We start from the raw sequence: 260,526 nt of genomic DNA, 5'->3' as shown, positions 1-260,526 counted from the left end.
TGTCTCCTTAAATCCCAAGAAACTCTTCTTGGCAGTTCAGTGATGATGCTGCTGAGGGATACTTTACAATAATCTTTGCCATGCCTTTCAGAGACAGGCAGAGCATCCAAGAGCACTCTCTGCTTCCCCCACAACATGATGAGGAAGGAGCAGATATAAATCCCTGGGGCTCTTCCAGCTTCACTTCTGATGCCCATTCTGTGGATAAATGTGTGCTTCAGTGATAAAAGCATTAAGACAAAACAGTAAGAGCTTTCCACAAAACCTGGAAGCCCTGCTGATGATTGAAGAGAGTCTAGCAGGTCAATAAAGTTACTGACAAATGGGTTTCCAATATTTAGTTTTCTTCTCTTATTTTTTAAACCTATTCCTCCCCTGTCCCAGAATTACTGGACTTTGTGGAAGCCTGAAGATCCTGATATCACTAGCAAGAGCACAGGTATTTACTGGAAAGGTAAAAATTATGAGAAGGCTTAACCTACATATATAATCTCTCTATATATATATATTTATAAATATTTAAAGCCCATTCTGAACAGTTGGATCATTTCTTGGGTTCAGCATTCAAGCTGGTATAAGCCTGCAGGAGTTCCTGAAGTGTGCATGATCACACAGCAGCCCTGCTGCCTTAACCTTGGAGAGCCACGCAGAGACACAGGCTAGGAACACAAAGGGGTGAGCTGCTAGGCCTTAGAGGAAAGCAGATTTGCTTGCAAATTTGCTCTGAGCTGTGCTTCAAATCAATGCCTGGAAAAGAGATAAACAGATACCTGGCAGTAAAAGACCTACCAACCTCAAATACTCACTACTGAGGAAGAAATGTAATTTTTTTTAATTGACCATGTGACCAGCTCTTGAGCAGAGTTATGAAATATTATACTGTTGTTTAAGAAGTCCCTGATTCTCCAGAAACACAGGAGAGCAGCTCTAGCCAATAGCTTCATGTACACACAGTACATCCAGATTCAGCACTCGTTAAATAAGAGACCAAATCAACAGGGAAATATTTGGAAGCATCTGAGTGGTTATAACAGAGCAGGAGGAGAGAAAACAAGATCACTAATGAGAACTGTGTGTCCCTTTAGTACCAAGCATAATAGGGTTGTTTGCCTCCCAAGGCAGCAATTTTTTAAGTCGTACCCTCCACAGAGCAGCTGAAATTCTGTGTCAGTGCTCTCCCTCCCACACCAAGGTTTGATGAGCTCTCTGCTCAGATGGGATGCTGACACCGTGCTGTGTCTGTGTGCACCTGCACAGGATACCAGGAGTGCGGGGAGGGAGGGCTGAGCCCTCCTGCTGGGGAGAAACCCTTCCAGTGCAGGAGGGAGATGAAGAACATCTGCCTCCTGGGGAAGGAAGGAAGGAGCTGTGGTGGGACCAGCTCTGCACAGCAGTGCTTGGCAGAGGGAGCACACAGGGAGCCTAAACCCCCTGTGGAAGAGAGCTCAGCCCAGCTGAGTCACAGGGAAGGTGCCTTTCCTCATCCAGAGCTGACTTGAAAAAACCCAGTTCTTCCCCCCCACTCTAGGTTAAAAGCAATGAGTCAATCACACAGTTTTGCACAAGGGCTCCTGCACACACCCAGCACTTCTGGAGGATGTGGTCCCTGTGCTGGCAGCAGGGGACAGCAGGGAACACCAGTGTAGGGTGTGTGCTGCAGTCTGGAAGATGACAAAGCCCAACAGGCTGAGCCACAAGGGCTCGTCTCTAGGTTCAGTTTAACAGTGGTTTTTGCTTTAAGGTTACTGAGCTTGCCATGGCTTTGAGCTCAAAGATGAGCAGCTCAGCTGAGACAGCTGCTCCAGGTTGAGCAAGAGCCTTTTGGACAGTTCCATCCTCTGCTAACCAGCCCTGAGCTGCCAGTGATGTCCCCACAGCTGGTGGCTGTGCAGCACTTCCCTGTGGAGAGAAATTATCCCCACCTCTGTTGGAACCCAGGACATTCCTCTGACTGCTCTGGAGGACTCAAGACCCTGGCAGGGGGGCTCAGAGACCTTGGCACGGAGTCAAAGACACCTGTGCCTTGGATTTTAACCCATGGAAACAATTACCAACTTTGTGTGAGCAGTTACAAGCCACAAGGGTTTGAATAGAATGACAGTGAATTTATCACAGGGTGAACTTGTAGAATTTTGGGGTTTTTAGAATGGGGGTTCAGGAGGCAAGATGGAGGAATCTGGGTTTGTACTTCTTTCTCCTTCTTTTCTTGTCCTCCATCTTCTGCTGCGATGGTGGCACTTTTGGATTGGTTTAGGGTAGAGAGAAACTGTCTAACATAGGTGATAGGTATTGGAAAATTATTGTTAGTAAAGTACACAAAGTTTTTAGTATAAAAAGATAACAGCCCTGAGGGCAGTCAATGTGCCTTGAACCAACCTGCAGGTCTGAAAAAGCATGTATTAGATAAGAGAAAATAAACAACCTTGAAAACCAGAGCTGAGGAATCCTGACTTCTTCTTCAAGCACGGGGCTGGGAAAAAAAGATTTTTTAATACCTTGGGAGCCATTTCAGCAACAACAAACACAGCACACCTCCTGTTGCTCACCACTTTGGGGGGCCCATTTTTATCTCAGAGATGAGATGTGGAGCAGCAGCATGGGTGCCAGAGGGAAGAGGAGGGAAGCACAGGCTGCCTGCTGCCCAGCTGGCTGCTGCACGAGGCTGCGAGCAGCGCCGGCAGCACGGCCCTCCTGAACAGATTGCTCTGGAAATCCTGAGCAACTGCAGTCACCAGCTTGCTGCCAAAACTCGTGTCAGCCAGAAACTCAGGGCTACTTCAGCCTTTTCATCATCCTCCCTCCTACACAGCATTGGATATGGAGAACATTTGGATGCTTAATAGGCAGGAGGAGGCGCATTAGTAGGACAGGGCTGTTTGCTGGGGTTTAGAAGCAGCAGTGAGCTGACAGCATCTCGTCCTAAACCACAGCTCTGTTTAAGTAAAGTATGTGTATAAGAGATTCAGCACAAACCATGGAAGATAAAAAAGCAATGCCTTATTTCAAGGATGGTAAGTGCGGCGGTGTTTGAGGGTCCCCAGGACGAGGGAAGAGATGAGAATCTTGACTCCATGTTTCAGAAGGCTGATTATTATATTCATATTATATTCTATTATATTCTATTGTATCATATCCTATCCATATTCTATCCATATTATATTATATCCATATTATAATATCATATTATATCATATCATATCATATTATATTGCTATACTAAAACTACACTAAAGAAAGAGAAAGGAGACATCAGAAGGCTAGCAAAGAATGAATAATAAAATCTCATGACAGACTCAGAGAGTCCAACACAGCTGGCTGTGATTGGCCATTAGTTAAAAACAATTCACATGCTCGGTAAACAATTCTCCAAATCTCATTCCAAAGTAGCAAAACATGGAGAAGCTGAAGCTTCCCAGCTTCTCAGGAGGAAAGATCCTGGCAAAGGGATTTTTCATAAAATATCACAGAGAGCAGATTAAGCAACATGCCCAAGCACACAGGAAATCTGCACACCACTGGTAACAGATCCCTGCTCCTCTGCTTCCCACAATAGGAAGACAATCATACAAAGGTCAGATAAAAGAACCAACTACCTGTATACAGAAACGTTGAGTCAATATCTCACTCAAAGAACCCTCAGGGCTTTGAATCTTTTTTATGCAGGCCTGTGTGAGAGCTGTGTGCACTTTGGGAAAGATTTACACTACAGAAAGCTGAGCAGCTCCCTGCATGCATTGAGTGAATGGCCAGAGAACCTTGACTGCCTTCAGCCAGTTGTGCCAGATCCAAGGGGATGGGCAGCCAGCTCCCAGCTCATCTGTGGGGATCACCTGGCTACCACACAAATGATGACTTGTTTTGGTGGTTGGTTTCAGCTTAGGAGAACATCCTCCCTTAGTCAGCATCTGAACTAACATTTGTCAGGTCACTGTGGGACTGAGGAAGATGCCACAAGGGAGAAAGGCAACGGCAGCACAAAGCAGGGGAGTTCAAGTGTTCATCTGATCTGAGAGTGGATCCACAGCATGCTCTTTTCTTTAATGTATACTTTAATTTCCTGCTCCTAACTGCACCATATTTTATTCAGCATGCAGGGGAAAAAAAGATGAAATTTATTCCTATCAGCAGCAGTCTTCCATTTTCTGCTGGCAGCAATAGGAAAAAATATAGGATGGGCAGAAACACAAGCACTCTGTCCAGGATTAGGTTTTTCCTCTTAAGAAATGACAAGGGACAATCACACCTATTCATTAACATGTATGTGTGCACATGCAGGGAAGGAAGAGGGATAAAATTCTGGAACACAAAGATTTTGCATCAGCAGTTTCTCAGCGCAACTACTTCGAGCCAAAGGGAAACATTTCTCTAGAATGACTAATTAATTTATTTAACATGTGAAAAAAGATACTTGGAGCTATGTCTAGAACATTTCTGAAATCTCTCAAATCCCATCAGATTACACAAGATGAAGTAGTGGATTTTTACATTTGCCAATGAAACCAAAAAGCCAAATTCCCCTTGACCTGAGCAGGCTCAGAAGAAAAGAAACTTTTGGGGAAGAAGAGAGAGCTGGTGCAGGGAAGCAGAATGCCAATGCTGGGTTCACATGGAATATTTCAAACAGGTTTTTCCCCCCCAGTTCTCTGTATGAGAGCCCTCCAGTTTAAGAACAGGGGCCTCTTCTTTTTGTAAGATGCCATCACTTTTGTGCAATCAGCGCTTATTCACTAGCAAACGCTACTCTTTCTCTGGCAAAATTTATCCTGCAGACTTTTGAATATGGTGCTAATTATAGCTAGATACATAAATGCGCAAGTTCAGTTCAGAGCATTTTCCCAAACTCTCCTGCCCATCAAAGTAGGTTGGAATTTCCACAGGCAGCTGCTTTTTACTGAGATAAGTATCTGTCCAAAGTTTATACTCCATTTGAGAGTCAGAAGTGTAAAACACAAATCTGATGCTTCTGAAACTCCCATTCTAATTTCAATTAAGCTTTGTTTTGGGGAAAGTTATGAGGAAAAGGACGAAGTGGAGACTTGCTGCAGGAAATCGCCCGGATTTCCTTTTCCTTCATATTAAGTTGCCTTAAAAAGCCTACCAGACAAAATCCCAATGCACTTGGGATATTCTGTACACAGGCACTATATTCAGGACACATCCCGGACAAAGACAACTCATCTTTCTTCAGCATTCCCATCCAGCCCAGGAAAACCCTCACCCTGGAACAGACCCCTGGTTTCTCTGGGCTGGCACCATCCCCACCCCATCTGACAGTGCTGTCCAGTGTAAATGCTCCATCTGCTGTGCTGCAAACCAAAGGTCCTACAGAACCATCCTAGGAACCAAGAGAGAGGACCCAGCCATCTCTTTTGGCCTTGCACTGCTGCAGGTAAGAAGAGAACTGTTGGAACCCTGTTTGCCCAGAAAAGCCCTCCTGCAGGAACTGGGAATGGAGCTTCTGGTGCCACTCAGCAGCAGCCTGAAGTGTTGGATTGGGCCATGACATGGAGCATTACAATCAAGGACAAATCCTCAGTTTTCCTCTTCACTTCCAACCATCAATAAAAGAGAACCACTACAAAGGTATCACTAGACCATTTTACCACCAGATATGAAAAACTCACCTATTTATCAATATTTCCTAACAAAAGCTTTGTCTCCAACTCAACAAAAACACCCACAATCAAGAATTTTACACTGCATGGATGACTTACTCATTGCAACACCAACTCAAAAAAAATACAACAGACTCAAGACAGCATCATCACTTAAGTTCAAAATACTAGACTAAAAATTTCAACATCAAAAATACAAGAAATCTCACCCTAGCAATATTTCTATCACTATATTATACTATAAATATGTTGAAATTAATTATCTAAAATGACCCCTCATAAGTCTTACTACAATATATCCTTCATAATTCTATTTCTTTAAAATATTTAATCTTATTTACAAAACCATCTTTTAAAACTTATTTTTAATTTTATTTCTGTCTAAATAATATTTCTAAATCAACACTTCTTATCTCAAAATTTACACACAAATACCTACTATATAAACTTTCTATTAAACTCTAAAAATTCTCTACAAATTAATTTCCCACATGCAACAAAGAGATTGATTTAAAGGCTTGGTTATTTTTGAATGAGGACTGAATACAGGCTGAAGCAAAGTATGATTGAAGTGTGCTCTTTAGTGCTACACATAATTTATTATGCCACCATAAGATTGTGATATTGAGCAGAACTCACATTTCAGCTTGACAATGCCTCAGTCAGAATTACTTTGCCTTTTATTTACTCAGCTGTTCTTACCCTCTTGCCTTGTGATTTTGGGGAGATGAGTCAGTTCTTCAGCAGCGCTACAAGAATTTTATAAAAACAATGCAAGTCTTAGCTTACCTTGACAAAGAGTGCTGTGAAAAGGAGTTCCAAGCAAGTGGCAATGGGAGGTGTTTCACTGGGATCACAGATGGGCTTTGGGATGAGCAAGTCCCCTCCAGCCCCTTTCCCTGTGTGACCCACAGACATTCACATGCAGGCATTTTCAAGAACACTCACCTCTAATATTTCTTCCCCTGACAGGTGTCCTGCTCTCGCACAGAAACAAAGCCAGCACAAACAAAGGATCCTGGCAGTGATCCCTGCAGGGTAGCTGAAGCTGTGATTTATCTCACAGACTTCATTCTCAAGCACGGGTGCTCGTGTCTGCTGCCACTGCCCAGCTCAGCTCCCATCTGGCTGGGAAATAAATTGGAGGTTACGTCTGGGCAGAAGAAGAAAATACTTCTGAGAGAAATGTAATTTCAGCAGCACCAAGGGAAATGCTGAAGTCAGATCTCAGCATGAATAAGTGGGGATGCACCCCAGTGCTCTTCACCTGTCTCATCTGTGGCCAGGGCAGACAGGAACAAGCTGCCTTTTAAGTGCAGCCTGAATGGATATTTGTAAAGGAAGAGGGGAAAACAACCCCACAGATCATGACCTGCCTCCAAAGAGGTCATGAAAAGAAATTTTAAAAAGGTGCAAGGACTTGGAAAAACAAATTCCCCACCTCTCCAGTCAGTTGAGAAGACTACTGAGACAGATTACAGGGACCACCTGAGACTAAAGGGAAGGCTTCACTGTGCAAACACAGGCCACTAAGGTTTTGCAGAAGCCTAGTATGAGCTGCTTGAGCTTCTTTCTCACGTGTATTTCTTCTTCTTCCCCATTAGGAAGAAAGAGTCAGCAAGGTTTTTATAGACAGATACATTGCTGGGCACTAAGGGAGTAAGATGTTGAGGGTACACAGTCATCTCTGTTAGATTTTAAGACTTTTTACTGCCACTAGTAAGGACCAGGTATAAAACATCCTTCCTTATACTGCAAGTTAGCTGAATGAAACCAGAGTTACTGGATTTCAGTCCTCATTCTTCAGCCTGTGCTACTTATCAGTCATTTTGCCTTGCTGTCAACACTTTTATCTGTACATATAGATCTGGTTTGAGAAATATTACAGGGTCAAATACACCAAAGTCAGCACTTTTGATGGTATTGCTTGGGTTTTTACCTGTTCTATTGACTCTTTTAGAGCTTCCCAATGCTCTCCTGCTGTCACAGTCCAGTGCAAGGGTTTATTGGACCTGTATGATAAAATCAAACATACTGATATGATGATATTGATGTTGGATTAAATCAAACATGTTGGAGTTACTTACAGCCAGCCATAGAGCTTTCTAACTCAGCAGTCACACATCCCTTCTGGCTCTTCTCTAATTAGTCACTTGTTCCCAGGGCTGCTGAGCAGGAGCTTCTCGTGGTGACAAACTGTGTTCCACCAGCTCTGATAGCAGAGAGTCCAATTAACTTCAGTGGATCTCCTACAAGGAAAACCAAACTCTTCCCATCTCAAAAATCAATGTTCATGGAGAAAGGGCAGATGAAAGGTTTTGCAGAGGACAAAAAGGTGTGAATATAATTTATAGCCTGGAGGAGCAGGGAGGGCACAGCATGGGGAGAGGAGCAGAGGGGGCCTGGGAACATGCTGATCACAGCCACAGCCACACACAGTGGGCAGGCTGGTGACAGCCTTGTCACACTGGCAATCCCCAAGCAGCTTCAGGGCAGCAGTGAGGACGGCAGGACAGCCTCCTCAGTCCCACTAAGATGCCTGAACAGTCACTAGGGAGTAACTGGGGAAAAATCATGGGTGTCTGCACAGGAGACAGGAATCTCTCCATACCTTGACAGGCAAATCTCTTGTTTTCCCAGATAACCTCATACCATGGATGCAGCAAGGCCAAAGATGTAGGAGAGAGAAAATTTGTCTGCTCCGTCTGGAAGTACTGGGGGTAGGAAAAAAATCAGTGAATGAAAATTTGAATGCTAAGGAGTAGCTCCTTCAGGGAGTAGTGAGGCTCAGGTGCTGAAAGAGGATCTCTGCCACACTCCACCCTGTGTCCCTGCTCCAAGTAGGAATCACAGGTAACAGATTGGAGATGATGTACCACAAGTATGGATATGAGTGATGGAGTGTCACAGACATCTTTTATGAAAAATCCTTTCCCTAGGATTTTTCCTCCTGAGAAGTTGAGAGGCCTCAAGAACAAAATGTAAACATTGATTATCTGCTGCTGTGGAATGCAACAGGTGCATCTGTGATTGGTCTCATGTGGTTGTTTCTAATTAATGGCCAATCACAGTCAGCTGGCTTGGACTCTGAGAGTCGCAGGCTTTTGTTATCATTCCTTCCTTTTCCTTGCTAGCTTTCTGATGAAATCCTTTCTTCTATTCTTTTATTATAGTTTTAATATAATAAAAATCATAAAATAATAAATCAGCCTTCTGAAACATGGAGTCAGATTCTTGCCTCTTCCCTCGTTCCTGGGAGCCCTGCAAACCACCCAATGGAGCACCTATGAATCATTTTTCATCCACACAAGTGCACAAGAGGGGACTTGAGGTCAGAAAACAAATGCCTCAATGCATAATCCTCTTATAAACTAGAGGAAAGAGCCTCAGACTGAATCAGCTGAGTCAAATTTAATTCTTCTTTCAGGAGACATCCTGAAGATTCAATATTGGTGCATTTAATCCTGAACCTTCTCTTCCTCCCTCCTCTGTAAGAGGAAAGAAATAAGAGTTAGCTCTGACTTGGGTCTATAGCTGTGGCTTGTCCCCTCAAATAAAGTCCCCACTCTGGAAGGCAAAAGTCTCAAGCATCAACCATCTCAAAAGAAAATCATCTCAAGCAGCAGCTGGCACACACTCATAAAAGTAGGAAGCAACAACAGCAAAATGGTCCCCAGGATCCAGGCTCTCCTCTGTCGTGAGGTTTTCAAAGGACATCTCAGACTGACAGAATTAGCAAGACGACTTCTTTCAGGTAGCAGATGTTAGGCATCTCATTTCTCAGTGAAAATAAGAAGAAAAGCACTTGATTCACCTCCCTTATTCAGCAAAGGGAGCTCTGCTACAAGTAACTATTCTGTTTTAAAGTTACCTTGACATAATGCAGCAAGATTAGCCAGAAAAATAAGTTCAGGTATTGAAGGATAGCTGCAGATGACGTGGAAATCCTCAGACACAGCAAGCATCTCTCTACTAACAAATGAACAAAAGTGAGCCAGGCTCTAAACTCTCTGAAGCTGTTCTCCCCTTCACTTTGAAAATGTTACCAGCATGTATTCCCTGAATTCAGCACTGCTTTGGGAGCCGAGAATCCACAGATTACCTGCAGGAATGAACAAGAAACTGTATTTTTAAGATGAGAAATGCCATCCTGTAAGCACCTGTGGCTTTAGCTAATTTAGGTTTCTAAAAAATCCCAAACCATAAAGACTTGGCAACTTTCTGATTAGAAAGCATGAGCAGCCAGGATAGCCAGAATCTACCATAGTTATGCCACATGTACATAAAATCGATCCTAATTTTTTTACAGAGGAATTACAAGCAGTACTCAACACACAGTGTGAATGCCCCTCATTACACAAAGCAGAATTCCAACCCAACAAATCACACTTGAGAACTGAATTTGCCACCATCACAAGCCAAGTCTCTCTAGAACAGACTGTGTGTCCAGGTTAAGGACCCAGAGAACAGCTGCCAGACTTTTCTCCCTACTGAGAGCATTCAGCTTGCATAACATCTGAAAATCCTGTAGCTGCAGCTGGATAGGAAGATTTATTCCAGAGGAGGTTTCACGTAGGAATCTGAATTTGTGATGGCAAAACTGTGCTGGAAAGCATCAAGTGAAATGCTCCAAGATGCTGAAAGTTCTCCCATGGAAGATTCCAGATCCAAAATTGTCAAGCTTGTTCCCCCCCACTTAAACAGTCCTTTCCAATGGAAACCAGATTTCTTTGTGGAACTGCAGTGCTAATACTCATGCAGCACTTGGTAAACACATGCAGCTAAATTACCACCACAAAACAGATTCTCATGGACCAAATGAAAAATAGAAAAAGGGGGAAAATAGAACCCTTTGCCAAAGACCACTTGTCAATGGCAAACCCAAGACAATTCAAGCCTTTTACCCATCTTATCTGGTAAAAAGGAAAGAACACCAGGGTCTGATTACTCTACTTTCTAGTTAACACACAGGTCTGTAAAGAGACAACCAGTATTCAAGCCAAATATCCTCACTTCTGAGCACAAGATTGCTTTTGACCTCAAGAATAAATACCAAGATCTGTAAAAGTGAGTGTGGTGCCTGGAATCTGTTTTTTTTTAAAAAAAGACAGGCTATTGCAATGTGCTTTCTTTTCATCCAAGTAGGAAGAACATCTGGAAATACAGAAATTAAAAAAAAAAAGGAAAGTGAAGAACATTTCTTTCACTGAAGATTTTCATACCGATAGAACTGAAGCAGATTTAAAGAGAGAAATTAAAAAATATTTCCTTCTGAAAGCGGGGGCAAAAGATGCCTCAGATCAGCAATTTTTTCATTAACGAATCTTCAACAGAATTACTTCAATTTACTCAGAATCCATTTCAGTGGGATTAAACACCCACCACCAGCCATCTTTGGACATTTGTCTTTTCCAGCGGCACTTAGAGCAAGGTTCTCAGGCAGTCTCCTGGGAGAGAGCAGAGCCCAAAGCCAGGTGCAGCATCCCACACCTGTGCCCTGCAGCACAGCCTGAGCCACGGCCCCACAGCCAGCCCTGCACTGGCAGCAGGCTCTGCATGGGACAGCGAGACCTTGGATCGGGATGGGGGATCTCTGTCACTGTCACATTTTCTGAAAAATCCCTTCACCAGGATTTCTTCTCCTGGGGTGCTGAGAAGCCTCTGAGAAGAATGAAAACAATAATTATCTGATTGCTTCTCCCTGTTTTGCTGATTTGGAATGCGGTCTGGAGATTGTTCACCAACTGGTCATTGTTTGATTGGTTTCATGGCAATTGTTTTCACTTAATGACCAATCCCAGCCAGCTGTGTCGAGGCTCTGGACAGTCATGGGTTTTTCATTCTGATTCTTGTTAAGCCTTCTGCCTGTATCCTTTTTCTATTCTTTAGTATAGTAAAATAAAATAAAATATAATAAAATGAAATATGATATAATAAGAATAAAATAAAAATATATAAAAATATATAAAATAAAAACATTTTAAAATAAAATTAATAAAATTAAAATAAAATATTTAAAAAATAAAATTAAAAAATTAAAAATTAAAACATAAAAGTAAAATAAAATAATAAAATTTAAAATTTAAAATTTAAGGATAAATAATAAATTTTAAAAATAAAAAATAAAAATAAAATAAAATAATTTTTAAAAATTTAAAATATTAAATAAGAATGAAATTTAAAAATTCAAAAATAAAATATAACAAAAAAGAAAATTAAAAACTACAAATAAAGAAAAAATCAAATTAAAAAATATAAGAAAAATTGAGAATAAAGAAAATAAAAAATTAAAAAATTAAAAAATATAATAAAAATAATAATAAAATAAATAAAAATTAAAAATAAAACAAAATAAAAAATTTAAAATAAAATATTTTTTAAAAATTTAAAAATTAAAATAAATGAAATGCATTTTAAAAATTAACATAACATAATATAAATGCCTTCTAAGAACACAGAGTCAGATTTTCAATTTTTCCTTCATCCTGGGAACCCCACCAAATACCACAAGACCTCCTGTGCCCATGGCACACCTGGCCATCACGACAGGCAAGACAAAAGGACAAAGCCTCAAGGCTGCTGCAGAAATCCTTCCAGGGGTACCAAGTACCATGGTACCACACAGCATATTTGGGTGATAAAACACGCCTGTTCCCACAGGATTTCCAATTAAAGTCTGAAACAATTAATGCTCACACAGCTGGTTTGCTTCTTCCTCACAATAAATAGTAACTGCATCACAAATGCAGCCCAGGCTAAATTCCACAGCAAAGTCTTCCAGCTGCAGCTGCAAAGTGGACAAGAAGGAGGGGATTCTCAATACTGAAACACTTAAACTTCTTAAACATGGGCTGGGGGAAAGCTAGATTTTGGAAGAATTTTGCAAGACTTCCCTTGGTGAGTGTGTCACAGTTTTCAGGGAAACAGTCTGGTGGCAATCTTGGTCTGATTGCTCCTTCCTCTGCAGGGCTGCACACAGGTTCTGCAGGGGATGATGCTGGCCTGAGCTTTGTCCTAAGGCATTTTAGCTGTCATCTTCACTGCAGCACTCAATGCCTTGTCCTTCTGAAAGGTCAGTGCCCCCTATGGAATGCCCTTCCAAGAGCTTTTCCTCCAAGCATGGGAAGTGTGTGATTTTCCATTCATTGATTTGGGTTTTAATCCCAGCTGCAGGTTCTCACAGCAAGAGAGCAGCATCAAAGCAAAGCAAAGGTCTCCATATCCTCAGGCATCCCTGGGTTTAACACAGTGTCCTGGTTTAACCAAAGCAGGCAATGAAGCAGCACACAGCCACCTCTCCCCAGAGGAGAGAGGGAATTGGGGAAAAATAAAGGAAAAATTGGTGGGTCTGGGATAAGAAGAGTTGAAATAAAAAATTATAATAATAATTGTAATTGGAGACAGCAAAAAGAGAGAGATAGGCATAAACCCCAAGACAGAAAAGTGATACACAAGGCAATTGCTCAGCACCACTGACCAGTGCTCAGTCCATCCCTTGTGGAAACCCAGGGCACAGGGAATATTTCTCTGTCTGCTCTGGGGTGCCCTGACCCCCAGGGCAGCACTGACCTTGACCCTCATTCATGGAGAAAGTTTCCTACACTTCAAGATAGACTGGAATCCACAAAAGAGTGAAATAGATTATGGAGAGTAGTGTAGGTGTATCACTTGGGGAGAAATTCAGGTTTGGGGATTTTTAGTACCTTGTGGATGGAAGCAAGATGGAGGGCACAGGGTGTTGTCCTGATCTTCTTCTTCATGATTCTTCTTCCTTCTCCTTCATGGGTTTGGGTGGCATTTTGTAATTGGGCAGAAAAGTCCACATTGCAGCTCTTTGGGATCACTTATTGCGTTAAAAGGGAAAATAATCCAGGTGTAAGTTCTTAATTGTATAGTTTTGTCTTGAAAGACCTTGTAACAAGAGATTGTTGGCCATTTTGTGCCTTCTAATGAAAAGCTGCCCAACTCACAGTAGTCAGACTGTTTTACTGATAAGAAATAATCAACACCTGAGTCCAAACATGAACTACCATCTCAAGTGCCTTCAATCCAGACCCAGAGAAACCAACAACTAAAACCATCACAATCTCTCAGCAGTGATCAGCAGCTCCCAGCCAGCTCCCCCTGGTTTATATACTGGGCTCAACATTCCATGGTATGGAATATCCCCTTGGCCAGTTCAGGTCAGCTGTCCTGGCCCCGCTCCCTCCCAGCTCCTGGTGCCTCTCCTCACTGGGAGAGCCCTGAAAAGTCCTTGACTCAGGGTAAGCACTACTTAGCAACAACTAAAGCATCATTGTGTTATCAGTGCTGTTCTCATCCTAAATCCAAAATACAGCACTGTATTAGGAAGCAAATTACCTCTAGATGAGACCAAGACACACTGGGTTTTTTTCTCCCAGCGGGGCAGGAAACAGGGCTCACCCTGAACTTGGTGGGTTCTTGCTGTCCACAGGCTGTATTGCTTGATGCAGCAGGCAGTAAGAATGAAGAGATGCTGCTCCTGGGAGTGGGGAATGGTGTCAGAGAGCCCATGCACAGAGAGAAGCAGGCACTTTGGTGTGACCGTGTTCACAGGGGTCTTAGGATGAGGGAAGATTCCATGTTTCAGAAGGCTTGATTTATTATTTTACGATATATATTATATTAAAAGTATACTAAAAGAATAGGAGAAAGGATTTCATCAGAAGGCTAGCTAAGAATAGAAAAAGAAAGAATGATAACAAAGGCTTGTGGCTTGAATAGAGAGTCTGACCCAGCTGACTGTGATTGGCCATTAATTAGAAACAACCACATGAGACCAATCACAGATCCACCTGTTGCATTCCACAGCAGCAGATAACTGTTTACATTTTGTTCCTGAAGCCTCTCAGATTCTCAGGAGGAAAAATCCTAAGGAAAGGATTTTTCATAAAAGATGTCTGTAACACTTTGGTATGGAATAAGCAGCAGTTTGTGGGAGGGTTGACACTGCTGTGAGAAAAAGGCTGATTCTATTGTTCTATTGCAACATGCTCTCTACCTTCCCTTTATCCTCAGACCTGTGCTTCCAGGAAAAGCTGTCCTGAGATGAGCCTGGTGCCTACAGGTTTCAAGCACTCACATCAGTCCCAGCCCCCCATACAGGAGTTCGAAGGTGATGTCTAATTGACAAAATGTGCCCTGCAAAGAATCAGTGACCTGGAAACTTGACAATTTACAGTCTTGTGCATCACAGATGCTTCTGGCAGGATTTTATTGAATTGCTCCCCTGAACAGCTCTCAGCACAGAGGTTTAAGTGCAGCTTCTCCTTTTATTACCTTTACGACATACTCTGCTGGACCTTCAATGAGCCAGTGGCACTTCATGTCCCTGGGATCCAAGCCAGGCTAATTAGCAGTATCAATCTTCCCCTCTTCCACTAACACTGTGACACTGCCACAGCCTGAGCCTGAAACCCCAAACAGCAGTATAACACACTCAGAAGACAATATAACACACGGTACTCATAATAAACACAATTCAACAACTTGATTTTTGAGGGAGCCAGGCACACTAGGGAGGGTTGTTATTTTAAGGCAGTCAGGAAGGAGAGGAAAAGTTTCTATAGCATCAACAGGGCGACTTGCTTCAGAGTCATTATGATGGCCATGAAGGTGAGATACAGCCACAGCCAGCATTGCTTCCATCAGAAACAAATGTGGTCTGGTCCAACCCTGCTGGCAGAGGGGCTGGGAAGAGATCCCTGCAAGATTTACCCAAGGGGACAAGGAATTAGTTTATGGGTGGGCTAAACATGCATTTATCCAGACAGATCTCCCAGGGGTTCACCAGGCTAGATCCCACAGGGAAGGTCATGTCTCAGATCAAGAGGAGAGGCTATTTGACTTTCACTACCTGTAAAATATTTAGAGGGGGCACAGCAACCAGGGAGGGATAAAGGTTATGTGGGGTATTGCAGTACAGGCACAACTGGCCAAAGCACAGGCTAAAATACTGCAGCTATTTCAAACAGAAAGGGCTTAACACACAGCTGAGAGACACCTCAGAGGAGAATATGCAATTTCCTTCCCAAAGACCTACTTAAAAATCCCAAAACTTTCAGGATTTGTCCCACCAGCTGTCCCACAACGGGCTCATATTCATTCAGATCCTTAGATTTGACATGGCTACTCCAGGTTCATTTTTAATGAAGCACCACTTGTATGCCAGCCTTCCCTCCCTCTTCCATGGGCACTTGGTGTTTGCAGATCCTGATAGCTCTGCTTTATAAAGGATAACACCCACTGCATAGCCACATGGCCTCTGCTCCTTGCAGTCACTGCTCCCAATTAAAGGCACTTTCCTGGCTGCAGATAATGCCCCTTTGAAAGCACAACCATTAAGGATCCCTAGGAAAGCTGCAATAGGTTGGGTATTAGTTAATACCAACACCTCAGCTTTGATGGCTATGACAGAAATAACACCATCTCTTTAATAACTTGTAATTATCTGCACAGAAAAATACAAGTGGCCAGTGGGGAGTCACTAAACCTGTGCCCAGCTATAAAAGGCTCTGCCAATAAGCCACGAGAGCCACAGCTCTTAATGTCATGCCCCTCTTCCCTTTCATGTATTTGATGAGGAGATAACCCCTGATCAGCCCTGCACACTGCTTCAGGAGCACAACAGCAGTTCAGATTTCCAGCTGGCAAGCTTTCAAAGCAGACTTTTAAGAGAGCAGGGCTGATATGCAGCACTCAAGGGGCACCTCACCAAACTGGAAGGGCTGCATTCAGCCAGAAAAAGGGCAGCTTGAGGCACCTCCTGCTTTTTCTTCAGGGGATGCAAGGGTCAGACTTGCTATTATAGCATGGTTTCTGAAGGGGGGCTTATATGTTTAAACCTTTGGGTTTGCCATCCCTGATGAAAATGTAGTAAACCTTCCTGCTGATTCAGAGTCTGAAAATTGAACAGAGCTGCTGTGGGTGGAGAGGAGGGAGGCAGCATTAGCAGGGCCATTTGGGTTGCTGTAGTCCTAAATGGTGGATAAAACCTCCCAGTACTCATCACCGCCCTGTACTGGGCAAGGAAGTCACAAATACAGACTTCTTCCCATCCTCCTGACAGCATTGCCCATGCCAGGTTCCCTTGCCCATAGCCTGCAGCCCTACCATGAAGGTCCTCCCTGGTTTCTGCACCTGCAGAGCTGGAGGTGCTGCTGTTAGAAATTCCCAGGGCAGGTCTGGGGAAGAGCCAGCATCAGTGTCCCGCTCACATCTACATTCCCACCTGTATCTGGCTGCTCCTGCCTTCATTATCCTGAAGCTCCTTGTAAAGCCCTTGCTCAGCAAAGTGCTGACAGCACTCTCAGTGCTGTTGCTCCCCTCTCTCCCTAGGAGAGGAGGAGGTTTGCAGGACAAACCTGCTGCCCAGAGGAGCCAGGGCAGGAGAGCTGTCACTTGGCACACCACACACAGCATGGAGCCCAGCACCAGGGCAGGCCCCTGCCACTCGGATCTGGCAGGCAATGAGGGGCAGCTCCATCTCCTGCAGGACAGGAGCAGTGCCCCCACCCTGAGAGGATGGCTCTGCAAGTGACAGGCTCCAACATGCACACGAGAATATTCACAGCAGCAAAGCCCAAGCGTCCCTGGTGCCCTCCAAGGTCCCCAGCTGCAGCAAAATGCTGATCTGCACATCCCTGCAGGGGCTGCTCCTCTGACAGGCAGAGGAGACCTGAGGAGCCAAGGGGTGCTTGAATACTGCATTTGGTGGGAGGCACCTTCTCTTGCATTTCTATTTGTGAAAGTCTCCTTTCCTGTCATGTCGGGAGTTTAGTTCAAGCATGGCTTAAAGAAAAAGGCCATGAAGCCATGCAATTGAGAGAAAAGTAAAAGGTAGTTGCAAAGCAGTTCCAAAAGCAGTTCCCAGCCTGATTTCTATAAACAATTAGACTCTCTCAGGCATCACTTTATAAACAATAAGGTTCTCAGGCAGTCTTCCCATAACAAGCAAAACACCCTCTCTGGGAAAAGATGGCACCCTGGGAACAGATGTGGAAGTTTTGGGAACCTTTCATATCACAGTGGGAACACTGGTTCTGTTTTGTGTAAACAATTATCAGTATTGTAAAACAAAAGGAGTGGTTAGAGTTTTCTCTGTTAGCCTATCGTAAACCTGGATTTTGGAATATGCATGAAGTAAATTAACACTGTTATTTAAAGTGACTGATCGATCAATAAATTGGAGTTCGATGCATTAAAGGATGGTTGTCTCCCCCTCACTTCAACACTGTCACCATCGTATTTTCTGAAAAATCCTCTTTGCCCAGGATTCTTCTCCTGGGAAGCTGAGAAGCCTCAGAGAAAAAGGACAACAATATGATCTCATTTGCTTCTCCTGCGTTTTGCTGCTTTGGAATGTGGTTTGGAGATTGTTTATCCGACAGGTGGTTGTTTGATTGGTTTCATGCGAATTGGTTTTACTTAATGACCAATCACAGTCCAGCAGTCTCAGACTCTCTGGTCAGTCACAAGATTTTATTATCATTCTTTCCTCTCTTTCCTTGCTAGCCTTCTGATGAAATAATTTCTTCTATTCTTTTAGTATAGTTTTAACATATATATATCATAAAATAATAAATCAGCCTTCTGAAACATGGAGTCAACATTCTCATCTCTTCCCTCGTTCTGGGACCCCTGTGAACACCACCACAATGTTGAATATATATATATGTCAAATTGAGAACATATACATGCCAAATTGACAGGCAGAGATTAGGAAAATTGAATGTTAATGTAAGCAGAAGGATACTTGGGAAGAGGACAAAAGAGGTGGAAGAGCCTAGCAGACACAAGAAAACTGGACTGCCTCTCTCACTCTCCTTGGAATGACTCAGTGCCTGTGAGAAACTCTTTCTATGTTTCTCCCCAAAGACCAGCACTGATCAGATCAAAGGACTTGTGTAGGTCATGCAAAACTCAAGATTCAGCTCGGCTCAATCCAGAGTCATATTGGTTTGCTTTTCCTTGATACTGAGAGAAAAATGGATCACAGTTCCCCCTGGAAGCTTTGATGGGGCACTGGCAGTGCCCAGCCTCCAGGGCAGCAAAGCAGGGATCCCTGTAGTTTTCACAGAATCTGCCCAGCCTAGAGACACAACCACAGAGCACAGCACACAGACAGCCTTCCTCATTGCCCACCAGGATGTCTGAGCCCTGAAGTGAACATTTCTCTGGTCCTACAGCCCCTGCTCCTGCCCCTATGGCCAAGCTGTAAGGCTATTGCCACCTCAGCCAGTGCTTTGGGACATGACAGGGACAGGCTGTCAGACTGTGTCGGCTGATCTGCCATCTGATGGCCACAGGCACTCACAGCCAGTTGGCTTCAGCCCTTCCTGTCTCTAGGAGACACAGGGAATGCCCCTGAAAAGATAAGGAAGTTAGAGACTCATACCACATCCTTAACTCTATGTACTGGATTGCTGAGCAAATTGTATTCTCTTTGCCATCTGTATGGCAGCTGTCTTCTGTTAAGTGGGCAGTTTTCCTTATCTCTTCCAAAACCACTCCTCCCTCTGGAAGACACCTGCTGATAACAGCCTATTGAATGTCACTGCATGGCTGATAAGAGCTACAGCATCCCATTGGGAGATGCTCTGCCCAGGGGGAGGAGCCAAGCATTCCTAACTGGATATAATCTGGAGATTCTGAAACACCAGCACGGCTTCTCCACTGGATTTCCCAGAGGAACAGCTGCCTCTTCTTCCACTGGATCTTCAGAGGAAGAATACACCCTTTTACAGATCCCCCCTGCTCTAACAGAACCACACCTGACACTCCAGGAGGACTGCAGCCACAATTCCAATTGGACTGCTACCAACACCCTGACCCACAAGGTGTCAGGTTGCATTCTGATTCTGTCAGTGCTGTTTTGGTTTACTGCATTGTTTATTTTATCCTTTTATTTTCTTCCCTAGTAAAGAACTGTTATTCCTGTTTCCATATTTTTGCCTGAGAGACCCCCTTAATTTCAGATTTATAACAATTCGAAGGGAGGGGGTTTATATTTTTCCATTTCAGGGGAGGCTCCTGCCTTCCTTAGCAGACACCTGTCTTTCCAAACCAAGACACACTAACACCCTGAAGCTGCCTCCATAGCCTCTGCCTTTGCCTGCAGAATACTGGAAGCAGGAGTTAATTCAGTTTTTCCTTGGTGGGCAACACCCTTGTAGCCCATGGCTAGCTAATAACCCAGGGCTGTGGCCACGGGAAACCTATGGCTTTCCAGCAGCTACCTGAGAAGGAAACAGCACCTTCATAAGAGGGGAGCACAAGGACACACAGCACAAAGCAACACAGGCAGAGCCAGAGCACAGATCCCGAGGGATAAACTACTGGGACAATTAATCAAAGCCTAGGACAAGAATTAAACCAACTGTGCTACTTCAATAAGAATTAAAGGCATGACTGAGGGGACACTGAGTCTGCAACCCTGCAGTGTGGTCCTGCCCTGGGATCTGGGGCTGGCTTTCAGTAACAAAAATAAAATGAAATAAAATAAAATGAAATAAAATAAAATGAAATAAAATAAAATGAAATAAAAATTTTAAAAAATAAAAAATAAAATAAATAAAATTTAACAAAAATAAAATAAAAAAATATTAAAAAGAAAAAATTTAAAAATAAAAACATTTTTAAAAGTAAAAAATAAAATAAATACAATTTAAAAATAAAATAAAATAAAATAATAAAATAAAATAAAATTTTAAAACATTTAAAATAAAATAAATAAAATAAAATAATAAAAAACTTTAAAAACTGAAAATAAGACAAATTTTAAAATCAAAAATTAATAAATTCAATTAAGAAATAAAAAATAAAATAAAAATTTCAAAATGAAACATTAAATTAAAAATGAAATTTAAACATTTTAAAAAATTAAAGTTAAAAATAAATATAATAAAAATAATTAAGAAATAACATAACATAACATAAAATAGCCTTCTAAGAATAGCCTTCTGGGGCTGGCTTTCAGCTAGGCTAGTTTCACATCAGCAGCAATGCAGAGGATTCCCTGACCTCCAGCTGCAAAATCTGGGAGTTCTCTCAAATGGATAAATGCATTTCTTGTTTCACCTGCTATCCATCAAGCCACTGTTTATACCTGGGAAGCTCAGAGCTGCCAGGAGAGGTGCCAGCAGATTGCATTGCTGCCAGCTCAGTAACAATGCTTCACCTTGGTGCTCACAGAGCCTCCATGCCATTTTTGACCTTGAAACATCAAGCTCAGCTTTGGTTACCTGCAGTCTGGGATCCTAAAAGACACGTGAGAAGCCTTAAAAGCAATGGGAACTGATTGCCAAGTCTTTCTGGCCCCATAAAGCCTCCTAATTTTGTTATTGGTGCATTTAAGGAGATAAGCAGAGCCCTACATCCAAGAGCTTTATGGTGGTTTTAGACAGCTACACGTAGCTTAAATTAACACTAGACAAGAGTGTGGCCATTACAGTTTTTCTGCATATTTTATAAGCAATATAATGTCACAGTTAAACTCAGTGCAATCAGCTCCAGCAGGGCTTCCATTCAGCATTTCTTTTAGCAGTTTAGTAGACACACCCACTGTGAGGGCAGTTACCCAATGATCAGATGAACAGTGGGTCCCATCTTTAGCAAAGGCATTTACCCTCCTCTAGGGATGCAGAGTTTTAGCGCAGGGTGGGACAAAAAAAGTCCAGTAGTTGAATTACTGAATTACCACCAGGCTATTTCACCCATGCATCCTCTGGAGATGGCAAGTCCAGGCAGCCTGGCAGGCACTCACTTTCCTGTGGCTGCCTGCCCCTGAAGTGTGGCTTCGAGCGTTTTGAATCAAGGCATCAAGGGTTCAGCATGAGCCTTTGCTTCAATGCCTTCAAGTAAATTAAGATTTATCTTTTTCCCACTCAGGGAAAACCTTACTTTCATTTTCTAATCACTTCCAGCCATAAGTAACAGACCCAGTAATGGCACAGCTCAGCCTTAATCCCAGGGGGCTGTTTACTGGGAATGGAAAGCTCCCATGCTTCCCAGCAAAGTCTGACACCAGGACTGCCTGGCAATGCAAATGCTGCAGGAATGGGAGCACAGCAAGAGCACTGACAGCAGAACAGTGGAGAGAAAAAGCACTGGCCAGATTTGCATGGAATACAGAAACAAGGAGGTGTGACCGTGTTCATAGGGGTCCGAGGAAGAGAGAAGAGATGAGGATCTGACTCCAGGTCTCAGAAGGCTTGATTTATTATTTTATGATATATATTATATTAAAACTAAACTAAAAGAATAGAAGAAAGGATTTCATCAGAAGGCTAGCTAAGAATAGAAAAAGAAGGAATGGATAAGAGCTTGTGTCTCAAACCAAGAGTCCAAGCCAACTCACTGTGATTGGCCATTAATTAGAAACAACCACATGAGCCAATCACAGATGCACCTGCTGCATTCCACAGCAGCAGATAACCATTGCTTACATTTTGTTTCTGAGGCTTCTCAGCTTCTCAGGAGAAAAAATCCTAAGGAAAGGATTTTTCAGAAAATATCATGGCGACAAGGAGGTGCCTCATTATGAAGGTTAATCTTGTACATTGAAATTGTTATACCACAGCTACTTTCTCATTATTTAACATTAGTCTTCAAAAAGGAAGCTCAAGTTGAGCAAGAAACAGATGTGAAGATGACCGGTCTGCAATTACAATATAATGGGTTATAAAAGGGCTGGCAAAGAGGCCCCTTATATCACTGTCCCTGCCCATTAGGAAGTCTTTAGCAAGGCTTGTGAAGCTGGTCTTGCATTTAAAGTACAGAATCCAATGTGACTCCTAAGAGTGATAGGGTAGTTGCAGCACTGGGTCTCCTCCTGCCTCAGAAATGCTTTTCTGCATGCCTGCTCAGTGAGCAGGGTCCTTGAGAGACAAACCCATTTATAATGAGTGGCTAAGACACTCAGAAGAACCACAGTCACATGGAGATTTCCACACCCTGGAGCAGACTTGGAAAGCTGTGCCAAAAAGGACTTTCCTCTCCTGAGTGACTAGCATTCAGTGACTCAAGGATGAACAAGAGATGGAGTCTGCCTCTGCTCCCCTTTCCCAGAGAGGAGGACAGCACACAGCAGCACAGGGCTGCCCTCCAGGCTCCAAAACCAAATCTGAGCTGCAGAGCATCCACTGAGCTCTCCTGGTCAGTGGGACAAACTCCACACATGCACACAACTCTTCAGGCTACATAGAAGACATCAAAAAAAGAATGTTTCTCAGTAAGACGAGACCCTAAATGCATTACCTCAGGCTCTTCTGGCAGGTAGGCAATTAATGGGAGAAATCCCAGGTGGTACAGCTTTCCTGACTCCATGCCCTGGGGTGAACTGAGGATGCCTGTATCCCCAGCAGGTTGTAATGACATCACCAGACTGCTCCAAATTTGCCCAGACCAAGACAAATACACTTTTTGGTGCTCAACATGTGGCCCAAGAAAGTGGTAAAAACACCCTATTATAAATGCCCCAAAACCCCACACATTTTAAACATAAACTTCTTCCAAAATAAGTATTTCAAAAGCACAAATAAACATTTTAAATAACAACTCAAACCAAAAAACATTAAACAATTAAATACCCTACCTAAACTATCAAAAACTCCATCTACGATTAAACTCCTAACAATTAAAAAAGAACAAATACCAATTACCACCTTAACAATACACCACCAACAGTACAACTCAAATACCATAACTGTATCTACAACACCATCTAAAATAAACTTTAATTAACAACACAAAAAATTATTCCTAACTCAATATGCCCGTAACACCATACTCCTCATCCACAAAATAACCCATAAACTAAGAAAGAAAAAAAGTCAACAAAACCCACTCACCCTTCAACAACCCCATTTAACCTATACACAAATCTAAAATAAAATAAAAATTAACCATAAACTATCATACCTTAAATAAAACAACTCCACCATTGTATACTGCTATACCAAACACATTAAAACTCCAACACAAACTAAAGTCCAAAACAACACAATACCCCACTATTGACATTGCCAATACATTTTTCTCCATTCCTTTAACAACAAAATACACACCTCAATTCACCCTCACATTAAAAAGTGTGCATTACACCTAAAACAAACCACCCCAAAAATAAAAACACAGTCCTACCATCTACTATCAACTAATTCAAACTGTGCTAAAAAATAAAGCCAAAACATCTACAATACATCAATAACATCATTACATGAAAAACACAACAAAAGTGTTTAAAGAAATGACCCAAATTCTCCTAAAAGCCAATTTCACCATCAAAAAACCAAATTAATCAACTCAAAAAAACCCAATTCTTAAAAATAAAACAAACAGCATCCAATTCCTACCAATATCATCAACAAAATCACAATATATTCAACAACCAAGAAAAAATGCACAAACTTTCCTAAACACCCTAAACTCCTAAAAAATACACATTCCTAAAAACAACCACATTATAAACCCTCTCTACCTAATCAACCACAAAAGAGCCACTTTCCAATAAAACCCTAAACAACAACAAACCTGCACCCAAATCAAACAAAAAATCCTTCCTACAACAGCCCTGAATGCAATGAAACCCAAACCAAATAGAAAAAACTCACTCTACAACCAAAAACCATCATGTAGCCTAAAATCTTTAACAAAAAACACTGAAAAACTCAAAATCGACCGCTACAATTTTAAAATCAAAATTAAAAAATATCTAAAATCAACTACTCTCCAATTAAAAAAATAGCAACCTATAAATAATCCAAACCACTTTAAAAATAATCAGCACTAAAACACAACACCTTCTGACAGCCCAACTGGCAGTCGTAAAGGAAATATTCAAAACCAAAATTCCCTCTGCTCACCACACCACTAATAGCACATAAAACAAATCAATCACCCTCAGCACACCACACACCCATGTTAAAAACTAAATCACCCAAAAAATTTAATAATAATTACAAATTAGCCTAAAACAAAAAACTTTAATCTCATCAACAAAAAAAACAAATAACACATACTAAAAAAACCTCCACCATACAACCAACAAAAAAACCAAATTACACTCTTTTTACTAATAGCTCTGGTCACATTATGAAAATAAAATATTAAAAAAAAAACATATACAACCCAACACAACAAGTTACAAAAACCACTAAAAGAAAAAATAAATCAAGTCAACTCACTAAACTAAAAACCATTCAACTAACCCTAAACATTACTTTAAAAAAGCCAAAACTCTAACTCTACACTAATTCATAGATAATAACTAATACTCGATTTAAAAAAAGCTAATTAACCACACAAAAAAACAATTTAAACTAGTAAAAAGTAAGAAAATATTACTACTAAAACAAAAAAACTACCTATAAAAATCCACCATAAAAATACCCTTGGCCCCAAAAATACAACCTATAAAAAACACCAAAAAACCAAATCAAAATACAAAAATAACTGTCAAAAATAAACTTAAATAAAAACACCAGAAATTATTCCTAACTCAACAAACTCATAGTACCTCAAATGATCAAAATAAAAATGCTCCTTATAAGCAAGCACAAAACCAAAAAATCTAACTCTAAACCATATTTCTCAAATTATCCTTAACTATAAAACATATACTGCCATCAAACAAACCAAGCAATTCAAACCCCTAGATTATAATAACCAATAACCTAAATAGAAATGCAAAAAAGCTGAGCTAATTAATTCCATTGCACTTTTCCAAACACACCAAAACAATCATTCCATGCTCGCAATTATAAAAACCTCCACAAAATAACTCAAAACCTCCCCTGGACCTCACACTACACCCCATAACACCATCCTGAACTTTCAAAAACAAATCCTTTAAAAGCATAATGCCCCTAAAAAATTAAAGCAAACAATGAAACTCATTTCAAAAACAACCTCATTGACACCTAAACTAGAAACTATTACATGAAGCGTGTCATATCCCCTACCATACACCAACTACAAACAAAATAAAAATACAATTAATTAAAAACCACTTTTAAAACATTCAATAAAATGTCTTTCAGAAATTAAAAAAAGCCACCTACTTAATTAATGCCCAAAGTTCCACCAACCAAACAAACCCTATCCAACCTAAACCCCTATATACAATAAACAAAAACTAAATCCCAATAATACATATCAAAAATGTATTTAAAAAATCAATTTAAATCAGTTCTACCTTAAACACAGACAAACCCATTCATAAAGTTATCCTTACTCAAAAACCAAGTTACACATAGTAAATAATACAAAAAGATAAAACAACACAATATATACCTCAAAAATATAATTATTAAGTAAAAACCATATATAAACATCACTATTTACTAAATATTACTACCATTATCTATATATAACTATATAATATATATTATATAATATATATGTGTATATAATGTATGTGCTTACAAAGTTCAAATATCTATTAGTTTTAGTAGGAAATTAACAATATAGAGGTAAAAAGTAGAACGTTGCACAAATGAGACTTTCTGAGTTTGTCATCTCTTTTAGAGCAGCAAGAAGTTTTATTGTTTAATATTGTTCTTTTCTTTTCGTGCTAGTGAATGCTTTGCCTTTAAATAAACAGATTTTTCCACTTTTCCCCAAGGAAATATCTTCCCCAAGCAATTGAGAGAGAGGCCCCTTGACTCTGCTTTCTAGAGGAACCCTTCAGAAGCTTTCTCCCAAATTTGCCTCAACCAAGATACTCCAGCTTGAGCTGCAGGCTGAGTGCTGGAATTGCTGAAGGCAATTCCATGGAGATCAACAAAAACAGAGAGAAATTGCAGCTCTGTAGAAGAAGTTGATGTGTGCAAAGCTGAGCTCTCCCGTCAGGTACTTTCATCATGTGTGTGTGCACAGCCAGAAAAAAACCCAAATTTAGAGTTCATCCAGTAGCCTAATTTTTCTTAATGAATTTCACCTGGGACTAACAAAATTAAGAAGTGAAGCAGGTTGTAATGACATCACCAGACCTCTCTAAGTTTATTTTTAAAAGCTTCCATGCCTGAAGTACTTAACCTATGCCATTGAAGTCACCATCTGAGATGTCCCTGAAGGGAGCTGGCCCAGCCCTCAGGCTCAGCTTTGCTCTGGCCCACACCCCAAGGAGACACAGCTTCCTTCCATCTTTGCTCTGGCCCACACCCCAAGGAGACACAGCTTCCTTCCTTCCATCTTTGCTCTGGACCACAGAGGAGACACAGCTTCCTTCCTTCCATCTTTGCTCTGGCCCACACCCCAAGGAGGTTCCTTCCATCCCTTTTGGCACCAGCAGTGCCTCAGCAATGTGGGCAGGGAGCATGGGGACAGTTTGACTTAGGGACAGCTGGCTCTGATTAAGGCTTTGATGCTTCACTGAATGTGCAGCTGGAGAGAAATCTGTGACAATCCCACCTATGTTTTCTAGGGAAAATGCCTCCAGTCCTCCCTAGCAGGGAGTGACACACAGAGTGACAGTGACAGGCTGGCAGACCCGTGCTGGATGGGGGAGCAAGGGGTGCTGCTCCTCTGGGCCAGCCCAGAACACAGCCATCACCACCAGGATCACACAGCAGAAGTGATCTCCAGCACCTGGGACACAAGGAAAAGAAGAATTGCAATTTCCCCTGCCAGCTGGAGGTCTGCTTCTCCAGGCTGGGGGACAGGGCTTGTGTCAGGCCTCTGGCTCCCCCCCTGCTGAGGACAGCAGCTCTTCCTTCACTCCTTTCAGCTGGCCTGTGTCTACACTCTCTAAAAATCACTCTTGAATCCCTCCTGTGTGATGCCTAGAGGAGGGGTCCCCTGCCTCTCCCAAGCCAAGGGATAAGATGGCTTGTCCCAGCCACACAAACATAGGCAATGCAATGCTCATTGTGGAAACCCAGGGCACTGGGAATATTTCTCTGTCTGCTCTGGGGTGCCCTGACCCCCAGGGCAGCACTGACTTTGACCCTCATTCATGGACAAAGTTTCCTACACTTCAAGATAGACTGGAATCCACAGAAGTGTGAAATAGCTTATAGAGAGTAGTGTAGGTGTATCACTTGGGGAGAAATTTAGGTTTTGGGATTTGGAGTATGTTGTGGATAGAAGCAAGATGGAGGGCACAGGGTGTCATCCTGGGTTTCTCCTTCATGCTTCTTCTTCCTCCTTCTTCTTCATGGGTTTGGGTGGCATTTTGTAATTGGGCAGAAAAGTCTGCATTGCAGCTCTGTGGGATCAGTTATTGGGTTAAAAGGGAAAATAATCCAGCTGACAGTTCTTGATTGGATAGTTTAGTCTTGAAAGACCTTGTAACAAGAGATTGTTGGCCATTTTGTGCCTTCTAATGAAAAGCTCACAGTAGTGAGACTGTTTTACTGATAAGAAATAATCAACACCTGAGTCCAAACATGAATTACTGTCTCAAGTGCCTTCAATCCAGACCCAGAGAAACCAACAACTGGTACCCCCACACGTCATGGTTTAGGAGGTACTCACACTCTGTTTGTTTGGGTGAGAGCCTGGAATAATTCACTAGAGTCACCACAAGACTGAGACTGGATCCAAAGCGATACCACTCCCTAACTTTGGAGCTGATGCCCTCTGTGTAGGCTTGGAGGTGATGCTGTATGATGAAGGTTGGCAAAAAGCACCCCAGTTTCTCACACCACTTATGAGAGCACTAGAGCACCAAGGAGCCCACAACTCCCTCTGCTACCCAGACCACCAAACACTCTTTGAGCTCAGCAGTGACCAGCAGGACTCATACCACAAGGTTCTGGGGATCCCTGCACAACTCCTGCAGCATTCCAGGCTGTAGAGGGGCTCAGCTGCTTGCTGCCCTGTTCAGACCAACCTCTCTCTCTGTCCTCAAAGCACCTGACCACTGCAAAGCCCAGGCACAATTTTCTAAGCCACTGACCTGGACCAAACTCTCCCTAGTGCTTGGTGCTGACTGGCTTTTAAAACGAGAGACTGTGGTGATTATTGCTAGAGCAGCAAGTCCACTAGTGAAGCAGAAAATAAACAAACTTTATCAAGATGGTCAGTGGTGGAGAAAACACCATTCCCTTAGGTGGTGAGAGAAATAACATCAGCAGCAGGAGCAGCACCATACAGAAGCAGGGTGAGAGGAACTGCAGTTAGCTGGTTAGCCCATCTCTTACCTCAGCAGGACATCTGTTTTTAGCACTGGCTTCATTACCAGGAGCAAGTTACCCTGAACATCATCATTCTCCTGCCTGGCTTGAACCACTTCACAACTTATCTAGTGCCTATTTCCCTCTCCCACCTAAAAGACATGAATTTTCACATGGGTGTAGAACAGACCAGACAGGGAGTTATGAGTACATTAGCCACTGCAGGGGGATGTGCATGAAGGGTTTGACCTGGTGCCCCAGGGAGAGCAGTTCCCAAGCTCAGCAGGACCAAACTATTTGTCTTTCTTTCAGGGTAGGCTGCACAGGGAATGGGTCACACTCACCTCAGCAGCCAAGGAGGGCTGTGGTAAGTAGCACCTACACAGAGAGGGTACAAGAGGCTCCCAGTCCCCACACAGCTACCGCAAAGGCAGCCTAAAAACCCCTCACCAGGGCAAATACACCAACCTGTGACACTGACTGGCTACTTTCACCTTTTTGGTACCTCAAAAGAGCAGATAACACCAATGGTCACCACCATAAACCCCACACTGGGGCTCACCTCCCCGCAGCCCACAGACAGGACTCACCACATAGAAGAAGAAGGTGGCACACAAGCAGAGGAGTCCTGCTCCCACCACAGCTCAGGAAAAGTGACCAGTGCTGGAGCTCCACCTCTCACAGGAGGAACCACTCAGCTGATGAGCCCTTTTAATGGCTGTGCTGTCAATCAGTGTTAGCAGCTGAGGCTGCAGGGCTGCAGCACACCTGGGTTTGGAGGCTCTCTCACCATGTCTCACCTGTTTGGAGTTTGCTGCCTGTTTCCATGGGCAGCAGCAGGATCTCATGTCCCCCCCCCCCATCACTGTCATCACTCCCCTTCATGCTACAGGGCATTTTGGACACACCAGGATGGCAGGAAACACCATGGCATGTGTTCAGGGCTATTGATTCTCTTTCAGCTCCATTTTCAATAGAAGTGTTTATCACCATTACTATCCCAAGTGAACTCAAACCCTGGAAGCACGCAGGAGCATCTAGGAATGTGTGCCAGGAAGAAGGGATTTACAACAAAATTAGTTTCTTTTTAATCTCAGTTTTTTTTCTCTTTGCACTCTGTGGATTTGTTTGACACATTCCTGACAGAGGCATAAAGTCTGACATGAAGAGTTTATGTCACTATAACATGTTCAATCATCAAGGCTGTGTGAGCACCAGCCCACGTCTTTTCTCATGCTCAGGCTCCACAAAATGCCTGCTCCAATGTTTTTATATGCCCAGACTCAAACACATATGCTGCACAGTTGCTCCTACATGACCAATAACCTGGAATTCAGAGCATGTAAAATAAAATATAAGTCAAGTGGAGTAAGAAACTTCGGCCCTTCCACCTCCAGAACAATGTGTTCATGGCTGGTCCTAAAGAAAAAGAACAAAACCAGGCACAGCACCTGCTTTTCTTACTTTTTATATAAAATAGACATTTACATACATTTTCTTCTGCAAAGACTTGGAGCATAACTCCTTGATGTGAAATCTAGCCATAAATCCCACCGTGAAAAAAGCAAAGACTTTGCAAATTCCTGCATCACTGACATACATCCAGCTGCTGCTAAGAGTGAATTTATTTTTAAAATATTTCCAATCCACGGGCTGTTTTCTTGTGGTTTTGTTTTTGTTTGGTTGGTTTTCTTCTTTCTTAAAAAGATATGCACAGCTAATTTAAAAAATTAGATACAGAAATAAGAACCATATGAACAACAGGCAATGCAAACAACTTCTGCATGAGAGGAACACGCAGTGTGACATCCACTTCAGGCAGAGATTTCTACAGTAATACAGTTGTGTTACAGCTGTAACTTTTACAGAGGATACCACTGGGGGTATTTTCCAGAAGAAAAAATTCTCAGCAAGTCAGTACAAACATGGCAATGAACTTTTGCAAAAGTTATCAAGGTTACCTGAAGCAACTTTGCCACATTAAAACACCAGTGAATGCCAAGCGCTGTTTTTTTTCTTTTTCTTTTTTTTTTTTTCTCTTTTGCTGCTGGGTTTAAATGTACATGAAAGCAAAATGGTGCATTTTGAAATTGCTGCAAGAGACTGAAGGTTGGGGGAAAAGCCCTCTAAGGGCTAATTTTTTGAAAGATTGTGCATAATTGCATATATGAAAGATAGAAATTGAGCACTTGGTCAACTTAATCACATAAAGATTGAAGAGACTTAAGCATACACCAGCTGTTTCAATGAGCTGGAGGACAAGTGGGGCAGAAGACCATATAATAATATTCTAAATTGCTTAATTAATAAATTAGACTGACCATTATCTTCTTTCACCAATATTGTACACCATATCTGATTTCTGTGGAGAGTTACAGAAATAGTTTTTAGATAATTTTAGGGGCATCCAGCCTCGCCTGCAAGTTAGCCTCTCTATTTTGAATTTTTTCGACTTATACATCTTTCTACTCCCATGCATGCATGCCCAGCCCCTTGTCCTCCTCTGGAATGAAGGCCATTTGCACTGCTGCATTCACTTACTGTTTGGCCAAAACAAATTGCCTGCACATTTGTAGGAAAATCTAGTCCAAGAAGTCCATGAGAGAAAGAAAATACCCCCCAATGCATTATTTATCCTGGGGGACAGAAAAGGGATGGAAGCAGAGAACACTGGAATTTAAATAAGCAATAAAATAAAATCCATCAGCTGCAAATATTATCCATGGGGAAAGGAAAAAGCAACACAATTATTATGTTTCTCATTTAGGATTAAAATGTACAGTGAGTACATCAAAGTCCTGTTTAACCAGCTTTCCATTAATTCTCTGCTTTAAAATTAGTGAGCACTGAGGTTTATCCAATGCAACTTGCAGAGAGCATGAACTCTCCCCCACCAGGCAGATCTGCAGCCATTTGTTAATCTGCAATCTCTGCAAACCATGCTGAGCACTGGAACTGGTAGAAAACAATGTATTTATAACTCCTTGTTTTAGAAGCTGTGTGATGCTGGAGGAAGAGAACATTTCCTATGATTAATTAGGATAATATAAAGTTATCACAAGGTAAGTTGCTTGATTTACCTTGCACAATAGCATTCCATGTTGGTGTAGGTAACCATCTCATATCATACTCTGTTCTTCTCTGCCTGCAGTAAACCTTTGACATGATTGCCCTGAAGAAACACAGGGCATCAGCATGGGTGCCAACAGGACAGGGAGTCAGCTCAGAGCTTCACAGGGGTTTAACTGCTTTGGCAGCCCATGCTCTGAGCCATTCTCCCAGTCTGCTGCCAGTTTGCAGCCTGTCATCCTGCATAGATGGGGTATAAAGTGCTGGTCCAGGAACGTGGGGTTCATTATCGAGCTCTCCTCTCTGCAGAACTACAAACCCAGCTCCAAGGTGTGGAGGGCCAGCCTTTGGGCACGGAAATGCAAACTGCTGCAACTGGCATTAAAATCCCTGGCTATGTTCATTATCAGCCTGGTTCAGGCAAGTGGATATGCCTTGCCTTCCAACAAACCACCTCCCTTACTGGGGCATCTTTCTCCATTTTCTGCAAGTAAGACAGTGTTGCACAAATGGTAATCAATCCTTCTCCAGGATCTGGGAGGGGGGCATCCAAAGCTGCATTACGCTTCTATACATACACAAGTTTTAGGAGGTCAGGATGGCTTTGATCAGGTTTTAGGACAAGCAGGAGACAGTAATTTCTACCAGGTCTCTCAGGAAAGACAAACTAAGATTTATGCTGAAGTTAAAAACATAAAATTAAGTCTTCCCCCTCACAAAGCATTGCTATAAAAAATACAACTTCTGCATTTGAAAAAATATGTTTCATTGGCCACTATTTAAAGCCACAAACTATATAGTATTTATTTAATCTATCTTTTGAGGCAAAGTTTATAGCTGATACACATTTTTAAAGGAGGCACATCTCCCCCCATGCTACCCACTGACCTTCAGCTGGCTGCTGGAGCACTCTGCAGGTGCTTCCTCCCTGGGGGCTTTGCATGGTACCCCTGTCAGGGCAGCACCAAACACTGTTCTGCCAGCCCCAAATTCACTGCAGCACAGCCAGCCTGGGCACACAGGCCTTTGGGGAGCTGTCCCAAAGACAGGCTCACCTTGGGGACAGGCACAGAGATTTCTGGTCCAGCTACCTCTGAATATCCCAGCAAAGAACCATCTACGACCTTGCAATGCCTGTTGGGGAGCTGACTGCTGTCAGAGGCCATCTAAGCTTTGGTGTCCCCATCCCATGGCACTGTGCTGGCATGATGCCACCTCCTCCAGGCCATCCTGGCAGCCCAGGGGTGTGCAGATCTACTGTGTGCAAGGCAGCCAGCAGAGCACTTGCCCTGGGGACCTGCAGTGAGTTCATGTGAGTTCAGCCAGTCCACAGCCACAACAGCTGTGTGAAAAAACAAGGGAGGGGTGCTGAGCCAGCCCCAGGAGCTCAAACCTGTCCCTGGCCCCATGAAGTAAAGTAGGCTGCTTGGGCTGGGAGCAGAAAACTCAACAGTGAAGCAATTTGCTTGTTCTGATCTCAGTGCTCCCCTGGAAGCTGGTTTGGAGAGAGAGAACCCAAACACTCGTGGTGCCACCTCTTCTCCCCAGCAGTTTTTCACTTCTGCCCAGCTGTGGCTGGCTGCTCTCCTTGGCCAGTGAGGCCCATCCAGCCTCGTCTCAGTGGATGCACAGCCATGGCTCTGGCAGGTCCATAAACCCAGACACAGACAACTGTATCTGGGAGCTCCAAACACAGTTGGAGTCACATCAATAATTCATCAGTAACCTGACCATCACCTGTGCAGCAAGACACTGTTATCACCAGGCTTGTCAAAGGAAGCCAGCACAACCTCCAGCACATGGCTGAGCCATCCCACTGAGGGAACTTGGAGAGTGCTGAAGTGCCATGGCCAGCTAAATCTGGGCACCACAGCAGTGCCAGGCTTTTCCTGACAGATGGTTTTTTGGGCATTGTACACCTACCTGAACTGTACTAACAATGCCAGACCCCGGGCTGCTGGCCACAGTCAAGCTCAAACAAAACAACTTTTCCAGCAGTTTAGTGCTGCAAGAGGAACAAACTGGTGACCAACGCTGGTGTCCAAACCCAAAGGCAGGAAGCAGATCCCACTAATGCTCCCTGAGAACTGGTGCAAACCCCAGTGGAAGCAGCAGAAGTGCTGCTTATTGCAGGGCCAGTGTGGTCCAAAGTGCTCTGCAGCCACTTAGAATCATGAGAGGAATTATTCCAGCACGCCTCCTTGGTACTCCCTTTTTCTAACTTCAGACAATATGAGTCACAATGCCCAACCATGTGGCCAGCTGTGAGGGATATTGCCCAATTTGTATAAAACAGAGAAAATATATTAATTATTTGATTATTATAAGTTAAATAAATAAAGCTCAAAAATAAAAGCCTCAGTTCTGAAGAGAATCTGTTTTCCCACATCAGTATTTAAAAATATAGATTTACGACTGATCAGCTATAGGTCATTTTCTGTATCTCTTAGGGGAGTGGTGAGAACACTTTGGCCAAGTATTTTGTCAGTGTTATCACCATGATAAATGGGCTTTGTCCCTGCACACCCATAAAAGAGCCTCCTTCGTACCTTTCCAGGCTAGGAAATGTTCCCTAATCTCCCTGTGGCTTTACTTTACCTCCTATATTGATTAGATAGATTGTTTGTTTTCCATACTGGGGACTGAGTAGGAGGACAAGTAATCCTAGAGCTTCCCATTGCCTTTGGACACTTCAGTTTTTTCAGAGTAATAATTATTTGGCCTGGAGGGAGAGGGCAAAGGGTAAAGCCATATGATATTTGACAAAAGTGACATCATGAACCTGAATTACCACAAAATTATTGTCTAATGAATAAAACATTCAGGCTAGGTTTTCCCTCAAAGGATCATCTGTCCTACTTGTAGAATCATCCTTCCAGGGTGATATTTAAATAGTTTCCTCTTTCTTTTGAATAATTTTCAAGTCCCATTTGGAGCTGTAAAAGCGACCACCATTTCATCAGCATTAACCCCTTGGAACCTTTTTTATGTGACCATTATGACCATCCTTCCTGTCTGCAGCACTTGCAATGAAGCCCATCATTGGTGCTCTACATGGATGAGGTGAGCCTGTGTGTGGAGAACAGGAGGTGCTCTTTCACCCCTGCTGCAATGGATGAGTGCTTTGTCTCCATGGTTTCCCTGGTGACAACCAAGATACTGAAGGTGCATGTCCCACCCACTCTCCTGGTGTCACTAGAACAGCCTAGATATGAATCTTGATTAAAGGAAGGTTTTCATTCATGCTCCAGCACATCCCACAGGACCCAAGGATCCCATGATCCCACAGGATCCTGTAACTTTGATTGAACCTATGCATGCATTCAAAGTTTGCCTTCCCTAATTCTGAGTCCTATCAAAGCTCTTTCAGCATCACTTTGAGCAACAGGCTTCCACCACACTCTTCTCCAAGGGGCACGAGTGTCCTCCTGCTGGTGACTGATTGCTATGTTTGGTCTTTCTCCTGGACTTCTTGAAACCGTTTCTCCAAGCGATCCAGCTTGGCCAGATTCTCCTTCAGCAGCTTGCTGTTTGGAACCAGCTGCAAGGCTTTCTCGTAGTAGTCACGGGCAGTGATGTAGCTCCCCTGCAAAGAAAATGGGTGCTAGGTCTCATTCACATTCCACACAGAAAGTTTGTTCCCAGGGTGAAGTGAAAAACGAGACACAGGGGAAACAGAGTTTAAAAAACCTGACATTGCTGGGTTACAAAAATATTTCTTTATGAAACAGATCACCAAGTGCTGTTGACCTAAATTTGATGAAACTCACGCAGCAAGAAATAGATTTACATTTTTTTTGTTGTGTTGCACCAGAAGAGTTAATTTTACTCAGCAACAGGATAGCTTAAGGACATCACACAATGTCACTCCTTAAGACCCAAATCATAATGATATGCTAAAGTATTCAAAAGAATAAGCAACCACAGGGTAGGCTGCCTGTTTCCATAATTTCATGCCAGTATTCTGCATTAGACATCTTTATTAAATTAATTAGGTAGAGAAGAACCTTAAAAGTCAACTCACGGTGACATTTTTCTAAGGTAGGTCAACAACTGAAGCAGGAAAGCTTTTAAGAGGAGCAGGTTGTTCCTTGCAGCCTGCACTCTAAAAATATGAGATCTGCTTTACCAAGCCACCTGGCTGGGAACTCCAGCTGGGGTGAAGAGACTTCCTTCCTTTTTGGATAAAATATGTCAAAGGACTTGCTGTTCACAAACATGCAACTCTTATCAGTCTGAAAACAGTTTAGCTTTTTGTCCTGTGTAGTAGTGTCTGCACCTGGCAGCTTAAGGAAAACCAAAACTGTCATACCTTGATGTGCTCAATGCCTCCCATATTCATCCAGGCCTGTGCCTGGTCTGGGTTGAGCTCCACAGCCCGTTTGTAGCTCTGCAGAAACAGGAAACATTTCTAGGTTAGGAGTCTGACTCTTCAAACCAAACCAACGCTGGAGGGGAAAGAGAAACGCAGTTTCCTCTCCTGAAGCCATTCAGAATGGAATTCAAATTCCCCTCATATACAACGCACAGAGTGAATTTCAGTTTCTTTGCAGAAGAGGCACAGAATGTGCTGCTCCATGGCTCAGCTCATCTCACAGGTTTTCCCTGCCAATGTGTGCTTTTCCTGCACTCTGAGAGGAGCCACACCTGCCACCCTGCCCCCTGCACCACTGGGGTCTCCTGCACATCAAGGTGATTTCCTTAGGCAGTGCCAAGCACAAGCCCTCCCAACTACAAGCCATGTGATTGCTCTTTATCTGCAAGGCTTTAATTTGGAGCTGGCAGCAGACTCTGGGACAGCCACTTGTATGGAGGTTTCACAAGGACCTGAGGGCAGGGCTTTCCTTCCCCACTGACACTGAGAGTGGGAGAAGAAGCCATTAGGACATTCCGGAGTCTGTCAAGCAGCACTGTTTTTACATTGTCACAACAGGAAAGGATTTTCAAATCAGGATTAAACATCTTTAGGGATATTGAGAATATTCAGAACAGTCCAATTAATATTTTCTGAATCAGAGAATAATGGAATGGTTTGGGTTGGGAGGGACTTTTAAGATTATCTACTTCCAGCTCCCCTCCTACAGGCAGTAAGTGACACCTTCCACTAGACCAGGTTGCTTCTGCACTATTATTAATGCTAACATAATTTCTGAGCTATCAAGCATCCTTCTTCACAGGATAAGCCAACCTCTCAGTTATTGGCTTCTGAGGTGAGATATAACAACATGGTGAGCTCTCACAGGTCCCCAAGCTTCCAGCCGAGCCATCTGGAGCTGGTCACTGACAGCAAGAGGGGCTGGGGCTGGATGGAGCTAAGGTGAATCCCACCACAACTGTGTACTTAACCTCTCAGAGCAGGGAGCAGTATTTCCTTTGAGGAATGAGGAAAAAAGTTGCAATTAAGTCTGGTAAAGTTAGCTGCCTCACAGCTTTCTCTGTACCAGTGATAGACTCTGAGCTCCTAAGGCCAACAGCAGCCAGGGTGTTGCACCAGGGAGTTTCACACACAAGGAGCAAACTCTGTCTTTTAGCCTATAAAACCACCAATAGGTCTTAGAGCAGTCGTACCTCAAAAGCCTTGTCAAGGAGATTCTGTTCTCTTAGCTGGTTTCCTTTAGTGAAAAAGAGCTCTGATATGACTTTTGGATCCTTTGGTTTTAGCTGAAGCGCTTTTTCTATAGCTTCAAGTGCCTGTGAAAAAGCAAGAGGACATTGTGTGCCTTCCATTCAGTGCCTTCCCACTTCTCATTCTTTCCTCATCACTATGGACTACCAGCATTAGAATCATCTTTCTCCATCCCTTGTTAACCCCACATCATTAACACACAGGGAAACAAGATTTTTAAATGCCTGTGTGGGAACCCAGGGCATCCCTCTGGCTGCCCTGGATGGCTTGAGCCCCTGGCTGGAGGCTCAGAGGCCTTGGCACAGAGCCAAAGACACCTGTGGCTTTGATTTTAACCCATGGAGAAAATTACCAACTTTATGTAAAGATCTACAAGCCACGAGAGTTTAAGCAGAATGATAGTTAATTTTTGACAAGGCAGGAAAGTAGAATTTTGGGGGTTTAGAATGGGGGTTCTGAAGCTAAGATGGAGGGATTTGGGCATGCCTTGTCCCTCCTCTTCTTCTTCTTCTTAGCCTCCATCTTCTGTGTGATGGTGGCACTTTTGAATTGGTTTAGAGTAGGAACAGACTGTCTAACATAGGTGATAGGTATTGGAAAATTATTGTAAATAAAGTACACATAGTTTTTAGTATAAAAAACTAACACAGCCTCAGGGGTGTGCAGTGTGCCACGGACCAACCTGCTAGACAGACCTCAGCGTGTCAGAAAAAGAATGTATAGATAACAGAAGATAAACAACCTTGAAAAGCACAGCTGAGGAACCCTGACTCCTTCTTCAATTGTGGGGCTGGGAAAAAGGGACTTTCCAACATCTTGGGGTCATCTCGACCACAGAGACTCTGAGACAGCCTGGGGCTGATGGGCACTGGGGCTGACAGCAGCAGGAGGTATAACTGATAAGAAAACCACACTGCTTAGCTTCAGTCTTAGTACATAGATGAACTGAGGGTTTTAGTGAAGAAATAATATATTGAATGTGCGCTGAGGCACGTGACTTGCCCCCAGAGAGACAGAGTGTAAAACTCAACCTGAGCTCTGTGTGTGATCCCTTGGGACAAGGCTATCCCACGGCACGGTACCTTGGCATAGAGCTCCTGCTTGCTGTAGATGGCTGACAGGAGGCGGTAGCACTCCAGGCACTCCGCATCCTCGTTAAGGATGTGGTTCGTCATCTTCTCCGCTTCCTTTGTCCGCCCCATCATGGCCAGAACCTGAGCCTGTATAACAGAGCCACAGTGTTACACTTGACCAGCTGTCCCAGGGTGATGTTATGATGCTTGTATCCCTGATGCTGTTCATTTAGGGGATTCCTGGGGCCCCCCTAAGCTGTATGTTCACTGGTAACAGCAAGCAGCCAAGGAGACTCCACATAGCTTCTGAGGGTGCTCATTAGGTGAGGGTTTATTGGAGGTCCCACCTCCAGGAGCAGCATGGTTTCTGAGGGAGAAGGGGGAAAGGGACAGGAAGGGAGAGCCTAGGGAGAAAGGACCAAGAGAGCAAAGGGCTAAGAGAGATTCTCATCTCCCTCGCACAGCTTGACAGGCAGATTCAAAGTGGGCATGGAACAAGCCTTGGGCCAATGGGATTACAGATCCATGATCCAGGAGAGGATCACAGGCCTGGAATAAACCCTACATTATGGAGGGGTGAGACAGAGCATACCATTTAACTAAAATGTAACACCACATATCCCCAGTCAGGTGTTCTGTTTTTGCTGGATATTATATTCTGTGCCTGAGAGCAAAGGTGGGGAGAAGCAGCGGAGTTTTGTTATCAGGGACTGGACTCACTCCTCCACAGTCTTCTGGATCACTGTTGCTGTCTGGGCATGGACAGGGCAGAACACCGTGCTCCTTTTGTTTTTTAGTTAGTTAGTTAGTCTAGCTAGCTGAGGCAGTCCAAGCTTTCCCTGGACTGCCTTTTCTTTCCCTTTTCTTGGAATCATTTGAACCTGCTCCAGACCGGGACCTGAGGAAACAGCACAAGCTCACACTTTGCAGCCTGCCGGGACCTGCTCTGCAGCCTTTCCCAGTGCCAGAGGGACTGACAACAGAGTGATCACACACAGGAGAGACTTTCTGAATTTGTCATCTCTTCAGAGCAGCAAATTAGTTTTGTTGTGGGGTATTGCTCATTTTTTGTGCTAGGGAGTGCTTTGCCTGTTAAATAAACAGGTTCTTTCCACTTCTCTACAAAGAAATTTTTCCCGAACCAGGTGCGGGGAGGGGACGCGTGGGTTTGCATTCTGGAGGGGCCCCTTTTGGAGGTTTTCTCCCAGATTTTCCCTAAGCCAGGACACCAGCTGAGCCCTCTGCCCCGGGCTGAGTGGGTGCTGCTGCCCTGGCTCCCGCTCACCAGCGCCAGCCGGGTGTCCTTGCTGGAAGGCTGCAGCGCCGCCGCCTCCCGGTACACCTGCAGCGCCTCCTCGTAGCGCCCCGTGTTGTAATACAGAGCCCCCAGCGGGGACAGGATCTCCGCCTTCCTGGACACCTTCAGCGCCCTGGGGGTGGGAGAAAGGCAAGCTTCAGTGTGGGAGGAGCAAAGGGGAAGAGCGAGGTGGGCTTGTGGGGGATGGAGAACCAAAGCTCTGCTCCATCCCAGCCTGGGAAGGACAAATCCCCTGGGGAGGGATGAATGTGCTCACAACAGTAATCCCACCGTCCAGCTGAGAAGGAGAAAGAGAAGGAGGAGGAGGAGGAGAAGGAGCCACCTTCAAAGTGCCCTCAATGAGCCTGCAGCAGGGGGGGGGATGGTTGACAGATGAAACCTGGGCAAGGTGAGCACAAATCTATATAATACTCCCACCCAACCCATCCTGCTGCATTCCAGGAGTCAGAGCCTGACTGCTGGAACACTGCTGGGAAGGGCCAGAGTTCCTAATGGTGCCAAGGGTTTGGTGCTGAGCTGCACAGCACTTCTGGCTGCTCCTGGTGCAGCAACCACAGACCACCTTTGAGCAGGCTGGGAGTTGTGGTAATACAGCCTGCTCCTACCACCGAGAAACCTCCAACATTGTCATCAGAGCATCCCCCCAGGCAAAAGCAGCAGTGTCCATCCTGGGGGCTTGGGAATAGTTCAGGGAAATCAACACTGCCTGAGGCCATGCTGCCTTTCCAAGCACTCCCCAAAACCAGCCACATCTATTTCAAACAGATGGAGAATGAAGGGAGGAAATCCCATGCATGCACTGATAGATCTGTATAATAGAAACCCTTTAGCAGAGACAAGCCATACAGGGGCAGGAGGAACCCCTCTGTGTCCCAGCCCAAATCCTCACCTCTTGTACCACACTTCAGCCTCTTTATTCTGCCCCAGGGAGCGGTGAAGCCTGCCCAGGTTCACCATGGCCACGTGGTGAGCAGGGCTCAGGAGGATGGCCTGCCTGTAGTGGGACATGGCTCTCTCAGGAGACCCTGGAGAGGAAAACAGCCATTAAACCAGAAAAAAAACCCTGTGCAGCAGAAAAAGCCCGTCTCAAACTCAGCACATGGTAACACTCAGGCTTTCTTTCTTCTATTGCTCTATGCATGAGTCCTGGGGTAACTTTATGATGCTTGCACTATCCCCATTTGTCTGTTTAGCCCAGAAATAAGTTTTGCATCTTTAAGACCATGCGAGAGTGAAGGGGGAGAAAGAAGAAGGGCAGAGTTTGTTATCAGGAACTGCACTTGCTCACCTACATCCCTCTCACAAACTGGTGCCTGCAGACAGCAGGACAGAGCTCTCCTTTGCTTTTTAGTTAGTTTTTAGCTAGCTGAGGCAGAGAAGTTCCCTGGACTGTGGTTTTTCTTTTCCTTGGGCCTGTTTAACCCTGCTCTGGACAGAACACCCAGCAGAGCACGGGCAGCTCCAGCTGTGGCCACCAGGCCAGGCCTGGGCTGTGGCATTTCCAGTACTGGAGGGACTGAGCGAGCTGAGCTACAGCCCAACAAGGGACTTGTTGAGTTTGTCATCTCTTTTGGACTGGCAAGAGGTCTTATTGTTTAATATTATTCATTTTTTGTGCTGGGGAATGCTTTGCCTGCTAAATAAACGATTTTTTTCACTTTTCTCCAAGGAAATCTTTTCCCAAACCAGTTAGGGGAGGGGCCACTTAAATCTGCTTTCTAGAGGAACCCCTTTGGAGGTTTTCTCCAAAATTTGCCCTAAACCAAGACAGCAAGGAAACATTTTGAGAAAGAAATCCTGCCTCAGCATTTTGAATCTAAGCATAAGAGAAACTGCTATCCAAACTAAGATTTAGTCCCTAATATTCAGAGACAATCCTGAGAAAAAGATTTTCTAGGGGGTGGGTTTTTTGCAAGTTAAGGAACCAGTCACAACAAGATGACTCCTGACTGAAAGCACCCTCTTGATCATGCAGCACTGGGGACACAACCCCTGTGCTAAGGACAGAGCCCACCTCAGGGAAGGGGCTGGGGCACATGTGCCATCTCCTGGTGGAGCATCCTTTTCACCCTGGCCCACTGGAGAAATGGGCAATGAAGAATGAAGAACAAGCCCCCAGTATTCCCCAAACATCACCAGAATTGCAAATACTTTCAGCTCTCTCCAAACAGAGATTTTCCCTCCACCTCTGCTGTGCTGCTGCTCTGAGCTCCAGCTCAGTCTCCGTGTATTGCTCAACAGGACAGGGAGTAGCTGCCAGGGACCAGCTAATTCCCACTCTGGGCAATAAATCCCAGAGCAGAGGTGTCCAGGTGGTTGTTTTGGAGCACCATCTCTGTGCTGCACAGGAGCCATTGGGTGGCACTGCTTCACTGTGTGAAAATGTGCAAGGTCCTGCAGCCCATGACATCACCAACACCACAACAAAACACAAGCAAAAAGAGAGGTGCAAGATCACTACCCCAATGCATAAAGTTCCACTTTTAATAATGTCTTTTTATTTAGCTAAATAATGGTAGAAGTATAAAGTTCCAGCATTACAGAAATGCAAATATTGCATTTTTAATCCCAGGGTGATTTAATTGGCTTGCAAACTCCAGACCAGATAACCTCCTGATGAAAACCAATACTAAAAGAGCTTTGTCCACACCGAAGCTTTTCAGTGTTAGCATTTTTTTTAACTGATTCACTTCACAATGTATTTAATTCCATTTCAAGCTGGAAAACAGATCTCAAAAACAGCCAGTGCATGTTGGGGCACTGAACATGCTGCTGTGGGAATTTTTTTTCGTATCTTCACAGATGTAGTTTGGTTTTTTTGAGACCATTTATGCAACTTAAAATATACACTGGCACATCTCAGCATGTCCTTTACAGGAGTGAGGAGGAACATCTGTGCAGAGGTTCAGAAGTGTTGAAGACTCACCCAAGGCTGAGGACATGTTGTTGAAGATACCACTTTTTCAAAACATCCAGCAGCAGCCTCAATCTTTCCCCACCACTGAGCAGGCAGATGTTTTTGAAAATTATACCTACAAAACATCCTGGGAAGCAGCTGGGCACGCACTGCAGCCCCTCAGCCAGGCAGCTCAGCACACTGGGGTAACGTGCATCATTAAGGGAGACACACTCAGTGTCTGTGAGCACTGCAGAGCTGTCTGGAGCTGTGGCTCCCCAGAGCTGGCAGTGGCTGCACAGAACCCTGTGAGTTAATTGCTGTGGTGCTCCCCAGCATCTCCCTGTGCCGCCGGTGCGGAGCGCAGCCACTGACAGGCTCAGCAGCAGCCACTGCCTTCACGCCTTGCCATGCCTCTAGCAGGGTTATTGACACATCAGCCCCCAAGGAGCAGGAGTCAGTGGGATTTTTTCCAGTTGTTTGTCTGTAGGGAAGCGTAGGAGGAAACCAGGAAATGATAGTTTTGACTTTGGCAGAGTACGAAAGTGTAAAAAAACAGAAAGTGCTCTGCACTGCATTTGAACCACAAATTTTGGCAGGAATAGGAGTTTATCTGGGTTGGCAAGCAAAGATGAGTACAACATGAGAGGGAAATTACTCAGGAATTTTTATTATTTGCAAGCTTGAATTTTGCCAGGGCCCAAATTCAGAACCAGAACTTCTCTTGCTAATGCTATGATGCCTCTTTTGATTATGAATATTGATTTTGGTTCTGTAATTGTTTCACTGGTACTACAGAGGGGTGATGGCCAAGTGTCAGCTCAAAGGGAGAACAGCCAGTTGCAGACTGACAGACACCATCTCCCTTTTTCCCAAGCACCACTGGAACTGGGCACGTGTGATGGGGAAAGAACCACACACTTCAAGCCTACACTGTTTCACCACTGAGTCTTGGCTCTGTTCTGGAGGGACCACAGTGAGACAACAGTCCTTTTCCACCAGTCATTTGTCAAATTAGCTTTGCTTATAAAGCTGTCAATAAAAGGTGGCAATTAAAGTGACATCTCTGTTGCTGGTATGTGAATGCCAGAAAGTGCCAAGTAAGCTGGATGGGAACCAGAAGCCCAGGAAAAAAGGATGCCATTACAGAGCTCCTCAAAAATCAATTCACCCCACAGTGTATAAGGTTTTGTTTTCACAGATTACTGTGGTTTGAAAGTCATGTTGCTTTCTATAGTGGTGGCACTCAAGCCTTACAGTCAAAGAGCTGCTTTGTCACCAAGTAGGGCTGCACATGCTCCAGAGACCATAATGATCCATTTGTGTGCCTGTGATTTGATTTGCTGTGGCCATGCCTTGCTGGAAAAAAGGCAGTACTGTCAGGATGCTGCCCAGCTCACACTGAAGAGGCCAACTGCCTGTGTGAAGATGGTGACAAACACTGAGGGGAGCAGGGGGGCTGAATGAATGCTCCTGCTGCACAGTGCCTGCACTGATGGTGAATTCCAGTGTGCTGTGCTCTCTCAGCAGCACAGGGATATTTATTTCCAAGCTACCACGGAGGCACATCTATTGCCTTGGAAGCTTTTGACACCCTTTTAGATGTGTACTGCTGAATAAAATAAACCAAAGCTAAGCAGACAGAAAGGGAAAAATCCTGTGCTCCCTCTCACTTACCAGTGTCAACCAGGAAAACGCCGTAGTTGTTGTGCAGGTCAGAGCTCTCTGGACAATTCTCTATGCCAGCCTTATAGACCTCCTCAGCCTCCTTGAGCCGTTCCTTGAAAGAGAAGGAGGTTTCTTAGCCATGGCAGAAACTCTGTCAGCACCATTTGCTGCATTCTGAGACAGCTCCCTCACTGCAGGGGAAGCTTGGGGATTCCACCCCACTTTCCAAGAGGCCAAAATTTGACCCCATGGCATGGATGTGCTATAGCTGCCACCTGGTACCCCAGAGCAGTTCAGACAGCTTCCCCCCACGCCTCTGCTACCCATGAAACACCTGGAGAAAGTGGTGCCTGTGCAATGCCAGTGGAAACACCTGGAGAAAGTGGTGCCTGTGCAATGCCACTGAGTCCCCAGCTGGGTGCATGCACAGCCAGGAAAAACACAGCAACAGGGATTGGGCTGGTTCTGTTGAGAAATATCTGTCATCTGGGAGAGGATATGTTCTAATTTATTTGTTTAATGAGCATCTCACTGGCTAACTTTTCCCCTCTGGAGCTCTGCTGTTCTTTCCTTAAGCAGTGAGGAAAATACAAGGAATGAAAGCTTGCTGTGTGTGATAGCTAGGGAGTGAGTGGAAGCAGGAGAAAGATAGAGGGTGGTGAAAGAGCAGGGAAATCTGACAAATTCAGAGGGTGGTGAAAGAGCAGGGAAATCTGACAAATCAAATTAATACCAGGCACTCTCAGTGTGTGAGGTGGAGTTCACTGGGACTGATAGGACATGCCAGCATGCTGATGCCCCAGATGCACTGACTTCTCATTTTGCATAGATTTTCAGGGAGGTTTGCTGCCTCTGAACATTTCTAGAAAATATGGATCTTTTCTTTGGAAACACCCTGCCTACAGACAGCATCCTGCTGGCTGGGTTCTGTCTAGCCTGAGCTATGGGCAGCCTGGTTCTGAAACAACAATCAGGCTTCTCCTGTGGATCAAACAGCAACTAAAAAAGGTTTCCACTTCCCTCCACAGTCAGACCACGTGTGCCCACTGCCTGCATGCTCACCAGCAAGGGTGTCTTCCTTCCCCCCACCTCAGAGCCTGTCTGTCAGCTGTGCTTGTGGAGGGAGGCTGTGAACAGAAGAGACAAGCACAGTGCAGAGGGGTGTCAGGAGAGCCTCCAGCACCAAGGATGCTCCTCTCAATTCTTCCCCTTCCACTGAGCAGCACAGCCCTACAGCAACAAACTCCAAACCTCCCAAGAAAGCAAATTCAGCCAAGTTCACTGAAAATTCACCTCCTTCACTGAGCAGAGCCTGCAGCTCCCATGCTGAATCCATGCTGAAATAAGAGGTTGCTCCACTCCCAGCTATGGACTGTCCTCAAAGCCTGCAAATGGCTGAGCCTCCTGGGCCTTCCCTGGATTTAAAATCTGTACCTGACAGCAGCTTTAGCTCCACAGCTGCTTAATGTGAGGAGTCTTTTCTCACCTCCTATCTCAGAACTGGAGAGCTGGAATAAATTGCACTGAAAGAGGATGACTTGATCAGAGAATCACACAGCCTGCCACAGTTAAGTCCCTTCACATTTACATGATAAAGGTCAGCCAGCAAAAAAGATAAGTGTGCAATAAAGCACAGAAGTACGTTTTTAAAAAGTGCTTAACTTTAGAAGTTTTGGATAAATTGATGTGAATTTGACAACATTATCCTGCAGAGTCAGGAAAAGTGTAGTGATCATCAGAATTGACTAAATTGAAGAGCAATTTTTGGTGCATATTTTCTAAGATTTATGTCTTACTTTCTTTCCCTCTGTTTTTAATTTTCAGCCAATGAATGCAGCTTTGTATGCCTGTATGTCAGCTTATTTTATTTACTGATCATAAACCAAATTTTTTAAGCAAGGGAGGGCTGTGTTAAACTAGATTAGAGTGTTCCATGTCAAAACATTCACCAGTATTGAGCATTCTAGCACTTTTATGGTGGTTGCATTGCTTTTTTGGCACCTAACATCCTGACCCTGCATGCCTCAGGCTCATTGCCCAGTCCAACAAAGTGTTTGCATTAAGCACAGTCAGAAAGTGGCAAGGGTGGAACCTGCTACTCCTGCCAGAGCTTTCCCTCCTCACAGCCTCTCCTCTTCTCAGCAGAAACAGAGCTCCAAGTTCATCAAGGCTACATTCTCATTAACACTTAATAATGCCACTCCCAGACCTTCATGAAACATTCATCGACCTCACAAAACTCAGAAGACTGGCATAAAAAATGTATGAGATTTTTATGATATTAAAAAAATTATGCATATGAGAATCTTTCCGTTGAACTCCAGGGTTTTTAGGTCTGTTTTTTATAAGGCTCAGCTTTTCAGTTTGGTTATGCCTGAGTAGGCTCTCCTCTGCAGCTAAGTGGGTTATAAAGTTTCTTTTTCTAAGAAACACACACATAAAATCAGATGAAGCTAGGGCCTGAGAAGAGCCACCAAGTAGCACAAAATGATGGATGAAACGGAAGCTGGAAACTGTGGGGAACCAGTATTAGAATGTTGTGAAAACAGGCAGCAAAAATGTTTGATTTCTGCTACCAGCACTACTGCAGTGATCACAGAAATCAAGGAAAACAGCAATACATTGCAACTGAGTTACAATTCCAAGCAGAAAGAGCAGCCAGAAGGGCAAGCATTTATAAAGGCACAAACAAGCCAAGCTGTTCCATACAATACAGCAGTGGGGTTTTGTCAGCTCTGGCTTCAGAATCAGCTATCAAGGAGAGAAAAGGGCAATTACATGAAATTACAGGTTAATTCCCTGGCATCTGAACCCTTCCTCTTAGCAGCACTATTTACAGGAATAGAAGGTAAGGAACCATAAGGTGTATTTCAGATTCATCCCCTTTAATATGGGGGGAACATGCTGTGCATGGCTGTGCACCCACCAAGACAATCCTGGTGCTATTTCACTGTGTCCACACATTTCCCTTTTAGCCTTGGAGCAAAGCTGGAGAAGCAGAAGCTGTCATGGGCACCTCATGGCAAGTTATTTAAACATGGCATTTAACATTATTATTTAACCCCCTTCCTATCACATCCCAGCAAGAGGGACTGTCATTTGATATTTTCTGAAAAATCTCCAGGATTTCTTCTCCTGGCAAGATGAGAAGCTTCAGCTTCTCCCTGTTTTGCTGCTTTGGAAAGTGATTTGGAGAATTGTTTACCCAGCATGTGAATTGTTTTGACTTAATGACAAATCCCAGTCCAGCTGTGTTGGGACTCTGGTCTGTCATGGGTTTCTATTATTCATTCTTGTCTAGCCTTCTGATGTATCCTTTATCTTTCTTTAATACAGTTTTAGTATATACTTTCTTTTTATATAATAATAATATGATAAAATAATATATCAGCCTTCTGAGAAACTTGGGGTCAAATTCTCATCTCTCACCTCATCCTGGGAACCCAACACCACAACAAGGGACCCAGTGGTGCCATCCCCAAAGCCCCACTGTGATCCATCCTGTAGTGCCTGGCCTCACAGATACCCCTACAGGTGTCACACAGGCTCTGGGCCACAAGGACACACAAAAATACTCCTTGGAACTTCTAGCAGTTTTCAGCTAAAAGCTTTTATTGCTAAGCCAAAGAGGAAAACCCAAAACTGTGAAAATGAGCTCCTGTCAATCATCCTTTGGGCTGAAGATGCCAAAAGCTCTGCCTGTACCCCTGGAGGCCACGGGCAGCAGCAGGTACTGTAGGACAGACCCTGATGGACCCTGACCATCCTGTGGTCTGCAGGATGGATGTGTGAGGCAGGAGGTGCACAATCAAGCAGGCATCTGCTGTGGCTGAACATGAGAAAAGTCTGCAGAAAAACTGCTGCTTTCTGAGAAAATTGTACTATCTTTTTTGCCTACCACTTACTCAAGTCACAAGAGGATGAACAATCCATATGTAAGAGAGATGAATTATTGCTGGACTTATTAATGGCATTTGCTTTGGGCAGAAGGTCTCAGGACTCTATAGTGGTTTTATTGCTCTGCTGACCTGGCAATCGATCATTCTAATTAATAATTTCAATTAATATTAAAACCAGGTAATAGTGCAGAGGACTCATTTCCTATACTTGCAGGACACTCTTCATTGACAGGCTTATTCAAAGCAGGGCTACCATTCAACAAGGCTTGCCTTTAAATTCGGACACTATATTTTGAGATCCCTGCAGGTAATATTGATAATATTTGAAATTCTCTTAAAAGGGAAAATAAAATAAAATAAAAATAAAAAGGGAAAAAAATAAAAGGGTAAATAAAATAAAAATAAAAGGGGAAAAAATAAAAGGGTAAATAAAATAAAAACAAAAGGGGACAAAATTAAAAGGGAAAAGAAAATAAAAATAAAAGGGGGAAAATTAAAAGGGAAAATAAAAATAAAAGGGAAATATTTGAAATTCTCTTAAAAGGGAAAATAAAATAAAGAGGGAAAAAATAAAAGGGTAAATAAAATAAAAGGGAAAATAAAATAAAAATAAAAGAGAAATATTTGAAATTTTCCTAAAAGGGAAAATAAAATAAAAATAAAAGGGAAAATAAAATAAATAAAAGAGGAAAAAAAAGGATGCAATTACAGAGCTCCTATAAAATCAATTCATCTTTCAGTAATTCACATAGATCATAGGTGAGTTTTGCAGAGTGCCTACATCCTTGAAGAAGATTAAACAAGACCTCTGCCTATAGTTTTGCTGAAATTCATCCCCTTCCCTTACACAGAGAAGATTTCACTAACCAGAATAATGGAGAAGAGCAAAAGATACCATTTTGCTTTGTCTGTATTTATATTTTAAGAAAGCTTCAGCACCCCATGCTATGGAACAATTAGATCTGAAAACTGAAGGAGGAAAAAAAATCAGTTTTCAAAAGGTTTGCAGAGCTGTGCAGGAGCTGTGAAGTTACAGGGACCTTGTCATCCACCCCCAGAGCCCCAGAGTGGGACCATGGCACAAAGCACAGCACCCCTCACTTGCTGCTGCTGCAGGTGTTCAGGGAAGGAGAGCTCAGTGGTCCCAGTGTGGGCACCCACGCCTCCATGACTCCTTCTGAACTCAAGGATTTTGTTCCTCAAGTTCTCTTTTCCTCTGTGGGGACAGCATTTCACTTCACAGGGATGTTGCAGAAATAAATTATCTAACTCCAGCGAGTAGGGAGAGTCTAAGTAATGAGCGTGGGGAGCAGGCCTGAGAGGAAATGAGTAATCCTGCCTGCAGAGCACAGCCTGGGCCATGCACAGCAAATAAGGCCTGGAGGCACCTGAACCACGAGGTTAAATAAAATATTGAACAGCCGCTCATTAAGAGCAACATAAAGCTAGGGAGCCCTCCCACCTCGTGAGCATCTACCACAGTAATCAGGGGCTGTACCCTGTGTGTGTGTGTGCGCAAGGGGCAGAATCTGGGCTGCAGAGGCCACCTGGTTTGTGACAATCCCCAGCTCTGCAATGATTTATTATGCAATCTCCAGGCTATCTGTGTAGGCGTGTGTGTGTGAGGGGAAGCTCGCCTCTCCTGCTGTCACAACATCCAAGGTGCCATGGATTGAGACTTCTCCACAGAGGCAGGGAGGGGATTTACTCACAACTTCAGCAGTGATTTAATTCAGAGCCACACCACGTGGGTGCAATTACTCACTGTGGATGAGTTGCCTCCCATCCTGGAAAAGCCATCTGCAGAGCAGCCTGAGAGCTCTGTGCAGACAGCGTGGGCCCATGCCTGCCACCATGGCTGAGTGAGGCAGGGTGGGAGGTGCAGGAGGGGCTGTGGCAGTGGCAGCAGTGCAGGGTGGGAGGTGCAGGAGGGGCTGTGGCAGCAATGCAGGGCTGGAAGGTGCAGGAGGGGCTGTGGCTGTGGCAGCAGTGCATGCACACCAAGGCACAGGGCCCGAGCCATCCCTGTTACCTGCTCAGCCAACAGCGAGGCCAGGCTTGAGTAGGCATCTGCAAACTCTGGGCCGTACTTAATGGAGTCCCGCAGCAAGATTACAGCTTCCTCCTTCTTCCCTTGGGACCTGCAGCAAGAAGAGAAAAAAAACAGAAAGGAATATTCCTGTAAGCACTTGTTGAGGTTATCCCACTGATTAACTACTTTAAAGAGAAGTGCAAGTGCCCGGCTTGCCCTTTTCAACAAAGACTAAATGATTCATTCATGCCTCCTCTCCACAATGTGAGCACCCAGCACTTCCTCAGGACAGAGGATTTAATGAATCAATACACTTCAGTATCTGAAGGGAGGGCACCAGAGGATGGAGGCACTGTGATCTGGGAGCAGGACATTCCCTCTCACTTCAGTAGGCTGGAGGCACTGAAATCCTTCATTTCCTTTACTAAAACCTTGAGGAGTCTCTTACAGATCCACTTGCAACTCCATTATTTTGAAATTAAAATACGTCCAAGTTAAATCTGCCTTGGATCTCTAAATAATTCCTCAGCAAGTCGATGATTAGGCTGGAGAAGTTCTATCCTTCAGATCCCAAGGAATATGAATGGAGACAGCTGAAAGATGGCTGTGCTGATGAGCTAGGTTTTTTCCTAGCATTGCTCTGCATTTATTGCTATGGAAAATGGAAAAGGTTTCCCTAACAAAAACCTTGGGATGTTTATTTATTTGAGCTACAATTTCTCCCCTTTGAAAAATGAGAAGGTTTCCTGAACAAACATCTAAGGATGTTTAGCTGGGCTGAAACAACATTTTCCTTGTGCTGGGTGTACAAAGAATACGAATAGGAGGGCTTAGAAAAAGAAACAAAGGGCTCTGGGGAAACAGAAAATATGTGAACACCTTGCTACTTTGGCCTTAGATTTCATCTGAGAGGCATGGTCAAGTAACCAGATCTTGTTTATAAGGTGCAAATTTCAGCTGATAATATATGTGGCTTTGCAGATTTTTCCCCTTTCTAGTTGTGTAACTGGAAGAATATTTTGCCTGTGCATTAAGCTAAGTAAAACCAGTTGTGCTAGTCTTTTTCTTCTTCCAGTGCTGTTCCACATAAATTACACGAATGAAGCAAAAACAAATAAAGAACCACTTTTCTCCTACACTAATTAAAGTCCAGCTAGCTTGTCAATTTATAAAACTTTGGGATCCCTTGGCTGGAGTTTCATGACACACATTTTTATAAATCAAAACCAGATGACTGCTTAATAAAGGTATTGATGTTTGGCAGAAAATGTAGGAAATGCCCACTACAGAAATAAAAGGATTAAGTGATCCACTCAACAGCAGTAAAAGTTCCCATTAACCACAAGCATTCACTCTGAACATGGGGCAGCCCTCTTAATTACTCTTTCATTCCAACATGGCCTCTTTTTTTTCTCCATTTGATCCAAGAACAATGTTTGCCTCCTGAAAGTGGGGGTAAAGAGGGAAAGATTATGGCATCTTTTTATGTGACAGACTGAATCACATTAAAAAAGGCAGATCCAGTAGTTTCTCAGAGGGCTTAGGCCTGCAAGATACCAAGTGCTCTGGCCAAGCACTTAAATGTGTACTTAACTTTTATGCATGCAAGTTGAAAATTAACTACTGGTTGAAGTGCTTTCCTGGCTCAAGGCCAACCCTTTGCAGGATCAAGGCCATCTCATATAAAAATCTCCTGCAATTTGGGAGAGCACAGAGCATTGAAAGAGCAGTCCAATGCACTAATTTACCATAAACTGGGGATCTGGAGCAGGAATAGTTAGGTAATGCACATCTTTTCTGTGATAGAAAGAAGAACAAATTCATCTGACAGGAGCAATATGTGACCACTTATTCCAACTTTTTACCCAAATTACCCTGATTTACAATGCCCTCTCTTGACTCCCTCTCCCACCTAAGCCCACAGCCTTGCCTCTACAATCAGCATGCTCAAGCTGAAAACAAGGAACAGCTCTTTCCACTGAGAGCATCTCTCTCATATTTTTGCAAGTTGGAGAAGCACCAGGTTAAACACCCAGCCAAAGCCTGGCAATGCACGGGGCTGCTAGCACTGGAGCAAATTTCATGTGCAGCAGAGAGCAACCCAGGAATAAGTGCTCTAAAGGACTTGGTAACTTTCATCTTTTATTTTGTGAAGTTATTGAGACTGTACTAAAGCCCGAAACACAAAAATCAACAAAGGCCCCACAACTGTTTGAACAAATTTTTACAAGGATACAGCAAAGCCAGAGCCAAACTCTTGTGGAGGTGCACAGTGACAGGACAAGAGGCAACAGATGCCAGAGAAGGAACATGGGACATCCTGATTTGATATCAGGAAAAGTATTTCTCACCACAAGGGTGGTCAAACACTGGAACAGGTCACACAGAGAGATTGTGGCATCTCTGTTCTTGGAGGGATCCAAGATTCAGCTGGACACAGCCCTGAACAATCTGATCCAATCAGACTTGCTCTGAGCAGCTACCTTGATCTCCAAATGATCTCTGGGGACCCTAGGTTATAATAACAACCTAAGTTATTTTTTTCATCTACTGTAAAAATTAGACTGCCAGAGTTTGTGGTGGTTTTTAACCAGAGTCTCCAATGTGTATTGTGATAAGTGCAGCACTTCATGAGACACAGAATACCCTGCAGAGACCATTCAGTATCACTGAACATCACCACTCAGTTTGCTTCTGAAGGAAAGAAAGGAACATTTCACTAGCTAAAAGGTCTTAAATCTTAATACATTAATTTCTATCTGATGTTTTCCAGATAGATGGATGGATGTTTTTCTATCTATCTATCTATCTATCTATCTATCTATCTATCTATCTATCTATCTATCTATCTATCTATCTATCTCAGACAGTTCCACAAGGCTGTGTCAGCACACTAACATCAGAAGCCTGTATCAGAGTATCAGAGAGGGCAGACAGTTCCTCCTCTTCTGAATAAATGGCTTTGCTCAACTGGGACTAGATCTCAACAACAAACACTCAGGACACGTTGTGTGTTTCTCCACACAACGTAAACTCAAGATTCAGTGGAGATTGTGTCTAGGCATTTCATTTTCCCCTTGAAAATGAAGCCATAACACTCTCAAAACATGTCAGGCCTTCTTCATAAGGAGCAGGGTACTGGATATTGCAGTGCTTCAGGTGTGGATTGATACACTACCACAAAAAAGATCTTGTCCATTATTCCTGCAACAGAAAGCTGAGATTGACATTAATTTCAAATGTTCATAATATATTGTTTCTTATCTCTTTACAGAAAATACCCATAACCTATAAATTCATGAGGTATTCTGAACAAAATTTATCTGTATCTCAACAAACCTCAATTTATACAGAGGGTCAAATACTCAAAACAGAAGAAAGCAGCATCAGGCTGCTCTGTGTCACTGATCACACAGACCATGAAAGCAGAGAGATTTCTTACTTTTAGGTATACCATCTTCTAGGTCTATTTTAAGTAAGAAATCTGCCAGCATTGTTTAATTATCTGCTCTCCAATATTTATATTAGGCACAAAAATGATGACATACAACTTTATTTCAGGATATGTAAACAAAACCAGAGGTTTATTCAGCCATTACCCTGCAATACTTCCTGAGAACATTCATCTTCTGGCACATAGCTGTCTTCTTTATGTGCAAACAGAAAATGGAAACATCATTTTTCATCTACGACTTCCACAGAAAATAACTTATAAATTCCATCCTGTGTCCTCAAAACAGTTTTTACTCAAGTTTAAATCACAAGCAATGGATGCTTAAATAACTTATTTGCATGGAATAATGAAGGGCAGATTCCCACATGGCAATGACAAAATTATCCTTCCAAAATCCTGGACTTCCCTTCTCTCAGCACTCCAGAGGAGATGAAATCTAGGATCTACCATCAGATTTGCACACTGTGAGCAGGGATGGGTACAGGGAACTCAGCAGAATTCAACTGGGACTTCCCCATGCCAGACAATTCCATGTCCCAGTACAAGCAGTGCTGTTATTAGACATGCCTTAACTGTTGCACATCTGTCCCCTCCTGATCTGCCCCATGCTCTGAAGCCTTTGTAAAGAGGACAGAAAATGCTTTTATTGCTTGACCATTTATCTTCTCTCTGACATATATTTAAAAATCAAAACACTCTTCATAATGTCTCATAACACAGCCAGAAAGTAATATCTGTCTGTAATATTCTGCAGATTTCCATTTTATTTCATTTATTACCCATATTAAACTAGATTTAATATCTGCAGAATACTGGCTACCATATATATGCACATTTATATATATATATATATATATATATATATATATATATATATGAAAGGATAATTGTAGACACAGGTAGAAAATATAAATAAAGACATCGTTGTAGGAAGGGGAAATGTGAAATCTCTGCCTTGTACCTGTCTGGTCATCTCACAAGGTCCCTCATGCTCCAGCATGGCTGATATTCTTTGCTAACCTGCTGGATCATCTAGGAAAGGTGTTGGCCAAAGGGTTTGGGATCCTGTTTTAGGGGAGACATTCATATAGTTTCTGCCCACGCAGCACCTGCTTTATGTATGTGCTAATTCCTGCACTGTGAGCTCCACCTATTTTTTAGCAGGTTTTTTAAAACTGAGCAGGGAGATGAAGGCACTCAGCTTCCAATACAATTAACACAAGTGCTGTGTGCAGATGCACTGCATTGTTTCGGAAGCCTAAAGGAAGTTTAGAAAATGGGAGCAAATGGATGTGGGGAAAGGGCAGGATGACCCTGTGTGCTTGCTTTTGACAAGTTTAGCACAAGCATGACACACATTTAACATACTGCAAAATGTGGCACCACAGAAGGATGCAGAGCACATACAATCCAGCAGGACACACAATATCTTAGGCATCACAATGTGAAAAACATGACATATTGCACAGAAAACAAACAGCATTTCTAAGACATTTTCCCTACACATCTCCTTTGTGCTTTTCCAGTGCAGCAAGTCCAGCTTTTATCCATCTGCTGGGTTATAAGAGCCCTTTGACAGGCCAGATTTAAGCATAATTGACATGAAATGTCCCAGTGCTTCTTCTGGCTCAGATCCTTTGTATTAATATTTTACATTTTAAAAAAACCTCCAAAACGTAACAGAGAATAGTAACTAAGGTACACATGATGGATTTAAAAGACAATATGCATTTTTAAACACCATTGCCACCTAAAATTAATTTCAATCAACCAAATTTGATGAATAATACAAAGACCTTTCTTTTCTCTTGTAACAAGACTGTACCACTTTCCTTCCTTCTCTTTCCAGTAAAGCACTTACCTACCTTCTATTTAAGATTACTCATTTCCCATATTCTAACCTCAAACCAATAGATTTACTTGTAATATTATTCTGATAATTTATCTGCTTCTGAACAGACCAGGGAGCTCAGCATCCCACTTAACATCCTTTATACAAATCCACACTCAAAGTTACATTTCAGGACCAGAAAGACCAAGTTTTAATGACACAGTGCCACTTTAAAACCAGTCCCACACTAAGCCTGTCACAGTTTAACCAGCACTGTCTGCTCTAAAAGATTTACCAAGACCTATTATCAGCAAAATAAGGGCAGTTCATATCAGAAAAAAAGTACTTTTCCTGCTGTAGTTTATGCAGTTCTGTCAGCAAATACACCACAATATCCTCACAAAACCAAGGACCTTTTTGCTGGTGCTGAAGAGAGCTGTTTTACTTTTTTAAATTGAACCCTTTGCAGATCTTATCATACTGACTTCTTGTACAGATCTAAGTTTAGTCTTTAGATGTGGTTAGTAAAATTAATTTGCATGATTATGATTGTCTGCTATTCTCCTTGCTACAGGCTGAACTCTTAACAACAAGTGAAGTAATGAGCTCATCAACTTGTTTTTAACTGTTCAGGGATGGAAACCAGCCTTCCCCTCAAATCCAGACCTACCTGCTCTGCAGGGGAATGAACTCTGCTGCTCTGAGCATCTCACCACAAGGTGCTTATGCCTAAACTATACATATACAGCTAATGAGGAGAAGTGGGAACTTGAAGAGAGGGATTTTTTGGATATGTGTTATTTATTAGCTCGGCATCTGATGCCTACCTTTGAAAAATACAGCTTCCTCTTCTGGAGATGTTCACACATCTCCACCAGGATGGGGATCTCAGGTGCCTAGGTGGGTTTAGGCAACTCATTTCTGATGCCTGGAACAAATGAATTTCCTACAACTGGAACACACTCGTGAACAGCACCCGGAGCGATGCGGCACAACACAGAGGGATATCCACAATAAACCACACCTCTGTGCCAGCACTTTTGGATGGCACTAAGAAATGACACCATTTCTTCACCAGCTGGCAGGAAAAAAACTACTTTGGTGAGGTGTTTAGGGGCAATGTGAATTTTCTTGGTGCCCCACCTGCACTCAACTTACTTGAGCAGGTTGCCGAGGTTGAAGAGCGCTCGGTTGTGCTGGGGGTTGAGCTGAAGGGCCCGTCTGTAGTAGTCCTTGGCCTCCACCACGTCTTTGGTCAACGTCCCCAGGTTGTTGAGAGCACTTGCGTGACGAGGGTACAGCCTGGCAAAAATGGAATGGCAAGTTACAGGTGCTCATTCATTAACAAATAAAGCTGATGTGGCTGACTCTGCCACCAGTGCTGTTTGGCTTTCAATAGAGGGAAGAATGTCAGTCAAATAACCCTGTTTTCCCTTAATTTGCTGCAGCTCAGTTGGGATCCTGAGGACCTTTTCAACTCCCCATCAGATTTCCTATGGTTCCTATACATCTCCAGGGCAAGATGGAACATTTGGAAACAAATGGAATAAACTGAAAACCTATCATACCCTTCAAGCAAAAGACATAGTGACTAAAGCAGCCTGAATGTTTTTATTCAAAATGCTTTTGCAACAAGCAAGAACTGCCTTGTCAAAAAATGTTTCCATTGGAAATAGGTTTTGATACACACAGAATCCAACACAATACTGTTTAAAATTATTGTTGGGTTTTTGACATTTTTTTTCACAATAAAACTGATAAAAAGGTGCAAAAGGAAACCTGAAATCAACTGTTGAACAATGCTTTCAAGACCAAGCAAAATGGTAAAATAATCTGGAACCAGACTGCTTAAGAGTATGAATCCTCTAAGCTTCTTGTAGCATTTGGTTCAGCACAGTTCTCCTTTTATCTGACCTGTTGATCTTCACATCTGCCTGTTTCAGTTACATCACTGAGCCCAATGCATCTCTGCTAAAATTCTCCACGAATTAGGCAGAAGGTCATGGTCCATGCAGCAGTTTAAATTCTCAAAGTTCTCCTCCTACATTAATATTTTAGTTTGTAGGTCTTTTACCAGAAAACTCCAGAGGTGGAAGTGATCCAGGGCTTGATGAAAGCATCCAGGACCCTTTGGTCTGATAGGTAGGTGAAAACTGAGGGTCATTAAGATAAGGAAATAAATTTTTGACAGACACCCACAGAGGTCCCTGGAGACCAGCTGTGTGAGAAGGTCTGAGGCTCTGAGACCAAGGCATCTGACAGTTCTTTGCCTCAGGTCCCTGATCATGGGAAAGTGATGTGGAAAATGACATTAAAAGTAGTTGGCCATGAAAGCACAGGGTACAGCATGAGAAGGGGCATTTAAAGGTAGAAGGGATTAAGAATTCTCTAGTATAGCCCGACTAAAGTTTGCAATTGTTTTTAAATTCAAGACTCTCCACTGTGGGTATTTTGCCTGGAGTTTTTCACCATGTCAGTTCAGCCCTAGGATTTTCTGTGCTTAAGTACCATGAATAATTTAGCATTTTATACACTTCTGCAACATTTGTATCAGTCACATTTTTACTGCACAGCTCATAAATTATTTTGGCAAGGTCTTATTTGGGGGTGAAGCTGGAAGCATTCAAGGGAGCTCTGAGAGAAATGGGCATGAACCACTAACAAAACCAGGATGTTTCCTACCATTAAGTAAGAGAAAAAGCTCAAGTCCTTTTTTCACCTAGCAAATAAGGACTGCAAAGCCACACATTTGAGGAGAAATTGTTCAGGGATGCAGCCACGTGCTTTTTAAAAACTTGAATCTTGAACAAAGACCATCTTAGGGCAAATGACCACAGGCTCAGTCTTGTTTCCCATTTCTTCCAAGGGACTTTGACATTGTTTTGGACCAAGAAAAAAAGAAAAAGGTCTTGGAGTTAACTTTTTCAGCCTTTTTTACCAGATGGCTATGATAAAAGTGTGCACTACTTCTGTCAGTACTCACACATAAAACAGCTCCAGTATTTGACATGAAGTCACCTGAGTTATGAGTGGGCAAAAGGATTTCAGACAACTCTTGGGAAAGTCAGAAACAGATTAATATTTTACAGCCCTAAACCTGATGGTTTTTCTCTCAAACTTTCAGAAATTAATTCTGTTCTTGGCCTTTAGTGCTCCTGTGGCATTTTAGGCCCAGGAGATTTGCTTGCACCAATTTGGAGTGGAATGAAAACTCAAGATTAAAAAAGGGAACAGATTTCACCTTTAAATTGCATAGTTCTGACCAGCAGCTCCATAAATACACTTCTGAGCTCAGTGCTAAAACCTCCCAACAGCAAATCACAGGATGCAAACATGTCTCCCATGTATCCTGGGCTCTATTTCTTATGTTTTACATTTATTCATTACATCTCACTCCCCTTTCCAAGAAAAGTAAGTGAAAACCCAGAACCTCAGCAAGCACAAATTACCTGCTTAGCATCTGGCCTGAAGAACTTATGAGATCTGCAATTTTACATGTCTGAACAAAAGTTACCAGAAATTCTGACCACAGCGAGATAAGGTGGTGCTGTTGGGCTTTGCTGCTAGGGTTCAGCTCTTTCATTTCTCTCCAGATATTTTACTTGGAATATTACTTTGTTATGGTGGTAGAGCAAGCTGCCACTCAACTGAGTTCAGCAGAACAACCAGGCCTAAAAGAGCATTACGTCTGAGAGCCAGAGTCTGAGCCCATGACCATCCACGTTGTTACAGAATCATTGAATGTTTTGGGGTGTGAAGGACCTTAAAGACCATCAGTTCCAATGCCCAGCCACTATGGACAGGGACTCCTTCTACCAGACCAGGTTACTCAAAGCCCCATCCAACGAGGCCTTGGACACTGTCAGGAATGGGGCATCCACAGCTTCTATGAACAGTGTGCTCCAGTGCCTCAACATTGTTACAGTAAAGAATTTCTTCCTAAAATCCCATATAAACCTGTCCTCTTTCTGTTTATGTGGCTTTCACACCACCCTCAAATAGCTGCAAGGAGCAGTCCAGGCCTAAGCCCAGATCAGGGTTTGGTCCCAAAAACCAACTTGGACTTGGCCACTGTCTCTCAGAGTACACAAACATTTACTGAATACTTCCAGGTCAATTTATGCCAGTTGACCTCAGGGCTAGAGAATGTGCACCAGATCATTTTTTTTTATTTATTAATATGGATGTTGAGTAAAGGACAAGCAGCCCTATTTAAACTGCCCTTTGTTCAGGCACACCCACTGCTGTTAACAACAGTTCCCTGGGAGTAAAAACACAGCAGAACAGGCTTGTGGCAGGATTCATGCAGGAACACAAAACTTGAAAACAAGCTACCAAATGAAGCAACATTTACTCAAGAACTTTCAAAATGGTTCTGCAAGACTTGCAGATACACCAAACTTGTTTGATTTTTTTCTTGTTGTAATGGAGGGAGACTCATTTACTTCTCCTGTTCTGAATTATCAGGAGATTTGTGCTGCTCATCAAGACTTCTGGAATTGATCTCAACAAGTCCTGATATTCAGTTTTAACTTGTTATGATTGTAAGTTCTCTAATGCAAACATTGTCCCTTCTCCATTCTTCATTCATATGAAGAATGTATTTATTTCTTAGAAGGCTTAGAAACACATACCAAGGCAGGAAGGTCTCCAATTAACCTGGAGTCTCTGTGCCACAACAATGGCAACACTCAGAATCCACACTTTATTTTATAAGCCATCACTCTGAAGACACTGGGATGCAAGAGATAAATTGTTGGCTTTTCTAGCTTGTTTTGCAACTTCTCTTAAGAAACAAAGCTTTCTATCTGGACATATATAGGGCTGTGTTTTCCTTGTCACCACCACTGATAATGGTAACAATCTGCAGGCAATATCCTTCTTGCTATGCATCTGATTAGGTAGAAATTCCTCTAGGCTTCACCTAATCAAATGCAAGTGCTGCATTATTTATGAAAGAAAGCTGAATTTCATTAAACTTATTCTACAAGTAGCAGTTCATGTAAGAAATCAGTTTATCCTTTCCTTTGGAATTCAGAATAATTTTCTTTAAAAATCTACATTCAAGGATAATTATAATAGAAGTCTTGAAACAGCAAAATTATGGGAAAGCAACCTATAAAAGTATATTTTAAAGCAGATGGAGATTTCATTTCTAAAGAGAAGAAAAGTGGGTTGCTTCCTTGTTGTAGAATGAATAATTCAAATGATTCCTCCAATGCTGTATCTGCAATTGTCAGAATAAATTTCAGCAGCCTTCCCTTTAACTATTACAGGTATAGACTGCACAAGAACTCCTGTTAGTGATTATCCCCACTTCTTTTAGGTTAGCAAAATTCCCTCTAATACCACTGAACAAAAGCCCTACTGACTTGCACAGCCAAGAGATTTCCAGTTTCCCAGGAGAAAACCAGGTATAAAACATATACAGCTGATGACCATTTATTCTGCTTTTTCATTTAATGCCACTATTACCTGAAACATGAGGGGTTTTGAAAAAAAATTTGAAGGGCTTTGTTTGGCTCCATATCTGAATTACAAGACAATTACAGAAAGAAGATAAAGGGATAAAATTTGTTGTCATGACTGCAACCTATGATCCACCAGGAATTTTAATTCTTTTAATTCAGAATGAGAGAGACCACTTAAACAACTGGCAAGCTCTGCTCACAGCCCTGCCTGGTCTGGTGCCAGGGGTATTCAGGGGGAGGAAGGCATTAGTGTGACAACTACCCACTTGCCCTTAAAGAGCATTTTGTGGTTTTTGTACAGCCATTGCTGTGTGGATAGCAAGCAGCAGGGGATGGGGCCAGACTAGCATGCAATTAGCCTGGAAAACTACCATGGACAGCAGGGAAAAAGCTGCAATGTCATCTTTCAGGGGTCTGGGCAGCCCCCCACAAACACTGCACGATGAAAGAGGTTATTGAAAGCAGCCCAGAGCTGGGACAGGCCTGACATGTTACATGGGGGTGACTCTTCCTGATGCCCTTCATCACTCTCCAAGGGTTGACAATAAGCCTGTTGAAAGCACATTCCCAGTGACTTACAACATGAGTTCTTATAACCATTATAAAACTTGTAAGCAACTCTGGTCATCATTAATCCAACAGCCATGCCATGGCAGCAGCAAGACAAAAAAACTGCCTGCATCATCTTGCATAATATTCAAAGGGAGTCCAAGCACATTAATTTCTTCTATAAATTAAAATAAGTGAAAAATAATAAAAATAATAAATTATTCAGTTGGAGAGATCTAGTGTGCCTGGTTTTTGTTAACCTGTCTTTTGATTAAATAATGCATTTAAACTTAGCACTCACATTGAGGCAGTTGTGGTAAGTCAGCCCCCTGTGCTGCCCTGTTACCCCTCTGTGGCCAGAGGAGAGGAAAGTCTGAAGGGCCACAGCTCTTACCACTCCTCCTCCATACAAGAGGACACTTCCCTGACAGCCACTCTTGGCTCTCCTGCTGCCTGTCCAGCCCTACCACAAAGCTCAGCATCCATGGGGCTCCCTGCAGCCACGTTAAGCACAGGGACTCAGGCCTTAATTACCCAGGCCCAATTACTTGCTGGCAGCATGGCAATGTGCTTTTAAGGCACATTTTGCCCATTCCAATATATACTGTAATTATTGGCATTGTTTTGCCAACTAAAGTAAGAATGTTATATGAATAACGTTTCTATCTGTGCCAAGTTTTAATACTGCCCATTTTATATTTACTCCAGCATACTATTTCAAGCCAATTTTCCAATTTTATTACATCATACTCATTTTCATGTATTTATGTAAGTTCTCAATAGAGTTCTATGTCAGGTTGAATTAAAACATGATCTGATGTAATTCTGAGACCAGTCATCCTTCTGGGAACAATTCTGCACTGGCAACAACTCAGGTCATGGCCTCATGATGGTGTGGCACCTTGTTTCAAGAGCTGCTCTACATGATGTGGAGATGTGTCTTCCTCAAAAAGGTTTTCAATTTGCAACATTTTAACTTAATTCAAGGAAGGAGAGGTGATTCTGCAATATCAAGCAGCAGCAGGTTGTTTTTTTTTTTTTGAAGTGTTCTAGCAGTTGCATCAATATTTCCTCAAAGAAAACACCCTTCAGCTTGGCAGAAGGTTTGTGGCAGGCTGGTATTTTTTGTATTTAAAAAAGCACCTGGAAATCCTGTTGAAAGTCAGGCAAGTGAGAGATCTAATGCTTTTAGGTTCCTTTGAAAGCCTCAGGCATAATCTCCTTCAGTGAAAGCGTGACAGAGCAGCGCGACTCGCGGCTGCACACAGCACAGCCCGGAGCTGGGAATTACATCACACCCATTTCCACACACCCAGCTGCCAGGGGCTCCTGACACAATGCCAGGCATGAGACAGGGAGTGCTGCCATCCCAGCCTGGGGCTGGGGCTCACAGGGCATCCCTGAGCAGCGCTGTGGGGCCTGCACAGGCCAGAGAAGTCAGTGCAAGGTCATGCCCAACCAGCAGTGCCTCCAGCAGGACCTTGCTCTAACCTGGGCTCTCCAGAGGCTGAGGTATAAATAGCAAGTGCTGAATCACAGCCAGGGATCAGTGGAAGGAAGTGAGGTCCTGGCTTTATGGCTTTGATGCCTTGTGAAGGCTGACCTAGAACAGAGGCCAGGCACAGCTAAAGAGTAAAGTCGGGATTTATTAGAAGGCCTCAATGGATACACCTTGGGCAGCATAAGAGCCCAGCCAAGGCTACACCCCAGATGAACCCAAAATGGTCACAAAATGCACGACCAGTCACAGGGTCTCACACTTTGATAAGTTCTGGTCTATTTGCATACTGCTGTTTATTGTCCAATTACAGCTTTAGCTTATGAAGCCCCTCCTGCTTGTTTTTCTCTCTTCAGTCCACATTGTTTATGCTCTTGGGCCTGAAATTTGGATAATTTGTCCTTGGTTTCCAGCTAGAGAAGGAATTGTTTCCCTACTCTGTGAAGAGAGCTTACTATCCCCTAATAGGAGGCTCATAACTACACACCAAAGCAGCACAGAATCTGAAAAATATAAAAGCTAAAACCTGAGGCATCAACTTCTCTCCCTGCCCATCAGCCAGGGAGAGCAGCCCACAGGTGCCCTGCCACCAGCAAACCCTCTCAGCACGGTGAGCCTCCCAGGCTGAATTGCAGAGCACCCTGACACTGAGAGAAACCTCTCCAGGACAGAAATGGGGAAAAAAAATAAAGAAGCTGAATAGATTTAATCTGTACATTGACAAAAGCCTCATGAATTCTTTGAGCTTGACATCCATTAAGCAAAAAATACCCCCAACCTACAGCAATATCCAAAAGCATGCTATTCAAATAACCAACCAGAAGCACACTAAACAATATTATAATTTATAAATTTTCAAACTTGAGCAGGGGTAGAAGCCTGAGAGTTAGAGTTGAGGAGAAAAACCAGGATTTTAAGTCAAACAATATCAGTGCTAAATATAAATAAATAAAATCTCTCTTGCTAAACTTGCATGTTCCCTGAAGTGATGAGGCAAACACAAGGTTATCAAACAGGGCTGTCTGCTTATTCTCTCACATAAAGAATTTATGCAGGATCCATGTAGTCCTGAAAATCCCAGAAATCTCAACACTCCCAAAGCCCAGCAAAGGACTAATAATTCACAACATGCCTGACCTATGGACAGTGTGAACAATGCAGGCACCTCCATGGAGCCCACAGAATCTTGAGGGAGCCCACAGCAAACAAGAGACCATCGGGTGAGCCCTTCAATCAAACATGGCATGAGGGATACAATAACAACACACTCTCACCAAAGCAGATGGGGGTGAAACCACCCAGGTGCCAGGGGAAGCTGTACAGCCCCACACTGCACAGTTTTCCTCAAAACAAGGACAGCAGGCTAAGAAAAAAACAGTGGCTGTGGGAATGAGTAACCAACCCTTGGATTTGAGGTTACCATTAGCCAAAAGTGAAAGGTAGACTTGAACACGTGCAAAATACAGTCACAAGTTTCTCTCTGCATACCCCACAGGAGAATCAAAATAGATCCTCAAAAACAGTCAAAATAGATTTCTTATTGTCCCAATAAGGAAACATTTTTAATTAGGGGAGCATTTTTCCTTACCCAGATTTTTTTTATCAGTCCCCAATACATAAAAAGGCAGAGTTTTCATGCAGTTCTGAGGAAGGCTATGGAGCTGTCACCCTCAGAGATGATGGGGGCTTTTCTCTAAGATGATGTGTTTGAAAAGCCAGCAAGTCCTTGAAGAGCAGCACAAAAGGACCTGCAGCCACAACAAGACACCAGGTGTAGGAAGGGACCCCAGCACCTGTAACCATCAGTGTGCAGGGCTGACACATCCATCTGTCCATCCCAGCAGGCACACCCAGCTCCTGTGGCTCTAAATGCACACACACTGTCTCTGCATCATGGTTGCACTTATACCAGTTCTGTTTCCAAGTAAATAAAAGCCTGTGCATTGACTGTTATTTTGTAACTAAAAAGCAGAAAAACTGAGCAGGGCTGGAGCAGCCCTCAAAACAGGCAGGGATTTGTACTTTGCATACAGAGAACAGGTTTAAAAATAAATTACACTCACTGAAGTAATTTGGCCATTGTCCCATGCAACATCTTGTAAAGGCCATTAAGTCTCTGATTCAAATGACAAGGCAGTCCTTCCAGCCATCAATTATCTCTAAAACACTCAACAATTCTGTCCAGCTTCAGGACAGCCACCACATCCCTACCCAATACTTCTTAAGCCCACTGTCAAAGCTCAAATCAGAACACCACCAAGATATTCCCAACAGCTTGGACACGATCCACCTCCAGCCCATAATATTCACTAACGCAGAGCATTACCTGAAATCTCTATGAAGATGTTCCAGGCTTGCTCCAAGGGCCTGACCTAAGCAATATCAGAGTGTCAGAAGGGCACTCATGGTTTCAGGAGCAAAAGAAGCCACAGCAAAGCAGCAAACGCACATTTTTTACTCACTGTAAAAACAGGCTAACAAATGGTGCTGGTATTTTAATTCTTCCCAGAAATAAATCACAGATGGTATCCAAGGCCACCTGCAGTCCATGCTGAGAGGCATTTTAAAGGCAAATACATTGACACACACACATAAAGGGCTGGAAGAACACAAATTTTTTTACTGCATGGAGAGTGCAATTTAACAGAATTTAAACAACCCCAGACACCGTTGATTTAAGACATATAAAAACCCAGCAGGAAGGTATGTGGGAAAGCTTAGGAAGAAACCTGAGTCTCCCTTACAGCATTAGGGCTTTATTTCTAAAGTGTAGTGAGGTGAAAGAACAGCCTTGCTTTTTTTCTTTTCTACCCATTCCAGTGCTGCTATGAATCAATTTTGTTCCCTCAAATGAGGGATACAGATAAGCTGCTTACACTGTTTTCCCTTCTCCATCTAGCCTGTGTTTGAGTACTAACCATGATTTCATGATCCTTACTGATGCCACAAACCAGCATTCCCCATTTCCAGGCTGTATGCAATGCCCTAAGATGTATTACTTGCAAGCTCTGTGAGAGCCAGACCACACAAGCTGCAGGACCAAGTGTTTCCATACTGGTTTCCCTGCCTCTTGGCCCACTCTCTCCTCTCTCTCATGGCTGAACAGCAGAACAGCTCCCTGAACTATAAAGAAAACCAGTCCAAGAGTCCCTGCTTCCCTCCTCCAGAAGATGCCACAAGGGGGCATGGAGGTTTCTGCATGGCAGGCTGGTCCCCTTCCTGCTCTGTTTGGTCAGCAGCCTTTGGCAGGGGAAGTCCAAGGGGAGCTTGTGGCTAGGAACCTGTTGATGGACGTGTACACACACAGATGTAACACTGCAGCACTCTCAGGTACACACCAGTGCATTTATGTAAATAAATCCACAGTATCACATTGCACAAGGTGAACACCTCCTGCAGGACTCTCTACTGTCAAGTATATTTTAACATCCAGAAGGCAAACATGAATTTTTAGATGATGACCTTTTCCCAGACACAGAAATATAGCTTGGGTAGCACAGAACTACTATTAGCATGTTTATCCACCCAACTCCAGCAAGGAACTCAGCAATCTCCCTCAGCCCCACCTGCTGATGCTCACATTGATCTGCCTTCCATGGGAAGCACTGCCCTGGAAACAAACAGAGAGGGATGGTAAGAACTGCTTTGGGAATTAAAATGTTGAATGAGTGCAATTGTAGGAGGTGAGGTGAATCATTTTTCTCACCTCCATTGTTAAAAGGAGATTGATTAAATTGATAACGAATTTTCACCAATTGGGTTTTCAGGCTCTGCTGTTTTTCTCTCTCTGCATGTCAGCCCATGTGCATTGCTGAAGAGCAGTATAACAGTATCAACAGTAACATCAAGCACAGAAGGCTGGGGAGAAGCAGGACAAAGGCTTGGTAACTACAAACACAGCTTAGTAACTACAAACACAGCAAAGTGGTTCTCATTCAAATATGAAGAACAACTCTTATGTCCTAACATCTTTATTAGGACATCAGATTTGTTCTTCATATTTGAGTGAGGTTGTACGACCTCATATCCTCACTCACAAATAGGGAACAAGTGGTGAGATAAATTTCAGATAAGATCAGCCCTGCTTGATCTCCAGGAGCAGAGGTTCTCCAGAATTCCTAACAGCAGCCACAAACCTGCAGCAGAAGCAGCAGCAAGAACGTTAAGGCCAGCTTTCAGAATAGCCGTGGTCGACTCACACCTCAGATGGACTATTTCTGGCCTTTATTTTCTGAAAGAAAAAACCCCAAGGATCTCCTGGGGTCACTACCATATGTCAGGCAAGCCAGTGAAGCAGTCTAATCCAGCAGAGTGTTTTTCTTGTTTTACTGTAGGTAAGCTGAAAGGTTTATAACCCACTGTACAATTGCTGAACACCAGCTGTTTGTTGGGGCTGTTTTACAGGCTCCACTTCCATTCCCCTTTTAGGAACTACATATAGGAAGAGATTTTCCTTCATATAAAGAATTTTTGTTCTTTTCATTCTCCCCATCTGTTGGAACCCAGGACATTCCTCTGGACTGCCCTGGAGGACTCAAGACCCTGGCAGGGGGCTCAGAGACCTTGGCACAGAGTCAAAGACACCTGTGCCTTGGATTTTAACCCATGGAAATGATCATCAACTTTGTGTGAAGAGTTAGAAGCCACAAGAGTTTGAATAGAATGACAGTGAATTTATCACAGGGTGAAAAACTAGAATCTGGGGTTTTTAGAATGGGGGTTCAGGAGGCAAGATGGAGGAATCTGGGTTTGTACTTTTTTCCCCTTCTTCTTCTTTGTCCTCCATCTTCTGCTGTGATGGTGGCACTTTTGGATTGGTTTAGAGTAGAAACTCACTGTCTAACATAGGTAATAGGTACTGGAAAATTATTGTAAACAAAGTACACGTAGTTTTTAGTATAAAAAGGTAACACTGCCCTGAGGGCAGTCAATGTGCCTCAACCCAACCTGCTGGACAGACCTCAGTGGGTCAGAAAGACAATGTATTAGATAAGAGCAAATAAACAACCTTGAGAACGAGAGCCCAGGAATCCTGACTTCTTCTTTGCTCTCAGGGCTGGAATAAAGAGACTTTCTAACACCTCAGGGTCATCTCAACACCAGAGACCCTGTCACCCATCTCCAATTCAAACATCATTCTCCATTTTTGCATTTCATTTCAGTGTTCATTTCCCCCACACCTGGAGAACATAATTAGATTGCACTAATTACCCAAGTCCAGCTAGGTCAGGGTGTTTTGTTACTGGCCTTTGGGCTGGGCTGAGGAATAACTTTTCTGATGGGCCACCTGCAATGGTGGTTGTTGGGACTGACTGCCAAGTTTGCCTTGGAAACCTGCCCTGCAGTTCCACTGACAGAGAAAACACATTATTCTCCTTCACCACTTTTCTGCCCTGAAGCTAACAGAGGCACACCAACATTTCCCAGCAGCGAATCCCACCTGTCTCTGAAAACAGGAAAGGAGTAATTAAAGCATTGGGGATCAACTTTCCCAGGATTTAGCATCCATTGCTAGTATTTCCCTAGGTAACCTGTGTGCACTTCAGCATCCTTTCCTGTCACAGACAACTTTTATAAAAAATCCTTTCCTTAGGATTTTTTCCTCCTGAGAAGCTAGAAGCCTCAGGAACAAAATGTAAACATTGATTATCTGCTGCTGTGGAATGCAATAGGTGCATCTGTGATTGGCCCATGTTGGATGGTTGTAATTAATGGCCAATCACAGTCAGCTGGCTCGGACAAAGAGTCCGAGACACAAACCTTTGTTATTCATTCCTTTCTATTCTTAGCTTAGCTAGACTTCTGAGATGAAACCTTTTCTTCTATTCTTTTAGTATAGTTTTAATGTAATATATATCATAAAATAATAAATCAAGCCTTCTGAAACATGGAGTCAAATCCTCATCTCTTCCCTCAACCTGAGACCCCTGTGAACACTGCCACACTTTCTCACAGTTACAATTTCCCAGGATTTAGTATGCATTGCTAGTATTTCACTAGGTAACCTGTGTGCAGTTCAGCATCCTTTCCCACAGTTTCAGCTTCCCAGGAGGAAGGTGTTGCTTTGCTGAGCAGACACAAGGCAGCCAGCACTGCTGGCAGAGCAGGAGCACATGAAAGTGCCTCCTCACCTTGGTGGAGTTGGTGGAATGGCAAATTGCTCACAGTTCAAGCAGCAGCGTGCAGACTGACAGGATCACTTTTTGTTTGCTAAACAATTAAACTCATTCACCAGAGATCAAGCAGAGCTGCACTGTTGTTTGGCACAAAGCTGGAATAGTGGATGAGCCATCACCCACTGAGGCAGTGCAGCTCTCCCTTTCCCATCTCCCAGGAGCTCCCAGGCAGCAAGCCGTGTCCTTATCGACTCCAGCTCCTTATTAATTCCCTATTGATCTGCTCACTGAGCACTAGGCAGAAATAATATTTTTATCTTCTGTGTTCTTGGCTGTGCTGCCATTGGATTTGAAGCCTCCTGAGCAGCTTGGGTTTTCTGTAACCTGGGGAGGATGGATCCACCCACACTCACTGGGAGAGAAGGCACTCAGTGAGGGGTACCTGTGGGAAATCATGAAAGCTTGTGAGAACACCTCAGCTGCTGGTCTGCCTACTCCCTGACATGGAAATTTACAGAGTGGTAATTCATCTTTCCAGGTCAAGCCAGTGGCCAAAAATACCCTGAACCATCAAATTCTGCTCAGGATATTACAACTACTACTTCCTTCTCTCTAATTATGGAGATTGGTCCACAATCAGAGCAGTGTGTGTGGAGCTGGTGCCTGTGAGGATGGGGAAACAGCTCTATAGACACAGCAGCTGTTTTCTGTGATACCTGAGCATGCTCTGGCACTGTATCCACCTGAGGCTGCCTGTCCACACCCAGCAGCTTCTCCACTGCTCCAACACAGCCACCAAATGCAGGCACCCAGCTACGAGAGGCTGCAGAGCTCACACACAAACCCTGGCACTGCAGGAAGGGTCTGACTGTCTGAGGGGAAAACACAGACATCACAGAATGCCATCCTCAACAGAAGAACACAGTGCACTTCTTACTTACACTGTTCTATTGCTCATTACACAGGCCCCAGATAATTTCCCTGTGCCAGAGGGGCAAGAAGGAGTAAATATAAGGAAAATGTAAGTGCAGAGATACACTGTGACAAGAACAAGTAGTGAAGCTTCCCAGTGATGGAGACTTCCAACTCCTGGCCTGCACTTTTGGGTCAAAAAGAGAACGTGCAAGGTGAGTTTCACTTTTCCAAACTGCCAGGTAATGCTGAAATTACTGAAGCAAGTCGAGTGCTAGCACCAGTGAGACACCAAGCACCTAGAGAAGAGCAGGGCTGGCTCTGTGGGGCTCCCAGCCCCAACAAGGCTTCAGATGCTCTATAAACAACACCAGCATGAACAGAGCTCTGTAATACAGTGGAGAAAATGTTTGCAATCAGCTCTCAAAACAGACTCATAATTGAAATACTGCAGAGCAGAAAACAGCATTATAATTACAATAAATGGGTGCTGCTGAGTTAGAGAAGATCTTTTGTCTGCAAATCCCATTTACACAAGCACAGGCAATGGTGGTAGGAGCAGTTACATTACTCTGTGCACTCCACTGCAGGGCTTGGATCATTTTTGTCAGTCCCTGTTTTTAACTTGCAATGGGCTTTAGTAGTAACTTGGAAGAAATTCGAAGAGTAGATACAGGAACAACTGGAGGACTGCAAAACTTTGTGATGCTGAAAAAATCAGCACTTATCAAACAGCAGGTTAAGGGAGGAGTTGATCACTCTACAGAAAACAGAATTTTGGTAATGGGATCTTCAGTGTGGCATTGAAAGGTATAAACAAATTCAATGACTGGAAGCTGATGTCAAACAAATCAGTCTAAAAATAAGGGAGGACATTTTCAAGAGCCAATGTAATTTACCCTTCAGTACCATTTACTGATGGTCGTGCTGGATTTTCCTTTGCTGGAAACTTTAAAAAAATAGAAAGCTTTTCTAAATGACTTCCTAAAAACAGAACAGGATGTTGCTCAAAAAAGCTGAAAATCACCTTCACCCAGGTTCACTCCCTCCTCAGTGACAATGAACTCCTGTCCTCACAGGTCAGCCTGGGTAGGCTAGGAGCCCTTGGAGAGCTTTTATCGTAACCCTGTCAGCTGGCCAAAAGACAAAGCATACATGTAATTTGTGAAGTTTTCTGTCACATCACATGTCAGGAAAGTACATTTCTTCCACCTCCTGGCATGCCCTATGGAACTGGGCTCTGCCCTTGCTGTCCATCAGAGCCACTCTTCACCTTGCCTGTCCTTCCTAAACATGCTTCTATTCCTGAAAACACGCTCTGTGCACTCCATGCTTGCCTTCCCTTGCCACCATGCCATCCCCCAGCCCTTTTCCTTGCATTCATCCCCCAGAGGGGATTGTCCTTTCTCCCAGGTCCCAAGAAGCAGAGGGGAGAGGTTTGGGGATCTAGGGTGAGCTGCCTGATGCCCCGAGCACTGCCTGGGGAGCAGCTGAGCTGCAGGAACAGCAGGGAGGAGCAGCAAGGGGAGGGAAGCTGCTCACACCCCATCTGTGTGGGAAGGGAGGGTCCTCCACAGGTACCACAGGACATGTCCCAAATTACAGCCCAGCCCTGGGCCATGATTTACCATTCATCTACAAGCAAAGCAATTCATCCTGCTGCCTCAGCTTCCCCCTGCACAGAACCTCAGCAATGATATCTGCCCTGTTTCTGTACAGGAGCATTTTCAGGATCAATTAGTTTAGCATTCATGCAAAGCTCTGTGGACAGAAGCCTCAACACAAGCAGTAAGTACCATTATTGTTACTGCACTTCAGATGGCTACTGCACTGACATTTTCCAGGCATGCACCATTAACAATTCACAAAGATAAATGTGCCAGGAACCTGAAAATGCATTTAGGACAACTACCTCCTGCTTACCAGCACACGTTCAGCTGTGTAAATGACACCTCATCGCTCAACGTGTAGCTATGGTAACATTTCTATCTCATGTACTGAAGTGCACACACACACACACACACGTGGAGCTGGAGGGAAGCCAGGCTACCTCATTTTATGACACACAAACACCCAGCCAGGGAACTTTCCCAGGCTCCCAAAGCCAAGCTGCTCCCATGGAGCCAGGGATGAGGAGCAGCCAGCTCACCCCATGCCTGTCAGGAAGGAGAAGGGTTAACAGCAGGAGCCCCCCAGGCCCTGAGGGACTTACTTGAGAGCAGTTTTGTAGTGGTAGATTGCTTCAACATTTCGGCCCTGGTCTTTCAGGAAATTGGCATAGTTGTAGTGCACCTTGGCGTTGTGGGGCAGGGTCTTCACTCCTGAGCTGTGAGGAGGAACAGAAGCAGGACACATGAGCAGCCAGGTTACCCCACCTCCCCTGAGCCCACCCTCTTCTGGCAGTCCCTCCCTTCTCCTGAAAAGCTTGCTGCTGATCCCAGCACCTCGTCACCTCCTGTGCATTGGTGCCAGCACAGCTCATGTTTGAACTCCCAGCTTGTCCCCTGTGCCAAGTGCCCAGGGCAGACACAAATGTGTGGCAGCAATTCAACTCATCCTGGTGGCTGTCACTGCAGGCACTTCCAGCAGCAGCACTGCAACACTCCCTGTGGCCAGAGGCTGCTGTGTTCTAAAATCCGAACTACTAAACTGCAAGACCTAAATGGTTAATATTTAGAGGGAAAACATGTAGTACTTTCTAAAAACAGGGTCCCTGCTTAAACCTGAGTGTCATGAAGCATCTTATGAAAATCTTGATTTAAAGCTGGCACTGCAGATACCAGGAAGAGGGAATCTTTTCCTGTGCATCAGCCACTAGATGGAATGCATGGCATACTCCAAGTACCAGCACATGTGCACTGCTTAAGGCAGAGCAGAGTGTGCCCAGGAGGTGAGGGCTAATGGGGACTCCAACCCTTAGGTGGCAAAACAACACTCTGGCATTATAATACATGACTGAGGATACCTGGCTGCACAGCCACCCCATCCCTCCCCTTGGTCTCCCCTGCCACGTGTAGGCTGAACTCAACATTTGGAATTAATAATGAGGGCACAAAGACAAAAGCAAGCATATGCTTATTCGCTTAATTGAGAGCACAGAAAGCAAGGTACACCTTGCACAGCCAGAGGAAATGCTGTTCCAAGGTTAAACAGAGAAAGAAATCACAGGAGCACGTACACTGTGGAAACATTTCCCCTGCAAGAATCCAGAGAAGTCAGTGCTCTGTTTAATGGGGGAATCCTTTCCAGCACATAAACAGGGGCTCTCTGAAGTAATGGGAAATAAGGATGGATGAATCTGTTCATGTAAAAGCAGACAAAGTGCTGTTTCTTGCTCACAAGCAGATTCCTGCCAGCTGCTCTCTTCTACTCCCAGCATCTCCAACCCTGCTACCTCACTCAGATAGGAAAAGCAAGGACTAGAAAATTCCCACATCTTGTTGCTTTGCCTTGTCTGCCTCTCCCATTTAACCTTGGTTAGCATGGAAGTTAATTGTAATGAGACAGGGTCACAGGCAGCCCCTGCTGTGGGATGCACACCCTCTTCATGGGAAAAATGCACCCACAGCTGCAGAAACCCTTTGAGGGGGATTTCACTGCAGAACAGCACTGAGGAATTGCAAATATGGTATTCTTTTGGTTATCTGCAGCCAGTGGCATCCAGCATCACTAACACCTACTTGTGAGAGCTTCCAAAGCTTCGCCCACAACTGCCTTGCAGAGTTCAGCTCAACACAGCCACGGTTTGCCTTCTAAAATTAAAAGTACACCTTGCATTTGGCTTCCTAATCATCAGGTATTTCCAAATTACTTACTGGGAGCACTACAGGAATAAGACATTTTGTGACTAATCGCTGAATTAAATCAGTTAATTGATGCTATTCTTAAGAGAATGATTTTCTATATTAGTTTTCACAAAGATATACTGCACCAGCAGCAAGTAATGTGTGACTGCTATGGCTGCGTTAATTTCCATTGGCCTTGGGAGCTATTAACTACACACTTACAACCTCTGGGCATTACTGGAATATTAATTCTTATACAGAGAGGGTTTCGTTACATCAGCATCAGTGTTACAGGCACAGACATGGCACTCAAAACTGCTGCTCTCTCAGAGCTACGTGCAAGGAGCTGCTCTGCTCCAGCCTCTGCTGAAACAGAGCAGGCTGAGCTAACAGCGAGCAGTACATTACACATGCACCAGCACTTCAGTTCTAATGAGATACAGTTAAAACAGCAAGATACATACATTTAAGTATTTTAATTCTGGGCTGTTTTCCTTTAAGTAGAATTTATCACTAATTCTGCTGGTCCCATTTATTAGAACATCACTAATAAAGCTGCTTGCATCTGTGTGCTTCTGCTGGTGGCAGGGGTGCCAGAGGAAAGGCAGAAATGGGTTTGGGTTCTTAAGATGCTCTTTTCTGCATCACACTGACCTATTTATTCTTCTCACATGGGCAAGGAGGGGGAATGTTTCATTTTGCAAATGCATGTAGCAATGACTGAAACTGCTTAGAGCCTCTGTGCTGGGGGAGGCAGCAAACACAGCACTGGATGCAGAGGGGAATTTTCAGGAGAGTTGAGGAGAGTTGAACGCTATTTGCTCATTGACAGAGGAAACAATGATGTCCACAGTGAAAGCCAAGAAGGAAAGGGTGGAGTATAAATAACAAAGCAGAACACAATGTTTTTCCATTTCTGCTTCCCACAAGCTCCCAATCTCTCACAATTTCAATATCATTTTCCAATGTGCTTTTCCAAACTCTCCTGTTTCCCTGTTCCCCAGCCTGTCATACACATGCCCTCCTGAAAACCTACAGCACCAATCTGGCTCCAGCCAGAAACAAGCACGCTGACACTGGACGTCACTTCTCCAGAGGATTTCCTTCCCTTCTGATTTCTACGACAGCAGTAGGCAACAGAAATGGAAAATAAACAATAGGCAAACCTTTTTACGTAACACTTCCTCCCCAGGGAAAAACAAAAAGCCTATTAGCCATAAATCGGGGAAATTAAATGCCACTGGTATTTTCCAACCTCAAATACCAGCATCATCCAAGTTCCACTTCAGCTGGAAAAAAGCCCTGTGATCCCCTCTCTTGTTTTCCTAAGTGCATGTTCTGCTCTACAAGGTGACTGGGTGCAGGGCTGAGGCTTCATTGATTTTCTGTGACATCCATATGAAAAGTGCTCACTTTAGAAAAACATGAGACCACTCCTGCCTCAGCAGGAACCCTGGGAAACCTCTGGTGTCTCCTCCGCTTTGGCAATCATTATCATCCACTAAGATTCTCTACAACAAATCATTCTCTGGATGACACAACCAACCACCTTCCTTGGCCTCCTACCCTTGTACTGATTCCACAGATATCTGTGTTGGGCCATATTAAACTGTCCTACAGAAGATGCCCAAAATGCAACAGACTTGCTCTTTTCAGCTCAGCCGGCTTTCAGAATTAATAAAATAATACAGCAGTAAATTTGGGGCTGGAGCAGTTTTTGCAGATTCCTGAAGTCAGCAGACCTGGCTTGGGAAGGGGAGCTGCTGACTAAGAAAGCATCATTTTTGCACAGTTCCTTTGCTGGTTACAGCTGGGTTTCCAGGCACTGTCACAGACGCGGGCAGCGCGTGCGGACGCTTTCCAGGAGCAACAGGAAACACGGCAGCTGGACAAGTCTGGAAAGGTCAGCACAGAGGATGCAGAGATCAGCCCACAGCTCTGCCCTCCCTCTCCCTGGCTTTGGACATTAACACTGACCACAGCTTGAGTCTGACCTTCTGGCCTGTGCATTCACTCTAGAGGGCAGTTCCTTAAATAATTAACAAGCGAGTCCTCCCTGATCACCTGCCAACACAGTGAGACAAACTGCCTAGGGCTTCTAGAGATGTCTTGGAATGATATGCCTCAAATATCTCTCTATGTATTTGGCCACTTCTGATACTCCTGGTTTATTTGCTTCTCATTTAGCCCTTGCACACGTGCTTGTGCATGTATGTGGAGAAGCATCATTTCCTCCCACAGCAGCAGCCTCCCCCACACTGCTGCTTTCAGTCAGCACCCAGCAAGATTTCTGCACCCACAAAACTCGGTCCCTGGGCAGAAGACTGAGTGGCCACAGTGGCCCAGGGATGGCAACAGTGTCACACAATGTCAAAATGGTGTCAGTTTTAAGAAAGGGATGGAATGGGGTACAAGCACAAAGCTAGGAACACACTGAGTAAACAAACATCTCCTGGACCAGCAGAGAAAAAGCACATTTAACAGAACAGGCCTGTTAAAGCCAAGGGAACCAAGACAGATCAATCCTGCAGAAACAAGAAAACAGAGGCACAAAATGTAGAGGTGAAAGGAAAAAAAAAAAAAAAAACTGAGAGGAGAGAATAAGTAGTAATTAATTAAAGCAGCAACTGGAGAAAGAAGAATGAGGAACTAGGATTGTGAGTAAAGATTCTCCCAGAACACACTTCTTAAAAAAAAATTCAACACACACAGAGAATACCAAGTAGGTTGATTATGTCTCCTTTCCCACACGTATAGATTTGCTCTGTATCCTCCTCCTGTTCTGTCCATTAAAATTTATTGTTGTTTCACATACCTCCATCTACTTCTCCCTCCTCTCCTCATCAGCCTCCTCCTTCTTCCCCACAGGGGAGATCTCTCACTCCTGGAATGACATTATCTTCTTGCTATACTATTCTTCTCTTGCATTTCCTTCCCATCAACAAGGAGGGTCCTACCACATTACAGACTTGTGAGAGATGTGTAACACCTATCAAAGATCTTAAAAGGACAACAAAAAGACCAATAAGGGTAAACAGCAGAGTGAAGACAGCTATGAGAAATGAAAACTATTCTTTAAAAAGGACCAGCTACAGAAGGAAAAAGGAAAAGAGAATAAACGTCAGCCAGTTAAACATAAACCATAATTAGGCAGACCAAAAGAGATTTAAAGAAAAACTTGCTAAAGCTATCAAAGCTAATAATGGAATACATCAGATAGAGGAAACCTGCCAAAGATCCCCTAAGGCAAATAGATGATGGAGGTCTAAAAGTAGTGCTTAAAGAAGAAAAGACCACAGCAGATGAGCTGAATGGATTCTCTGCACCAGTGCTGCTAGAGGGAAACCTAAGGAGCTGCCACACAGGAGCCTTTCCTCACAGGGCAAGACCCAAGCACTGTCTCTGACTGAAGTGGCAGTAAAAGAGGCTTTAAAGCAAATCAACACCCCGAACAGTTATGAACCCATTGGGCCTGGCAGAATGCATCCAGAGGAAATCACACAGGCAGCTATTAGCTGCGGTAGGTAGCCCATAATTTAAATGAGACTGGCACTGGGGGAATGGAAGTTGATGAACATGACTTCATTGGGCTCCAGGGAAGGAATCTTGAGGAGGAAGCAGACCAGAAAGTGTGATTTTCACTTCAGGTAATTTGGGGAAAACCATAATAAATTATAATTCTAGCACATTTCTGGATAACTACAGTCCAACAAATAATTAGCTTTACATACTGCAGAAAGAAGTTATTTGGGAAGCTCTGTTGGTGTTTTATAGACTCAACAGGTACATACATGTTATTGAAACTATGGAAAGTCTTTATATATTTATATATTTTCCAAATATAGCCCAGTCAATCAAAATCACATACACCAATGTTGAGCACTTAAATGCCCAAAAGGAGATTTTTATATAAAATCCCTCACTGAAGAATTCCAATTTCTTCAAGGCATCATGGAGAAAGAGGGGAAGATCCTCTCATGAATGAATACTTAGCTGAAAGACAGCAAGCAAAGAGCATGACTGTGTGAACATTTTCTACAGCTAGAGAAGGGTACAAGCAGGGTTTCCAGGAGACATGGAATGGCCCCTGAGCTACTTCAGGGGCTCACAAAGGAGCTTGAAAAGAGGGGACACGTTTGCTGATGACACCAATGTGAATCACACTGCAAGAATTAGCTACACCTTGTTGCAAAAGGAACTCACAGTATTTCAATACTGGGGGAAAAGATGGCACAAGAAATGCAGAGTTGGTACAGACACAAGCATCAGAGAGTGTGTACACACACACTCTAAATCTGCACACAGATTGCTGGCTAAAAACCTGGTGTTTCCAGTCACAGCAGCTATCATGGAATTTGCATTGAGAGTGCTGTGAAATTATCAATCACTGCATAGGAGAGGTCATAAAAGGCAAGCAGAAAATTATGAACTAGTAGAAGGAGAGAACAAAAACCAGAAAGCAGCCCTATGTGCAAAGGTGGTTCTGGCCCCTTTCTCAAAAGGATGGTTTAGAGTATGAAAGTATCCAGAGAAGACTGACAGGAGGAACCAGAAATACAGAACAGCTTCCATGTGAGGGGAGTACAAGACCAGCTGACTTCAGCATGAAAAGGAGACAGCCTCAGGTGAGGGCATGGGGCTTCAAGGCATGGAAGTGCCTTTATCTAAGTGACAAGCTGATGGCTACTCACAACTCATTCAGCACACCAGAACTAGGGGACACCAACTGGATAATCAGGCAGAAGGCTCACAGCACACAGAGGCAATCTTAATGTGCACACTCTGTAATTTAACGACAGAGCCCAGCACACAGGATGCTGTAGAAGCCAAAACTATAAATAGATTTGAAAAAGCAGTCAGAGACATTATGGAAGAAAAGTCCATCAGTGGCTGTTAAGAGCAAAAATAGCAAGTAACTCCTGACTCAGGAAGTCTTTAAACTGCAGATTACTGCAAGCTGGGAAAGAACTGGAGAGCAGCATTATTGTTGCTGGCCCTGGTCTTACAGTGCTTTTTTCAGCAGCTGCTGCTGATTGCTCTCAGGGGCAGACCACAATACGAGGTGACCCAGCAGGAATTTAAGAGTCCTGCCATCCCCTCAAAAGCCTGGGGCAGACCTCTCTGTCTTTGGTACTGTCCCCAAATTCCTGAGCTGAAGAGGGAAACAGCTCAAGCTAGGGCAGGTAAAGGTGTGTTAGCTCCAGCTCAGAGCTGCACTGCAGCAGTGGCAACACCTCACAACTGGCAGTAAACAGTCACCCTGCTTTGAATGGAGGCTGGAAGGACCAAATTCCATTTGTCCAATTAAGCAGACATAACCTGATCCCTCTCTTTTGCCACAGACCCCATAGCACTCCATATTGTCCCTAGAATGCTCTTTAGTGGAAGGAAATGTCCTCCTGTCACCTGCTACAGTTTAACATCACCAGTCTTAAACCTGGGTGACCACAGCTGTGCACAACACAACACCATAGGATGCCTGCAAGTCTGCAAATGGAATTGTCAGATTCCCACCTCCCCTTCAGCAAGAGAGTGATCCAACCTGGAAACTCTCCTACTTTCCTCCAAGTGGCCAGGTTTGGATTGCTGTGTGAGACCAGGCCAGTCGCCACTGCTTGGACAGCAAACAGTGTTTGAGGGAGCCAGCAGGGAGCTGAGATTGGCTCAGTGGGTCAGTGTGCTGTTAACAGTGCCCAGGTTGGGGGTTTGATCCCGTCCTTCTATGGACCATTCACTTAAGAGCTGGACTCAGTGCTCCTTGTGGGTCCCTTCCAAGTCAGAATATTCCATGAATCGCTCAGAGGGGAGAAACCCAGTTCCAGATTTTTTAACAAACAGCCCCACTGAGAGAGCTCCAACCACTTCAGCAGTGTTTGCTGAAGACCAAAGGGTACACATAAAAAACAATTTCATACTTTCAGTGCTGCATAAATTAAACTTTGCTCTGGCCAATCAGTTAGGAAACAAAGCTCAACCTGTGTGCAGATCACCTGCGTCTCTGCAATTACTTCACAATTAGACAACTGCTGAAAGCAGCTGGAGGCAAATGCAATACATTTTCTAGCAAAACACAAAATGAAACAGTCTGTTTCAATGCAAGAAAATACATAAATGAGGCTGTTAACAGAGCTGTTTGGCAAAGAGTAATCAAATAAAATGAAATATGGTACATTAAGTTTGGCGCTTTGTGGCATTTTATTTTTGTCATTAGAACATTGCTAAAGAAATTTCAATATATTCAGTAGCGTTACTATGGCATTCTGGAGTGCTGAAAAAAACCTTTGCTATGTCTTTAGAAACAAAAGCATAATGCTATCATTAAATCTACAGAATCAAAGTTATTTAAAAACACCATGTCTTAAAAATGTGATTGTCAGAACCAAAGTTTGTCCATCAGCATGTAAACTGCTGACACCAGTTTTTGCACAGTTGTCACAAAACAGAAAGTGCTATTTTATGGTAATAAAAATGTTAATTAGATCGACACATCAATAGCACAACTTTTTCTAAATAAAACTATTCCATGCAACAAACCTACTTTAAACAATACAAAAATGCAAGGATTCTCCTGTGGTCACTCCTACCTGAAAAGGGATTCTCGTGACAGCCAGATCTCATTCTGTTTCACTGTCTTCCAAGAGAAGAGCAGCAGCAGCAAAGCAAAGAGGGTTGGAACAGTAATTCTCCATTTATTTAGCCACGTAGACAGCTTTTTTAGACCGTGGACAAAAAGGATGCAGTACCCCATACTGTGGGAAAAAAAAAAAGGAAAGGCAAAATGTACCTAAAGTTATATTTCAAGTGTCTGGTTTATATGCAAGACCATCCACTATTGCATTTATTACACAATTACAAGAGATTTTTGGACTAATGATTTTTTCTGGGCTAACAAACTTCAATTCACCAGCAGTTTTCCTCAAGTCACTACACAATTTCCAAATTAATCTAAATGATAGACCCGGATGCCAAAAGTACAGTCACATACATAATATAACCAGCATAATGGTAGCTTACACCAGCCACAGAAGGCAGCTGCTTTTCTGAACAGCAAGCTAGGAAAGCACCATGTAATAACAGTAATACTGAGCACTACTGGAGCAGTGTGGAAATGACAGGCATTTTAACAGGGGGAAGTCTCCAAACAATCCCAGTGGTGGCTGCTATTAATTCCAGTTTACAAATTGTGCAGCTGAGGCAGGAGAGTGAGTGCTGCAGTCAATGCTGCTGCAGGAGCAGGTGACAGAGACCACCAAAAGGCACAAGTGCCTCTCTGGGTCCTGCACTTTTACATCAAGGCCAGCCCAGAAGAGCTGAGATGGGCTGGCAGATGGGGCAGCAGCTTCCTTGCTGCCCTCCCATGAACTGACACACAGCCATCTCCAGCCCCCAGCACTTCCATGGCTCCCCATGAATAACTACTGTGGCATTTTCACAAGCCAAATTTGGACTCAAGTCTTACTCCTGAATAAATTTACATCAATTCAGTAATTATTTACCTTCAATTCAAGGGCTATGTTAATTCCTCCAATGATGTCCCTCTGAGCTGGAAATTCAGTGCTTTTGGTTGCTGTGCTTTGTATCACTAATTCTGCTTGTAATTTTTTACAAGGAATTTAAATTTCTATTGCTCAACAAATTTCATTAGCTTATCTAGAACTCTTCAGGTTACTCAGCAGCTGATTTAGTGTTAGACTTGAACCTATCTTAGTCCAGGCAGCTCTCCCTGATGAAATAAGGGAGCAGAAGGCTCTCGAATAACACTTGGGGCTGATCAATAAACAGGGACAAAAGCACAGCCCTTCCCAAACACTGGCACCCCTTGAACCCCAGCTGAATCCACATTTAAAGGCAGGCAGATCATTGAGAGATCACTGCACCTGTCCACACTCTGGCCAGACCTTTACAGGCTTTCCTGGTCTGTACAGAGATGTTGAAGCAACCTCAAAGGTAAGAAAAACTAGGAACAAAATTCCCCTGTCAGAGGTGACCTTGCAGGCAAGCGTGCAATATGGTGAAAGTCAATGTGGAAATCAGAAAAAGGAAAATGCTCCATATTTAAGAAGCTCTGTGTGTTTCTTGGCATGGTTTCTCTGCCCTCCTGGAGAGCTGAACATTGCTATTGCTTAGGTTTCCCAAGGATGGAGAAGGACAAGAATTCTTCCTCTCACTCAGGAAAAAACCTGCCTTTGTTGCACTTACTGATTTGCATCACTGCATTGTCTCTGGAACAGTACAGGTGCCCTACAGAACACTGAGGGGACTACAGACATATGGGGCAAATCCAGAGACAACATCAGATCTGCTATCATTCAGAACTCCTTCACTGCTGCTTTTGAGCTCTCCCATTCTTCAGAAGTGGTTACCCATATATTTATGTCAATTATGCTTGCATTTTGCTGTAACACATTTCTTGTTGTACATGTGCTATTTTTTCATTAACTCTTTTGCACATATATATTTATTGCACCTACATTAACTGCAACCAACATTTAGAACTATAGAGATGTTGATGCCAAACAATCCAGCCTTTAGTTATTGAACCCTACTTTAAAACCTCTGAAAAGCTAACATCAGTAATAATCCCTCCCTTTCCAACAAGAAATGCCTCAAAAGTCTGCAGACAGTTTTTACTCTGCTATTTTTCCTTTCCTCAATTTTATCCCTCCCTTGGAATTAATTATTTGAAATAAATATTATTTAATTGCTTTAGCACAAGGCCATTTTCAAAGTAATTTCCCTATACCTTCACATATTTAAGAACAGACCCTTCCTACAGAAACAAAAATGCAAAAGTCAATGTCTTGGTATTTATGTCAAATCCTGTCCCAGCTGTTGGGAATTTCTGCCTTAGCAGCAGTACTCAGTCTGAGGCACAGTCAGCATCACATTACACATCCTCCAGACCTCATGATCTGCTCTAAACAAAACAGAGTGTCCACACCAATGCATTAAAGCATCTGTCCAAAACCCATAATTATATTACTATTGTTTCCTAGTTCCAAAATCACAAAATCTGTCATACCTTACTTCACTTGTTTCACCCTAGACCCAACAGCCCCAGCACAGAAATTACCTTTATCACAGTGACCATTTTAAACCAGTGAAGCACCAAACTTGTGAATATGGAGCTGCTGCAGCAGCAACCTGCCCTGACAGTCGCTGCACCTGGAGAGCCCCTCCCACCCCAGGTTCATCCCTCTTCCCTTGATCCCGACCTCACCAGGCTTCAGAGGAGCCCTTTGAAGCTGCTCTGACTTTCATGCAGCCAGCAGCAGCCCCAGCAGTTGTACCCTGGTGCAAAGAGCCCGTGCAGGTGAGGCTGCACTCCAGTGATGAAGGGAACCTGGCAGGTAATGCCTCCTCTGTGGTTAATTCTGCCGTGACCCTGCCACTGCCCACAAACACAGAGAACATTTCCAACAGATTTGCTTTTCTTCTCTGAGTGATGGGGGACTTGACTCCATATCAAATCATGTTTTACTCACACACACAGGAAAAAAATAAAAAGAAAATTTCTCAAAAGGACCTTTTATCCAAGACTTGTTTGCTGCTTGAAAAACTTACCCTTAAGTACTACATTCCACACATCTCTGTAGCTAACTGCATATGTATTGAGGCTGCAGGGTTTTGGGGCTGTTTGGTTTCTTAGTTAACTCTAGCATTTCCTAGGGAGGGAAACATTTCTCCTGAAGAGCTTTTCTCTCAGCCTTGCCACACAAGCACTTTTCTGAAATACTGTGTAGCAAAACCAAAACAATAGGAAACAAGCAAAATCCCCAAACCACTTTCCTAAATCCATTTTCCACTAGATTATTGTAAAACTGCTGGGCTTTATTCCTCTTTTTTTTTTTTTTCTTTTGGCTTTTGTAGGATAAGCAACAGCCTGCTCCAGCAGTGAGAAGTCTATGCCACCTTGGTCCCTGGGGTCCTGAGATACAGCCCACCAAGTCCATGTGGGCTCACGATGAGCATGCATTACAGGAGAACCTGTAACTTCAGGAATTCCATGAAGCAGCAGAAAATCTGGGCAAATGGACAAACAGGCCAATGGTTTCATGATTCCTCACTGTTTCAGACCCCTGCAGTATTGAAGTGGCGCTTTAGGCATGCCCTAAATCACAGCAAGGGCTGAGGGCCAGGCAGCCCAGCAGGGGAACCCTCTGTGCCACTGCCAGACTGCACACAGGGAGCTGGGTAATGACACATTTTTGTCCATAATTTCTGTGCTTTGTGAATATTGTTCCACCTGTGAGGAAGCAAAGTGAAAGGAGGCACAAGCAGATGGGAATGCAGTGGCATATAGACCTTATTTCCCATGGTGCTCTATATGCATTGCCCTATTAAAGCTAGAGCCAAAACAGCACATATTTAATATTTGCAAACACATCTTGGCTAATTAGATTGCAAATTCAACCTTTCCTTTGGCCATTACAGCTCCTTTCCCAAGGCAAGGCTGTTCCTGAGGATGCTTACACACAGCTCTGCTCTCTGTGGATCAGGTTTCTCCCTTTTCAGTAAAAGTTAGGAAGAGTTTCACTGCATTTGGCTCTTGTGGTGATGGCATTTCATCAAAGCCACATGTGCCACAGCCCTGGATTATCAGGATGCTCAGCTATAGCAATCTGCCTGCAGCAGAAACCATTTTACCTCCTCCAGAAATTGCTTGGAGACCTGCTGCTGTGGAAAACTCCTGAGGAGCAAGGCATGTTCTGGTCATGCTTTCTGCTGCATTTTCCAGCTGTGGCTTTGCACAGTGCATGGTCAGAGCAGGCTGAGAACTGAAGTTCTGAGAGAACCAGCCTGGACACCGGCAGCTGCAGTTCCAGCCTCTTCTAATTCACCCAGGTTGGGCAGTAAAAAGGAGTTTAAAAAAGGTGGGAGAAACTATGCAGAAAAGATGCTTTCCTCACACTTTTTAATGGTAATTTTGTGGATGTCAAATCTTGTGAGCTAGCTGCTTGGGGTTTTTTTAAAGCTGATTTAATCTCAACTACACAAATGTAAACTTGGAGTAAATCCACTGATTTCATCAAAGCAGTTACTCCAGATTTCATAGCTCAGCCTAGATAAGAATCCAGATGCATCCATGCATACATATCAGTTTGGGAAAGAGTTGCCTACAAGCAGCCTGTGGAAGCATGGAAGAAACACTGCCACGTTCAGGGGCTGCTAATGCAACAAAAGGGATTATATCAAAAGTATACTGAGACCAGAAAATGCACTTGGCTTCAACATTTCACCCAGGAGGCTCTTTCTGGGCTGCAAAACTCCTTCTTGATTTTCAGCACTTATTTAAGATGACTCCCTCACCCTCCATAAAAATCAGCCCTCGCTTCCAAGCTGCTCTGAGGCAAGTTTAACCCTTGTGCTCTTGACTAAATGCATGATGCCCTTCAGAGAGCAGCCAGCACAGAAACACTCTGCCTGCTGCCAGTTCCAAATGCTGAACACAAACACTCGGATTCTCTCACTTTTAGAGCTCCCCACAAGTTTCTAAGCCTTAGCACCACACATATATTACCTGGTACAACACAATTTACATGCTCCTTGTGAAAAACGCCAATCACTTGTTTTTAATTTTTAAAAGTTTAATAGTAATAAAATGACTAAAAAAATAGTAACACAATTAGAGTAATAACAATTTGGACAAATTGAATTAGGACAATATGAGACAACAGAGACAAAGAGTTATGGACGTCCGGGTACCTTTTTCTGGGCAGCACAAGCCCGAAAAGGACACCTGTTAACAGAGGATTAGCCCTTAAAAACAACAGCCTGTTGCATATTCATACACTTCATACATGATGCATAAATTCCATTCAAACACAGGATTCTGTCTGGTCATCTTCAGCTTCTTCCTCTGAATCCTAACAGCGCCTTTGAGGCAGGAAGAAGTTCATTTCTTCGGATAAGAGAGCAATAAATTCATTTTCTCTGAAAGATTTAGGTGTCCTGTGGCTGCTATCTTGCTGTGGGTCCTTTCTTTAAAAAAAGTATCCTACATAGCACCATTTCTACTTTAACAATTTTTATAACCTAAAACTGTATTTAACACACTACTTAAGAGAATTAATACAGCATTACTTTCTAACACAACACATACAACATTCATTTTAATATTTGGGAAAAGCCAATCATAAAATACATGCATTTTTCACACTCCTAGTCCCGGCTACTCCAGCTCTGCAGCCTGAGCAGAGCAAAGGCACTGAGAGGAAGAGCAAATGCAGCTGAAATGCAGCTTGCAGGCAGGGCTGTTGCTGCAGGGGAAAAAAGCCAGTTCATCCCTGCAAAACTCATCGGCTCTGCTCACACTTCTCTAATGGAGAGTAATTGATTTCAAAAAGCACACTTGGCATGCCCTGGGGGCTGCTCCTGCCTCACTGCAGCAGCCACATGTGGAAAGGAGTGCTGGCAAAAATCAGCACAGGCACGGTGGTTCTTTCTGCCCCAAAAAGCACTCAGGCACACAGCTCCAGCAATGAGCTGTGCTGGCAGAGCAGCAAAGATGCTGCTTTATGAAAAATGTCAAGTTTTTCAAGGTTGGAGCTGTTTGGGCCAGAATGAATTCTAGCCTTTTTAAAAGAATGTTTCCATCTGGAAATAGAGTGTACATGTATGTGCATGCTAGGTTGCACTTGGGTCATAAAATCACAGAAACATTAAGGTTGGAGAAGACCTTCAAGATCATCAAGCCCAATCTTAGACAAAAAAAATCCCCCAAACAAACAAACAAAAAAAATTTCTGGATCACCCAAAAGATCCAGAAACTCAGAAGCTGTGACACTTGCTGCAAACTGGATCACCTGGATTCAAAGCACTGTGCCAGGTCAATGTCAGACCTGGGGATGCAGGTGGATCCACATGTGGGGTTTTGAGTCCTCAAAATTCCTCAGCTATCAGAGCCCATGTGCTGATCTGGAATAACCACACTGCACTGGCCCAGATTTTCCTGAAATTCAGAGAAGTTTACCTTGCACTGCCAAGTTTGCTGCTGGATTGAGACTTGGCCTCACAGCTAGTACAAGGACAGCCTAAACCCAGCAAGTTACAGGCTAGAAAATGTAGCAAAAGTGCAAGCATGGCCTAGGTCAGGTCCAGATCACACTGCCACCACCAAGTGCTCCAGCAGGGTTTAGATCAGCACTATTTATCCCAAAAAGGTGCTGGGGTGTGTGGCAGATAAACCTTGATGTCCCAACTCTCAGATGGGTGTCCCCTTCCAAAGGGGCAGTTCTGGTTTGCTCTCCCCAACCATCCTTTTTGTTGTCCATCCCCTTTTGACTGCAAGCTTTATCTTGGGTTGGAGAAGTCTTTTGTTTCTAATATTTTTGTCTAAAGCTTCACTACAGTCAGCACATCTTGGGTTAACTACAACAAGGTATTTTTCAGAGGATGATGTGAGTATCAAAGTACCAAAACTTGCTCAACTAGATGGTACTAGAAGGGAAAAATCTGTTTAACAATCATGTTTTGGATTAAATGTCCAAAGACAAGGAGGATGTGGGGTGTGTCTCTGTGCCACAGAGTAAGCCAGCAGCATTCACTGGTATTGAGTTTTGGGAGCAATGGGAAAAGCATTGTTCAAACTGCCCCTCAATCAGTAAGGCTGACAAGGAATTGATACATATTTTCTTGGTCACTAGAGAGTGTCAAAGACTTCAGGAACACCATCAAGATATAATGGTTAACATACCAAAAACATCCCACTGGAAAAAAAAATCTCTACAGCTTGGAAGTATCAGTGTGACAACCAAGAACCAGCAACATACTTAACTTATAGAGATCCTGCTGAAAAAAATACCAAATTTTCACTGGAATTAAGCAGGCTTTTCCTGGAATAAAGTCTGCAGGTCATAATACAAAGATATTGCAAACTATAAACACTGGAAGAGTATATCTAACTTGGAAAGGTACCTTATGAGTTAGTGCTAAGACTTTGTCACTGGCTCTAAATTAAAATCTATGCAGGCCTGTACTAAAGGTACTTAGACATGATCAGCCAAGTAATCAAAATGATTTACCTATATTGGCAATGTGATCCTCCAGGCAGAACATGATGTAATTAGAGAAAATGCAGGAACTTCTCCTTATTAGAGAGAAAATATGGACTAGAAATTAATGATTTCACCAACCCTTGAATAGCTATTCAACATTTGGATGCATTTCCCCTTCCTTCCAAAAAGTCATGTGATAAACAAACCCCCATCATTAGAGTGTTTGAGTCCAAGATTTCACATGCAACAGATTTCTACCTGAAATATTTACAGGTAATACAGAAACCTTTCAGGTTTCTCATTCTATATGAATTATGGAAAGAAAATCTTTTATAAATGAAAAATCCAATATAATTCCATGAGGATTCCACAGAAATTTCACTACATCTTATATAATTCAGTGGAGATGGGTCTGCATGCTAGATTTAATTTAAATACTGTCATAACTTCTGAATTCCATAACAGGAAATAATTTCGCACACAGTTCCATCACAAGTCTCCAAAACCTCCAAAAATATAAAAATATTATCTATTAAATTTCACAAGGCATCATCTTAAGGCCAGTGTATTACCTTGTAAATAAGAATTCCACTTTTAATCAACATGGCCAAGTAGATTACTTCCACAAGATGACATTAACCTATTATTTTAAAAACCAATATCTTTACCTATCTCTATTATTTTCAAGAGCAGAATAAATGCATTTGAAGGTTTTCCTTTAGGTTAATCTATCACAACAAAACCAGAACTATTTCCACTATAGCCATTAGTGCCCATAACTCCACAAAAATATAGCTTTTTCCTGTACATCCCCAGAACACAACACATTTCTCAAAAGCATGTTTTAAATTTAGTTAAAATAACTCAATACAGCAGCCTAGACTAAACACGCCATGAGCTCATCTTTTTCAGTTTTGCAGAATCATTTCAGTTTTTTATTCCTACATCTTGACTGCCTTTTGCCAAAATATATGGCACTGGCATCTCAGCATTTCTTGCCTGCATTAACAGAGGTTGGCTGCTTTGATTTCTCCTTGAAGTGTTTAGTAGGGACGGGGCAAGCCTCCAAAGGCAGGGGCTGGAGTTCGGACATGCATCTGCAAGAGAGCTGCTCACAGCATTTAGCCTTTATTTCTCATTTATTAAATGAGAGCTCTCTCTGCCCCCTTTTGAAGGGCAGAGTGGAGTTATTATCCCTGTTCCACAGATGGGGAAGCATCACTGGGTCCTTGTCCCAGCTGAAGTCCCAAGCACCTCGCCTCCAGCCACTTTTTGCAGAGTGATGCTCAAATTGATACCCTGCAGGGGACAGAGGCATCCCTCACAGCAAACAGGGACTCAGCTGGGGCTGCACTCTGGCCTACTGCCAACACATAATGGTCTCCCATTTCCCTCCCAGAGCCCTCAGGTCTGCACCTGAATTACAGGGAATATAATCCAGCTCACTCCTTGTGAACTTTGGCTGCCCCGTGGCCCCCGCAAGAACAGCACCAACAGAGCAGGCAGTGAAATCATGTCTGTTCAAGGAAATGGAACAGGTGTAATTTGGATTCCATGTACAAATCCCAAATGATTTGTGGGCTTAACATGAAAACTGGCAAAATGCTTAATTGTGTCATTGAATTGAGATCAGGGAGAAGATAAACTGGCTCCACTGAGCCAGTGAGACTTTCACTGCTGGCTTTGCTGGGTCAGTGTTTGACTCCAAATAAAAAGAGAAGTTTCTTCTGTAAATCAGATGATCCTTTACAGGATCTGATCTAATGCTGAAAGAATTTGGAAAGGCAAACAGAAATTCAGCTCCTGGTGAACTTGTAGCTTCAAATGACAATAAAGAAAGGAGTGGCACAGGAAACTGAAACCCCATTGCACAACTGCTCTTTAAGAAATGAGGATAATGTGTGGTACATGACATGCTCCCAGGAGAGAAGCACCAGTAAGTGCCAGCCCCAAGTGGTTGCCTTGTAAGCACTGGGCACTTCTGCTCAGAAATTATCAGGTTCATAAAAGTCACAGATGATTCCACCACATACCAGGTTCCTTCTTTCCCCCCCTCCAATTATATAAGTTACTAATGTTTGGGATTACACCAGCTGGAAAAAATGCATTAGCACAAAGGATTAAAAACATGCTCTATGCAGAGGCAAAAATTCATATGGTCTCTGCTTTGCTACAGCATGAGGAAAACTTTACCATGATGTGTTAATTTCTTGAAAAATACAAGTGGGCTTTTTCCTGGGTGATGGCTTTCTTGCAGATTTTTAAGATAGATGGTGAAGCAAATGCCATCCTGTATACAGCAGTGATCTCATCTCCCAGTATTGTCAATTAGGGTTGCAACATCAACTCCTGATATAGTGAGCAGCTGGCCAAAAAACCTGACAGCAACCTGTAATTGCCTGTGCTGGGAAAGAGTAACTGTGCACCCTGCAACCCACTCACTGCAATATCCACCAGGAACAAGTGGCCATAAAAATGGGGCAGGTACCACTGGATTGCCTGTTGCTTTCAGCAAATTGGAAATAACCCACAGAGTGATGTTTTGGGTGATTTGTTGGTTCATTTGAGGCTCTGAAAACAGCTAAAGTTGTCCAGCTCTGACACAACAGCTCAGCCAGGAGCCACAGCTATCAGGGAGCAGTGAAAGATGAGCAAACAGAAATTGCTCTGGTAGGAGAGGTCTGGTCCCATGAGGAAAGGGCAAGCCCAGCTCAGTGGGAATGTCAGTAGAGCAGGCAGCTCCTGGATGGGCCAAGAGTTTGTATTGCTGCTCCTGTTCCTGCACACTAAAGGGCCACACAGGGGAAGAGCTGCTGCTCCTGCCTGGCTACAAACTGCTCAGGACTCAGAAAAACTGCCTGCCCTCAGCCATTCTGCAGTTCCAAACAATTATACTGTCTGTGGGGTTCTGAGCAGCATTTGTATTGACATTTTGAAGAGGGGGAAAAACTATAATTTAAGTCTTTCACTGACTCAGCTTTTTAAGTGATGCCACTCTGGAAAACTGGCCTAGAGAGCTGTATCCTGTTCATCACTCCCTAGGTATTCTACACCTTTTGACCTCCTGAAAACAAGTTTTCCCATCTTACACACAAGAAAAAACAAACAAACAAGCCAAATTAAAAGTTAAAAGACAATAAATTGTTTTCCAATTGAGTTTTTCAACCTGAAGTAATACTATTATTAAAAATACCTAATTTAAACGAGTAATTCCTAATTTAAACAAGTATGCTTGTAACCTTCAAATGAAAAATAAACACAAGAAATACTTTCTCCAAATATTTCTGTTTAGCTGAACACAATTAAAGAAGACATCCAAGCATTCTGACATAGTTTGTATGCTTCTCCCCTGAGGCAGGGCTGCAGACAGAAGAGGAATTGTTCCAAATACCCATCAATCCCCAAAAGGCAAGGCCCAGCCATATAATTAGACACTGAGCAAAGGGTTTATTTCTTTCTTCTTTCTATTTATAATATCTTCTACATAAATCCTTGGGTCCTTACTTAACTTTTATTGAAAAGAAAATGCTTGACATTTTCCCTAGGTACCTACTGAGCACCACTGAACCCGGACTTCAGGCTGTGACACACACACTCCACTGTCCCAGCCATAAAAATGCAAGTGCCACATCCATAAATATCAATAAAAGGCTATTGCTTGAAACAGAGAGAGCAAAGTGCCTTCCAGCATAAGCCCAAAAGCATAGATCACCAAATCCCCTGAATCTCTTTGAGGACTTTTATCTAAAGAAAACTGCATGGCAACCTCTGACTTGCTGAGTTTTAGAGACTGAAGGGCAAAGGATAGGAAAACCCCTTTTCAAGATGTAACTTGAGAAAAATGCTACAGGCTGTTCTAAATAAAGAACACGAGCACTTCCTTAGCCATCCTTACTAAATTGCCATCCTCCTGAGGGAAAAAGCAAAACAAAACAGAATGACATTGTTTTTGTGTTGCCATAGTCATGAATGTTAGAAGAAGTTCCCCTCACCATCCCTGCAATTTTGGACCTGGAGATGCCAGAGATGCTCAGCTCTGTCCAGATCATTTGGCAAGGAAGTCCCCACCTTTGCCAGGCACTGCCAGGGTCTGCCTTCCCTTTTCATGCCAGCTACCTGCCAGCCTGGGCTGGGAGCAAAACCAAATGTCGCAAAGCAGGACAGGAGCAATCTGAGCCAAATATGAGATCCAGGGACTCTGACACAGACTTAATCCTTCTGCCTCAGTCTTTCTAATTGAAAAAAAAAAAAAAGTAGCAACTATCAATCACCTACTTTGTAGGTCATATATTTGCAAAGCCCTCAGGGAGATGAAAAGCATTATACAAACTATATGCACACATGTTAACGCTGATTAATTTTCTCTGTGCAAACATACCCTTTTTTCTTCTTCATTGCCCCTCCTCTCATTATATCAGCAGCCTCATCTGGAGGAGGACGAGGAACTGCTGACAGCTGAAGTATTTTCCGCAGTTGTTCTTTTGAGATTCAGAAATGCAACCACTCAACACAGCCCTGTGTTCAGCTGACTGTTTCCTTAATAGCTTTGCTCTTTCATGTGTTTCCTCATTTTCTGTTACATGAATTTAAAGCAATCTGATTTCCAAGTTAATTTGAAATGATGCAGGATCCATTAGTTGAGGGTATCATTTCCAAAATAACTCTGAGAGACAACTTTCACTCACTACACTTTCAGGTGTGCCCTCAGCTAACAAAGGCAGGGCTAGTGATGTGAACAAAGTCAGCAGAATTCAACCTAAAAAGCATGTCTGTGTACAAAGGCACAGGGATACAGCCTAACTGCATAAGAGCCTTATAACACATGCAATAGCTCCTCCACAGCCTGAGGTTTATACCAATGAGCAGCTTTTTTGTGACAGTGCTTACACCAATGACAATCAGAATATATACAGCTTTCCAAAAGACTATCTGTAAGCAGTTTTCTTAGGATGTTTGGCTGCACAATTCATGAGGAATAGAATTTAAATGTTCTGTGGAATGAAACTTCTGTTTCAGTTGTCACAAAGTAACCCAGGGTGAAACTGAGAATTTCTGTTTTGCCATCAGCTCTGCAATGGCAGTTCCCATGTGATATAACAGAGGCTGCTCCCCTGCACCAAGTGTAGAATTGGGATTTCTAACTTGTAGCATCCAAGACCAAACATTTACTTATGGAATAAACTACACTGGCACAAGTTTCCCAGAGCTGCTGTGGAATTTCCCTCTTTGGACTCAAAGCTGTTTGTACCTGGTCCCAGACAAATGGCTCTGCTTGCCCAGAATATTGGGACCAGATGACCTCCCAAGGTCCTTTCCAGCCTCAACCAGCCTGTGTTTCTGTCAAATGGGCAATGGTCTGGTGCATGTTGGATGGATGGGCTCTGAGTGCCACTGTAGCCTCTGATGTGAACACTGGAGATGTCACAAGTGACACCTCAAAGCTGTCCCTGCATAAACGCAATCAGAAGAACCCAGACAGCTGAAGTGGCAATTGTTAGAGGCTGGAAGCTGAGGGGAAATTCAGAGCACTGGCTGAGGGATGGAGAAGTGGCTGGATTTTCCTCCTCCTGTTCACCAAGTGCAAATCTCCACTCTCAGATGTGTCTGCAATCAGTAGCCTACAGGCAGGAGCCCATGTGCATATCCCACAACTGAATTCAGGAGCCTTTTCAGACAGCTAAGTCTGCCTTGTATTTACTGACCACCTAATGGAGTGGGAAAGCTGAACAGGAACCCAATAAAAACATGACAGGCTAATGTTCCAGCTGCTGTCTTTAAGATAAAATCATTAAGGAATTTAATTTGATTATGCTACCAAGAGTCTTGGAGGACAAACCTCAAGAAACAACACCCCATCTCTGTATTGAGCTGTGTCAAGCACAAACACAAAAAACCCCCTGTGTTTAAAAAGAAAACCAAGGATTTTGAGTAGCTTTGCTCCTGCCAAGCAATCTGCTCTCAGCTGACTAGAAAATCTCTCATGCTGTAACACCAAAACTCCCAGGCAGAGAACACACTGACTGGCAATATAATGTTTGAAGTACTTAAAAGGGAAGAAGCAATCATGCCTGCTTTCAGAAAATGAGATGGTGGTCTCATTAGCAAAAAAAATTCAATTGCAATAGTTACCTCGGCATGTAAAGGACTCGCTCTGCCACCACAAATCCCACCCTGAAGAAGAGGTTGCTGGCTGGGATGAATGGGAAAACCAGGAACAACAAGCCAACCAAAACTTCTTTGTGTTCCAGTTTCTGCAATAATACAAAATTAAACAATATCAACTAAAAAAATCCAACTTGATTCACCTCTAACTTCTTTGAGGGTCATAAAAAAAGCAACTTAGATTAACATTTCGCATGTTTTTGCATTTAAAAGAAATTTTTACGAGACACTAAATTTTTTATATTTATGCACTCCTGGTGCATCTAATATGCCCAGAAAGTGCACAAACACTACCCACTGTGTCTATTATTACCCTTGGTATCTTTCCCAAGGTCAGCTCTACTATATGCATGGCACAGCTATCATCTAAGATATAACTCATATTGGTAATATGTAAGTACAGAGTTGTGTGAATGTATACATTAGCATGTCTACAACAGTGTGACTCTACATAAATACACAAATGCATATCACATACACACAGACTGCTGTGTTCAATCCTAAATGTTTACAACAGAGAAAAGGCTGTTCAATCAGTCACATTTTGTGTAAAGAAAACTGGCCCTAAGTGACACATTAATGCAGTCATTTTATCTCTTTCAAGGAAAATATCTACACTTGAAATTACACTTTCGCACACAAGGTCTCCACAGTCATACAGAGCCAGAAATCTGAGACATGCTGCATGCTAAAATTAACATTTTTCACTTGAGCTCAGTTAATGCCCTCCACTTGTACTCACTTTAATGTTAGCTGACTCTTGGAGGAGGAATGGGATTACCACATGCAATTCAAACCAAGTGTGATCCGTGGGGCCAGCCCAGGGATGCCATGGTCCTGCCATGGAAAGACCCAAGCCTCCTGAGCAAGCTGAGTTTCAGGTTTAGCTCCACCCCAAGAGGGTAAATCAGCTCTTGCTTCTCAAAGAGTGGCACCAGGATAGAAGTGTAGCTTCAGGCCTGTTCAATCACCCAGGCAGACATCTGTGCTCTCCTGGCTCAGATGCTGTGACCATGGTCACAGGGGTTTTCAGGTGAAGGGAGAGACAAGAATGTTGACTCCATGTTCAGAAGGCTTGATTTATTATTTTATTACATATATATATTACATTATAACTATACTAAAAAGAAAAAGAAAGCAAAAGGTTCCTCAGAAGGCTAAGCTAAGAATAGAATAGAAAAGAATGATAACAAATGCAGTTGGCTTGGACAGAGACCGAGAGCCAGCTCTGCCGTGACTGTGGTCAGTAAATCCAAACATCTACAGGAGACCAATCATGGATCCACCAGTTGCATTCCACAGCAGCAGATAACCATTGTTTACATTCTGTTTCTGAGGCCTCAGCTCCTCAGAAGGGAAAAATCCTAAAGCAAAGATTTTTCACAAAAGATGTGTGTGACAAGATGCTGCTTCTCACTGTCTGCAGACACCCTGAGAAGCTCTGTCATGCCCAGAAACAGATGCAACCAGAATCACTTAATGGTTGCTGCACTTTCTAATTGTTGTGGGCAACTTCTCAATTTTGGAGAGCAAATTGACTTCTCTTTACCAGAGGGAGCTACATTTAGAAATGCTGAACAAGATTTTTGAGTAGAGAAATGGAGTCCCATCAATGATGAGGGGCCAAGCAGTACACACTGTCTTGCTTTTGCACAGACTGCAACTTGCCACTGGCCTAGAAAGTGGCTGAAATTCAGGAGTTCTACTACTAAAATATATTCATCCTATTCTGTGGGAAAGACAACGGGTCTTTTCTGTGGGTACCAAAAGCAAGGGGACAAGTCAGGAGGCTCTGATGTCGCTGTAGAGGAGCTAAACCACAGGATCACAAAAAAGTGCACAGATCTCCCCTGGCTCAAAGAAGAATCATGAGGCAGAGAGAGGAGCAGAATTCACATTTCCAGACTTCTTTATCAGTATGTGTTTTAAATAGCACCACAGTTATCTATGGTACTCCTATTACCCACTTTTCAGTATCCTGGATTCACAGTTACTAGTGCCTACATGCAGTCACAACAGCATCTAAAGTACATTATTTTCAGAGCTGAAGGAGACATCAATCCATATTGATGATGAGGAGAAGTGCCTGGTAATTACAGCAGAAAATTAAATTTGGGGGGGAAAAAAAAGGATTAAAAATTTCTTCTCAACTCTGAATCAAAATTACCAGTTCTAGCTCAACTTCAACTTCCCTCCTCACCCAGATCTCAAAATATACTCCATTTTTCTCCTGCCATTTGGCTCTTCCTTTCCACTTTGCCTGGTCTGATCATGGTGCCCATCTTCTGCTACCACTCTACCCCAGGGGTTTGACACTAAGGACCAGGAGGCAAAACAAGGTATGCTGGGCCAAATACAAAGTTCTCAGCCCCTAAGATACACATTTGCTTTCAAACAAACCAGCTTTCTCTAGTTGTTGATCATTAAATCAATAATTGGGGAAACAATCTCTAGTTAAACATCTCTAGGAAGGACATGGTGTTATTCAAGGCTGCAGCACTGCAGATAAGCAAAGGAAACTGAATGCTAGAGAAAGACAAAACTTGTTCATCAAATGACAAAGAGGAAAATGTGGGAATTAGCTTAGCTAAAGGATCAAATGGCTCTGCATGCCCTTTTTCTCCCCAGAACAAGTCACAGCTCCATGCTAATGCCATTGAGGGCTGCCAGCTCAGTCCCTCGGGCAGGGCTCAGAACCCAGCACACACAAACCAGCCTCATGGAGCAGCAGAACCCTCCATGGTGCTCCTTATTTCTGCAACAAAAACCACCTGGCAGTGCCCTTTTCAAAGCTTTCCATTAAGGCAGAGGCCTTTGGGAGGAGCTGGTCCTCAAAGCCCAGGCTTCAGCTGATTTGTGCTATGTGTGGTTGTGCTGTGAGCCCCTCATGGGGCTGCAGGAGCAGAGGGCAGCAGCACCTCCCATGCAACACAAGCCATAGGAAATCCCCTCCATGTGTTTTTCTAAATAAAACAAATCCAACCTATACATAACCTGTTGCATTTTCCTGGCAAAGAAATAAAAGAAATATTAGGACCATTTCTTTGGTTTAACTACTTTGGTCATATGATCCCACTTGAGATAGCTGAGGTAAAGGTGTCAGAATCAGCATCTTCCAGGTGCCCAGAGCAGTAGTAAGAGCTTTTAAAGAGTAATAGCCAATTGTGTTTGTCTTGCTTTCTCCTTAAAATAAAATAGCTAGGGCTAGAAATTATAGATCACTGCATTCAGAGAGACAATTCCTTTCCCCTTAAAGACAGTGCTTCCTTTTGGAAATACAAAGCTTGTCTTTCTGTCACTGTAGTCTCTGGTGGGGAGAGGGGAATCAAATCATTTGAATTAACTTCAGAATGATTTCTCTTGTCAAAGACAAACCAACTTCAAATCAAAATAGCATTTGTTATAGTAAATAGCTTGGTGGGAGGGAGGAGTTTTGAAATTCACATCTAACTCATTACAATTAGGCCTTCATTATACTGTAACAAAAAAAAAACCCACCAATAAAACAACAAACCAAACCAAAAAATATTTTAAAAAGAGCTTTCTAACTTTTATTTCACAGACTTATTAAACAACTAACGAAAACTATTTCTCCCAAGGGCAATGCAAAAAAAAGTGTCCCACTGTCTCAAACAGAATATCAAAGAATCACTCCAAGGTCAAACATGATCAATACAACCAAAAATCTCAAAAATAGCTTCCTTAGCAATTTGGGGGGAAAGGAAGAAACTCTAGAATTTATAACTGAAGAGATCTTTCCATTTTATATCCCATATTCCACTAAAGCACAAGTCTTGTACAAGGCAGAGCCCTCTAAGTGTGAGTGCAGGAGGAGCACAGATCACTTCAGCATTACTGCCATAACTGTGGCCTTGCATCAGTGAATTCCTTACTCCTGCCCTGGAGGAGGCATGATCTGAGGTGCCAGATCCATGAAGTCTGCACTGTGCTGACAGGACTGATGTTCACCTTGCCTGGCACCTCCAAGGGCTGAGGCACTGGAAAGCAGAGCTGTGAGGACAGCATTTCTCCTGGCTGGACTGAGCTGCACCTCAGGGAAGACAACAGCTGGACAAACAAATCCAAGCAAATTCCATTCTGTTCTACCTCAGAATGTTTCTGAAGGTGTTTATACGTGCTTGCCTGTTTGATGGAAAGGCAATCAAACGGGTTTAATTCCTTCTTCTAACTGTTTGGGTTTTTTTGAGAATGAGACAAGTGTCACCTCTCCACCATGTAGATCCAACAGCTCCATGGAGTAAAGATCTCCTTCCTACCAAAGGCACCAATCCCTGTGACAGAGAGCTCTGGATGGCCCAGTGCAGTGAGATGTTCTGCTTGGATCACCTGACTACATGTGCAGAAAGCTGCATCCAGCAAAGCTGGTAGTGCACAGCTGTACCAAAGCAATGATTGCTATTACACATTTTCAAACCCTTCCAGGCCTGGGAGGCAAGTGCATTATCCATCAAAAGAGACACAGAGACTCAGAGAAGCTGCATGACTCTCTGCAGACCACAGACAGAGGATGGCACTTCTTCAGTTTATTCCTAACATCCATTTGTACAAACCCTAAGTGCAGACTGCACACAACCCTGTTTCATCTATTCCTGCTGTGCCACTCTCTCCAGTGGCTCAGCAATGTGACTCCTCAGCAGCCTGCATCAAACGACTCTGAGCACCTCACCTGGCAAGAGGTCAGCATCTGCAAACACCCACTCCTGCACTTTCCCCATACACAGCATTAAAGATAAAAGGGATGGTGTAAAAGCACGTCAAACTCACTCTCCATTCATGCATAAGGTGATAAAAAGAAAGCATTAAGCTAATCAGGAATTAACCCTAGGGATTGATTCCTTCAAAGGGAAAAAAAAAAAACCTCTGTGGTTGTAAAGCTGACAGGAGCTGTGGGTGTTTGCAGGTCTCACCTGCCTGGTGCACATACAGATGGGCCACGGCATGGTACCACACTCCATGCACCATCAGCATTGCTCTCCTTCAGGACACCAGCAGAAACCTGAATGGGACACACACACCTTGATCTACTGTGGTTATTTCACTCTGCTGCCTGTGCCACTGCTTCCAAGTGAATGATGCCAAAAGTCAGGTGTCAACAGATGGTCTGAAAAACTCAAGCATTTGGTAAGCTAAAGGTAACTTACCAGCTTCAAAACTGCCTCAGACACCTGTCTTAATCAGCTTGCTCCTAGAAAAAGAGCCACAAATTCTGTAATCACTACACTTCATTACGAGTTTTATTTTCTCATCTCATTAAAAAAAAAAAAATTAAAAATCAGCATCTTGAGTAGCACCAGCTACTTGAATGCCAGGCTTAGTAACTCACTCATTTCCTAAAATAACTAAATTTTTCTTGGTGATCATCTAGTTTTGATAGAAATAGCCATGGATTTCTAATGCTATTTTGATAATCACTGCTGACTGTGTATTAACTACCTGACACACTGACACTATTTCAAGCATTTGGCAACAATAGAAACTACATACCAGTTCACCAGCTGCAGCACCTCTTCAGGAACTGGTGCAAACATACACCAGAAACTGAAACATAGAGTCAGAATCTGAAACCAAAACCCTAGAAAGGAGCACTGGCTTCCTCACCCAGGATTATCTGAAGAGAAATCCTTGGCACACATCTCAGACCACCCTAACAAGATCATTCCCTCTGTTTCCACAAGGGAGGAAGTCCTGGTCTGTACCAGGTAAAACAGCATGGTTTTCAGAAATGCTGAAAGTGCCTAAAAACTTTACCTGCATGAGAATTGTGGGTGCTCAACACTTCTGAAAATCTGATTTTCAATTACGGAATTAAAGTAGAACACAGTCCTTTCCCATTCCCATAACAGGGTACAGAAATACATCCCATATAATTTCATATTTTATATTAGCATCTCAGAGTAAAATTTTGATATCCACTATTTTCTTTTTCTCTGTAGAAGACAGCTACCCATCCATTCAGCTGTGTGTTTATGGTCTTTCTCACCCAAGTTTCTGAAATTCCCTAAGATATAAGCTCATTTTCCCAATCCTTAATCTCTGCAACCTCTAATTCCACTTGACAAGCCCATTTGAGCTGGATGAAGAAGCATACAAATCTTTGAAAGAGAAGTGGAACATTCCAAAAGGAAATAGGAAAATCAACAAACTGCTCCAGGAATTAGAATAATCCTTTTCACCTTGTGGTTGCTTTTCATTCTGTGACTGCAGGCTGTTTGACTACGTGGGGAAAACAAAAAAAAAAAAAAAAAACAACAAAACAGGTAAAATTCAATGCACAAATTTGCAGTACTTAAAAGCACGATCTTTGGAAAAGCAACTTGGTTCATGGTGAATTTGCTCTTGAGAAGGTAACATGGAACGAGAGGAGCCTAACAAAAAACAAACCCCACACAGCAGCTTGGCACCCCAACGTTTAACTGAGGCCAAGCAGCCACAATGAACACTCATTACCCCTCCCAGCTGTAAATTTCCTACTCCTCATTTCACCTACACTCTCCTGCTCACCCCTGCTACTGTGCCATTTCAAAACCTTTCAGCTCTGAGTGGGCCTTGAAACACTGACTCAAATCAGAAGAAGAAAATGGCAGAATAAAAGGAGTAATTCAGCCTTAATATGCTGAAAATGGCAGACCTCCCTGCCCCCGTGATAATTACCTCCACCACCACGCTGCAGGCAGTGAGAGCCCATTTGGTGAGATGCTGAACATATTCATAGGGAGCCAAATCAGAGCTGCTTCAAGCTGTGGTTGTATTTACCCCGAGCACCACGCTCCAAACCTGCTATTTCCAAACATCCACCGCGCAAAAGAAAATCCGACGCGCAAGGTGTGTTTTGACAGCTCTTGTGGCTGCTTTTTTAACCCAAAACAGCAGTCACATGCAGACCAAGGCAGCTTTTCCCTTTTAGTCTGTCAGCTGGCCCAGAGAGCTCCCTGGGAAGGCTCCCCGACTCCTGCCAGCCCCAGCAGGGACCTGCACGCTGTGGATGCAGCTGCAGCACTCGATGGAGCAGAAATGCAGCACTCAGTGAGCTCGGGGTGCCTGCAAGGGGCTCCCCCCTTCCTCCAGATCTCACTGAACACTCTTTCTGGCGTATTACTCTCCCCCTGCAGCAAATATTAACAACAGAAGAAGCACAGGAAAAAACTCGCTGCAAAAGGATTAAGAACATCAGTCCTGACCTTCTCTCTGTGTGGAAGGAATTCAAGTGGCCCTCAGGAAAATGAAAGCAGGATTTATTTTAAATGGACCTTTTATGGAAATGACTGTGGTTTCCAGCTTGTCAGATAGACTCCATCAATAGATAGCCTTATTCACCTTGCTGTGCCTTTGAAGCAAGTATTGTTCTGGAAGTGTTGTGGCATATAAATTTTGCTAGGCATACTTTCTAACTATGCTGGTACTGCTGTAGAATATTAGAAAAGGCAATTGTTCCCCAGAAAGGTCCATAAGCTGTGATTTATTAATGAAATGCCAAACCTGGGAAACGAGGCAAAGGTCTCATGAGTGCAGGGTAAAGTAAATAGCATGACAAAGTACACATAATGAGTGCTAGCAAAAACAACAGAAACATGCACACAAAGAGAAGATGCAAATGCATTCCTCTCCTGGATGGTACTGAACGTTGTCAGCCAAGAAATTTAGTCTGAAAGTCACTGAAGAATATGTTCAGATGCTATCCACACATATAATCCACCAGATAAATGGCAATATGATGCCAATTACAGCACGAAATAAAGTCATCACAATATGGTATAAAATGCCTTGTCTTGGCTAAGAAGCACCATGCAGGGAAATTCAAAGAGGCAGCATCACCTTTAAAATTAGCTCTGAAATAAAAAACAACCAACTGTAGCATATGAGAGATCAGGATAATACATATGTCAGTCACATGCCATGAATATAACCTGAAAACCATCACAATTTCCTGTACCATATGTAGCCACATCACACAGAACAGCCAAGCACGTTCTCTAAAAAAGTTATATATATATATATATATATATATATATATATATATATATATATATATATTATAGTATATTATATTTTTTTTAATTGATGTGAAATGTCAGTAGCATTTCCTCCTCGGACATGAGCAAACTGCTGCACATCATTATGTGCTCCTGCTGAAGGAGCAGAAGGTGCTGTGAACCACCAGAAGGCACCTTTACAATGCTGGTCACGGGTACAAATGTGTGAGGGCTGTCAGTATGAGGTGCAATACACTCCCACACTCCCCCAGATTGCCCAGGTGCAAAAGCCACTGCTTCAAGTCAGTTTTCCAGATCACCCCACTGAATTAGCCCATTACACACACGAGTTTTCCCACTATCAGCCCTCCATATGTCAGGTACCACAGGGAAAATGGAATCCCATCCATCACGTGCTCTGCACACATAAATTCACAGCTAAAACTGTGGGACAAGCTGCTAATTAGGCAGCGACCTAAAAATGCCACGCAGAGTGGAGCTTCAGACATCTGAAGGGTCTTCCTTTCATGCTCATTGAATTATTATGACATGTCAAAGAAATAACTGTCATCCTGATGATAATGCCAAGAACTGTCCTCCCTCCAGTTCACCAGGTGCTCCCTGCATCTTCCAGCAAAGAAAGGCAGTGCCATGGGCCCTTGGCTACCCCAGTGGCCTTCTGAAGCACCAGATTATTTCTCTGACCTTGTGACTGGCATGCTCAACATCCACTGAGAGAATGCCTCATCCGTTTCCTGGCACCTCTGTAATCCATCTGGAAGTCACACCACAACCATTCCTCATAGCCAAGGCTATCTTTGACAGTGAACAATAAATAAATGCCATCCTCTTTTCCCAACTATTAAAATCCCTCCGGTGTGCAGGCATTTTGAATAGCATCCCCAGCCTTTGCCTCATCCCCAGCACTGCTTGAAGCCTGTGTGAGGACATTCACTGCAAAGAGTTGAGCAGAACAGGTCCTGCTTGGGGAGCTGCTCACAGGGAGCTCTCCAGAAGGTAGGTGAGAGGGATTCACACTATACAGGAGAAACAACCCAGAGAATGGAAGTTACACCCAGTTAACAAAGCCAATTTTTAAAGTGACCTCCTCATTAAGTAAAGAAGAAGACAACAGTAAAGGATGATCTCAACAAGCAGGATGAGAAGGGAGGCTTCTCTCTCCAAACAAACTGGAGAGCTGCCTTCTCTTGTTTCTGCAGTTTCCATCACTAAATCCCCATCTAGTAACAGACATGTTCCAAGGAAAGCACCCAAGGGTAGAAATCTTCCACTGTTTCTCTTTCTGAGGTATAACAACATTCACAAAATGAAACAAGAAAGCTTTGTTCCTTAGATGTCCTTTATCAGCACCACACACACATGCCCAACAGAGTTATTACCCTAATCACAAACGTCAACAAATTAGCCCTGGTTAAAATTCAATGGCAACAAAGGCAGAAATCCAATCCATGCATTCTCCAATTACAGCCCACACAAAACATTCTGTGAGTCTCCCGTGAGTCTGTGTTGTGGATGCACACACATCACCTCTTGCCACTGAAAATCAGTTCAGTGTTCACTGGACCAAGGTCTTCACTGCTGCCAAAACAATTTCCACCATTTCCATTCTCTGTGCAGCAGAAAGGAAAGCAATGGTGCCACTGAAAACAAATATGAGGTTTCATTCTTTCTTACCCCTGCACACCTACACTCTAAAGAGAGAGGCACATAGACTGCATGCCTGTTCACTGTACAATCATTCCTCAGGAAATTGCCAGCTACCTCTTCCAGGTGAGACCTTGCAATGAAAAAAGAAAGAAAAATGGCTGCTAAGGCTGTTCTGTGTGCTTCCAAAAGAAAGCAGAACATCTTACACTTTACCAATGTGAGAAATCAACTGATATATCTTGTGCTGCCTCTAAGCTGTAAAGCACTGAGTAATAGCTTGTCTGGGGCTGGACTGAAGGATGGTCCTTCCTGGGGGAAGCAATGCCCTATAAAAGGCCACTGCTGCTGCATTTGGAAAGATGCTTTCCTAAGACCCCAATACAATGAATTGTGCCTGCAGTTCCTGTGCCCTGAACTCCCCTCTCCCTGTTATAAAAGGCATTGTTTGAAGTCAAATGGCATCATTTATTTCCAGGAAAACTGCTGCTTCCTGTTTGCCTTCCTCAGTAATTCATACCACTCAGCCTAACACAACCATCTTCATACCACTGAATGGCAGTACCACAATTCAGAAATTGTGGGAGTTGTTAAAAATAAAACAGAAAATAGCTTCAGAGACATAGAATTTCCTGAAAAGCAAAATTTTCCAACTATACTTCTAATTATGTATGTACCTATGTGCCATCCCTCAAAGTGTTCAAGGCCAGGTTGGATGGGGTTCTGAGCCCACCTGGTCTGGTGAGAGGTGTCCCTGCCCATGGCAGGGAGGTTGGAACTGGATGGTCTTTGAGGTCCCTTCCAACCAAACCCTTCAGTGATTCCATACCAAGGGCTGAGGGAAACACATCCAAGGTGATCCCCAGGAACCATCACCAGCTCCATGCTCACAGCAGGTTTGCTGGAGGCTGCAAGTGCTCATGAGAGCACTTGGTCAGGATGGTTCTAGTTTTACTGGATTAGATCACTTCAGATCCAATTCATTCAATGTTTGGGGTTTTCAAGGCTAAACACAAAGGAATCTTTAAGATGAATTTCAAAGCCCAAATTCAGTGCCCAAGTTTCAGTGCCCAAAGAGCAAAATTCATGTTGTTGAACATTAACAGTGGTCAAGAGCAAAACTGAACTTCTCACAAAAAAATTACAATTTGCAGTTTCAAATTAAACAGTGGTATTCATAAATCCAGAGTAAATTGTTCTTTTTTAAAAAGTAATAAAAATATGATAAAATCTTTTTCAAGAAAACCAACAGTATTAATCCTACATATAGTTCTGACAGCAGGAGAAGAAATAAAAAGCAAACAAAACTTCAATGAACATGGAATAAGATTTTTCAGAAGTCTGCAATCCTGGGCTAATGAGAATTTTATCATTAACTTTCTTGAGAACAGGATTAGGTCTAATACAAACAGTTCTGAATATTTCTAGCAGTGAGTAATGAAGGCAGGATGAACACGAGATGATGTACAACCTGCAGGTAGAACTGGTGAATACCTAATAGGGTGTTTTCCCATATTTGCCATACAGCATCTGTGAATGTATTATCTAAATTAATAGCTCTGCAGTCTCAAACTGTTTTGGTTAATTTTCTGTTTCTTATCAGGAGCACAGGGAAGACTGCCAGGGTAGACTGAAAATGTACATGACCTGCACATTTTAGCATAACAGGTATTAAAAACCTGACACCCTTCAATTATGCTTTTCAGCCATATACACATTTAAGGAAGAGAAACTTTTGTACTATTTCCAAAGTGACTACTGACACCTCTCCTAAAGAAGCTTCCACAACTCAACTGAAAGAGAAACAGCTTGTACCTCCCTATGATCCACAAAAAAGACCCTTCCATGGAAGCGCATATCTGACTTCTGACAAGGCTTATACAACCTCACTTTCACTTCTGCAATATGATTAACAGTACCTCTGAAATGCTGAATTGGGAAGTATGGGTTACCAACTGTATTATTTACGCTAAAGAACAATTTCCAGGTCATTTCCAATTTCCCACATTCCATTACTCTGCTGACAAAAAAAATCTCATCAAGATGTATGCAAGGTTTAGGTTTTAGAAGCATAGCAAAAGTGCAAATAGAAGAATTGATTTTATTTTCAAAAGGCTCTGCAAATGACAGTTCCCAGTCCTGTTTGAAGTAAGTGACAAAAAGCTTAATGATTATGGGAGAGGCAGAGATGCTTAAAAACTTCAGTGGGGTTTGGATCATTAACAATAATTGAATGCAGGAGTCTGGGCCAAGTTCCGCCCTCAAATCAGACCAATTAAAGACTGAGACATTCAGCTAGAGAGACATTTTCATCAGTTGAGCTTGCCTGCTTTAGTTATTACTGGAATGATTTTTCACCTCACTCCAGTGCATTCCAGTAGAAAACGTGCTTACCAACCATCTCATCTGAAGACCAGGAAACAAAACACTTTTTTATTTATTTTCTTTTAGGTTGTATTGCATGGTTTTTGGCGTTACCTTGAATGCAGCAATGCAGTGTAGGCTGAGCAATGCCATCACCAGCAGCAGGAACAGCGTGGCCAAGTTCCTGACATCCCAGATGGACTCCACCAAAGGGATGCTGCCCACCTGCCAGTCGTAGCACAGGGTGATCGGCGCCAGCAGCAGCCACGCGTTGAAGGCCAGAAGGTAGGAATAAGTTAAAAACCTGCAAAGGAAAACAGGTCATGTAATACAAGGAATGACTGCCAGCACAGGAAGCATCCTCCTTTGGCATTTACCACATACCACACAGGGGGAGGAAACAACAAAAAAAACTAATCAACATCACTGCACCAACAGGCAGCACCACACCTCTTTGCAAACAGAGATGCTGCCATAGGTGAGGGGCACTTCAACAGGTCATTTGAAGAAATAAGATCAGCAATATTTACATGTTTCTATGCACTTGCCTTTGGAAAACTATCAGAACTTCAACTCCCATTTGAATGTTAGATTTTTGAAGTGACTTTCTGCCAGTTTAAACAATAAATTAATAACTACACAGGTACATACATATATATTGAACTTTTACACACTTCACTGCATCACTGCTGCAATACAAAATATCCTTTTAGCTGTGTTTAAATTACAATTTAGAATTTCTTCTATCTGCACAACCTGGAGCAATTAAAGTCAGACCCTTTTCTCTTTGCAAATCAAGGAACAGGGAGAAAATACAGAAGAAAGGAGGGGCAGAGTGATTCTTAGCTGATCCCATCACAGTCTCTTAGGGCTGGGGCCAGATTGCATGAGATGTGCCACAGAAGTGATGGGCAAGTAGGGATTTCAAATTGTTGTAATCTTCAATAATTGTTATTCTCAATAGAGAGGAAATTAATGGGGAATGGAAATGGGGAGAGTGCTCCCCTCTGGGAAGTATGTAGAGCTTTCAAAGGACTAAAAAAGAACAGCATGTGTGCCACTGGGTTAAAGAAAACAAGAAAAAAAAAAAATAAATCAAACCAACATCCCTCTCTGCCCCAGGCTTTTGCTTCTTGGCATCTACTTGCCAAAAAGTGCATCTAAAGTTGAAATAGTTTTAAGTACAAGAGACTGCAGGTTGATTATTCCAATAATTGTGAAGTCAACCAAGTAAAATTGTGACAGCCTTCAAAGAGACAAACCCATCCTTTGCTTGCAAATGGAATAGTCCAAATTGTACACAGCACCAAAAATGGCAAATACTCAAAAAAAGGAAAGAATTACATTCTATCCTGCACAGGATTTCTTCCATCTGAGCGGGCTTCGGCAGCTGTTATCACACCCAGTTGCCATGGTACCTTGCAGGTTTATTAAAATGGTAACAAAGGATGGCAGAAATGTCAAAGCATGTAGACAGAGGATTGTCTCACTTGCCACTTACAAACATGGTCCTTTGTGGTCAAAATGCAGCCCCTTACAACAGCACTTACAACATCAGATTTGTGGCAGAATGGTAGGACACTGAAGCTAAGTGTGACTCCAGGCAGGAAGTTCCCAGATGGGTGTTGGGCCCTGAATTTCTGTGAAAACACACTTAAATAACTACAAAGTGAGGGTATCAGTTTCTCTTCTCATCCAAAAAACAAATGTCTCCAGCAGCACAGTGACCCAAAAGCAAGGAGGCTTACTGAGCTGGAATGTGTCATTGTAAACAGTCTCAGAGGCACATTCTCACTTTCCCACAGATCCTTCTAAACTCCCAATTCTGGGAAGTGGAATATTTCCACATTTTTAAGGTTTTCAGCCATTTGATACACCTCTCTTCCATCCTCTGCACTTTCCTCACCTTCCCACCCTGAGGTACTAAACAAAAGGGAAAGAAAGAAAATCAATCTTCTCTTAACAGAGGCAGCGATTAAAAAGCCAGTTCCTATTTAAGAGAGCATCTCTCAAAAACATAACCTAATTTAGCTCAAACAATTCTTAAAATTTTGATTGTTCACTCTTCCTAAAGAAACAAATGTGTTTTCTAGTCACCAACCCTTCTGGCACACATTACAGAGAAACATAGCAACACTAAATCCTCTGAGAGTTAATCACACCAAGGCACTGACTCGTGACATTCTGTGTGCCCTGACCCACCTCTGCTCAGCCACAATAAAACACACTTCTCCATCACCCTCAGCACATCAGCTCAGAAAAGGCTGCCAGCATTTATTTACAGCTACTTACTTCAAAGCCAAACTGAGATCCATTTCTGGCTTTATTGTTAGAACAAAAACATGTCTATTTTGATGAATCTGGATAGTGTCATGGCATATGATATTGCTACTACAAGTATGTACATTTGACAGGATTTCCAGAAGCACTGAGTTAGTTTTGCACTTGATGCTTTAGGAGAGCCCAGTTTTTTGAGGGAGTGTCCTTTTATGCCCTGGCATATATTAACATTTTCAACAGGCATCACAATATTCATAGAAGTTTGTATGCAAACCACAACACACACCAGAAAACCCTCCCCTGCTTCCTCAGACTGGGCTGCTGGGTAGGAAGGAACAAGATGACATTTGGGATCTGCGCAGCACTGCAGTTAAGGACAGACTAGCTGCTTTCCTGCATCTTCACTGATAAGGCAGGAGCTGATAGGTCCTTACACAGCACAGAATAAATAAACAGTTTGCTGCCATAACAAATTGAGTCCACTCAATTTCAGAGGCATTCATTCAGAGTAGCCAGAGCAGTGTGAGTTCATGCATTTCTGCTGGAAGGGTAGGATAAGCTGCTGCTGAAGATGGGAAGACAACTCCAGGCCAGTGACTGACTAGGACAGGTTTGCAAACAAGCGTCTATTTCCAAGGGCTTGTGAGGTTTCAGTCCTCCTTGGGAACCATGTGCACTGCCTGGTGCCAGAGGCAGCTCCCAAAGGAGAACCATTGCTCCACTCCACCATGGCAATAATTAGCCTTTAAATACTGTCTTCCAACAGCAGTAAAACATTTTAAAGCCTGTGACAATCATCACCACCACTGTACAGTCAGGTGGCTGGCCTCTGCAGCCGCCCTCCTGGAGAACCCTTGGCCACCTCTCCTGGCAGAGCCAGAGCTCCCTCTCTGATGGTGCATTCCAGATTGCAATGCAATACGTATTCCATTACCATCTGTATGGCAGATAACTTTTGTCAAGTGGGCCTTATCAAGTTTGCCTTATCTCTCTCTGAGTGATCACAATCACTCCTCCCTGGGGAGGGGACATTGCTGATAACAGGCCATTGAATGTCACTGCATGGCTGATAAGAACTATAACATCCCACTGTGAGATGCTCCGCCCAGAGGGAGGAGCCAAACATTCCTACCCAGATATAATCCTGAGGTTTTGAGACACCAGCACAGCTTTCTCCACTGGATTCCCCAGAGGAACAGCTGCCTCTTCTTCCACTGGATCTTCAGAAGAAGACTACATCCTTCTCTACAGATCCCCCCCTGCTCCAGCAGAACCACACCTGACACTCCAGGAGGGCTGCAGCCACATTTCCAATTGGACTGCTACCAACACCCTGACGCACAGGGTGTCAGGTTGGGTTCTGACTCTGTCAGTGTTGTTCTAGTTTACTGCATTGTTTATTTTATCCTTTTATTTATTTCCTTTCCCTATTAAAGAACTGTTATTTCCTGCTCCCATATTTTTGCCTGAGAGCCCCTTAATTTGAAATTTATAGCAATTCAGAGGGGTGGGAAGGGTTTACATTGTCCTTCCTTAGCAGACTCCTGTCTTTCCAACCAAGACATGGTGCATGTGACATTAGCAGTCATGGTACCGAGATCCACGGAGGCACTGCCTGACTTTTGGAGGCACTCAAACAAAGCCTTCAGCAGGCTCTGAGTCAAGCAGAAGTTTGGATATGCCTTCAGCATTGGTAGCCTGTCCTTGAACATGATGGATGGCTGTATAAAATAAAGCATTTCTAAACTATCGCTATTCTGTACTAGGAACAGAAAAATAACAAGATGTTAATAATAGTTACTGACAATCCAGGGCTGTTTTTTATTTATGGCTCTCAAAAGCATATGATATTCCTTCTCATCTATGTGGCTGTCCTATCACAAGACTAAGGAGAAAGCTAAACACAGGAGAAAGTTTGGAAGAAACCTCTTACCAAAGCCAACACCTCAAGGAACTAATTTGCAAATTTTGAAAAGACTTAAAGATTCTGAAATCACTCCAGGAGCTAATTAAATTTCAGCAGCCTACCTGCAAATGGCAACAAGAGTATTTTCTTCTAATTAGTTGACTGAGTGAATTACATTTTAAATTAATGATCTTCTTGATATTGCTTCTAGTGTCTGCCGGAATTCCAAAGGAGAAAAATTCCTGCCTGCCTCCCACGCTCTCAGTTAATCCCATGAAAATCAGGGTATTACTGGTGAGGTGACTGAAGATTCTGCTTCTTAACTGGCAAACAGTTTTCCCCCAGGCCAGGTAACAGCATTGGCATTGCAGCAATTTTTTTATTTGCAAAATGAACATGGAAATCCACATTTCAGTGAGTTTCAAGTGTTCTTTTCAATTCTCATCATCTCTGGCATGCTCAGAAAAACACAGTTCCTCCTGTAGGTAGCCAGTGTTGTCATGGCAATCCAGTTTGTTTAGCTTTCATTTTTTTCAGTTTCAATGTTCTGTTGCATGCTTTGAGATAAATACAGGATGATTCATATCTAGAACTTGTTGCAGAAAACAACTATCTGAACTGATTGTTTCTGCTGCAAAATGAACGCAAAAGGGTACTACTCAAAGCCATAACAATATGACAGGAAAATACTTGAGGAATTGCTGTAATAGACACCAAGGAGCTTGGAAAAGCCTTCATCTCAGCTCTGCCAAACCCAGGCAATCAGAGCACAAGGAACCTGAGACTAGGTTAAAAAAAAAAACCAAGATTTATAGACATTTATGAGGCATTTCCTGTCTTTTCTGATTTTGGAGCAGTTTAAGCTTTCTCCCCACAGCACCCAGGGACTATGGATTTCTTCCTAAAACTGTGCTGTAAGAGTGATCACAAAGCTCTGACCATGTCCCACCAAAGCTGCATGGAAAAGTGGGGGCCTATATGATAACAGTGATATTTTATATATATATATAAAATGTGCATTATATGTATATTATACATATAATTATAGACATATACATTATAGATTACATGTATATATAAGAGTGATACTATTTTTGCTAAGTGCATACTTTGCTGCAACCCACCAGACACTCAGTTCTGGGCCAGCCCATCCCATTCCTTGGCAGACAACCCTACCCACAAAGACCCATCAGGGTACCCACCTGCAAGTGAAACATCTCCCAGCACTGGGGATTTTAGCAAAGCAGAGGCAAACCATTCTCCTCATTGGGGAAAAATGGACCTGTCTAGAGGGCAGGTAATAAGTGCACTTAACTAGTACTTGGGGAAAAAAGAAGGGGAGGGTCTTTCTTTATGGGGGGGAAAAAGGTAGGGATCTGAAACAGAAGCAGGAATACAATTTTTGTCCTTTCAGGAGTCACAGAACCTGTGGTTATGCGCTTTTGACACGACCTGCACACTGCCAGGCACTCAGGGAGATTTCAGTTCACTATAAGGGTAAGAAGAGCTTTTTTATTAGGGAAAAGAGCTTCTCATTTGTATTAACAGCTGAACTGATTTTGGCTCAAGGCTCTCTTCATCCTCTTACAAAGCCCTAAACCCAAGTGTGTTTGACAAGGCAGTTCACAATAATGCCCTCCTAGGACACATGTGGCTGCAATTATAACCAGGTGGTGGTGTTTCAGATATTGCCTTCAAATTGGAACATTTACACTCCCCCTAGGGAACTCCCAGTACAGTCATACCTTCCCACACGAGTTTATTTTTCTGCTCTGTATATTGTCAGCCTGAACATTTTCTTTTCAGAGCTTTAGAAGACAAAAATTCCCACTGTCTATCCAGCTCATTCAGAGATAGTGAAGTAAACTACTACACAAGCAGCAGACAGACAAATTCCATTTAGCATCCAAATGCAAGTATTAGACAGAAAATACTTGTAACCTGTGTATTCCCTTTCATCAAACCTTCTGCATTTAGGGAAAATAGCTGCCAATCAGGACAGGAGTAGGAAGGACAGACAGGGATAAACAGGGAGCTGCAGCTTGATGAATAGCAAAGTAACTCCTCTGGAAGATGGGCTTGTGTGCACCAGGGACATGGGGAAAAGCAGACATGCTGTCTTCTACAGCTACACTGCCTGAAGAGCTTTACTCTGGCTCTGTCAGTTGTTTCAACTCTGTGGCTAAGAATCTGAACAATACCGAATTCTCTAGGAGAATTTGAAACAGTGAAACCCAAGCCTCCTGTCAGAATCTCAGTGCTGGAAAACCTGGGACTGACCTCACAGTGTTTTCCCTCTGAGTGTGCTGTGGGTGAGGACATGCCTTGTGATCACACCTGACCTTCAGCTCCTCACCAACAGCAGCACATTTCTGTGCCATGCAGCCCAAATTCACCAGCAGAGCCCAGCAGTGGGCAACTGCTTCAGGAGAGGATCACTGAGGCAGCAGCAGATGGAGTGTTCTGTGAACAGCCACTGAGATCCTCAAGAAATTAAAAACCAGCCCTCATAAACCTGCCAGGGTAATGTTTCTGGAAATGGCTCACTGTGTCCCAGAGCATTCCCACCCAGTGCTGGTGGGAGCCAGAGGGATGTTCTGGGCACGCTGCTTTGCCTCAGAGACTGGCCACTCTCTACCCCTTCTTGTGGAAGGATTTTGGAAAGCAAATTCAGACACAGACTCTGGCAGGGAAGTGCTTGTTGTGTAACCAGCACTTGCAGCAAGCACCACAGCCCATTGAAATGCCTATCAAATCCCAGAGCAGCACTACCAGGGTGTGCCCATCACACCAAGAACACTTGGATGGGAGAGATGCTGAAACCTTTCCTGTGGCTCTGGGAGTGCCACCTTCTCTGCAGAGTGGCCTCTGCTTTGGAGAATCATCTCCAAGCCAGGCTTTCCCCAATTCCCAACACCCACTGGAATAAAGACTACAGTTTGTATAAATTAATGTTTGGGCTGTCTGGCCCCTGGGTAGGCATGACAGCAATTGTTACCAACACTGCTGTTCTCCCTTTTGTTAGAAGTGATCCCTGACTGCTGGGTGCCTGCAGATAATACATCTAGGGCTGAACTTAAACACCTTTGAGCACACAACAGAAAGCACTGACAAGCCAGGCAGAACCTCACCACCCAGGCAGCGTGTGCCAGCCTGGCTGATTAAGAGCTGGTATGTCACAGGGGTCTATTTTAATGCTGTTTTCTAGCCTAAGGTCCATGAAAACTCCATATCAAAGTAGTTGCTACACTTGACTTCTATTTCTTTGGCAAAGCTGGCTGGCACAGAGACCCATTTTCCCAGCACAGGTCCATGGTTTCCCTCTTGGTAGTTCATTGCCTTTGAAGTTACAACTGGGATGATTAAATGCAATGCTCAGAAAACAGTCATAAATCTCTGTGAAAAGGATTATGTGCCAGTTTTTATGTATAAGCACTTCTTCAGCTTTCTGCAGCACTGAATTCTCATTTACCTGATTGAAACAGCACAGCAATACAGCAAGCCAGCTTACAGAGAGAACAGTTCAACCACAGGACAATGTTATCTCAAGGCAGTCCTAGCAGAAATGCATTAACTATTTAAGGAAGCACCACAAATAACCTGCTTCACGCCCAGGGTGATCAGCCACCAGAGATCACAAGGCAAATGCCAGCAGAAATTAATATAAGTTGACTCCCAAAGACATAGCTTTTTTTTAAAAAACAGACTTTTAATTAGGAACTACAGGTGAAATTCAATGTGTTTCTCACAGGTTGAGACACACTGCACAATGGATTTTTCCCTTATCTTGCCAGAGTATTGGTAATAAAATCTGTTTATCCAGAGACCTCCTACTTCTTTCCCCTCAAGAAGGGCAGAAGAAAAAAACATTGTGCAAAACATCTGAAGCATGTCAGCCCTGCACTCAACACCCTCCTGACTCTGGAGCTGCACTTTTGGTACACTGTTTACATAAACCTGGGTAGCCCTTTCTAGTTGCATTCTGCCTCAACATCTGCCTGATACAAGCAAGAATGTTTGAACAGAGGTTTGGGATTGGTTTTTCTACCTCAAGTATTGCTTACCCATTGCAGATTTTGAGATCAAAGTCTGTGTTCTTTAAGGTAAGGCCACTGGAGACAGTGCATCCTGCAGTGCACACCAGCCTGGATGGACAGGCTTCCATGGCAGGGCTTAGGAATAGAAGGATTCCCAACACCTTCATTTCTGCCTCCACTGGGAAAGGCAGTGACAGACACATCCCATCTTCTCAGACCACCGTTGCCAAGCAATGTATTGAAGGCCATGGAAATGTGGCTCTCATTTGTGCCCCTAAACTTTGAGGCATTTGGGAATATCGCTGGTAATTTTAACAATAGTAATTTAGTGAGTATACTGAACAGATGACTCCTTCTAAAGACTGAAAAACTGTCATTATTTCAGCATATTATGCCCTTCAATTGTTAAATGAATCCTTATCTGTCTACTTTAATTTATACATTTGTGCTGCCCAAGATTGGAGACAAGTTACATAGAACACAAAGGCATTTCCTCGGGCCAAACTGAGCCACATCAAAGGTCTACCCAGCAGTGACCAGAAGTCCATGCCAAGTAAAGCATAAAAAATGATAATTTTCCCCCAGATCCTAGCTGGGGAGTTGGATGAGTTGAAGTTTCAGAGTTGGATGTGGTCTCTGCATATTTAGTAGCCTGGATTTCTTATTTCAACTTGGCAAATCTCTCTCTGACCCTGCACAAATGTTCAGCACACTCCTGGTGTCCTGCAGGAAGGAGCTCCCAGCTCAGCTGCCTGTTGTGTGTCACTTCCCTGGCTTGCTTGGAACCTGTCTCCTCTTAGATTCCTTTGATACACCCTGAGTTCTACATGCACAGTCCCCTCACACCCCCAGTCCTGCATTCTAGGCTGTATCAGCTCCCAGGGATCACAGATTCTGACCTCACAAGTCACTGCTTTTTCAACCCCCTAGCTGACTCCTACCCCTAATGGTGGCCTCAATAAACCCTGCCAAAGTCACAGTGCTCCACTGGGTTCATCCTGTGTCAGCCCACACCCCAGCTCCAGATCTAACTCCATGAACTTCACAAAGGCTGCCACACATTTCCAAACTACTGTTTTTCTTTTTTATTCCACTGTTATCAGCCTTCCTTCCAGTCCCACAGAGCTGGCCAAGTCTTAGAATAATTTTCAGCTCTGTTGAAAAGCATAACATTTACCCTGGCGAGACATGCACAAAAACCACACTTCCAGCTCAAATGAAGACAACCCTTTGAAAACAAAAAAACTCCCATTTTTGACCTAAATAATCTTCAGAGTTACAAAACAACTTGCCCACTGCCTGACTCTAACCCTTGCTTTGACTACAGTAACGATGTTACTAATCACTTCAAGAGCACTACTCAAAACTGACCTTCCTTTTAGTTTCTGGTCTCAACACCAAACTTAGCTTTTCCACTGCCTTCTTCCCAATTCAACCCAACTTGCAGCTAACATCTTGGCTTCAGTGCTATATGTTAATTACTGCCTTCAAAACCTTGTTAAACGCTTCCCACAGCAGCTCTTCACACGCTGCTGCTACTGTAGCTGTCCACATGTGAGGAACACACCCTGCTTAGGAGCTTCTCTGAAGTTGGACTGTAAGCACAAACGCTCCTGCAGTATAGTAGCAGGGTGTCCCCCAATCAGGGAATAACCCACAATGGCTCCAGTGATTTCAGAAAGCTGAACAATCCCTTTATTAAGCTATACTATATCATGCTACATACTAATACTATACTATATTCTACACTAAAGAAAAACCTGTGACCCCTTTCAGACAGTCACAACATAGCTTTGACCTAACTGGTCAATCAATCCAAACGACCATCGCCAGAATCCAATTAACAAATCACTTTGGGTAAACAATCCCCATAACACATTCCACATGTGCCAAACAACAGGAACAGCAAATAGAGGTAAGAATTGTTTTCTCTTCTTTCTCTGAGCTTTCTCACTGCCTTCCCTAGGAAAATTCCTGGGGAAGTTGTGCCTGCTGCTCTGTGTGAAGAGAGCTGTGACCACACCTGCAGCCCTCCCCTGGATTCATTCCAACAGCTCCATGCATTTCCTGTGCTGAGAACTCTGGAGCTGGATGCAGTGTGCCAGGAGGGATCTGACAAGAGTAGAACCATTTCCGTAGACCTTCCTGGAACCACACCTATGCCCCTTGCTAGCTCCACTTGTTATCCCAGTCCTGTACTTGGGATGAGTGGCACAATGCCAGCTGGGCAGCAAGAGCTCCAGCTTTGACCATGGCAGATAAAATCTGAGATGAGAGTCACAGTTTGAGTCAGACAGAGGAGGAAGGACAAGGTTTGCTGCCAGTCCAAGGGTCAGAGGGTGCACCATGGGCTGTCAGTTCAGAGAGGATCACTGGGTCCCAGTGTACCTGCAGGACTGACACTGAGACCTGCTGAAGGGACGGGTTTCCTGAATGGAGGATAAAGCCTTCTGGGTAAATTGGCTAAAATGAGGATTAAGATCAAGCTCAGCAGAAATGGAAGAGCTGGGATAATTAAAAGGTTTTAGAATCCCTTCAGAACGGTAATACTGCTTTTTACTGGAATGGATTTCCTTAATTAGGTTTGGAGTGGGTAGGTGTTGCTGGACTGCAGGTGAAGCCGGGGCTGCTGCTGGGGCCAAGGGAGGACCTCAGCCAGCAGCTCTCTGACTTGTTTTTCCTAAGGCTGTTAATAAAATCCACAGTGCCAGTGGTAAAAATAGTCACTGTTTCATACCCTGAGAATGACTTGGCTTTTGTGTTTAGAAACCCCTCCCCTGTCATTACAAGAGGCAAAGAGACAAACACACAAAGGAACATGTGCAGCACAGAAGAGGTAACTGAAATTAGGCCAGGCTCGTTTGTGACCTGGTGACCCCCATCTCAGCATAAACATATCAAAAAGGGACAGCAGCAAATCCTTCATGCTGTGCTGCACTAAGTCTGGTATTAATAACTCCACGAGAAACAAACACGTCAGAGCTTTCCAAACAAGACAATGTGCTTCCTGGAAGCACTTTTAGCCCTGATGGTAACAGGAGCTGTTGCCACATTATCATAAAGGTTCCCCAAATGAGATCCAGCCCAATTCTGCAGCAGATGTTGAATAAGGATTGCTTGGTGGTAACCTGTGTCTAAGCTGCAATTTCACTGTTGGAATGAGGAGCCAGCAAGCCAGAACTGACACACAGGAAGACTGCTCCCATTTTCATTTGAGACATCAGGAAATTCCTCCAGAAGGCTCCAAAGTGTCCTTCAGTAGCTAAACAGAGCAAACACTCATGGCCCATCCACCTTCACTGCTCAGTCACTGATATTACACCAAGAATCATGGTCACCCCCTTTTTATACAAACTTCAGCTGAAGCCAAAACTCTGCATGCTTCCATCCCAAATTTCAGGATCAGCCAGTTTTAAGATTTAGGATTATGCCTCAGTTACTGGGCTTTCCAGTCCTGTGCTCAGGCAACTAAATTATATTCTTTGGGCTTTGCATAATAATAAGCACACATTTTTCAGTAAGAAAGCACCTGTAATACAACCCTACAGGACCTGCAATGTGCTTTGGGGTTCAAATAGTTTTGGTTGCTTTCTATTCCAAGAGAGAGAGAGCAATATGAAGAACCAAGTTAAGGCAACACAAGATTTTTCATTGTCATCTGCAAACCATTCTAGTGTAAGAAAATGTAACATCAAGACCACACTTTTGAAAGCTTCTGTTTGACTGTTGTCATCATACCTTGTCAGTAAATATGGTGAGAATGAGGCTGGATTGTCCTGCTCTGAAAACATTGGCATGGAACCTCCCATTATCCAGAGACGGAAATACAGCACAAGGATCACCTTCAAAGAAGAAGAACACCTAAGTTAGAAATGCACTACTAAGGAGAGCTAAGGCCTCCAGCAAATGTTTTGTTGTGATAGCTCTCCATGCTGTGCAAAGCCAGTCAGCTCAGCAGTTTAGGCAAAATTCAAGCTTGCCACCTTACCCAGGGTGACAAACCCTTGGCACAGAGCGCACTGTGACTTTGTGTGTCCCTCCTCCTGTCTGCACTACTGCCAGCAACTCACGCATCTCAGCACCCACCACAAGGGCAGCACTCCCAAGGACAAATCTGTCACTCTGCTGCAGTGTAGGCTGCAGAATTTTGCTACTGATCTCTACCTAAATGCGGAGGGGAAAATCATGGGTGATGTCTTAAAAGTCCTTATCATTTATCCACACTGGCGTAGGTGTAAGGACAAGCTCCATCAGTGCACCTCGTGCTGCACAATCCTAATTCCTAGAAGGATTTCTGAAGCTGCCACTCCTTTACCTTTCTGGTAAGCACTTGTCAAGGGACAAGCAAGGGGACCTGGCTCCTGGAGCAGCACAGGGAGCTGCACACCCAGAACATCCCCATGGAAGTGCTTGTTTTCTCCTCTGCAATGTGTTGAGTCCTGTGTGCAGCACATCAAGCACCAGTTTTTCTTACAACTCTTACCTGCACTGGCATTAACAGCATGTCACTGACAGGGCAGCCCAGTGCCACAGAGTCCCCTGTATTTAGGGCAGGAAATACCTGCAGATGATTACATGGTTGCAAGGGCAACAACGATAAATCAAAAGGTTTGAAGTGGAAACACAGTAATATTCTTGTTTCTGCACAGCTGAACTTTTCTAGACTAATTCCCAAGCCTAACTTTGTATTAAGATCTACCATGAGAGATTTCTGAGTCTTTTGGGATGCCACTATGCATTGCTATTGGTCAAGTCCATTCATACTTACGTAGCTTATCACCAAAGCAGCTCTCTTCAAAAAAGGGCTTGCAGTATACAAGAAATTCTGGTTGTTATTTGCAGTCAGGTAGCTGAAATACAAGGAAACAAATGTTTGTTGAAGTACTTTGGAACACTAACTCATTTTTCAAATGGAGAAAAATGTGTGCATTGATTTAACCACCCTAAATACAATAATAATGACATCACTCCAACTCTTCAAAGGTCTTTCCACATAAGTAAAATATTGAGACTAGTTCAAGTAATCCACACTATAATACATTGCAGTTCTGCCATCAAAATCTGGTCCTGGTGTGTTTGTTCGTTTGGTTTTTGTTTGTTTGTTTTTAAATCTTCAATTAACCCCTTAATCCTCAGAAAAATCCCAGGTGTGTCTCAGTGAGATTGCTGCCTTCAGACTCCCAGAAGACTAGACAGAGACATATTTTTAAAAGGTCACCCCAACAGAGCAATTCAATTTTAGACTATGATTAAAATGCAGAAACTCCTTGTTCCCAGCTCTCTGCTCAGTCTCTAGAGAGGAGAATAACTATCTAGCAGAACTGATTCTAAGCATTTTTGGGAGTGTATTCTGCACATTTAAGTTTCATCACAAGCCTGCTGACAAAGTGCTATGATAATTAATTGCACAGAGAAACACACACGTGGCATACTGTTGTAGGAATGTTCATAAAACCCTTCCTGTTTCTTAATGAGTAAAATGAAACTGTATTTGGAGCCAAAACCATGCATTTATTTTAATATTGAATAGAAGCACTTGCCAAAGTCTAAGGAACTTTCTTACTATAACAAATAGTGCCATATCCATGGCATTATTTTCATGATAATTCTGTGTCTATTGAACCTTAGAAATGCTCCATCATTGTAACAAAGCAATGACAAAAAGAAACACAGAAGGGACAATAGGAATATTTTAAACATATAGTAGGTAAAAAACTATTGAAAAAAAATTAGAACTTATTTTAAGAAGTTATAAATATCAAGTCAACAAAATAAATTCAGAAGGAAAACCCTTTGCAGGTTCTTCTGTATAACATACAGTCAGTATCAGGATACTCTATTTAAATGATTTACAAAAACTGCAGTTTGCATTGCAACACCTTGAAGCAAGCTACCTTTCCAAGCATGAAATCCTCATATGTTTCTCCTGTGAACATGGAGCATATAAAACACATCTTATTTCCTCTCCAAATTCCTTAAGACAGTCTATCACCTGACTGCTTCCACCCTTCAAGTCTTTGAAAAAACAAGACTGAAGCACTTCCTAATGCAGCCAAGAGTCCTTAATACCTGGGGTTTTGTTCAAATTTTCTAAAGTAGGAAGTTTGCAAGCCTGGTCACCACGGCAAGATGAAGAAAAGATTACACTGCAGAAAAAAAAGCACCAGGGCAAAGCCGGCAAGAAACAGAGGCAGCATTTACCAAGATGAAAGAAATACATCTGGATGCTCTGTACAAAGGAACTGCTCTTCAGAAAGCTTTCCCTAAGTGCCATGCCTAAAACTAAGGAACTAAACCACACAGCATAGAGCAAGCCAGACAACTTTCAGTCTTTGGAGTCTACTAACTGTGAAATGTTGACATTTAAGCACCAAACCTGACTCAAATGTCAGACTAGTCTACAAGGGCTGAACGCCTCAAAGTGCAAAGTTTCTGGAGTTCCCACTGATTTCAATCAGGCTGCAGCAAGTACAAGGGAGGTGAAACTAAGCCTTCAGCTTTGTCTGCCCATGAAAGGTCAGGTTGGCCTTCAAGTGCTCGCCATGGCCCAGCTCCAAACCCACCGGAACGAAAGGGAAAGCCTCTCACTGACTTTAACAGCATTTGGACCAAACCCCAGGCTTTTGTCCCCTGCTGGAACCCTTTATGAAACTCAACCCCCTTGTGATTTGCAGCAGGAAGTGTTTGGTTGCACTTTGTTTACATTTTTATGTGTGGAGAGAGGAGAGCCCTCTATTCATCACACTGCCTGACTCCTCAAGAACCTGTTTTTGCTCACTTTTAACTCTCTGCAACACTTTAGGAAGGAATTTTCCATTACAAATATTTGCTTTGGGTAGAATTATTCTGGGGAAAGATCAACTAGAACAGTTCAGCTCTTTCTCCAAGGCTTCAGTTACAGACAGAGGAGCACTTTTATCAGTGTCAAGAACTCTGCCAACTTCATCCTTGAGAAGCAGCATCACCTGACGCCAGCGACCCAAAACTTGTGAGGTGGCCATCATCTCAGGCTGTGTGTTTGCCCTCCTCCAGAGAAGCCACCAGTGGTCAGGCAATGAGTAGTTCAATTAACAAGTGAAACTTTTCCATTAAAGAAAGCTGCTGTCCTGAAGTCTGTCTGGAAACAACAGAAGATAACATGGTTCAATGCTCAGCAAGCCTGCTCTCCACCCACCAGACTGACCTGCAGGAGTGGCATAAAGGACAGGTCACACTCAGTGCCTCAAAGCTTTAGAAGAACCACGTGGATTCCCAGAGCACCTTACTGAGCTACCGCTTGAGTCAGGGAAGGTAGCTAGTGAAACATCTCGGTCTGGTGCAGGTGGAAGAACAACATACAGTTTGCTGAATGAAACCAAATGAACTGCTAACGGGACCTGGATGAGTGTCCTGGACTGTCAAGCAAATTGTATTCTCTTTGCCATCTGTATGGCAGCTGTCTTCTGTCAAGTGGGCAGTTTTCCTTATCTCTTCCACAACCACTCCTCCCTCCAGGGAGACATCTGCTGATAACAGCCTATTGAATGTCACTGCATGGCTGATAAGAACTACAGCATCCCACTGGGAGATGCTCTGCCCAGAGGGAGGAGCCCAGCATTCCTAACTGGATATAATCTGGAGATTCTGGAACACCAGCACAGCTTTCTCCACTGGATTTCCAGAGGAACAGCTGCCTCTTCTTCCACTGGATTTCAGAGGAAGAATACACCCTTCTACAGGATCCCTGCTCCAACAGAACCACACCTGACACTCCAGGAGGACTGCAGCCACACTTCCAACTGGACTGCTACCAACACCCTGACCCACAGGGTGTCAGGTTGTGTTCTGACTCTGTCAGTGTTGTTCTAGTGTGCTGCATTGTTTATTTTATGCTTTCATTTTCTTCCCTATTAAATAACTATTATTTCCTGCTCCCATATATTTTGCCTGAGAGCCCCTTAATTTAAAATTTATAGCAATTTGGAGGGAGGGGGTTTACATTCTCCATTTCTGGGGAGGCTCCTGCCTTTCTTAGCAGATACCTGTCTTTCCAAACCAAGACATTGAGGAAGTTTGCTAAATGTCAGTAACACACAGCATGGAAAATGCAGAGCTTTTTACATGTAAAATTGCAGCAGCTTTTTCCACGTTAAATCTCAGCTTGCAAATATATCTGAAGTTACACTGAACTTCACTCAGGCAACTTTAATATCAGCCAAAGCTCTTAATTTTGTATTTAGCTAGGAGAAGCAAAGAAATTACTATTCTAACAGTTAAACTGTTTTATACCCCTTTTTAACAGCTGTCTTGTAAAAAGCCATTCACCAGTCACATTTGCACACTTTTCCAGGCTGCCAAACAGCCCTCTGTTCATGGGAACCACTCCCTATCACCTGCTCCACCCCAACCAGCACTACTGTGGTACCCAAAACATGCCAAAACACACACACACATGCATTCACTCCCACATGAGAGTGGGTGTGGGACAGAGTTAGGGAAAGTGTGCTGATGGCAGCACCACATAGCAACATGCTGCCTCCCAAGTATGTGATCATTTCAAGGTGTGGGTCTTGCAGGTCTTCCTAAAAAAATTGTAAAATTAGAGGAGAAAATCTCAGCTCGTCGGGTTCACTAAACAAGTACAAGAAGAGCCCATTTGGGCAGAGGTTCCACTTCCACTTCATGCCAGCTTTCCCACAAAGCAACCCAGCAGGTAATTGCCCACTGGCTCTCTTTTAAAAGCCTTTCAGGAGTACTCCCCAAAACAACCAGAATCACAACAAACAATAAATCCAAGGAAAGCCTAATAATGCAGGGACTTCTCTTGTGTAGCTCAAGCAGAGGCCAAGACAGATATTTGGCAGTCCCAGCTTCCTGAAAAGCACAGCTCATCCTGGAATCAGTTACATCACCAGGGCACTCTGAGGCTTTATAATTGAAGACAGCAGGGTAGATGGCCCAGTAAAATTCAATATGGTGCAGTTTATAGGAACATACACTTTGCTGGTACCAGATGGACGCTGGGTTAATCAAAACAAACTTCTCTAAGAAGCAGGCAGCTTTTTTAATTTGCCTGTGCCATTGGAGGCACCTTGAGCTCACAGAGCAATGTGAAGCAGCTCCTCAGCTGCTGTTCATTGCCATGGCTCTGGGAGCTGCTGCAGACCACTACTGGAAACAGGTTTATCCCACACTGCAGCTGACTCAGCTCTGGCATAAAATGTGAGCTTGCTCTGGGCTCTCTCTGAAGGCTTTCTCAAGGGAAGCGAATAAACAATTAAGATCTCTGGTGGACCCTCCATCAGGAATGTCTAAAAGACCAATATAAGTTTGCAGCAGAACAAGTGTTGATATATCAAGAGATTGTTTTGGCCAGGTCACTTCACTCTGAGAGGATCACTGCTCTCATTTACCCTCTGCTTAGGAAACAGAGCCACTTCCCACCAACGGCCAGAGTTTTGAACTAGCACTTTCAAACTCCAAATACTACAGGAAGATACTGGAAGGATGAATAAAAAAGCAAGGCTGCTCTCTTACTCCTAATTCTTGATAAAGGAAAACACCTCTAATCAAGAATATTTTTTAACTTAGACAGGGATATTTTAAGTGCATGTCAAAGCTTTAGGTCATTGATAGATGCACATCTAATCCTAAATCAGCTTGACAGACTCCTCTGCTGAGAATAAGTTTTACAGGAGCCACATTCTGTCTACAGAGACCACCTTACCACTCCTACTTAAAGAAGACTTCCTTATCACCTGTCCAGACAGCTGCATCTTTTTTTTTTCTGGAGAAGCATCTTTTCCCCCTAGCTCAGCCTATAATCCTCCTTGAAGACAGCACTTGAAGAGAAAGTGTGTGTATGTGATATCCCAGGGAGAAAACAAGAATAAAAAATCCATCACGGAGTAAAAAGAACGGAGTGGAATAATAATTAAAAAAAAATCAATATATTCTACCACATCTGGATATTTAACTTGCTTAAAGTACTTGTCAATTCAGGGAAATAAAATACCAGTCATAGCTGCAGGTTTTGCAAGGGAGAAGAAAAACCCTCCTGCTGCCTTTCTTTATGGGTAGTCCTGACCTTGCCCACAGCATGTGTGTGGCATCCTTGCTCCTTTTCTCCCTGGAGAGCCTCAAACTCCAGCTACCACTGCCCACGCAGACCTAGATGCATAAACACACACAAACAGCAGCAGTTTTACTGACTCTTCTGGGAGCCATGGAGAGGTTTTATGAAAGTCACAACTGTTTTAACTCATTTTCACTGATAATGTCATGTATTCTTTGTGTACATTTTCAATTGTGACTGTATTTGGAATTCCTACCATTTATTGGGGTTTTGGGGAAGGCAAGGGCAGGGCATGCACAGCAGAGAAGTTGATCCCACTCATGGCTTTTCCTTATTCTCTTAGGCAGTACATACTTAATTCTGTGTGGGATGAAAGTAGAGGAAGAAAACTGGGAGGAACAGGGAGAGGAGGAGAGAGAGGCACAGTGAGGGATCAGGAATAGAAAGAGAAAAAAGGAAAGTAGCAAAATGCACTTAACAGATCAAAGACGTGACTGGGAACATGAAAAAGGGTTTCTCCTCATACCAGACATTCCACCCATGCAAGGAGGAGACAAAGTGGAGGAGGGCTAACAGGAAAAATAAGACCTCATCAAAGTATGGCCACCAGATCTCAGGAAACCAAAGCACCAAGGCTGCAGTTTCAAGCTTCCATTGATTTCAGCCATTTTATTGCCTCTGCACCACACACACCTGAGGCATAGGCTCATTCTTCCCTCTCCTAGCCCAGTGAATGGCTCCTATAGACATATTTCAAGTAACTGCACTGACAGCAGCTTTGGTTGCTCCCCACACTGAGCTACAAATCCCTATTTACAGCTGCTTGTGTTTTTGACAAGCTTTATGCATTCAGGCTTAAATTTTTCTCTTCTAAGAGTTTATGTTAAGCTGTAACTGTTTTCTTCCTCAAAAGTATCAGGTAAAACAGTTCAGCTTTTCCCTGAAAAAACAGCTGGAGAGATTTGCCCATGTTGACCAAGTTCTGAAACCACTTTATTGGGAAAACTCGGTGGTAGGAGACCCTCTCCTGCAATGCCTGTATCCAGCCTGGAGACCACTTGCTTGGACTGCAGAGGGCTGAAAACATGTCTGAAGAAGAGTTCTGTGAGTATGTGTTACAAGGAAGAGAGGGGATAAAAGGAGAAGAAAGGCAGGCAGGCACAAATTGAGGGGTGTCACAAACACATTTTCTGAAAAATCCTTTCCTTAGGATTTTTTCTCCTGAGAAGCTGAGAGGCCTCAAGAACAAAATGTAACCAATGATTATCTGCTGCTGTGGAATGCAACAGGTGCATCTGTGATTGGTCTCATGTGGTTGTTTTTAATTAATGGCCATTCACAGTCCAGCTGTCTCAGACTCTCTGGTCAGTCACAAAATTTTATTATCATTCCATTCCTTTCCTTTCCTTGCTAGCCTTTTGATGAAATCCTTTCTTCTACTCTTTTAGTATAGTTTTAATATATCATTTTCTTTTCATATAATATATATCACAAAATAATAAATAAGCCTTCTGAAACATGGAGTCAAGATTCTCATCTCTTCCCTTGTCCTGGGACCCTGTGAACACTGTCACAGAGGGGGAAAAAAAATGAGTCGGGAAAATATATATGGCAAAGCTAAAAGGTTATTTAGACCTTTGCTGCTGTCAGAGATCCAGTGCCAGCATCCAAAAAATCTGCTGCCACTGGAGCTCCATTCCCTGGTGTCCCAGTGAGCACTCAGGAGCTGCACTGAAGCACAGGAAACAGGAGAACCCTGCTTTCCCCAGAGCTGCTCCACTTGCAAAAGCAGCTGTGTCTTCCCTGAACCAGCCCAGCAGGAGCAGAAGAACCCAAAGCCACAGAGGACTCCAAGAGCCTGATTGGTGCCTTTGTGGGTGCACAGGGCAGGTCTGGCAGCACTGGAACACAGCCAGCCCCAAAGTACAGCACCACATCACTCTGCACGCCCAGGCTTGGGAAAGGGGCTGCTGGCACAGGCAGGGAGCACAAGGTATCTAAAGCACTCCCTAATCACAAAATTCTCTCTTACCTGACAGCTTTTATGGGAGGAAAGGAGGAGGTTCTCCTCCTCTCATGCACAAGGCTCAGTTATCCTGAGTGTAAATTATTGAGGTGTCCCTGGGAATCAAGTGTCCCAGTAAAAATTTACAAACAAGCCATAAAAGATGTGGCAGCCTGCTGCCTTGCTTTGATGCTCTCTGTAAAGGGTTTCATGTCACTAAACATACACTGATCCAGCTAGCTGTTAATTTACAGAAGGAACCATGGTAGCTTTAACATTCTAAATGTCCAATTAGGGAATTAAGGATATAACTTTTTTGCTGTTGTCTTTGACAAGGATGCCAATAAGCAAACTTTAAAAAGAAAAACAACCAAAAAGCAACAAAAATATGCAGAGAAAGGGCACAGAAATCAATGTCACTGGTTTTGGTGATCTGCTTTCTACTCCATGCATCATCCCTAAAAATGGAATAAGCACTGATGAAAGGCATAGGGGTGGGTAAGAGTCAGCTGGTCCCAATTCCAAACCTGAAACAACTTTTCAAGGAATTTAAAATATTTTACTGGTACAGAGTTTGACTTGAGGAAGGAGGGGAAGAAAGAAAATGTTTACAGGCAAAGCTGCTTTCAATCAGGGCAAATGCTCAGTTGTGGGTTGTTGGGTTTTTTTCTTAAATATCTTTGCTCAACTGAATTATATTTTATAAGTCATCATTTGGGGTCAGGTCATCCCCCAAAGAAACCTTTTGGAAATGCTTGGAGAGGCACATAATGTTTTAGCTGTGAGCATTTCTGGTAAATCAAGTATAAAGGGTAAGCAAAAGTCTGGTTTCACAAGGAAATATGGGCACAATTTGCAAAGAAATGCAGGGAGAAGATCACCTGAACCACTGGGAAATGTAGCCTGAAGAGCATTGTTTTATTTCAATACCTACCTGTTTGGAATTTTTTTCAATTCTTATATAATTTACTGGTAATCTGAAACTACATGTAAAATGCAATTTAAACCTGTATTTTGCACCTAATCAAGGAGAGGGGGAAATCAGGCATTCACAATTTGAATCCTTGACTTTGAGATATCAGGATGAAAAGAAGAGCACTCATCAGACTGCTTTGATGGGGAAGGAGGACTGTGGACCTTCAGGACAGTAAAACATATGTGTATGGGGAGATTGGTCCCTTTTCCAAAAACTTTTCCCATCCTTGAGCTACTTAAAACACAGCTTGCTGCATGTCAGTACTAAATACCTCAGAAGGAAGGTATTTCCCTTCCAGAAAACTCCTAATCTGACATCTTCTCTACCCTGTCCCTTTGCTTCTGTCAGATTAAGTAAAGCAATCTGTAAATATGCCAAAGCCATCTCTAAATACAAAATAAATGGTAAAAAACTCCAACCTTCCTCACTCTTTTCTCTTAGGAAAAAGTCTGCTATTTTTAACATCCTCAAAAATAGCTTGTTCTTTTTAAACACGAATGACATGAGTCTGTTAGCAATATAGTGAGAATCAAAATAACATTCTTCTGAGCTGATATCCCTTCAGAGAAACTTTTTGATGTTTGCAATCAAATGCAACTCGATGCCAAAGTTTTACTGCAACACAGAGGGAATCTGAAAGAAAACAATTCAAACATTGGCAGCCAATTACTTCTTTTGTCAGCAGCCCTGTAAGTAAATTGTGCCTGTGCTATTCCTGTTGGCATGAAATACCAAACACTGTACTTCCAACAACTTTTATCTCTGTTGCTTTTCCCTACAAACATCTACAAATCCTTCAATTCTTCAAATTAAAAATGGACTGGTTCTTTCATCACATACATTGGTGGTTCAGTTATGACAGGGTTCATCCGTGAAAAATAAAAATTAAAAACTGCAATAGCCGGTGAAGATTAGTGGCTCACTTTAAATGGATTTCCTCTGCAAAGCTATTCTTTATATCTCATCTAAGCAGATAATAAATGGTAAAAGCCAAAAAGCACATCAATAAAAAAATAATTCTGAAACTTGGCAGAATTATAAAAAATAATTACATTTTATCCTATTTTGACCATGATTCAGTCTCATCTATTGCCAGAAAAATAAAACCACAAACGTTCCAGTCTTCTTTAAGTCACTAAGATATATTCACTTTGAACTGCATTGGCAACTTCCAAAAAGTAAGCAGTAGCAAGAAAACAACATGATTTTGTAGTCTCCATTTCCACAGAAGTGGGCTTAAATTCTGAAATTGAAAAGCCTGGCAAGCATGAAGGATCCAGCACAGTTTCTCACGGAAGTTTATGGAATATTGCACTCGGCCAAAAATACAAGCAGCCTCTGCCTTGGGGATTTTGCCACAGCCTGTAAGACACCCCCAGCCCTCTGCAGGATGGGCTGGAGCTGACAGTGGGTAGGAACACCTTCCCACCTGGCTGAGAGCCTCTGCTCCAGGCACCCCTGCAAGGGCACAGCACCCACCTGGATACAGGGAAAACACATCGGGAACTTTGTTCAGGGCTTGTTACCTTCCAGTGCTGCAACAAAACCAGCCCAGAGACTCCTGTTGGATTTACTCACAGGAAACAGGAATTTGCATTAAACTAAGAGATTCTTTTTCTTTCCTTGTTCTCCTTTAAGATTTGTGCTGCATATGTTTGATTCTATCATTAAACACAAAAAACAGCCCTTTTTAAATAACTAAGTGAAAAGTACCAGCCAGCATGACTAAAATTGCCAACCAAGAAAGACAGAGAGCTGCTGTTATTTCTGTTTTTGAGTTATTGATTAAATGTAACATCCATAAAGCAGCCATCAGAATTGCTATTCCACAAGCATTCCTAGAGAAATAAAGACTTATTCCAAGTGCCAATCACATACACTCCTGTGGTTAAAATGCAATTAAACAAGTAAAGGATGTAATATACCTAACAAGCCAGACAAAAATAAATAATGGGAAGCTGAACTGAGGAGTAAAAACAAAGGTAATATTTTTTAAACATAATTAAAATTTGGGAAGTGTCAATACAGACTGGTGTTTGTAAGTCATTGAAAAACCTTTCAGGTTACACCTATGTGTATTATTTATACTCAGGCAAAAGGGCTCTTTTACAAAACATGTCTGAGAAAAGGAGGTTGCTGCAGTGTTTCCTGAGGAACAGAGAAGCAGTGGAGTGGAGTTTACCTGTCAGAGCTTACTCCAGGAAGCACCAGCTCACCCAAGTGCACTCTGCTTCAGCAAAGCTATTTTTGCCCACTTCAGTTTCGCTTCCTCCAACTGATAGCTCAGGGCTATGATGGGGAAGACACAAAAGGGCACTTCTCACAAGGGCCAGAAAGAAAAGGGTTTCACAAGATGGATGGAGTGAAACAAGGCAAAGCCTTGATGAACATATTGTGCTTCAGGCAACTCTGTAAAAGTCACATTACAAAAATCACCGTAAATGGCCTGCATGAGTTTAAACTCTTGCCCAAACCATCCGTGCTGCTTCACCCCACGCTCACCTCAGGGACCAAGAACACCTCTGCCCAACTCAGCAGTACCTCTTACAGAGCCACAAAGCCCTGCTCTCTTCTTTTGGTTATTGAGGGTTTTTAACCCTAATGATCTTGTTTGGGAGCCCTGAGCAGACCCAGGAGCCCCTCCCTCGGCAAGCAGCCACCTGACAGCACAGCAGAGCAGCTGTCTCCAGAATTAGGACAGAGACATCGAAACACACAGAGGCAAATTGATCCCATCGATCTCTCAGAGAGTCGAGAAGCACACAGTCCTCAGAGACCTTTATTATTTCACTCTGCAATGAAAGGGCCTGGCAGTAAACTACAGAGAGCCAGTTTTATAAGCTAGGAGGGAAATGATTATAGAACATTATAGAACTGAAGCAGTTCAGGGATCTTCCAGCTGGTTTAAATTATTTGGCTTCCTTACAAACATATTGAAAGGGGAAAAAAAAAAAAAGGAAAACTTCTGAAGGTCAGCCATGAGTGCTGTAGGTACCCCATGAAGCAGAGTTACTAACTTATTCTCAAGCATTTAATGTAGAGATGGGAAAGGGGAGGAAGGAAGAATACAGAGGGAGAAAGGAGGTTACTGCAGCCATTTGCAAATATGGATTAAGGAATACCTGACACAAATGAGCAAAATAAAGAGAGGGACAAGAGAACAACACAACTCCCTGGCCCCTCTGAGCTCCACTGACCACTGCAGGCAAATGCTCAGGTATAAATCTGTACTTCCCCAGGAAAGTGCTGAACTGACCTCACTCTGCCCTGGCTCTTGCTGCTGAGGGAAATACCAGCAATTCCCAGAAATTCCCAAAGAGAACAGGAGCTGATTCTTTGCCTCCTTCATTTGGTTTTCCTGTTTATTACACAAGCTTAGCTATTGTATGTGCCATACTAAGAGTTTTGCAGGGTAGCAGTAACATATCTAAAATGCCTGGAGAGGAAAGAAGTGTTTGCTTCAGGTGAAACTTTTCTATTATTTCAACCCAGATTTGCAAATACTTTCACCAGCCCCACACTGCATTTGTGTAAGTTCCACAAGACAAACACATGGAGTTGCATTGACCAGCCTTCAGCAACCCAGGCTGGTGGGAACAAGAAGGAACATCTTAACAGCTTCCTTTTTCTATTCCACCCCTGGGAGGAGTGTGACTGTTAGTGAGTACTCTTTTTCCACATTTCTTATTTAGACTATGTCCAAAATAGAAACAAAACCTGTTGTTCACTAAGAAATTATTTTTTTCCTTTTCCATTTTGGGGCTGATGGCCAGCTGTGGGGCTGGACCTGACGCAAACTTGATCAGGATCCAGTATCTGTCCCTCAGTAACATCTGCAGGACAGGGACTGTGCTGCACCACATCACACCCCTCACCTCCACCAACCATCTCCCAGCTGCACACAAGCTCACTTGAAAAATCAAACCTGCCAGACACCTCATTTATTTCAATTTCTCTTTCTCTCTTGGTGATCTGTCTTCCTGACTCTGCAAGGCCAGATCTGATAAAAATAATATCAGCATCCAGCAAGCTATGGTAGAGGAAGTCCAAACCCTACAGACCCCATTCCACTCTCACTCCTGTCAACAGCTAGCTCTTACTGACCTCACAGCAGGAACCATAACTTCTTTCCCCTTCTTTATGATTATTTTTTCAAGCAACTCTTGGTAGAGAGCCAGCACTTGATGAAGAATGAGACAATCCCACCGGGTGCTATCCATCCGTGTCCTGCCAGCATTCCTGACACTGACCAACCCAGCATCCAGGATTTACAGTGCTCAGTGAGCACATCACAGCTCAGATCACCAGCCCCACCCAGGAGGGGATGTTCCCTCTCCTGCCCTCTCTGCTCTGCCCCAGAGAGCCTCAGTGGGGATCACACAGACCAATCTACTCTCACAAAACACCCCGAGGCACACACTGAAATACTGGTGAAAGCTGCTCAAAATCCCTGCAAGAACAGTGGCAGCAAAGGGGGTAAATTTAGTCAAGGGAAATGAGCACCCCATGCACCCTTGTCAATCAGCAGTGCATGGGGAGGATGCTCTCCTCTGAGTCAGTTTCTGGGGACCCTCTTTCTCCCCATCAGCAACAGAGATTTCTCTGTTGTCCACAGTTTATCATCTCCTGTGGACTCAGTTCCCCCAAACCCCACACTGTCCAAATGCAGCTCAGGCTTGATAAAAATAATTAGAGTGAGTACAGGAGAAAAACATCTTTTGGATCTGGTATTTCTTGTGCACAAGAGTGCAAGATACTTTCACCTTCTTGGCACACCTGCCTTTGAGTTCACAGCAACTGATGCCAGCTTTGATGGAAAAATATCTTGCTGAGCCTCAAAAAGCACAGGGCCAGCTTTCCCTTTGCTGCTCTGTGGGTCAGTCAGAGACAGATTCATAAAAGGAAAAGCTTCTGTCATCTCACAATACCAGCCACAGACAGGCTGCCTTCTGACAGGGGAAAAAAATAAGATGACTACAAATAACGTTGATATGGTAACACATGTTTAAAATCAATAATGAGAAGGCCAGAGAAGAGCTTATCCAGAATCCTAAGTGCCAGCCTGTCTTACAGCACTTTGGCAGAGGCAGCTCTGGAAAAACAAGGTGGAGATGCCTGCTTTATGGTCTGTCTGTGTCAATGCAACCCCACCTCAGCCATCTGCTTCAGCCAAAACCCAGGGACCAAACAGCTCCTGGGATACAGAACTGGGGCACAACTTTGGGACCACACAGCTCAGGTGTGAGGGGGAGCACCTGGCTGCCCCACAGCCCCTGAATCCCTCCAGAGCATCCCCCCTCAATCACTGCCATGTTCAGCATGAGCTGCTCTGCTGGGCTTCTCCTCAGACGCAGATTTTGGGAACTGTCACCTCTGTCTCTGTGGACGCAGGCATCACCTATCCCATGGCTCTCCAGGAATGTACAGACCATGGTCATAATTCCCATCAACAGTTTCAAGGATTTCACCTCCAGAATAGCAGAGTGAATTAAATCAAACAATCCACAGCAACATCACCACCACTGGAAATTAAATGGGAGGACACAGCACACAAAATTCCTTGTGCTCTCTAAAGGAGGATCATGTATATGCTTGCTACAAGGCACCTTCAGCAGCAAGCAAACATTTTGTAACAAGCAGCTTTTCATCCCAAATGTCTTCCCTGCAATTTCCAGAAGCACCAGTTATCCAGCCTCCCAGATGTCCTCAAGCTGCTTCATGGACACTTTTAAAAGCAAGCATGTGGAAAATGCAGAGCTGTTCTCATGATGAAGCTAACCACTCCAGAGGAACCACAGATGTGACTCCTAACATTCCTAACACTGGTTTCCATACCTGTATTTTGTAATCCAGTCAATCATGCCAGAAAAATCCCTAACACTGCAGACACCTTTCTTATATTTGGGTCAACACTGAGAAGTGGGTGAGCTCTTCACCAGTTTCGTGTCCTGCTGCTGATTTACATTCTCAGCACTGTGGTAACAACCTCAGACAGAGACCTGCTTCAAAGCATTCCTAATGGAGACTGGGAAAAGGGGCATTCCCAGTCAGCCTGACCTGGCAGAGTTTATACAGGACACACTCAGCATCTTCACCCTAATGTGGACTGAAAGCAATCCAGAAGGTTTTGCGGTTCCCATTCCTTGCTTTAAAAAAGGGATGTGCTCTATCTTCTAAGAGAACAGCTGACACATTTCAAAATTTCCTTTTAATTTCTATCATGAGAATACAGAATGGGAAGGCTGTGTAAGGAAATAGTGTTCTGGAAATAAACTAGTGCAATATGAACATTGTTCGTAAGATTTCAATAGGGATGACTCCCACCTTCAGGAAGGAAGACATCCAACCCCACTATTAAAAAAAAAAAAAAAGCTTTTATCAGACTAAAATTTCAGATTATGTGAGTTAAAGAAAAACAAGTTTTTTTATCCCACTAAGTTTGCGCTTTTTACCTGTCTTTTTCTAAACATAAAAACCTGTTAAGATTTTTTTTTCCTAGACTCCAAGGCATACAGTTTTCTCCAGGAGACTGAACCACTGCCAAAACCACACTGCTATTCAAGGATCTTAACGTGCTTTGCAAAAACATTAATTAAAACTCACACAGCAAGAAGAAGGGAGCGAAGCAGGATCTTTCATTTCACAGCAAGGAAAACTTCATCACCAAAAAAAAAGGGACAAAAAGATTTGACAACATACTGACAGCCTCAGAGAAAGTTGTGCTGCAGAGAGCAGCAGAGGGGACGCTGGGAGGGCAGAGAAGTGCAGGAAGAAGAGTAAAACCCAGCATTTTATCTCTTGGCAGTGCTTTTGCTAGACTGCGCTCCTATTACGCAACATTAAGTTGGCTGAGATTGAAAATAGCGATTCAAGAGTCGGTTTCCTTTCTCCTGGCCCTCCTCTGCTTTCTCACCACACCTACACAATTGCTGCAGCCAAATACAGCATCCACAGCACGCCAAACAAAGCAGTTGCTAATTGTCGTCTCTCATTACAAGGACGGCTCATCTGCACTTCTTTGGAGATTTATCACGCAGCCATTATTTCTCTCTGCTGCATGATTTCCCACTCGAGTGTGGCAAAATAAGGCAACAGCTATTTAAATGCAATTTGCAACATGCTCTGCCTGCATCAATTTCTTAGTGTCTTCTGGGAAGATGGTACCTAATCCATAAATACACATCCATTTGCTTAACCAATTTGTGGACAAAAGAAAAGTAGAACTAAATGGACAATTTCATTTCTACCGAATTTTACACTCATTACTTCATAATTCACCAGCACCATTCCATCAAAGTGAACTAAGGTTAGGAAAGCCCTTAAATACATCCTTACCACCATGGCAAGGCTAGAAAGGAAAATAAAGGGGCTCATTGACATAATTTGCTGCTTTGTAATTGTTATTTTCCTTAAAGAAAGCCCCAAAAGCAGTTCTTGGTGACTGCTGGGTACTCCTGCAGGCAGAAAAGACAGCCTGCAAAGCCGTGAGTTCAGGAAAACAACAGTGCTCTCCTGAAGGCAGCAGGTCAGAGAACACTGTGATTCTCTATCCAGAGGCTGGCACACATCCTAAGCAAAGGTTCTGTCCCCTGGAGCCACCCAGAGCCAGCACAGCAATGTGGGCTGGAAGGAGCAGTAAAGCAGGTGAAACTGGGGAGCAGGGCTGCTTGGGTTCTGTTTCTTAACAGAAATAGCTCCATATAACACATTTTAGCAAACCAGAATACCAGAGGAGTAAAGAAGGAATCTGTAACCCCTCCCATTTGTACATTTTCAGCTCTTTGGGCCTCAGTACAGAACTGACACCATGGCTGTTACTCAGAGCAGAGTGTGGCATCCATGCATGAAGTCATCTCTGCCTGACACCAAAGCTCCTCCTTGCAACACAAGTGTTCAGTCTTCACATCAGGTCGAGAGACTGTAACACAGAGTCTATTTTTGTCACAGAAAAGAATGTTTTCAGATCAAATTTGTTTCCAAAACAAAGGAATTCACCTCCCAGCACCTGCCAGGGAGAGGGAAGGAGAACATTCCTTCCTCTGCTCTCAGGAAATTACTTACCCAACTGCTGGAGGTGTTAAGAAGACTGAGTCTCTTCCTGATGCCAATACCGGAAGGTGTCAAATGCCTTCATGTCACTCTGCTGTCAGAGCACCACACATCCAAGCTCATGTACAAAGTTTATTTTGTCTCCTCTGATCCAGAAATACTTCAGACCACTAATACATGCAGCTCCAAGTTATTTCCTCTCTGCCTTTTTTTCCTTTAGCTAGGAAGGAGCTGGTACCACTGCTGAGCAATGGGTGCCTCTTAGAGCTGGAGAGCCTGCAGCTGATGCTCAGCAGCTGAGGGACAGAACAACCCAGCCCACAGAGGATTTCCCTCACCCTGCAGCACCCTGAACTGCAGCCCATCCCAGAGCAGCTGCTGCATTGTCCCATGTGTCCATGGAAAGGCCCCAGCCTCACCTCATGGCTGAAGAAAAGTGAGTGAGCCCTGGGGCTGGGCTGAGCCTGGGGATGACTGTGTCCACACATCCTCCAAGGGGGACAGAGATGAAGGAAGTGCACACCCTGCTTCCCCTGGAGATATAGCATCCCCTTCAGACTCTCCAGCCAAAAAAGGAGCAAATCACTCTTGTCTAGTAACAGGCAATCTTTCTATGGGACTTCATGGACAGAATTCCACGGCAAAGACAGAACAGGCAGATGTCTCTCTGGGAAGAAAACCCTCTGGGACCCTGAAGTACACTGTTACCAGGAAGGGAAGGAATTATCCTTTTCTTGAACCATGAACATGTTATCTCTGCTCACAAGCTAAATCATCCTCACAATCCTTCAGACTCTGACATAACAGGCAAGCAGCACCCCCTTGGCATGGCAAAGGCAGCCTATCCAACACTCATGGAAAGGGAACTGTGCTCTCCAAAAGGGCTGGCACAATGAGAGCTAAAGCCTCTGGGAGGCCAAGAGAAAACAAGAAGCAGCAAGTTTCTTCCCCAACATATGGGAAAAGTGTTGGTATTTACATTTTGGTCCAGTTTTAAGTTTCTGTTCTCATATCACCTAGACATGTTTTGCACTAGTGTGCAACAAGGCATAAGCATAAGCTACTATACAAAATAGTTCAACTTCATTTTTCCTGCATGCCAGTTACCAAGATAAAGCAGAAGGCTCTCTCTAGTGCTCCACTCACCTATAAAATTCCCTTAAACCTATCTGGTGGGGATCCTTTGGGCATTTTTTTCATCCCTTACATTTGCAGTTGATGTTTTTTGTTCTGGGCTTTCTCAAAATGGTTGCAAGTCAGAATGAAAAGCTTAAGTTTCTGAAACTGCTGAGATTCTCATGGCACTAGACCAAAGGACATAAATAAAAATGAAAATATGCACTCCAAACATACACTTCTCCTTGGCAAAAGCAAAGACAAGTTCTCTGGAGAGTCTCAGCCATCATGACTGCACAAAACCTACCTAGACAAAGCCAGTAAGAAGGTTAGTATGTTATTTAGTAACAAGAAATGGCAATCCTGTGTCCTCTCTACAGAAACACTTGGGAAATAAACAGCTGTTGCTGGATTCTCAGACGTTAACCTCAGTCTTGTACCTCAACAGTCCCTCTAGTTCTGTGTGCCCACACATCAACACACAGGCAGGAAAAGGAAGGAGGATAAAAGAGAGGCACAAACATAAGGATTAAGAAGGCAAAAATTGGTTACTGAGGCCTTTAGGCAAGGAAAAGAAAGCTTTCCAGGCAAGCTTGTCAGACAAATAGCCTTCCAAGGGGAGCCTTGGAGACCATCCAACTGGACACACACAGCACTGAGCCAGTCTGTGAAAGGAATTACATAACTGGCTGTGCATGATAAGAGGTTCTGTGTCTGATAAGACAAATAGTCCCTTACCACCTGATGTTCATTTGACAAAAGTGACCATTTGCAGATTATCTCCTGGATCTGCTGATTTCCATAGGTTTGGGGCTTTTTATCTTTTACTGAATCAGAGAGTAGATCTCCCTTCTGGCTAAAGCAACAGCAAGTCCCATCAGAGAAGTGGTCCAAGAAAATCAGTGTTAACCAATTGGGACAGGCCATTAAAATCAATGATCCAAAATTCACCAAGCCCAGTTTAAGAAGGTGAGAAGAACTCCAGAGGGAGGTTCAGAGAGCTGGTGAGATCTGCACTGCCAACCATCCCATTCCTAAGCCTGGAAGCCTTACCATGAGGATACTGGAGATATGGAAACCTCCTCTGTGCTGAGCACAAACAGAACCACAGCAATCTACACCAGCTGTTCTGCTGCACTGACCCAGTAATCATCATGATTATGTGTCCCACTTACTGGGGGACTCTGCAACAGGGATTAGCAGATTGTGATCATCACACTAAGCTCTGCTCACAAAAGCATTAAATGTAAGGACCTAAACGTGCAAAATAATTTCCTGATAAGTACCTCAGTCTTTGGGTGCCCAAGAGAAGACAATTCCTAACTGGCAGAGAGCATTACACCGCAAGTGATTGCACAGGGAATCCCACATCTCAAAAGCTGGCCCTGGGAGCACCATCTGGACTCCCTCAAGAGCCCTGCAACATTATCCAGTTGAAAAGGCTTTGCTAAATCCTTTCACACTGTCTCCCCAGAGCATTTCTCTGGAGATACTGGCAGCCTATGGTCTGGACAGGTGCAGTACTCGTGGGGTAAAAACCTGGCTGAGGGCCAGACCCAGAGTGGTGGTGAATAGAGTTGTGTCCAGCTGAGGACTGGTCACTGGTGGAGCTCCCAGGGCTCAGTGTTGGAGCCAGCTCTGTTTAATGCCTTTATCAGTGATCTGGACAAGGGGATTGAGTGTTCCCTCCATCAGTTTACAGACAACACCAAGCTAGGAGGGAGTGTTGAGCCACGAGGGCAGGAAGGACCAGGACAGGCTGGATCAATGGGCTGAGGCCAGGTGTGTGAGATGCAACAAGTCCAAGGGCTGGGTGCTGCTCCTGGGCCACAAGAAGCCCTGCAGTCACGGGAACAGGTTGTACTGAGCTGGGGGTCAGTCTCTTCTCCCAGGTAATAAGTGATAAGACAAGAGAAGTGTTGTTAAGTTGTGCCAGACAAGGTTTAGATTGAATTTTAGGAAAAATTTCTCCATGGAAAGTGCAGTCAGACATTGGAATATGCTGCCCAGGAAGTGTTCAGAAACACTTTGGGGTTATAGTTTAGTGGTGAACACTAAACCACTAGTTTAGTGGTGGTGCTGGATCAATGGTTGGACTCCATGACCTTGAGGGTCCTTTTCAACCTTAACAATTCTATGGAAACTAAAGTTGTCTTCAGACATAACCTGGGGGATGACCACACCATGCTGAATTCCCAGGACTCCTGCCTTCCCTGAAGCTTCCTCTCATGTCCTGACAGGATTACCAGGGGGACAAGAACACACTGAATCACCACACTAAACCAACATCAGCAATCACAAACTCCCCTGTCCTCCCATGGCAGGGAGACATCTTTTGTCAAAACATCTGCTTTGAGTTTGATATGGAAACAGTTCCTTTTTCCAAGCTCTCACATTTGTTTTTTCTTCCTTAATACTTTTTTAAGTAAGATACTAGATAGAAGATCTTCCACCTACTGAAATATAAGCTTTGGAGGCAGAAAACACTTCCAGAAATTATCTTAAGAATCTTAGTGAACTTTGTCAAATCTTGAGTCATCTTTCTTTTCATACAAGTGTGCACTTCATTACTTGGTAATGGAACAGTAATTGCTCTTCAGTTATGCAAGATGCACCGCTAATTTGTAAGGGGTTTCTGGAGAGGTAATGACAGATGCTTTAAAAAAAATCAAATATGAGAATAGGAAAAGTTGTTATGTAAAAGTTAATGGTAACCACAGAGTATCTGACAGCTGGGTCACAGTCTCAGTGGGTATAAAGGCACAATGCAGATATTCTGGTCTTACGCATTCTTAAACACGGAACCTGAAGCCAAATTATTCATATTACTCTGCACTTTAATCTAACTGAATCTCACAAATGAAGCATCATCTGTGTGGGTCAACACCTGACAGCCCTGTTTTTCTAACAGCTTCCTACACACTCCAGGTAAGGCTGCCAGCAACTCTGCAGAAGGCATTTTTCCCCTCTGAAATGATGCTTCCTGATTATAAAACGTGTTGGATATGAAATAAAGGTATCAATCTATCTATTTTCTGGTTTCTAAAAGTAAATTCAGTGTAAAACCTGCTAGGAACTACATTGTGAGGGATAACCTCGTGTTAAAAGGGATGATCATTATAAATTTCCTCCACTCCCTTTTCCCCAACTTCACCCCTGTGAGCAGGGGCTCAGTGCAGCATTCAGAGAGCACGTGTTGGCTCACAGCCCTTCCAGACAAAATGTCAGCTCCAGAATTGGAGCACTTGCGTTTGCTGATGCGTGGCAGCACTCCCAAGATCAGGAGCAGCACACCATCCAAATGTCATCTGTGTGTGCAGATGCAAGATCAAGTGTACCTCCTCATATGACTAATTTTCCAATTAACATTGAAACACTTTTGTGCTAAAAACACAACAAGCACATGGGAAGAGCTTGTTCTTGCTCCACAGGGATTTATTATCAAAGATACGCTGATTTTACCCTAATCTAGTTGGTTTTACTCAAAGCTTTTACAATATGCCAGTTTTGCACAGCAAAACATAACTGCATTTTACTGCTTTCAAACAGCTTAGCATGACATCCAAAGGAAAAAATTCTAAAAAAACAAACAAAACAAAGATTGGCAAACGCTTAGAGAGCTTGCTTCACCCACTCTGATCTCCATGCCAGTGCAGACACGTTATTAGCAGGACCCAACTATCTAATGTGAGACTTGTTCCAATCCAAATACATAAACTGCATCACAACAGCAACTGCTGAGTGGATGTACCCAGAGGAAGCCCAGCCTTCTGTCTGTCTGGAAGAACAATAAAACAACAATTCCAGGCTGCAAAACTTTCCGCAAGGAGAGCCCTGTTTAATCTACTGGAAAAAGACATAATGAGATGCAGTGCTTGGCAGCTGGAATTAGACTGATCAAACCAGAAACAGGGACATTTTTAACAGTGAGAATAGCATACTGCTGCAACCATCCACCTAAGGATTATTTAAAATACTCCCTCACATCAAGTCCTTAAAGTCAGGGCTGTTGACAGATGTGTGACACAGCTCACAGGGAAATGCAAGCTTCCTGCAGTCATTCCTACATGGAGTTCTGTCTCTTGCACCATGCTCTAATTCAGATTAGATGATCATAAATGGTCCCTCTTGACCTTAAAAATCTACAATGATGCTCAAGTAATGGTAAGAATTACTTCAAGGAGTTACAGCTCTGCATTAGCCAGGGAGATCACAAACTGTGTGACATTTCTGCACCAATGGCCTGTGTCACTCCCATCCCACACAAACAGGCTGAGGGCCACGGGCAGAGCTGGGCTGGACAGCTGGCAGTCAGGAATCAAAGTCAGTCCCTTGCTCTTGGGTTAGCAAAAGCTGAAAGAACTGTAAAAAAGCCACCATGTACCTTGAAGAAGCACCTCCCCTCTAAAACATCAGCTGCCTGAAGTGTGAAGGACTTGGAAAAGAAAGAAAAACTGGTCTAATTCACATTTCCCAGCAGAGGGTTGCTACAGCGTGGTCTTTATAAAAATGGCACAGGCAGGATGACAAAAAAATCTCTCTTCCCCAAATAACTGAGCAAATCTAAAATAGTTAATCCTGGAAACATTCTCAAAAGATTAGCCATGGCTCAACTAACTTTAACGATGATAATTTTTAATTTAATTTAAAGTTGAATATCCTTGTGCAATAATGGCAGAGATGAAGGACTGTTAGGGAATAATCTTGTTTACGGATCAGTGAACTCAGAAAATTGCCAAGGCACTGTGAAACATATTCCTTATTCACACCTCATAATTAACTGAGTGTTCTGCTGCAATATTAAAGTCATCTTTCTCATGAAAGAGCTGCTCATTTGGGCTGGTAGGCCACTGAGGGAGTCTCATTCTGTCCTGGCATTTCCAAACTCCCAGGAAAAAGCACCTTCAATCCATAAAAACAGCAGACTCCCAAAGAGTAAGGGAAGGCAGAGAAAGCCTTTGGTCCATGACAGAAGCACAGCTTGTACAGAGAAAAAACCCACTTCTCTCCTTCCTTAGTGCCACTGGGAGCATTTCTCTTTTAAAGGCAACTGAAAGAATTAATTAATTAATTTGGCCTCTTGACTCCACTTTTGATGGAGTCACATGAAAGCCACAAACAGTGACATGAAAGCCATGGGACAGCAGCTCTGATGGCTTGCTCTGTCTAGATCTCAGTACTCAAAAGCAACAAATGCTGAAGCTTCAGCTTCCAGGAAAGCAGAGGATGACAGGGGGCTCTATCCTTTCAGCAAATTTTAAGAAAGGAATTGTCAATTTACTGGGAGGAAGACTTTTGTTGATTTCGGAAATCTTGGATTAAGTCTCTGCTTTAAGACACATTTTATGTTTGTGAATTTGGGCAAATGCTCAAAATTTCTGCCCTTTGTTTTAGAGAGGTAATTCCTCTCCCTGGGTGATAAGAGCATAGACACAAGGGGATTGTGCCCTTCTACTCAGCCCACAAGCCTTGCCCAAGGTTTCTTTGAGATATTACTGATTCCCCAAAGAGCAGTTAAGAAGAGAAGGATATACTGTAAACCCACACCTTGGTAACTGAGATCCAGATACAGCAACTACAAACTTCCATGGTGTAATCTCTGGCCCCAAAATCAGCCTGGCTCATCTCAGCTTAGCTCAGCATCTCACTGCAGCCCTTCCCTTGTAACGGGGAACAGGCCAGGCAGATGCAGCCAAAGCCAGTACACACAACAGAAAACACAGTTATAAAATGCACTCACATTTTTCCATTCTGATTTTTACTGTACACATTACCTAAACAGACTCCAATCAAAACAAAATAATAAACAATACATAAAAAAGTAATGCCATAAATCAGCATAAAAAAAAATTGCAGCTTGTGAAAAACAGAACTAAGAATGCAATGAATAAAAATCTGAGTTCCAGCATGATATTCTGAGACTTTCCCTTCCTCTGCCCATTTCCCAAAGGATCTAATAGAGATCAAAGAGGTACAGGAAAGGGTAATAAGGCTCATCAGACACATGGAATGGTGTCTGCGTGAGGAGAGAGTCAAGAGAACAGGGCTCTCCACCCTGGGAAGGGAGCACACACACAGAGGTACTGTAAAATGATGAAGGGCCTGAGGAAGGGAACCAGCAAAATTACTTTCTACTTCTTATCACACAAAGTCAAAGGGCTCCCAATGAAATTATCAGGTTTCAAGCAAACAAAGAGATTCCTTTATATGGTGTGTAATTAAAATCACAGTACTCCCAGCAACAAGAGGCCTTTAAAGTCAGAGGAGAGAAGAGTTCTAAAAAGGAAATTAGGCAACTCCACAGAGGACAGGTCCATGGAGAGTCTTAAACACAGTGCTCCAGATACAGCATCCAGACCCATGGACTCTAAATCAATGCCTGGCACACGTTCAGCAGCCACAGTAAGGAAAGATAACCCTGTCCTGGCCCCATTCCCATCCTTCTCTTCTCTGTAATCACCCAGTAATGACCATGGTGAGAACACTGAGCTAGATGGATCCCTGGTTTGATATGGTGCTCCCACAGTGTTCTCCTGTTTTGTTAAATATACTAATAGGAGTTCAACAGACAAATCCTAACTTAAAGTAAAATCAATTCTTTGTTGGGTTGTTTTCTTCCCTTGAAGAAGCATCATGCAAAAATTCCTCTATTTACATTAATGCACAGCACTAGACCAAATGCATGAACAAATGCCCTCTGGCTGGAAAGCTATCCATCACCTCCCATGAATGAAGGAATTTCACTTTCCATAGTGAGTAATTCCATGATGGAGATACCACTCAGGACCACAGGCAGGGCCATTACAGTGAATCCACAGTGTGCCAGCCAAGACCAGCAAGGAATGCTGATCATCACAGACTGAGCAGAAAGACCAGCATTAGCATACATTTAGAGCACAGAGCAGGTGACAGCTTTCTAAAATAAAAATTCCTGATGCTTTTACCAAAAACATTTGTATTGTAAACAACTCATCTGCTGAAATGAATGTTTGATATAATTAACAGTGGAGAGAACAGGAGACAAGAGGGAGAACAACAACAAATTAACTGAGTTTACTGCCAGAAAACAAAAAAAAAAAATCTCTGCTTCCAACTTTTACAGATAACTCACAGCTGCAGTGATAGAAGGGGCTGACATGAGATTAGGCAGAGATTATGGTAAATGTAAGTAAATCAGATAATACCAAAATATTCCAAGAGACCCCAAGGCCATCATTTTTACACCAGTTTGGTCTCTGCAGAAATTCCTACATGGCCTTGAAGGAACTGTGTGTGTAACAGCAGTGTATGAGGGGATAAAGCTGTGTTTTATGGAAGGATATAAAGGTAATGTTCCATCTCCCTTCCATCTCTAACTCTTTCCCTGAATTTTATTGTGAACAATCAGTGGAAAAGTTTCTTGTCAAGCTTTTCCTGCTAATTTTCCTCTTTGGAGTAACACCCAGAGGGTTTGTTGGCATCTTTCACAGATTAAATGGAACAGTACTTTATTCCATACTTTTTACACTAGCACACCAAAGTGCAACCACAGTTAATTTAAAAGTAATCATTTTATGTTTAATATCTCCTTATGCCAGAGCTGATTTGCAAAACCAAGGGATTTCACAGGTCACAAAAGGAGGGATTTGAGCAGACTTCAGCCCCAGCCTGAGCAGAGGATCTACAGCAAACATGCTGCAAACCAAAGCTTTAAACAGAGGGAAAAACTGCATTACCCACATGGCAAAAGAATGGTAATTTCTTAAGACAACCTAACTTTTGGAAAAGAGGTGAAAAAAAAAGAAATCAAAACAACCACCACAGCATATTCTGGTATAAGATTATAATTTAAACCACTCTATGATCAGCTGTGGCAGGCAATGAGAACTCATGAGGCAAAGCTGGGTGCCACCAGATGCTGTGAGACCTGTCAGACCTGGAGAGCAAACACTCACCAGCAGCATTCCAACAGCCCAAGCACAAACCTCGCCTTTCTCAGCTTACTTTGGCCAATTTCTGAATTTTAACATGGATGTTTGGGAATGTGGAATGCATTTTACAAGGGTCCCTTCTGCACTGCAGTTTCCTGGATATTCACATTCTGGAAATTGCTTAAAAGAATAGAAACAGAAAATCTGCATTTCAAAGATCAAGAGAGGAAAGTGTGTTCCAGCCTTTCCAAGCCAAGTAGAAGATTAAAGTTTCTAATGCACTCGTTGGAAAAGAATATTGGGATAACTGCATTAGAAATGTGAAAGAGGATTTAATACTCTACTTTAGATTAAGTTGAAGATTAAGCTTCCAGTCAGGGAAGAATCTGTTCATCTTGGAAAGCATACAGGGAGGCTGAGAGAAGCATTACACATGCAAGCAGATTTCTTTTTAGACTTTTTAACCAAATATTAAATCTCAACAGCTACTTCATATTAAAAAAATCAAAGTAACCCTTATCACACAACCTAAACCATCCACATAAAGTCACACTTGATGAGATTGGTGTCCTTATTTTGAGCAAATGATTGCTTGTATCAGCCTGTGAGCATTTAAAGCCAAGTAACTTAGTCCTGAGAGTCTGCTGTCCCTCCCTCAATACATGCTGTGATTACCAGGCTCACAGAGGAAACATGGACCAGCTTGGAAAGCATCAGTCATTAATGAGGTAGGTAGGTACAGCTGAGTCCTTTACTCCTGAGAACAGCCTAGAAGTTTCCAAAAAGATGTCAAAAAATGTGCCTGGAAGTCAAAGTGTAAGAGAGAAATTGTTCAATTAGATTTGCTATCCTGGGAAATACCTGCAATAATCTCAGTATCATCCATCTTCAGGTGTTGTGGTTGGGTTGTTTTTTTTTTTATTTCCTGGGTGACTGAAATACTGTTCTGTGCCAAACTAACCCAGATTTACTGCAGGGAAAATGACCTTGCAAGCCATTAGGGTTTGTTCCTGTTTCTCAGCTGCTGTTAATTCTTTGACAGTGGTTTACAGGGCTTTCAGAGAAAGCCAATGGACACGGGCACACTGCTGCTTCAAACGCTGCTTTAATGAGACTGCCAGGAACTGTGAATAGAAAGGCAGTCCTGTGAGGCAAAGGGAATGAACAGAGACTCCTGTGAGTCAGCTCTGGGACACACAGGCTGCACCTACAAATTGGGGATTTCCAATTAGCAACACAGGGAACAGAAGAGGCTGATGTACAATGAAGTGACTGCAACTGCAGGGCTTAAATGCAGTTCCCATTAATGAGAGAGAAAAACCTTCTCCCTCTGCACACGAATGAATAAGCCATCAGCATCTTTCAGAAGATGGGGAAAAAAGAAACCCAAAACCAGTCATTAACTTCTCCTCCTGATTCTTGTTTTGCACAGCACCATTCTTCATCCCAGGCACAGTTTCCACAAAAATGGATTTTCATGAACTAAATCAAAGTCTAAAGAATCTTTAAAAGACTAAATAATCTTCTCTAGAGAGGGAAAAAAAAAAAAAACCAAGCTAGAACATGTTAAGTCATCATCAGCTAAGAAAAGTAACATCAGACTCCGTCTTGTCCCTTTTTTCTGATGTTCAGTGCACATGAAGGCAAACTACTTCAGTTTATTTGCTGCTTACTGAAATAAACAGGGCCTCTTGGTACTGTCAATATAAGGAGAAATTGTTTACTTTCCTCTTCCTTCTAGGAAGTACTTATAAAGAGGGAGAGAGGTGTTTTTCTGCACTGCAAGAGAAGTGCTATCCAGAACAGTGGCTGAAACAGATCCAACAAAGGGTGTCAAATTTAAAACCAACCCTCTTCTATTCAAACAACTGCATGCACAAGTGCCTACTTTTCCAGCCACAGGGAAGCCAAGAGTGAGATCAGCTGTGGCTCCATGCCACCCCAAGCACCAGAGCAGAGCAGGCTCCTGGCTTCTGCCTGGCTCTCCATGCTCCATCCTCCTCAAACCCAGGCAGAGAGCACAGGAAAATCAGTATATTAGCTATAGGGCAGAGGAGAGCTGAACCCCCAAGATGAGGGAGGGGGTTTTGACCTCATGGAGAGATGAGGTCAAAAAGAAACTGAGGTTTGCAGCCCATAGAGCAGAAACCCATGCAGAGGGGAGGAGGAGATAAGCAAAGACAGTGAGTGCTGAAAGCTGAAAGAATCCAGAGGGACCTCACCCCCATGCTGGGCAGAAGACTGAACTGGAGAGATGGGAGGAGAGGGGAGCACAGGGAGGACACAAAAGGCAGTACAAGGACACAGATCAGGGCCCCTGAATTGGCTTGGCAAGGACTTAGGGGACAGGAGAACAGGAGGGACCTTGGGAGTGAGACCAACACAGTAGCTCTTGAGGGAAGCAGCAAGATCCAAAAGGCAAAGCCTGAGGAGCAAAGAGCAGAACAATTACATGGTTAAGGAAAAGCAAACAAGAGAAGAGATGAGGATGGGCTGCAGCAGGTGAGGCAGGGCAACTAACTGGGAAGAGAGGAAGGAAAGGGCTGCCAGAAGAAGTTGCATATGCTGGGCTGGGTTCATTCCTCTCCAGGTCTGGAAGGGAACATCATATCATTGTGCCTCCTCAGTCTGCACATATCTAAAGGAAGAGGCCCCTCACCTCTCAAGACTGACTCCTACAGAGCACAGTCTGCTGCTGCCAGCAGTCTGTTTGCTCAACCAGCACATGTCCATGAAGTAAATACAAAGGTGAATCCAACTCAACATCCATGTGGTTCCCCACTATAAAATTTCTGGCTATTCACTTTACTTGTTCTGAACAGTAAGGAAGTTACACATGCAGAAACTATGCCAAAAGTACTTTAGAAGATTGCAGACCTATGTAACAAACTGCAAGGAAATACCAGCACTTGGTGGTGTGTACACAGAGGAATTACTGAGAAGCTGTAAATCTGTCTCAGAGCAGGACTTGAATAACATGAAGTAAATACGGCATGGGGCAATGCTCTGGACCAGGAAAAAACAAAATATCAAATAGTTACTCGTTAACTGATCCCCATCCATTCTGGGCAACAACTCCAGCAGGGATTGTGCAAAAAAGAAAAAGCCATGTGATAGTGTAATTAAAGACTGTCACAATAAAAACACACAAGGAGGCCAAAATTAAAGCAGATCTTTCTTATCTGGCTAATGCATATTTTGCAGCACAATGAGGTCTAAACAAGCCTTTTTCTGCATTCATGCAACCTTAGTCATCACCATATCAAAGCAGTGCTGCTCTTAACTGAACTTCAGTCTGCAAGCAATGAGTTCAGTCACTTGCACTGAAACAGCACTTGAAGATTTCAAAAATTAAGACACATAATGGCACAAGCATGCCTAAGAGAGAATCCTTGGCTTGGTTTCTCTTTTGGGAGGGGGACAGAAGACAACCAGCACATCACACAAATGGAAAAGCAGCATGCATTACTGTGCCTCATCTTCCAGCACATGCCATGGGAACAGAGAGATGTAATTATTTCCCCAAGATTACACAAGGGTTCTCTGGAAGACAGTTCCAGGGCAGAGCACGTAAATCCTTGGCTGAATCCATGGCTGTAAGCACAGGGGCACCCACATCTCACATTTCCAGACTAGCAGAGCCTTCTGGTGGCCTCAGGTGCCATCTGTGCATGACAATAAATATTGTCACTGACTGCAGGGGAAATCCTGGCCTTCAGAAAGAGTCACTCAACATTTCCTACACAGACTGTACAGACACAGCAGCAGAGAGAGCTATTGCTCAAACTCACAATGGAAAAGCCATCTGAAGAACTGAGTTCAGAGAAGAACAAACCACAGGCCAAATCCACCTCTGCAATCCACCTCCCCAGAGGCAGCCAAACTTCATTCATAACTTAAGCTTACTAAACAGCAAGAATGACAGAGCCTCAGCAAACCTGCTAGAATAAAAAAACTTGCAACACCCCAGAAGGAGCATCCCACAGATCCCAGGATAGCAATGACACTTACCTAATCTGCCACCTTTCAGCACTCACTGTGCCTCCCCAGGCCTTGGGACTCAGGGCCCTACTTGCCTTTTGGAGCAAACTTTGTTGTCCTATTCTCAATTCAATTTTAAATATAAATTAAGAGAAAAAAACAAAAAAAAAAAAAAAAAAAAAGAAAACAGCCTGTAGCCAGTGACAATGCAGCACTTCCTTTTCCCTGCTTTCACACAGAGGCAATTCATACCAACCTTTGCTCAGAGTATCACAGACTAGGAGCTTGATCCTTTATTTGTAACATCTTGCAACCCTGAGGACATCACCAGTGACAGAGGAAGGAAAAAGCCTGGGCTGGCTCTACTGCTTAATGCTCCAGATTACTCGTTTTGCTTTCCTAAAGAAGAAAAGCATTTCGACTGCCAGGCTCCCAGATGTTGCAGTAAGGTAGAAAAATCATAAAGAAAGGCTTCATAAAAGCAAGCCTGTTCTCCTAACATCAATGGCTGGCCTTGTCAGCCACTGCAAGTTCCCATGTGAAAGCAATTCTGGTGTGAGCAGTTCGTTAGCATAACAATCTGCTCCTGGGTGAAAAACAACTTGCACCTGTATAAACTGGTTTTAGATAGAAAAATGACAACTATCTCTCACAAACAACTTTTCCTGCACGAACACACGGAGGGTTTGAGTGACCAATCAATACAGGGTGACAAATTGTTACACACCAATAAGTAATTGGCAAGAAAACTATTGAGCAATTGGAGTCACACACAAGGTCTGGAAAACTCTATAAAAAGGAGTTATGTGAATAAACAGGGGTTTTTTTCCACCATGAAGGAAAGGAGTCCATGTGATTTATCCCCATACCCAGACCTTTTTCACCACAGACAACCCCAAACTGCCCTGGAATTTCTCCACCAGCTTTTGCAGTGGTGTTTGCAAAGCCCTTTAACACTTCCTTGCTATTTTGCTGTTGGCACAGCAAGGAACTTCCAGGCCAGAGACAAGTACCCAGGTTTCCTGCCTCATTTTAGTCAGGGGCAAACACTCAACATAAACAATAGTTACCTCCCTGCTGCTTTTCTCAGAGACACGTTGCTTTCTGCTGCTGTGCTTTGCATTTGAAAGCGACCACCACTGACCTCCAGAGTGTGTAAGTGCAAATGGGAACAACTCGCCAAAATTTAAAGAAGTTGTACCAAAATTTAAGAAAGCTGTACCCCATCTAACAGAAAGTGTTTTCCTCTCACTTTTATAACACAGGCAGTTTCACACCCACATTTTCCTATCAAACACTCTGTAACAAATTCAAGAAAAGGTAAAGTTTGCACACATGAAAGCCCACATCTGGGAAAGTGGTCACACTTTTCTGTCTTTATCAGTTACAAATCTAGAACATAGCATTGCCCTGTGTGGCATGGGGAAGGAACAGAAATTCAGCTGACACTTCTGCTTTTTGAACAGTAATTTCATGTTTAAGCAGAAATGTGCTATACTCTATACTATCATATCAGTCCAAAAAGAAAAAAAAAATTAAAAATCATTGCTACATAAAGGATTGGAAATAGAAGGAGGCAGTGAGGAAAAGCCAAGCAATTGTTGCACAGTCCCACACTGTGTGTGCCAGTGCCTTCCCTCATGCTGAAGGACAGCATCTGTTTCAGCTCAACCCCTGACCATGCACACTGCACAGGGACTCAGGGAAGATAAGTTATGACCTCAACATATTTTTCCTCACAGTCTATCAAACTTAGGGCCAGCACAGACATCCCTGGAATGCACCACATTCTGCAGAGCATTTCCATCTTCCCTTGCTACTGTAAGAGGGAACAACAGCACCACCAGTTTAGTCATCAGATCCCATTTATCCCTCCTACAGCCTTTAGGATTTCATTGGATTTTGGATCAATGGGGTTTTGGGCCTGGTTCCCACAATGTTAATGAGTAGTGAACTCCCACATTCTTATACACACAATACAGATTTAAAGTGATGCTGTTGGGCACAGCTCCAGGTACACCTGCTTTTCATGTAACCTGGCAAAAAAAAAAAACATAAATAAAAATAATATACAAAAAACACTATGCAACCATTCATATACATGGAAAACAGTAACACTAATTCCAGTATATGGTCCACTGCAAGGGAAGAGTCTCACCACCAGCAGACACAATAAAAATGAGCTTCTGGGACACCAAAGAGAAACAGAGATTTCAGTTTCAAAAGTATGCAAGCTGTTGTGGAGTCTTGTTTTCCAAGAAGCTTAGACTGCAGTCCCCAGCTATTTATAAAACTCAAAACCTTCAGAGTGATTAGGTGCCTTGGAGGTGTTCATGGGCTAGATCACATTTGGCAACACAGAGTGTGTGGCACATAGAACATGGCATAACCAAAACCAATTAAGGAAAGAAAAAAGGTAAAAAAATAAATCCCAGTTTTCAGTGGCCTCAACAAATCATGAAAAAGAATGAGTGATGATTGCCACTGACAGTGATTTTCAACAGGACACAGACCACACCAGAGTGAAGGCACTGAGGCCTTACCCCAAACTCAAGTACAAGCCTGACATGAAAGTTCTGTCTGTCCTTCCCCATTTATCTCATATGGAAATGCACACACACTCACAAGCCTCCTTCAGGTTTTAAAACTCAGGGAGGTGGATCAAACTCACAAGAGACTCTAGTTAGCTCATCTCAGTAGCATATGCCAGCATTCCCCAAAACTGCAATAAATAGTGGTGATAAAACCTACAGCTTCCTCCAGACTAATTCATTCCTTACTCCTAAAGGCAACTGGGACTGCAACCCACATATTCACTGGATGGCTGAAGATAAGAGTAAGTGACAATAAAGAACAAAAATATCTCTGCACCAAGAATTTACATAACTAGCGCCAGTTACTGCCAATTAGACCAATTCCCTTAATTCTTCCATTACATCTTCCTGCATTTTTCAGTTGCTGTAGCAAGAAGAGGTACAATAAATTATTATTAAATAGAAACCTACTTGATCACATTATAAGTACTTAAAAGTACAGATTAGTGCCTTGCTACTTTATTTTCATTAAAACCTTACAACTAGTAATCTGGTAGACTAAATAAGATACCTGAAGCTACTTCACTATGCCAAGTCTGTCCACCAATTTTGGAGGTCCTGAAATATTTAAAGCTTTTTCCCCCCCCATCCTTTTGCTATGCAAGAAGACCTACACAAGTCAGACAAATGTGAATTCCAAGGCAAAATTGCATAAAGAATCTTACAGATTCAACAGCAACTTCTTCTTTTTTTCTTCTATAGCAAGGATTTTTTTTTTAATACAGAATGTATTTTAATAGAGAAATTGTATTGAGTTCTTCCTGCTTCATACCATATAATATGTCAACAGCACAACAGGCACGCTTCCCTCTCAGCCACTGGGACCAAGCCAGCTCCACTCTGGGCATCCCACAGCCAACTCTCACACAGCAAGCCATTGCAAGTGTGCTGTACACAGTCAGTCACTTGAGAAGAGAGCAGCTGAGCAGCTCACACCACCATGAGAGCTTTCAAACAGAAAGCAGCTATGTACACGCAGGGCTTGGTTTGCCATGTGCACAAATCCTTCACAACACTTGAAGGGGGAGCTGCCAAAAAGCAAATGCCAATTGGCAGCGTGGAGGAGCTCGCTCTGGAGCCGTCCCACGTGCACAGGCTCTCCAACTCAGCTTCTGCAGCCTCCCCTGAAGAGGCTGGGAGGCAAGAGGCTTTCCCTTTGTGCAAGAAAGGGATGTTCCCAAAAGCGGGGGCAGAGGGAGGGTGTCTGGAAAAAAGTACAAAGCAAAGGAGGGGAGAAAGGAGCAGTATGAAAAAACAGGAGTGAAAGGAACAAGGAATAAGATGATGGAACAAGACAGAAGATGCTTTTTATATTAACCTCCTGCCCCCTGTTGTGGGCATCAGTCTCTCCCTAGTAGCAAGCACCATGACAAAAGGAATGGCCTCAAGACACACCAGGGAAGTTTAAAATTAGATATTAGGAACATTTTCTTCACTGAAAGGGTTGTCAACAACAGACTGCCCAAGGAAGCAGTGGAGTCACCATCACTGAAGGTATTTAAAAGATGTGCAGATGTGGCATTAGGGACATAGTAGCAGGCTTGGCAGTGCTGAGGTAATGGCTGGACTTGATAATCTTAGACATCTTTTCCAACCTGAACGATCCTATGACACTATCCATCAGGGAAAACAGAGACAAATACAAGGATCAAAGAGAACAAAAACACTAACATGTCCTCAGATATTTGTGGGATTCACATTCTCTGAACCTGAGAAAAGCAGAGAGAGAAGCAGAGAAAAGAACGATCAAAACAATTCTTCTCTCATTCATTGCTCCTGTGTTGGGCCAAAGTAGAATGCAATATGGAGATTGTTTACCCAAAGTGATGGTGTTTTGTTTCCTTGGCCTATCAGGCTGTTATAGATGGATAATGAGATGATTGGCTCTCACAATTAAAAGATCACTATTGTGTCAATATTAAGAAAAGCTTTAGTGCTGTACAGTTACGTTATTGTAGTTTAGATGCCCTCTGCTCTCCCCACAGTTCCCTTTCCCCCCTGTGTTGCTGCCATCACACAGCCTGGGCTGTCCAGGACAGGTACAAAGAAGCTGCACAGGTGTCCCTGGCATGGGGCAGTGGGGAATGGAAAAGCTTGGGGGTGCTCAGGGGGGCAGCATGGCAACACCTGACCTCCAATCCAGTGACAAGAAAGCATCTCCACTGATAAATGGCCAAGAAGAGCTGAGTGACAGACCTTGGGAGGGGCCAGGGCTGGCTGATGCAACCCCAGGGGCATAAAAGACTGAGCATCCATCTTGAAGATGAACCAGCCATGTGGTATCCATGAGGGGCAGTTCTCAGCACTGCAACTTTTTCCTTATGTAGTCCTTTGTTGTGTCTTTGTTAAGGTATAATAAATGTTTTGAAATTTTCAAAGTGAGCAGTTGTTTCTCACAAGGGCCAAGCATGTGTGCAGACTGTCCATCAGCAGACAGCCACAAGATTCTGTGCAGCTGAGTGAAGTTGGGTGCTTGGGCAAACTCAGTTTTAGACATAATATAATATAGTTTAATCTAGTATAGTAATGTAGTATAATAAAGTAATTAATTTGCCTTCTTAATGCAGCCTTGGTCGGGTTTCCGGGTATCCCTGGCCAGATAGAGCAGTCCTGCTCAGCACAGCCCGAGTTCCCAGGCAGCTCCCAGCCACAGGCTACCTTAGCAAGTTTAGGTGATATCAGATCTTTTGTGATTATCAGCTCATTTTGTGATTTCAGCTCTTTGCTTGCTAAGGGCCTTTGGCAGACACAGGGAGAGAGAGGAGAAGGCTGTGTGAGGAACCTTCTGTGAAGGTTCTCAGGGAGAGCTCTTCTACCAAACTAGGCAAAAGTAGCCCTTTATATAGGTTTCAGGGGTTTTAGGAATTGTCCAATTGTAAGGGTCAAAGGGAAGTGGCCTATAGTCTTACAGAGAGATAAGCAAGGGTCTGGAGGCAGAAAAAGGAGCTTTCTAGTTCCAGTCATCATAACTTGGCATTTCCTATCTTAGTCTGCTGACCACCAGACAGGCCTTGCAGGCCCTGTGCCTGTTACACCTTCTGATAGCCATGGAGTCAGATGCATCATTCTCTCCCCATCACTGGGGTTGCCCTGATTTCTGATAGACATTCTCCTCCTTTCTCCCTTAACCCTCCTTCCACCTCCTCCCAGTAACACAAGAACAACTGTTGTATTCATATTGTTGTTATCATAGTTCTAGAGTCCCATACCTTCAGGGTGGTTTTCTCACAAGCAGCTCTTCACAGCAGTGTTGTTCCTACTGCTTCATCAGGGCACCTCCAAGGCTCTCCCCGACTGGCCAGCCCACCCCCTTTTATCCCAGTTATCTTCATTAGCCACAGCAGCTGCCCAATTAAGGGCATCACAGCTGCAGCCCATTTAGAACAACTAGGACTGGGGCAAGACCACTTATATATTGGAAAAAAAGGCTCCCAATATTACCAGTTAGATTGTGCCTGGGCCAGTCTGACCCTCGCTGCTGGGCCAAAGGCAGCAACTGCGGTGTGTCACCCCAGAGATACCTTGGCTTGCTGGTGGTTGCAGCCGGGCACTGAACAAGTCCAGGCTTGTTGGAACCCCGTTGACCTCAGGAGGAATAACTTCAGGCGATGGTGAAGAGAAAAAGGAGAGGATTCTGCTGGAGGGTTTAATGTCCAGAGGTTTATTCCATGGTTACAGAGGTCTGAACGTGAGCAACTGCTCCAACAGAATGCTGACCACATGGTCTGATGACCTTTTTAAGCTCAGGGACAGGGGGAGGGGAGGTACAGGTGAGCCACCAACCAGGTGAGAGGGGCAGGGTCTCAGGGGAAGATGACACCCAGAAAGGCCAATGACCCCCAGGCCTGAGTGGCATCCTTTGAACTTGACCAACCACACTACGCCTTGCTGGAATGTTAAGTCTGAGTGACAGGACTCACTCAGCATGGGGGTAAGGGGGAAGGGAGAGAGTATAGGCACACCTGGGAAAGTGACCTGGAAGGCCAAAATGGGACAATACAGCACACCACAACACTTACACAATACATATATTTTACCAGGACTCCTACCGTAAACACCCACAGCAATTTCAGGACAAAAAGGGCTAACACGAGGTGAAGGGAGCAGGGGTGTGCAGCAGTACCTGCGGATGGCCCAGATGGCCCTGCTGGGCACGGGCAGGCTGGGCTGCTCGCGGGGCCCGGGCGGGTGGCACGAGCTCCAGGCGCCGCGCTGGGCACAGCGATGCTGCTGCTGCTGCTGCTGCTTCCCGTTCTCCCGGCCGGACAGCGATGAGCCCCACGGAGCAGGCACGGGCAGCCGGGAGGGCCTCTGGGGAATGGCCCCGTTCCTCCTGAGGAAAGGCAGGGAAAGGGAAAGAAAAGGATGCGAGGACTTGTATTCTGTGCACTTTTACTCATCAAAAGGCTGAACGCTGTGAAATCAGCACAACATGGTATCTAAGTGTTAAAAACGAGAGCAGGCTCCTGGTACTAAAGTGATTTCAGGATTTTTTATAAGAAAAAGAAAGGCCTGAAGCATGGGGGGCCCAGGCTGAGCAGGAGCGCTCCCGTCGAGGATGCTGCAGCACCGGTGCTGGGGATGTCTCCGATGACCCCGATGTGGCACAAATTCAGTGGGTCAGAAGCCCCTTTTTATCCTGGTTTTGTCCCTTTGGATTGGTTTCTTTTTGGATCCTTCATTTGCATGAAGGTTTAAGGCGCTGGATTGGCCCACTACAGCTCTGTCCAGGCTGGCTCGTTTTCCCTGGGGGATGCTGCACTTTACTGAGGTGTGTTATGGTACGTTGAGTACCATATTTCTTATAACTACTCTTTAAACCCCTTTTACAATATATCAACCAAACTAACAGTACATGCTTAACAATTATCAACTATTTTACTGTCACAGATATATTTTATGAAAAATCCTTTCCTGAGGATTTTTTCTCCTGAGAAGCTGAGAGGCCTCAGAAACAAAATGTAACCAATGATTATCTGCTGCTCTGGAATGCAACAGGTGCATATGTGATTGTTTCTAATTAATGGCCAATCACAGCCCAGCTGTCTCGGACTCTCTGGTCAGTCACAAGATTTTATTATCATTCCATTCCACTCCTTTCCTTTCAAGCCTTCTGATGAAATCCTCTCTTCTATTCTTTTAGCATAGTTTTAATATAATATATATCATAAAATAATAAATCAGCCTTCTGAAACATGGAGTCAGATCCTTGTCTTTTCTCTCATCCTGAGACCCCTGTGAACACCACCACATTTTACAGCAGTTTCTAACCTATTTTTAACAAAACTACAACAGACAATACTGCTTTAATCCATTAAAAAAGCCTTTGTGTGCTGAGGACAGTATTTACTGGTTCCTAACTAGAGCTAGAGACTTGACAGCAAGAGAAGACAAGCACTCCTGTATCAAGCTGTTCTCTGGACCTCTGTTAAAATGGGAAGCACTGTGGTGTCACTCCTAATTTTTTGCTCCAGAAAACAAATGATGTTCCACCACTTTTAAACAGAAAACAAATCTGGAGAGGTTGGAAGGAGGAGCAGAGGAATTTTCAGCAGCACATAGAAGGCTGTTTGTTTTCTGCTGCCCCTTAAAGTCAAATGCAATCATATAATCTTGAGCATCACAAAGAGATAAATGCACAATACATGCAACCAGAGGAGATAACACAATACAGCACATCTGGATTAACAGCTCCATTCCTACAAGCTAAATAGTGCCACATCTGGGCAACTGGCCACCACTGAAACAAAAAAAAACAGCTTGAAAAGAGCCCCTGGAATGTGGGGCTATGGAAGGGGGAGACTGAGGAAAGGAGGGAGGAGGAAGGCACAGATTTTCCTGCAGTTAATTAAGAGTTGTGTTCCCTTTAGCCAGGCAGCTCCTGAAACAGCCTGTCAGGGTGTAAATACAAGTGTTAACAAGCAAGCTGGCTGTCAGCCCCCAGAAATCTCCCTGGCTCCTTGCCCACCAGTCACACCATTAGGAACTACTTATCCAGTGAAAAGAGGAGGAATCCCCTGCCTGCTGATTGCCAGTGCTGCCACAGGGCAGGTATGAAACTGGTCTGTCCCCATGAGGGCCTGGAGAAAGGGCCACAAAGGGAAGGAAGCCAGGATGCTCCTGAGAGTCCCCCGTGTCCTCCCTGCAGCTGCTGCTCTCACCTTGTGCCAGCTCTGTTCATTTAATTCACTGGAGAAACACAAATTCAGTGTCCTTTTTATAACCCAGATGCACACAAGCTCATGTAGGGTGTGACAGGTTCCAGGGCTGGTGGGCAGCCCCAGTGAAAACACAAAAATGATATGAGGAGTAAGAATTCCCATTCTCAGGAGCACTGAGCTCTTATATACACTCATAGATCTGCACCAAGGATGTTTTGGGAAAAAAACAGATAAAATCTATATGTAATTGTTATTATAAAAATTTTCTAATAAACCAGGACTTCTGACTCTGAATGGAGATGGAAAACAGCACAGTTATTTGTGACAGTTATAAGTGGGTGAGGGGTACAAACTCCAAAGTATTTTATTTTTCTCCACTGACTTCTGAGAGCTGCTAACTATTCCAACCAGAACTGGATGGGTATTTTCCCTCTTTTTCCATTCTAAAAGGACAGAAAAAATATCAAACCTGGTTTTACTACTAAACATCATATAACATTTCTAAACCCATGGCATTGTATCAGAATAATCAAGCAGACATTGTGAATGGAAGGAGTTAAACCGGAGAAACTTCAGGATGTTGATGCTTCAGTCAGAACTCCCACACTAAAAATAAATGTTAGTCTTGCCAGGGTGAATTCAGCATTTCAGGGGTCAGTTCTTCACATCTGGTCGATTCACCCAACAAAAGTAATCAGGCAGCAAAAGAGCAACAAAAAATTTAAAATAAAAATAAATTTAAAAAATAAAAAAAAACCACCACGACAAAACACAGAATGCAATTGTGGGTCCCTCCAAATTTATCAAATATCCATCTAATTCAGCAGGGCAAGTCCATCTCCCTCCAGTGCTGCATACCATAATAATACATATTTTAGACTAACAGGTGAAAAGACCTGAAAAGCACCAGAAGCACAAGAAGTTACTTACAATTTGAGTCCATTGTAGGAGAGGGAAAAGAAGTCATAAACCAAGCACACACCAAAAACAGTGACTCCAGTTTCTTTCACCAGCATTGCACACGTCCCAAGGAATAAACTAAGCAGCAAAAAGAATGGGGAGGCAGTGGGAGGGAAATGTTCCCCAACATAAAGCTGATCCACACTCCTGAAAAACAGAATTGACATGAAATACCTTAACTCTTCTGCTATTTTCATGTTTCCTACAGTCACACAAATACTGAGACACTTGTCCTTAATGCCTTAAGATGGCTGACACAAACATGTCAAGACATGAACAATCTACAATGAGAAAAGGCTTAGCCACAGGACAGGAAGGGAAGATGAAAATATGGGGAGCTGCTGCAATTCTTGGTGCACAAGAGGTGAAACAAAGACAAGCAGAAAAATAAAGTAGACTTGAAACAGTCAGGGGAAGGCAAAGTACAGAAAAGGCAGGAAAACACCTGCTTTCTGTCATGTGGAACACACATGCTTAATTCTCCTTCTGGGACAAAAAGCACTAGGCAAGCAAAAATTCCTCCATCCCACCCACAGTCCCTTGAGTCAGAGATGTGTCCTAATCACTAACAGACTGGGCAGCAAGCCCCTGTCACATGGGAGAAGGTAGGAAAGAACTGAAATCACACAGGCAGATTCCTGTGGGGTCACTGTGCTTCACACCTTCTGAAGAAAACAGCACAGTGGGTTTGCAGCAGACAGCCCCACAGGGATATCAGCAGTTTCTCCCTGTGGCTGTGATGACATGGTGCTATTTCTGAATGCAAACAATGTTATTTCAAACTGCAAATAATGCAAAAGGTGCAGAAACCCCATCCAAGGCAGCTATTTCTGTATCTACACTCGTTCAGTTCCAGTTTTAGAACACAGAGCAGCAAGCAGTGCCAAGTTTTCACCTGAAAAGGATGACTAATGGTCTAGACACACTCCTTAACTCTCTCAGACCAGGTGCTCCAGAGTCCCACAGTCACAGCATGCATTTGAAAGGCAGGCATGTGTCTGCCTGCTCTTCACTCTACACACAGACAATTTGCCTTCCATTGAAAACATTTCTTTACCATTTTTACAAGCCCTCCTCTGCTGTATGGTCAGCAGTGAAGAGGGATTGTCAATGTTGACTCCTGGTTCAGTGGTTTTTTGCTCTCATAAGCATCACCATGGCTGCAGGCAGAGGCCAGGACACCTCCATACAGCAGAGCTGTGGGAAGCACCTCTGCCAACAGCCATGAAACACTGACACTGCCTCTGGTCCCCTCCTCAAAATAAACAATATAAACAATCTCATGATGTTACCACGTACCTATTATAGGAGAGAAAAGCCAACAGAAAGAGTAGACAGGCCAGGACGTCTGCTCTGCCTACTATACCTGTTACCTGAAAGGAAAGGAGACACACAGGTGTAAAAACACATCTAAAAAAGTAAAACACTCAGTGACTGCCTCAATAATCCATGCTCAAAGCTACTATTTTTTTGATCTTTCAGTGTTATCCTCCCTCAGCATACCAAAATGTTATTTGGACAGTGTAGTGGCACAGACACATTTTATGAAAAATCCTTTCCTTAGGATTTTTTCTCCTGAGAAGCTGAGAAGCCTCAGGAACAAAATGTAACCAATGATTATCTGCTGCTGTGGAATGCAACAGGTGCATCTGTGATTGGTCTCATTGAGTTGTTTCTAATTAATGGCCAATCACAGTCCAGCTGTCTCAGACTGTCTCAGTCAGTCACAAGATTTTATTATAATCCCTTTTCTATTCTTAGCTAGCCTTCTGATGAAATCCTTCCTTCTATTCTTTTAGTATAGTTTTAATATAATATATATATCATAAAATAATAAATCAGCCTTCTGAAAACATGGAGTCAGATCCTTGTCTCTTCCCTCTTCCTGGAACCCCTGTGAACACCACCACAGTGTAGGGTATGCTCAGTTTTGTCTGCTGCATTTCTAGCTTGGCAAAACAAATGAGTAAGCCAACAGTAAACTCATTCCTTACTTAATAAAATATTAATTAAGGTATATAGAAAATGCCAATTTTAAGGATTTGTTTTAATTTTGTATAATAGGCTTAGATGAGAAATGCATCCAACTCCCAGTACTGAAATTTGTTAAAGAAAATTACTTACTATATAAGCAACATTGAAATGAACTCTTATCACCAAAAAGGGATAGGATAGAATTTATAGAATTTATTCCTCCTGAACAATCTGAGTTTGCAAGAGTTTCTTCCTACAGATTAATGAACAAAATCTTTTTATAAAAAGGGAATACTGCAGAAGAATAGATAAACACTGTTTTTTACAGTTATTTCAATATTCTACTTCATAAGGATCCAAGAATCACCATACAGCAAATAAAAGGCCCTTTGAAATCTCGCCCCTTTTGAGATTACATAATTAAGTTATATTCAGAGCTCTGGCATTTATTTTAACCTTTTAAAGTTCTGACCCAGACAAAAATAAATTCCAAGAGGGCCTCATCTAAAACCTCCCTTAAAATATAAAGCTGTATTATCAAAAGGAGCCTAGCTGATTAGTTCACACAACACAGCACAGGGAGTAACTCCAAAGCTTGTGGCTTTTTGTTATTAAGGTAATCTCTCCTCAAAAGTTCTCAGCCACAGGAGCTGTTTCCCTCCCCCATTTACAAAGGCTTGGAATGAGAGCAGTGTGATGTCAGTGGTATCTCAGCTAATGAGAGCATTTCTTTTTTGCAGTGTAGAAAGCTGGACATTACCTTTCATTCTCCAAGACAGCAAGACTCCTTTTAGCTATACAAGTGTCTCCTGGTGCTAACAGACTGCAGTTTTGGAATGATTACATCTTTAAATGTTTCCTTATAACAAACAGAAAAATTCCCAATATGAGCTGTTGTTCTGTCAACTTATGCTGGTGTTTGTGAACAACTCTTTTTCTGAAAAGGATTCTCCTAGTTTTTCATTGAAATAAATATTAATTAATCCATGGGTCACACCACCTCTGTCAGAGAGAGCTCCTCCAGAATACACAGTAATGCTGCCTTCACTTTTCCGCCCTAAAACGGATGGCTATAGGAGATGACTGAAGGCATGCAACAATATCCCAGCAGGAGAGCACAGCCTCACTGAGCTCTTTGGTTTCAGGAAACTCCTGACTGTCCATTTATTCCCAGCAGGGCTGATTAGGACCACCATTTAGAATTCAGTTCCAGAGCACAAAGACTGCAAGTATGAATGTGCTTTTTCCTTAATGACTCCTACAAATTATTTTAATAGAGTATTAAATAGAGTACATTCCCACCTTTGCTCCCCCACAGCAAAAAAAAAAAATCACAAGTACAACATTCTGCATGACTCAGAGGTTTCCTTGCAAAAAATCAATTAGAATTTGGAAGAATTAATTTATTTTTGTGTTTGGTGGCACATACTTACAGCCTCGGTGTGAATGGGGTGCACAGCGAAGAAGAGCGCCGTGACAAAGGCAAGGCGACAATCCTTGAACACAGCTTTGTCACACGTGTACATCAGCACAAGAGTCACCAGGCAGTGTAAAATTACATTCACTGCGTGGAAATACAAGGGGTTCATGCCAGCCAGCAGTATGTTTAACCTGTAAGGAAACAAAACAAAGCCATTGCTAGATTTGGGAGATCTTCCAATACCATTCAAACACTCTAAATTATGCCTTTTGCCCCATTTGCTGCCATCTAATGTTAGTGCTATTAAACTAATTACTGCAAACCGCTCTAAACTTTGGTTTATTTGATTAAAGAGAAACCATTTCTCCTATTTTTCTTTTATGTGGTTGTGTTTGGCAGCCTTTTTGACAGAGATGGGGAGTGCTGTGCCCTCCCAGCAGAGTTTACTGCAGTGAGACCACGCCTGTGCTGCCCTAGCAGCAAATCACCCTGGCCAGCATCGTGGCACTTGTCCCGTTTCCCTGCTGGCACCTGCTGTGGTTCTGCTGGCCACGTGGCAGCTTTACTACATGGCTAGTTATTTTCTGCTCTAGAAGAGATTCTTCTGCCCAGGAGCAGCCAAGACAAGGACTTGGTAAGGTGCTGGAGCATCTGCTTAGCATAAAGGGGCATTTACTCCCATTTAACTTTCAAAACCGTGTCACACACTGAAGGTTAAGCCTTTTATTTAAATGCTTTACTGGCATAAAGAAGCTTGTCTAATAGTTCTCATCATTTTTATAAGGACATTGATGGCAAAGATAAGTTAGCTAACATCACCCTAGACTCAGTGAGACAATTAGGGTTCATTATTTGTGTAGATCATAAAAAAAAATGTAACAAGCTGTTATGACATTTGCTTGACAGCATGTATTAATACATTCTTCTGGTTACTTTTTTTTACAGCCAGCTTGCTTAACAGCTGCTGACAAGCCTTGCCTTACACACAGTTGAAGATAATTCTATTAAATATTAACAACATCTGTACATTTGGACAAATACATATATATATATATATATATATATATATATACATACACACATATATATGTATCTACACAAATATACACACATACGCATGGTGCCTATCTAGGGAAGACTCCATATATGAACAAGGAATCTGGAAAAATGTCTAACTAATGTTGAGGGATTTTTTTTTTTTTCTAAACAAAAAAGATAACCAGTGAAAAGAAGACTCAATCTAAATATTTTACATGCAGTTGTAAATATGCTATAGGGTCAATAATCCTTGCTGTTGTTACTAAAAGACTGCAGGTCTCCCATGACAAACATGATGTGACAGCAAGGCAACTGAGCTGTTGCTACTATAAAAAACCACCTTAGGTGTTTCTGTGAGACAGAGGAGGTGTGAAGAGGTCTGTGAGAGCCAGACAACCTTTTTTTTTATATATATAAATAACTCTCTACATTTCTTATTCATAATCCAGGATGTGCTAGCTGTCCTGGGTTCAATTTTCCAGGCCAATCCACTTTTACCAGACCAAGAGTCTTACTCGTGCATTCCTGCTGTGCTCCTACTGGAGTGTTTGAGGAGGCAACAGATGAAACCCAGAGAGTTTGTGAAAAAGTGAAATTTTGGCATGACTTGACCTTTCCCTTTGAAGTATGGGTTGATGTAGTTACATTTTGACAAGACATCAGTCTGTGTGATTCAAGAATACACAAAGAGTTTGGAGGTTTTTCTTTTTTTATCCCATTTCTCCTGCAAGCTACTTCAGGGCAGCAACATCCATCACTTTCCCTTATTTCTACCAGCCCTGAATGACAAGCCACAACAAATGGCAGTAACACACACCCAGCCAGGGGTTCAGCTGCAAATACACTGCAGCAGCAGCAGGAACCCCCCCAGGGCAGAATCTTGTTTCCAGCACAGGGCTGAGGGGAACAAGGGGCAGCACAGGGCCACCCTGCCACCAAAGGAGACACAGTTCACCCCAAGACACCTGCAGATGTGCACAAGGACAGGGACCCTCTGCAGGAGACATTCCTTACTCAAATGAATCATTTCTGGATGTACATCAGCTGAAGCAGAGTCCACTGGTCCCCCTCCAATGCCAAAGTGTGATCTGGGACTCTGATCTCTGGAGAAAGCAGATGCAGGCAGGTGAGGACAAGTGCTCAGGATATCAGGTAATATAAAATCATGCACCAAAAGGGGAGAAATTCTCACTTAGTTGTGAGAACCAATCACTAAACTCATGACACCTGGCAATACTCTTGAAAATTCTATCATCATTCTCCATGGATCATATCTGATCACTTTCCATCCTGCAAAACAGGTCTGCTGGCAGGAGAGGCAGAACTTGACAGGTAAGGGATCTTCCATCCCCATCAGGTCCCCTATCCAAAAGGTGGGGTGAGTCCTTCACACCCCTTCTTAGGGTGAACACCAAGTCAATGAGGCTTGTAAGCTGAGAATTACCTGATGTAAATTATTGACAACAGCTCAGTAAAAGCATCAGCCTCGCAGCCTGGCTGCTCCCCTGTGTGTTCTTTAAATAAATAAAAAACAACAGAACAAAATACAAACATAATACCATGCTGTTCAGGTAACTCTTTCACTAAACAGCAAAATCAGCCTGCAAGTGTGTTTTAAATACCATCTTTGGTGGTCCATGAACACTAAACATGAGCGTGTGCAGGTGCTATATTCACACCAGTGCTTTTTGCTGCTAAAGCTCTTTGTCATAAGAAATTAGGCCACATGGCAATGAAGGAAACATTCTTTAGTCCTGAAACAATCCCAGCAGAACGATGTTGAAATGTTAGCAGTGGTTAAATTTATTGTATGTCAAAAATCTGGGTCTTCAAACAGCTCTAATCCAAGTCACAAGAACTCTGCAGAGCTGCCCAGCTCACACAGCCATGGGGAGAAAAGGCAGCCTGCTATGGAATGCCAAATTCGCTCCACTGCAGGGGAACTGGGGAGCAACTTCTGGGCAAGGGAGCCAAGAAGGGGATGGGTAAATAAAAAATTACTTCTCTCCTCTTAATCTTTAATGCCCTAACAGAGAGAGCCAGTCTTGTTTACTGGCAGCAGCATGCAGCAATTATACACAGCAGACTGTTCAGCAAACAAAGGAAGTAAAACAGAGATATGAATCTCAAAATTAAGGAAGAAGTGGTCTTTCTTCAACATAATGTTCATAAACAGAAGTTCTAGCAAGAAAAACTGTACTACACTGGAGGGAGGTGGTGCTGACCATGTATTTCCATACTTATACTGCCCCAAAAATGGGGAAAATCATATCATGCAGCCATTTCTGTATGAAGATCATGACCTCTGCCTGAGCTACAGCACAACTTGTAAGACACGTCTTATAAAGAGATTCCACCCTGCACTGAAAGCGGGTATTGCTTTGCATAAACTTTGCCATATTTAACACAATTTGAACACGAAAAGATCATCACAGGAAACTTAATCCATCCTTATGTATGGAATTAATTGATATAAATCTGCATGTGAGCCTTCCTTATAAAAACTGAGGGGTTTTATGAGGTATGGGATGCTGTGAGACTTTCCATTAAGTGTTACTTCCACATCTTGTGGCCTTGGTAGAGCACACAGTGAGGAGAGGAGGTGCTCTGGGCTGTATGAACAGGCTGCTCCCCAAAACAGAGATGTGTTTGCAAACAGCATCCTAAAGATCTGGGGCTGAACACAGCAAGTGGTAACACTGCTAGGAATAGAGACCCCAAAAGAGGAGATCCAACCATCTCAGACATGGAGGTCACTCCTCAGAGGAGTCACCCACTAAACACTTGGAGGAGAGTTTTACTGCTTTAACATCTCTGCTGGAAGAGTCCCTGGAAGCAAAGATTCTGCCAAACCTCCTGCAAAGTTCAAATGCAAAGGCCCTCAGAAGACCCAGGGAAAGGAGGAGAAGAGCACATAGACCAAAGTGCAGTGTCTCAGTACTAGGTGACATTGACAGCTATCTTCTAATAGAGCTGACCAGCACCATCCCTGCCACCACCAAAACAAAAAACTGAGTACAGAAATCTCAGCATGATCACATGTCCCAGCAGGGCACACAGGCTGCACTGAAACACTTATTCAAGCCAAGATCAGCACTGTTTTTGTGGGTTTTGTGCCCAAGTGTTGCAGCAAGTGTGGCTCAGCATGTCACACCCAGGGCAGAGCACTGCCCAAAATACACACTCATGCAGGAGGCACACCAAAATAAGAAATCCCTTGGTTTTCTTAAGGCTGATGGATGTTTTCCAGGAACAGTGGAATAGCATAGTTTGCTTTGCAGCAGTTTTTCCACCATTCCTCCACCATCCACTCTCAGAAAAGGAATTGCACAGCTCCACTCCCAGAAAGAGAGACCTCCACAGGCAGCAGCCTTCTCTTGAAGGTTCACTGGATAGAGACTGTACAACAGCTCTCCAGAAGAAAGCAAATTATCCTTATAACCTCCATCAGTACCATCAGATGTCCTACAGAGAAACTGTCAGGGACACATCAATTCTGGGTAAGCAATTCCCCACAGAGAGGGCCTGGAAATGGAGTGGGACTCTGTGGCTTCATCCTCACAAACTCAGAGAGGTCTAGAGCAAGAGCACAAGCTCACAGACAAATTCCATATATACCAAATTATGGTATGTAATCACCAGCACCCCCACCCTAGCTCTAATATAGTGCTTTGCTTTTCATTCACTTGTACACATGAAGATTCATTCAACTTTTTTTAAGGTCTCTTATGATTTAATAATATTGTATACCATAATTGGAGAGTTTCTCTTTTTATAGACTTTGTTATTATCCCTGGGCAGCTCTTGTTTAGTTTAATCTGTTTTATTATTTTCAGAAGACTAACAATGAAACACAACATGTTATGAAACAGAAATGCACTGGATAATAATGGTAATTTGTTATAGCAAGTAACACTTAATGGAAAATCTCACAGCATTCCATACCTCATAAAACCCACACAGTTTTTATAAGGAAAGCTCACATGCAGATTTATATCAATTAATTCCATACATAAGGATAGATTAAGTTTCCTGTGATGATCTTTTCGTGTTCAAATTGTGTGTTAAATATGGCAAAGTTTATGCAAAGCAATACCCACTTTCAGTGCATGGTGGAATCTCCTTATAAACTCCACAGATGCATGGACTTTGTGCCAGGAAAATGAGCATTTGCACTCCAAAAGAGGTGCAGCTGCATCAGTGGCACTCATGGTAAAGGCTCTACATGGAAACAGCTCAAAGATTAATGAAAAACCTGTAGCAGCAAACAGAATAAGCCCCTTTGCACTGGTGTTCCTGCAATGGCCAGTTTCCTCCACAAAGTGCAAGAGCACTCGGTGCTGATTTGTGCTGATAATCTTCCCACAGTACAGTACAATGCCTGAGAATTAAATGGACAATAAGGCTTAAAAGGCCTGGTCCTTGGTTTGCTGTGATGGCAATGGTGACAAGGCAGAGGCTGCATCAATTCCCACCCACAGCCACTGCCTCAGAGCACAGGAGTCATCACTTAGAGAGCAGAGTGAAGGGCAGGCATTCAGAGCAGCTTATTGCCTTCCAGCAGGGGCAGGGAAAGAAAAAAGAAATCACAATTAGACTGGGAAGAAGCAGCACCTTGAAGGTGGCAAATGTGCCAGGGCAGAATTTTCTGGTAAAACCACAGCAAGTTTGGTTTGATGATCATTCCTGTGTTGCAAATAACAAGAGCACCACTCACACAGCTTTAGGTTTGCACCCACAAGGGGCCTTGATAAACTAAGTAGAAGAAAAGAAATCCAGAAGAAAGCACATCATTCTTATGATAGGCCTTGGTAAACTATGACAAGAAAAAAATCCAGATGATGGCAAGCAACAGAATTACAAACCTGGTGTCACTTTATCTAGAGAATGAACAAAATGCAGTTTGTCTTAAAAAATATTCTTAAGTAGCACCTCAGCAAGAACTGAGAAAATGAACATCTCATTAATCACTTCAGCAGCCATCCATCAAAGTATAGAGAGAAAAAGGGATGAGACATGATCAAAAAGCAAGCTAGGACAGTCACTCATCAAGAAGAGAAAGCAACAGAAACCAAAATCTAGTATAAAGTTATTAGTCCTAAAGACAGTATTTCAAACTGGATGTAACAGGTCTTCACCAAATATGAAGTAAGTTTGAAATAAGATGAAGACCATGAGGGAAATGCCATTCTAACTTACCAAGAAGCAAAGAAAAAAGGTTAAAAAAAAGATATAGTGAGTGAAAGAGAACAACCTTTTTTTCTTTTCCCTTTCTTTAAGACTGTGAGACAATAAAGAGAAAGCCCAGGAAAGCAGTCAGAAACAGAGAGAGGAAATGCAGAGAAATGCCTTAGGTAACCAGCAGCAGGCAGAGTATTTATTTTCAGGGACTCTAAAGAGTATTGACAAGGATGCTTCTGTGGGCAAGAAGGCTGCTCGAAAGCTGAGACTTTTAGGTAAAAGATGGGCAGAGAAAATTAATGGTGACACTGGTGCAAGAGGAACAGAATGCCCAATGAGAGAAAATCTCCAGGAATGGGTTGATGTTAAATAGAGACAAGACATCACTGAAGCAAGCAGCAAAGATAAGCATGACTGCATCCACCTCAGCCAAGTCGTTCAGGAGAATTAGAGAGCTCTTTCTCTCATAAAAGGCTTTAAATTCAAGAGAGAGGGAAATTTCATTCAGGGCTGACAAATGTGAAGGCAGACTCCTTCATGCTTTGTACACACCTCTCCTACTGGGCAAACCCTCACCTCTGCAAGCAGCATGACGGCAAGGATCCCAGCCAGGTCTGCACCCCATCCCTGGGCAGGGAGCCTCCCTCACCCTCCACAGGAGCCCTGTGCTCCTTCCAGGGAGTGCAAGCAACCCCAGAGAAACAGCTCAAACTTCAGACCACAAACATCAGGCACCTGCTACAAAAATTACATTTGTGAGGGAGACTTTTTGTGCACCTGAAACTGGGGGGAAAACCTAAGCTTTGAGATACCAAGCTTTGGAAGACACCTAAAACCACAGCAAGGCATTCTGCTCTGGGTCAAAAGAAATCCTTACGTGCTTAGAGATGTATCTGTATATTCCAGTTATAATACAAGCAGATTTACAAAAGTATCTGCTTTTCTTCACCAAGCCCACCTCATCCAGTGTGGCTACACCAGCACTACATCAATTTCATGGCAGGTATCACAGCAGCAGTGTGGAGAGTGACTGCCACAGCATGAGTAGAAATAGTAGACTAAGCTGTACAAAAGAAATACTAACACAATCTTAAACATTGTGATGTTCAGAGTGAAGAAAATACTTGTGCACTGTGTATTTAACCTGACACATTATAGCTCCACTATATTACCCTGCACTGTCAAGCTGTAAAATAGCATTAAATCAATAACAAAGAAAATGTAAGGTCTTTTTTCCTTCCCCAGGTTGTTTTGGTTCTCTTAAGCTCCCTGTCCTTGAAACTTACGCCACTGATACAGCTGAAAAAACAGAAGGATCAGCTGTAAACAACCAGACAGATCAGAAGGCTGACAGTGAGTTACAGAATCAGTTCTCTCTTTGGCTATGTATTTACCTCTAACCCAAGCTCACATTCACTGAAGGCTTTGATCCAAAGCCACTGGAGCCTCACATGAGGCTCTCAATGCCAACCCAGCATACTGAGCTGCTGCTGAAGGGCCCTATTTCCTTCCCAGACAGGTACACACCCAAGCCATCAGTGGCTACAGCCTTGGTGGGCAGACCTGGAAGGTTCCCCATGCTGCACTCAGCACCTGAGCACAGCCCAGACTTTTTAATTCCTCTTTTTCCTCATTTTTTCCCAGCTAGAGTACTAGTAGGATGGCTCTCTGCACAAACTGTGTGTTTTCTTGTCTTTTCAAATTCCCGTTTGCATCTTACTGCCCCTCCAGCTCCTCTCCTCCAAGGAGTGGATGGAACACTGACACTGTCCCCACAGAGCCAGGCACATTCCCAGTGAACAACTCTCACCTCCTCTGAGGAGGTATCTGCTGTGCTTCCCTGCCATGCCATCCTCCCAAGCCTTTGTCACAGCCATGTGTCCTAGATGTGTCACCACCTTCTTCTTCTGTCCCTGGTGAGCTGTTCCTTGAGACATCCCTCACCAGCATCTGCCTTGGCACCACCAACGAGGCTGAGCACACGGGGCCTTCACTTCTCAGCCACCTGCAAGCCAGGAGCCTCATATCTGATTAAATGGCATACAGGGGATTGGAAAGGCTTCCCTCTCACCATTTTCTATCACTGTGTACCTTCACTGTGCTGCTGACTACACCAAATCTTCATCACCTGTGTTCCTGGGTTGGAGAATCTATCTAAATGGGGATTTGGCAGACAGAAAGAGAAAGAGGAAGGGAGACAGCACTGGGGATTGCACCTTCTGCTTCAGCAGCTGAGAAACATTTCTGCAAAACCACTGGAAACAAGGAGTAGCTGAAGTGCTACTGAGGGAATAAATGATTCAGTGAACTTCTGTTAGTGGAGGCAAGGTGTAAGACAGAAAGCACCCAGTTTAAATATAAATCCTGATTGAATTACAGAACTGGCAGTTCTCCTTTTTCCCTTTTTTTTCCTACCTTTCATCTTAACATTTTATAGGGAAGACACCAAAAGATAGTATGTTCTGAGTCCAAGAAGTTGCCTTCTTTAGAAAGAAGTATATTGAATCACTTCTTAGAGAAGAAAACACCTGCAGGTAAGTCAGTGAAAGTGATAGCAGCTGGAGAAGAGAGCACAAAGAAAGTTTTTCTGAAAGACTAAGTAAAACCACTGCCTACCATCTCAGCTCCTGTGCAGGTGAGTTCTGCTAGACCTGTCACCTAACAGTTAACCATGTGTGATAGGAATGCTTCTGAACCAACTCATTCAGCATTCCTTTATTTTATGGAAGTCAGGAGAAAAGGCAAGAGAAGTTCAAAGACACAAAACAGACATTATTTAATTCAACAGTCCATACGGAGTCTTTTTTCCCCCTTCTGATGTTAACCCACACAAAACAGTGCAGCAATTCTGTGAATATTTTAAGTTTTCCTTAATGGTTCCAGTGGGCCACTCTTTTTTTCCTCTGATCATTTATACTGTCAGATCCAGTGTGAATAATGTCAAATACTTGAGCTCTTTTCACTGTTTGGCTCCAGAGCATTAGTCTACAGGAATGAGGACTGTCACTTATGATTTCCAATTCATCAGGGACACTGAACTACTGTTACACAATTTCAGCAATGTCTGCTTCAGATTTTTCTGACAGATGGGTGATAAATTTTTTTAATTGAGATCATTTCAGGAATATGTAGCTTGTATGTAGGATATGTTCAGCCTAATGAGAAGTCCACAGGGCATTTTGAGTCCTGCCTCTTACTTCCACAGCCACAAAAGGCAGAAAAGGGACTGAAACAAAGTTTCAGTAGATTGATGAATCTGTAGATACACATTTCAGCCCACCCTTCACATCTGTTCTGTACAGGCAGTTTGGAGATCTCCCAGATTCTTTAATCTTAATACAGCAAGATGCAAAACAAGTCTTTACAGATGAAAGTTTCGTGCAAGAGAAGTAGAGCCACTAGGCTGATATAAAGATTCATGCTGCTATTTAAATGCCTTGGATTTGACCAAATTAGCACAACAACAAGATAAATTAAATAAAACAAGCAAATCTACAAACAATAAAGATAGCAGAATACTTTGTTGCTCTCTTCCCTCCTTCCTGCACGCATCACACAATTTTCTCGAGCATCTTAAGTGGGTGGAGTAAATTCTAACAAAAGTATTAGGTAACAGAATGGAAATGAATGTTGCTATCAGTTTCTGCTGAGCTTTTAACCAGAATCAGGGTAAATCCCTTTTTTCCTTCTGCAGGAAGACAGAGAGCAAGCAGCAACCTCCTGCTGGGCAAGGCAGGGGCGGATGCCTCAGGCAGGCAGAGAGAGCAGGGCTCAGCCACAGGTTCAGCTGCCTGGCAAAAGCTGCCCCAGGCTTCTTTGGGTTCCACTGAAGATTCACTCCACCCCGTTCTCAAACATCTTCCTCTGACACCCCACTGGTAGAAATGAAATGGGAAGAATGTGGAAACTGGAAGGGTGGAAGGATAATTGGAACACAGTGGATACAATCTCCCTCTGCAGCCAGGGAAGATAAACGATTCCTTCCCTATTCCAAATGCAATGCCAAGTGGTGAACAAATGACTCTGCCTTTGACCCAATGTCTTGGCTGTATGGTTATTATAAACATAGAGGATTAAATCTTGCTCACAAAATTAGTGTCATTTCCCTTCCAGAAAGGACTAGGCAGAGACAGCACTTCATTCATCCTTTTTTGACACACCCCCCTATCAACAGCAAAGGCAAAACCAGTTCAAGTACATTCAAATGGGTACTAGAACAATTAGTTTCCATTTCGTTATTAAAGTTTAAGTTCCTCTTGCTCATTAGCATCACAATCTCAATCCTGCAACCTGATCTAGGAGGCCAAGTCCAGCACTCCAGCACTAATATTGCATGCAGTGAGGTCAGTGGTGATGCACACACATTCACTCTTCCCTCCACCTACCCCCAGGTGTGTTGCTGGAGGAATGGATTAATTACATGATCCCCAAACTACAAGGGTTTGGTTGGACACACGATGGAGAGAGAAGGCACTCTGTGTGCACAAAGCTCTGCCTGCAACTCCCTGCTCCCACCTCGCTCTTTAAAGAAATGGGCTGAGATGCCCTTCAAGGAGAAGGTACAAAACCTGTTCTAAAAAATCCAGCTTACAAGGGTCTGTGCTATTCAGCTCCCTTTATGAGGAGCATGCCAGCCTGTGTCCAGACAGCCAACACTGATGGCTCTTGGCTCCAAGTCCGCCTTTACAACCCTAGAGCAGCAAGCGCTCTGCGGGAGTGCCAAAGGGACATTCCATTTCCCAAAACTGCTCTCGCTTCACAGAAACACTCAATTTCCACATATTCATGAAATTCTATTTAGATATCCGGTGTGCTAATGAGTTACTCAATCAGCAGAGTGAACCAGGAACCGGTAACAAATCCCCCTGGCAGACTTGGCAATGCCCATACCCTTTATTCCAAACACCTGCTGTAATGAGTTTGGACTGAGCATCTACCGATCACCAGCCCTACACATCACTCAGCCACACCACCAGCTCCTCAGCACAGCTCTCTGCAAACACATGTATCATTTCTAAATGCTAAGATGTGCTAAATATTCATCATCCTTAATGTTCCGTCAGAATAAATTAAATAGAGAACAAGCTAATGGAAAGAATGACAAACTGTATGGACTGTAACTGAGCTGATTTGCCACAAATTCTTCTCCTGGGGGAGAGAGGCTAGTGAAAGCTTTTTCCTAGGATTAGCAAAGGTAGCTGTCACTTTACTGCCTCTCAACTTCCCTTTATTCCTGTAAAACCGAAACTCCTCCTCAACAACTTCGCCCGGTACACGGGGAAGGAACATCTGAAGCAGGGAGGCTGCAGCTCCGCGGCTGACAAGGGAGGCTGGCAGCTGCCAGGAGGGATGCTCGGTACCCGGGGGCTGACCCCTCCACTTAGCGCTAAGAACAAAGGCACGGATAACTACGGCTCTGTTTCAAAACACAACGCGGGAACTTTCTGGCACGACCACTCAATTGCGGAGAAAAGGCACTCGAGATAAAGCACAGGAGGAACTCACGAGGAATTCATGTGAGCACTTCCCCAGCCAAAAGCGCTTTCTGAAACGCTCCGTTTTCGCTTTTATCCCTCCCGCAGCCCGGGGAAGAGGCGCCACCTGCTCCCAAACGGCGGGCAAAGAGAGACACTTGCCGGGAGCGCGGCGGACTCCTCCGGAGCGTCGCCTCATCGCTCCCTCCTCCGGCAAACTTGCCCCGGGCCGCGCCGCGGAGCCCCCGCCCGCCCCCGTCCCGCAGAGCCCCGGGCAGAAATGCTGAATCACGAACCGAGGGCGCGGGACCGGGGGGCTCCCCCTGACCCCCACCAGGGGCCGGCCGCCCGGGCACGGAGCCGGGAGAGGCTCTGTGCGGAGGGCAGCCCCCGCCCGCCCCGCCGACACTCACTTGAAGGTGAGGACGCAGAGGGGCCGGTAGGACTTGTGGCTGGTGTTCTCGGCCATGCGCTTGCCCCAGAAGTCGTTGGCGAAGGCGGCGGACACGGGGGCGGCCGCCCTCACGTCGGGGTTGTTCACGATGGCCCAGACGTCGTCGTGCACGAACTCGCCCCTCAGGGAGTTGCCGTAGCACAGGGCGCACAGCCCCGCCAGCACCGCCGCCGCCGCCGCCCCGCCGCGCCGCCCGCCCGCCGACGGGCAGGGGGCCGGCGCGGCTCGGTCCCGGCTGCGGGAGCCCCGCGCCGAGCCCGTCACCATGGCGCGGGGCTCGGCCCCGGCTGCCCCGGCTCCGCCGCCGCCGCGGCGCGGGGAGGCAGCGGCGCCCGCATGGTGCGGGGCGGGCAGCGGGACCGCCGCCGGCCACTCGCGCTCTGCCGAGGCGCAGCCCGCCCGGCTGCAAATAAACAGCGGCCGCCTCCCCGCGCCATCCCTTCTCCTCCTCTTCCTCCTCCTCCTCCCCCCCCGCGCCCCCTCCCGCACGCATGCTCCTTGCCGCGCTGTCACACCGCCGCCACCTCCTCAGCCCGTCGGCGCCGGGCGCTCTGGTGCGCTCTGCCCGCGGGGCGCTCTCTGCCCGCGGTGCCCTCTGCCCACGGGAGGCTCTGCCCGCGGTGCCCCCTGCCCACAGGAGGCTCTGCCCGCGGTGGCTCCGCCGCACAGCGCGGAGGGGACGCGCCCGGCACGGCCCGCGGGCGGGGAGCGCAGTCCCGCTGCGGCGCTCGGGTCGCTCCGTCCCCGCTCTCTCAGGAGACGCGTGCAGGGCTGTCCTGCCGCCCCTCCGATCCCCCCCCGGGCAACGCCCCTGGGACCGTGCTCACCTGGCCGGCAACAGCATCCCACGGCACCCACTTTGCTGCTCCACAGCATCCACAGCGTGCATGCTGATCCGGTACCGATGCTGCTGCTGCACCGCATCCACGCTGCTCCACGGCATCAGTGCTGGGCCACATCCTCCACGCTGCGGCGTCGGCTGTGCCAAACAGTCCCCCACTGTGTCCTGCTGGAGGAAAAGGCATTCTCGTGCCACAGAACTTGTTTTCTCTACTCTGGTCCACTTCCTGTCTTTATTCCAAAATCGTTTGGGAGTTGCAATGTGTCCATACCCTCCCACGGATGACCTTTCCTGTGTTAGTGATAAGCCTCGATAACTTAAGGAAAGGCCATGGTCAGATCATCTATTCACTAATTTATGAAAACTACATAGTCACAGATTTTTCAAAAACCAGAAAAACAAGGACTCTATTAATGGGGTTTTACCCTTCAAAGAAAACCTTCTGTTTACAACCAAACAAAGCAATAACACTGCTTGGCAAAGAGGCTTCGATTCAATTAGGTGAATAACAAACTGGACAGAGTTTGAATTTTTTCCTGAGAAAAGATGCTCTGGGCAGGGCTCAGCAGCAGCCTGAGCAGCTCCCAGCTGCTCCCGTGTGAGCGTGCCTGCTCCCGTGTGGGAAAGAGAGGGGAGCGGAAGCCTTGGAAAGTTCACGCAGGCTGTCCAGGGCAAGCCTGCTCCAGGAATGCTTTTTCCCCCAGCCCATTTGGCACTTGGAGTGATCTGGTATTTTCCAAGTGTAACAGAGCAGGCTTTTCAGATGCACTTTTGTTATAGCTAAAAATAACAGTTAACTCTGCCTAGGACAGTGTGTTTATATCCGGGACAGAAGGAAACTCCACCACAATCAGGGCCTTCATTCAAACTTTCTCTTTAAGCAGCTGATGAGATTTAGGCAGTTGGCTGCATGGAGTTTTCATCAGCAGTGGGAGACCACTCATGATAATGTATTCATTTTCACCTAAGTTTCAAAGTCTAGGCATGCAAAGCTAGACTCCAGGAAGAGAAGCAGCCAGGTATCCAGAGGCACTCAAGTACCAGAGCCCACAAGGACCCAGCAGCTCTGGAAACAACCTCATTATTGCATGCATGCCTAAGAGGTGAGATCAGGACTTTTTGTTGACATAAATTAGTTTTTCGGGGGGGGGGGGGGGGGGTGGGGGGGGGGGGTGGTAGAGAGGAATAGACTGTCATGTTGTTGAAAGCAAAAACATGTGTAAAAAAAAAAAATGTGTAAGATTTAAAGGTTAAAATTGCCTTACAGTAGACTGCAGGTCATACTTAAAATTCTGAGTTACTCAACTGAACAAAATCTGCACTCCTCTAGCCCAGCTGGGCCTTAGCAGGCTGTCCCTCCCAACAAGACCCCCATACCTCTGGTCCTTCACCTCCAGGGATCAGAGCCTTTCTCATCAATGTCTTGCAGCCTTCTGTCCTTCCCCATCATCTCAGGATGGGGACAGCCCACTGACAGCCTGCTCCTACCATGAAACAGAGCCCAGGGCTGCCATCAGGCAGCTTGGCACAGGGGCACATCTCTCAGTTTCTTATCCAGGGCTGTGGGACACATCCCTGCTGTGTCACAAGCTCTGCTGTCCACTCCTTCAGCTTAATTAGCTCTTTACAGAAAGCTCACCAAAAATGCAGAGTTCTAAACCAGCAAATGATGAAGAGGTTATAGAAAATAATTTTCCCATTGAGGAATTTGCTGACAATATCTTCTGACAGTAGCATGCACAGCCATCTAACACCACATAGTACAACAGGCACTCTCTATGGAATAAATAACATTGCTTCTCATACAGAGCTACAATATCCTGGTCTCTTCCATGAGATTTGGTTTGTTTGATTAACACCAAAAAGAGAGAGATGGCAGTCCTGACCCACTCAGGACTCCTTCCCCTCACACTCTTTAGGAGAGCACCTACACAGACCATTGGCTTTTGTCTGGCACACACCTAGACTTTGCAATGGAGAAAAACCCACTGTGTTTTTAAACATTTCTTATGTGCTTATTGAAATATTATGCATAACATGTAGTCAACACTGATTTGCCAAATCCTTTATATGACAAGAAAATCTATTCTCACTTCTCCAAGACAGACCAGTTCTTTCCTTTTTTCCCTCAGCAAACATCTGAAAGAGACAAAGCAATGCTCCAGCCAGCCAGTGAGGAAGACCTCCTGTTCTTCACACCAAGACCCACTGAAATACTAACACATCATCCTCTACTTTCTCCACAAAGGGAAGCATTACCTCTTCATGCAGCAGTCACCTTCACAGATTGAATTCAAGATGTTGTCTGTTGCTACAAGTCCTGTCCACCTATAAGGAAAGTAACAGCAAAAATAATTCAGAGGGCAGAAGAAATATTGAACTGTGTTCTGGATGTCAGATCTGTACAGATATGTGCAGTCACAGACACAGAGGGAGATGAAAGAGAGAAAGAAAGAAGAGAATACAGAGATGGGATGATTTGCTCCCAAGTTGCTTTGTCACTTCCAAAAATATATTATCTTATAGGATGTATTTCCTTCTACTGTGAGCCTTGGTTCTTTCTCTACCTAAAGTAACCATGCCATTGCTTCTGAAATGTGAAGCCAAATTGCTTCTCAGAAAAGCAGAGCTGGCTTCTGGAATTATGTGTAGTTGAAGTACTCCAGCTATTTTCCTGCTTCCTTGTATTTGAATCACAAGTTTTCTGCCAGCTATATAAAAAAGATTAACAAATGGCTGTTAAAACTAGAGACCTTGAAACTAATTATGTGCGATGCTGAAAAAATCCTTGCTCTGCTAATTGAGTAGAGCTGTTACTTCCAAAGCAGGAAAGTTTTGCCTCCACTTGGAGTAAAACACACGGCAGCCAATGCAAGGCAGGAGGCACATTTGAGCAGATACACTTCAAAGGGTTGAGCACTGATTGATCTGCTATTATCTGACAATTGTAACTGCTCAAAGGCAGAGAGAAACTGCAAATGGTTTGAGTTTCGAGCTTAAACACGGAGTTCTGAAGAGTCAAGCTTTGCAGTGACTGATTAAAGTCTAAGAATGCAGTAAATACAATTTAAAAGTTAAATTACCATATGGTCATAGCTAGAGGTAAATTTCAAAAGTAGCACATGTAAATAGTTTCTTGCTATCTGAGCAAATAATTTTACATTTAAATGAAGTCATTTGGTAACTGGTCCAATCGATTTCTGCTTGTAGTCAGTTACTGCAATTCATTTCAGTTGCCCCAGGATGAAACTCTGTATCTGCCACGCGGAGAATCTTCAGTGGATACAGATTATGTTCGTATGGTTAAAAACAAGCCAGATTTGGAATCTTAAATCCAGTGTGCTGCCTGTGCTCCAAGAGCTTTGGAGAGACAGAGAGCAATCCATGTGGGCCTGAACCACTCCAAGGGGTTCAGTGCAGGAATAATTTGGTTTAGTCAACTAGGATTTACATTTTGGAGTTACTGGGAGCACTACAACAGTGAAAGGCTGTACTGAGATTCGCTGGGAAAATCCTAATTACGATCCTTTTTTCCTTCTTATTAAATTTCTTCTAAGTCTACTCAGGCAACAGAAAGTTTCTCTTTGGTGAATTCTTCCTAAAGCCCAGTCAAAGTCCCTATGTTTTTGCTTTCACTTTCAGCTGTGGCCAAGAGCCAGAACAAGCAGGGGAGGAAAGCTTAGTACTTGGTCCTGTGATCCTTAGGAGACAAAGAAATCCAATATCCTCAGGATGACCTATCCTTTTCAAAGGGTATATAGCATTTCAAGTTCAGCCCACAACCCCCTAGCAAGCCTTCTCGCCATGGCAGTCACAGACTGTGCTAAATATCAGCCCTGAAAATTCCACCCCCTCAGTATTTACCAAGGGATATCAACAAGGAGATATTCCATGATAAGGACTGCTTGGTGGATCCCCATGGATGCTCATTTCCCACCCCTGACACAGATGGCAAGTAGCAGAGGATCCTCTGTGACCCATTTTCACATCCATTTGTCACCTGTTTAATATGCTTGCGCAAAATGAGAGATTTCAAGCTCAGAAAAAGCTTGCCATAGTTGTTACTGGATTAAAGGGAATCTCTTTTTCAGCTCATACAACAAATGCATTTTCTGCCTTTGAAGAGACCTGAGTTAAGCCTTGGTCTATGGACAGGATTGTTCAGAGTCTTTGAACGCCCACAGTAGAGGGAACATCCATGATTTGACACTCTACCAGCAAATGGTAGAGTGACCTGGGTTATGTAATCTCAGTTCAAAGGTCAGGGACAATACAAAGGTGGGACAAGCCCCAATAATGAGAATAATTGGATTCTTCATCTACTGGGAAGAGGCAGACTATGGCATAGGCAGATGAGATTCTTCACCCATCAGCTGAGGGGATCAGTGCTTTCCATTTCTGTGTGCATGATTTGGGCGTGCAGAATCCCATCAGAGGAGCAAAAACATTTTTCTTTCCTTACTGAGAATGGATCTGCACTTTTCCTCTGCTGGAAGCATTGAAGAAGTTTCCCAAAGCCAAAGAAAGAAAGTCCTCAGCCTTGCCCTTGCCTGACAGATCTTTTTTATTGCAGCAGAGCAAGGGAAAAGTACAGGCAATAGGGTTTGAGTCATAAGAGTTATCATTTGCAAGTCATCTATTTATTGCTGATTAACTATTAGACAGTATTATAAGAATTTTTATGCACTTCATGGAAATCAGTTAATGACTCAGAACCACAAAAATTAAAAAGGGAAAACCCAAGATAGGCCACCCTCTGGATAAGCAAATGAGGGATTCTTATATGACCCAACATTTTTTTCACTTATATTGCATAGTGCTGGATGACATTTTCACTCTTCCTGGGGCACTGTTTCCAAGCAGAATGTGTGTGAGGCTGTTTAAAGAAAATCCTGCAAGAGAGAAGTTGTTTTAAAAGGATAACTTTCCCAAGAAATGGACATTAGTAACTCAGACACCACATGCTTCCCACGAGGCTGTGCAAGGACACGTGTAAATTGTCATGTGGCTGAGGTCAAGTGCAGGGTAAGAAACTCTGATCAATATTTAGTGCTTGGGATTCATATTGCTCCTGTAGGGAGACATTGGATCTGGAAGATAAACCTGATTTTGGTGAGATAAAGGTGGCATTTTGGACTGTACTGAAACAGTTAATTTACCCTATAATCTGTCTTCAGAGTTGGCTGTAGGTTCCCCAGTGCAATTGTCTCTTGAAAGTTCATATGTCAAAATAAAAGCAGAGGTTAAAGCCCCTGAGTCTGTTCCCCATTCAGATTCAGTTAGTTTTGTTTTCTGTGAATCTCTGAGCTGGAATGCAGCAGCAGTTCTCTCCTAAAAGTAACTGATTTATACAAAAGATCTTCTGGCATCCCTACATTTGATTGAATTGCATTCACTGCAAAAGGTCTGATAAAATCAGACTGCTGGATAAAATAAGGAAATCTCTACATTTATTCTCTGATTACCAGGCAAGCTCAATTTCATCATGGTGAAGTAGAAGCCAGTGGTTGCAATTACCTTTCTTTCTTTTCATACATTTTTTAATATTTGGGTTTAGGATGGAAAAATTACAAATTAATAAATCTTCACCAAGTCCAGTTAAGACTCTCTGCAATATTATTATTCATATCTCTATTATTAGCAACAGCTGGAATAAATTTTAGCACAACTATTAAACCCTATATTGTAGAATAAGCCACATGGAGTCACTGTAATTTGAGGAGGGTGAAAGTTTCCATAAAAGCTACTGTGAAAGGAATATGACATTATCTCTTTGGATTTCATTTTTGCAAGCAGCTACAGTTTTATTTTGCAATAAATTAACTTCAAATAAGCTTAACTTTTTGGTGTTTATGTTGAACAAACACTCCAGATAAAACAATGCATCCATCATTCATTCTGGGCTCTGCTTCTCTTCCACTGAGGTGTAAGGACCAGTTCTGGCTATGTTAAAGCAAAGGTGAGTCCTCAAGCACAGTCACAACAACCTAAGCCACCTATGCTGGCTGTGGAGTTATCCCACCAGTTGGCTTTTCACTGGTTCTGTCCCTGCTCTTTTCCCAAGGCATTTGAGAAATTATCAGCCAACCAATAAATCAGTTCAAAACCAAAGCAGTAAAACTTTGTGCAGTTTTTCAGGGAAACAATTTGAAAGCCTGGTTGAGGGGGGCAGCATCAGGAGGAAGCAGGATGGAGAAGGAGGCAGCTGGGAATGATTGGAGTATCTTTTCTGCATTCCCTTTTCCTTCTCCATTGTTCCCACAGACCATGCATCCAAGTGACTCTCAGATTGGTAGTAGGATAAAAGAATCCCTTCCCAGTGATCCCTGCTGTTCAGCACAGCACTCATCTGCACTGTTGTGAGTTTGCTGCAGACAGGTAAAATATCTTGTAATACTCAAGGAATTTTTAATAAAAATATTAAGCCCATTCTGAATGGAAGTGATTCTTTAGATGTGCAAGCGGAAGGACCAGTAGAAGTGCTGTGAGAATGGAAGGTGCAGATGACACCTGGGGCATCAAGATGCCAGTACATCTATGTGCAGCTTATCAGGACCTCCCTAAACTGCAAACAGAGTGAAACAGAGTACAGACTACAGACCAATGCCCTAAAGAAGTGATGAGAGGAGAAAAAGAGCCATCAAGCACCCAGACAAGGAGAGAAAAATAAATCGTAACCCATGGATAAAACAGGATGAAGAACACATGGAACATGTCCAAATCCAGTTTTATTTTGGCTAAAATCACCTTTCCCTCTTCTATTAGCTCTCACTGAGATTTGTTACACAGTTACTGCACAGTTCTGGGGCTAGAAATATGGCAATGAAAAGAATTATGAGCCATATGCTCCAACAATACCTACACACCTTTTAGCCAAGTGAATGCAAACTCTTGGCTCTCCTGAAATGCTCTAGTGAGACACATGTGTGACTTTCTCCAGCTTTCCCTAAGACAAGAGCACACTTATGAGCTCAGGGTTTCCACCTCCTCCTGCAAATGGGGACTGAAGAATTCCCTCCTTTCAGTCTCTCCAAGATGAGTCTCACTTGCTTTCTTATGGCCACTCAAACTCCCTGCAATGCTTCAGGTAATTTATTCTGCCTGATTCCACTCCAGTTTTTTTCTCAGTCAGTAGAACTTCTAACCTTTGCATTTCTGTTGCAAACATTTTGAAAAACAAGGTACTGAGCTTTGCCTAGTTTAGAGCTTACAAAATTTCCCATGGCTTCAGCCCAAAGCCATCTGCAGTTCAGCTGAAACGCTCCTAGGATCCCTCAACAGGAGTCTGGAAGCTTTCTGGGCAGCGTTTGGAGCCTGGGAGGCACAGAAACCAAAACAAGTCACAGTTTGGGAGCTAGCAAACTCAGTGTTACTGAACCTGCTTGGCAACACCTCTCTGCAGGATTTCTGTCACCTCTAGAAAACCACTCCTAGCTCATTACATCTGCCCCTTCCTTCCATCCTTGGGACACCACATCAAATTCAGGGGCCCATCTAACGCTCCTCTGACCTCCCCAGGTCCTCCTTAGTTTTTCCTGTGTGCTGTCCAGAGGCTTCCAGAGATGCTCCATGGCCCAGCATATCTTAACTACTGCCAAGTTCGTGGCACAGCTCTGTTCCTCAGGCACAAGGCAACCTTTTCTTTTGTAGATTAGAGGTCATGTACTCTGAGACAGAGCTTCTCTGGAAGCTGCTTCAGGAATAATGAGTGATTTCTGTGCAAGACCTAAAGATTTTTGTGACTCTCATCAATATCACCTTCTCAGGGCAGAAAGGCCAACACTCTCCAGTATAAACAAAAAAGAGAATAGCAAACAAACCATTCTGCCAAGCATACTACACCCTCTGTACTCTTCATCCTTCCTTGGGAAAAGACAGAGAGAAAGAAATTAATTACCTGAGAGCCTATTTCATTTGTATCACTGCTGCTTAAACAGACCTGTTGGTAAAAAGGGTAAAAACACAAGAAAATGAATTCTTTTATAAAGGAAAGGACTGGAGAGGAGCCTAAAGGAAAACTCAGGCACAGCCCAACTTCAAAGAAGTGCTGCAGAGATCCATGCTTTGTAATTTGGACCTATTTCTTGTTATCTCTGTACTTACTTGGATTGACAATTGTGAAGAAGAGAAAAATCATAAAGATGGGGGTTAGTCTTTTTTTGGTATGAGGCTGGCATCTGCCATGGGAAATTAATCCATGCTAAGCTGCAGTAAGCTGAGCTGCTGAGTTTGAATTTGTGTCACTGAGACTACTTATACTCATGGCTGGTCTATAAACTCTTATTAGTCAGACATGACAGTGGGTGACATCTTGATGAAAGGAATAGCCTGTGGATCACCATGCATTCACTAACAGTTTATAAGAATAATTTTAAATGAGCCATTTTCCCAAAAGACCACATATCAAAATATTTTGGGGAGATAATTAAAGCTATACTGGAGGATTCTTTTTTTTTTTTTTGAGAAAGGGACTAGAAGGTCCCAGAGTTCTTTGTCACTGAAGTAACCACATGTGTCAGCCAAATTGGCAGAGCTATTATATTTAGATTCTAGAAAGGGCTCCTTAGATGTTGAGGTCTTGGATACCTCCCAAAAGATTTGCTCTCTGGACAGTTGAAGCAAAATAAAATTAGAGGAGAAAAGTAGTTCACAGCCACAGCTAGTGTTTTCACTTTTTCTGAATATCACATGGTAGAAGATGTTGATGAGAAAAGACTGACTTATGAGGGGTGACTTGACAGGAATCACATTTTCATTTCCTTCATAAAATTTTGCAAGGTTTTCTCTCCCTCTCCAGTGGCCACCTTGATGCTGTTGCCTTTTGGAGGCCAATATGATCCTCCCTATGAGAAAAAGATATCCCAAGGCATTTCCTTTTTTTCTTTCTCAAAATGCAGACAGAGGATTCCATTAAATTTTTTAATTTGTTTAACTGGCTTCTAATTTTCCAGACTCCTGTCATGCCATAAAACTGCCTGATGAATGACAGGGCCCTGCTGGGTTTAGCTGGGGTGTAATGTGAGCTCCCAGGGATGGAAACAATAAAACAGAATTTTCTGAGCACCCGGGGTTTTGCAAGAGGCTGCTAGCTCTGACTTCACCACACTCTTTCATTTTGTTAGCTGCAGTTCAGCGAGTTGCTGCTGGATTTTGTTATATATTCTATCATTTTGAGCCCTCTGGCTCACAAAAGTAGGAGAGAATCTTTCAGATAGCTCAGGGTCATTTAGGAAGATGTTTGATAAGTACCATGACAGGGAATTGCTGTATGGGAGGCCGAGTATGGGCTATGGAATGGCATGGCCAAGGCTCACACAACCAAGATCCTAAAAGAGCATTTCAGAGGAATCAAAAGGCACTTTCTCACTTCCCACACTGACCTTCTTTGGAGGTGCCCTACTCTGGAAATCCTCCTTTTTTTTTTTAGTTATCTATACATTTCCACGGATTGAAAAGAAGAAAGAAATAAACAGTAGATTTCATCTTTCAGCGGTCGCTGCCACACGCTGGTTTTGGAAACCATGTGACAAGATGATCACGACACAATTCAGTTCCCTGTCACCAACACAGTCAAGTTGTCCTGGAAGAGAAGCTTCCTCAGAACTCAACACTGATTCCTTGGCTTTCTACACAAACCCAATCAGATCTGACTCATTCCTGCAGAAAATCCTCCTCAACATCCAGGCAAAGGCAGCAAGAACTATTTTTGCCCCGTCAGGCTGCCTGCAAGTAATCTATGGGATCTGGAACATTATCATTCATAATGAATTGGTCCATCTAGCTGGTAGTGTCACTAAGCAACTGCAACAGCAAGGCTCCAGCTTGGGGCACCACCCTGCCAGCTGTGCCAGCAGCAGCACAGACACTGGCCTCTCCACAGGGCTGTTGTTACAGCTCCCAGGAGTGCCAGGAGCCGCTTCTGTGCCCTGGCCAAGCACAGCCACAGAGCTGGAATAAGGCTTTCCCCAGCCGTCCTGGAGTTTTCATACAGACTTTCCCAGTCTTTGTGTCCCAGGATTTTGAGATGGGAGTGAGACAGGACTTGCCCGGGAAGGAAAATCCTGAGCCATTCCCACTAAAATCCTGTGCCCTCCTGCTGCTGAGCTCAGGACAAGATTAACTGCAAATCAAGCCCTGAGCAGAATCCCTGTGGGAATAGGATAGGACTGTTCCTTGTCTCTAGCATCTTGCAGCAGCCTGTGCTTGTGTCAGAGGCTGCAAAGCAGGAATGCATATGCCCTTACAGTGACAGCATAGGGGATTTTGCTTTGGTTTTTAATAAGAGATTGATAGGGTAAAGGCAACTCTGGGGGACAGGTCAAACACAGCTAATGAAAAAAAGTAGACCCAGTCTTCATCTTGTTTTATTGCTTGCTAATAGAGTAGTGTTTGGCAATAGCTTGTGTGTTGTAAGGCTTAAGGTTATCAGCAGGCTGACTGCAGAGAGCTAGTTAGAATTCACCCTGCATCTGGGACTGTAATCTGGCAATTTAAATGAAAACATGTACTCTGCATAGGTGCATGACATCGACTATTACTATCATTAATACAGCAATAGTCATAATAAATCACATATTGAGTGTGTTTGTTATTGCAAGGAAAACTTAATTATAATTTCCAAGCTGGCAGCATTTGATTTACTTTTTGCTCTCTGTGTAATTAGTTTCCAAGTTACAACTGCAGAATCTGTCTTGGTGAGGGTAGGAGGTGTGGAGTTACAGCTGCAGCCATCGCTCTGGCAAAGACAGCTTTTCCTCGAGAATATTAATTTTTAACACAACAGTAAAACCCAAGTAAAATTCCTCTAGAAAGGGGGGCACTGCTTAGAAGGCTCCTCTCAGGGAGCCTCCCCTCGCACTGCTGAGCTGTTTTTGGTACAAGGAGCTCTCTAGTGTCCAGCTGTAATAGTGCAGCTCGGGAAGAGGATGCTGTGAGCACACAACCTGATCCAACATTTGTGCCAGAGTAAGGCCTGGGTCTCTTTTAGGTCCCTGCTGCTAATGTACAAGGAAAAAAATTCTACTTAACATCACTGTTGTCCAAACCAATGCAGTACCCAAAAGTCTGAAGGCACAGCACAGAGGTCTCCTGCATTCCCACCTCTGTGGTGGGGTTTGTGGGTCCCCAGAATGAGGGAAGAGATGAGAATCTTGACTACATGTTTCAGAAGGCTGATATATTATTTCATTATATATATTATATTAAAACTACACTTCACTGAAGAAAGAGAAAGGAGACATCAGAAGGCTAGCAAAGAATGATAATAAAATCTTGTACCTGACCAGAGTCTTGTGATTGGTCATCAAGTAGAAACAACCCACATGAGACCAATCACAGATGCACCTGTTGCATTCCACAGCAGCAGATAACCATTGCTTTTCTTTTCCTCTGAGGCTTCTCAGCTTCTCAGGAGAAAAAATGCTGGCAAAAGGATTTTTCAGACAATGTGTCTGTGACACACCTGTCTTTCTCCACCTGTTCCTCAAAGGAGCTTCTGTTGCACTGCTGAAGTGGGTCCTGCTCAGTCTGTGGGGAGAGGATGGATGTGTGTAGGTGTCTGTCTGCATCCAGGCCATGGAAAAAAAGGTTTAAAGTTCTGCTTTGCTCCTCTCCAGGGACAGCAAAGTGCCTGCCATTTGTGAGTCTAAGGCTGTGTGCTCATACTGGTTAGATGGAGCCCATTTGATATGAGTGAATGCCTAATTGCAGCCCCTGACTTTTCCTTTATGCACCTGATTATGTGAAATTGTCTCATGCCAGACAAAATATGCTCATGAGCACTAACCATAGAAAGAAAATGCCAAAATATGTGTGGACAGTAGCGTCCAAAGGCAGATCACTTCCCTTTGTTTCTAAAGTGAAGACCTGAACATTTTAATTTGCCGTTGTTCAGGTTTGAGCCCATGCTAGAATAACAATATATTGTCTTCACACTGAGTTTAATGCTTGCATTTTGTTTTTTCAATGTATTCATGATGAACTCACTAATGTTGATAAAAATGGATGAAAAATCTCTTTAGTTATCACTGGGTATCACAGATGGAGAATAATGACTTGACAAATTGGCAAACTGAGATTATCTGCAAATATTATGAGAAGAGCTTGAAGCCCTTATAAAATACATCATCACTTTTAACAGCATTTTGCCATTATGGCATCTCCCTTGTGGATTCTGTGGTTTAACATTGCAAAAAAATTGATGCCAGAGTTGAAGCTTTGCCACTGAAAAGCACCATCTTGTGCTTCCTATGCTCTGCTGCCCACAGCAAGGTTTATTCCACAGCAGAAAATAAATTAGGCTGTAATAATTAACTAAATGCATTTCAAAGGCAAGAAATCCCACACAGGGCTGAGATGCTCACCTTAAATCACTGCAAACAAAATGAGGGTGGCTTTCCTGTAAGTTGCTGTGAGCCAGAGGTCCCAACCTTTTGCCTTCAGATGGGTTTGCAGCAGGTTTTCCTTTCCTGCTATCGACCTTCCTTGTCCGAGCTCAGCTTGCAGAGAATCCACAGCTGTAGAAGCTGGAAAACAATTTCAATTCTATAAGCCACAAACAGCAAAGAATCCTGCCAGATTCAGGCCAATTCTGACAACAATAGTTTTTTCTCCACTTAGCATTTTAGCTCAGTATTAAGGTGATCATTCTTGATAAATGCAAAACCTATCACTATATTATTATGTCCAAACACCCTGTGGAATATCTGGGACATGGCAGTCCATTTTCCCTTAATTTTTGCAAACCTGCAGGCATGGTGGCAATGGTTTTACCATTTTCAAGGCTCCTTTTCTTTGTTTCTTTTTTAAAGGAAACAAAACAAGACAAAAAAACCCTGCTGACATTTTCAGGGCAGATAATTAAAGGAGGGGTCTGCATCCTCTGAAAACTTTTTGTAAAAGCATCCTATGATGGTTAATCTCAAAAATGTAGGTTCCAAAAATGTAATTCCTTCAAGAATTAGGTAAAAAAGTGAATTTTAAGATCTTATTTGTAATCCTCCATAATGCAGGGTGCAGGGTTTCTGCAAAGTCCATGACTAATTTCAGTTTTATTTGCAGTGTTGCAGCACACAGAGCCCTCACTCCCTGCTGATTGAATTCAGTCCCCCTCAACTGAATTCAATTGCTATTGAATTCAAGAGAACTGGACCAGAGCCTCAGAAAAAAGAGCAGTTCCCTGGACTCCCAGCACCATTTGTCAGGTAGGACTTGGTGTTTTACACTCTGTCACGTTTGAAAATGATAAACTAGAAGATGTGTCAGATGTGTTTTAACAAGAAGAATAAAATCCATAATTCAGACCAGCACAGAAAGCACCTGGTTTTATGCTTCGTTTCCATGTTAAAAAACCAGAAGAGGCTCAGAGAAGCATCTGCTGAGCTTCTGAATGGGTTTGGATCAGCTGCAAGTGCCCATCTGCCAAAGGCACGTCCAACTCAGACATGAAACCAGGCAAATCTCAGTGATGCTGGGTCAGTTTCACATTTACATCTCAAACCCATAGCAAATCTGGATTGGTGGCAAATGGATCTGATCAGACAACAACAACCAAAAAAAGGCAGAAGCTTTGCATGTCCTTCACAAAATGAGATTCCTAAATATCAGACAGTTACAGAAAGCACTTAACCATTTGGGGATTCATGTCTGTCTCTCTCTGTATTTATGGACACAGAATTATGGAAATCTCCATCTGATAAAGATTTTCAAGTGGAGAAGAATATTGTTGTTCCATTAATAGTCCCAGTCCTGTAAGATAAGTACATTGCTAATGTAAAACTTCAGACTCTGGAGTACCCACAGCAGCTACCTGAGCTCACTTACCTACAGCCTGAGGGCATGGCAATTTCACTGGAAACTCCAACAGCAAATCAGTTTTTGGACTGCCACTGACTGTATAGAAGAAATGTCTTAATTTGGTTGCATAGAAGCCCTCCTGAAAACAAGCAAAAAAAAAAAAAAAAAACAAAACAAAAAAAGTTACTTAGTTACTTGTAATAAAGAAATAATAAAGCGTTTGCTCTCAAGCTCAGCTGTGAGATTTTACCCTCCTCAGCAGGAGCAGTGGCAAACCGATGAAGGAACAGATGTGATAAGTCTGGAATCACTTCTGATCTGCCACAACCAGCACAGATCAGCCAGACTTGGCAAAAGCCAAGTTATTTGTCGTTGCCCAGGGAATAATAAGAAGACTTCGACCTGCAGCACCCATAGACACCAGCAGAGTCCAGGCAGGGTCCCAAGGCCCAAACCTGAAAGGAACCACTGCAAGTAAAATCAAGGCTCCTGCATCACGAGGAGCAGGAGCCTTGTGGGCTTGGGCTGACACTGCTGAATGCATCTCCTGCTGCCCCTGAACTCACCATGGCTGCTTAGGGAAGGCACTGGATGGTGCAGCCCCAGCTTCAGAGCTGGCTTGGACTCTCTCTGCTGCTGTGACAGAGCTGTCTTGCAAGGCTTGTGAGGCGTTTCTGCCCAACACTTCCCACGGCTTCTCTTCCCAGGTGACAAATCTCTGCAGCTCCCAACAACAGCCACTGCCCTGAGTGACAGTGATGCTTTTGGAACAGGCTCTAAGCTCCTTTTACGCTCTCATCCCCACACAGAGCTGTGCATGTAACACATAAACAACATGAACAAATCCTGAAACGAGTGCAGATGCTTTGTCATCTTTAATAGCTAGGAAGCTGTGGTGATGTTTGCAGGGGTCCCAGGATGAGGGAAGAGATGAGAATCTTGACTCCATTTTCAGAAGGCTGATTGATTATTTTATGATATATGTTATATTAAAAGAAAATTATATACTAAAACTATACTAAAAGAATAGCAGAAAGGATTTCATCAGAAGGCTTGAAGGGAATGAATAACAAAAGCTCGTGACTCTGAGAGTCTGAACCAGTTCACTGTGATTGGCCATTAATTAGAAACAAACAAGATGGACCAATCAAAGATGCACCTGTTGCATTCCACAGTGGCAGATAATTATTGTTTTTCTTTTCCTCTGAGGCTTCTCAGGGGAAAAATCCTGGCAAAAGTATTTTTCATAAAATATCATGGCAACAGGAAGCCACTTCATAGAGCAAGATAAATACAATTGGCCTGCTCAGAGCAGAATTTGGAGAAGAGGCTCACAGGTTTAAAAACTAAAATTTCTGCTTAAAACCTAAATTACCATAATAATTTATTTTAAATATACATATATAATCCAACTAACTAGTTGACAAGTTCTCTAAAGAACTGTGAAGGCTTTCTTTTTCCAACAGGCTAGACACAACAGCACACCCTTTAAAGCTTCTGCCCACCACCTAGCAAGCTTGCTTAGATTTTCCTGCACTCTCACTGGGAGCTGGTAGGATTAGTGTGGGCATCACATCTGAATCCTTGGCAGACCTCCCCCAGCCAGCAGCACTGTGGTGGCACAGTCAGTGTCCAGGGTGGGAGATCCCAAAAAGCAAAGGATCTGGTCTTGTTGCCAGTGTGTCATTCAGCTGCTTCTGCTGAAAATTAGTCTCTCTCTCTCTATGCCTCTCTCTCCCCAGTTCTGATGAATATTGATGAACTTCACAGCATCAAAAGAAGCAAAGGCAGGACAGCTGTTTGAAGGGACAAACACTTCAGTTCTGGATTGCAAGGAAAAGAGACAGAGACAGCAGAGTGCTTGTGGTGAGCCAGGCCTTCTCCCTCACTTGTCAAAATGTGATTTACAGACACACTTCCATTCACCCTGTGGCTGCCAGTTCCCACATCCTATGTCCACAAATCTCTCTTGTTAATTGGATAGGCAATATGTGGGCTGCCTCCTCTATAAAAAGCTTCTTTAAACTGGGATGCTTCCCAGCTCATTTTAATAAATCATGTCTATAATTACATTCTTTTGCTGCATATTTCTGCAATAAAATCTGTATCATTCACTTACTGGCCTTCTTTACTGTCCAGCCATCATTTTGTCCTGCTTCTGAAGCTGCTTTTCTTGCCTGGTCATTCAAAGACTGCCATTTGCTTTGAAGCCCTAATCTAATTCAGCTCTTTTTCCTTATCTTCAGAGCCTCTCCTCATCCTGTCCATCCCAACAATCCCACTTGTGCCTCCAGCCACTTTTTGCCATCAGTGACCACTGCAACTCCCTCCTGGTAGTTGTGCTCACTAAGGCTGCTCTGCTGCCTCAAGAGCCACCCCACCAGCAAGCCAAGTGCATCTAACGCTGCATCTTCACAGTGGCCAGCTGGCAAAAGCTCTTCTTTGCACAACAAAACCCTTTGTGACGGAATTTGCTTCTCTTCTTTTGGGGAAGTGGCTGTTCTCCCTTAAGGACTTTAGTACACGATCAGCTCAGCGTTACAGCAAAGCCAACAGAGTAATCACCGTCCCCATCCAAGGGAAAAGGCTTTGCCTCCCTCTACAAGGAAGTGCAATCTGGAATTGCATTGCCCTTGGGGATGTGTAGGGAGGGGAACCACTGCAACATCTGTGCTGGTTGCTATGAGAAGGAAGTAAAGAGGTTCGCTTTGCTGAAGCTCCTCACAGCTGTAATTCCCCTTTTACACAGTCAGAGCTCAGGGAGGATGCCCTGAGCCAGGAAATCACACTCCTTCTGGCTTTGGGATGCAGTCTGGAGAAGTAGCCAGGAGCCCTGTTATAGATGGATAATGAGATGATTGGCTCTCGCAATTAAGGGATAACTATTGTGTGAATATTAAGAAAAGCTTTAGTGCTGTACAGTTATGTTATTGTAGTTTAGATGCCCTCTGCTCTCCCCACAGTTCCCTTTCCCCCCTGTGTTGCTGCCATCACACAGCCTGGGCTGTCCAGGACAGGTACAAAGGAGCTGCACAGGTGTCCCTGGCATGGGGCAGTGGGGAATGGAAAAGCTTGGGGGTGCTCAGGGGGGCAGCATGGCAACACCTGACCTCCAATCCAGTGACAAGAAAGCATCTCCACTGATAAATGGCAAAGAAGAGCTGACTGACAGGCTTTGGGAGGGGCCAGGGCTGGCTGATGCAACCCCAGGGGTATAAAAGACTGAGCATCCATCTTGAAGATGAACTGGCCGCATGGTGTGCAGGAGGGCACACCTAGTGCTGCAGCTTTTTCCTTATGTAGTCATTTGTTGTGTTTTTGTTAAGGTTTAATAAACCTTTTTAAATTTTCAAAAGTGAGCAGTTGTCTCTCACAGCCCTATCTCTCAGCTTTAAATCTCAATCAATCATCGCAAAGCTTCTCTTGGTTTTTCTTTTCCTAAAGGTTCTGTCAGTTCTAATGTCTGGAGGTGACAGGGCTCATCTTAGGAGCCATGTTTTGGAAAAAGATGCAAAAAGAACTACAACGAAGGAAAAAAAGAGCAAACAAGTTGGATGGGATGTGGGTCCGATGAAGCAGTGTAAACATTCAGTCTTTGCTTTGAAACAATCAGAGCTTGAGACATGAATGTGTGAGGAAAAATCTTGTCCTGTGGTCCTTAAAAGAACTTATAAAATTCTTTTTTTAAGACAGAATAATTTTTAAAAGTGAAAACTTTGTCATTTGCCATCTCAAAAGTACAGTGTAAAAAGTTTTAATGGGTAAAGATATAATGTGGGGTTGGTTTTATACTGACACTCAATTTCAGATTCAAAACAGATCGAGATATGCCTCTTTTTTGCATAACTCCAAGCTCAGCTTCAAATGTCTAAGTGGGAAAATTAACATTAAAATGAATCCTTAAACTGCAATTACTTGGAAGATGCAGTGCATGAAGCATTCAAATGGCTCTCACTCAGTGACCCAGTTAAAATATACAGATCAGTACTGCAATTTGGTTGCAAACATTTCAGAGACTTGAGGATGTGGGGGCTCTATCCTGCTCCCAGCTTTACTCTACCCTGGTGCTCTAATGCAGCCCAAAGAAACAAATACATGTCCAAAACATTTTTGCCTTGAACACATTTCTATTAGGTTGAGATCTTCCTCAGGCTTTATTAGGGAACACCAAAATACTCAAAAGAGCAGGTGAGCTTTAGAGATGTGTCAGAGTGTCATGTAATCACTTGTAATATGAAGCAGGAACTATTTACACTGGCACTGAAAATTCAACTGTTGTGCTGCATTACTGTGAAGTAAAAATGTATTAGGTTACAGAGAAATAAAATCTCAGTATTTGCTATTACATAAGAATGGCTTTGCTGAAGGAGGCACTGGTCAAAGTATCATCTAGATTCTGAGAGAAAATTAATTTCTTTTTTCCCTATTTATTAGAAGAGGCATATTCAAGATACACCAAGAAGCAGAGTGAGATAGTAGAGTTGTTAATGTGAAAACAGAGTCCTCCTCCTGCAGGAGGGTAGCAGAGCACACAATCAGTCTGAAGGACCTCATGAAACTTTAGCCTCAAGAACCCCAAGCTGCTTGACTTCCTCCTAAAAAATTCTCACAGCATTACCAAGGAAGCAGAAGTGACCACGCTGAAATCTTTTTCCCTCTCTCCTTCATCTCCTTGTCACTAGCCTTGTTGTTTTTAAGGGGAAATGCAAATGAAGGGAGCTCACAGACACTGCAACACCCCTGGCAACACAAGGTAATACAAGCAAGAAGGGACTCCAGGAGCTCCAGCCCCAGAGTTGTCAGAGGGAACCAAAGGAATAACCTCATCAGCTGACAGCAACAGCAAAGCCCTGTTTTCCCTGTGGTTTATCTGCTAGTGGAAAAGGAGCAGGATGTATTTGGCAAACACTGCATTCTCAGTGCAGCAACACACTGTGCCTGCATTCCCCTTCTCTCCAGGGCTGGCTTTGGGTTTAAGTTCTATTTTTTCTCCTTCCATATCCACTGGCAGCCACTGGGCAGGGTCTGAAGGAAGCCCGATGCAGCAGAGAGGAGTGTGACCTTTCTCACAGCTCGGCAGGGCTGGGCAGCAAACGAGATAAGCAGCCTGTTGTTCTGGAGTCACCTCCGTGCAGCACTGACATCATTCGGGGACCGGTGCCAGCACCTGTGACAGCTCCTGGTCACACTCCTCTCACAGAGCCTGCGCTCTCCCCCCTGCTCAGCCGAGCAGGCTCTCCTGGTGCACTTTTTAATTACCTTTGCTAATGACAGATTGTCTGATAGCGAGGAGAGCTGTGAGACAGGAACCTGCCTGCTGATGCCCAGGTGGGAAAGAATCCATTGGCTTCTCCTTTCCTGGTAGCTTGAAGGTGTTCCCACCTCTCCTTCAGCCATCTACTCCAGCCCTCGCCACAGGGCTTTGCCCTTCTGCTTGTACCAGGGCCAGACAAGTGAGTAATCTGATGTTTGGGGTGGGTGAGGTGATGAGAGGGTTCTTCAGGGGGCAGGGGCACATGGTGGGGCACAGAGACTCACAGAGAACCAGCCAGAGAAGTACCAGAATCCCACTCCTTTCCAGCCACTGCTCATCTTCTCAGTAGACACCACAGTCCTGTCACTGTCATATTTTCTGGAAAAATTTCTGCCCAGGATTCTTCTCCTGGGAAGCTGAGAAGCCTCAGAGAAAAAATAAAATATTATCTCATTTGCTTCTCCTGTGTTTTGCTGCTTTGGAAAGTGTTTGGAGATTGTTTATCCAACAGGTGATTGTTTCATTGGTTTCATGTGAATTGCTTTGACTTAATGACCAATCACAGTCCAGTTGTGCTGGAATTCTGGAAGGAGTCATGAGTTTTTCATTTCATCTTTTTAGCCTTCTGCAAGTATCCTTTCTGTATTCTTTAGTATAGTTTAGTATAGTATTCTTCTATATAATATAGTATCATAAAGTAATAAATGAGCCTTCTGAGAACATGGAGTCAGATCCATCATTCCTTCCTCCATCTGAGAGCCCCGCATACAATACAGTCCTGTCTACTATCCCAGGGACTGGGAGACAAGTGAAGGAGTGGGAACCACTAGTGAGGGAACTGGAAATGTACAAAGGTATTTTTCCGCAAAATCCATTTTGGGAATCAAATGGTAATTATGATTACAAAGCAAAATTAACACACCTCCTATGAAATGTGTATTTAAGAAGCAGCCATTCAACATAAAGCAAGAGGTCATGTCTAAAATCACTCATTTCTGTGAAGAATTAACTTTTTAATTTATAAGAAAGCCCTAAATAAAACTTAAATATAAATATTAAGAGTGATAAAGCCAACCTCTCTGAACACAGCACTTGCATTTGGTGAGGGTGAAACAATTCACAGCACCAAGACACACTCAGGTGTTCACAGGCTTAGGTCTATATCTATGTTGCAAAAGTTGTAGGGCACATATATTTCTTTTGTAAGAGACCATGAACAGCTGTAACTTGAATATCTAAACAGCCTGATAGAGAAATCTCACAAACTGGGAGAAGATTTAATACAGGGGCGCTAATAAAAAAGGTCAATATAGAATAATAGAGACAACAGTTAGTCCATCCATTCCATTAAAAGCAGGACTACCTTCAACATTTTCTCAGGGTCTTGCAGAGTCAAGTTTTGGTAATATTCAGGGTCTCTAGCCTCTCTGGGCACCTCTGCATCTCTCTCCAGGTGAAAACCTTTTTCCTCAGACACAATAGGAATTTCCCCTGGTTCAAGTTTTGCCTAGTGCCTTTTGTCATTTCTCTCCAGGCACCTCCCAGCGGCTCTGGTGTCTCTGCAACCCCATTACGCAGCTCAAGGTAACCATAAAGTCCCACCTGAGCCTTCTCAAAACTGAACACAGCCATCTCCCTCAGCCTTTCTTGAACATTGGAATTCCTGCCTACTGACCTTGTTAGTGGCCACTCACTAACATTGCTCCAGTTTATCAGTGCTTTTATCAATACATTTTAGGGGCCAGAACCAGGTGCATTACACCAGGTGTGGTCCCACAAGCTCTTAGCAAGGAACAATTCCAGCTCTGGCCTGTCAGCTGTGCTGGCATCATTGCACCTCGTGTCAGGGGTGGTTGGCTCTCCTTGTTGAAGTGGCACATTTTTGGTTCATGTTCAGCTTCATGTCCATCAAGACTTCCAAGTGCTTTTATTTTAAGCTGATTGCCAGCCAACCAGTCCACAGCTTGTACTGTTGCAATGAGGTTATTATTGCACAGCTGCAGGACTTTGCCTTCTTATATTTCGTGCCTCTCTCATCCAATTTCTTCAGTTTGTTCATGTCCTCCTGAATGACAGCAGCCTTGCCCTCCAGCATGTAGTACTCCCAATATACAAAATAACTGGAAGCAACATCATGGAAGAGATGATAGCAGCTTAATGGTACTGTATAAACTCAGAAAGTGCAGGATTGACAGCTCTGTTATATTCACCCTGCTGCTGGAAAACAGCCTGTGCTGCTGTCCTTCACGGGGCAGCTGATGCCCTTACTTTTCAAGATGAAACCAAAGGATGATGCAGTTTACAGAAGAAGCTTAGAGAATTCCTGTGAGAAGCTTTAGCAAGGACTAGTAGAATTAAGGTGCCTTTTTATCTCCACCTTCTGTCCCAGAAATCAAAATTATTAGCATAGCCCAAGGCATGAAGCACATCATGCAATCTGGGAAAAAAGATGCACTTTCCTGTGACCTTAACTGAGTCACATAGGTCAGGCAGCAAAAATGAGCTGCTTAAAATAACAACAAAGTAGAACTTCCCTGCATTTGCCCATAGGAAAATAAAAAAGGGAAAACACAAAACAGCTACATTTCCTCTTCAGAGCTGCTTATTCATTCAAATAAAAAGACAACACCTAAGTAACAACAAGCAAGAATTAAGGAGAAGATAATGCTGCATTGTTAGTCATGCAAAACCTAAATTGCTTAGGGCAAAGGAGAAAGTGGCTCCTTTCCACGAGCTGTGCTGACAACTCTATCTACACCTTCCCCTTGCACACACAGCAGAGGCTTTGACTCAGCCCATTTGGATTGTCTCTCACCTTATCTTGACACACCACGCAGGAAATCAATACAAATCAATTATTAAACCCGTCAGAAGGAGCTGAGCGCATGCTTAGAAAAATCCAAAGAAAATTGGAAGAAACTTACCAGCTCAAAGAGAAACTCCAACTTCCAGTGGTGAGACCCAGAAGGCAGGAAGAACAACTGTGAGGGCTCATCCACCTGAAGGCTGACAGCTTTATTGAGCAGCCAGAAATCACCTGGAGGGGCAGCAGCTGTGGGTCACCCTCCTCTCTCCACCTGCCCAGCCTTCATGCTCTCACAGCTGTAGAGCTGAATAGATCAGGAAAATCCCACCACATTCAAAGCAAGATCACAGTTTTCCCTGAGCTCAGAATAGAGTAGGCTCTTTGGATCCAGGTTCTGCTGCTGTGGGAGAACTGGCAGCACTGTATCAGCTCCACTGGGTACCTTGCCTCCACAAATGGCAGGGACAACCAACTGTGGTGCTCAGGAATCTGGGATACCCTGCAAACTGTGTGTCAGAGACCCTTTGCACCCACCCAAGGTAGGTCTCATCTCTGCAAGAAACAGGTTTCTGACATCCGTCTCCCACCAATTTCAGGATTCAGCAGATTCCTGTCTCCCATGGCATCTCTCTGCTCTGAGGAGAAGCTGCTTTGTGCTGCCTGCTCCTGAGTGCTCCCTGTTGAGTCTGTAGCCCTCTCCAAGGCTCCTCATGCCAGAAGCACTGTACAAATGCAGGGTAGGATGCAATGAATATTTTTGCTAATAAAAAAGCAATTTCAATTTCCTTGAAACCCCAGGATGTCTGCAAGCAGTTTTATCCAAGGAAAGAAATCATGACCATAAGTTTCATCTTCATCAAAATTAACCTTTTCCTTTAGAGGGCCTCCATTTGCAGCAGCCCTTGCCAGCCTAAAGAAAAGAGATGCTGCCACAGAGCACTTCAGTGACCAAGTTTTTGGCAGCCAGCAAATCAGCAATCCCCTTCCCTAAATTAGGGCTGGGCTGACTGACTCCAATGCCCTTCCAGTACCCTGCCAGGTAAATGGGGAGGCTTTGGAATCTCTCTGTTTTGTGGGACAGGAGAATGGCTGCTGTCACAAAGCCCCATAAGCTCCTGTCCTGAGATTTCACAAGCAGGACTGGAAGGTTTCTGCTGACTTTTGAGAATCTTTAATATTCAGTTGCAGGGAGTCATTCCTACAGGAGAAAACAGGCATTCTGTTGGAGTCAGGATCAAGTAATTTTGCTCCACTATTTACCGTACAGTATTTCTTCAGAGTAATCATTTTGTACATGGCAACTTCCTTGGGGTTCCTGCCTCCTTGGCTCTTCCTTGTTTGAATATGATCAGAGCCTTTATAGAGCATATATAATCAAGCATACCTTGCTTTCCAAAGAGCCTTTCTTTCTCTCCAGAGGGAAAGCTAACCTTCTCATTTCTCCATTTTCACTCAGTGGGCCATCAAAGCCAGGGAAGAGAGTCTGTGTGGTGGAAACTCACTGAAGTGCCAGCAGCTAGACCTGCCTGAAGGATTATTTTTGTCCCAGTTTAGCTGCTGGGCCCACTTTACTCTTTGGACGAAAAGTACACCATGCAAGTGCTGTTGGCTTGTTGTTCCTGGGACAGAAAAATAATCAGCCTGACCACAGAGAAATTACATACATTGGCTTGTCAGGCATTTCCTCTCCTGAACTCCATATCTCCTTTTGTTAAAAAAAAAACAAATGAAAGGGAATGCCAAAATGGGAAAGCAAATGCTTGTTCATCTTTCGTGCACAGTGAACCTGAGCTCCCTTACCTGCCAAATCCATAAGGACACCCATGTGTTGTTCCCTGCAGAGTGCAAAGCCACTGGCTTTGCTTGGTCTGTGCCCCACAGCCACCCAGAAGGATCCAGAGCAAGTGGCAGAGGCTCAATAAAATAGATGTGCCTCACTCTGAAATAGATATGGCAAGATAAGCTGGCAAAAAAGAAGGAGCCAATTTGTCTCCGGCCCCTGTAAAATCCCAGACTGTGTTCTCAGTATTATGATCAGATTTGGGGCTAGATGATCAGATTTGGCAGTTCTAATAGAGTCCATCTGCCAGCACTGTAATTGTAAACACAACCAACATCTGAATATAATAATAATAATGATAAAAAGTAATGTTACCATGGCCCACACCCACTGGGACATCTCATTTTTGCTTTGGCTTTAGGATAAAAGATGATGAGGATGTTTGGACCAACAGCTTCATTTCAGCCAGTGTTTCTGATAAGTCTGTCACCACATTTGTCTCTGGAAAATATTAAGCATAACATAGGGCTCATTCCTAGATAATATACAAGCAGCTTGTTTTTCTCATTTCACCACAAATCTTATTTATATATACATTGCAAATAGATTCATACCACACACACAGCACATCCTCGGAGCCTGATTTTCCAATGTTATATGAGGTTTATGATCTTGTAATTCTATAGACTTAGACGAGTTTTACCAGAATAAATCTGGTTCCTAAAAAGAAAGGATATGTTATGGACTTGCACGTATTACTTATGTATCAAACCAGAAATTAGTATAGGCAGACACCTGGCATAGATGAAACAGTTAAATCTCCCTCCTACTCCTTTTCACAAGACCCTGATTTCAGTTGCTTGCAACTGTAAAGCATTCAGTGTTCAGGCAGGAATGTTCCCTGTAATATGCTTGCCTAAGGCTAAATATTTTTCAGAGAGTTGCAGCAGAATTAGCCCAGCCATTCAGAGGATGAATTTAGGGGAAACCACAGTGTTTCACTAATATTAAGAAAGACTCTGCCTGCTTTATTTAGGAGGCAAGGCTTTCAAACACTGAAAGGAAGCACTGAGCTGTATCCCAGGAGTGGAGGTGCTGCTGCCTTGGAAATCTGTCCACAATCCAAAAGAGAGGTGTCCAAACCCAGCAGGTCACACTCAGCTGTTTCTGTGCACCAGGCCCTCAGTTAGCCACGTGTGGAGAGGAGATCTGTGTGCTCACACAAGGCATCATCACACAGCAAACCCCCAGGGGGTGTTTATAGCCCCATTTACAAGGAGTGATCAGTGCTGAAAGCTTCTGGGACAGAGCACGTTGTGTTTGCTCTGCAGGCTGCAGTGAACAGAGGCTGCTGAGTTCAGAAGGCCAGAGCTGGCAGCTGGGCAATATGGGCAACCCACAGACTTTGGAGAAGGACAGAAGAGGAGAGTGAGAAAACTGCCCTAAGTTAAGGCTGTGTGGTTGTCTGGTTTTTTGTTTGCCTGTGGCTTTTTAGTTTGGTTTGGGTTTTGTTGTTCTGTTTTTTCAAATAAATAACTACCAGCAATGGCCTGGTTAGCACTGCCAAAAAATCCCTTCTATTGTCTTTGCTTAGGCAGAGCTACATTAATTTCAGCTGCTTGTCTCTAAGGAAATACAGAAATCCTGCAGAACTATGTACTTGGTACACGAGCAATCTTCAGACAACAAAGAAATAGTAAAATTTAGGCTGGATCAGGCCTCTGGAGTTAAAAGCTGTAACAGCCCACCACCGATTTAAAGCAGAACCAAGGGCCAAGCAAGGATTTTCTGTAATTCTCTCCTTCTGGGGGGTCACATAAGACAAACCAGCAGCACACACAGGTGGCACCTCTTTCTTGGTGACAGCCCCTAGAGAGTGCAGGTAGAGGGAGGTGACTGCCTTTACCAGAAAAAGAGTGATGGATAGGAGCTGAGACAGGAGGGCTGTGTGTGGATCCATTCTTTCACAGCAACTGGAATCAAAGCTCTTTTTCTCCAGAAGAGCTCTGGGGAATCGATCTGAAGAAATCCCTAGCAAAGGTGACCCACCTTCTTCTATCAGTTGGCCACAAAGACCTGCAGCTCACAAAACTTGCAGCCCAGTGGTTCACAGCAAACCCATAGCACACCCTCTCTTCTTCAAAGAGGATATTCCATCTTTAACATACATTTAATTTGATATCTAACACATCACTTGCAGAGGAGCTGCTGACCACTCACTACAGCCACTGACAGACGTGGGCTGCAGACCACCCTGCCAGAGAAAACTTTTCAGTGCTCTGGCTGCACTCTCTTAACTCAAGTGGAGGTCTCTGCTAGATTATCTAAATAGCTCAGCCATTTTGCTGGCCCCTGTGAGGGTACATATGGTTCCATATGCTGGGAAAGCTGGTTTTTTTTCAATTTGCTCCTAAAACAAAGTATATGAATTTATACACAAACCAATGTTTAAAAAAATATTAAGGTTGCAGAATCAAGCAGTTAAAAGCCAGGAACTGGCTGACAATGTCTTGGTCACACAAAAGAGAAATCTAAATAAATGTGATTTGATAGCCAAAAAGTGCTCTCAGGAAGACAGGCTAGGTAAATAGAAATAAAAGAATGAGGCCATTTTGTTTGAGAACAGCTTATTACATCATGATCATCTTTCCAGACCCTTTCATTCTCTCCTCCCTAAACTTTTGCCAAACTGCAGGTAGGTTTAACACAAAGATTTCACAAAAGGTTAATCTTAGCACTCAAGAAGTAAGCAGAGTTTGAGCTGCAGAGGTGTTTTTCTTTGATCATTTTGAAGAGTTATAATGGTGTAAATTGAGTACCTTAAATTTACCACACTGGAAAGCTGCAGCACTAGATCATTCTTCCTGCAATTTTTCTTCCTCTACAAAGATGACATAAATCCCTGTGGTGGGTCTGCTACAGAGTTGCACTTATCAAGCTCAAATCTGATTTCAGCAGAAAAAGATTTCAGAAGGAATGTGTTTAGGGTTCTGCAAACAACCCCATGTCCCACTCCTGCCCTCTCTCCTTTGTCATCAGACATACTCCAAATAAGTAAAAGATACCTCCAAAGGCACTGCTGAGAACCCATCAGAACCTAGCCTAGAGGAGACATCAGCCAAAAGGCTGAACAGTGAGCTATACATGGGAGGCTAAAAAATTTAAAACATCCCAAGCCCAGCCCCCACCACCCCAAAATTTTAAAATGCGGCAAAAACCACAAAGAATTCATATGAAATCAAAACAAATTCAAACCTTTTCCCCTGAGAACTCCTACAAGCCCTGCAGCAGCCTGTCTCCAGCAGGCTTCACAGAGGCTTATCTGCAGGTAAGAATGGCCACTGAAGCAAACACCCTTGAAATCTGGTGACACTGCTCACACAGATCCTCTTGGGGGGCTGAGCAGGATTCCCACATCCCAACCTGGTTGGAAACTTGTAGAGGAAGGGAGTACAGGAGCAGCACAGGCTGCCAAAGTTTAAATGTAAAAGGACAAAACTAGGACAGCCCTAGCCTGACACAGGGGTGGGAATGGAAAGGAGAGTGATGAGTAAAGGAAGGCCCATTAAAAATGGGAAAAAGTCTCAGTCCTACCTGTAAAGTTCTGTCTTTCTCCAGTAAATGCTATGGTTTTTTTCCTCAGGAGCATTTTCACTAGACCCCCAAAACTGCAGATATCAGTGCAAGCAAGATGATAGCTCTGAAGAAGGGCCAGCAGAGTTCAAAGCCCCTAGCTGGAAACCTAAGCAACACTGACAGGCATTGAAAGAAAATTTATGAGGTCCTGATTGCTAAAAGCATATGTTTGGGATCCAAAAAAGTAACAATTATGCCACCCACACTGCTTATTCTTTTCTTGTCTGAGGAGTTTTGGGCTAACATGTTGAAATGTAAAACAACCTGAGCACATTTTAGATAGGATTTATGGCATTCCCAGACTGACATTTAGAATCACGGCTTGCAGTTGAGCATACTGTTCAACAAGCCACCTGCCTCTATAAAAGTCACTATTTGGGCTCAAAATTGGTTTTAGTATAACTCAAAGCAACTTCAGTTCTTTCACTCCTGCCTGTTTATAGGGATGTTTCATGGCATACAATACTGAAAAAGACAATTTGTAGAAAATAAAGGTAAAAGGCTTGTGTGATTTATCTTGTTTGAAAGCAGTTGAAAGGGGCATGTGAAACCTGCATCCCAGTAAAGATGCAGGACTGACCCCTGAATTAATTAGTGTTGGCTTGTGCAACCAGCAACCCTGTGGGGAACCCAGGGAAAATCCCACTCAGAGAAAAGAGCAGTGGAACATCAGGTGGGATGACAGGTGACATGAGCTTTTCATGCCTGGAGATACGTGAGCCTTTCACAATGGGGCTCTGTTGGGCTGCATGGATTCTTCTTCAGACTAAGTCCTGCCAAAAAGCAGCCATCCAGCCACATCCATGGGAACAAGCAGTGAACCAGGCATGGGATGCAGGGAGGCAGAGGCATGTCAGGGCTGCAGTGTGCTGGAGTGCTCAGGCTGCACAAACCCTGCACACCACAGTCCCCCAAAACTGTCTCTCTTGAGTGCCTCCATGCTCTTCAGAAGAAAGGAAGGCAGCATTTGGAGACAAACTTCTGCCCTAGGGCAGCTGCAGCAGCAATGGCTCCAGCACTGCTTGTACAAAGCACCTTTGATACTGGCTACATGCTCAGGGAGCTTTATTGGAATCCTGGAATAATTTAAGACTGAAAGGGAGGTCTGCAGGTCATCTAGGCCAATGTTTTGCTCCAAGCAGGGCCAACTACATTAGGAAGGTCTTGCCTTTGTGCATGAGGATGAACACACTGCCACAGCTGATCTGCTGGCTCTGAAGACCACAGAGACATCACCTAGACATGTTCTCTAAAAACAGAACATTTTGTACACAGCCTTAGGGTGTGGATTCTGTTGGGCAGCAGAAGCCATTGGCAAATTTACTGCCTAGCTGTACCACAGTGAAGCACAGAGAGAGCTCACCAACAAGCTCTCATTCCTTTGATAATGCACAACTGGCAATTTCCTGCTTTGCAGGGAAGAAAAAGCACTTTAAATGTTTCCCTGCAGTCTAGGCACTCCAGAGACTGGTAAAATTAGGCAGTGAATAGCTCTGGAAAAGGAGTGATATGCTGAAAATCATTGTCTCTCTCTAAAATCTCCATATGAATAATCAGGTCAGAAAACTGGTATTTCATAACAGAGACATAACAGATATTGCTCTGCTTTAACAAAGCTTTCTTCCACTTGACAGAATATGCTTGCCAGACAATCATATCTTACTTCATTTAAACACTGTGGTTTAAATGGTATCTTCCTGCAACCACCATCAACAAGGCTTTGAATACCACAAAGAAGAGGAAAATAAACCTGTGTCTGTCATCTCATGCAATCAAACCTAATAAAAAAATTAGCCATTTGGGACTGAAAAATTGACAAATTTGTGACATACAGAATGAAAATCATCTTGATAGCTAGCTGAGATCTGCCTGACCTGATCTTCCTAACAGGATTGCTATTTAAAAAACCCAAAAAAATCACATGTACGCCATTCTTGAAGATCACAGGATAAAAAATTATACATTAGGCATCCTCAGGCTCCACTTTTAATGGAAAACATGTTTTTCATTTTGTCACAGGTTTATAAATGGCTGTACTCCACTCTTAGAGCTTTTCTTCTATGGTTGACTCTCCCTATGCAGAACAGAGTCCTGCAGGCAAAGACTGGGTGATGGCACATCAGTTGCTGAAATGAGTTCTTGCTTGACACAGGCAAGATGAGTAGCCTCCCTTGTAGAGCCATTACTTGAACATGTGGGGAAAATGAAGCAGAGATTTCTAGAATCACATGAAATCTAATATATAATACAAAAACATCCCATGCTAACAATACTCCTGAGGATAAGCCCTTATGTTGAAAGTAATATTGTTGTAGATGAAACATCACCTCCTTCCTGCAAGTGCAAGGAACAACACACACAGAAATAAAGCTGTTGTATATCAAAGGCTGCAAATCAACATTGAGACTCTTACAGCCAAGGCTTTGCCATTCTGAATAAAGGCATTCTGTCATTCCCTGAACTAAACTGAACCAGGACCCAAAGCAAGATAAATGTAGGAACAGAAGGGAAAAGTGTCCTAGACTACTAACAATGGCTTTTCAGAAAGTGCCAAAAGGGATGACTGACAGAAGTTACAGCATCAGAAAGCATGTGTTTAGAGATCTAGGATCTTCTCCTTTCACATACTCCTTCCTTGGATGCTCAGTTGGTCTAGGAAATCAAGGTGATGCTGGGTGTTGAGACGGTGAGCCTGACTGCCATACATACCCTGTCAGAAGAAACCCAAGGACACATTCAGGTGAAAAATAAATCTATCTTATTCTAACAAGTTTAAATCTCTAAATGCTGTGCACCTACAGAATGGTACAGCAGAGTCCAACATGGAGCACCATGACTGAAGTATGTAATAAAACCTATAGAACTGACTTTTGCTATCAGCTTTCCTGGGAACTGCTGGACTCAAAGCAGCACTTCAACACCATCAGAGCTTGCACCCATTTAAACAGTCACACCTCACAAAGAGCTTTCAGTACTACAAAACTTTGAACTCTAAACAAATTCAACATGTTAAATAATGAGGGAGACTCTTCCTTTCAATGTCACTCCTGACTCTCTCTCTCCTGTAGCAAGTCAGGCCCATGGTAAAAAAAATATTTCAAGCCAGTGGGTGGCACTCAGTACTATATGCTGGGTGTGTTGCTGATAGTTTGAATATATCAGATATTTTTAGGCACTGTGAGCAGTTCTAGGCAATCAAGCATTGTAATCAAGAGCATACAAAAGCTCAGCTACATCAGTTCAGTCAGGATTTTAAGGATTCAGGTTTTGCAACTCTGTCAGCTGATGTGCTGGGATGGTATGAGATGAGTTGCTCCTTGCTGTTCTGCAGACATTTTCAGCAGAATTTCACAGGCATGTTCAGAAGAATCATCTTCCTGAGAACTCCCCACTGTGCCCAGCTTAGCAGTTATTTCCATAATAGCAGCTTTCTGTGAGGAAATAGGAAACGTGGCGCTAGCTGGAGATATTCAGAGTTACCTGCCACGGTGAAAATCCCTGGGTTCCAGCGGGCCACACCATTTGTGAAATGACACAGAGATGTTAGAGGCAGGAAGATTATAGAGCAGGCAATCCTTAGATGATGCAAGAAGCCAAGAGAGGCAGCCCCGACACGGCGCGCTCAGCACCGCGGACAGCGGCACCGCGCCCGCACACACCTTCCCTCTCCCTCCCGTCCCAAACTGCCCGTACCTGTGCATCCCCTCCTCCTCAATGCCACACTGTTATCTACACCTTCCCACAGCCCCATCTGGCTTTTCAGTACATCCATAGAGAGGCAATAATTGTACAAATAAACTTTATACCAATTATATAAGTATATTCAGTATGTACCTGCACCTCTCATGGAGAGATCATTGCAAAGTGAGTCTGATAGTGAAACTGGAGACTGGGAAGACACAGTTGTGCTGCCTGTGCATGTCTATGTTTTAGGGTTAGGAATATGTCTGTTTTGAGCAGTTGTCACAGACATGTTTTATGAAAAATCCTTTCCTTAGGATTTTTTCTCCTTAGAAGCTGAGAGGCCTCAGAAACAAAATGCAAACAATGATTATCTGCTGCTGTGGAATGCTACAGGTGCATCTGTGATTGGTCTCATGTGGTTGTTTCTAATTAATGGCCAATCACAGTCCAGTTGTCTGGACTGTCTCTGTCAGTCACAAGCCTTTGTTATCATTCTTTTTCTATTCTTAGCTAGCCTTCTGATGAAATCCTTTCTTCTATTCTTTTAGTATAGTTTTAATATAATATATATAATAAAATAATAAATCAAACCTTCTGAAACATGGAGTCAACATTCTCATCTCTTCCCTCATCCTAAGACCCCTGTGAACACCACCACAAGCAGTTTCAGGGTCAGGAATATGCCTGTTTTGAGCAGTTTCAGGGTCAGGAATATGCCTATGCTTTCCCTGACAGTAACACAAAGTAAATGCCAACAGGTACCTTTCACAACCCTCAAAAGTCACTATTTTCCTGTCTAGCCTTTTCTCCTTCACCAATATGCTCTGTCTCCTTGGAAAACAACACGAGGGTCACAACCCATCTCCTTGAAACCTCTGGAGGTTCCTCCATCCAATTGGTTCTCCCATGCTTAGATCTTATGTCACAGAGATACTTCTTTTCTCCTGTGAACAATAAGCCTCCCGCTTCCCTCAGCAAGCAGAGTGTACCAGACACCTGCTGACACTTGGCAGTCCAAACAGCCACTGGTTTCTCATGTGGATTCTCCCTTTACACCTTCCTTTCCCCCACAGCTCTATAGTTTGTGATGCCACAGAACTCTACAGTTCATGCTTCAGCTTTTGGCCTGCTCTGAGGAAGTGACATACCCTTGTGATTGAAGCCAACACTCCTTGAAGCGAGCTGTGGTTACCAGAGTTGGAAACTGCATGGCAGTGGGACTCCTGCCTAATGCTTATTGCTTTTCCTGATCATTTCCTTTCAAATGCAAAGGCTAATTATCCTCTGCTGGAAGCAGAGCCTTTTCATTCAAGATTATTGCCATTATCACATTTTGAACAAGTCAAGCACCTGCCCTCCTAATGATCTCTGCCCACACAGGCCAACCAAATTTGCTACCCTCAAATTTCCCCTGTCCATCCCACAGAAAGGGCTGAAAGACTGGCTGGATAAAATTCTGAGCCATCTCTGAGCTGGCTGTGCTTTGGGCAGCAGGTTGACTACGAACCTCCTAAGCTCCTTTCTAACCTGAACTAAGTTCTAGTTCTAAGTCTTCAAGAAAGGATAGCATAGAAATTGACAGAAAATTCAGCTCTGTAACATGTTCCGTCAAGGGCTCTGTTTCCTAATTCTAAAAGACAGATCTGGACGCCATTGGCCCAGTGGATCTACACCTTCAGTAACTCAGAATCAGAACTTCACATACCTTTAGGTGCTTCTGTCCCACAGAGTTCCAAGCTCTTCATGCCAATGGCCTTTTTTCAAGGTCCTGCAACTTTGGTGTTCATAGATAATCTTTCAGAGTGCTGATGAAGTGCTGGCTTGAATGCCTTCCAAGTTTCCTGAATGCTGTAGTATCATTTACTTGAGAATCCACAGTAAAAAGCAAAATTAAAAAGCACCAAAAAGTCATGATAAATGGTGCAATTAAGGCAACAAAACACACTTTAAATCAAGAAGAGCTACAGCTCAGCTCCTGGGTATGGAAAGGTTCTAATTTACCATGGCAAAGACAAGGCATATGCATCAAATTAGTCATGTTTCAGAATCTCTCTTATGCACAAACATCAGCAAAACTGACTATCCACTTGCACACCACCAGCAAACAAGATGTGGAGACTTTTCTTCTCTAATTACTAAAAGTTATAAACCTTCTGAGTGTTTCTCTTTCCCCTCAAAATAAATCCACCAGGGGTGCACTCAGAGTAGTAGAATTCCCCACCCAACATGGATGACATATTTCCCTGAGCTTGCTTTATAAGAAGGAAGCGGGTTTTGCCAGAGGGTGACATCTGATGCCTTAGGAGCACAACCCTCACTCTCCTAACAAAAACCTAACAAGATAAGCCTCCTAATCTAAATTAGGTGCCTAAAATTAGGTAGTGTGCTAATTTTTTTTCCTTATCTACCTATTAGCATTCCATATCCTAGTGCTCATCTGTATATCTTCAAAGGTCCACAGTTGCTGATTTTTGCCCTCTATTTTTTCCTCAACCAAAAGTGGGATATTTTTTAAATAGTAAGAAAATGTTATTGCACAAAGTTTTGTTGTGAAACAGAAAGCATTCAGAGAAGGATAAAATGCTTCCCTGTGCTTTAATAGAGCTTCAAAAAATCTTTAGATTATGAACTGTTAGTGTACTGCTAGGCAATCTCCTGCAGAAGAATAAATCTTGGACTCAGGTGTCCCATGACACAAGTGACCTTGGATGAAAGCCACAAAAATGGCAACAAAATAAACTAGCACACATCCTTTGACATTAAGTAGCTGGTGCTATATTTTCCTGCAGCAATGCTGTCATAAAGTAAAATCCAGACTTAAAAGTCAACTACAGCTCCATACCCAAATAAAAAGTAGAAGCCAATTAAATCTTCCCCTGCCCAAAACTGGAACAAAGCAAAAATATGGAGATATTTTAAATATAAATACTAAGCAAAGCAATACTCACTTCTTCTTGTCATAGTTAATCTTGGATGTGTTTGCCTTACGTTTTTTGTATCTTAACTAACCTGCAGTACAGTAACAAAATTTCATCATATAAGGATTTGGGCCTTGATTCAGTAATTTGATCCTGAAACACTGAAAATTGCACAAAATCTATTTGAAAACATTTTACATTAAACTGTATCTAAAGAACGATAGAACAGTAAGAGAATCTCATGATACATGCTTTATGGGAGTATCTATTGACAGAAAAAACTAGCACCACTCCACAGTTAGGTTTCCTACTTCAGCAAATCACAGTCACAAACCCCAAAGAGGTGCACGTGTGAGAAGAGGATAGAGGAATCCAAAATCACAATGAAGTGAGAAAATTTCTGTGTTTACAAAAAGCAGAAGCTGCAGATCTAAGACAACATCCTGATGCCCTGAAGATCACTGCACTGTGAAGCTACAGAACAGACAGCAAAGTGAGAGGGTAAGAAAGCCTAATCAGAGCAGACAGAGACTAACACAAGCACTCCTTCTGTGACAGGCAGCCAGGAATGATTTGCAACCAAAACCAGCTGCTACTTCAGCCACACAGTGACAGTGGTTTGTGTATTTTATTAGGAGAATATCAATCACCAACAGAAAATCCCATTAAACAAAAAATCAAATGAGCCTTCACCAGACTTAAGAAGGAACCACAATAACACAGGCAGCCTGAGACTGCAGAATTCTCTCTTATTGACACAACAAGCTTTGGCAGCCAGGAAAGTTCCTTTAGAGCCTCCAGCCCGGTGGCTCAGCCCTGGGTTCCAAAGTACTTACAGATCAGAGGAGCACAATAGGAAAGTATCTGCAACCTCTTTACCTTAGATCTACCTTCATGTAATCAGTAAACCTTTTGATTTACAATGCATTGGGATAAATATTCTGTAACTGAACATCTGGAATAGTCACTCTTCTTCACAGTGATTTCCACGCTTGCTGTTCCAGTGAAATCAATGTTTATGGTATTTCTTGTGCATGGATTGTCTCCTGGCCAGGCTGGCTTTTTGTTTTCCCTCCATCACAATGGTGCAGACAGGTCCTTGTCAGTTTTTCTTCAAAACAGTAACAGAAACAGAGCTAATCACGCTGTTCACCCTGAGTTGATTCTTGTTTGGCAGAGTTATGATCCTTGCCACACTGAGGAACCAGACTCCATGTCTCTGTTTAATCTCACCTCATGCTGACACATTTCTGAGTGGTCTATACATAGCAAAGGATGGCAATAACTGGTTCAGCTCAGTGCACAGTCAAGATGCACTGTGGTGCTCTCCTGTTATTCTCATTGCAGTTTTGTTTAACCCCCTGCATCCTCCAGGAAGATCCTTATGGCAGGAGGAACATGAGACACAGGAAGTGCTCTCCCTGTGAGAGCCCAGTGCCAGCCCCATGGCCATGCTCAAATCCCTACACAAAGGTGCAGACTTTTGGCCCCATTACCACACTCTGCACAACAACCTCTCAGGGCAGGCAAGGAATGTTGTGTAAAAAGGACACTATGGAGTATTTCCATTTAATAGGAACTGCTTAAGGCATCCTTTGTTGTTCTGGTTGCACATTGTGCTCTATAAGGTGCTGAGAGATAGAAGGACAATGCATTTAATAAAAAAAGAAAAAATCCATTATTCATACACTGATATGACCTTTCCATACTCTGTATTTTGCTCAGAATCTCATTTATGTGACTAGGGAGAGTTTTTCTGATGTGCACACAATACCATGCAGCTTGAGTTCTGCCAGGAAAAAAAAATCAGCAGGAAACTGTATGACATTTGGTAAAGTCCCAGTAATTTAATCAAACGGGTAATTAAATTATTTAAATTGTTCATTTAACATACCTGGCAACAAGAGAAACCAAACACTGATCCTGTTTCATCTTTGCTAGGGACCAAATGGAACAAGTTATTATTTTACAAGACTGGGAATTAGAATTCAGGTTAAGGATACGATTCTAGTCCAAAAAAGATCAACACTGTCAGAGGGCAGGAGGCAGCATAGGAGCCAAATATTTACTTGGGTAACAAATACACTTTTAGAGCCTTTTAGAAGTGGCAATCACAACCTTCAACCCCACAAGCAATCCAGGATGTTTGTTAATACCTGCAGAGGGGCTCCCCAGCCTGCACCCTCACACATGGTGCAGATGATACTGCCAGTCATCTGCAGTTCTGCTTCCAATCCATCAGGTTCACTTCAAAGCCTCAGGGGGAATTAGCAATTGGGTTGTCATTCATCACCTTGCTGAGAACCATTTTTTCTCCAGGAGAGCTTGTCATACCAAGCAACCCACACAAAATACAATTAAACAGTGTCACTGCTAGACAGATTAAAATTGCAGTTCAATAGTGGAACTTGCTGTTGCTGAGCAATTTCATAAATTAAGTATGTTCTGGCAGAGCTGCTGTGGAAGGTATCAGCAGTAATCCAAACACCAGGACCTAGCCAATTGCATGGGTAAAAACCCTAGTTCTGTTAGAAGCAATAGCAAAACTCCCAGGCACTTATACAGAGAAATTTTAATTTCTCATGCCAGCTGCAACATGTTGCGATGGCTTTGGGCAAACTACACTAATTCAGCCTCCCTAGTTCAAAAACACAGACCAATGGCTTTGGGCAACCTACACTAATTCAGCCTCCCTAGTTCAAAAACACAGCCCACTAAGCACTGCTTCTAGAGACACAGACTGTGGAGGACACACAGAAGTGGTCCATACAATAAAGGGCAAGCATTATCAATCAGTGCAGTTTAACAAACAGGCTACTTCAGCAACTCACCACCAGAGAAATACTCCACTGATACAAATACCAGGCCTGCAGTTCCTGCCTGGAAAATTCATTTCTTGTCCTGTGGAAGGCAGGTAACAGTGTCTTCTTTATGAACTGCATGCACAGCAGACTGGCTGAAGCTCTGGTGCAGATGACTATCTTTACTAGTTGGATATTTTGAGGATTGTGTTTGGGTGTTCTGCATCAAATATCAGTTATGTTCTCTCCCAGCCAATGTGTGTAAGTGAACAGCTGCCTTCACAGGTCAGAGATTAACAAACACTGCTACACAAATGCACTTATTAACTCTGGGTAATATACACATTTGTTTAAAATGAATTCTCGGGTGTTCTTGCAAAGAAGTTTTATGGCTGTGTGAAAAGCAGCTATAAAATGAGATTTGGCTCCTTGGTAGGTGGCATGTTACAATTTTTTAAGAAATATTATTCTTCCCATATAAATGCACAACAGATGTAACATTCGACCTAAGCAATAAGATTTATTACTGTTTTTAAAGCAAATTCAGCACAGCTTAAGAGAACACTGTACAGAATTCTTTAAGCTAGGAAGAGGTTCTTCTTGTCATCAATGCATGCTTTGCATTTGTCAGTTCTTGCCTTCAAAGCCAACCCACAGTTTAGCATTTCAGGCTTTTTACAAAGGTGATGATCCTGCAATTCAATCTGCTAATGTAGCACATAGCAGGCTCCCTCCAGTCACAGCAGTCCTGGGCTCATCTCCTTGCTTTTAGTATCAAAAGAAATGTGCATGGCCTCTTTGGTCTCTTTTTGAGCCCCCAAAACATTTCATGTGATTTATGTTAGGCGTTATTCCAACAGCACATGCAATCAAAAGTAAGTGTCACACATTGTTTGGCAATGAAAAATAAACATTACAGCTGTGATCAAAGAACATGTCTTGCTTATATTGTCTTACATTAATTTCTTTACCTCATGCACTTTTGTATAAGTAGTGACAGTTTCATATTTTCTTCAGAAGCCACAGTTCTTCTGTTTTCTAAAAATAACCTGCTTATGCATAATCTTCTCTTTTCAAAGCACTGTTCTTCCTTTTGTTAAGTTCATTTCCAAGATTTCTGTGCATAAAAAGTGGTGAAAGATGGATATGTGCAACTTCACTAACAAACCTGCTGAAAATACCTAAAAATGAGGAACAATTCCTGGATAAATACCTTCAACGGTAAACAGTTCTGTGAGAAATGAATAGGCCTCCATGTTATGCAGTAATTTTACATTTTGTATAAGGGCATGAAACATGAAAATTAAAACATACCTGAGAATAATATTAAAATCTCATTTCAAGAAAATTTTTGTTGCTCCACAGCTCTAACTATCAAGTAATTTCACAGTTTTTGCATTTCACTTCATGTAACATAATCCAGGTGGTCCAGCAGGCAGCCCCTGACAGTGTCTCAGGTGAATCCTGCCGCTGACACTGCTGTATTCACATTTGAGAAATCCATGTATCTGGAACTTCAGCTCCTACCCCACCATGAACAGAGCCAAACTCTCAAACTGTGAACCTCTATACAGCCTACAAAGAGAATTCCAGCATTATTATACCTCTTCCACCTCATTTTTCTGTTATGAACAACTTGTAATCAAAATTGTTTTCTGATCTCAAGTTCAAAGCACTGCACAAAATTTGGGGCTGCCCAAGCACATTCTCTTCCCAAAGGCAGGCAAGGGAAAAAGTTCTTGGATGCTGCTCTAAAAGATGTAGGCAAAATAGGGAATGCTGCAGATCTCAGATCATATCAAAAGCATCCCCCCAGTTTAGATGAATCCTGTCCCAATTCATCACAACCACATATGCCTGCAGATTCCCTCTGAATTGGTGTTCTCCAAAACTCTTCTAGTCCAAGAGCAGTTCATCTGCCAGCTCCCCAGACAAAGAGCACTTTCATTAGCCCTTTAGGAGGTAAGCTGATCATCTTTAGGAAAGATTGTAATCCCACTGAGTGTCTCATGTTGGTGATTGCATATCAGTCAGGACAAGCAGTTCCCAGACTTTTTAAACGGATGCATCTGATTTCTGGCAGAGAAAAATCACATTAAGTCTTCACCTCTCATGCATGGCTGTCAGCCTGGGTACTGACATCCATACAGATGATGCATATTGGATCTGAAGAGTACCTGTGTGTATTTGCAGTATCAGAAATAGATCCACAGGCCAGGAAAATTTTGGCCTGTCCAGCGCCCAAGTACTGCCTTAATTTTCTTTCATTTTTCACTGGTTTTCCCTGACTAGTTTAACAAAAGTAGTAGCAGTGGAAGAGGTGTCCAAAGCAAGCAGCTTGGCCTCCACATCCCCTTTATGATATGGTTTTATGCTGAGACTTTTTTGTACCTGGAAGAGTGTCTGGCTTCCTTAAACACAATGGGAACATGCACCTCTACTGTATCCCACCCACCTGGGTTAAAACCTGATATCCCAGAGAAAAGAGTGGTATTTTCACTCCTAAGATCAAGAAGTTCATAGCCATGCCTGCTGTATGCTCTTCTGCAGTGAGGGAAAATCAATTCTCTGCCTACCTGCAGAGACAGCCTCTTGGACCTGAAGAATGTCCTCAATCAGAGACAGAGATCCTTGAGGAACTGACCACCAGACTGCCAAATACTAACAAAAGATTGACTGGGGCACATCTCAGGATGAGGACTGGGTACTCCATTACATAGTGCATTTCTGCCTATCCTTTGAGCAAATTTCAGTCCAAGGTATGGGGATTTCAAAGTGCCCATATTAAGGAGTAAATCACAGAAAGGCTCATCAAACCACAGGCACAAGTGAGGAGCTTTTGAAGTTCTGTATCATCTGTGTATGTCAAATGAGCGACTGTTCTACAGTGAGAAATGCAACTGATAAATTGCATTGCTTTAAGATTTTATAAAAATTGCTTAAGGTTTACCTTTTCAGGTCTTTTGAAAACTCCCTGGAATGTCCAATAACATTGTGGCTGACAAAAGAAGAAAAGGAGGAAACAAAAAGACAAGAAAGCATTTTGGAAACAGGACAGTTAATCATTCATGTTGTCTACAATTCCTTTGGCTCAAGACAATCTCAAGACAGACTCTGGCTTTGTAGTAAGAAAAAAAATATCTCTACTGTCCTACCATGTATGATGGAATCCAGAGGCACAAACTGCCAGGACTTCACAGGCAAAGGGCATGTCCTAAAGCAGAGCATTTCATGGCTCCCTCTCATCCCACAGGCAGCCTTTTTCCCTAAAGGAAAGAATCTTACAATATCATTTTGTGTGGCATTCTTTAAATATTTTGACTTAACACTTCCCAAGTACATTCATTTCAGTCAGATTGTGCACATGTGGGTTTTGGGGGATTGTTGAGGTTTGGGCTTTCCAACCTTTCCCTCAGCTTGATATTCTGCACTCTTCCAGGAGCCGGCCATTGTGAATAAAGATTCTGCTTTGTAATGAAAGCAAGCAATGTACTTCAATGCTGAAAGATAGACAGCAAAAAAGAGGCAGCAAAAACATGTGGTGATTCTTATTTTCTTTTCACAAGTGACAAAACAGCATATGCAGTTCAACACCCAGGATCAGTTAATTTTATCTGGAAAAGCAGCTTATGTAAGTTCCCATTTGCTATGATTACAACCCCCATAACACTAATTTCCTATGTAAAGCCACTGTGGTGCCCACACAGATCATCCTTACATTTTGGGATTATGGGCATGGGGCAACATAAGTCACCAGTTATCAGCCTTTGTTTTATTTTGCAGTACATTCATGATTCTCTATCCTTCCAATGGCAAATACATCATGCTTGCTTGGCAGTGCTGGTATCTGATATTCCACAATTACCTCGGTTCAAAGTGAGACAGTAAATGCACATTTGTGTTACTCTCCCTTTAATGCAGTACAAAGCTGGACACAGCTCAGAAAGAAACACCTAAAATCCAGTACGTATTTATGAGCATGTACAAATGGGTATTTATCATGTTAAAAGAGAACCATGTGTTAAAATGAAGGCCAGAGCCCAATAAATCCTTTTGGATGAAAACCCTTTTCAAAAAAAAGGAATAAAATCATTAACATTTGCTTTTGCCAGTAGAAACATTTGCTCATGAATCTTCTGGGGAGGGAAAGGCATTTAACCTTTTTACATGCCATTCCCTCAGACATCTCTGACCCCAATGCAAAATAGACAACAAAGATTCCCAACTCCACAATGCTGATTAAACTCTTGTATGAAACATCTGGATGAAATTTTCTTGGCAGCTGATTTGAAAAGTATACAAGAAGCAGAACTAGGGAGCAGCCATAGTTCAGCTTAGTGACACCAAGATGATGCTATGCAAAAGCAGATTTTACCTTGAACACAAACTCCTAAATATAAGCCTGCGACAGTGCAAGCAACCTCATTAGCAGAAGAAAAATAAATCCATCTTCTACTCTGCACATCAGTATAGAGAAGGCAAATGGGCTTTGAAAGAAACCCAACTTGACAATCTTGCTTCTTTTAATAAAATAATAAAGGGCTTTAACAGTTTACCTGCCTAATAACTAACTTCAATTGACAGGTAAGAGAGAAGTCACCAGTGCCCTTAACTTCCAAAAACTATTTCTTACATTGGTGAATGATTTCAAAACTTCTGTGGTTTCTGATGAACTCCCCAACAAACTGGATGTATTGCTTTCTTACTTAGTGTCTCAGTCAGTACACCCCCAGGCCTAAATTAGGAAGTGACCTGTAATTTTCATAACCTGACATTCAAAATAAAGGATATCTTGGCCCTCTTCTGCCTGACCTTAAAGAGCCTGTCCAGTGCAGCTCAATAGACTGTTCTCTTTTAAAAATACAGACCCTGGAATTCTCACTGTTTCCACATGTACAACAGGCCTAAAAATGAGACATTTTCACTGTTGCTATTAAATAAGCAGCATCAGTGAAAAACCTACATGAACCAGGCCAACTTTACTCTGTAGCTGCTGGGGAAAGGAAGGCAAAAAAAAAGAAAGAGGAAGCAGCAGCACAGAAACAGCCTTAGAGTCTGACAAAAAGGTGCAGGAAACAGGAAAGTGCAGGGAACATTCTGCCCCACAGCTGCCAGGCCAGGAAAATTCCAGAAGGAACGGGTAGAGATCCTCTGGCCTTTTCCAGAAGCCAAGGCACAGAGTACTTCAGATTTATCAGACTCACCCAGAATAACAAAATGAAAGCTTCAGCACTGCACAGAGCCAGCAGTCTGTAATTTACTGTAGTTGAAGAAAATTTGATGGGGTATGGGAAAGGCTTTGACTTTTTATTTTGGACACTGCTGTAAAGAAATAGATTATTAGTATGTGTTTAAAACTGATTGGTGAATATTTTTAAATCATAAAGAAATTAACACAAAGACAAAATCTGGTCTAAACATTTTATCTCCAATCCAAAATTCACATTCTAAAGCACCCCTATTGCTTTTTGCTACACCACTGTGATCCCAGTAGAGCTAAAGGAGGGGCACCTATTCAAATTAGTACTGCTATCACTTCCTCTCTAAATGAACTTCTCCACAAACACCTTGTCCTATAGAACTCTTTAGGTTGGAAAAGACCTCTAAGGTCATCACGTACAACTGTTAACTCCATGTTCACTGCAAAACCCTGCCCCTAAGTGCCACATCTATGTGTTGCTTAAACACTTCCAGGGATGTTGATTCTTCCCACTTCCCTGGGCAACCTGTCCCAATGTGTGACCACTCTTCCCATGAGGAAATTTTTCCTAATACCTAGTCTAAACCTCCAGTGGTGAAACCAGTCTTCAAAATTCAGGAAAAAAATCTGTCAGAAGAAATTTTAGCATGGAATAAGAATAACCAACTGCAATGCAGACCAGAAATACAATCACAAAGTGTAACAATAAGAAGTAAGTTTGAAGCTGTTCTTCTTCTATCAAAATAAATAAAATATTGCAAATATTTTGTACCACATTATTCAGTACTACCACTGGAATGGTAATGAAAGAAAAAAACCAGAAGAGATTATCCCATGTATAATCCAATATTCATCAATAATAGCAGAAATAAGCTGTCATGTAGAACATCTACATGAGAGGGCCACATCATTTGTCCAGGCAGGAGCTAATATTGATGTAGATTTAGGGTAGGCACCTGCCAGGCAAGCCACTGTAACTCAAGCAAATTGAATTCATGGCTAAGAGAAATAATTTAAGACTACTGCATCAAGGGAAAATCTGCCATTTTGTTAAGACCCTTTGACATAACCAGTGTTTGCTCTGCAACTCCAACAGGCACCTCCCTCTACACATTTGGTCTGCACCAAATAGGGAAGGTGTGCTAATATTGTGAATCCGGCAATTTGTATGCAACCAACAAACAATTAAACCGAGCAGTAAAAAGCAGGTGATTGGAAAACATGGAACCAAGGCTTACAGTGTATCAAGAAATGTCCTTACACTTAAAAAATTATAATGCACTCCAAAATCCATTTGTTCAGGCAATCCATGTACAACAGAAGGCACTGTTATCCATATGAATCTATCAATTCTGCACAGCAAAAACCTGAGAAGTGCAACTCAATTAGATGCAGCCTGGCCCCTCCCGGTCATCCAGGTTCCTTGAGGACGAACATTTCCTTTCAGTCCATCAAATTATAAAAACACCACAAGAATTTGTAAATTACAGTAGCTGGTTAGAAAGAGCATTCTGGTGGGGGAAGCACACTGCTATTTCCCAGAAAACCTTCAGCAGCATTAAATTACCCTCCCCTATCACTCAGAAGTCACGATGATTTCAAGAAAATGTAATGATGAGACCCTTCCCATTGACCTTTGTAGCCAATCCTTCAGTTGCCACCGGGAGTATTTCCAGCAAAATTAAATGCTGTTATCAGTCCTTTGTTGTCAAATGTGTAGCCACTTTGTTGTTCTATTGTCTTAGTCTCTAGAATTCAAAGAAAAAGGATATGAAAAATAAGTCTACAGAGAACAAACACATGGTGACTCTTACAAAGTAAGAGACAATACAGCTCAACTATGAATGCAAAGTTATGGAAAAAACTCTCAGCTGAGTCAAAATTTCATTCCCGAAATGCAATGACAGGAATAAATTACACTCAGGTTTTCTCTGAGGGCATAAATGTGCACACCTCTACAACAGAGTTGAGAAATTAATCCTTTACCAAGTCAGTCTATGCTACACTATTCTTTTTGATTAAATCTGAATTTATTTTCCATGATGCAAGCTTTCTACACATCTAAAACATCACACTAACTGCAAGGCAACATAAGTAGCTAAAAAGTTAGAAAACTTTTAAACATAATAACTGATAGTAATCTTCATCAAATGCCTGGCTGCTGATAGATATTGCCTTAATTTGTTCTTCATTTCAAATGTCAGATTGTTTAAAACTAGTTCATACCCTGTTGAAAAAAAACAACAGCACAAGTCAATGAGAAGGCAATTAATTAGAAACAACAGTAAACTTACTCTGAATAACACACACTTCCAGGCAAGGAATAATGTAATCATGATATCCTGCTCACGCTTCCTAGAAAACGTTAATTAGCACAGAGGTGGTTGTTACAGATCAGAAGCAGTTCCAACATCTCTGCAAGAGCTGAAAGGGGCCCAGGGAAGCTTCTCACCTGCAGCAGTTCTCCTGTGCTCTGCTAATGTGTAGATCTCCTGCAGCTGTTTCTTCTGATCCTCACTCAAAGGTGCAGTCAGGGAGTGGTACCAGGCTGCATCCCGGCTCTGCACCGCTGTCAGGGCAGCAAGGGAGGGAAAGGGACCATCAGCTTACACACAAGTTCATTTCAGAATAACAAACTGAACCACATGAAATTCTGGCTGGTTTTAAAACAGAATCTGCACTGCAAAACAAGATCAGTATTCCTGTCGGTTTTCTTTGCACAGAATTCCCACTCTAATAGAGGCAATCCATTTTGGGGGACTTAATTACATCCTCTGCTTATGAAACAGAACGTTAACCATGTAGCCATTATTCATGGACAATGTGAATTGAATCTTCTTGTTTAAAACTCATATGAAAACTAAAAGCAACAGGATTAGTGAAACAGGAAAGGGAGAAAATAATTTCTCCATTAAAATCAAGTAGGTGACAAATATTTCTCTATATATGAGTCCCTCTAGTGACCAAGCCCCACTTATTTAGGCTGTGATTGAAAAATTCTGAGGGAGAATGTGAAGAGAATTAATCTTTGGCTCTATTTGCTGTCATTTTTTTTGCAGCACTAGTAAGCCAAAAAATTGTAGGACTAACGTTAAAAAGTGAGATCAGGTTTTACCATTTCAGTAATCTAAACCATTACTCATAACAAAGAAAAGGGTTTTCCCCAGTGATGACTATAAACATCTCCAAATTAAAGCATGATTTCATCATGTTATATCATTCTGCCAACCAGCAAAGACATACTCAGAAGTGCTTGTGTAAAAAACTGGTATTCATCAACACCATTTTCAAGGTCAAGAGGTGTGCTGAACCCTTCAAGAGCAGTCTCCTCCAATGCATCTTCATCCCAGTCATCATCATCATCATCGTCTTCATCCTCTTCCTCTCCACCTCCAGCACTGCCACCTCCTCCTCCACTGTGGTTCTCTTGCATTGCCTGGCTCACTTCATTTGTCTCATCCTCATCGCTCGGTATCTCTTCTGCAAAAGCATTGGTATGTTTTGTAAAACAAAGTTTAATACTACAAGGAAACAATGACTGATGAATTAAAAACAATTAGTAAATCTAGGTTTTGGCTGCAAAGGGGAACATCTGTTAACATCCCTTCCCCAAAATCTTTAATAGTCTTATGTTAAATGTTAAAATGTTTCTTACATTCAAGATCAGTTAAACTTTTGTTTCCACACAGACTCGAGGAATGTGGAACTGCCATCTTTTTTCTTCTTTCATTTATGCAGTCATTGTGCAATTACAGGGTCCAAAATTTTTGAAGAAACGTCTTCCAAGAAATGGTCCATCACTCCACTTTTTAAATTACAGAGACTTGCACAGAATTCTCAAATGCATATGAAACCATGAGAAATCCATCTGCAGACCAACTGTATGCCTTCTCTTCTTGAGTGTTGCCTTATTTGAACACCTTAAGTTGGTGTTACCTTCCATTCTGCTTATGAAACTATGACCCCCTGATTTAAATGCAACTACAACCTGCAATTCTAATACTGATTTTTCCTAATTAAGGAAAAGCATTTCTGACTTATAATCAAGATTTTAAAAAACCAAAACCTTAATTTCCAAACCTGCAGCTCTTCCTGTGTTAGCAGTTTAGAAAGAATAAAGATGACTATAGATGCAGCAAGCAGGGACTGAATCACAGGATAGAGATTTGAACATTTCTGTGCTGTTTCCATACTGTATTCCTATGCAGTGAGAAGAATTCTGTGATTCCATTACAGAACAATTATAGGTGAAATGTGAGTGGATTACATAATATGCTTAGGTCCAATCTGATTTTCAGACCTCAAAACATCTACTCCTTGTCAAACACATTTGCCTGCAATGCTGTGGATAATTCCTTCCCCTCAATTTCCTCTGTAAGGCATTCTTTGATGTTTTTTCTCTTCTGGCAGACAGAGGTTAGAGGCCTGTGTGCTCAAGGAACCTCAGCTGTTTCAAACCCTACTCTGCAAACAACCTTCCATTTGGACAAAGATCTGCCAGGATCTCCCTCAAAATTCAGTCAAAAAGGTCTTTCAAATAGCTGGGTAGTGGAACAGCTTCTGTCCAGGAAGAATATACCTAGTGGAGTCCTGGCAAACTCCTGCTGCCTATGTGAGAAGACAGTATATTCACAACCCATAAGAGTACACCTGCAAGTTACTCTTGAACCAATACTACCCTTTCACAAAATGTTAGCTGTTACACCTTGAAACATTTTGATTACACACTTTGGGAGGAAAAATCAATCCCTAAGATGGTATTTCAAGCACCCAGTAAGCCGAGCTATTTTCAGCAGACTAATGAGTCTTAAAAACGAACTGCAATTTCTTACCCCCTTTAAATTAAATCCAGACAAAATCCACAATGTGAAAAGGGGAGATTTTACCATTATCTTCTGCAAAGTGTTTTTCATCTTTAGCATGATCCTCGTGTTCTGTGAGCTCTCGTGAGGCGCACACTTGTTTTAAGCCCAAGAAGAGGAGGAGGATTGAAGGAACAATCTGGGCAGCCACAGCATCCACTGCAGGTGGTCGGTTCTGCAATTCCATTAGGATGCTCAGTCCTATTATACACATCTTTCTGTCATGGAGTCTGAAACAAGACACTATTGTTAGACAAAACCAGATTTTTCATTGCAAGGATATACAGAGACCAATAAAATCTTGACATGGGCAGAAGACAATGTCTCAGAGTCTATGTTCAAAGATCCTACACAAACTATTTTCTTCATTCTGAATGCAAGTTTCCCACTGGAAAGTACTCATCCAAGAACAATTAAACAACTTTCAAGCACTGGTCAAATTCCTGGAGCAACTTTTTCTGATTACCAAATGCAAAATTTGTAATGCTAAATAAATACTGTTTAATAATTATGTAGACTATCTTGTCTTTAATAAAGCATTTGATACAGATTATCATTATTAAATAGGATGGAAAATTAATTTGCCTTGGCTTTGATAGCAGTACTGTTTCAGGGATGGAAATTGGCAAAAACTATTAGTGAAGAGCAATGATAAGCAGGAATGCATTGAATCACAGGGTGCATTTATGGAATGCCCCAGGGACAGATGAAGTTAAATTATGAGAAGTCCATCAGAATGGCTTATACATATTTCAATAAACAATTTCTAATGCTAACTTCAGACACGTTGCTAACTCTGGTGAAAGCAGGGAAATAATTCCAACTTATCGAGAGTAACTGGCAGTATACTCAAACTGGGAACTTACAAATGAGCAGCCCTCCAGTAAAAGAAACTGAAGACAATTGAAGGGAAAGAAATTAATTGAATTAGTAGCAGAAAGATTTTTATGGGACCACAGTCAGGAAACTAGGTAAGAACCTATGCTCTTAAACATTAGAATTGATTTTCACTTCCAGAAAAAGGAATTTTTGCAAACAAGATGGAAAAAAAAATCTCCAGGTGCCTCTGCAGATACTCTCTGGTTCTCCTTTACTGGAAACATCAGAAGTAGTCAACTTGGAGCTAACATTACAGTATTCTGCCATTACGGGCTTGAGAGGAGCTTTTTTGTTCCAGCTATTCAATTTGATGCTGACAGTTTCTGTGCAAGCCTTCTGCAGCAAAACCTAGAGAAACCATGCAAACCTCCAGAGCTGGGAGAAAATGGCCATCCTCTAAACTCTTGGGATACTTCTATTACTGAACCAGTTTTACTTTGGGATGAAAAGAATACAAGTTGAGAGAGAAGAAATAAGATGGGCACCACAGGCTGCAATAAAGCTGACAGGGGGACTACCGGCTCAATCCACCACTTCAGAAATCACTACAGAGATAGAGCTTTTCAGTGCTTAGGTAATTTCATTACCTAAGCTCCTATATAACATGCTACTGAACTACTATATCCTTTAAGTAACACAAGTGATCCTGTATTGCAGCTTTCTAAACTTTACTAGTGCTTAAACAAGGTTAGAGATCTGGAGGGATTTCATGACACCTCCCATGTTGTTACTCCTGTTAGGATTTACTGAAGTGATTCATTCTCAAGAGTAGCTGACAACAAAAATAAATTATATATGACCATGCAGAACACTATGATCCCAGCAGACCTTCCAAGAACAACAAAGTCAAGCAGCATATCAAATGACACACTTTGTCACATTGGGTTTGGCTGCTTGGTTACACGTGTTGAAAACCGCACCAAGGCGCAAGCAGGAATGCAGCATTCCTGTAACCATAATCCTCTTTTCACATGGCATGGGTCACAAAAGAGGGCATGCAAACCAGGGAGACTGAGATAGAGGAACAGGGTCTGCTTTCATGAGAAAAAAAACATAAATCCCTTACTCCTCTCAGCTGAAATGACTTACTCCTGCATGTTAAAAACAAGCCGTTCGCTCTCTCTTTTTGCAGACCAAAAGCCAAGCTAAAGATAATGCTACCTATAAATGAAGGATAGCTGTTATCTGGAGAGTTATCCATCCTTAGTGCAAATACAAATGTAAAAAACTTTCTTTACCTCCTCTTTTAGTCAGCACTGTCAGCCAAGTGTGACCCAAGTTCTGTAATCTATGCTCAAGATTTCTATCCTGCATCCTGACACTGGGAAGCCATGAAATTTCTTCAAGACCCAAATGTACAAAGAAGCCACATGCACCAGAGTAAACTAACAACTCTTAGCGCTACTTTTTATCATACATTTGAAAAAGCTACCATTGCACAACACAAATTGCAAAATGCAACAGTAAAATGTAAAAAAAAAAAATCTTAGTCATTAATGGCTTAGCTTCATATGAAATTATCATTTTGGGACAGCAAATCAAAGTACAAGAATGAAGCCCTGCTGTTTGAAAAGGAGCCATCAGCCATCATTGGGAAGCAGCCCAAATGATCAAAACCCACAGCACATTTGTCATGCTCCACTTTAAAGCTGCTAAAGAGAGAAGTTGCAGGAATGAACACATGTCTTGAGAATATGCATGTTATTAGAAGGCCCTGCAGGACAGCAGAAATTCAGGCATTGAGCCATCTTTAGTGAACCTGAGCCAGAAGGAGACTTTTTTTCCACCTGCCAGCACAGAGAAACAGCAGGAAAAGCATCTGCCTTGCCTGAAGTTCAGTATTCTACTATACCCCAGTTGTATTAAGGACTGAACAAGCAAAACAGAGTTTTATGTATGTTCATAATAGCAAAGAATGGCTTCAGGACCATTCCCTTGCTATCAAAAGGCTCATTATTTCAGCACCCTTCCATCTGCTCAAGGGAGCCTGGATATGATTCTCCTCAGTAATTTGTGCTTTGAGATCTGTACTTATTTGCTCAGAAGCACACAATAGCCCTCCCTAACAATCAGGGACTCTGCTTATTCCTCAATGGTTTATCAAGCCTAGAGTATTGAACACACAACACACAGCCCTGCAATGCACAACTCCAAGCCATGTCTATTTTTAACAAGCTGTGTGTGGTCCTCATAATCTGCAGGACCTCTTCTTGCTAACACATATTCCTCTAATACAGCACAAAGGATTTTAAAATCTTTTGTATTTTAAACCAAGCTGAAAGTATTTCAGAAAAAAAAAGCTAAGCCTTTCCTTTTACTGTGAGAATCAAGTTTCTCTCTATTACATCAATCCAGTTCCTGGATAAACTGCAAATAATTAGCCATTTCCTTCTAGCTGCAAAGTTGGAACCAACAGAAGACTGGGATTTTTATGTACAACTCTGAGAAACCTAGGAGTTTTAACTATCAAACTCCTATCAAATATATAACCTTCTTCAGCTTCAAAAAACCCAAAAGCACTTACTGAGGGTTTTTTTGAAGCAAGTGAGATTTTATTTTCATCCTAGTTATCACAGAAGAATTTTTAGTACAAGAATAAGCATAAGTCATGCAGATGTTTCACCCAAACCTCAGTTGTCAGTAAAAAGGTAGAAAGAGGTAAGGAGCAAATGTTTCTGCAAAAGGCCTTCCAGTGTGAAGTTACTGCAGAAAGCATTTAGAAATACATTCAATATCCTGTGGCATATAGGCACTATCAGCACACAACCACAGATATGTGACTTCCACTATGACATACTGAATTTATGCATGGTCTTACAAGGAATTCTGAGTTCTCCTTGCCTGGCTAATTTTTAATATGTCAACTTTGTAACACTTTTTCAATAGTTTCAATGGTTTTAATAAAATGGAAGAACAGCTACTTATCTTACCATAACTGCTTTTCTCCTGCATTTTCCCCACGGATTCCATCTCATGTGTTTGCATATGCTGCTCCACAAACACTGCATTCTTTTGGCAAACACCAATGGCTCCAGCCTGAGCAAGTGCAGCCATGCACAACCCTGCTGCTGGCAGAGCACAATCTATGGGGACTAAGACTTCACAGGAACAGAAGAAAGACATAGAATCATAGAATGGTTTGGGTTGGAAGGGACCCTAAAGGTCATCTAGGTCCAACTCCTCTGCCATGAGCAGGGACACCTTCCACTAGACCAGCTTGCTCAAAACCCCATCCAGTCTGACCTTGAACACTTCCAGGGATGGAGTATCCATGCAAAAGAGTGTGAGATTTATGTGGACAAGGCATCTTGAACAGCCCCTGTCACCCCCACATTCCAGATTTCCTGCATGGTTGACAAAGAAATGACAGCAAGATTCACCTGGTCCTTCACATCTGGAGGTGGATCTTCTTTGATCTTTTTCAGTTTCTCTAGGATTTGTGAGTCTACCAAATTATTTGAATCTGGGCCTAAAACTGCCTCTTAATGGGAAGTGAGCTAAGTGTAAACCAAAGCAACAAATGGCAGCTGATGAGAAAAAGGGCTGTACAAATAAAGGTGCCCACTGCTCTCTGATGAAGACGTGAACTTGTTAGGGGGGGACCCAAGAAAGGGTTTCAAGAACACCAACTTTTTTGCACTTCTGTCTTTTCCTGTTCAGTTAGGCCTCTGAATCTGGGGCTCCTTTAACACTCCTAAGAAAACAAACAGTCTGCTAGAAGCGGTGCTCTCCTGAGGGAAAGGGAGGAAGTCCCTTACAGCACATCACAGTGCCTCACCAGCAGTACCACAGCAAAAGCCCTACCCTACATCTGGGAGCCACAAAGTGAAGAGACTGCACAGAAGGAAGAGTGACTTTTAGATTTAAGCAATATTACAGATAACTATTTCTCTGCTGGTGGCAGCAGATCAAAGAGAGATTTCCAACCCTCTGCTGCCATTCAAGTGCACTCTGGGTAGAATGATGGGCATGACAACCACGTGTTTAACTTTTCATTTTCACAGGCTTTGTTAACCTTTGTCTCAGCTCCAAGTACGAGTTTATTTGAACAGTAGTTTCAGTAGCTGATGCTTTTTGATGAGTAACACAGAAGAACTGAAAATTTAGCTCACAGTAGTTCACAGTACTGAGTTTGGAGCCTATCAGACCCTAACATTTTTCCTCTCTGAATCTGACTAGCTTCTCAGTGAATGCTCCAGGATGAACTGTTTCAGACTACAAATCTCTTTCAGTTTACCATGTGTAAGAAATATCTTCTTTCCTACCATCTCTGTATTTGCTCAGCATGTGATATGTAGTAGAAAATGGAAAGCACAAAGAGATGAAGCTCAAGAACTTTGCTTCAGCCATACAAGAAAATTGGTACATGGAAATCCTAAAATGTCTTGCCCTTTTCTAAAGCTGGTAGATATAAAAATAATTTAGCAATTACCAATAATATTACCACAAGGTGAGGAAGAAGCAACTTAAGGAAGACACCCATCCAAGCCTATCCATACCCCTGCAGGCAGGTGTCAGCCTCCAGTAGCAAAACAAAACTCAAGCAGGAAGGTGAGAGGTAGCTGTTAACTCCATCTGTCTGCTTTGCCCTTAGTGGATGTGAATCTCCCAGTTAAGACACCACATCTCAGCTGAGGGGCAAGCACTGGCCTTCACCTCTGCTCAGCATCAAGTGCAAGCTTTGCTAGGTGATGACAGGCTTTGCTCCCCTTCATTAACTTTACAAATGCTCAGCTCCTGCCTGAGTGCACAGCAGTGCAGCACACACACATTCAAGGGAGGTCACAGTGACGTTTCAGTTCAGCAGGATGTGAAGAAGTCAATGGCACAATGATAAATATGCAAGTTGATTGTGAAAATTCATTTAAAATCAGAATTGGGGTTCACTGCAAAGAGTGATTTTTTTTAATTAAATGGAGCAGTTAAAAATAACTTACAAAATCCAGAACAGAAAGTATGTACACAGTGTTTCAGATAAAAAGTTAACATGTTGTTTGTTATAAATGGTAAATACAGTTACTGGCTTTTGCATCTATGTATTAGCCTTTGCAAGCTATTGTCACAAAGATTCTGATATAATATAATTTGAAATTCCTTTTAACTGCTTTTTGGTATAATATAGTCTGCCAGTTTATGTATGTACCACATAGCTTATATAAATAATAGTGTGATAAATACATATTATATCTTAGGCCTTAGCATAATATTAAAATGAAAACTGAGTAATGTATTAAAATGCTTTTATTTGTGTAACTAGCCCAGATAATGGTGTGAAATAGCCAGGTTGTTTCTCACTTTGTGGACCATCTTATCTGAATGATAACAGTGACAAGAACCAGAACACCAAGAGAAAAAAATTTACTACTGACTCTCCAATTATTAAAAAGTGTCAAAACAACAGAATGGAGCCTCAAGAAGAAATAAAACATATTGATTTAATCTACAAGATGGCATGTAGACAAGTCAAAGATTAAAACCAAGCAAAAGAATTCCTAGAACATGTAAACTCACAGGAATATTTAAATATGTATACACTCTTATGAATATGCATGTACCCCCTGTAACATAACACTATATAGAGAACATTGTTTTAAGCCAACAATGTGTTTTTGGCAGATTGCCAAGCACCCTAGTGCTGGATATTGTCCCTTTTCTCCCTTATTAAACTTTTAGAAGTTTTCAAGAGTATCATAGTTTCTCACATTGCTGAAATCCAGCTGGTCAATATTGAATATTGTAAAAAATAAACCTCTCAATACTTGCCCAAAAAAACAGTCTGTGTCATTCATCCATTGGTTTATGAACTGTGCAGTGATGGGCTCAGGATTGTGTGGAAATCTGATGTTCTCCAAGGTGTGCAAAAGTAGGTCAGGATTGTAGTAGAGCGCAGCTATGGCAACTTGAAGACACATGGTACGGAGCTCGCTCGTTTTAACTCCTCGAGTCAGGCGCTCCAGAACAGCCTCCACAAACAGGGGAATACACTGGGCACAAAAGAAGACAAAAAGAAAAGGAAGGGAAAAAAAAAAAAAGAAAACTGTCATTAGACATGTTGCCAGATAATAGAAAATTTTGTAATATTTTTACCAGAATTATGTCCTGAGTTATCTGAAGTTCAGGTATAGAAGAAAGGAACACATTTCTTTCACTTTCTAGCCTCTGATCACACACTTATAAATCTTCCTCAAAACAGCTCTTCTCTGAGCTAAAAATTGCAGTGTTATTCTGAGCACAGGGGAGAATATTTCAGGCCATTTGGTGGAGTTTGTTCTAGCATGTTGAAAAGATTTAGAAAAAGACTCAGACATTCTCATCTTTGAAGAAAGATACTAAACTATTTCAAAACTAACAGGCATTAGAAATTAAACTACCTAAATTCCTAACATAGTTAGACGTTTTTCCTAATAAATGTAAAGTGATGTTAAATTTTTTATAGAAGTTTAAAACACATTTATTCAGATAAAAGCAAACGTGCACAAATTTCTAAACAACGAAATAAGCATCTTCTAAACACATGTATATTTCAATGGGCACATTTATACATTACAAAAATTTGGCAAGCATTACAAAAGTTTTACTTTATGAGTTTCAGTTCAGTGTGCAACCATTTTAATCCATAGAGTTGTACAACTCAATTAAGCCTTCTACCACATACTTATTTCAATGCAAATACATTGAAGTCACTTTAAACTCTTCCAGATTCCCTTTAAAAAATAAAACCTTTCAGAGAATGTTTTTATCTTCAATTACTTCAGATTTACGTGAGTAAAGTTATATCACTTTCAGTGAAATTAACTGAAAATTTATCACTGAAATCCATGGATTGCACTGTGGCAACATCAAACATGGTGTATCAAGGTAATTTAGGCTCATTATATGAGTCCAGAATTTGGCCCTTAATAGGAAAAAGACTACTTTCTAAAAAGTTGTTCTAAGAAACTCTGGAAAATTGTGATTATGTTTCTCTCTGCAATCACAAGCAAGCCATGCTAAAAAATCTGCATTTCTAAATGCACTTAGTAATTTAAAACATCAAAAAGTTCCCATAGCTTGGAGAAACAACAGCAGTTGGATATGTACAGTTAACCTCTCAGCCACAGTAGTTTTAACTATGTGTTTTGCATCAAAAGGGAAATTGTATTAAGAGAAAGCAAAAAGCTACAATCTTGCACAACATACTATGTCTTTGTCATTCAGTCCGTATCCATTCTGTGGCCATGCCCACTAACATCTTGTCTCAAAACCAAAAAAACCCCAACCTTACAAACTTTCCTGAGCTCATTTACTTCTTTCTGTCTTTCTCCCCAGCGTACATTTCCCTCAAATTCTCTAACTGCAGCTGTTTCTCTCAGGAGTCATGGATCATTAGAAAGCAATAAAAGAGAAAACCTGTTCAATATGAATCACCTGGTCAATACCCCGTCCTTTGCACTGAAGAACAATCACTTCTAGGAGTTTGGCTGCATGGCACTCTGCGTCTTCTCCTGCATCTCCTGTCAGTACCTAACAATCAGAGTAACAATTTATCAGTAATCACTGACAACACTGAAAGCAAGTGCTCCTGTACCTGCATACATCCAAAAATCTCTACACAGCATATACATATGTATTCATGTTAAATTCTGTGAGGAATTAAGACACATAATTCATCTCTACAGGACATAAATAAGGATTAGTGGCTAAAGGTGAATTTTAAAAACTAGAAGAAATTACTGTACTTCTTAAAGAATGTTATATTATTTGTATGTTCTCACTATCCCTTTTTTAGAATGAAGTGTCACTTAGAAGAATCACTGATGTTCTCCACATGGTGCTTCCATTCTTTCACTTCAATTCTAATAGTCACTGGCAGGTTAACAGCGTGGCAAAGTGAAGTGCTATGTCTAGGCTAGTTTCTGATTAAGAACAAGATGTATGCAATCATTCTGTGTGTAGGCACATACAAATGAAACTGAGTGCTTCATCTCAATACATTTCAACTCCATGGTCACTGTCAATCAAACCTGACAAAAAAAGCAAAATTTTCACAATCTAATAAACACTCCAAGTTTCTTAAAAATAAGCAAGTAGCTAGATGCTTAACACTCTCTAATGCCCCAAATCAGAGGAGGACTGCAGCATGATCTCATACTTTATTATACATGAGAGACTCAGAATGAAAGAGAAACAAGATAAATGTAGGAAGGACTTCAAATGAGTTTGCACCTTAGCTGACAACCAGAGAGTCCAACTGCAAGATACACAACCCAAGGAAATCAGGCTTCATTAATTCCCTACCTACCAAAATAGCTTTCCATGGAAGAGAGTCAAGACAAACAGCAACTTTCTCCCACACAGCCTTTTGCATGTAATTTTCTTAAAGGATGTCACTTAAAAAGTGTGAAGGTGCTGTGTGTGCTCAGAACTGAGTCAAGACTAAAATTCACTTAGTTCTGAAATGCTTGGTCACCACGTGGCATGTTCAGGTCACTCAGCTCCTCTAATTGTTATGTACCAGTGATAAGAACAACAGTAAGAATCAAAAGCCTTACCTTTTTACACATAGAGTAAATGATTTCTAAATGCTTTGGGTTAGACAGCAAAGTATCAGTGTCAATAGTCACATAATTATGCAAGAGAGGCATCATATCTGCAAATTATGGAGAGCAAAAGAGAAAGAAGTTACTAAAAGTACTAACCAGAGAGGCAGTCTTAAAAAGGGGAATTCATTAGGTGATGTTCTTGAATATGGTTGGAAATTCAAACTCTGATAGTCTTTCCTGGAAGAATTCTTCATAAAATGCACTATGCAGGCTGCATTCTTGGAATTAGAGCAGGACTACATTTTAATGAATCAATTTGTATTTTCACATTAACTTTGAATATTCAACTTTCTTTGAGTTCAGGACCCCTACAACAACTGATCACACTGACAGATTTGCTTCTCCTACTTAAATATCTCCTGTTGCACTCCCACACTCAACAGATGAGCAGGGCATGACTCAAATACATGATCATTTTAAACCTTGGCACTAAATGGAAGAGACCCTTATCTGCTAGAGATGAATTCTCAAACAGTAAAAATATCACTAGAACAGAAGTGAATTTACCTGCAAAGTATTCAAAGCAGTCCTGCTGGAAAACCTCGTACAGAACACCTAAAAGCTGCCACATCTGAGGTGAAATCATCTGGCATGTTAAGCTGAAGGCCAAGGACAGAATTTCTTCATAAAACTCTGCAAAAGACAATTTGAAGCAGGGTGCTTTACAAAAAACATTTAACTTGCAACTACCTTGAAATCTGAAACCAAGTCCTGAGTCATGTAACAACTAGAAGACAGCAATTAGAAACTAAATCATACAGAGAAAAATAAAACAAATTGTAAAAGACTCTTTCAGACAGGCCTTGTGTTGGCTATAGTTACAATGATATGCATAGTTTTCCACTGTAAATACACACCAAAAAATATATCAGCAGCACATTAAAGACAATGTTTCTCATTGATTTACTGCAAAATATATTTTTTCCTCAGTCTTTGTTTATTCTTGAAGGCCTTACCACAAAAGTGTAACTTTTAGTGCAGCATACTGATGAAGCAGTAATTTAATTGCAGACCATGTCCATAAGAGACTAATGTAATTTAGACATTGTCCTTTAACACAATTAGCCAGAATTATAATCAGAACAGCATCTTCAGCTTTTGACCTCCAAAACACAACAGCCAATCTGACTAATGTACAAGAGTAGATGAGGTGAAATTACAATGGTAAAGTAATGGCTTAATCTTTAAAGAAACACACACAAAAAAAGATAAAATTCTGTTCTGAAAGATAACAATAATTAATTTACATGATTTTTCATATCTCTAAAACATACCTATCACGTGTTTCTGCAAAACAAGGCCAATGATCTGTAAACAAATGCTCTCGAGCTGTTGAGTGATCTGAAATAAAAACATAAAGCAGTTTATTTAAAAAATTAGAAATACAGCAATCAAATACATGTATTTGACTAATTCACTTTGAGCAGTTCTTCAAATCAAAAAGGCTTTTATCACTCTTAAATGCTGAATTATCATAATATTATGAAATAAGGTCTCACTGAGGCAGAAAGAACCTCTTTACCCTGAATGTGTGATTTGTGGGCACACATTGCACCATAACTGGGAGACCAATTCCTAGGAATTCAATCCAAGATATTGCTGGGTAAACTAAAGATATGGGTCATCACTGTAAAAAACTAGGTTTATGCAAAATATTTCTTTTAAAATTCTATTTTAACAGTCTGTAATACAACTAGCCAGTGTGAAGAAAATTAACTCTACCCCAACCAAAACCAGCACATTCCAATGAAGTGTTTACCAAGTAAGGGCTAAGAATTTTACCCTTGGGACATAAATTCCCTTAAAGTTGAAAGCTGAAAATTAATAAATCATAAAAGTAAACTGGGCTTTAGATTCCAGTCTGTCAGAGATGGCTTGGTACCATGCCACTGCAGTAAATGCACATTCATGGCAAATAATGCAACACACACAGAAGTGCTTCCTGTCATGCATGAAAAAGTACCAAGGAAAATCTCACCTCCTTGTGATCTTCCACAACTGTCAGGATTGTGTCAATTGTGTGCAAGATGCCCATGGCCATAACAGTTTTGTCCTCTACTTCCTCATATTCTTCACTCTGAAGTACTTTACCAAATATTTCAGCCTGTGAACAAAACCAACCAGCTTGACATTCAAGAGCAAAACCATGTTTCTAATTTGTCATTCAAAACCAAGGCAGTTAATGCAGCAGCAGCAGCAGCAATGCCTTATCTCTACGAGCTGTCAGCACTGAAAAATATTCTTGCTGCATTTGAAAGGGGAACACAGCAAATTAAAATCTCCTCTTTTTTTTCAGAAGTCTACGTCAAGTAATTTGAAATGCTAAATAGTTAGATTGTGGCTCATTAAAAGCAGTGACACAAATCAGCGTCTTTGAACAATCTATAGGTTGTAAAGATGTTTCATACAGAAAGAACCCCACAAATACTGCAAATACTAAGGTGGACTCTTGTAAATATTACTTTAAACAGTGTGTACTTCAAGCAGAGTTCATTAAATGTTCAAAGTAGGACATGCTTCTGCCTGGAGTGGTCATTTAGTATTGCTCTCACCAGGTGCTGGGTCATGTCCACAGCAATAGTGGCCACTTCCTGGCTGTACTCATAGATCATCTTCTGGATTACATTGGTGAGATCATCGTTCTCTGTCTCCCTCACAATGTGCAGGAGCTCATGCATCACTGGCCTCACATAAGGCTTCACATATTCCTTGGCTAAAAGATGAATAGAAAGCAGGTGAAATCAGCTATCCATAAACACAAATATACAGCATCTTCAAACTGCCAGGTAGCTGACTACTCTTGAACAAAATAAGTTTTTTAAATTTGAATTCACTAAAGAAATAAAATAGTCAAAAACATACCCAAGGCAATTTTACAGTCTGTAACTCGTAGACAGAGTAAATAAATTGTGTAATATTGAAATGCCACCTACAGCTAAAATCCACTTTTGAGGGAACACTTGCTCTCATACATAAAGCAGTGCTCATTTTTAAACATACACACTGCTTAAGTTCACTAAAAAAACCCCAAAGATGGGTGATATTTACTTTATAAAAACATGCTGATTCTAACTTCTTTTACATCATAAAAACTTCAAGTCAAAATTTTGGGATGTAATGAGCAAGTGAATCTGCCTAAACGTGATAAAATATTCTGAAACCTATGTCTTCAAATGACAGAAATGTTTAGATAAATCTGCACCAACCTCCTTGTCTTGACAAAAAATCAATAGATCAGTGTATACAGCTGATGAATGACTGTCACATACCTTGCTCTTGGTTGCTTATTAAGGTCTGAAGGGCTATGGCTGCTTCTACTTTGACAGGCATCTCCTTATCATCAATCAGGCTCTTCTTTGTCAGCTCTACTGCATTCCTCAAGTTTAGCTCATTGTGAAATTTCAAAGCACTGAATGAATGAAGTACCCAACATGACTGCAAGGCAAAAAGAGAAGCAAGTTAGGGACTATGGCAATTTTAAGCATTTTTAACTGAGTCAAAACCAATGCTAACTGTCTCCCTGCTTGCATGCATTGCTTTTTCCCCCCACTTAATTATGGTGTATTCTTTCATTAAATGTAGCACAGGCATTGCACTCAAGCAGTTCTTTATTGTACTTTCCCAAATTCCAATAAATTCAGTGTGCACATAATCTGCATTCATTGCTTTGGTCCTTCTAGGGGAAATAAAATCAGAACAAAACAATTAAAACTGTTTGTCCATGACTGATATCAGCACTTGGGGATTTTCTTCAAGCAACATCCAAACTGATGTTACCTACTTGTGGAAATCCTACCTACTCTTCACAGCCATCTCTGTTAATGAAAAATGGCCACAATTGCTGCTCAAATTCCCGAGTTTGATTGAAGAGGTGAACATTAATACAACATCAACCCTACATCAATTCCTTTAACTGAAAAATCACTTTTTAAAAACAAAATTATGAAAACATACAGCATAAGAATCTTATTTCAAATTTTACTATGTATTTTCCTAATTTCTTTCAGTAACATTCAGAATGAAATCAAACTGCAAAGGAAGGAACCGAGGCAAATACTGGAATTGATGTAGTAGGTGAACTTACTCGAGCTCTGAGATATCCCAGGTTAGACATGAACAAGGGAAACACATGATTCTGCAACATCAGCTCCATTTGATCCTTGAAGACACTCTTCTGATGGAGTAAGGAAAAATTAATTTTGGAGACCATTCATTTCACATACTTCTTTCTAGCCCATAATGCATTTCAAATATCAACCATGGGAAATACAATAGTTTGTCTATATAATAAAGGTATCCTCCTTATTAGGAGAGCTGGATCCCTTATCTTGAATAGAACCAACTCAAAAGCACAGCAAGTTCTAAACCAGGTAAGTGAAACAACTGTATCATATTTTACTTGGCGTTATTCATTACAACATGTAAACTGGAATTTTCATATTATTTAAGGCAATTAATACCAGATGATTTTTCTTAAAAACTAACAAAGATCAATAACCTGGTAATTCCATTCTACCTACAAAGGAGAAAATATAAACCTGAAGATAAATATGGGGTTAGTATGGAACAGATCTGAGTTTCAAATGAACCACTGTTACTCTAAGTATCAAAACTTACTGTCTTGGACACTACAGCAACAAATTTCATCTTTTTTCGTGTTTATTAATGGATGAAGATAATTCCTTTGTGACAGAAATTTTCTTAGCTGGAGAAGGATACTGGATGAGAGTTATCCTTCATTATTCCAACCTTAGCAAATGCCAAGATTCTCACAGGAAGCTAGAACCAGCATGGAGATTTGAGACTTTCCTTATAGTCCCAGAATAATAGAAAAGATACACGCTAGGGATGCTGTTACCATCCAAAGGAATGGTTCAGTGGCAAAGACAGAAAAGGGTGAAATGGGACACTCAACACAACACGAGTATCTTACATGATCACACTTGATTTCACCAGTGCACACAGCATTTTTTTCCACACTCATCCCCAGCCTTCACAGAGCTGGATGAAGGACTGAGCAGAGAAAAAACAGAGAAAGGAAAATACTGCTCTTTTCTGCACACTGGCCAGAAGTTTGTAAGCTTTGAACTGGAGCTGCTGTGGGAGCCAGGTGGCTCAGGCAGGCCCATTGTATCTATGAGCTCCTTAGACTCAGGATCTCAGTCAGCTCAAGAGCAGAAAGCACTTACAAATCCAGGATTCGATATGGAAGCAGCTGATGGAATGCTTCAATGTATCAAATTCCAAACACAAGAAATTCAAATTTTAAAGGGGTCTGTGGTGTTTGGGGTTATTACTCTTGTATAAAGTGCAATATAACCTCATGTTTCAGGATTGAAAATTTCAAATAGGAGCAGAATACTGGAATAAATCCCCTTTCTTCCCCACAGGACAGAGATAAATATGTTAATATGAAAATCTCCTCACAACACAAACAATGTTTCCTCATTCACTGTTATACTCCTGCATGAGGAAGGACACATACAATCCAAAATAATCTACAATAATTCTGCAAAAGTTACTGATGTTTCAGGATTTAAGATCATAAAATAGATTGGTAAAAAACCAGATGGCCAGTGCTGGTAAGATGTTGCTCCTAACTGAAGACACATCCTGCACAGTGAGACAATTCAGATAAAATATAATAAATCACCTTTTAAAAGAAGCTTTCAGCACAAGATCACCATTCTCATGCTAAAAGTGATAATGCTTTGTCAATTACTTTTGACATGGAGCAAAGGCATATTTTGGACTCCATCATCTACAAAAGCACCAGGCAGACTGTAATCAATTTCAATTAGAAAGCAGCAGTGTGCATTAAATTTGCGTTCAGATTGCAGAAATACACCCAAAATTCTGAAGATGCTGTCTACAAAAAATGGAGGAAGGCTCCTTGTTCTTTTCAGTTTTTTTCAAACCTCCCAACTGGCAGATGAAATAAGACTTAAAGCCACTTATTGAAGAGTGAAAAAGTTGGAAAGCTAGACAGAACACCCCTGTTATGTGTTAAGTAAACCTTTTCCTGGAACCAGAAGAAGCCCATAAGTTAGGGCCATTCCCATAAGTTGGGGAATTTCATAAAGAATCATAGGCCATGTTGCTGATGGAATGCATGTTTGCTTTCTTAACACTTCCATTTTCCCAGTAAAGCAGGAGGGGACCAAGGGACTATCGTGTAACAAACAAACAGAGCTTTGGAAAAATGTGAGAAGGAAATATCTGTGTATAAAATTATGAAATAAAAACCAGGAAAGAATGTTAATATTTTTAAATAAACAGACTCTCATATTCTGATTGCAATCAGAGTACAATCTCCCTACTGATTTTTATAAATATGGCTAAGGGCTAGTCATACTTTATAAAGTAAGACTATTTTAATTTAAATCACAGCTGATAGCAAGAATTGCAAACTTATTTTCATTTCTTTACCCATTTACCTTCAGCAAAATATCTGCTAGGGATCCTATAACATGCAAAGCTCCATCTTTTTTCCTTGGATCAATGTTTGGCTCTGTCAGAATCTGGTAGCAATATGTCATCATTTTTGGTAATACCTGTGGCAGGACAGAAAACAAACAATCCCATTACTCAAGTTATTTTAATAGCATTGTTTAAACAACTCATATGACATTTTCAAGAAGAAATTTTGTCTTGGCTAGAGCAATGTGAGGTACTAAATACAGCCCCTTTCAATACTTAAAAGTGTAAAACTTTGGAATTTTCAACTTTTCAGCCAAATTGGTCAAAATTAGATTCATATCCATGAAATTTCTCATTACTAATAGCAAGTAAGGTATTTTTGTCACTGTGTTGAAGCAAATCAAAAAAAGTGATGAAAAGGCAAAAGGCTCAAACAGCACCTCGCCCACTTTTCCTCTTCTTTTCTGGCTTGTCTCACACATAAATATAAATACATATGTGTGTGTGCATATATCTATGAAAATACATATATTTTCAAGGAGAGCTTGGACTAAAATCTCATAAACTTAATTTGATCTATTGATTTTGGGAGTAGTTTCTAAAGTTGACTAGACTTAGAAAAGTTTCCTGGCAAAACCAACAGCTGAATGTGATTTCCACACTCATTATGTCCTTTTCCAACATGCCACTGGGATGGTCTAAATACAAATTATGAAAATGAGAAGGAGTATCAGTGGACAAGAACTGTTTTGACAATAAAATGTAGAAAGGGCATATTCCACCTATTCCACCTAATGTAAAGTCTGTGTTTTCCTCTGAAAATCCATCTGGAAATTGAGCTCCATGATTACTGGATGTTAAAATGGAACCTAGAACAACATTTACCATTTTAGCCAACTGTGCTTTCTAGGGGGCTTGCCTGAGTATTTTTGTACAGGTCACTGGAAATACAAAAAAATCTACAGAAAAGTTATGTCCTCATTTAAAGAATAACTACATGGAATGGGTTTTGTCCTTGCTAACTTCATTGCTGCCAATTTTCACCATCAGTGAAAATTAATAAGGATCAGATCCACTTTCCCTCCTGCTACAGTCTCTGATGCTGAGAACAGCTGTGACAGAGGATGTTTGTAAACCTGGGAAAATCTATTCCAATATATCTATTCCAACTCATTTTGTATCTGGCAGATGCATTTTAGATCTGGAAGAAGAATCCACTTAGTATTTGTACACACCATATTTTAACTCTCCCCAAATTGATAGCATTCAGCCAGGCAACATTTAACTATGTAGCAGCAAGTATATTTTTCAAGACTAGCTTCCTTTAGCATCTTCAAATACATAGGGAAAATAACTTTATTAAGGAAAATTCAAATAATTTAAAGCCACTGGTTTCATACCTCTTTTCTCTTCTTTGCAGCAGTGTAAAGGAGATTCTGGGCTGCTGTTGTTGTGGATGCATAGTCCTCAAATACATCTAAAAGAATGGGGAGAAAAGAGCATTAAAAATTTTCTTTTCTGAATAATAATTTTTTTTTCTAAACCATCTTGGTTTTGGCGTATCCCAAAACCTGGATGAACATATAACCTCAAAATTATTGACAGGTTTGTCTTCACTTCCTGGTTAAAGAGTCAGACCCAAGCTTATGTCACATACCTTACTTCTTGCCTTCCAAATCCACTGCCACTCTTCATTCCCTTAATTAAGAATATTCTCTTTATTCATTAGCTCTTTTGAGACCATATACAAGGGATGAAAAATCCTGTCTCTTTTTTTAATTAAAACTCCTATAGGAAGAACAACAATACACTCCAATACCATCTGTATACCACATGTACACATTTTTGACTTGATTTTATTAAAACCTCATGGGAAACTTTTTGTACATAAAATCTACTTAGATCTGGAGTAGTTTTAAATCTGTTGAAAGGTCAAGTTTTTTAATTTCATTCACTGCAACTAAACTTCTGCTGTTCATATTGAAAGGGTAATTTATATCTTGAAAAAAACATGTTCTAATCCAAACAAACATGTTCTAATCCAAACATCCCCACACAAATTAAATCAAACTAAAAGATCTTAAAACGCTATCTTAAAATGTGACTCAAATTACACACCAACTTTTCCTGAAAACTTTTAGATAAAACATCATTAGGAAATACTACCAGACCACTGAAATCCTTGTTCCAAACCAAAAAGTGCCTCAAAAAACTCCATTTAATGTACTTGGATATGTGAGTGTAATGTACTTTGAGTGGCTTTTTACCTTCCCACGATACAACCTGAATCTGTTTTTAATTGCCTCAGCTACACATAAAAATAAGATTCACTACTTACACAGAAAGAACTGAATTCACACACCAAATATCAAGGATGTATGTATACCCTAGTGATCAACACTATATTGTAATTAATTTGTTGCATAACAACTCTCCAAGCTTTTAAATAATTCTATGAATATTTAAATTCCATTTTCATATACACTAATCCCAAATCAACTAATTAAAATTTCCCAAATGCTGCATATACATCTCTGTGGTGCCTGGCTTGCAGGAGTTTTCCAGCTAAAATTGCTGTACTTTTAAAGTACCTTTCTCCTTTTCAATGACATGAATCTTTTCATAAATGCAATTATTCATAATATGGCCCTACGTGTTACTCCCAAGATTTTGCACTGTGTCTTTTGAAGGAATATATATATCTAATGATCTTACAATGGAGTAGTAATAAGTGGCAGAAGAATGCTGAAAGCCCTGACAATTTTCAGCAGGGAAAGAGTAAGTCAGGCCTCTTCTGGCCAAAGTGAGAGCTGCAGGAACAGCTGGCACATCTGCAAGCCAGGATTCTGAAACAGGCACTAACAAGGGAGCAAGCCAGGCTGTCTGGGCTGCTCTGAGCACAAGTGAAGTAGGAAAAAACTCTGAGAGAATCGTTTAGATCAAAGCTACCAGCCCCATAGCCCAAACTCACCTGATCTGCCACATGGTTTTAACTACAGATTACTGAGATTTAAGAAAAAAGTTTTGTTCTTCCCCTTGTTCAGGTGAAAAGAGACATTACAGTGGCCATGCTGATCACTGGAACTACAGGGTACAGTTATGATGAAAGCAAAAAATAAAGCCAAATTACCAAATTTCATGCGGATATATTCATATGGATCCTCTTGCCAGAGCTCCTCATCCTCATCTTTGTAGCACATTAGAGAGAATATCACCTCCTCTGTTATGGTCTAATTTTAGAAAAGCCAAATACATGTAAGTACACATAAAATCAAATTCCAGTGCAGCTGCCCTCCCCCATGCACTAATTTATTAGACTTATTTTTCTGGAGAGTTACATTCCTTTAAGCAGCACTCTTTTATTCTGTCTACCAGAAACAAATTCACATTATTATAGGTACTTTCCTTTTGAAACAGGCCCAGAGAGCAGCAGTAGTTATATAATCTATCTTTATAATATTACATTACCATGCACAAAATACACTTCAGGACCTGGTCTGTACACAGCAGAATACTACATTCTGCAGAAGGATCTCACCAATGCAATACTTAACATGAAAATGGATTTCAGAGTCCTTCCCCTTAAAAGTCATGGAATTAACTAACCACACAGGGGATCTTATGATATGAAAAAATAAAAGAGCAGGAAGATCACTTTTAATTTGTTCTTTAGTTCACTTATAAAACATGTCCTTAAAAGAGGGTTTAGCTCCTCTTAGATGAATGTTCTCTTCGTGCACTATCTTTGCACTACAATAAAAAATCTATGATATTTCTGAACACCAGTAACTAATAAAAGCATAGTACACTATGACTTTTTAGCAGACTGTAAAAATTCAAATAAAGAACTTATGGAACAGAATCTTTGCTTGAGTTAACATTATCTGCAATAAAGGGTAGTCATATATTGCAAAACACAACCGCATTTGTGTAGAAATGCTATTTTATTTTCCAGATCAACTGAAGAATGATTAGTGAAACCTTCTTTTAAAACACAAAACTTGGGGGGCTGGGGGATGTTTTTTAACCCCTCTGATGACATGCATTGTTTATGACAGGGTTTTAAGCACTGACCTGTATGTGTGGCTTCATTTGCTTCCATGTGATAGAGTGAATCACCCCTTGGTTCAGATAATTCAATGTTTGCTGAAGAACACGGGGTGCAACATAGTCTTTTTGCCTGTACTGGTCTAAGATTCTTAAGAGAACCTAAAGAAGTGACAAATTGGTATTTTTAAATGAAGACTGAAAATTCTACCTCATGCATAAACAAGCAGTGCACTTCCTCAGTGAATACACATGAACAGATAAAGTAGTTTTACAGCAGATGTTCTAGCATTAGAAATCATTATAATGCCTTTGATCCAAAAATCATAAATAATTGAAATATCAAGGTTCTAATCCTGCAAACATTTATGCAGATGTCCACCTTTACTATTAGCTCTATCATGTGATCACTTGTGATTATAAACCAAAGATCTACTTCAGTAGTGAGAGGCTCACAGTTTAGAGAGGCCTCAGCAAAACCTGGAATAGGTGAGGAAAAGGCAGAGTGAGATTTTCAAACTGGGGCTTCTATACCTGCTCACTGATGTCTGCATTCATATTTAATGACAGGTCCCTACAGAAGACAAATTACTTTGGAAAAACAGTGAAGAGAATAGAAATACTAAACCAGGAAAGAAAAACAGGTTCACCTTAGGCTCTGAATCAGAAGAGGTGCAGACCCCTTAACTTCAATTACTTACTGTAGCCATCACCTGGCATGCTATTACCAACTCTATCACACAAAGCTTCCTTGGTAAAAAATTTTCCTCTACTAAGAAAAAGGCACAGAACAAATGTACTAATCTGCACTAACAGCAGGTGAATTATTAGTAAGTGTAAAGAAGTGGCATATACATGAATAACAATAAAAGTCAAGGGCAATGCATAAAAAAATTTGAGTCATATGCTTTCAGCAGAACAATTCTGCTTTGTAATTCTTCAGAACATTATAATAAATTTTATTTTGAATATAGCTCCTTCATTAGGAATACAGAGTTTGATGTTAAGTCTTTTATATGAAATGCTCCAAGGACAAGAACTGTCTGTATCTTATAAGACTCTAGCACAATGTCAGCACTTATCAACTGATGAATAAGTAACAAAATCTTAGTCATGTAATATTCACAACAGAATTCTTACCAATTCTGCAAGGAATAATGATAAATCACTATTTAAGAGCCAGAAATGGAAGAAATGTGCAGATCATCCAGTACATTTATCTTGAAAGCTAAACTGTCCCCTCTGCAATGTAGCTTAATACCTTAACAGAAAAACTTTAAGTATTTCAAATTATAACTGCCCATGGGAGTCAATTTTTCTGCTCAGAAGTTACACACTGCAAGGAATTTAGAAAAGATACTTGGCTATTTCTCTTTGCCTTTAATTTACAGCCTTACCACAACCATTCCCCTCCTTAGTTCCTCCTTATGGATAAACTATTCTGTTGTCAGACTGGATGAAGAGTAATTTTGTTTAGCAACTTTATCAGAACTGAACTGTCTCCACACACCATGTTAAACACAAATAATCAGCATTCCTAACAAAAAATAATTTCCTTGCAAATGGTGAATTTAGGTTATATTTTCACATAATATGCTTTCCAGGAATAAAATAATGGTCATTGCTGTTCTCCAGACATCTAATCTGCTGGTATCTTTCTGAAATAAAACAGTATCATTGAATTAGTGTAACAGGCCTGAAAATACACCCTTCTGTGAAATGAGGCCTCTGCACCAAAAGTGTCCCTCTCAGTTGTATCTAGAGTGCTTATACATGACAATAATACCATTTTATCAGCACTCACCTTTTCTGAGAGTTTTCCTGCAGTGTTTTTTGAGTTGCTGAAAAATTATGTTATTATACCTCAGCTGTATGTCACTGAGTTCTAAAGAGCTTCTCAGTCACTACAAGGAAAACCTGCCAGATTCTCATCATTTTTGTTCAATAAATGAACCTCAATACAAGCACTGTTAAAAAGTAATACATTTCTTCAGTCAAAATAATGCAATTCATAAAAAATGAATTGTGCTTACCTGTTGTATGCCCACAGCATAGGTTTTTAAAAAGAAGTCTGAGAATTCAAAGTATTCTTTAGTTACATTTCCAGGACTTCCATATCTTTAAAAGGAAAAGGACACAAATATTTATACTGTGAGAAGTCTATGGTGTCAGGAAAATACAGTACTTCCTAAACCATACAGGACCCTGAGTGGTCTTGCATCAACAAAGGAAAAATTAACCAGATTCCTTCTAAGCCATCCTTTCCCATGTAACACCTCACTTCCCTTTTCTTAAATTATCCCAAGGTAAGGTATTATACTGAAGTAAACATGGCTTTTTGTCACAAGCTCTGTAACTTCCATGTTTATGGATTTCTTTTCAAATATTTCCCTGCCTTTATGTTTGATAATATAAACACTTGTAGCTGAGTGTATTAAAATAAATATGTAGATAAATAGATTTACTTTTCCTGTGGGGCAAGTTTCTTGACATCTTAAGGGAGTCAAATCATTTCACTGAGAACTGAGACCAGCAGTTGTGCCAGTGCAAGGCAGAGGACAGCAGCAGGAAAACCTCTTCAGTGACCAGGAGCTGTTAAATTGCTCAAACTGTCTTCTCTACTTGCATGCCCAGTAATGGTACAGACCTGTAACCCAAATTTAGTTTCTAATCAGTCACCTTTCAAAGAGACGAGCTACAATATGCAATGCCCACTTCTTGCATTTCCACCACACCAGCTCTGGTCTGTCATCTTCATCAATTTGCAAAGTCTCCTACAAACAAATACATTTATTTTAAATTAGTTAATGTCATTTGTTGAGAAGCAAGTATGTTTTAAATATTCCTTGCTAAGTAAACTAATATAAAGACACAGCATGGACTAAAGCTTTGATTCTGTTAACAGTTATATGAGACTCAGGAATTTTCAGTTATCTTAATTAGGCAGTATAATGTCTATGTGCAATACCTGCACAATGGCTGTACCTGAATTTTAAAATTGTGCATATTTAAAAAATGCAAATTCTCAGATACACTTGAATACTACATGACTCTGGCTCAAAAATCCAAGGAATAAGAATCTTAAGAAAAGAATACTTAAAAAATCTTTCCAACGACTGTTCCTCAAATGCCAACACACAAGTTTCAGAGGTCTTCACGAAGCTAGAACTCACCAGTGGTACATTTCTATCAATGATGGTCCGGAAGATCTCCATCCACTGAGTCATAGTCTGGTTATTCACCAGCTGGAGGGGCAATGCATACTGCAATAAGGGAAAAAACACAGCTATGAAATACTATATTTCTCTGCAAAAGGCAAATCTTTCTGCAGCAGTTACATTCTAAGGAAGATGAGGTTTTAAGTAAAGTTAAAACCAATTAGGTTACATATCAACACTACTCTAATTGCATTTCTCTTGGTACAATTTGAAAAGGAATTTCTGAGCAGACATAATTTGAGGAAAGTTCCTCAGTCTAAGAACTTGCCAACTGTCTTTGTTTTTCTTCTTCACAACAGCCCAGGTACTTTTAAGGATTACAGCAGTATCAGTATCACAGGGCTTTGGCAAACTAACAGCATTTTAGCAAGCAAAATGTACTCAATGTACAGAACCAGAGGACACAGCCTTAAGCTGCACCAAGGGGAATATAGGTTGGATATTAGGAAGAAGTTTTTTATGGAAAGAGTGATAAAGTACTGGAATGGTCTGGCTGGGGAGGTGGTGGAGTCACCACCCCTGGATGTGTTTAAGAAAAGCCTGGATGTGGCACTGGGTGCCATGGTTTAGATGAGGTGTTGGGGCATGGGCTGGACTCGATGATCTTGAAAATCTCTTCCAACCTGGTCATTCTGTGATTCACTACTACTACCCAGCTACTATCCCATAAACCTCACTTCTCTACAAAATCCAAAGAAAAGTAACAATATTCAGCCAAGTTATTGAAAAGAAAAATAGAATCTTGGTATTTTTTGAATTCTCCATCCATTTAGTAACAAACTATTTTAGCTTTTCAACACACCCTAAGGATTTTCAGGCTGTTCCTTATGAAGGATTTGGTTTGGTTTCTGATTGTAAGCACTCCTTCACAAAACTCATCTCAGTAAAATCCAAACTCATCTCTCTGAAGTGCATGTGCCTTAAAACATAGTATCTGCCAGATTTTCAGCAGGTAATGAGAAATGCCTCCTAGTGAAGTGCAACATTTGACAATTACACTACAATATTCATTACTGACACTTTCAGAGACCAACCATATGGTCTAGATACCTAGTTTGTAGCAGGCTATTTGCAACTTTATAAAAATAGGAACACTTCTCTAGTGAGCTTACAGATACAATGTGCAGAAGCACCCTGCATTCATAAAAAATTTAATCTGGGTGAGGATGTGACCAGCTTCAAGGTAGAAAAATCTATAAATATCCTATTTCTATAACAGCTGTTTATTGTATATGACTTTTCCCATCCAAAAGGGTATTCTTATTCTATCACACCTCTGAAAGTAGTGAAGGAGGTCATTGTGCCCAGCAAAGTAAAAGTTTGTTTTTCCTCTACACAGATGCCAACCTGAACAAGAGCATAGAAGATTTTTAAGATTTGTTTCTGAAGCAGCACAGAGTAATGGGAGTTATCAGGCAGAAGCTGGATCATCTGCTGCTGAATCCGAGGCAAAAATATTTGCATGGCTGCTATGAGGGGATCTCGTTCCTCTGCCTTTTTGTACCTGCAATGGAAACAAAAATGTTGGTCCAGATCTACACACTGGCAATTCTAATGCCTATTCCCCACCAACAGTTTAATTTTGGTGCCCTAAAAAATAACAAAAAAAAGAATATCCAGCACTCACTCAATCACTCTCTCCTTCTCTAACCCCCATCTGAACCCTTTGTGTAAATTCACTAGAAATACCTATAAATAAAAAAATGGAAAACAATAAACATTGCCTTACACAAAGGCAGTTACTGAGAGGAAGAACTGCTGTTCTTTACTACTGAACTGTCACCTCACAGGAGCAGGGATTTGAATTTCTCTGCTGTTCATACCAATGCCAAACCCAAGTTGGGTGCTGGACAAATGGGAGTGAACAGCCATTGAAAGGGAAAGACAATTCCTTGCTTTGGAAAAGATTCTCTTTTTCCATTTACATTCCTTTTGTGTGGTTTATACATATGTTTCTAACAATAGGCAATTAAAAAAAAAGTGATAAGCCCTACTATAGTGCTCCTAATTTATGCTGTGTGGATTTAGACTTCTTGCCATGAAGATGCTACAGGTAACAATATGCAATAGCAGTATGTGACAAGGACAGCACTGTATTCATGACATAAAAGCAGAAAATAATTTGCATTCATACATTCAGAATTTGGGGTACATTCAAACACAGAAAGTTATAATTCCAAAGATTTTTTTTTACAGCCAGATCGAAAGTATAAAATCTGAAGAAAAAAATTTGCAGTAAATTCATACAGATTATTGCTGGCACCTCTGCTTTCAATTCACTAATGATACAAAGATGATGAATGTTTTTCATTTATTTGCAGGAAAGGAAGCATATGATAATTATTAATTCCCATTTTCTGTCTGAAATCTCTTGTAGAACTGCCAGTGCTCTTAAGAATGTAATTTTCAGCAATCAACTTAGACTGAAATTACCAATTCCTCATTTACTGATGGACATCAACTTACTCATAAGTCTTCACCAGCTGATAGAGGCACAGGAGGCTCCCAAGCCAGCTGCCACTGTTTGGAGACTGCAGGTAGTATCCTATCTTGTCTACCACAGCTGTCCAGTGGCCAGGGAAGTCATGTTTAATGATAGCACGGAGGCACATTGTCAGCTGGGCTCTAGTGCAGGGAGAGAAAAAAAAAATCTAAGTGAATAAGGTCACGGCATAGTGTTTAAATTAAAGGATAAACCCCAAATTTGGGTTTATTGGCTACAATACCTATATTGTATCATAAGCATCAAATATAATTTGACAGCACTGAAAGAGTTCTGGGAGTACCAGAGGAAAAGCAAGAAAAAAGAGCTCTGGAAGTAGCAGAGGAACGGCAAGAAAAAAATCTGACTGGATTTAACGTAAAAGAATAAACTAATTTCAGAATATTTTAGCTACTTTTCTCCCTCCCTCTTCACATGCATCAAGCAGTATTTTAAAAGAATTACTTGCCCATGGAACCAGCTAGCTTTGTGCTTTGACAATGAATGTTTATACTTGCTTATCAAGCTGAAAGCAACCACAAAAGCACAAATTTGTAGGTTTTCATTAAAGAATAATAGCCTGTGTTACGATCCAAGCCACAGGCTCCTCAAGAAATTATAATTTTCCTGCGACCTTCTAGAACAGCACTTTCTCAACCTCCAAAGCATATGGCAGAGCCAATTAGTTAAACATCATCTTACTGTTTCTCTCCTGCCACACATTTTTAGATGCCACTCACAATGGGGAAGCAAAGCAGAACTGTTGATTGACTAAACTGAGGTGTGACTAAAAAAGCTGAGCAGCACTGAACTAGAACCTGTGGAGAAATACTTTTAGTTCTGCTAAGTAATGAAAAAACAAAGCCTGTAGAAAATATCAGTTCCCATCCTGTCAGCCTCACTTTAATTAAAGGGGTGAAAAATCATAACTGTATTATGTTTGAGATTCTTAACTATTCTTCCAGCAAAAGCAGAACCACAATTTTCCATTCTTTTAATACCTTAAAACCAAGAACCCTAATACATAGTTAAATACTGAGGTTACAGATAAAAATTGATAAAGTAATTAAGGAAAGGGCTACTAGAAAAAAGGAATCTTGGACAGTATTTCCCTGAATGGTTAATTCCATATTGCAGACAGCCCTGTATACACTATCTGCCTTGAATCAGCCAGACAGACAGGCTGTTACTACAGCAAGTGTTACAAGACACTTTGAACAACACCCTTAAAGGATAAACCACACCACAGGGCTCACTGCCAGGTTACTACTTTTCTGAAAAACACCCATGAATAAGTGTAAGCAGATTACTATTACTTTGGCTAAAAAAGTACTTGTGTCATCTTCCAAAACATAGAGATTCTCATGTTAACAACTGTGGTGGTGCTCGCGGGGGGTCCCAAGATGAGGGAAGGAGATGAGAATGTTGACTCAATATTTCAGAAGGCTGATTTATTATTTTATTATATATATTATATTAAAACTATACTAAAAGAATAGAAGAAAGGATTTCATCAGAAAGCTGGCTAAGAATAGAAAAGGAAGCAATGAATAACAAAGGCTTGTGGCTCAGACAGAGAGTCTGAGCCAGCTGACTGTGATTGGCCATTAATTAGAAACAACCACATGAGACCAATCACAGATCCACCTGTTGCATTCCACAGCAGCAGATAATCAATGTTTACATTTTGTTCCTGAGGCCTCTCAGCTTCTCAGGGGAAAAAATCCTAAGGAAAGGATTTTTCATAAAACATGCCTGTGACATACAAAGGGCAGGTCTGAAAACCTGAGCAGCACAACCATGTGTGTGCAATGTAAGGTACCTCACTAAGTCAGGAGAACGAATGATTCCCTCCACAATGTTATCCCGAATCTGCTGCCGATCGTTCTCGTGGATGTTAAACGGGAAAACAGCTTCTCCAGGGGGTGGCTCACGGTCTGGCCAGTACTGGGTCACCATGTTCTTCAGGTAAATGGCAGCTAAGGACAGACAGCAGGGAAAGCATAGTTAAATTCTAAAGAAAAAGAGTAAATTAATTCTACACATTGTCCAGTGCTCAACATGCAGAATGGCTAAAAGTAGAACAAAGAGTTAAAAAGGTAACTGAAAACCACCACCTGAATTCTTAACAATTATGGACACTGAGCACAGCTCAATCAGAAAAACATTTTTCTTATGATTTCACACAAGATCAGGCTCAAGCACCTGATCAGAACAGAGCAGGATAGCACCTGATCAGAACAGAGCAGGATAATACTTCCATCAGCATCTATCAAGGTACATTTTTACTACAGCAGTCTTCCATAAGAAAATAATATCCCATCATTCTAAACAAGCCAACAAAAATTTACTTATGTGTGTTTTCACTCACTCCTAAAACAAGGACTCAAGCTCAGTAAGTGAAGTTTTGGAAGGCTCGTGTAAACAAATCACTGCACACACAGATGGGACACTGCTTGGGGAAATGCCCAGTATGAAACTGGCACATGGCCTACCTTCTATTCAGACAGAAATGTTTGTTGTGAATTCCCTAAGCTTTATTTCACTATTAGGATTTCCCATAATACCTCTGAATTGTTCCCTTCTGTCTCACATGAAAAAAACAAGAAAAATAAAGTTAATCTTCAACAGAAAATAAAGCAGTATTAATGCATCAGTACTAAAATGCCTGAAGGCATTCTTCAGGAAACATAAGAAATATGGTATGAGGCATTAAAGGAATGTTCTTAATAAACTCTTATGCCTGGACACTGTTTTGGTTGATTACTAGCTAGGGTTTTAAAGTAGAAATAAGATATCCTTGGGTACAATAATTTCTTTTAGTGATAAGAAATTGCAAAGCATGAAAACATGTAGTCTGTAAAATATTTTATAGGAGCAAGAGGAAAAAAGCTCTTTGTCTATGACATGCCAGACTAGTCAGACAAGAAACAGGTCCTGAAAGACCAGCTCAAGACTTTAATCCATTTTGTCCATAGATCTTGTTATTATACAAATTTTTGGCTTTTAAAAAGTTCCCAGGGAAATCTGTTGGCTTGCAAATATGACTTAAATGTGCATCTCCATTTTACACCTCTCTTCTGTATAAAAAAAAAATTATATTCTACATAGTTGGTTTTTTCCCTGAATGGTATTGAAATGAGAGATTAATTTATAAAAATGACCTTATGGAGTTTAGATTAAGCCTCAAACTTTATCACAGAATGGACTAACAACACCATTCAAAGTTGGATTATCTTTGAAAAAATAAAGGCCAGCATGACAAACAGAATATGTCAGCACACTCCAAAGCACTCAGGGGATTAATGGGATCTGCACAAAAAAAACCCCAACAGTGCTTCTATGGGAAATGCTGTTCCACAGGATAAAAACAAAGCTGTGAATGAAACAGTATTAATTAATTTACTGAAAGGCCTGAACAGTCTCTGTATATGACGAACATATCACACAGGAGTAGTTAAAATGGATTATGAGAATTTAGAATCTGATCTTCCACAAATGCACACACTACAGTTAACTGCACCACTATACCTGAACTCACACACACAGCTGAGCAATCCTTCCAGACATGCTCAGAGTGTAACTGTGCAACCTATCAGTGATCTGACCTTCCTTCATATCTACTTATTTAAGCCACCAAGATACTGACTAAATGTATGTGGCTATCCTTGATCTGGGAATTAAGGAGTGATTTCCCTTTTACAGAAATTTTCACTTTTCCAGAGAAAAGAGATTCAAATAGAGAAACATGCACTCAAATGTGATACCCTTTTCTATTTTTAAATTCACACTTATCTTGGCATCATTACTTCTGCACCATCAGGAGAAATAATACCTAAGGGTTCTCAATTTTGAGTAGAAATCATGCTTTGCTCCTATCAGTATCACAGCAATCCAGCAGGAATCACTATACACACAGGGAAAGCCAAAGTAGGACTCTATCCTATACCCATGATTTCATGTGACCCTCATGATGAAAAGAAACACCAAAGATAGATCCTTTTCATTTCCTCCCCAGAGCAAACCTGAACTTACATTGCAACAGTTCAAGAGTCTGTTCAAGGAGCAGAGTGACTGAAATAAAATGGAACAAGAGATTTCATCTCACCTGCTTGACGCACTGGAAATTCAACCTGGTCGGACACAATGATTTGCAGCAGACTTGGAGCAAAGTTGATGATCTTATAGGACTGAAACACACAGACAACACATTAGTAAGTCACTATGTTTAAAGCAGACTGCATTAGCCAATGCTGAATGATGAATATAGACTAAGGATTTTGCACTGCTTTTGCATCCTCCTCATGATGGATGAAAGGTTTTAGGACTTGAATTTACCCAGACCTGCAGAAATCCAAATAATTCCTTGTAAAAGCAAAGCATGTAATTGCACATGGGCAGAATAAGTAATGTGAAAAGGTTATTTATCAGTTACAGATTAGTGATAAAGCATATTTAAACAATTCTAAGAATACATAGTGAAAAGCACTAGATATCTGTATTTGAATTACTCAACTTAGCTCCATAAGTCACACAGACATTGACAAGCTCCACCAATAAGTGTCATTTATTAGCAAAATAGTGTGTGGCAGAACAGCAATAGCGAAGAGATTTAAAAAAATCATTTAGAATTGTTTCCAGGTGTAAACAGCATCTGCATTAGCCATATACAATTATCTTTTAGCAAACTAGATGTATAGTGCATCTCAATAAAAACTGGGGAAACAGTGGGACAAACATTTTCAATTAAAATCAAGTGTAGACAGATAACACTTCAAAACCCACAGCCTTCATGGGAACTTTTCAAACGCTACATCAGCCATGCAGCTGAAGAATTTCAAAGAGAAAACAATGCTCAGTGAACTTCTGAGCAAAGCACACCAGATTTAAAAGATGTGACAACCTGATAGCTTTATCCTGCTGCCATCCACCAGGGCTCCTCCAGCGAGCAATCGCTGACTCAGCGTGGTGCAGTTACTACTAAGCCTTGGCAGATCAGTGCTGGTAGGTCAGATCTTTCATCCCTTGGATCCATGTGTTTTATGTTCAAAGAGAGGTTTCTTGGGGCTAGATGGCAGCAGCTTTCTGTATTTCACCTTTTATAGTGTTTCTTCCCACTAGATTATGCCTGGCAGTTCTGTGGTTGCTCCCAGAGTTGTGCTTAAAGGACAAGTATTGAACATCCTCCTACAGAACTCTGCCTCATTCAAAAGCTGTGAAATAAAAGATACTTTCTGCCCTTCATGTCCCCAGCTCTTTGATCTACCATATCCATAACAAGGTGAAATTACACTGCTTTCATGATGCCTAAGTGTCCCAGCTGCAACACGACACTATCCTTCAATAATTTCACCAAATCACTTAACTTTCTGGCCCCCATTTTATTCACTATAATGATAGTGTAATTCTAACTCAGAGACTCATTTGATGTTTATAGAATAATCTGAGATGTGAGATAAAAGCAGTAGTGGCAAATCAAAAGCATACTCTCCTGCAATTTCCTTCTCTATAAACTTTAATTATCCCTAAGAAACATTCCAAATAAAGTAAAAGCTGTAACATCCAGTACAGGAACTCCATTTATCTACAGACACGTTGAACTTGTTGAAGCATACTGGATTCCAAAGATCACCTTTTAATCCAGTAGCCTGGAGTACAAATATTGCCCCTCAGTCACTAGTGGACAACATTGGTGTGTTGTGACAGGGCCACAGTCAACTGCAGCATCCCCCAGCACTCCACACCCAAGCTGCACATAGATAAGGAAAGCATGAAAAATCACAGCAGCACAGAAACCCAAAACCATGCATGAACTCTAACCATCCTTTTTGTTCTTAATAGTGCCTATACACTGCTCTCAGACCCAATCTACAAAGCCTTTACTACTATCAACACACCAATTAAAAATGCAGCTTTGTGGGGGGTGTTTTGTTGTTGGTGGTTTCCTGCTGCAATCCCACCAGTACCACATTTAGGATGGACACAGTGCTAACAATATTATTCCCCTTTCCCTGTCCTAACAGTTTTTACTGAATCTCCATTAAAACCACTGCTAGTCCAGGAAGCTTTATGAGTACTACTTGTGCTGGTGCACAACTGCTCTCCCTGAAGTTTTGCCAGGATCCACACAAATATGGTCATTTGCCTCCGTGCCAGACGGGCTCAGCAAGCACCCGGAGTGACAAAGCCCTGTGCCGCAGGCGGAGGGACAGTGTCCCCGAGGGGTCCCATCCCCAGCAGCACGGCGCTATGTGCGCATCTTTACACGGCACACACCGCCACCCCTACAGAGATCGCCGGGCCCATTAAATCCTTCTGTTCCCTGCTATTGTCACGCCCGGAATTTACATTTTTACATAGCTTGTTTACTACTCGTTATCGGAAACAAGAAGACTGTAGAGATCAACAGAGACTGTGAGCCCACGTTAGAAACAAGACACACGATTCTGTTGTATTTGTGAAGCTCAAATTACGTCCAGCTCATTTGTGCAGCAACAAACCCGGGTCAGGAAAACTACATGCTGCTTGCAGTTTTTAGAACAGAGGACTTTTTAAAAAGCTGCATGCAGCAACATTTTTCCTATACCAGCACATTCTCGTCTGTTTAGTTGTCATGCTAATTGTGATCTTGGGATGTGTCCCTTCCCTGCGTTGCTCCGGACATCAGCAAACAATGCTGGATCTATCACAGGAGCAAGTGCACAGCAATTGTCAGGTGTACACTGTGACATGGAAATGGACGTGGAAGAGATCTTGGAGCTGGATGAGTCCAACAAGACAGTTCTTTATATCACTGCAGCTGCACCTTAACAAAAGGAGAGCAGGACTATTGTCAGTGCCACAGGAGGAACACAAAACTATCTGCTGATTTTGAAGAGCGGTGCCCAGGAGCCGCAGGGAGGCACCAGATGGCTGAAATAGACCTTCAGCACAACGCCCACCACACAGCACGGGGCTTTGTGCACTTGGTGAATAATCACACTGCCCTGAACCCACACTGCTGGGATCCGGGAAAACTTCTTGTCCAAGTGCCGATCCACTGGGGCACATGTTTATTTTGAAAGAGAAAGCGAAAGTTTTGAAAAGCAAACTTTCACTGAGTACTTACAAAGAGCAATTATTTTAAAGCTGTGTAAAACACACACAGGCTGCTCTTGTATGAATCCCAGATTGGAGCATTTACCTTAAAAGAGAATCTCACTTAATTTCCACTGGGATTAAGAGGATGGGATACAGCAGTGTGCAAGGCCAGCAGCTACACTGGGAAAGGTATAATTGGGAAGGCATAATTGGGTAAATTTACAGTGGTAGAGATGTATATGAGCCATGCATGTTGTTCCATCTGTGTCTACTCTCTCAGGATCTGTGCACTGCAGCTGCACAGCTTTTTGCACTCTGTTCCTTCCCTGTGTCACCATCACAGCTCCAGGCTTCAAAAGATCAGAGAACACATCTTTTCTGCCTATCTCCTTTTCCATTTGATTAGGTACAGAACATATGACAGACAAGTGAGCCTCAGGTGGGCCACTGAAAAACATCAAGATGTAGACCATCACTTACAAAGGGCCAGAATACAAGGAGAGATAAGTAGCAAAAAATACATTAAAATCTCCCCAAAGAGATCCTACTGAAGCAAATACATCTCACATCTAATGTTCATATTTGGCTCCCAGGTTCTCACAGATCATACACTGCCAAACTCATTTAATGAAGCATTATTCTTGTCTCTTGCTTGCTGTCACATTCAAAGACCAAAACTGCTCCAGAACCACAAGAGCCAGTAACCTTCCCACTGTACTGATGGCAGCCACAGTGCCTGAGTGCAGAATGGCACGGAAAGGTGCTGCTTCCCCTGCAAAACATCAGGACACTCTAGCACAATGAATATGGGAAATCTGGAAGCATTCTTTCACATTCTGCAAGCTCAGATCATCCTTCTCCACCAGTAGTAAACATCATTTTTATACCTCTCAATACAAGTATGGCACATAAAAATCACTGAAAAAACAAGGCACTGCATCTCTGTTTGCAAAAACAAACACAAAGAAGAAATTTGTACCTTGAATTAATGAGAAATTAACTTTTTACAAAGATAATTTCAAGGCTTAAATACATCTGATCCAAATGCTCAGCTACCTGATTTACCAAGTCTTATTTTCTCTTTCTGTGTATTGAAAATGAATACTTAAAAATTCCACTGGCAAACTCAGGAGTATTTCTGCAGTTGTTAACAGCATTTCACTCTTGTTTTTTTACACTGTCAATCAGAGACAGTTGTTAAAACAAACCAGAACTTCAAAAGATATTTTTTTCTTTCCCTACCTATATGCAAAGATACTATGTAGGGTGGGGAAAACACTGTTTTCACAGAGAGGGAAAATAAGCTTGTGTAAGAACCCACCTGAATTTCTTTCCTGTATGGGTTCTGCTGCCAAATTCATCCAATATCAAAGAAACTTCACTTTCCACAAAACTTTTAATTATCCAAGTCAACTTCCTCATCAAATTGGTCTCAGATTTTTCCCTCTAGGTATCATGAAGTGCTCACTGGCACTTACAGAGTGGCCTTAAGATCCCTGTCTACTATAGCAGCCAGCTCAACAAAGATGTGGAAAGATTTGGAAGGAAGCCAGACTTTATTCTGGATTCTTCTGCTTTTGGGTAATCTTTTCACACTTCTTCCAGCACTGCTACTCAGTTGCTGTCAAAGCCAAATTATGTAACTCCTACTCAATATTTAAAAAGCCCAACTGTATCTCTGCAATTGAGTTCTTGTTCTCTCCTTTGCTACAGGCCAAAGGAATGTGTTACAGCATGTTGGGCCACTGAAGATTAATGTATGAAACCTGTACGGGAATCCTATCTGAACTGGAATTAGAATGACTCTGTATGTTCAGTAAAGTATATTTCACAGCATTCCAAGAACTGGCACATGAAAGCAGTATATATTTATAATATAAATACATAAATGAACCCAGCAAAAGTCCTTGAAATCCATGAGACAGATGTAACAGGAGTAATAGCCTGGAACAGATACTGACAAATGATGCACAGAAACTCAGTCTATTTCTTGGTATGACACCTAACCATTCTACTAAGTACAGTGTGAGTGATAAATATCATCATCAAGTGCACTCTAATTACATTACAGAGCTGAACTAAAAAAAGGCAGGGCAGGGAGGCAAAAGAAAAATAGGGGGAAGGAAAGACATGTACACTTAGAAACCCAAGAGGCTAAAAGGGAAATGGCAGCAATTACACGAGATAGACACTGACTTGGCAGGAAACTGCTCTAGTTTAGCAAGAATCAGATTTCAAATAAATCCCACACTTACAGTTGTGTTCAGACCACAGAGAGAAGTGAAGTTTGTTAATGATTTCAAAGTAGCATCAAGCAAGGAGAAAGATCAGAAAAATCCTACTAAGAACTGAGTGATCTATAGGAGTGCACCAACACAAATGGAGTTGGGTAAGAGGCCAAAGTGCACGGTCAGGGACTCAAGGATGACAGAACTTCTCCTAAAAACTGGAGGTTTGTGAGTGAAGAACAACAACAGAATAAAAGGATCAAGGGACTTTGGTACATTGAGTGATAAGAAACATGTAGATGTTGGACACAAAGAAGATAATTGTAGATTTAGTATTTAAGGAGGTATTAGCAGCTTTGAGCACAAGACTTTCTGGAACACTGCAAACACAAATGACCAGACTCCACAAGAAGGATTACTTCAAAGGGAAATCGGTGCTGAGAAGAGCTGTGCTCCTGTTACTAGATTTCATAAATTCAGTTTTATGATATGGCAAAGGAAACATAGCCTGCTGAGGCTAGAAAAACAGGCACTAGGGGATCAGCCTCTGACAAATCTGACAGAGAGACTATCAAGAAACCTGAAGTAAGATTGGCACAAATGGAAGTAAATGGACCATAAACCAATTTTGGCTGAAAACCAACACTTGTTTCTAGTTGGAAGAGAAAGAAAATTCATAAATAGCCTTCTAAGAGATATAAAAAGGACAAAAAAAGGGATCCCAATTCCATTTCTGAATGCAGTTAGGTTATAATTCAGGAGGCAGACAGCAAATTCATTGATTTGGGTTTGTCTTTATGCAGGTGCAGGAACATACAGAAGAGAAAGAAGCATTTTCAAACATGCTGGGACTTCTTACACCTAGAAAAGCTTTCATTCATGCAAACTCTATCCCCCATGCTCTACACTGCAGGCAAACTGGAGTCAGGACTATGAGGATATTGCTCTGAAGGACTCTGCACTGGTACAGCACTGGGGTGCCTACAGGCAGGCTCTGTCCTGGTGCACTGGCAGGATTTGCAGGGTCTGGGGAGCTCCTGGGCTCAAAGCTGAATGCCAGTGTACGCTGCAGATGAGCTCACACAGGCAAGCTTTACCTGAGCACCCCTGAAGCTGTCTCAAGAGCAGCATCGCTGTAACTGTGACACAGAACAAAGGTGACTCCTGCGCTGTTCAGCCAAGGGCTCCATCACCACTTATTGACAGAGAATTTTGTGTTTGGTTGGTGGATTGGTCCCTTTGCTAGAGCAGCACCTGGACTGCAGCTCTTGCAGGAACACAGGGACATGTCAGCACTGCCATCAGATACAGGGGAGGGGAGTCTGACACGTTGCTTTGAAGCCTTGCTTCAAAAGCACTAAAAAGCTTCAAGATGTCAAAGTCCCACCTGAGCAACGTTGCTCAGGAGCACTTTTGTTCCTCTCATCCAGAGTCATGTCAAACCCAGCACATTATGTCACATACATCATGCTTCACCTAGTAACAGGAAGCCTGCACAAAAATAGGTTTGTCTCGATTCCAGGATTCATTCTTCATAACAGTTAGAAAAATGAAAATGCATCAAGTATTTCAAAAGAAAATTCTGCATCTCAACCTGTTCTCAGTAAGTCTGCTCGCACTCTTGAATCTAAAACCTGTGTCTTTCATGAGAACTGCATTATCCATCACTTAAACTTAGAAGATTTTACAGCTCTCAGTCTTAAAATGCTTTCAAGACTGTTCCTGAGCTTCCCAGTATTTACTGGTGATGACAGCGTTAGGAGCAGGACCCAGGAGCTGCCTCTTTGCTCTGAACAGAACACTGTAGCAGCAGCAGTTTGTATTGTTGTTTAGACTGCTGTGCAACAGGCTGCTTACAAATACTTGTCATTTCCCTCTCAGCCCTTGACACCAGGGATAAAAACAGATACTGATACAGTTATAAGGTAACTATGCCAAAAAGAGGAAAAAAGCCTTGCATCCTTATCTAAATATTCACAAGAGCATTTCCCATGCCCAGCACTTAATCCACTGATTTACTAAAGGAATTTACCAACGGCCAAAGCAAGGATTAGCTATATCTAATTCAGAAGGAGTTTTAAGTTGCCTAAATATAAAACTAAGCTGGAGGAGCAATCCTGAATAGCATAATTCCTGACAACCAATTCTCACTGACTATTTTGTTAACACACCAACACACCCAAAAAAATCCCAAGTCCTCGACGAGAATTGATCAAATATTCCATCAAAACATAGAAATTAAAGTTTCATTAATGCTGTGCAAGGGAACTTTCTCTTTTCTCAAAGGTTCAAAGGCTGGGGTCACAGTTTCATTCAGTGCATACTGCTGCTGCTCTAGGAAAAGGTTTTTATTCCCCAGAGGGTGTTGGGCACTGGAACAGGCTCCTCGGGGAAATGATCACAGCACCAAGCCTGACAAAGTTCAAGAAGTGTTTGGACAACACTCCCAGGTTCATGGTGGGATTGCTGGGGACGGTGCTGGGAGCAGGGCCAGGAGTTGGACTCGATGATCCCGACGGCTCCCTTCCAACTCTGCATATTCCGTAACTCTGTGAATAACTGCAGGATGCCAGGACATCACTGCCCACGAAACCTAAGGCGCCTCGCTCCAAGCTCCCCTCGCCGTGCGGCCGGACGGGACAGAACGCGCCCCCGAGCGTCACTGCCGCCCGTCCCGTGAGCGCCAGGGCCACAGCAATGTCATCCCTCCAGCGCCGAGCGGCAGCGCCCCGGCCACGCCGAGCGCCGGGCTGCCGCACTCGGGAGCGCCCGGAGTCCCGGCACGGCGGGCACCGCCGAGCGGGGGCAGCGACCCGCCCGGTCCCGTTCCCGGCCCCGTTCCCGGCCCCGCTGAGGGCGGGCGGGCGGTCCCGGCGCCGAGCACCGCTCGCCCCCCGCCCCTGGCGGCGGGGCCGGACGCCCCCGTGCCGCGCGTGGGGCGGGCCGCCCGCGGGTCCCCCCTCACCTGGTTGAGCTCGTTCTCGGCGGCGACGCGCAGCTTGGGGTCTATGGTGCCCTTCAGCGCCTGGATGATCCTGTTGGGATCCATCACGGCCTTCGGCCGCCGGCAGGCAGCGCTTTCCCGGGGCAGCAGGACGCGCAGGAGCCGCCGCTAGCGCCGCCGCCCCCCCGTGCCACCAGCGCGGGCCCGCGTCCCCCACCCCCCCCGGCCCCTCTCCACAGCCATTCACCGATTTGCGACAGCTGGAGATCGGGAAACGGGCGCTGCTTTACGGCCGCGGCGCCGCCTTCTGGCTTCGGGAAGGGGTCGGCGAGAGGCGGCCGCCATCTTGTTGTACGGACAGGAGTGCGCCGGGAGGGCGGCAGGGGGCGGGGTCTGCGGGCCGCGGCTCCATGGGGGCCGCCATGGCGCTGTACGGAACGGCGGGGGCGGCTCCCGCCGCGCCCTGCACGGATTGTCTTTAAAGCAGGATTTTAAAATCCCATTTTTCTTTCTTTATAGTTTACTCAGTTTTTCTAGGTGGCGTTTCAGCTTTCACGTCAGGCTGGGGCGCTCTGTATTTGTTATCCCGCGGGACAAGAATGAAGAGTGAGAGCACGGGGATTGAAGGAGGTGATGAGGTCAGGTCCATGGAGGAGAAGTGACACTGGTCACACTTATCCAGCCCTGCACAAGAACGACTGACAGCATCCAGGAAGACAGAAATTTGCTACAAGGGGTTTACTAAAACGCACAGTTGGGTCACACGTCGCAATTCCTGCTCTGCTTCTGAGCAGCTTTCTGTGTGATACTTGTCCTCATCATCGTGCAGATTAGTAGAACCTGGAAAGGGTTTGCTTATTGTGTGTGAGAGGGGGTGGGAGATGCTTACCCTTCAGCTGTCAGCAATATACAAACACCACCTCCACCACTTCAAAACTCAAAACACCTGCCCCACCCTGTTTCTCCACCTCTTGCCTATTATTTCCCCCCTTAAATCCTAGAACATGCTAGTGAACCAAAGGAAGATTTAAGCATCTGTGCAGGTGTAAGAAAGATGTCTGTAAAAGGTGTAACTCTCAGATAAACAGACCAGAAAAACCTCTCACTAATGTGGTTTTGGTGAGCCAATTCCTCTGGTTACTTCTGCAGGTGATGTTTCACATAATGTATACAAACCAGAGACGTGTGATTAACTGGTTGGAAGAACAGAAGGACTATTTGCTGTGCTTAGGAGGAGTGAAACACAACAGCAATTACAAGATCATCCCATTAAATAGGTGTCTTAATAATACAGTTGGACAATATGTCATTTGTTAATTGTAATTGCAGTGTAAACCAAAATGTTAAAGCAGCTGGCACTATAGTGATTTA

The 260,526-nt window shown here is 42.6% G+C and overlaps 2 protein-coding genes and 1 long non-coding RNA gene across 5 annotated transcripts; all 3 read right to left on the bottom strand.

The window, feature by feature from the left end:
• Positions 1-30,205: 30,205 nt before the first annotated feature.
• On the bottom strand, positions 30,206-173,966 carry TMTC1 (transmembrane O-mannosyltransferase targeting cadherins 1). Its single transcript, XM_059471576.1, has 20 exons — positions 173,659-173,966; positions 161,566-161,743; positions 159,458-159,531; positions 158,129-158,305; positions 155,161-155,370; positions 119,121-119,202; positions 118,091-118,194; positions 106,244-106,433; positions 94,077-94,198; positions 80,535-80,699; positions 72,378-72,491; positions 56,778-56,921; positions 50,335-50,443; positions 44,413-44,515; positions 40,729-40,864; positions 39,807-39,951; positions 38,531-38,668; positions 37,391-37,513; positions 36,135-36,212; positions 30,206-35,408 (listed from the first exon to the last, which is right to left on the bottom strand). The coding sequence occupies exons 1-20, from the start codon at positions 173,964-173,966 to the stop codon at positions 35,268-35,270; spliced, it is 2,841 nt and encodes a 946-aa protein (XP_059327559.1). The 3' UTR covers positions 30,206-35,267.
• Positions 173,967-179,131: 5,165 nt separating this feature from the next.
• On the bottom strand, positions 179,132-196,555 carry LOC132073920 (uncharacterized). 2 transcript variants are annotated; one of them, XR_009418544.1, is made up of 5 exons: positions 196,513-196,555; positions 186,903-187,064; positions 186,002-186,066; positions 182,438-182,479; positions 179,132-179,432 (listed from the first exon to the last, which is right to left on the bottom strand). It is a non-coding gene; the product is annotated as an uncharacterized LOC132073920 (long non-coding RNA). The 2 variants fall into 2 exon arrangements; XR_009418543.1 differs by lacking the exon at positions 196,513-196,555 and adding an exon at positions 188,362-188,467.
• An 18,197-nt stretch (positions 196,556-214,752) lies between these two features.
• IPO8 (importin 8) lies at positions 214,753-259,345 on the bottom strand. 2 transcript variants are annotated; one of them, XM_059472089.1, is made up of 26 exons: positions 259,177-259,345; positions 251,012-251,093; positions 248,726-248,882; positions 246,888-247,046; positions 245,769-245,925; positions 244,377-244,466; positions 243,883-243,977; positions 243,237-243,321; positions 241,231-241,365; positions 240,287-240,386; positions 238,557-238,633; positions 237,174-237,290; positions 234,821-234,910; positions 234,006-234,171; positions 233,289-233,449; positions 232,715-232,840; positions 232,011-232,077; positions 231,244-231,369; positions 230,686-230,783; positions 229,562-229,657; positions 227,918-228,138; positions 221,300-221,505; positions 219,657-219,893; positions 218,866-218,982; positions 218,708-218,768; positions 214,753-218,161 (listed from the first exon to the last, which is right to left on the bottom strand). In XM_059472089.1, exons 1-25 carry the CDS (start codon positions 259,258-259,260, stop codon positions 218,746-218,748), a joined length of 3,072 nt encoding a protein of 1,023 aa, XP_059328072.1. In that variant the 5' UTR covers positions 259,261-259,345; the 3' UTR covers positions 214,753-218,161; positions 218,708-218,745. The 2 variants fall into 2 exon arrangements, with proteins under 2 accessions (XP_059328072.1, XP_059328071.1); XM_059472088.1 differs by lacking the exon at positions 218,708-218,768.
• Between the last annotated feature and the right edge of the window lie 1,181 nt (positions 259,346-260,526).

Source organism: Ammospiza nelsoni, chromosome 5 (assembly GCF_027579445.1).
Source record: "Ammospiza nelsoni isolate bAmmNel1 chromosome 5, bAmmNel1.pri, whole genome shotgun sequence".
In the NCBI taxonomy this organism is placed as follows: domain Eukaryota; kingdom Metazoa; phylum Chordata; class Aves; order Passeriformes; family Passerellidae; genus Ammospiza; species Ammospiza nelsoni.
The sequence above is the reverse complement of the archived record's forward strand: the minus strand, read 5'-3'. Positions and strand labels throughout refer to the sequence as shown.

Coding starts and splice junctions, on each gene's coding strand:
- TMTC1 (XM_059471576.1), bottom strand. CDS start 173,966: ATGGTGACGGGCTCGGCGCGGGGCTCCCGCAGCCGGGACCGAGCCGCG. Junction 158,306..159,457: donor GCTTTTCTCTCCTATAATAG/GTACGTGGTAAC, acceptor TCTGTTTTTCAG/GAGTGTGGATCAGCTTTATG. Junction 80,700..94,076: donor CGAGTCCTTTACATGCCGAG/GTAACTATTGCA, acceptor TTTTTCCCACAG/TATGGGGTACTGCATCCTTT.
- IPO8 (XM_059472088.1), bottom strand. CDS start 259,260: ATGGATCCCAACAGGATCATCCAGGCGCTGAAGGGCACCATAGACCCC. Junction 241,366..243,236: donor ATGCTGTGGGCATACAACAG/GTAAGCACAATT, acceptor TCACTTCTTTAG/GTTCTCTTAAGAATCTTAGA. Junction 238,634..240,286: donor ATATATCCGCATGAAATTTG/GTAATTTGGCTT, acceptor CCATTCTTTTAG/ATGTATTTGAGGACTATGCA.